At 42.2% G+C, this 252,991-nt stretch overlaps 10 protein-coding genes and 1 long non-coding RNA gene across 15 annotated transcripts in view; 6 read left to right on the top strand and 5 right to left on the bottom strand.

The window, feature by feature from the left end:
- Positions 1-20,351: 20,351 nt before the first annotated feature.
- gmpr2 (guanosine monophosphate reductase 2) lies at positions 20,352-24,777 on the bottom strand. Its single transcript, XM_084546134.1, has 10 exons — positions 24,719-24,777; positions 24,172-24,303; positions 23,914-24,033; positions 23,045-23,128; positions 22,768-22,941; positions 22,593-22,674; positions 21,770-21,876; positions 20,913-20,955; positions 20,650-20,809; positions 20,352-20,567 (listed from the first exon to the last, which is right to left on the bottom strand). Exons 2-10 carry the CDS (start codon positions 24,256-24,258, stop codon positions 20,378-20,380), a joined length of 1,047 nt encoding a protein of 348 aa, XP_084402260.1. The 5' UTR covers positions 24,259-24,303; positions 24,719-24,777; the 3' UTR covers positions 20,352-20,377.
- A 312-nt stretch (positions 24,778-25,089) lies between these two features.
- Positions 25,090-28,368, top strand: nedd8 (NEDD8 ubiquitin like modifier). The gene is made up of 4 exons (XM_084556278.1): positions 25,090-25,286; positions 25,407-25,454; positions 25,554-25,636; positions 27,038-28,368. Exons 1-4 carry the CDS (start codon positions 25,269-25,271, stop codon positions 27,162-27,164), a joined length of 276 nt encoding a protein of 91 aa, XP_084412404.1. The 5' UTR covers positions 25,090-25,268; the 3' UTR covers positions 27,165-28,368.
- Positions 28,369-29,978: 1,610 nt separating this feature from the next.
- slc7a8a (solute carrier family 7 member 8a) lies at positions 29,979-50,457 on the bottom strand. The gene is made up of 11 exons (XM_084546080.1): positions 49,665-50,457; positions 43,327-43,531; positions 40,372-40,523; positions 36,339-36,464; positions 35,460-35,613; positions 34,925-35,048; positions 34,600-34,703; positions 33,956-34,052; positions 33,714-33,863; positions 33,349-33,526; positions 29,979-32,529 (listed from the first exon to the last, which is right to left on the bottom strand). Exons 1-11 carry the CDS (start codon positions 49,795-49,797, stop codon positions 32,381-32,383), a joined length of 1,572 nt encoding a protein of 523 aa, XP_084402206.1. The 5' UTR covers positions 49,798-50,457; the 3' UTR covers positions 29,979-32,380.
- An 18,729-nt stretch (positions 50,458-69,186) lies between these two features.
- svep1 (sushi, von Willebrand factor type A, EGF and pentraxin domain containing 1) lies at positions 69,187-150,863 on the top strand. Of its 2 annotated transcripts, XM_084542631.1 has the most exons (48): positions 69,187-70,148; positions 92,007-92,262; positions 93,722-93,898; positions 108,256-108,414; positions 110,837-111,016; positions 113,236-113,415; positions 115,358-115,552; positions 119,057-119,175; positions 119,683-119,812; positions 121,080-121,187; positions 124,190-124,321; positions 124,589-124,780; positions 124,989-125,110; positions 125,204-125,309; positions 125,404-125,601; positions 125,860-126,093; positions 126,181-126,342; positions 126,480-126,641; positions 127,029-127,190; positions 127,858-127,946; positions 129,387-129,483; positions 129,599-129,712; positions 129,939-130,052; positions 130,142-130,343; positions 130,568-130,725; positions 131,341-131,539; positions 131,629-131,804; positions 131,934-132,058; positions 132,252-132,381; positions 132,521-132,691; positions 133,500-133,673; positions 133,779-133,898; positions 134,073-134,249; positions 135,192-135,276; positions 135,391-135,582; positions 135,670-135,837; positions 136,182-139,619; positions 139,880-140,114; positions 142,561-142,716; positions 143,305-143,368; positions 143,641-143,823; positions 143,916-144,092; positions 144,487-144,669; positions 146,328-146,498; positions 147,827-147,922; positions 148,297-148,392; positions 149,744-149,837; positions 150,626-150,863. In XM_084542631.1, the coding sequence occupies exons 1-48, from the start codon at positions 69,600-69,602 to the stop codon at positions 150,654-150,656; spliced, it is 10,938 nt and encodes a 3,645-aa protein (XP_084398757.1). In that variant the 5' UTR covers positions 69,187-69,599; the 3' UTR covers positions 150,657-150,863. The 2 variants fall into 2 exon arrangements, with proteins under 2 accessions (XP_084398757.1, XP_084398758.1); XM_084542632.1 differs by lacking the exon at positions 146,328-146,498.
- Positions 150,864-150,974: 111 nt separating this feature from the next.
- LOC311486695 (thioredoxin-like) lies at positions 150,975-154,414 on the bottom strand. Its single transcript, XM_084542651.1, has 5 exons — positions 154,286-154,414; positions 152,390-152,494; positions 152,099-152,164; positions 151,692-151,757; positions 150,975-151,307 (listed from the first exon to the last, which is right to left on the bottom strand). Exons 1-5 carry the CDS (start codon positions 154,307-154,309, stop codon positions 151,242-151,244), a joined length of 327 nt encoding a protein of 108 aa, XP_084398777.1. The 5' UTR covers positions 154,310-154,414; the 3' UTR covers positions 150,975-151,241.
- A 3,556-nt stretch (positions 154,415-157,970) lies between these two features.
- On the top strand, positions 157,971-160,152 carry LOC311494451. Its single transcript, XR_014699278.1, has 3 exons — positions 157,971-158,337; positions 158,712-158,854; positions 158,937-160,152. It is a non-coding gene; the product is annotated as an uncharacterized lncRNA (long non-coding RNA).
- Positions 160,153-162,251: 2,099 nt separating this feature from the next.
- LOC311485499 (thioredoxin-like) lies at positions 162,252-166,017 on the top strand. The gene is made up of 5 exons (XM_084540956.1): positions 162,252-162,411; positions 164,054-164,158; positions 164,610-164,675; positions 165,027-165,092; positions 165,683-166,017. The coding sequence occupies exons 1-5, from the start codon at positions 162,388-162,390 to the stop codon at positions 165,749-165,751; spliced, it is 330 nt and encodes a 109-aa protein (XP_084397082.1). The 5' UTR covers positions 162,252-162,387; the 3' UTR covers positions 165,752-166,017.
- A 6,342-nt stretch (positions 166,018-172,359) lies between these two features.
- Positions 172,360-176,374, bottom strand: ptgr1.1 (prostaglandin reductase 1, tandem duplicate 1). Its single transcript, XM_084545647.1, has 9 exons — positions 176,233-176,374; positions 175,534-175,658; positions 175,409-175,454; positions 175,233-175,292; positions 174,431-174,598; positions 173,660-173,933; positions 173,454-173,559; positions 173,082-173,200; positions 172,360-172,986 (listed from the first exon to the last, which is right to left on the bottom strand). Exons 2-9 carry the CDS (start codon positions 175,637-175,639, stop codon positions 172,876-172,878), a joined length of 990 nt encoding a protein of 329 aa, XP_084401773.1. The 5' UTR covers positions 175,640-175,658; positions 176,233-176,374; the 3' UTR covers positions 172,360-172,875.
- Positions 176,375-176,443: 69 nt separating this feature from the next.
- Positions 176,444-181,801, top strand: haus3 (HAUS augmin-like complex, subunit 3). Of its 4 annotated transcripts, none has more exons than XM_084545617.1 (6): positions 176,444-176,503; positions 177,769-178,805; positions 178,929-179,138; positions 179,582-179,814; positions 179,978-180,263; positions 181,163-181,801. In XM_084545617.1, exons 2-6 carry the CDS (start codon positions 177,786-177,788, stop codon positions 181,388-181,390), a joined length of 1,977 nt encoding a protein of 658 aa, XP_084401743.1. In that variant the 5' UTR covers positions 176,444-176,503; positions 177,769-177,785; the 3' UTR covers positions 181,391-181,801. The 4 variants fall into 4 exon arrangements, with proteins under 4 accessions (XP_084401743.1, XP_084401744.1, XP_084401742.1 ...); XM_084545618.1 differs by lacking the exon at positions 176,444-176,503 and adding an exon at positions 177,471-177,506; XM_084545616.1 differs by lacking the exon at positions 176,444-176,503 and having other exon boundaries at positions 177,577-178,805.
- Positions 181,802-189,695: 7,894 nt separating this feature from the next.
- Positions 189,696-235,197, top strand: poln (polymerase (DNA directed) nu; the record flags this gene model as incomplete). The annotated part of the gene is made up of 22 exons (XM_084549092.1): positions 189,696-189,950; positions 190,300-190,469; positions 190,553-190,722; positions 191,453-191,589; positions 191,970-192,038; positions 192,137-192,197; positions 192,509-192,573; positions 196,275-196,358; positions 196,522-196,617; positions 197,115-197,171; positions 197,368-197,424; positions 198,555-198,620; positions 210,512-210,569; positions 213,391-213,468; positions 220,240-220,351; positions 222,449-222,531; positions 227,585-227,716; positions 232,378-232,488; positions 233,903-233,981; positions 234,459-234,526; positions 234,726-234,787; positions 235,111-235,197. 22 exons carry the CDS (start codon positions 189,696-189,698, stop codon positions 235,195-235,197), a joined length of 2,157 nt encoding a protein of 718 aa, XP_084405218.1.
- Positions 235,198-244,525: 9,328 nt separating this feature from the next.
- nat8l (N-acetyltransferase 8-like) overlaps positions 244,526-252,991 on the bottom strand; it is a gene marked incomplete at both ends in the record, with an annotated part of 12,512 nt that continues 4,046 nt past the window's right edge. Inside the window, one exon of the mRNA XM_084555349.1 lies at positions 244,526-244,893. Coding sequence (XP_084411475.1) covers positions 244,526-244,893 — 368 coding nt within the window. The remainder of the gene's footprint in view (positions 244,894-252,991) is intronic.

Genomic DNA, 252,991 nt, shown 5'->3' with positions numbered 1-252,991 from the left:
GTCACAGAGGTGCTTTGTGAGCTTCTGTAATTGACGGCCATGTTGATGAATGCAGCCCACATCACTACATTTCTGTTTATACATTGTTAATCATGTTTGCTTTTAGGGTCCTCCCACTACTCCCTACCAGAATATTGTGTTTTAATGTGCAGTGAATTCAGTATGCTGTGCTGTCAGTGCAGAGATCTCAGTAATGATAACACACGTAAAGCAAGTTTAAAGTAGGCTTCTTAAATATAAGTGGAGCAAATCTGATCATGCACTGATCAGCCACAACACTGAAACCACCATTTATATGGATGCCACTTTGATATGCACCATCACCTGAACATTAGACCAAGCACATGGCAATGGAAAGGTGTTCCTTGCATCCTCATGCCATATGTTCCCCAAATAAGCAACGCACCTGCACTCAGCAAACCACATCATGTCAAAGAAAACTTGTTTCATCAGACTAGGCCACCTTCTTCCATTGCCACGTGGTTCAGTTCTCATGCTCACATGCCCATTGTAGGCACTGTCAGCAGTAGACAGGGTCTGCATGGGAACTCTGGTCTGCAACTACCCACCCATATAAACAAATTGTGATGCACTGTGTATTCTGACATCTTTCTGTCAGAACCAGCATTGCCTTTTTTTCAGTAATCTGAGCTACAGTAGCTCATCCCTTGAATTGGACCACATGGGCCGGCCTTTGCTCCCCACGTGCATCAGAGAGCCTTGACTGCTCATGACCACGTCTCTTTTCCTTCCTTGGACCACTTTTGATAGGTACTGACCACTGCAGAACCAGGAACACACCACAAGAAGTGTAGTTTTGGAAATGCTGTGCCCCAGTTGTTTAGCTATTAAAATTTGGCCATTGTCAAATTCGCATAGTGTCCATTTGTCTCTAACGTCAGCTTTGAGGACAAAATGTTCTCTTGCTGCCTAATATATCCCACCCATGGACAAGTGCCACAATAACAAGATAATCATTGTTATTCACTTGATGATGATTCATGTGATTTTGACCAGTTGCTCAGGAAGCAGGCCAGGGAAATCTCCACAGACCCCTTACACCCTGGTCACGACCTCTTCAGACTCCTCCCCTCAGACCGGCGTTACAGAGCACTGTACACGGAAACCACCCGCCACAAGGACAGTTTCTTCCCCCGGGCTGTTACTCTCATGAACTCTGAGCAGTCACAGAGTGTGAGACCATTCACATGATCAATAAACAATAACTCTGCACTATTGTATATACTCACTGTACAAAACCCTGGTTTGGTGTATATATCTGCTCTTATCCTATATTCTATGTGTACAGATTGAGTCAAATTCCTTGTATGTGTACATACTTGGCCATTAAAGCTGATCCTGTTTCTGATTCTGATGTTATCACTGGTGATCAGGTGTATTTACATCAACATGAGTGTCTATTTGAGCTTTGTGCTATTTTTTTTCATGGGCTGATTGCTACCTGTATGTCAGAGTTTGTCTAGTTGGAGCAGGTCAGTATCTTACTAACTGTGGATTTGCATGACCAGAAGTCAGCAACGAAAATTCCACTCTCATGAGTGTGGCTTGTTGTTTGGTTTGAAAACTCACCAGTAAACAATATTCTGACTCCTCCTTTCGACTGCACCAGTTCAATGCTTGCGAAATCAAAACTGCTGCGCAGTGCTGCTGTGACTAACTCTGATCGCAGGTTCAGCTTTCTTCTAAAACACAGTTAACTAAGGAGAAACATAAAGGATTCCTCAGATTTGTTTCACTTAATAGTTTTTTATAAAAGACGAAACAGGACTTCCTGTTTTTGAAAACATGTCGGGCAATTTTCGAATGGAGCCACAGATTATTCTCTGCGACATGTGTACAGGGGAGGACAAGAAACCAGCACGGAAGAGCTGCATGAAATGTGAGATCTCTATGTGCATCCAGCACCTCGAGGCCCACCTGACCACACCTGTGCTGCTGCAGACTCATCCTCTGACTGAACCCATGGATTTGTCTGGGACCACTAAATGCCCGCAGCACGGCAAACTCCTGGAGTACTACTGCTTGGATGATGTGACCTGCGTGTGTGTTTCCTGTGCCATTGAAGACCAGCACCGCCTACACAATATGAAGACCTTCGCCACGGCTCACAAAGAGCTCCTGGAAAAGCTGAAAGCAGAGCAGCAGGCCTTACAGGAGAAAACGGAAGATGAGAACGGGAGTCTGGAAATGTGGGAGAAGAGTGAAAGACAGAAGCTGAGTAGCTGTAGTTTGCGTCTCATTGAAGCTGTGACTGCCCTGCGTGACATTTCCCTGACTAGTATCCAGAGTTCAGTCTCTGCGCGCATGGCGTCCATAAAAACCAGCAAGAATAGCATGCAAGCAGCGCAGGGCGAGAAGGACACATTCAGATTCCTGCAGATGTATTCTCAGGTGCATCAAGATGTGGAAACAGCCAAGGCTGTGGATCTGAGGAAAGGGCTGGAGCCTGGCAGTGAACGTGACAAACTGGTCCAGGAAATAAATCAGGTTGGTGAACAGATGATACAGCAAGCAGGAGCGTTCTGGTGCTCCATGTTGACTCTGGTTGACCCTGAAAACCACCAGAAGCCCTTTGCTAGTAATCCTGATCTGTTCTTTGAACCGCAGAATTTGGGCTCTGGCATATCGCTGTCCGAAGACAAAAGGATGATTTTTTACAATAGCTGGCTAGGGGAACCCTCTGCAACTCTTTTAATCAGTAACACAGAGACTATTCCTAACTTTCAAAGGTGGATGGTCAGTCTCTCCGACGAGTCTGACTGGACAGTTGGTTTATGTGATAAAAAGTCTTCCAAAAACTTGAAGAGTGGACCTGTCTATGGACTGTGCTGGGAAGATGACCACCTCAGCTGTCTTACAACAGAGTATAACAAATGCTCCGATGCATCATCCATCGCTAAGCAGCCCAGTACAAGTAACACTTTTAACACACATAAGAGGGAGATTGAAGATAAGGCCACGCTGCAACCTGAAATGGTGGAGGTGTTTTGGAACATGGCTGCCTTTAAGCTGTCCTTCTACAACAGAACCGGACAGTACCAGAGGGAAGAAATAATCACTATTGAGCTGACCCTCAACAACTGGGACCTGGCCCCATTTGTCCAACTGAGAAAAGGAAGAGCCCAAAATAGACCCCAGCAGCAACGGCAGTGCTATGGGTATGGACAACAGACAGGTATCATCCCAAACATCACAGAGGTGGTTTGTGAGCTTTGCTAATAGGTTGGATTTTGTTGATCATTATATTTTCTGTCACTTACCAAGGATCAATGTAACTGATTGGTGCTAACTTGCTGTCAAATCAATGGACTGTGATAAATTAATAACAATAGATATCACACACACTAGGCAATATATCTTCAGCTGAACGTCTTTACATTAAAATACTATTTAGCTGTGGGATTTTCCTATATCTAGAAAAACACTGTCATGTTCTGTCAGTTCTTCTTCCGCCTGCCATTGTCAGGTGTTTGTCTCCATCTGCTGGTTTTGAATGTGTCATTGCTGAATATCTGATTGTTACTATTCTGCTTCATACACTTTAAATAATCTAATCAATAATAAAGCCAGTCAAATGTTAAGATGTGGGATGTTTTTATTGATTTGATAAAAAGTGAGGTGAACACTCTGCATCTGAACGTTTGTGTTGGCAACATAAAAACTACAGAAAATAACAAAGACATCACCTAGGAGCAGTTTGAAATGTTTAAACTATATTATCTTTATACTTCCCAGGCTAATTCAGAGAAGGGACCACTTACTTACTGCAGCCAGACTATTACCACTCACAAATCCTCTTGAAGGTGTACATCGCCAAAATAAGCCCACACAGACTTTGGTAATTATTAGGAGCAGCTAGAAGAATATGGAAAAAGTATATTTGTATGGAATACCTCTGCTAATATGAACTGTGAGCTCTGATTCGGTGAATGAATATGTGATGGTGCAGTTATAAAACATGTTCTTTAGACTAACACTAGACTCTCTAATTAATAAATCCAGAAGCCCTTTGCTAGTAGTCCAGACCTGTTCATTGAACCACAGAATTTGGGCTCTAGCATGTCACTGTCGAAAGACAAAAGGATGATTTTCTATTGTAGCTGGATGGGGCAACGCTCTATCCAGATTTTCCACATTCAGAGCAGACTGCCTACTCCTGAATTTAAGAGATGGGTGATGAGCCTAGACTATGACTGGAGCACTGATTAAGGGACTTCGGGATGGAGATGTCTATGGACTGTGCTTCCAAGGTGAGCGACTAATGTCTCTCACGACAGAGTACAGTGTGCCAGAAATGCACTTCGCCCATTAAATAGATCTTAATACCAGATAAGTGTAAAACACAATGTGATCAACCTTCCAGATGAAAACATGGCAGAAACAATGCCCCGGCCGCAAAAAATAGAAGTGGTTCGGACCCATCCTGACTCATTATCATTCTTTAGCTGGATCGGACAGCACAAGAGAGTCAAACTACTCACTGTAATGATACGCTCCGACGGCTGGAGACTAGGCCCTTAGAAGAGGATGGGTTGCAGAAGAGCAACAAGTTTTTAAGCCATTACTGTTATGGAGCTTCATCATCAGTTCAACAACAATGCCAGAAGGAATGGAAATGCCCTCGTGGGAAGGTTTACACTGACAGTAACAATGGTTACTGGTACAGAGGACACATTTATGAAAAGGCTTCCAAGGCAACCTGTACTTGTGGAGGACCTATTGGTTTCTCACCCGTTTTCTCTAACGTCAACTTTGAGGACAAAATATTCACTTGCTGCCTAATATATCCCACCCATGGACAAGTGTCACAATAACAAGATAATCAGTGTGATTCACTTGATGATTCATGTGAGTATAACGAGTTGGTCATAATGTTATCACTGGTGATCAGGTGTATTTACATCAACATGAGTGTGTATTTGAGCCTTGTGCTCTTTTTTCATGGGTTGATTGCTACCTGTATGTCAGAGTTTGTCTAGTTAAAGCAGGTTAGAACATCTTAGTAACTGTGGATTTGCATGACCAGAAGTCAGCAATGAAAATTCCACTTTCATGAGTGTGGCTTGTTCTTTGGTTTGAAATGAAACTCACTAGTAAACAACATTCTGACTTCTCCTTTCGACTGCACCAGTTCAATGCTTGTGAAACCGAAACTGCTGCTCAGTGCTACTGTGACTGACTCTGATTGCAGGTTCCTTCTTCTTCTAAAACACAGATAACTACGGAGCAACATAAAGGATTCCTCGGATTTTTTTCACTGAATATTTTTTCATAAAAGACAAATCAGGACTTTCTGTTTTTGAAAACATGTCGGGCAATTTACAAATGGATCCACAGATTATTTTCTGCGACATGTGTACAGGGGAAGACAGGAAACCAGCACAGAAGAGCTGCATGAAATGTGAGATCTCCATGTGTGTTCAGCACCTCGAGGCCCACCTGACCACACCTGTGTTGCTGCAGACTCATCCTCTGACTGAACCCATGGATTTGTCTGGGACCACTAAATGCCCGCAGCATGGCAAACTCCTGGAGTACTACTGCTTGGATGACATGATCTGCGTGTGTGTTTCCTGTGCCATTGAAGACCAGCACCGCCTACACAATATGAAGACCTTCACCACGGCTCACAAAGAGCTCCTGGAAAAGCTGAAAGCAGAGCAGCAGGCCTTACAGGAGAAAACAGAGGATGAGAATGGGAGTCTGGAAATGTGGGAGAAGAGTGAAGGACAAAAGCTGAGTAGCTGTAGTTTGCGTCTCATTGAAGCTGTGACTAACCTGCGTGACATTTCCCTGACTAGTGTCCAGAGTTCAGTCTCTGCTCGCATGGCATCCATAAAAACCAGCAAGAATAGCATGCAAGCAGCGCAGGCCGAGAAGGACACATTCAGATTCCTGCAGATGTATTCTCAGGTGCATCAGGATGTGGAAACAGCCAAGGCTGTGGATCTGAGGAAAGGACTGGAGCCTGGCAGTGAACGTGACAAACTGGTCCAGAAGATAAATCAGGATGGTGAACAGATGATGCAGCAAGCAGGAGAGTTCTGGTGCTCCCTGTTGACTCTGGTTGACCCTGAAAATCACCAGAAACCCTTTGCTAGTAGTCTTGACCTGTTCTTTGAACCACAGAATTGGGGCTCTGGCATGTCACTGTCTAAAGACAAAAGGAAGGTTTTTTACAATAGCTGGCTAGGGGGATCCTCTGCGACTCTTTTAATCAGTAGCACCGAGACTATTCCTAACTTTCAGAGGTGGATGGTCAGTCTCTCCGACGAGTCTGACTGGATAGTTGGTTTATGTGATAAAAAGTCTTCACCCTTGAGGGGTGGACCCATCTATGGACTGTGCTGGGAAGATAACGAATGCTCTGTCGCATCATCCATCGCTAAGCAGCCCAGTACAAGATACGCTTTTAACACACCTATGATTGAGGTTGAAGATAAGGCCACGCTGCGACCTGAAATGGTGGAGGTGTTTTGGAACATGGCTGCCTCTACGCTGTCCTTCTACAGCAGAACCGTACAGTACAAGAGGGAAGAAATAATCACTATTGAGCTGACCCCCAACAACTTGGACTTTGCCCCATTTGTCCATCTGGGAAACGTAAGTGCCCAAAATAGACCCCAGCAGCCAAGGCAGATCTGTGGGGTTACTGCCATCAACACCAGTGGGTACAGACAACAGCCAGGTATCATCCCACGCATCACAGAGGTGCTCTGTGAGCTTTGCTAATAGGTTGGAATTTGATGATCATTATATTTTCTGTCACTTACCAAGGATCAATGTAATTGATTGGTGTTAAGTTGCTGTCAAAATAATACACTGTACATGTTCTAGAGCAAATGACTTACTTAATCCAACATTCACAGAGACAGTACTGTCCTACATCAAGTTCTGTATTGGGAATGTCACTGTGGAAAAAAACATCTTGGTGTCCCCCCCCCCCCCCTCTCTCTTGAGGTACAGGATGTGAGACGAGTGCTCTGTGCAGTGAATCCCAGGAAGGCTGCAGGTCCAGATGGAGTACCTGGGAAGGTGCTTAAGGCATGTACCAGTCAGCTATCACAGGTCTTCACTGACATTTTCAACCTGTCTCTGGAACAAGCCGTCATCCCATCCTGCTTGAAATCCGCCACAATCATCCCGATCCCTAAAAAGTCACCCACAACCAGCCTCAACGACTTCCGCCCCATAGCACTGACCCCAGTTATCACCAAGTGCTTTGAGAAACTGGTCCTGAGACACATCAAAGCCTGTCTCCCCCCCCACCCTGGACCCACACCAGTTTGCATACCGGACTAACAGATCCACTGAAGACGCCATAGCCATCGCTCTCCACTCAGCTCTGTGTCACCTGGAGCAACAGGGGAGCTACGTCAGGATGCTCTTCATTGACTTCAGCTCAGCCTTTAACACAATAATACCGGACATTCTGATCCCCAAGTTAGCCAACCTGGGGCTCCCACCATACACCTGCTCCTGGATAAAAGACTTTTTGGTTAACCGGCCCCAGCAGGTGAAACTGGGTCCTCACCTCTCTTCCTCCCGCACTCTCAGCACTGGCTCTCCCCAAGGCTGTGTGCTGAGCCCACTACTCTACTCCCTCTACACATCCGACTGCAGTCCCGCCCACCCAGAGAACATCATTGTCAAATTTGCTGATGACACAACGGTGGTGGGGCTGATCACAGAGGGAAATGAGGCGGCCTACAGAGATGAAGTCCTGCGACTTGGGGAGTGGTGTGCATCAAACAACTTGGCACTAAACATCACCAAGACCAAGGAACTCATCCTGGACTTCAGGCGGAACAGAGCCAACCCTGCCCCCTTGTACATCAATGGCGAATGTGTGGAGCAAGTTGAGTCATTCAAATACCTCGGCGTCCACCTCTCTGCAGACCTCTCTTGGTCGGTCAACACCACAGCGCTGGTCAAGAAGGTCCAGCAGCGGCTACACTTCCTGAGGGTGCTCAGGAAGGAGCAGCTAAACACCCAGCTGCTAGTGACCTTCTACCGTTCCATCATCGAGAGCATACTGACCTATGCTATAACAGTGTGGCACTCCAGCTGCACAGAGGCCGACAGGAAGAGACTGCAGAGGGTGGCAAACACTGCACAAAAGATCATCGGCTGCCCTCTGCCTTCCCTGTCAACCATCTATAACTCCCGCTCTCTCAGCAGGGCCAGAAACATTTTAAAGGACACCACCCACCCCGGTTTTCACCTTTTTACCCCGTTGCCCTCTGGCAGGCGCTTCAGGTCCATACGGGCCAAGACAAACAGACTCAGGGATAGCTTCTTCCCCAAAGCTGTCACCATACTAAATGCAAACATGCATTAATGTAAATTGCACAGGAACTTTTTGCACTGACACTATTGCACTGAATTCTGTCTGTCTGTTTGTGTCTTTTACTGCGTATTTATATGTTTTTATTGTATGTTTTTGCTGTGTGCACTTTTAAGGAGATGCTCTTTAAATCTCATTGTACCGTGTATAATGACAATAAAGGCTTTCTATTCTATTCTATTCTATTCTATTCTAATAGGTTGGAATTTGATGATCATTATATTTTCTGTCACTTACCAAGGATCAATGTAATTGATTGGTGTTAAGTTGCTGTCAAAATAATACACTGTACATGTTCTAGAGCAAATGACTTACTTAATCCAACTCCAAAAAAGATCTAGGTGAAAAACGATGGCAGAAATGGCAAGCTTATTTGGCCAATGAGTGAGACTGTATGCACGTAGTGTGTATGATATTTTGTCTTTCGGATGTACTGATTATCCCCGGACCTTGACCATGTGTAACTGTTCAGTGTTTTATATTTATCTTTTGTTTTACCCTTCTGTACTAAAAGATAAAACATTTTACAACTAAAGAGTTTTTTTTTTAAAAAAAGTCAATACACTGTGATAAATTATAACAATAGATATCACACACTCTAGGCAATATAATATCTTCAGCTGAATGTCTTTACACTGAAATACTATTTAGCTGTGTGATTTTCCTATATCGTAGAAACACTGTCATGTTCTGTCAGTTCTTCTTCTGCCTGCCATTGTAAGGTGTTTGTCTCCATCTGCTGGTTTTGAATGTGTCACTGCTGAATATCTGATTGTTACTATTTTGCTTCATACATTGTAAATAATCTAATCAATAATAAAGCCAGTCAAATGTTAAGATGTGGGATGTTTTTATTGATTTGATAAAAAGTGAGGTGAACACTCTGCATCTGAACGTTTGTGTTGGCAACATAAAAACTACAGAAAATAACAAAGACATCACCTAGGAGCAGTTTGAGCACAGAGCATGTCGTAGATACGGTTTTCGAACAGAATTGGATTTACAAAAATGTAAGAAGAACAATTAAGGTCCTTGTGTTGGAATGATGAGACTGGAAATAGCTGAGGCATTAGTGCTCTAGCTTACATCTTACTGGCATTTGAAACACTTTGTGGCTTTTATGGGAAACAATCAGGGCCTCAAAGATACTGTTTGCTGAAAAACATTTCTAAAACTCCCATTAAAATTTCTGTTTTTTAAAAAAAACTAATAAGGATTAAAAGGACAGTATTTAAGTATTAATATTTGTGTCTGCTCACTTGTGTTTACACACGACTAGTGCACAAAGCATCAAAACGTCTGTGAGTCAGACAGGCAGTGTAGCAGGCTTCTTTCAGTCAATGGAGCTGGATGTTCAGCTGTCATTGCCAAAGAGATTCCTGCTGAATCCATAACAGAGGAGGGTCCTCTCACAGAAGAGAGGCTTTCCCTCTCCAAGGCCGCATTTAAACACCTACTACAGGATTCTTCTTTTAACCCCACCTTTGGAAACCCTAACGAACATTTTCATCTTATAAGAGTTCCAAACCTCATTGGTTGTTGCTTTGTTCATGTATTCACTGCAGTTCAGTGCAGAAATAGAGATGTCACACAAACAAAATCTTAGTAATGGTACTGGCAAATAATACTCTGAAAGTAGTCTCCTCCAATATAAAATGGAATACTCCATCTGATTAAGAGAGGTAAGATATAGTCAAAACTGAGAAGGGAGGGTGCTCAGGTAGCATTCCTTCAGGAAAGACATTTATCTGAAACTGAACATGCAAAACTGAGAAGAGGAGGCTTTAAATATGAGTCTGCCATCCTTATTTCAAATCCAGTCCAATACAAACATATTTCAGAGACTAAAGATAAAGAAGGCCGGTATGCAATGATAACAGGAGGGATTGATGGGCTGATGGTAACTTTCTTTAGCTCCTCCTGGGAGTGATTGGGCCTTTTAGGAAAAAAAATATTTGATATGATATCTGCTGAAACCCGGGGTGTGCTTATATGTGGAGGAGATTTGAATATAAGATTATCAAAAATGGAATCTTCCACCTCTAATTTAGGACAAAGTAAACCCACAATTAATAAAATAAACCCTATATTGAAAGAAATCAGCATAGTAGATGTCTGGAGGGAGTTTAATCCAACAGGCTGTGACTATACTTATTATTCTGCACCTCAGTCTGCTTATTCAAGGATTGACTATTTTTTTGCATTTAGGTGAGACCGATTTAGAATTCAGTCATGTGATATTGGAACAACTGATCCACCAATAGTAATAACAATTGATACTGGTAATAACCCAAAATCTACACTATGTAAATTGAACTCAAGTTTACTGAATAATCCCCAGGTAAAAGAAGAGTTGGAAAAGGCAATAGATACCTATTTTAAAGAAAACAACAATGGAGAAGTGTCTCCTCCTATGGTGTGGAATGCATTCAAGGTAGTCTTGAGGGGGGAAATAATTTCTGTTTCCTCATCACTAAAAAAAACGTAGACAGGAGAGGCTCAATTCTCTATACACCAAATTTAGAGAAGTACAAAAAGACCACAAGGCTAGACCTGGGACCAAGGAAGTATCAATTAAAAAATTGCAAAGCGAGATAGATGAGATACTCTCAGAAGAGGTTAAAAAGAAACTTGTATTTCTGAAACAGGCGTACTATGAGGCAGAAAGCAAGGCAATGAAACTGTTATCATATAAACTGAGGAAACAACAGGCAGATGCCACTATTAATAGGATAAGATGCCCTCAAACTAAGAAAATACAGCATAGACTAGAGCAAATTCAACAAAGTTTTGAAAATCATTATAAGGAACTATATTCACGACCAAAGTTAGATAACGAAGAAGAGATAAAGAGTTTCCTTGAATCTCTGAATCTTCCCACAATCACACAAGAACAAAATGAAGCCCTGTCTGCGAATATTACTGAAACAGAAGTCAAGGCAGCAATATCAAGACTCAAACCACGTAAGAGTCCAGGCTCAGACAGCTTCACAGCCCCTTGGTATAAGTCTTTCAAGGAACAGTTCATTCCAAAACTGTGTCAAATATATAATGGAGCACTCAAAAAGGGAGAGAGTCCCCTCTCATGGAAGCAGGCTATAATCTCAGTAATACCAAAGGAAGGCAAAGACACATTAGATTGTAAACAATTTCAACCCATCTCAGAGTTAAATTTAGATTATAAAATTTATATGTCAATATTGTCTAGGAGAACTGAAAAGTTTTTGCCATCTTTTATTCAATTGGACCCTACCATTTTTTTCCATGAGAGACAGACCCAAGACAGCTTGAGGTGGACACTACATATTATGTGGCATATCCAGCAAAACAGGACACAAGCTATGTTAATGGGATTGGAGGCAGAGAAGGCGTTTGACTCAGTAAGATGGACTTTTTTGTATAAAGTATTAGATAAATTAGGTTTTCACCATCCTCTTATCGAGGCTTTCAAAACCGTATATAATAATCCAACAGCAAGAATTAAAATAAATGGCAGCCTCTCAAATTCTTTTATTTTGGAGTGTTCTTGAAGACAGGGTTGCCTCTGTTCCCCAGTTCTCTTTGCCCTATTTATAGAACATCTCAGTCAAGCAAAACAAGCAAATCAACGGTATAAACAGAGCAGGACAGGAAGACAAAATATCTCTGTTCCAGGTTTGACATGTTCATTTTTTTTTTTATCACAACCATCCACATCTCTACCAACTTTAATGTCGTCGACAGATATGTTTGGTCAATCATCAGGATATAAGATAAATCTCCAGAAAGGCTATGACTTTTAATTTTAACCCACCAGATGATTTGGTAACTAAATACAGCCTGAGCTGTAACAAGAAATCAATGAAGTTTCTGGGAATTTATCTTACCCAAGATAATACAAAATTATTTGAAGCCAACTATATTCCTGTTCAGATTCAAGATGAATGGCGTGCTCAATTCCTTTTGAGTTTGATTTGGGTGCTCTTCGGTCCAAGGTAGAACATCTAAGAGGCAGCGTAGAGAAGGAACTCCTTAATTAAAATGTCTTTATTACAAAAATGACATGTCCTAACTGGACAACTTTAAAATGCCCACGCGTAGCGGCATGGGGCCTTCTTCAAGGAATAGTGAAACAGATAGAAGACTGATCTTATAAGGGCAAAGGCACACAGGTAGAAGCGGACACACAGGTGCTGACAATCAGTGTTGAAGGTCTGCAGGTAATTGCTAGGACACACCTCTGACACGGTTCTCAGCATTAAAGCTGTTGGTCACAATAAAAAAACAGAAACACAGGCAACAGATAGCATGCATTGATGCGTATATTGCTAGGACACGCCTCTCACATGGTTCTCAGCACTAAAGCTGTTAATCACAATAATAAACAGAGACACAGGCAACAGATAGCATGCATATATTCATGCATACACATGCATGCACATTCATGCACACACATGCATACACATATACATATACAATACATAAACATTTACATATAAAAAGTGAGTAGTCATAGGAAAAAAACAGCGTTACAAAATCACAGGAAAGGTCTATAATCTATCTCCTCATTTAGTCCTGGATAGTCCATTGCTTTAAAACTCCATATCCAAAAGGTTTCACGTTGCAATAACTGTTTTAAAATGTCACCTCCACGTATTGATTTTTTAATAATTTCAATGCCCTGAATTCTCAAAGATAATGGGTCACAACTATATTCCTCTCAACCTCAAAATTAAGTCTGACATCTCCAGATGGAATCACTTATCTTTTCTCAGTCTGACCTCAAGGATTGAATCGGTCAAAATGGTGATTTTACCTCGCCTGTTGTATCTCTTCCTATCACTGCCAATTGAAATAAGTGATCGACAGTTCACTGAATGGCAGAAATTATATCTGGATGGGTAAAAAAACAAGGATAAAATTCAAAGTAATGCAACTATCAAAAGACAAAGGGGGAATGGCACTGCCAAATTTAAAAGAATACTACTATGCGGCTCTGATAAGATCCCTGGTGTATGTGACCTGCAGTTCAGGGCCAGGTGGAAAGAAATAGAAGAGGGAGGATCTGTGGGCCCACATATACAGGCAGCAATAGCAGACAAAAAACTTGTGGACAGTCTTTCAAATGAAAATAACCACTGGATAAAAACAACACTAAAAACCTGGCACAAAGTAGTTAGAAAATATAATTTAAAGGGTGCAGGAAATATATTACACTGGTGTGCATATGACATGGACTTTATTTCAAATAGGACAGATAGTAGATTAAAAATGGAAAGGGGCCTTACGGCTTACTGCTGCTTCATACACAATGGGTCTGTGAAAGCTTTTGACGATCTCAAAAGGGAATATGGTTTAGAGAAGCAAGTTTTTTACCTTCAAGTAAGGCATCGATTAAATACAATTTTGACAGAGGACTTGATGAGTGAAATTCTGATATTCTACAAATCTGGGAGTGGAAAGAGAGAGTGTTAAGTGAGTGTAACTGTACAGAAATTATCTTGTATGTTTCTCCCTGATAAAAATAAAATTAAAAAAAAAAACTCACCAGTAAACAAAATTTTGACTCCTCCTTTCAACTGCACCAGTTCAACTGCTGCGCAGTGCTGCTGTGACTGATTCTGATCGCAGGTTCCTTCTTCTTCTAAAACAGTTAACTAACCGAGTTAACTACGGAACAACATAAAGGATTTCTCAGATTTTTTTCACTGAATAATTTTCATAAAAGACAAATCAGGACTTCCTGTTTTTGAAAACATATTGGACAATTTACAAATGGATCCACAGATTATTCTCTGCGACATGTGTACAGGGGAAGACAGGAAACCAGCACAGCAGAGCTGCATGAAATGTGAGATCTCCATGTGTGTTCAGCACCTCGAGGCCCACCTGACCACACCTGTGTTGCTGCAGACTCATCCTCTGACTGAACCCATGGATTTGTCTGGGACCACTAAATGCCCGCAGCACGGCAAACTCCTGGAGTACTACTGCTTGGATGACATGATCTGCGTGTGTGTTTCCTGTGCCATTGAAGACCAGCACCGCCTACACAATATGAAGACCTTCACCACGGCTCACGAAGAGCTTCTGGAAAAGCTGAAAGCAGAGCAGCAGGCCTTACAGGTGAAAACAGAGGATGAGAATGGGAGTCTGGAAATGTGGGAGAAGAGTGAAAGACAGAAGCTGAGTAGCTGTAGTTTGCGTCTCATTGAAGCTGTGACTAACCTGCGTGACATTTCCCTGACTAGTGTCCAGAGTTCAGTCTCTGCGCGCATAGCGTTCATAAAAACCAGCAAGAATAGCATGCAAGCAGCGCAGGCCGAGAAGGACACATTCAGATTCCTGCAGATGTATTCTCAGGTGCATCAAGATGTGGAAACAGCCAAGGCTGTGGATCTGAGGAAAGGGCTGGAGCCTGGCAGTGAACGTGACAAACTGGTCCGGGAAATAAATCAGGATGGTGAACAGATGATGCAGCAAGCAGGAGAGTTCTGGTGCTCCATGTTGACTCTGGTTGACCCTGAAAACCACCAGAAGCCCTTTGCTAGTAGTCCAGACCTGTTCTTTGAACTGCAGAATTTGGGCTCTGGCATGTCGCTGTCTAAAGACAAAAGGAAGGTTTTTTACAATAGCTGGCTAGGGGAACCCTCTGCAACTCTTTTAATCAGTAGCACTGAGACTATTCCTAACTTTCAGAGGTGGACGGTCAGTCTCTCCAAGGAGTCTGACTGGATAGTTGGTTTATGTGATAAAAAGTCTTCACCCTTGGGGGGTGGACCTGTCTGTGGACTGTGCTGGGAAGATAACGAATGCTCTGTTGCATCATCCATCGCTAAGCAGCCCAGTACAAGATACGATTTTAACACGCATAAGAGGAAGGTTGCTCAAGATAAGGCCGAGCCGCGACCTGAAATGGTGGAGGTGTTTTGGAACGTTGCTGCCTCTACATTGTCCTTCTACAGCAGAACCGGACAGTACCAGAGGGAAGAAATAATCACTATTGAACTGAACCCCAACAACTTGGACTTGGCCCCATTTGTCCAAGTGGGAAACGTAAGTGCCCAAAATAGACCCCGGAAGAAACTTCAGAGCTTTGGGAGTAGTTACACCTTCCAGAGTGGGTACACACAAAAAATGAGTAGCTACTCTCAACAGTCAAGTTTCAGCTTTGGAAGTATCCTACATGTCACAGAGGTGGTTTGTGAGCTTTGCTAATAGGTTGGATTTTGTTGATCATTATATTTTCTGTCACTTACCAAGAATCAATGTAACTGATTGGTGTTAAGTTGCTGTCAAATCAATGGACTGTGATAAATAAATAACAATAGATATCACGCACACTAGGCAATATATCTTCAGCTGAACGTCTTTACATTAAAATAATATTTAGCTGTGGGATTTTCCTATATCTAGAAAAACACTGTCATGTTCTGTCACGTCTGCCATTGTCAAGTGTTTGTCTCCATCTGCTGGTTTCGAGCGTGTCATTGCTGAATATCTGATTGTTACTATTCTGCTTCATACACTTTAAATAATCTAATCAATAATAAAGCCAGTCAAATGTTAAGATGTGGAATGTTTTTATTGATTTGATAAAAAGTGAGGTGAACACTCTGCATCTGAACGTTTGTGTTGGCAACATAAAAACTACAGAAAATAACAAAGACATCACCTAGGAGCAGTTTGAAATGTTTAAACTATATTATCTTTATACTTCCTAGGCTAATTCAGAGAAGGGACCACTTACTTACTGCAGCCAGACTATTACCACTCACAAATCCTCTTGAAGGTGTACATCGCCAAAATAAGCCCACACAGACTTTGGTATTTATTAGGAGCAGCTAGAAGAATATGGAAAAAGTATATTTGTATGGAATACCTCTGCTAATATGAACTGTGAGCTCTGATTCGGTGAATGAATATGTGATGGTGCAGTTATAAAACATGTTCTTTAGACTAACACTAGACTCTCTAATTAATAAATCCAGAAGCCCTTTGCTAGTAGCCCAGACCTGTTCATTTAACCACAGAATGTGGGCTCTGGCATGTCACTGTCTAAAGACAAAAGGACGATTTTCTATTGTAGCTGGATGGGGCAACGCTCTATCCAGATTTTCCACATTCAGAGCAGACTGCCTACTCCTGAATTTAAGAGATGGGTGATGAGCCTAGACTATGACTGGAGCACTGATTAAGGGACTTCGGGATGGAGATGTCTATGGACTGTGCTTCCAAGGTGAGCGACTAATGTCTCTCACGACAGAGTACAGTGTGCCTAGAAATGCACTTAGCCCATTAAATAGATCTTAATACCAGATAAGTGTAAAACACAATGTGATCAACCTTCCAGATGAAAACATGGCAGAAACAATGCCCCGGCCGCAAAAAATAGAAGTGGTTCGGACCCATCCTGACTCATTATCATTCTTTAGCTGGATCGGACAGCACAAGAGAGTCAAACTACTCACTGTAATGATACGCTCCGACGGCTGGAGACTAGGCCCTTAGAAGAGGATGGGTTGCAGAAGAGCAACAAGTTTTCAAGCCGTTCCGCTTATGGAGCTTCATCATCAGTTCAACAACAATGCCAGAAGGAATGGAAATGTCCTTGTGGGAAGGTTTACACTGACAGTAACAATGGATGCTGGTACAGAGGACACATTTATGAAAAGGCTTCCAAGGCAACCTGTACTTGTGGAGGACCTATTGGTTTCTCACCCGTTTTGTCTAACGTCAACTTTGAGGACAAAATATTCACTTGCTGCCTAATATATCCCACCCATGGACAAGTGTCACAATAACAAGATAATCAGTGTGATTCACTTGATGATTCATGTGAGTATAACCAGTTGGTCATAATGTTATCACTGGTGATCAGGTGTATTTACATCAACATGAGTGTGTATTTGAGTCTTGTGCTCTTTTTTCATGGGTTGATTGCTACCTGTATGTCAGAGTTTGTCTAGTTGGAGCAGGTCAGTATCTTAGTAACTGTGGATTTGCATGACCAGAAGTCAGCAATGAAAATTCCACTCTCATGAGTGTGGCTTGTTCTTTGGTTTGAAATGAAACTCACTAGTAAACAACATTCTGACTTCTCCTTTCGACTGCACCAGTTCAACGCTTGTGAAACCGAAACTGCTGCTCAGTGCTACTGTGACTGACTCTGATTGCAGGTTCCTTCTTCTTCTAAAACACAGTTAACTAAGGAGAAACATAAAGGATTCCTCAGATTTTTTTCACTGAATAGTTTTTTATAAAAGACAAATCAGGACTTTCTGTTTTTGAAAACATGTCGGGCAATTTACAAATTGATCCACAGATTATTCTCTGCGACATGTGTACAGGGGAAGACAGGAAACCAGCACGGAAGAGCTGCATGAAATGTGAGATCTCAATGTGTGTCCAACACCTCGAGGCCCACCTGACCACACCTGTGCTGCTGCAGACTCATCCTCTGACTGAACCCATGGATTTGTCTGAGACCACTAAATGCCCGCAGCATGGCAAACTCCTGGAGTACTACTGCTTGGATGACATGACCTGCGTGTGTGTTTCCTGTGCCATTGAAGACCAGCACCGCCTACACAATATGAAGACCTTCGCCACGGCTCACAAAGAGCTCCTGGAAAAGCTGAAAGCAGAGCAGCAGGCCTTACAGGTGAAAACAGAAGATGAGAACGGGAGTCTGGAAATGTGGGAGAAGAGTGAAGGACAGAAGCTGAGTAGCTGTAGTTTGCGTCTCATTGAAGGTGTGACTAACCTGCGTGACATTTCCCTGACTAGTGTCCAGAGTTCAGTCTCTGCGCGCATGGCGTCCATAAAAACCAGCAAGAATAGCATGCAAGCAGCGCAGGCCGAGAAGGACACATTCAGATTCCTGCAGATGTATTCTCAGGTGCATCAAGATGTGGAAACAGCCAAGGCTGTGGATCTGAGGAAAGGGCTGGAGCCTGGCAGTGAACGTGACAAACTGGTCCAGGAAATAAATCAGGATGGTGAACAGATGATGCAGCAAGCAGGAGAGTTCTGGTGCTCCCTGTTGACTCTGGTTGACCCTGAAAACCACCAGAAGCCCTTTGCTAGTAGTCCAGACCTGTTCTTTGAACCGCAGAATTTGGGCTCTGGCATGTCACTGTCTAAAGACCAAAGGAAGGTTTTTTACAATAGCTGGCTAGGGGAACCCTCTGCAACTCTTTTAATCAGTAACACAGAGACTATTCTCAACTTTCAGAGGTGGACGGTCAGTCTCTCCAACGAGTCTGACTGGATAGTTGGTTTATGTTATAAAAAGTCTTCACCCTTGAGGGGTGGACCCATCTATGGACTGTGCTGGGAAGATAACGAATGCTCTGTCGCATCATCCATCGCTAAGCAGCCCAGTACAAGATCCGCTTTTAACACACCTATGATTGAGGTTGAAGATAAGGCCACACTGCGACCTGAAATGGTGGAGGTGTTTTGGAACATGGCTGCCTCTACACTGTCCTTCTACAACAGAACCGGACAGTACAAGAGGGAAGAAATAATCACTATTGAGCTGACCCTCAACAACTGGGACCTGGCCCCATTTGTCCATCTGGGAAAAGGAAGAGCCCAAAATAGACCCCAGCAGCCAAGAAGCCTTGTCTGGGCTACTTACGCCGACACCTACAGTGGGTACAGACAACAGACAGGCATCATGCCACACATCACAGAGGTGGTTTGTGAGCTTTGCTAATAGGTTGGATTTTGATGATCATTACATTTTCTGTCACTTATCAAGAATCTGTGTTATTGTTTGGTGTTAAGTTGCTGTCAAATCAATACATTGTGATAAATTATAACAATAGATATCACACACAGTAGGCAATATATCTTCAGCTGAATGTCTTTACACTGAAATACTATTTAGCTGTGGGATTTTCCTATATGGTAGAAACACTGTCATGTTCTGTCAGTTCTTCTTCCACCTGCCATTGTCAGGTGTTTGTCTCCATCTGCTGGTTTTGAATGTGTCACAGCTGAATATCTGATTGGTGCTATTTGCTTCATACACTGTAAATAATCTAATCAATAATAAAGCCAGTCAAATGTTAAGATGTGGGATGTTTTTATTGATTTGATAAAAAGTGAGGTGAACACTCTGCATTTGAACGTTTGTGTTGGCAACATAAAAACTACAGAAAATAACAAAGACATCACCTAGGAGCAGTTTGAAATGTTTAAACTATATTATTTTTATACTTCCTAGGAGCGACCACTTACTTACTGCAGCCAGACTATTACCACTCACAAATGTGTACGCCGCCAAAATAAACCCAGACAGACTTTGGTATTTATTAGGAGCAGCTAGAAGAAGATGGAAAAGAATATTTGTATGGAATAACACCTCTGCTAATATGAACTGTGAGCTCTGATTCAGTGAATGAATATGTGATAGTGCAGTTACAAAGCATTTCCTTTAGACTAACACTAGACTCTCTAATTAATAAATCATTAAAGTGCAAAACCTGATAGATGGAATGGTTGACTTTCTAATTAGCTACAGCACTTGCATACATATTTAGGTTTTAAAAATAATTTAAGACATTTCTATAATTTTATAGGTCAGTGACAAAGGCTTACAGTATGAGCTCTGCACAGAGCTTAACATGTCGTAGATACTGTTTTTGAACAGAATTAGATTTACAAAAATGTAAGAAAGAACAATTAAGGTCCTTGTGTTGGAATGATGAGACTGGAAATAGCTGAGGCATTAGTGCTCTAGCTTACATCTTACTGGCATTTGAAACACTTTTATGGGAAACAATCAGGGCCTCAAAGATTCTGTTTGTGGAAAAACATTTCTAAAACTCCCATTAAAATTTCTGTATCAAAAAAAAAAAGAAAAAAAAAAACTAATAAGGATTAAAAGGGCAGTATTTAAGTATTAATATTCGTGTCTGCTTACTTGTGTTTACACACGACCGGTGCACAAAGCATCAAAACGTCTGCGAGTCAGACAGGCAGTGTAGCAGGCTTCTTTCAGTCGATGAAGCTGGATGTTCAGCTGTCGTTGCCAAAGACAGTGTTGAGCTGCTGGGTGACCCTGATGAAAGTCGTCCTACGGCTCAGCTCCTTCAGCTTCCCTGCCCCGACATAGGTGCAGGTGGAGCGGACCCCTCCCAAGATGTCCCGTATCGTCACATCCACCGGACCTTTGAATGGAACTTCCACTGTCTTCCCCTCAGATGCTCTATGGGCATAAAAACACACCGTCAGAAAATGGCAACTGTGTATGTGGTCAGTTTCTCTCCTTAAATACCGATATAACTGACCTGTATTCCGCCACGCCTCCTGCGTGCTTCTTCATCGCTGTGTCGGAGCTCATTCCATAAAACAGCTTGTATTTCCGGCCGTTTTTCTCAATGGTCTCACCCCCGCTCTCTGAATGGCCAGCCAGCATACCGCCCAGCATCACGAAGTCGGCTCCAGCACCTGAGAGTCGCAGAGAAGGTGGAAAACAAAGAGTGAGTGTTTTAGAACAAACAATTTAAGGGTTGGATTTCAAGCACACCGTGCAAACGTTAATACTACTTGCCAAAAGCTTTTGAGACGTCTCCTGGGCAAGTACACCCGCCATCCTGTGTGAAAGAGAAGAGACAAAACGAAAAATATGTTTATTATGGCTGCATGTTCACAGCCAGGAGGAAAAGATAAGGCTGCACATTCTCAGGGTGACAATAAATCCGACAAATAAGACTGACCCTGGGTACAGAAAAGTGGATGAAAATACACGGGCTATAAATCTTTTTGTGAGCTAGTTACATTAATTAAAGATAGATTAAGGAATATTTGCTATCATACTCCTCAGTTTAAGGGAAAAGTCAATGGGGAGTTATGGGTTCAACTATTTCTTGGACTAGCGCAGTTACTTCCTGAAGCATCAGCAGGTTGCCATGGTAAAAACAACACTACAGTAAGTTACTGTGGCTAAAATGTTAGACCATTCCTTTAAAGGTCCACTTGGAGGTGTCTAATGAGATTGCAGACTGCAACCTAAGTATAGACTTTGCCTGACTTCTGATTTGTTGTACTGCTTTTGCGCCAGTGTACTTCCATTAACCCTTAGATTGTTGGAATACAACCAAGAGAGAGGCTACAGAGACACACTTGCTTGCGGGCCTCCAAAAAGTAAATATTGATCCGTAGGAAGGATCCGGATTGGTCAAAAGGCTGGTGGAGTGAAAATGGGTTTTCACTCCATTACAAAGGTCTCTGTGCTCTGAGCTACTGCAGGGACAAAAGTCCACTCCATATGTATTTACATGACGTTCATTATTAAAATGATATCTCATTCCTGCCAACAGATCTCCCTAAATCCTTTACACTGGACCAGGGGCTGCATAGAAATTCTGTTCAGTGATGGCTGTATTATTACAGCAGTGAGTCACTCACAGAGATGATGTGGCCACCCAGGCCGTGGGCTGCATCTGCACACTCAATCACCGCGCTGAGCTGAGGGTAGCCAACCCCGGTCTTCTTGCGGGTGGTGCACACAGAGCCTGAAGAGGAAGACACACAGTAAAAAGATGACGTTTTTGAAGTCTGCAGTCAAACAGGAAACAGCAGTGTGCACAGTAGAGATTCATGTAAATGTGCCAGGAATGGGTTTGTGTAGCAGTGCAGACATAAGCAAAAAGTACATAAGATGGAACTGTAATAATATTTTGTGGCTGTAATGAGCACAGTATAAAGATGGATGGTGGAGCAGCTCCTCAAAAGCAAGTAGAGCTCCCCCTGGTGACTGGCTGCAGTATAGGTCATAAGCTCCACCTCCTCTATGTTAGTGGATGGGACTTGGGCCAAACTAAAACACTGAATTTCACGTCAAATACATTTTGTTTCAGGACGGTTTCTATCATTTTAGATAGTTAATATAATGTTGATGCTTGTGTTCGTGTCATTTTTTTGAATAAGTTTTATTTTAGTTAGTAATTTGACGCAATAGAAACAGGATGTGAGATAATGGGCAACCGCTCTGTAAAGCAGTCTGTGGGACAGTGTTTAATCTAACATTTCCCTGCAACTAGTGGAGGTAGAGCAGAGCGCAATATTAATTAAACGAAAACACGATATAGTGGGTCTTCCACTCTCGGAAGATGTCGCTGCTCGTATCCCCAGGAAAATGGCGTCAGTTTGGCCAATGCAAGGACGTGGGGACGCATTGTCCATATTTATACAGTCTATGGTAATGAGTCATAAATTACGCAGTGATCACCTGGTCCGATGCCTACTTTGATGATGTCAGCCCCAGCGAGGATGAGCTCTTCCACCATCTCTCCTGTCACCACGTTTCCTGCCTGAGAAAAATAAACACAATAAAACATTACCGCATTACTTACCTGGGACCCTCTCGTACAGTAGTTCTAAAGCTTCACCAGGTATCTACTGACCATAATAGTGTGTGAAGGGAACTTCTGCCTGACATCCTTGACAAAGTGGACGAAGTGCTCAGAGTAGCCGTTTGCCACGTCTACACAGATGTACTTGAGCTGTGGCACTGCCGCCAAGATGGCTGAAATTCGATCAAAGTCGCCGTCACCGGTACCTGTGCTGACGGCTACACTCTGGGCAACAAACAGAAGAAGGAAGCGAGTTGTGGTATTACAAATTCTATTGGTTACATACACCTTAAACGAAGGAATACATCATATTTAGCACTTTGAGTACCTCCAGGCATTCAGGATGCTTTGTCGCAAACTCCGACCAGTCATCCACGGAATAATGTTTGTGGACTGTAGTGAAGAGAGTGAACTAGTGAAGGAGACAATGAACATTATATTAATTAGGATGTTTATGCAGAGATACAGATCTGCCAGGACAATCAAATCCTTTCCTTTCCATGCGGTGATGGACAGAAGAGTAACAGCGATGCAGTCATACACGTGATCTGAGTGCTGTTGAGTTGATTTTGATTACGACAAAATGGCTGCCGTCTGAGAAGCGAGATTTTTAGATTCAGCTATTGTGTCTGCTGCAAAAGATTTTTGACAGCCAAAGATCAGTTACAACCGATTGAGACATTTGTCGAGGAGCATACGTCACATCACTTGTCACTTTGCTCTGATTGGTTGTGGGAATATCTAATTGTGTGCAGTTTTTTTTTTTCTCTGTGTCAGCTGAGACACGGCCCATAAGGAAATAATAATGCCGCGTAACTTGCGATAAGAATCAAGTCTGGTTACGCTAGGCTAGTGTTGGAGAGGTTAGGTAAAAATTTTGGTTCGGGTTGTGGACGGTGCAGTGACACCTAATGGCCACTAGGGGGCAGCTATTATAAAGGCAACGAAGTGCAAGTGAGGGTATGAATGAATACAGCTACGAAATATTTCTGTGTATGTGTTTTTGAGGCTTGTCCTCCTTATATGCATGCAATAAAATGTTGACAACATAGACTTAACTTAGGTTCACCGAGTTTTCTAATAGTTCAGGGACTATTTTCATTATTTTTCCTTCCTAAAATGAACATGGCAAATGAATGAAAACGATGATATCAATTTCAAAACATCCTATGTACAGTAAAGCAATGCAAAGCGTACGTTGTGCAAAGCCATGGCCATCTCAAATGTCCCCACGGTGTCCATGTTGGCAGCAATGATTGGGATCCCTCTGTAGTTGCCCTTGGAGTTCCTGAAGGTGAAGCTCCTCATCAGATCCACCTGCAGTAGACAAGGACAACAATGCTACTTTTTCTAAGGGCCTGTATACCAAAAAATTGTGTGCGGTTAATTGCCATGCACAATTTAAGTACAGAAAATGGAAGTTTAGAAAAACAATCCACAGGTAGGATTACCCACCTCACTCCTGGATTTGAGAGTGCTCCTCTTGGGCCGGAGGAGCACATCTTTGAAGTCCAGCTTGATGTCATTCTCAATGCGAGGCATTTTGGAAACAATGTTTACTGAAGCCCTTTGCTCAGGAATGTGGGTCTGTGAAAGGCAGACAGGTTAAATGTCAAAATGGTTGCTTTGTGTTTTGTGTCTCTGTTTCTGTAACTCTCTTCTTCTCCCCCAACATACACCCATATGATCACCGTTACGATGCAAAGAAGCAAAAAAAGCAAACATCCGTCTCTATTTCATAATTGAACCAAAATCCTCCAAAACTGTTATTATTACGTTGTAGAAATGTAATAAGGCTATTTTTTAGCTAGCTAGCAAATGCTTAACTCCTCTGCAAAGATCACAAGAGCGTAGCTTCTTTAGCCCCGATGTCAAACTCCAATGTTACACTCTCTAAAAGTGCATACATTAATTCCGCATTATGTATTTGTTATCTAAGCAGAAGCTAATAATTAGTCAACGAATGAAATATCTTACACGTTTAGCAAAATAAAGTACCTACCGTTAGGAAAGTATGATTGATTTTGTCTCGCAGCCTGCCACGGCTTCCTTTCCACTGTGTGCGCGGGAAGCTTTACCGTGGCGGACACCGACCGACAGCCCCTTTGTAGTTTTTCAAGGGCTTCAGCTTGTAGGCAGCAACAGGCCAAAGACTACAAATACGGATGCGGCTTTACGCCGCGTTGCGACGGTGTCGTAAAGATTGTTTTATGTACACGGACAACACATTTCGGCGTTCTTATGTTTGGATGGTGTTTGCGGGGACACACGATTATGTTAATTACATTTTGTAGGTTTTAGACGCAAATTTAAGTAATTAAGTCCGAAATTAACCAAAGCGGAACGGTTGACATGGAAACATGGAGGCGGGAGGATTCAGCGAGAAACACAGGAAATAGGCGCTGAATTTCTACAAGAGGAGGAATATCGAGTTTCTTTACCAAAAAACGAGCCCGAAACTGTATTTTTTTTCATAACGTAGCTTCGGAAATCATATATTCCACCAACTAAGAAACGTTTCCAGGGAATTTTCTAAAAACAAGTCAACAAACATGCTGATCAAAGTGAAGGTAGGCATATCAAACATTACGATTAGCCCCTTTTAACATTCAGTATCTGTATGTATTTATCTCTTATGGCTGTAAGTTATACCCATCATAAGTTAACTTATTTCTTTCTCTTGATCACAGACGCTCACTGGGAAGGAGATAGAGATTGACATAGAGCCCACAGATAAAGTATATAATGATCTTTTATTCCTCGTTTGTTATATATGGACACAGTAGCACATGCTATTTAGTATGTGCTCGCTTTAATAACAATTCATTACCATCCAGGTGGAGCGGATTAAAGAAAGGGTGGAGGAGAAAGAGGGGATCCCTCCCCAACAACAGAGGCTGATCTACAGTGGAAAACAGATGTAAGATCCCTTTTCTTAAGTAAAGGATAAGGTTGTGATTATGTTGTTAACACATTACACAAAATGTTGCCCGCTGTCTCATACAGCTTGTTCCTTTGTGCTAGTTGTTTATTTGAATCCCACACACTATACTGTTCACTATACTGGAGCGGTAAATGTTTACTAATGCACCAATTTATTTCTGCTCTCTAGAAACTATGTATGTACTATACACCGATCAGCCACAACATTAAAAATGCCACTGACAGGAAAAACGAATAACATTGACCATCTTGTGACAATTCAGTGGTCTGCTGGGAAACTTTAGGACTTTACTTAGACATGTAGCACCCACCTAGACCAGACCAGGCACCCCCACCCCATAGCAATGACACTCCTTGATGGCAGCAGCCATCCCCAGCAGGATGCAGCCTGACACAGACACACACACAAAAACGCTTTAGGAGCAACTCGCACAAGGTGTTGATCTGGCCTCCAAATAGGACCCAAAGGCCCCCCAACATTGTGTTGCCAGATGCCACAGGACACCCTCAGAAGGCCCATGTCAGTTCTCTGATGAGTCATAACTGTTTTGGAGGAACAAGGGATAATCATAATGTTATGCCTGATCAGTGTATATTATGTATTTCAATTAAAATATTTAATCACATGATTGTCCATACCTTACGTGCACTTAGTTCTAAATTAATCACCCATTTAAAATGTCTAAATGTCCCTTAAAGATATATTTTTAAAGTTTTAATATTCTTACCAACATGGGAGCCAATTAATATGCTTGCTTTTTGCAAATGTATGTTACTATTATTGCAACGATCCAAAACCATGACAACTATTGTCCAGAATATTCTCCAGAATAATTTCAGAAGTAATGCATGCTGAACAAATATGTTGCATCTACACTGCAAGTCATCCAGTGTCGTCTGCCTTTGGCGAAGGCCCAGGAGGGCAAGCAGGGGGTACTTTAGACTTGCCGAACTCTGGTCGGAACTCAGTTCACATCGACAGTAAATCGATGTGAAAGGAAAAGAAGAAGAAAAGAAGGAAACTATCTTCTTGTCGAAAGAACCATCTGGCAGGAAGCTGTAGTTGTCATTCAAAAGGCCCTTTTCTTTTTCATTCCCTTCTCAATGAGATTTGTGTCTGCTTGCCATCCACTATGTTAGCGCTGAATCAGGTTGGTCCGAGGGTCATAATCACATAATGCACATGCCTTTAGATTATTATTAAGTTAACCACGACAGCCCCGGCAGAAACAAATCTGCTTAGGGTGAGTGCTACAGACAGAATAGGGAATATGGTGAAGTAAAAAACATATACTAAAATGTGGAAACCCTGACGGTGTTCATTTTTTAACAGAGGGATTTCTGCTGTCTCACGACTTCCTCTTTCCTCTTTTCTCAGGAACGACGAGAAAACGGCAGCAGACTATAAAATCCAGGGCGGCTCTGTTCTACACCTGGTGCTTGCCCTGAGAGGAGGACACGTGCGCCACCATCCCAGAAGCCTCTTCTCTAAGCCTGCGTTGTAGCCGTCACTACAAGGCACAGCTTTCATTTTAGCCTACACGAAGCAAGTACGCCGAAGACGCACCGCCGCCGGATGCGCGAATCACCAGGTGGTTTTGTAGGCAGCCATTTCCCTACAGCCAAACGTGTATAATCGCGCCCCCCACTGTATTATATATATATATATCGCCACGGAGAGACACTCCACATATTAAAGCTGCACTGGCAGAAAAGTTGCTCAAAATTAAACTGAGCTTTTGCTTAAGATTTACAACCCAGAGTGAATTTGGCTGCTATGGAAACTACTGTACACTGTTCAAGAAGCCGTACTCTGTCTGTGAAGTTTGATTTTTGTTCCACTCATGATAAAACAGAGGGAACTGTAGTTTAAAGCTGCTTCAGGGAAATGCATCCTTGAAAATCTCTGACATTTTTTTTTTTTCCACAAATTGGCCCAAATAGTTTAATTATCAGAGCCTAGTTGGTGTGTCAGCGTATGAAAATTCGTTTTCTCTTGTAAAATACTGATGTAGCTCAGATTTATGTCTAGAGGATATTTAAAAGAATAGTTCCACATTCTGGGAAATGCACCCACTCGTCCTTTAGATGAGAAGATCAATACAACTCTTGTATCTGTCAATTATATACGGTGTAATGTTATAATCATCGGCTTAGCAAAAAGACTGGAAACAGCTAACTTGTCTGATTGCACCTCAAGGTAACAAACTTCATCCGCGAGAACCTCTAAACCTCACAGATTCATCTGGACACTTTCTGGACACTTGAACTCTTTCTAGTCTTTGTGCTACCGGGTGCAAAGCGCTAATCCAGCTGGCTCCTGGTTGTAGCTTCAATGCTGTATTTAACAGATAAATGTACGAGTTGTGTCTTCTCTAACCTTGCACCTGGAAACCTAAGTAGTGAACTATTTCTTGAAGTGAAAAGGATAATTAAATGAAGTGTTCTGTGGTTTTGGATCCTCCTTGTTCTAAATCTCAGACTGGGCATGCCCAGTCACGATGATAATGTTTTGCGTAATCAGTTCTTTTGCACTGCATTTTTCGTTGTTGCAAAAAGACACAGTTTACACGGATCCTGTTTGGTTGGTTTCTTTATTCAGAGAAGCAGTGGCTCCCCTCAGTGGGTGCTGAAATGTGTGGAACTGAGTTTGAATTACTTTTGTCAGTAGAATAAACCTAAATGCTGAAAATATATGTCTTCTCCGTGTGCTCAGTAAATATACATCGATCACTCGGAACATTATGACCACAAACCTAACCTAACCCTTTTTGCCGTCAAACCCGCCACCTGACACATCGAGGCATGGCCTCCCCTGCACCTCTGAAAGTTGGATGTGGTATCTGGCAGCAAGATGCAACTTGTGCATTGCACAAGTCCTGCAAGTGGCGGGGTGGGGCCTTCATTGATTTGACTTGATTGTCTAGCACAGTCTCTCCGGGTACTCCGGCTTCCTCCCACCATCCAAAGACATGCTCATTAGGTTGATTGGTGATTCTAAATTGGCCGTAGGTGTGAGTGTGAATGGTTGTCTGTCTCTCTGTGTTAGCCGATGGACTGGCGACCTGTCCAGGGTGTACCCCGCCTCTCGTCCGATGACAGCTGGGATAGGCTCCAGCAGACCCCCGCGACCCTTAACAGGACTAAGCGGGTACAGAAGATGAATGAATGAATGAATGTCTAGCACAGTGGTTTTCAAAGTGGGGGCGCTAGGGGGGCCTCAGACAATTGGAGGGAAGATAAGGAAAAAATTTAAGAAATAAAAAAAATATAATTATTTTTAATCATTGTTGTAAAATACAATCTAATTATTTTTTTAAATAAGTATCATAAAATATAATTATTTTACATAATTCTTAGTAATATATCACATATTATATATATCATATATGATACATTATTAATATATCAAGAGACCAAAGGAACAGACCAACAGCCCTGCTGTGCAGGACACTGCTGCAAAAAAACCTAAGAACTCCTGGCCAACTAAAATCAGAAACTATGAGGCAGCACTTATGCTAAACAAATGTAATAGTTATTGAATAGTGAATAAAAGTAAGAAAAAAACATTGTAAAAGTTGATGTTTCTTGACATATTTTGTAGCATTGTCTGTGGGTTTGCAAAGGGGGTCCTCAGCCAGAAGCTAATGCTGTTTGGGGGGCCTTGGCATGGAAAAGTTTGGGAACCCCTGGTCTAGCACGTTCAACAGATGTTTGATTGGACTGAGATCTGGGAAATATGGTGGCCAAGTGAAAAATATTAAACTCATCATTGTGTTCCTCAGCCATTTTTGCTTTGTGGCAGGATGCATGCTGAAAGAGGCCACAGCCATCAGGGAATATCGTTTTTATGAGAGGTATACATGTTTAGGTAGCTGTTAAATGTTAAAGTAACATCCACATGGATGGCAGGACCCAAGGCTTCCTAGCAGAACATTGCCCAAAGCATCACAGTCCTTCTGCTGGCTTGCCCTCTTCCCATTGTGCACCCTGTTGCCGTGTGTTCCCCAAGTGACGCACATGCACCCGGCCAGTGGCATTTTTCAGTTTCTCCGTGGTCCAGTTCTGATGCAGACATGCCCACTGTAGACTCTTCCAGCAGTGGACAGGGGTCGGCATGGACACCCTGGCTGGTGTGATTTTGATACCTTTCCACCAGAACTAGCATTAACTTTTTCAGCAGTTTGAGCTACAGTGGGTCGTCTGTTGGATCAGACCAGCCTTCACTGCCCAGGTGCATCAGGTGCAACTCATTTCCCTCCTTGGATCACTTTTGACAGGTACCATCAGCAGCAGACTGGGAACACCCCATTATAACCACACAATCAGTGTCATTCACTTCACCCATCAGAGGTCGTAATGTTATGGCTTATCAGTGTAACCTAATGTAAAATATCCAGCACATCTGAACAAATGAGACATGAAAATTCTTTTTCCATGTGTTTTTAATTTATTCTTGCCAGACACTCACCACCAATATTTACATTTTAAAACACAAAAATAAGTTTGAGACACATCTCGGTGTGGTAGGCAGCCTGCAAACGGCAAAATGCAACTTAGACACAAAAATTATTTAGAAATAACATTCTCATCACTGTAGAGGGAGAAAGTATTGCTAAGAGAAGGTTTGCTCGTAAGTACATGCTCGGTTAAAACGTGAAAGGCGTGTTTTGGTCTGAATTTAAGCAAGGAGCATCAAGGAGCAGCGAGAGACAAATACGGGTGTTTTAAGCAGTAATAAATGCAGATAAAACTGCACATCACAGCCTGCACGGTTTACATTGTCGAGTCAAGAGTTGCAGCATTTGACATCTGAGGTGGAAAAACTTTCAGGCCTCAATTTTTATCCTAAAACTGAAAACCTGCTTAAAGCATCTCGTCAGTAGAGGCAGTTTGTTAAACATAAATGAGGCCTTGAATTAAAATATTAGTCAGTGGTTTTTATTTACTAGGAAACAAGATACAGACTGTCATGACATTGGTGCATAAACTGTAAATACACAATAACCGTACAGGCACATAAACACATCATTGTACTTGTAAAGACATCCAAGACACCCTGTTCCCCTTACAGTTTCACAAGAGCAATCTACACAATACTGGCCATGGAGATTCGGATCACTTTGACATTCGTCATCCTCTTGTAAGATCGAGACTCCTGAGGAATAAATATCTAAAAAGCACCAGCACAGACAGTTAGCGCTAACAAACTGGATTTCAAAGAGGCAGTCCGTCAGATCCGTTGGGTTTTCGTGGGTCTGGCAGCGTATGTAAGGAGAAGGCAGCGGGGATGCCCTGAGACACTGAACAGATTATAGAAAAAACTGAACACACAGAGTATATTACATGTGTTTACGTGTGCAGGAGTGTTGTTACTATAATATACAGCGTAAGTATGGATATATAAGCTTTACCAAACAGCGCACAGTGACAGTTCAGGGGTGCATGTCCAGTTTTTTGGGGTTTTTTTGGGTTTTTTAACCGGTGCCTGTAGTAATATTGCACAGAAATGTCCTTTAGTTAACTGTATGAATCAAAAAATAGTTACCTCTCATTTCCAAGAATGATTTGAACACAGCTAGATGGTAAGCTATAAAAATACACTCAGCGTAAAACTGCTGTCACACAGCCACTCACATGGGTCAGCGCAGGGATTTGCACATTAACGATGGAAATGTCTTGGTGGAAGCTTTCATGACTCCTATCGATCATTTTAGTCCACGAGGGACTATGTTTTAATGGGCTGATTGCATTTCTTTCCCCCCGGTGTTTGGAGGAAAACTAACAGCTACCCTAAAGTATGAGGATCAACCGTCTCTCTACACCCGTCAAAGTGCAGCTATAATGGCATCCGAGCACAAAATATATTCTAATTAAGGCAATTAACAAAAACTGTACAGCTCTCACGTCAGCGTTCGCGAGCACAGTTTGCCGAGTAAAAAAAAAAAAAACAAAAAAAACAAAGGCCAGATGAAAACACTAGAAAGAAAAAAAAAAAAAAAGATAATGCTAAAATTACATTAAAACAAAAACAAAACAAAACAAAAAAAAAGCAATTATTACAATTACAAAAAAAGAAGATAAAAACATTTCAGAATTACAGTCACTTTTAAAAACAAAACAAAACGCACTATTAGTGTACTTCACAACATGAAATGACTTGATCCGAGCGTGATTTTCTGCTTTGACAATCAAAATGCAGCTTTGGTGTGTTGAATGTATGACAAAATTAACAATGAGGCAAAAAAAGTGTTTGTGTAGCCGTCACAGTACAGTCTTTTGACAATAAAAAAAAAAATGTTATTCTATCTGTGGGAGGATGTGTATGGAGAGGGAGAATAAAAAGCAGGATGAGGATGATGATGATGATAGAGAGTGTGTGTGTGTTTATGCATATATATATATATATATATATATATATTTTGAGGTGCTGAAAGGTGCTAACCTCTCTTTATTGCACTTGTGATGGACCTCAGACAGAAAAGGCTTGAGGTCATGTTACTGTGAACATTTCTTACTATATTTGGCACAGAAATAATTGATTTGGTACTAAAACTAAGTAAAAAAATCTTAAAAGACAAGCTGTGGGGGCACATGTATTGATCAGTAAAATCCACCATAAACTGTGGTGTGTATTTGCGTGTGTGTGTGTGTGCACGCCCACGTTTGTTTGTGTCTGTGTGTCTACTTTGGGGCCGGTGGGGAATTGAAATTGTGTGCTTTAGCAGTCCGCCGACTTCTGGTTGTCTTCGTCCTCCTTCGACAGAGGAGACCTGGACTCCTTCATTTCCTCTCCCTCCTCTGTGCTCCCACCAGTTACGCCGGGATAAACGACCATGCAGAACTTCTGGCCCAAGTATGTCATCTTATCTGCAAGAAAGGGAGCAGCAGAAAGCGTTAGGACGGATTAACATGCAGGCAAGAGGTCAAATCATTCACAACATTTACTGTATAAAGGAAAGTAAAGATATGTGGCATTTCAGTATTTTATCTAAACAACAGTCCAATAATATCTTAAAAGAACATAATTAAAATTCAGTCATATCCGTTTTACACAAGTATTTCACCATATTAATTCCTACTTGGTGTTTAAAATTAAATGCGCTTCTTGCCAAAAATTAGATGAAAACATGAGACCACGCTCAAGTCTGCTACGGATGGGGAGTGCTGCTCTTTAATAGGAGCTGGATCTTATGGCTCCTTTCCTTTACCAAAGCCGTTCAAAAGAACATGTGATGACTTTTTTTTTAAATTGTATATCTTTGATTTGCAACTATAGCACTTTTGCCGTTTGCTAAGTGCACTCAAGGACTTCTTGAGCGTAGCTGGCATAGCCAACTTTCCATTTGGCTACGCTAGCATGTACATAAAGTGTTTAGGGAACATCTGCAAACGTTAATAAGGTTCAACTTGTGGTCCAAGCACCACAAGTTACAGTTGTTTGTACACAACAATAGAAAAAATGGCTTCTGGTGTTCTATTACTCTGTTTCCTTCATTCGCACCAAACATCAAAAGAATTGGATCGTTCTGAACATCACATCATTAATGACTGCACATTCAGTGTGAGGAGAGAGCCAGCAGGATGGGAAAGCATTTTCCAACAGGAATGGTTCGAAAATGTCACTCTTTGAAAATGCACACAAGAGTTTCCCACCCTTGACAAAGAAGAATTGACGAGCCAACTTACTAACGAAGACGTCGAAGCACTGGGGCTTGTTGTCCCAGTAGACTCCCAGGAAATAGACGGGGACGCCAGTCAGCATGATGGCGAGGCCGATGCCACACACCACGGGCTCAGAGTAAAGAGAGAAGATGAGCAGGAAAGCCCAGAAGATGAGGTAAATGACCGGCCATATCAGGCTGATCTGGAAGAGAAAGAAAGATCTTGTTACACTCAAACCCACAGGATCATCATCCTTTTATGTATCAGGCGATTTTCTGTTCTCAATGTACATATGAATTAAGAATTCACAACAGATAGATGGCAGATATTGGGTATATACTATACATTTATATGCAAGCTTCAAAATATATAATCACACATGAACCCACCTTGATTGGTCTGTGGATGTTGGGCTGTTTAAAACGCAGGACGATCTGCCCGGCGACAGTCACTCCATAGAAGAGGTAGTTGATGAAGCCCACATAGTTGATGAGGGTGTACATGTCACTGGTGCACAGCATCAGCAGGGTGGACAGGCACTGAGGAACCAGACGAGGATTGTTAGAGATGTGAACTGAATGAGAGCATAACTAACGCATCTGCAGGAGATGATGCACAGAGCAGCACTCACAGTGAAGAGCAGAGCGGGGATGGGAGTGCAGCGTTTCACGTGGATCATGGCCAGCAGACTGGGGAGGTGTCCCTCTCTGGCTCCAGCAAAGAACAATCTGCAGGAGGAGGAGGACGCAGATGCAATTAGAAATCATTCAGTCAAGGTATTTAAATCTCTGCTGCAGCCGTAGATCATATAAAAAATGAATATTTATGAGTGAGGGCCGCACAGTTAAGTTGAAATAACAGAAAATCAGAAGGGGGAGGTTCCTAATTATTAATTTTTGTGTTCATGTCCTAGTTTTCATTTCTTAAAAAAAAAAAAAAAAAAAAAAAATGGCATTTTTGATGGATTACAATTCAAATAGAGCACTTAATGAAAGACACCCATGTCTAAATAAACATCTGCCCCAATTTGTCCTCAGGTTGTTTTGTAAGTACACAATATTGTTTCAGTTAGCTTTTATAACTTTTGATTACTTTTCCTTATAAGTTTTTTAGGTTTTGGTACTTAGGTTAGGTATTTGATATTATTGATTAGAGACGGAAAAATAAAGATCCCAGATTCAATTTGCGGCATATCAACCATGTACGGACCCTGTTTTTCTTTCCAAAGTAAAATAAGCCCCAGAAAGTCAATCTGTTCCTTGTGAGCCCACTAACCGTGAAGACGTGAAGAGGGAACCGTTGACTCCGCCAAAGGTGGAGAGAGCCACAGAGATGGGCATGATCCAAGACATGACTCCCAGCAGCTTCTCGCCGAACGTCTGGGATGGAGGTTAGAGGTCGGATGGAAGGGAGACAAGCGGGCGAACGATTAGATGTCCGTTTGATCATGTTTTAACTACTCCAACCAGATTCATAAAGCATCGGCTGACTTGACTTGACTCGTGCATTGACCAACAGGCGCCGCTAGAGGGCGGCAGTCATTGAAAATATCAAGGTGTGCGGGCCGAATGAAGTCACAGGACCACCGGGAGACACTCACCACGGCAACGGCGTTTGACGCAAGCAGCTCCTGAGGACTCATGGCCGTGACGTAGGCGATGTTGGCAAAGACGTACACGAAGGTCACAAGGGGGATGGAGATGAAGATGGCACGGGGAAGGTTCCTAAGGTAGACCACACAACACAATATTTGAGAGAAAATAGAGAGAAAAGCTAAGGCAACGGCATTAGAGAAGCAGGAAATTAAGAATGGAGGAGTATTAATGGATCACACAGGATTGTGTTTAGGCAGTCAAGAGCCTTGTTGTACACAGAGACATTGTTCTAGATTAGCAGCCAGACACTGGAAACGACAGGGAGAATTTGCACCCATGCCAAGTTAAATAAATTTCAGAGGGTTTTAACAGAAAGGATCAAGGATTAAACCGGGAAGCTTAGTTGGTATGCGACTGCTAATCACTGAAAAAGCTGCAGGAGGAGCAGCTTGTAAATCAGCTATATTGCTCTGGCATTGAACCATTCTGTAGTGTGGGATGTTACATGGGAGGCAGAAAAAAAATAATAAACAGTCTTACACATAAGGATCCACCAGCTCCTCTGTGACGTAGTTGAGGAAGTTCCACCCTCCGTAGGCGAACGAGCCTTGTAGGAACGCTAAGGCTATCAAACCAACGTCGTAGTCCTGGAAGGGCTCAAAGGCGTTGGCAGGCTCCAGCCAGTAGTACTCTCCTTCACGTGGAAGGGAAGACGTTATTAATATTTTGCTTTTATGGTTGATAAAACCGCCGCTTTTCTCAACTTTCAGCTGCTTTCTTTCACGTTCGTCTGCGTTCCTTCCTCAAGTTTGTACGATCCTTTCCAATTACGCCAGTCTGCTCTTGATCATTTACCCGAGCTTGTTTTGCTGAGGGGGTAAACACTCAAGTGTGGGTTTACTGTGAGGAAACCCAGCTGAAAACCATCATCTAATCCAATCAGTGTGTGCAAAACATGTCGTAAAAACAACTTCGGCTGAATCCCTGTGTTCCTGCTGAGAAATAATCAAATTTTTCCCATAATTCCTTCATAAGGCATGTTTTTAGAGAACATTAAAGTATTTCTCCCCTCCTACACACCGTCCACATATATATATATATATGACAAAATCTCCCATCAAATCAGCCGCTGAGCTCTTCTTCATCTTCAAATACTTGCACACAAATCCCCACTGCGTTGTTCCAGGGGCCTAGTCTCCGTGGCCCCTATAATAACTGGCCCCCAGCCATGTTTGAGCTGCTAAGCCCCGCAGACGTGCCGATATTAGGGTTGTGATTTTTAACCGAAAGGGCCCCAGCAACTCGTTGACCCCCGTGGCGTCCACACTACGCTGGGCCGCTGTGGATGTCCCCCGCTGACTGGCAAGTGCGCGACCTTTTGCTTTTTTTTTTTTTCGATGTGCACGGCGATGTGCTTACCCTTGCAGATCTGCACGATGCCCATGATGATGATGAGGGCGAGGGCCAGCAGCTTGCCGGCGGTGAAGATGTCCTGCACTCTGGTGGCCCACCTCACGCTGGAGCAATTCACCCACGTCAGCAGCACTAAACAGAAAGAGAAACGGTGAAACACGGTTAGTGTTTATTTCACCGCACTTTTTATCCCATTAGAGCATCGCACTACATGAAGTGTGACGCATGTCACATTTTGCAAAAATTCTGCCTCAAATTTTAATCCACGGAACCTTCATTTGCACAAAGTGACTGGTCCGACAGGTCAGGGTGATTTTTATGAGCTGAGAAAAGGAAAGGTACTTGAATAAAACATCTGTGACACCAAAGCCAACCTTCCATTTACTGTTTTATTGCTCTGTCTTATGAGTCTGACACTTCATTGTCGGTAGTAGAAGTCGTCAGCCTGAGGTCCTTATGAAATTGGTTATTGCCGCTAATAAACTGCGAAGCCTTAAAAGTTTCCTCGGGGCAAAAGTAAACTGAACTCAGGCCAGCGAGTGATTAAAAACCTGCGCGCGTAAACGTAGGCGCCGTGTCTCGAGCGCGCCGGCGAACTTTGACTCCGCTGCCGCTTCATGACATTGAACTTGTTATCTCTTGCGCCTCATGCCTCACCTGCAGCTTTCTTTAGAAACACTTGCAGTGCTGTGGGATAAATTAAATGATTATCTTATATAAGCAATCATTTCCAATTCAGGCACCGAGGCCCCCGAAAAGTATCTGGAAAGGCCTTTTTCACTTAAGAGAATAACAGAAGATAATGGGTTTGATCTGCACTGCTGAGTACAACGGGCCAGTGGGTTCAAGCCAACAGGGTGCCATTAAATAATATGGCCCCGTGGGATTAAGTTCATCACATTAAATGACTCTGAGCTGCCACTGCGGGGAAGGATGGCAGATGCACATGAACGGACATGCACCGCAGACGAGCGGTTGTGATACAGACAAAAAATAAAATGCACATTGGGCATGTTTGCAGTTGTGTGAGAGTGTATTTTCTTTTAGTGAACAGAAAGGAATGAGTTAGGACTCTGTCGTTTCCCCTCCCGAACAAAATGACATGCAGAACAAGACCTGTGGTGGGATCAGCTGCTGCTACTCCCACCACAAACAACAGGAAACGAGAGCCTATACGCGCAGATTAGCTTATGACTTGATTTACGAGTTGTTGCTGCCTCCAGATGACCTTTCGCCACCTCAAGCCTTCACTTTAGCAACATAGGCGTCCTCTCCGACTCCTCTTCATTGACTGGGTTGCGGATAAACTCCCGAGGATGCGTTCTCTACGCTGTGGAGCTGTGGGGCCGCTCAGCTGCCTGTAAGCTGAGTATACAGAACGTGTGTATTATGTATGTGAATGGAAACTTGCTGAGCCTGTTGCGAAACGTGACAGAGTTATGACCTCGCGCTGCGCCACCTGTAGGAAGAGACCGGACCCCATGGGACAATCTCTCTGCGTGTTTTTGAAACGGTACACCTTGAAAAACTGTCTGCCTTGCAGCATGAGATTACCAAACAGCCTAGCGTTCAATGGTGCCTCATTCACTGAATTTGGTTAGATCCAGATTTCTAAGTAAATAAATAAGGTTATATCCTGCAGACTATTATATTTATATAATAGATCAGCCACAACATTAAAACCACTGACAGGAGAAGTAAATAACATTGACCATCTTCTGACAATCCAGTGTTCCGCTGGGAAACTTTTGGACCTGGCATTCATGTGGATGTTACTTAGACATGTACCACCCACCTAGACCAGACCAGGCACCCCCACCCCATAGCAATGACACTCCTTGATGGCAGCAGCCATCCCCAGCAGGACGCAGCCTGACACAGGCACACACCCAAAAACAGTTTAGGAACAACTAAAAAACATGAAGAACAGCACAAGGTGTTGACCTGGCCTCCAAATTCACTAGATCCCAAACTGATCAAGTATCTGTGGGATTCACTGGAACAAACCTGATCCACAGAGGCCCCTCCCCTCAACCCATAGGACCCAAAGGCCCCCCACTAACAACATTCTGTTGCCAGACACCACAGGACACCCTCAGAAGGCCCATGTCTATTATCTGATGAGTCACAACTGTTTTGGAGGCACAAGGGAGACTTACACAATATTAGGGAGGCGGTCATAATGTTCTGCCTGATCTGTGTTTATTATTCTGCGAGTGCCAAATATGGGAAATGGCAGATATTTCCAAGCAAAGATACTGTAAACACGGCATCCTCATAAACAACAGCAGAGTGAAGGGGGAAACAGCTAACCTCTCACCCACTTTTTTTTTTCCGCTGAACAGCAACAAAACAAGGATAAAACCTTCAGAAATCTCCCTGGCAACATCTGTCCAACTGACTCAGGAGAGAGACGTAAAAAGACTCCAGACTTAGGCAATAAAACGGCTGCAAGCAGCTCTTGTCATGACTAAGCATGCTTTAAGGCATTTGTGGAAGTGGAACAAGAAAGTCTGGTAAAAGTAGGTCAATGTGTCAGAAACCAAAACACTATGAAGCTCTCAGAGGGATCCTGCACATTTTGCCATGAGCAGTCCTCTGCAGTCTTTTAGTTAGCGCGAAGTGTTTTAAAAACGCATTGAGGTCATACGAGACGTTTCTAATTGAATTGCCTGAACACGCAGATATCAAGTATTTCCATCTCCTGCAACTTTCATCATAAATATTCGATACACAACTATTGGACAAGCCCTGAGGGAGTGACAGCTGGCATCTGTCATGATGCTTAATTGCTCAGACCGTACAGGAGAATAAGCAGCTCCAGTTCCTCCAGCTCTTGTTCAGCAAATGTTTGCAGGGACGTGCGATTGTCACTCTATAACGGACGCCATTTCTGTTCAGCAAATACTAAAATGTTCAAGCGCACAGTTGTTGTCCTTCTCCCTTTGCTAGCACTGAAAACACTTGACTGACACTAGAGTTGGACCACAGCTCCAGCTGAAAGCGGGGTAAGGTGTTTATTTGACCAGGTATCAACAGATCACTGCACACTTTTACCACTGTCTGTCTACGTGTCTGAAGGCTGGCTGCGGTATTTGAGCAGAGTGTGTTAACTTTGTTGAGGGATTCAAATCGACCGCCGTCATGTCAGCTACAACACAGTTCTCCATTTGTCTTCACACGTTCACTGCTTCTGCTTTTCTCACAGGTGACCTCCGACCAGGGGTGAAATAACAAGAGAGTGTGAGCGATTCACGTTTGTTTTTTAAATTTTATTTTTTTTTACTTTTACAGTGCAGTTTGTCTCCAGAAGATGTGTGTGTCCTTTTGAGCAAGTTTTTCCTGCTTCTTTAATCTCTACATGAGCAAAAGTGACTCATCTTGGTTACAAATGACATCTATTCAATTTTGTCATTGGAAATGAGGAAACAAATGTATTCTGCATGGAAAGTTTTGAAGCTCCCTTTGAAAATCTGTTTCTTTAACACAAAAGTTTCATCCTAAGAGACTATTTTAGCAGAATAATTTGAGAAGTAATGTAATTTAATATGTTTAAAGTGCGTGGTATGGTGCATTTGAGCAGTTTGAAGTGCGTTTTGCATTAATAGGCGGTTTAGATTGTGTGAAGTTGACGCAGAGGCTACAGCAACAGTGCAGACCCTAGCGCCGTAAATGACGTGACACAGAAGAGCTGTGATTGGTCCACTTGGCAGTAGCGTGTTTCCACTTTTCGGAGATGAAAACATTTGTACGACAAGTTTTTGGCAATATTTTAGCATAAGTTTCAGTCGCCATCATTGAAGTGAAGCAGGAAGTGGAAACAAAAATTAATTCGACGAGCAAAAAAGACACATTTTTACAGAGCGAGCCAGACTGACGACAATTATAAATGGCTCGCATCGTGGATGGCTATGTGCGTAAGTTATGGCGTCTATGTCCTGCAGTATTCTAAAAGAGACATTACAAAAATATCTTCTTTTTTTTTTTTTATTTATTTTTTTTTAAATATATTCTGCATGTACGCATCAGATTTACTCACAGAGACAGACAGCAGCCAGCACACGGAGGCCACTCTCTGGTGGAAAGCAGGTGGGGAACAGAGGCTGCAGGACGTAGTTGGAGAAGGTCAGTGCGATCACGGCCTGGTTTGTAGGGTAGATGACCAGCACGGCAATCCACAGTCGCAGGAACCTGAAGCACAAAGTGAGGGATGGAGTTTAGAAACAAACGTCCATTTTACACACATACGGACACCTAACCGTTATTTTTGGTCAAATGAAACCAGCTTTACCGTCCACCCAATCCACGGCCACATGGCCATAATAAAACTACAAAGTGTGCTTTTAAATGCACTAAAATAAATCGACAGCTGCTGGTAAGCTGAATCAATTCTCAAATGAAATCCCAATATGTTGGTTCAGCCTCTAAAATAAGAGGGTTTTCTTCATTTCCAACTTTTTGTATTGTTGTAAATTGAATATCTGCGTGTTCTGAACTTTATCTGAAGCCATCGTTTGGTTTCTGGGAAATCATGAATGACTTCTTTCACTTCTTTTTTTTCTCTTCTTCTTCTAACAACCGATAGAAAAAGGTTAACGGATAAATACAAACAGTGCTTCCTTGCAGCATCCAAACCAAAACAATAGGAACCCCATGCTGTCAGTGACCAACATGTCTGTTCTGGAACTACTTTGATCTTCTGTTACAGGAATCTGGGATTTTGTATGCGTCAAACTTTGGTTTCCAGTGAAGGCTTTAACCTTAGTTCACTCTGAACTGACAAAGTAATAAAAGTCAGTTTTTTGTTTAACTGACTCATTCAGTCTCTCAAGTAGCTGTAGTCACGGAGGAACATCATGACGCAACAGCATGATACGATCTTCTCTCTATTAAGAGACTTTTTCCTCAGAGGAACGATTCTTTAGTACAGTTTGCACGCCAGAAAACAGTTGAATAAAATGGTCAAGAAACAACCGATTCAGCAATACTCAGCCGATGCTTGACGAATAAAAGGCTGAATATTGACTTTAACCTGAATTATCTGCACAAGGTAAGAGCAAACATATTGGAAAGACACACTGGGCATGTTCACCGTGTGACAGGATGCGTTACAGGATGCACAAACAGATTAGAAATTGGGTGTTGAGAGCTCAGGGTTCAGCAGAGCAGGACAGGGCAGGCGAGTGGCCTTTCTGAAAGATTATAGATGGATCATTACACCTGACTGCCTTAACGGGACTGCAACTCGCTGGAATGTGTATGGTTAGAAAAAAAATAATAATAATAAAATTAAAAAAAAACGCAAATCAGTGCTAATTGAAACCTCTACATAGACACCATGAGGTGGAACCGTACTTGTACGTCATTAAATCAACTTCTAACAACAGCTACATTGCAGATTTGGTCTCGAGTATTAAAAATAAAATCATATACCAAGATCATATGAGGTTCCGCTGCAGATAACGGTTACAACATTCAGATGAAGCTTAATGAGTTACCACTCAAAGGGCCCTCCTGCAGAGTGCGTACAGTCAGGTGCTTCAACACTAACACAGTATTTTATAGTATTACTGCTATTTATGATTATTTTGTGATCCTGCCGATTACCTTCTCAAGTAATCAACTATTTGGGGTGTAAAATGTTAGAAAGTTCCCACAAACCCCAATTATTGGGCCCTAAAATGTGGCCAATAGATGTTCTGCTTGATACTTCTTCCAAGACATCCTGTCACACAGTGGTCTCACATTTATATATTTACACGGATACGCACAAAAAAAGAAAAAAAAAAGCAAACTCCCCTTTAAATAAAGTATTTTAGAGTACATTTGTTCAGATATATACAATCACTTCCTTCAACCTGTTGCATCTACAGTGGTCTATATAGGGGACATAATGGGTGGAACGCAATCCTCATCAGTCTGATAATAACAAAAGACCCTTTGTACTTGAAACGCAAGCAAATGTTTGAGCGTACAATTTTACGAGCGCGTCCCCTCCTACGAGGCCGTAGAGAAGGAAATGCCCAGCTGCGAGGAGGTGATGTAAAAGTATTTCCGCCGCTACAGTTATTGACTTACTGTATGAGCGCATGCAAACACGACTCCACGGCCACATATGCACGCACGAATGGGGACAAAAAGTGCCGGACAGCAAAAACAAACACCCCTTGAATGTGGTTTATTTATGCTAGTAGGAGGGCACAGGGAAACGGTGCGCGCCCCCCCCCCACCGACACTTCAAACTGAGCATCTGAAGCCGTGAAGTACAAAGTCTCTGGACGTAAAAGTTCATTGATGTGTATTGATAGTTACTGTACAAACAGACAAAAAAAAACAATCATTGGCTGTTTTGTCTGGTTGAATTCCTCTCCCGAAATACCCTGATAATATGCATCCTTGTGATTTTTTTTCCGTGTGAAGACAAACAAAAAAAAACACAATGGTCTAATCTGTGTTTACAAAGACATGGTGCGTGTGAAATCTACGCTAACAAACGATATTGTTTTACTAGGAAATTAACTTAGAGCTGTTCCCAAGCCTTTACTGTAAGGGCCATAACTTAAACTTGAATGGAAGGAGGCCGGGAGCTGAAAGTCAATTCAAAGCTCAATTAAGATTGGAAACCCCCACAGCACCCTCCTGGGGTTTCATATCTTTCCTTTTCATCCAACTTCTGTGCTCTGTCATCTACAAAAAAAAAAACTGGATTGTCTCAATATGTCTGAGCTACATGATCCGGCTCATCCCCCAGGATAAAGACAGGAATCTAGACATGTTGGTATGCTTACCTAAATCCTCTTCGAGTAATAGTTTGGGAGGCCCTTTCTTCTTGAGAACTGGGTCACATACTTAATAAAAAGATAGTTCTGAAAGCTGACTGGGAGTTTTTGAACCCTCACTGATATAAGAGTTAACGAAATGTGTTTTCCTCTTCTTTCTCTTTCTTAAAGTCCTCTCCTTAATATTAGGAATTGTGACAAGTCAGTTCGCTCACCCAGCCAGTCCACCGAAGATGTCCTTGACGTAGGAGTAGTCTCCCCCCGACTTGGGGATGGTGACCCCCAGCTCGGCGTAGCACAGGGCCCCGATGGCGGTGATGACGCCCGTGATGATCCAGACGAATAGGGACACGCCCACGGAGCTGGCATTCTCCATCACTCCCTTCGGACTGACGAAGATACCCGAGCCAATAATGTTACCTGGAAGGGAGAAGGTGGCGTCAGGTTACAGGGCAGATTAAAAAAAAAAATAAAAAAAAGGTTATATGAAGTATAATGCAGCATTAGGAAACTGTTGTACTGTTCTGTGTTGCTCTGAATTATGGGTAATGCCCTAGTTTATACCAGCCTGGGACTTAACAAGTCTGGTTTTACAATATGCAGGCTTTTACAAGGCAAGGAGTCAAACTATGCTATCAGGTTACACTGTAGAATGTAGGATCTAGTATTTACAGGCCTGAACCATATTAGGAAAGTAAAGTTAAACAGTAGTCTGCTTTTTGTCTTGGGCACATTGGAACACCAGCTATTTGGCAAGTGCAGCTCATTTTCCACAGATTAGTGAGATATATATATATATATGTTTAGAAATTTCACTGTATAATATCTAGACTTTCAAGCACGTTTTGGTTTCCATGTTTTGTGAACAACATGAAAATCTAATGACAAATTCAAGAACTCATTCAGCTTTAACAAACAGTGCATTAGTTAGCAGGGAAGGTTGTTGCAACTCTCATGGTGAGAGCTAGATTGGAGGGGGATTAGCGTAGCTTAGCATAAAGGCATAGCACATCACAATAACTGGAAACCTGGGGATGCCGCATAAAGTAAAGAAATGACACAATATAAAACAGTGCGCCAGGAAATGGCAAATGAGCTACAGCAATCTGGTCACGGAGCGTCACGAGTCCGCTGATTTTTATATCCTGTTTAGATATTCGTGTGCTCCATAAAAAGGGGCATTTATCACAATAATCTAAATAAATAAAATCCCACTGGAGTTACAGTTAAACCAAGTTATATTACTTCTGCTTCAGTAGGATGTTCTTGTAGTCTGTGGTTGTGCAAGCGCCTTTGGGAGGTTTGTGTGGAACCATTAAAAATAGTTTACTAGTTTTTATTTAACCAGCTGATACCACCATTTACTTTTAGATCGCTATAATGCGAGCCATGCCAAAAGGATGTTGGCAGGTATACAAAATTAACAGGAACAGGTCAGACAAAACAGGAAAACAAAAAAAAAAAAAAAAAAGGTGGTCATGAGCAAGATTTTCAACGGTGTCGAAGCAGGCAAGCCACTGGGGAAAGTGGGAGCCTGTGATATGCTGACCTGGCACAATCATGAGAAGATGGGGCAAGATAGAGGGCAGGGTGAACGAGTGCAAAGAGGGAGGAGGGAATAGAGGTGGAAATAATGCCCTGACACAGTCACTGAGCATCAGAGTGCCAGGCGGTTTACACAGGAGCCGAAAGACGAAGAGACGGACGGCGGGGTTCAGGTCGGACATGAAAGAATTCGGATAAGGCTGAGGTCAGAGGTCAGGAGGCTCCAATCAAGTTCAGCTGACTGGGTTAGTTGTGGTTTGAACCCGGCGGCCAAGAAAGAAGAAAAAAAGAAAAAGAAAAAAATGGCGCCAGGGTCAAAGGTTTTGAATCATAACAGGCCGAGGTACAGTACAAAAGTCAAAGATATGAATGAGACTGTCACATTCTGACAATGGAGGGAATTCTGGACTCTCCAAGTGGATTGCTGGTGGTTTTTAGCTGCTTATAACTGCAAATAAAGTAAACTGCACCTTACTATACCAAAGAACCCCCTCCCCCCAAAAAAAAAATAAAAAATAATTGGACTCTCTCCTACAAACATTTACTTCCTCAAATGAGTTCAATCTGAGGCAAAAGCTTTTAAGCACAAGCCAAAACATGCGCTCAGCTGCAAAATCCTGGAAATCAAACCTTTCCGTGTGCATCATGTGTGCAGTGATAACAGTGGTCGCTTACATAACCAGCAACAGGTGAAAGGTAGAAAAGACGGTTAACAAACCCCTCCCTGGGTTATACTTTATGGCGGTAGTGCATGACCTTTAACATCTAGGAAATGTTAACTTTCTAAACTCCTGATATGCCCCTTTAACACAAAGTTTGGTGAAGTTTACAGGAGCAGTTAAAGGGCGACATGCTGGTTCTGGTGGTCTCTTACATAAGGCTGAGATTTATAGGGTATGTGTATATGCGCACGTCGTGTGTCATGTGTGTCTTTGCATGCGAGTGTGCGAGACTGCTGACTAATGGGGAATCTTCAGGTTTCCTGTTCTTGCAGTCTTTTTTCTTTAACATCCCTTTGTCTATATCTTAGCGAAGGGGGAAGCTGATTTAAAAAAAAAAAAAAAAAAAAAAGGAACAGAACAAAAGCACGATGGCTCATTCTTGACTCGGGTGGATTAAAAATCTGAACGGTCATATCTCTTGACGTAGCATACTTCAAATGTACACGCTGAAATTCCCTTTTTTCCCCCAAATCTCTGCAGGCCCCCTTCATCGCACGATATTTTGATATCCTCTGTTGTTCTTGGATCGTTGTTTCACACAGGAAGAGGCTTGGTCTCAGACATGCTCCCAGAGCACATTTCTGTTCCTCTTCGACTTTGATGTTCCCGACAGCTAGAGGCTGACCCTCGAGTTCAGACAGATTCGTTTTTTTTTTTTTTGTAGGTTTACACAAATGTTTGGTCCTTTTATTAACAATTTGAGTATCCCATTTCTGATAATCTAAAACAATGCAACGTTAACTCCATTCACACCTCGAGTTTCTGGCCATTAGAGACCCATTAGCCTTGCAAAGAGGATACAGAGAACAGAGATTAATCTGAATAGTTTTGTCTAATTCAGGTGAGTACTGGGTCATTAAAAGACCATAGTCACGTGAGTTTCAGGTGAGCACAACCCAAAGATGTTTCAAATTAAAACCTATAGTCCCCACCAGCCATTAAGAATCAAAGAAGCCACTTGGTTGAAACATCTTCAAGAAAAGTCCAGCTGCCTTTCTTTCAGCTTCATTTTCATACATACACACACACACACACACACACAATGACCTGGATGACTGAGAAGCTTCAGACATTTCTGAACAAATTAGACTTGGTGGACTTGTTTTTAGTTATCTGCTGAATGCCTCCATTTTTATTATCTTCTGATTATTTCATCGGTTCATTTTCAATTTTCATTTACTGTCACACAAGTGAAAAACAAATTAGAAATGATCGGAACTGAGAAGCTACTGTGGAAGAGATTCATTAAGTGAAGTGTTTCAGGTCACTGGCAGAACCATAGAACTTTCTTGGATGACCTCAGCTTAAGGAATGTAACGGTATACGGTGTATAGTTATGATTTTAAATAAAACTGAATAATAAAGTCAGTTTTCAGTCTACTATAGTACAGCAATCCACACACAGTTAAACTTGACTACGCAGCAGGTCTTTGTGACAGAGCTGGTCAGATGATCCCGTCTTTCACCAATGAAAATGACAGAAACAGAGATGGACAGACCGGGAACCTTATCCCATTAGATAACGCATCCATTTGATCCAATATGTTTTCCTTTGGGAACATAATTTGTAGTTGGAAAAAAAAATAATATCGCAAATATTTTGTATCGTAACTGATAATATCGTACCCCAGGGGCCCAAAGTTGCATATTACTTCATTTCTACTGAGCTGAAAGAAAGGCAGCTGGACTCTTCTTGAAGATGTAAACATACTATGCATACACGTTATTCATCTTACATCACTGAACCAGTTGTTTGGGTCTCTCCATGGCACATGCTTGAATGCCGCCACTCAACCAAAAGCAGCAGAAGACTATAAATAATAACCAACATGATTGTGTTTGTGCAGCATTATGATATAACGCTAATCTGCCTTTAAAAGGCCATGACAGATTAGTCCTTGTTTTTTCTCTCACCGTTAAATCCCTGTTCAAACAGCCGCCAAGCTGAGGCAACCTGCTGCTTTTTGCTCCGCCTCAGCTCCACAGACGGTGCAGGTCCATGTGCAAGCATGTGATCGACTACCACACTGGAGCAATTTATGAGAGCAAACTTAAATTGATATTTACAATACTGATAAGAGGACAACAGGAAGCAAACTTCTCCTGCCAATTAAGGTTTCAGGCTCTGCAGCTTAATTCAGCTTGAAAAAAGGTGACGGGATTAAACCGAGCTCGACTTTTAATCAAAGATGAGGTTCATGCAGCAGTTCTGTTACAAAACTCAGACTGCAGCGAAGCTCAGACGTGGCTAAGCCTGGCAAGCTAATAAAACAGCATTATCAGGGTGGCGCCTTCTTCCAAGTGGCCAAAAGTTCACTTCTAATCCCAATTCAAGGCTTTGTACGTTTCTGGATTTATGGCCGTGTGAGTGATAAATGCCTGTTCTGTACAATAGGCAATAAAACCGTTTGATGTCCTCGTGCGCTCGCTGCTTTTCGTGGAAACCCAGCGGGGCATGTTCGCGGCGAAAGGATCAGACGGGTCACCTGAGCCCACGTCTCTCCCGCGCATGACGAACTGAACAGGCATGAATGAGTTACTTGGTCAAGGACGAGAGAGCTGAACCGTCTGGTGACTGCAGGCGAGGTGTATGGACTCTGGACGACTATAAAAGAATCCTGTAAGGTGGCATGCTGCTAACCTGTTTTATTAATCAGTAGATGAATAGAAAGGGACATATTAAATGGTCAAGTTATCTAAAGGCTGGCGCATAGACAGGATTAAAGGTGTGGCTAAAGCTTGCATTCTGACATGATGATTGCCTGGGGAAGATATGAAGTTAAACTTGATCTGGTTTTGCAGATGGTTTCTCCTTCCAGCCGACACGAGGCCTTTCTGGTGCAACGCAAGGGTTGCTCTTCATCCCTCCCCGCTTCATCTTCCTCCGCTTCCCTCAAACCTCTTGGGAATCACCATGTGCACACACTCTCGCTCTCACCCCTTCTACCCTCCCTTTCCTCCCGTTACCGTGGAAACACATGACTGAATGAGTCATCCCACCCCTTCTCTTCATCCAGTCAAGGTCAACACAAAGACCACACGCTCTCTCCTGGACAATCTGCTCTAGATTTCATCCCGGAGTTTGTCATCGATCAACGTGTCGTCTGGGCTGAATGAAAAAAAATGAACTCCTGCCACACTGACCGACCTCCGTGCACGCGGCCGTGCAACTGCGCCCCTGTCGCCAACGCCCATTATTTTACACTTCAGATAAGGTCAATTAGGTTTTATTGTTTTAACTGATTCTACTGCAGCCATTAATCAGATTAATAAGGCCGGTGACCGCTGGTAGATTGCTAATCAATTGATTTAATGGCAATAGTTTAGCATAAACAAGAGCTGATATGGCTGATCAATTGACTGATGGTTATTTGGAAACTGTTCAGTTGTAAGATTTAAAGGAAAGAACTGAAAAATTGGCTCCTGCATTTCCCACAATGCAAATAAATCCGAGAACACTACATTTACCTTCTCAAATTTGACACCTTTATCACGGAGGTAAATAAGGAATCAAATAGCAGTTCAGACAGGCTGAACTATAGTGCATAAATTGAACTTCCTGGTCAAATTTAAGGGAACACCCGCAGCCGTGTTCAATCAGAATCAACCTAATCCAGCCAGTCCAAGTCATGTGAGACTGCATGTGGTTCTGGCTGGACTAATCTGAGCATCAGAGAGAAGTTCAAGTCAAGACAACCTCATCACAGAGAAATGATGAAAGCTTCGCTGATTAATGGCTGCAACTAGATAAACTGAAAAAGGATCCAACTTTAAATTTTAAATGTTACACACGGTGGTTCCGATTACAAACAAACTACCCTGTTGGTGAGACATTACAGGTATGCTTCAAATCTGGCACATTTAAGCCTGCGGGGTTGTTTTTAATACAATGTGTGTCCTCTGTGTGAAACTAAAAAGATTAAAAAAAATAAAATAATAAAATGCAAAGTGGCTCCAGGTAATAATATCACTGACTGTGCGTTAAAATACAACCTCACTATCTTGGGACTCACACAGACATTCATCATAAAACTTTATGCTGCTCATTTACTCCACGGTGGAATCTGATCCCAGCAGCTTTTATGCTCTGCAGGGAAACGACTGGAGTAGCACGCTGAACACAGGTGACAGTGCACTCTCCAAGAACTCCTTAAAACACACATTTCACACATCCTCGGATGGGAAAAACCCTGCACAAATGCAATAAACTGGGAGGAAAGTTTAATTTCAGTGGAGCCAGTGAGTCAACTGGTCGCACCTGATGTCAGTTGGAGACAATCACTTACCAACAATGATACCGCAAGCGCTCACAAGCCCGATTTCCTTCTTGAGCGCAACTCCACCTCCAGACTCCTTCTCCCCGGCAGCATCCTTGGCAGAGCCCGACGTGCTGCTCCGTTGTCTCGGACCGTCCGACATTCTGATGGCTGGGCCTGGCTTTTAATATTTTTAAAAAAAGAAGAAATCCCTGTCTGTTTGACTTTTCTCTTTGTCCACCTCACAGCACCCGATGCCTGCCGTGCGCTCGTTTCGCCCCTGAGCGCAAGCGTCTTCGTTGTGCGCGCAGCCGCGTTCACTGAAACGTGCCGCGCTTATCTGATGAGGAAAGTTGATTGTCAGCAACTTCTCAGAGTGAACGTCGAGCCTTAAAAACTCAACTAATAAAACGGCACAACAAAGCCGAGCTACTAAAAAAAAAAAAAGTGCACAAAGCAAAACAGTAAAAAAAATAAAAATAAAAAAGTGCGGGTTTGAGGAGACCTTGTGCAAAAAGTCTCCACGGTGCAACCTCCTGGCTGCAACTGAAGCGCTTCTTCACGGTTTGAGCACAGCTGACAGCCCCACTGTCTTCTTCTTGTAGTGAGGCCAGCCGGTGACACAGGTGGTGCTAGTGGTCACAATTTAAACGCGCGCTCAGTACGCTTAACGAGCGAAACGCGCATATTCCAGTGACAGTCCTTCAAAGTGAACACATTAAATGACTTCAACCTTGTGACCGAAGAAGGGGGGGAAGATGGCGACAAAAAAATAAAAAATAAAATAAAAAAAAATTTAAAAGCAACAAAAGGTCTGTCGCGGTTTCCTTGTTCCAGGTGCGAGATGGAGACGCAAAAGCATCCTCTCTCTGTCTGCGCGCAAAACGAACAGCCGCTCCAGCAGAGGACGAGAAACAGAAAGCTCCTTCAGGTCTGCCCGCCTCACGAACACCAGACCTCCGTATACCTTGGCCAAGAGACGCTGCATATGAGTAAATATACATGTTCCCCTTCATGTGAGTGCATTAGCGCCGCCCCCATTTCTGGCTCCCCCACCTACTCCTTCTTGTTTTTGTTCCTTCAGCCTCGCCGGGACCCTCCCATCTCTTTTGCTCAACCATCAGCTGTTCCTTCTGATTCACTCTACCGTCAGTACAAACCCTCTCCCAAACAAGGAACATTATGGTTGGAAGTAAAACAACAAGCCACTTTTAGGGTTGCCTTTGCAGTTTCTGTTCCTCACTCCCTCTCTCTCTCCCTCTCTCACACACACACAGGCACGGGCTCTCGCTCGATCACACTTATTATTCAAGATGTAGCCTGGATCTAAATTTAGCTCTTTCTGGAAAGTCAGCTTCACCCTGTAAGTCTGTCACTGCTTTCATGGGCATGTTCACATTGGATACCCTCTGTATTGTGTGTGTTTTGATCATCACATCTACTCAGTACAAAGGCAGGTTTTAAGAATATATCCAAAAGATGTGTCATTTCAGATTATCAGGCATAGAGATCAAGAGCTGAAGGGCCCCAAATGAAAACTGTGATAATCTCAACCCTTTTGCTACGTCTTGGTTTATACTGACACTTTACCAACTTTAGTTTATCTAAAAAAAATATCTTCAAGAGGTTGCTGCTTCCTTCTCAGATCATTTTTTGTCCTTTGCTTTAGAGCTTATTGTGCAGAAAAATCTCTTTAAAGCTGAACGCTGTGCAACTTTGTCAAATTTTATCTCACTTCCTTAATAACTGGTGGTAATTAAGGAAGCCCCCCCCCCCCCCCCCCCAGAGAGTTCAGAGAGAGCGCAACTGAATTAGCTAGTCCATGAAGCTGGAAGGGACTCGCTGTTTTGCTCAAGGACACGCATATGGCAGCACGGAGGCCTGAAGCCTGGGCGGTCAGCCTTAAACCAGCTCAGACTGCAACAGCACGGTTACCCCGCGGCATTTTGCTTTCGTAGCATCTCCTGTGATTTTATGGGAAACCTCAGATTCACCTGTGAAACTTCCTGAACAACTGTTGACTCGTGATAGGTGCAGAACAAAAGGCAGGCGTTATGTAACCTCTGCGACCAAATCTGCAAAATCTGAGCAAGGCAGTGTTGCGCTCTCTCTGCTGAGTGGACAAAAATGCAAGGTCCCCCCCGTGTCACCACGCATGTGTCACTTCAGTCCTGTATAGTTTAGCTGCACCTCTGCCCTCTGACCCAAATTCTAGTCTCTCTCTGTGTGTGCACCTCTTCCTGTACAGAGCAATGCACTGAAAAAAAAAAAAACGTTCGGCCCTGGAGTGTAAGAAACGACTGAACGCTCCTTTCCAGTCAAGCAGGAAGGGGCTGAAGGGATACTGTTCGCTCACACGACACATATTTGACAATTAGGAAACAGGTCAGTGGGACAGTTTGCTGACATTTTGCTGGCGTACCGCGCCGGCACAAAGCATTTTATTTTGTAGGTCAGTGAGTACAGACTTGTGTTTGGTTGTCTGTGGGTTAGCTGAAAAGCTTTTTTCCATCATAGAAACACATGAAACAAGTGGCAGTGCCATGGATGGAAAACAGAATCTTTAATAAATGTTTGCTTCTTTCTGTTCAAATACTCTTGTCTTGTGGTCTTGTGTATTTCATCACTGTCAGGAGAAACACTACCCAGTATCCACTGAATATCACACTCATAATTCAGGTTAAAGACATAAGACATCTCAAATGCTTCTTAATTTTTATTTTTATTTTTTTCACATAGAGGGGACACAATATTTGGCACCACTGTGACTTGAAGTCAGTAAATTCTTGCCATTCTCTACTTGTCAAGACGCCTGTAAGAGAGCTTTGTGATCAAACACACTGTTGGTCGTCTGATAGTGTTGATAGGTTTGGATGCAGATGTGGAAGACAGCCTTCCCTGCTCACTGATTGATACCAAACCACTTCCATTCAGTAGTGTTTGCTTGATTAGATTAGACGGCTTCTAATTTCATCATTCAAATTAAAGCGTGATAAAGACCTTTGATAAAATAACTGATTTGGAAAATATCCAAGAGTGCTTCTGTTTAAGCACAGAAAAGTGAGACTGGATGAGAAAATTATGCAATTAGGACCTGCCCCCCCAAAAAAGAGGAAAGATTTTGGAAATTTAATCAATTAAAGATCGGTAAAGTTTCCCCAAAGTTTCAAACGTCAAGGCCTGAATCAACATGACAGATTTGTTGGGGAATACTTAATGTTTGCATGTATTTATATTAAAGTAACACAACTCTGCCTATAATCTTCTGAAAACCCAAATTAAATAGCAAAGAAATAATCCACATATCCCCTCAATTTAATTTCAATATTTCTGAGACCATCTTGACCTCATGTGATGCTAACATGCTAATGGTACTCATCACAGAACTCTGTCGAAAAAAAAGATCATTGGTTATATGTAGGAATATCCAGGCTTTGGCTACTAACTGCAGTAGTACAGTAGCACTTAAAGGAGGTCTCTGTATTTGCAGAGGTCACAGGTATTCTTGTCTATACATGGGTTGTGGTACGTTGGATGTGTGTGCTCCTGTATGTGCGTGTGTGTTTGACCAGCTTACTGGACCGTTTGAGCACAAAGATAAAGCTCAGGAGGGTGCATGTGAAAACCCTGGAGACATGGTTGAAGAGGAGTGCAGAGCAAGACATTGAGGAGAAAGCATGAATCATCTTAACATATGTACAATGCAGTCAGTGACTCAGAGAGTTTTAGGGCAGGGGTTGTCTCCATGCAGAGGTATAACAGATTCAAAATGAAGTAAAAACTCAGGTTGCTTTAATATAAGGGAGTTCACATCCTCAATAGATGAACTGAGGAGGAATGTAATCATTTTTAACCTCACTACCACTACCACAAATTATCACTTCACCTTCATCTTGTCCAAATTTTGCCAATGTCTGTAAAACTAGGACGTTCTCAGCTATACTGAACGTTCAGTGCTAATTAGCAGAATCTAAGCTAAAACGCTAAACTTTGAGGGTACACATTTTGAACATTACACCAGCTGAACTTCTCTAGTGTTGTCACTGTGAACACGTTACAAACTTTGACCCATTTGCATTTAGTTCAAAGGACATACAACCCTGCAAGCACAGCCTCGCTGGACTGTTAGCATGTTAGCATGAATGTATGCTGCAGACCAATGGGGTTGTGTTTACAATGTTCAAAAGTCTATATGAACGCCCCTCCCTCCCCCCCCTTCTGCTATTCACGACCTTGCACAGTAGTTGCCACGTGTTTGCTGAAGTTTTCAAAAATAGCCGAGGTGGATGGTAAGTAAATATACAATGCTGTAATGTAATCATATAGAGTTTACATAGTGATTTTATCATATGTCTGAGCAGCCTATTGTTAGCCTCATCGCCCTCTAGACGGCAACAGTTACCCCAGCAATATGTTCAAGACTTGCTGTTGATGCTACCACTTTGAGTATATGACTTTCCAAGATATGTTTGAAAACAGCATTTGACTTGATGTCTTGTTGGTACATGACAATTCTGTATTGATGATATACCTGGTCGTTACAGCAACCATTTTCACTCACTGCTTGTTCTGAGAGCTTTTTGCTACCAGTGTGATCTTCATTAAGCTCACCACAACATAAGCTAAACTGACACCAGTAAAGAACAAGCCACCGTTGTTCCCGAGATACCTCACTGTCTGTATATTTAGGATGTTTACAGTCCAAAATTTAAGAAACTGGTTGCAAAAATGTCTGTAGTCTGACGTGAACCTTCTCAAATTAAAGCTAAGAGTTGTCACTTCGCTCTGCTATCCACTAGGAAAATCACAGCACTCTGGCCATTTGACCCATTTGAGGTGAAATCTTCGTGTCTTGAGATTAATAAGTTTGGATAAGTTTTTAGAAAATGCAAACACGGATGAAAAGGTGGGGAGTAAATGAGGAATGGCGGTGTTGTTTGAACACCATCAACATGTCCTGGCTGTTACTGGGAGTTTATCACTGTGGTAAAGCTGACTCTGGGCCTTTGTTCTGATAGTATTTCTGCATATCTGTGCATGGGGTGGGGGAGGGGGGTACGCACAGGACACAAACAATACCTGTACTCACGAGCACTCATACAGAATAATCTTGCAGTACAAGTAAATGTAAATATAACTGAGATATAATGCCTGTAACACTTCAAACGCAATGACAAGGTGATCTGCTGCCTAGATGTGGTCTCTCAGCTGTGGCTCACTTTATGTTAAGACACTTTTACAGTCCTCACCTCTCACACACATTCCACCTTTCAGTCATACAGAGTAACTGACGTAATCACCTGTTACCATATGCATGAACATACATGGCATATATCCTTTGTCCCTCTCTGGCAGGTGACAGATCAGGCAGTGAAAGGCACAGAGATTCTCCAGATAAGGCTGTTAATAAGTAACCCTGCTGTTTCAGGTTGTTTGCTGCTCAGTGGCTGGAAAATTGGGACAATAACATGCAAACACGGAGATAATGGCTGTGGTGCCAGGCAGGCAGAACACATGGAGATGCAAGTTTCCAACAAGAACCTGACCATCAATGGTGGCTGCTATACCAGAGTTGTGTTCCAAAGCTTTTGAAACATTATCTCTGTCTAATGGGACAAATACTGCTCACATTAAGGCAGATAGTAACAGTACCACATGATCATCTGGGTAAGATGAGCTGTTTTGGTTTCAGGATCCTGGAAATTACATTTAATCTTCACTGACATGACATGGCTGAACAAAAGCATGCTTTAACAGCAATGACATTATGGTTAGTCAGCATTTTGACATTCTTGAGAAGATTAAGATGAACAGATTGCTACCACTCCCATATCTGTCTTCCTTGTATGAGGCTACACCCTGAAGGCACTTACCGAAGCTAATTAGCACAAAGACCGTAAACCTCAATACAATAGGTAACCTGTAAAGCATGCTAACTAGCACATTTTATATGATACAGTCTTTTTTTATTTCAGTTTTACAGTTTAGTGCTTGTAAATAAAAAAGAGAAGATATTAATTAGGTTACTTTGAAAGAGGATTATCTTGAGGCTTTAGGACAGAGCATGGCTAGCTTTTCCCACTTGGTTCAAGTCTGTGCTAAGCTAAGCTAGCTAGATACTTACTGTCGTCACTGTAATTATGTTGGCATTTAGCTCAAAGCAGCTTTTCTTGTAGACAGCAGGCCTCACAGAGCCATTAAAAATCTCTTGTCTTGTTCGTACACACTCCATACAATTTATCGTTGTGTAAGCGTGTGTGTTTGCGTAGGGTGTCTTGTGACTTTCCAACAGATCCAGGTTAGCTGTTTCCATCTTGTACCAGTCCATATGCTAAGCTAACAAGCTGCTTAGAGTTGTCACTGTGAGCATATAAATATTTAGCTTAAATCTTAGCTTATTAGCTTTAAAGGTGGATGAGTTCAGTCTATATGTTCAGCTAACCTAACTAAGCGCAAGGATGAGTTACTATAGCCAACAATCAGGGGAGTGGAATTGATCTTCCCATCTAAACCCACCAACAATCAGCTGAATAATCAAACTAAGGCTTAAGTGTCTGCAGACTTGACACAGCTCAATTTATTTAAGAGGCGTTGCAGCTACCAGAACGTTATCATATGTAATATATGAATGCATGAATGGGTATTTCTGCTTCTCAAAATATTGAGTCCCTTTGAGATAAGGCTGATATTCTCACACAGACAATTAATTTCTGCATTGCAGTCATGTGATGAAATCTGAGATTACGTCAGGACCATTTTTCAAGGCCCTCAGTTGTCCAAGTCTGCAGCAGAAGCCAATTAAAAGAGAGATGAAAGAGGATAGACCTCTAATCGTTAAAAGCAAAAATGACACGCAGCCAGATTTTTCCAGTAGAAAAACCACGCTGATATTCATCCTGTTAGGCTGTGAGTATGAAACCTGGACACGAGCCAGAGCAGTAACAGTTCATCTAACTAATGCACTGAGCTGAGCTGGACCGATAAAAACACATGGGCCACAGGATCACGAGTACCTGCACAAGTACATGAACAGGGCCATATCCAGTCTTGTTCGGTCAGGTCTTCATCCTGCCATGGTTTTTTTATAAGGGATTGTACAAAAACGAATTGGATGGGGAGATTTATTTGGACCATGGACTATATGTAATGATAAAGCTCTGCATGGTGGCTCTGTTCATCACAAATCTTGGTAGAGCCTGACTCCGCCCAACTCCCTGAATCATCCCATGGTCAAAGAGGAGGGAGTAGTATCTGTTAAGTTATTTTAAAAAAATCCACACCCACTGTTTTCACAAATGGGAAAGACTAAAAATTCAATTTATACCTAGCTGTAAACGCGGCTTATTTCGGTTCGGAAGTTGGACATTTAAACATGGAGGTCTATGGGAATTGGCTAGTTTGTGGGGCCGGCCTCAAGGGTCCATGGAGATTCTCGCTTGTTTTGGACATGAAACTAGGCTCTAACAGACAAGGAAGTGTGAGAGCGTTCAGCTGTTTTGATGAAATTTTTATGTGTTTGTTTTTGGCACCAAATAACAGAAGACTTCTCCCCTGTTTTTGTGACCCCTGAAATAAAGAACCATGCGGTTCACCTATTCAGCTGCCGTTTAATAAGTAATGGCTTTTTCAGATTATGCTATTAATCAGAAACCAGAAACTATTAGGACAAAGACTAAATATATCACAGGATATGACAAAGTTAATTACGTGACGATGAAAGAGCCATTATCAGACTGTGGTGATCATATTACTTTTACTGTCCGGTTGGCTTGTTGTCTCTTCTTCGTGCATGTTTTTATTTTCAGCCTCTCCACATTGTTAACCCATCATGGTTTCCTCTGGTTACAGTTAACTCGATTCTCCACCTGTAATGATACCATCCAGCTTGCAGACTTGCACACACAATACTCAGTCTGTAATTTGAGCAGTCTTGAGGGGTGGCAGGCGAACAAAGGCGTTTGAGCACCTAATCCCTGCACGATGGCATCAGCTGATCAAGCCAAAACCAGCTTCACTTGGGTTGTAAAGCATTTTACCAGGCATGGAAGGAGAAAGAGGAGGAGGGGGAGTAGCCGTTATAACATAACCAAAAAAATGTCAGGAAACATAAAAGTAAGATGAGATTTAGTCTCCATTACCACTATATTATTTTAACACTAAATTTACTTTTGCTCTGCATGTTTTTAGACTCTCTACAGCCATAGGTCCTTTGGTTGACACCAAATAAGGAGCAGAGCGGTGACGTCCATCTCACCGCCCATCGTTTTCCTAGAAGCCTCCGTGTCTTCCAATCCTGTGGAAGACAGAGCACATGTTCATGAGCATGTGGTTCAGTAATGTGACATAGTGTTTATTCATACCTCTATATCCATAAACACTTATTTACAGCAACCTAAGACGAGGTTGCGCAACAGAGGGGAGAAAGGGAGGACAGAGAAGGAGGTTTTTTGGAGGAGGAGTGTGCTGAGGAAGAGGTGAGGAAAATGTCTGGACAGTTGAGGAGTTTGTGACCTCTGAGAGAAAGATGAGGAATGTGTGAATTTACAGCGAGAACCGGAGGAAAGACGGAGGGGTGAAGAGAAAGAAGGCACTGGTGGGCTAAGAGAGGAGGAGGAAGAGGAGGAGGAGGAGGAGGAGGAGGAGGAGGAGGAGTGGTGAAGGAGGCGTGTGAGCACGGGAGCGGAGATGGTAATCTGAGCCATGTGTTTACCATGTCCTCAGAAACATACGAGTCCCTGGGACAATATGTTCGAAAGACACGTGCTGAGATCGGGACGCAAAACAAGCTGATTCAATTTGGTACCTGTTTTCAAGTCGTGGAGAAGACCTTTGACCTGTGAACACAAGAACGTGAAAAGGATGTAGCACCTCTGTATTTTACTTGTGTAACGTTTAAAATTGTACAAGCAAGCATTTCAGTTCTGAATTAAGACCTTTCCTTTGTCTCCTCTAAAAAAGGTTGCCATTTAAAGTCTATGTTTAACAAGTGCCAAATTATGTGATTTGGCTTTGTCAGCTTTATCAAATTTACTTCAGCCTTTGCTCAATATAATCAAGACAGAAAGAAAGAAATTGGTTTTCCACCATTTTATGTAATATTTTCCATCCTGACATGTTTTTGAATAAACCCATGTTCTCATATCTCTTTATCTTATAAATGCTACCGAGTCAGCACTGAATCTAAAAAATAGACAAAAAACCTCTCTCTAAATCCATGTGATCACAGATGCAAGTCTGTGGAAGCAACGTTAGTTCAAATGTTTTGGCTCTGTGCTAAATTGAAGGGCTTTCGGGAGGCTATTTCCAAAGCTTATGCACAGATATGCACTTAGAAGCATATATCAGATGGGATACAGTTACTGGAGTGAAGACATGAGGCTGTTGCTTTCGTGAACTTTCTGGCACATGGCCAGATACGTTAGAGGTGGAAGGAGGCTGTTTTATGTCCGTTTGTTTTGTAGCTGTTTTATAATTTAAAATTCACAATTAAAAGAACTGTGAACAAAGCCAATGGTGTGTGTGCCTCTTTTGCCATTATTACTGAAGAAAAGAGACTGTAAATACAGCAGATGTCAGAACGTCACTTTCCTTGTTCGTGTTCTCTCTGGGTTAAACTCGTGCTAGTCTAAACTTGCCTCATCTCAACGCTCGTCTTTCGCAGAGCTACGACACCAAACTGCATCCCCAGCTGACACACTTTTTTCTCATCCGGCTCGTTGTTTACACAGATCCCTGATGTCACTGTTGACCTTTCGAATCAATATTCCCATCGTTGCATGGTCGCATCCGGGACAAAGAACATTTGATTGCTGTTTCTTTCTGAGAATGATCCAAACAATACATTTAAGGAATGTGCTTAATAAAAGAACCGAAAATAAATAGACTCACAATTTAAGGCTTTGGCTAGATTTCTTTAAATTGAATTTGTGGATCACTGCGCAAAACTACAAGCCGGCATCCTTTAGGAAAAACAAGGGGTTTTGAAAAGTACTGTAATCCTGATCAGCTGAGCCAGCAGCTGAGCTATTGCTACTCTAGAACAACTACTTCCTCTTTCAGGCTGTGGAGGAGTAAGAACAGATAAAAAGTCAGATTGAGTTGTTTTTCACATGAGGCAGCATATAGAATATCCTCTTTCTCTGACCGTGTGTGCGTTGCTTGTATTCATTTCCCTCCATTGGTCCCCCCTCGGTCCAGCCCCTCCCCAACTGTCAGCGCTGCTGTTTTTATGGAAGTCTGGCTGAATCCAGTTCACGCTGCCTCAAGACACGACCTCCTCGTCTTACTCTCCTTCTCCCACTCCTCCCGTCTCTGTCTATTTCCAAGAATCCTTCTCCTCTTTTATATTGTTTATTATTCTAGTTTCTATTTCTTGCTGTTCCTGTCTTTTCTGGCTCCCCGTCATATCTTGTTCCTCCTTGTTGATTTCTGGCTTTTTTTAAGGCTGCAAAAAGAAGCAAGCGGAGGAAGAAAGGTTAATAAAAACTGGAACAAACAAAGCATGGATTGTCTTTATCTATTTATTCAGACATGTATTACTCAATGCTTGTTGTGCAGATGTACAGTATGTCCAGATGTTGGACTAACAGTTGGATTACCAGTTGTCCCAGACACTCATGGGCCCCAAACTGTTGGCAGATGTCTGGTCATATTTTGGTAAATTCTTCATTTGTGAGGATCTTTACACAACAAAAATGTTGGTGTTGTTGATATGTAATATTTATTGGTTTGATTTTTATTTGCACACACAAGCAATAATAATTAAATGTTTATTTACACCTAACTCACCGAAAAAGTAATCTTGCAAGTAAGGCTTTTATCAGTTCTCCTTTCCCAAGCGGTGCAATCTTTCCAGATATCAATTAAATAATTATTTCCAGACCTCAGAAAGATTAGTTTGACAAAAACAAAGAAATCCTCTCAAACTCTGTGTGTTTTCGTGCGCTCTATGATCCATCCGTCTAGTGAAGGTGTAGAATCTAACACCTTTCTTCTTTGTGGATCTTTCCCACGATGATGCTTCCCTCGCTTCTCGCCCCTCTACTGTGTCGCTCTGTGTTTCTGTTTATCTTTGGGCATTTATCGGCCTTTGTCATGGGAGGATTACGGGGGTCAGGAGGGCCCCTTCTGGACAGGAGCCTCTGTTTGAAGTGACTGTTGACATTCCCAGTTAGAAAGTCAATCAACCAACAACGCAGAGATGTAAAAGGACGAAAAAACACGCAATAATTAACCACAAAGAGAGGTGAGCAACCGCAGCGAGCAGAAAGAGATGAAAAACACCAACAAAGAGATATGACTCAACCATAAAGAGACCTGTAATGAACGCGAGTAGATGCAAAAGGAGTGCAAAGAAGACAGGGGATGAATGGAAACAGATCATGTGAGACAACTGCCAAATCAAATGCAAACCGATGCAAAATATCCAGAAAGAGATTCAAAAATGGTAGAAAGGCACTGTAAGAGGACAGAACAGTTGAAAAAGAGATACTAACTGGACCACAGATTTGTTAAAAATAACCTCAAAGATACACAACACAAACTGAAAAAAGAGAAAGTGTATCAAACTGTAGAAAGAGGCCGACAAGATCCTCAAAATGAACATAAGTTTAATGGACTGTAACTCCAAAGAGGCACAAAATGACCAGAAAAAGATAAAAATACAACAAAAAAAAATGGTATATAGAACCACTGAAAAAGACATAAAATTAACATAAAAAGAAACAAGAATAACTGAAGAGACAAAAATGAATGGCAAATACATGTAAACTTTCAAATAAGAAACACAAAATTAAGAGAAATATTATTCAAATGAACTAAATGTATTCAAAAAACACAAAAAGAAGAAACAAAAGATGCAAAACTATTGAAAAGTGTGAAAAGTGGCACAAATTAACTACAAACTGGTACAAAGACATAAAAAAAAAAAAAAATGAAAGCAAAGAGACACAAAGCAACCACAAAGATACGGAACCATTGAAAAAGACAAAATGATTCAAGATTTTGAGACACATGTCTGCGAATCTCCGGAGAGACATTCAAATGAGTAGAAAGAGATTGCAAAGAGACGTCCGTTAAAAAGGAGACTTAAAATGAACACAAAGGAAATAAAAAATGGCAGACCAAGAACAGACGTTCACTCCATTCGTATTGTTTGTAGCCATTTTGTTCTCCCTCTGTGGGAGTGCTGCTGGGAACATTTTCAACACCCAGTCTCCCTACAGTTTAAGCCATAGCCACCGTTAGCACATTTCCCCTATTCGCTTGCCATCAGAAGCCAGCTGTCGCGGTCAGGCGCGTCACTGTGCAGCCGAATGACGCTAGGAGTTACAGTTCAGAAAACATGTTTCCATGCCTGAGCGACTGTTATGAATGTAATTATTTGTACATTTGCATGTTGTAATTGGTTTTGGTTGATGGCTGAAAGATTGATGTCTTGCCGGGGGAAATCTTACCAAATAGCTATCGCTGACTGGTTCTTTCAGCATGCAAAACCGTTTTTAGTGACAAGCTATGACATGATACAGAAATTTTAATGTGGCCTGGCAACAGAAATGTATTTGTGAGTAGGAGAATGTAATGAATTACAGAAAACTGTTTTGTTATTCAGGAGGATCTGCTGATATTGTGTTAGTTAAAGACTGATGTGATGTTATTCAGTAATAAACCTGTGAGTGAGAGCTTGTGCTTGATTTCCCACCTCAAGGACAACATTTTCTTGCAGGCTGGTAAAATATTTATGCTGTGTGAGGCAGGAGTGCAGTCTGGGACTATAAATACCCACAGCTAAACATAAAGCCATTAGTTTTACTGCTGTCGTCTCACACAGCTTCATATCTTACCCACCCACCCACACTCACACACACACACACACACACACGGACATAAATCCATGCACAGCTTCATTGACATGTCAGATGCAGCGCTGCGTTCAGATCAGGCAGACATATTGATATTCTGGATGAATGTGCTGGACCCGCACAAGCCACAGTCTGTTTCTGTGCCAACATGGAGGTGTGCTCAGCGCACCACAGTATTAATCAAGCTGCAGAGTCAGATTCAGATCCAGATTATGTTAGAAAGCTGTTTTCTCATTTTTTAAAGCTGTTTTATAATATTTATAATATTTTTGGCTTCTGAAAGACGTGTTCATAACCTCACGCGTATTTTGCTCCTTTTATTTCTTATCAAATCAATTTCTTGTCAGTCAGTCAACCGTTTAAAGTTTTATTTGTTCTCAGAGGTAAATTATGAACAAAGAAGAGAACAATATGACATTAATAAGGTAAAAACACGTGGATCCGCCAGAGAAGAGCAGCTAAACCATATGCATCACAGACTGCAGAACAGTCTCTAAAAATTAAATTACAAAAAAACATGAAAAATATAAATATGTAAATTAAATAAAACTCCAGATTGTGATCATCCCATGTTACAATAAAGTACTAATTATCTATGTGTTGTAGACTGTAGGCCCAAAAATATTTGTGAATTGTGCATTTTTCAATATTTGTTTGTTTTTTACAGGTCAAGCAGCTTATCTGCAGAAAAAAATATTGGCAGATTAGTCAATAATGGAAATAATTGTTGTAGCAGCAGGCAGTTTTACTCACGCTCACGGAGATTATAACATTTTTGACTTGCAAAAGTAGGAAACAAGATTAGGACATTGAGTAAGTAAATGAATTTCAAAAATGAAAACAAGGAATTCTTTACAAAAAGCATCTGAGATATTTAAACTCCATCTCAACAGAATAATGTTTTGCTCTGTCAAGCATTCTGCTCCTGTGCACTCTTAATTATGACTGCCTCTTTGTTGCAGTATTCTGACATTAATGAGCAACTCCATAAAGATATACTACCCTGCAGAAAATGGAGGCCACTTTAACCGCTGCTGAGCTGATTTATAAAACTACCAACCGTGACAAAACATGCCATTCAGCGGATGTGTTACACTCACTTCCCTCATTTACCCACTTTTACTACATGTTCCCACACACTCATACGCATACTGCATAGGCAACCACAAAACATGCACATGCATACCCACATCCCTATACATTGCTACAAGTACTCAATTCCTCTTGCTCATTGGATGCTGCAGGCATACAGGCAGAGGCAAAAAGACAGCAAAAAGACATAAATCAACAACAAGTTGACAAGAAAAATGACTGCAAAGAGACACAAAATAACCACGAATGTGTGCAAACCAACCACAAAGAGACACAAAATGACCAGAAAAGGGCTCAAACATACTACAAGGATATGAAATCAATGACAAAGACACAAAAAGAGGCAAAATACCTGCAATGAAACACAAATCCCAATTCAAATCAGCAAAAAGAGGTTGCAAATGCTGAAATGGGGCAAAGAGATGCAAATACTTTGCAGTACTTTTGTTGCCTCTTAGTCAGGCTGTCTTGCTCCTAAAGCATGTATAAGTGCCTGGGAGTGCACTCTTCGCACACACAATCTCACTCCAGTAAATATTTGACACATGAAAGAGGATCATCCCAAAAATATAACCAACCCAACCGTTTATTAAGTATTTCAATTGAATCTCCACCTTCACCAAATGCACAGTACTGTCTATATTATAAAGCATCTCAATAATCCAGCAATAAAACACCGACAAGTGACATTAAAATTAGTTTCTGACTTAATTAGGGTCTTGATGTTTAGTTCACTCCTCAGACTTACATTCTGGCTCCACCTAGCGGCCACGTTGTGTCAACGCATCCTCTGTGATGTAGTGAAAGCCCACCGCCTGTAGGGGTCTCTGTAATACAACTACTCGGCTGAGTTGAAGACTCTCAGGTGGCAGCTAAGGTTAGTAGGCCCTTAATTTTGTTTATTTACACTTAATTCACACGGATAAATTTATTAGGGGTTCAAGGCTCTTTTCTTGTCGTTGTTTCCGCTAGTCAAACAGCCTTTGTGGCGTTTACATTAGCCTAATTAGGTAATTAAGATTTTACATCTGGCTAAAATCGGTGAATTGGGTCATTAAAGAGTGAAAGCTCCGTCGTGTCTGCTCTGTGGTGACTCGTTTTGGTTGGTTTAATCGGTCTGTCACGTTTCTAAAACAAGACATTTGGCCATAATACGACAAGAAAGTGTTCCCATTTCACCCTAAATTGCTCTTCAAAGGCAGTTGTTAGTTTTTATTACCAAATAAGAAGTAAAAGCTACAAACTGCGAGAGAGGGAGACTAATAACTAAATGCTAATATCTAAGCCCAAAGGAGTGTAAACGTGATTTAATTTAACTCGAGGTGGACTAATGCTAATTTTCACTTTATTTGTTCCGTTCCTCTGTCTGCAGCGGTAGGGGTTTGCAAGGAGTTAGATTCAGTAAAGTTACAATACACAAACTGAACATTAATTAATATAGAAACATATCCATTAATAATTGAATTAGATATTAGGTCTGTGACAAACTTAGCATTTCCCAGAAAACCCAGGTGATATCATGAAAATACAAAGTGATACAAGACAAATAAAATAAATAAATCTTGACATTTGAAAGGCTGAACTGTCTTGAATTCGAACTAATCAGAAGGGAGTACCTATGTACCAGTAAATATTCACTGATCAGCCATAACATTATGGCGACCTGATCATGATCTTTGGTCAAGTGAATAACTGATTATCTACAAAACTACAAACAAAAACAAACAAACAAAAAAAATCTGAGTATCTCCAAAACTACAGCTCTTTTGGGGTGTCCCTGGTCCAAGGAAGGAAAGGCGACTAGGTTATGGATGCCCAAGGCTATGACGAGCTATGACTGTTGAAAAGTTCATGCTGGTTGTGACACATGAGGCAGTGTAGCCACAAACCAGTCAGGGCGTCCAAGCTGATCCCTGTCCACTGCTGAAATCATCTACAGAGGACATGTGGGCATCAGAACAGGACAACAGTGTGGTGGAAGAAGGAGGCCTGGTCTGATGTATCGGGATTTATTTTTACATCATGTGCATGTCATTTATCTGGGGAACATATAGCACCAGGATGCAAGGAAAAACCTTTTGCTGTTGCCATGGGGTTGAGCTTGATCTGCAGCAAAGTTCAGGAGGTGGCATGTATCAAAGTAACATCCACATAAATCCCAGGATGTGATGAGATCAGATCATCAGTGTTATTCACCGGTTGGTGGTTTTAATGTTATGGCTGATCTGCTTAATGTGGGAAGTTTTTGTTTTCTCTCCCAGATAAATGTTTTAACTTGGTTATAGATCCAACTGAGCAGAGAAGGAATGTTTTTGGAAAAGCCGATACTCCTGCTAAGATCTCTGTTTCTTCCTCGAGGCTAGAAATGCAGAGAAATATGAGGAATGTGTCGACACCTGCAGCTACTGTATCTGATGCTCCAACCTGCCGCCAGGACTGAGACACGGGAACTAACAGGTATTTGTGTGTTAAAATGAGAGTGGGCACATCAGTTCAGGTTTTTCAACACTTCTGTCTTCTGGTCTCTCTGCAAATTTAAGACTTTTATAGACTTTTTAATAACTCATACGTAGACAGTCTGCAGTCCAGAGTTGTGCGAAGAAGTGGATCAAGCTTTTGAGTCACATCTGAGTATTTTTGTTCAAGTATGTGACCAAGAGTTGGTAGCCCCAGCATCCTCAGGCCATAGCCACAACAAAAACCAATCTCAGATTCAGTGACTTGCAATCATCTTACTCACTCTCTTCTGTTTTTGTCAACTACTCATTTTCTTTGTGTGTAAATTTGCTCTGGTCCTGTGTTCACATGCTGCTCACAGAATTCAAACTAGTCTAAATAATTATCTGAGGCCTAGACGTCTTATTGTCTGGAATTTAGCGAAGGCCAACATTAAAACTGACATGCAGGCTGGATGAGCACACGTCTGCTTATTTGAGAACAGGAGGAGGAAGGAGAAGAAGATATGTTCACATATTTCTTCTAAAATATTCCCAGTGATCAAGGCACTCACTCAAGAACTCCGTCCACCATCCCCTCTGTCTCCCTTGGGCCTACCACAAATTTCTGGTGAGGGGTCCCCAGTGCCAAAAAGCAGGAAGTCACAGCTGTGCTCATCCCCCTTTCAGCATGTGTGAGACAGAGTGTTGTATGTTTTTGTGTCTGCATCTGTGTGTAGATTTAGGTCAGGGCGAGTGTGTGTGTGTGTGTTTGCGTCTCTCCCATCCAGTTTATCTGGCCAGTTATGACGCCGCTTTCTATTCCGACTTCTTTGCTGCCGAAGTTTCCAGTGCAGTTAAATTAGAGAGAAAGAGAAAAAGCCTGCCTTATACAGCCTAATAAACACTATGAGCGGTGTGTCGTTGTGGCTAATAGTGAGAGACTGACTGCTGTGGACTCCTCTGGTTGAAACACACACTGTGCTTTGACTTTCTGCAGCTTTTTTTTTATTTCTGCCTCTTCCACTAGTGCTTTAGTTCTTTATTTATTCCTCTTTTATTGCACCCAATATGTTGGTTGTTTTGTTATATAGACAGATTCGGATAATTATTCTAAAAGTACTTTGTTAATTTGATAAAACCCTAGTATATTTCTGACTTCTGGTTAGACAACAATAAGACATCTCAAGATGTGATCTTTGGTTTTTGGACATTATAATTGACATTTTTTAACCAAATCCATTGCCACTCTGTGTTAGAGTGTAAAGCTGGCCCAAAGTTACCCCGCCCGCAAAATGTTGGGGAGTAATTCCATTGGAAGTCTCTCCATTGGGAGTTGATTATGTTGGGTCTGGTGGACACTCAAATTTGTTTGGGTGGGCTTTATGTAACAGTGACATAAACATCATGTGAGATGCGTTGAGTTGATTATGATGACAACATAATGGCTGCTGTCAGAGAAGTGGCCTATTTAGATCTTGCTATTGCGTCTGTTGTAAAATATATTGATAGAGAAATTGTTTTGAAGGAGATATTTGTCGAGAAGCTTCACATAATCCATTGCTCTAATCGGACGTGGGACTATCCAATTGCAAAATCTAACTGTTGATCCACATTTATTCACTTCAACTCCAACGTGAGCCACTCAATCTAATCGCCATTGTGTGAAGTGCAGAGTGAAACTCAACACAGCTGACCTGTCGCCGCCTAGTGTTTCAGTGGTGTAATTACAGAACAATACTGACACACCAGCGTACAGGTATGAGTGCGTAACCCCCTACACGCCGTCAACATGCCGCGGCACTTTAAATTAAGCTTCACCAGACTCATATTCTGATAAGAATTGGCTAGTTCTATATCAAACCATTTCTTTGTACTGCAGCAGAGTATAATTACTTTCTAACAATAAAATGCTCTTTAAACACTTGGTGGAAACTTTGTGCAACTTGTCTGGCCTGCAGAGCTGCCCTGACTTCAACCCTCAACCCCATCCAACATCATCGGGAACTGAAATGGCAACTGTGAGCCAGGTTTTATCACCCTGTCGGCCATCAGTGACCTCACTAATTCTCTCATAACTGAAAGCCTTCCCTGAACAATGGACAGAGTTTAAATGCCTTGAAATGACATATTGGTGTAATGTTTGGGCGTCCGGAAACTTTTTGATTTCCTTCTAGACTCTGATCCTTTCTTCTTCGTACGGCCCTGCAGCTCCTTGCAAAGGCAGCTACTCGCTGTAAATCCCAGGCCTTTGCTTTAATAGGCGCAGTGTGCCTCTGTGACACCGGCTGCCTTTGTTTTGGTTACAGATAAAATCGCTGAAGGAAAACACGACAGCAGAGAGAGAAGGAGAGGGAGAGGGGGAGACCGGTGCGGCGCAGGAAGAAATAGACTAATCCAAAAGTGCGACAAGGACAGTTCTTCCCTCCTACAGAGAGATAGAGATGGGAGGAGGAGGTGATGGCTACGAAAAGAGTGATGATTTATTGAAGTGTACAGAGCAGACGTAGCAGCTTCGCGCGAGTACAGATCAAGATTTGAACTTCAACACTCAACAGTCTTTCCTTAATCGTGTCCAAAGTTTAATCTGATTTATCTGTTCATCCTCTCCCACCTTTCTCTCTCAGTTTGTTTGATCTCAGTCAGAAGTCGTGTCACGTACACGGTGTGCGGACATATGGAGTTAATCAGAGCGCCTGTTGCTGATGTTTTCTTTGGGAATGCTGACAAGTTGACAGGCGAAGCGCAGCACTGACATCGGACCTCACTCTGGATGAGAGAGACAGACCAATACAGAGAGGGAGAGAGAGAGGTAGGAAGAGGGGGGAGGGAGGAGGGTGAGAGACAGACAGAGATAGGGAGAGAGGGGGAGGTGAGAGAAAAAGAGGAGGAGAGATGAAGGGGAGAAAAAAAATGACTTCACGCCACGACTGGACTGCCCCCTTTTTCCCCCTCAACCGCTCTCTGTGTCTCTTAACTTTTTTCCTCCCTCCTCCTCTGTGTGTTTTTTTTAAATGATTTGGGGAGAAGAGGGGAGCGAGCATTCGGAGCTGGCGGTGCAGGCAGGAGCGTCACACAGAGGAGCCTGAAGGGCAGAACACTGGGGCTGAAGAGGACTGAAGAGGCTTGGGGTTTTTTTTTTTTGGGATCTGATGCACAGACTGAAAGGCTAAATAACAGAGAGGCAGAAGGAAGGATAAAGGACATACAGATTTATATTAGTCTCTTAAAAAATATTGAAACGCTGCATTTACACATTTAAGACTGTACTAAGAGCAAAGCCAGATTTATTTTTGTAGAAACGTTGGCCAGACTTGAGGGGAAGCCAAAAGCTTTTCAGGACAGACTTTTTTCTTGGAGAGAAGCAGATGGACACATGCACAGTTTGAATGAAAGAGTCTTCATCTAGCAATGCTTTTGAGGAACTCTGCACTGAGTTGTTGCTGTCTGCTATGTTCCTGGACGCTGATGCAGGCATAGGGCACTTTTATCCTCACTGAATTCCTCTTGACAAGAGGGTCCACGATTATTTTTCTACAAAGTCCTTCTTCATTAGAGGTACTGTTCTGACTGTAACTATGTTTTGTCAAAGGTACTCTTTAGCACCATTATGGACTTCTTGTCTTCTGGTCCTGTGCATCCTGGATGTATGGACCACAGCCTGGCCGTCTGCTCAGCAATCTCAGCCCCATCTGCAGTCTCGCCGGTCCAGACAGATGCCGCCTTTATCATCCTCGTCGTCAGCTGGCAACCTGTCAGAGAGTGCCGAGAGCAAAGTGGAGCGCCTCGGCCAGGCGTTCAAGCGGAACGTCCGCGAGCTGCGCGAGAAGAGCTCCTGCCTGGACCTGGTCTTCCTGGTGGACGAGTCGTCAAGCGTGGGGGCCAATAACTTCCTGAGCGAGCTGAGGTTCGTGCGCAAGATGCTGTCTGACTTCCCCGTCGCGCCGGAGGACACGCGGGTGGCACTGGTCACCTTCTCATCCAAGACCCATGTGGTGACGAGGGTGGACCACATCACAGCGCCTAAGTCCCACCAGCACAAGTGCTCCCTGTTCAACCAGGAGATCCCAGCCATCAACTACAGAGGGGGCGGCACCTACACGAAAGGAGCCTTCCAGAGGGCAGCGGTGAGTCAGATGAATGGATTCAGTGAGCGCTGTGGTTATCAAGGACCGTGTCAGTCTTTGGGCCTGCGTTGTACATTATTCTCACTTTCTTTGCATCTCCAGAAGCTAGATCTTTTTTTTTTTTTTAAAGTTTGGTGTATGTGTGATCCGTGTGTGTGTGTTAGTCTGCAGCCTGCTGTGACTGTGTGTGTGCAGGGAGTGATTGTGGCCTGTAGTTAATGAGGCCCTGCATGGCTTTGCTGTTGCTGCTTCCTCTAAATTGCACAACGGCAGATAGTGAGGGGAAGCCGCTTACTGGCTAATTGTTCAGGGATTTCCACCGATAAAAAAGCACGAGCAGTTGAAAATCTATTCCTATTTCTTCTTTTTCACCTTTCATTACGTGCTGTGTGGCTGAATTTGTCGTAGGCCCGTGATTCGAGGGTTGTGTGCGGGGTTACGAGGGGTCAAAAAGTTAGCATGTTTATGGTTTGTTGATTTGAGCTGCCTGACACTCAGCTGCACACAGGACATATGGCACAGTTCATCCGTCAAGTCCAAACAGCCCAGCTGTAAAAGCTGTGCTGGTGGTAGAGGGGCCGGTCCTGTGTAAACACACACACACCTCAGCTCATCGTGCCTCGGACCTTCCTTTCAGCTGAGACCTCGAAGCTCCGACAGTCATTTTCAATGCGGCCTGGGCAGGACAGGTGCTTTTAAGGCCTGAGGAGTTGCTAAGAAACGCTGCAGCCTGTCATTTGTGTTTTTCAAAATAGATATTAAGATTAGATGCATCGAAGCCAGAAAACAGACTCACTGACTCGATCAACAGATGCCTGAAAGCTGACACACAGGGGCAACGTCACCTGCTTAAAGTGAGGTGTTGACTGACAAGACAGTTTAAGTATCAAATGAACTAGTTCTACAGTCAAAAACATAGCTGGGTAGGCCAAGTTTTTGCAGGTTTGCCTTTCACTCCATCCCCTTTTAAAGCTTGCAGCCTTGGACCGAGTCCTCTGGCTTAGCACTGAAAGCTTGGCCCCCAGGACAGGTTTTCAGCTCGCCCTCTTCAGCTAAGTGCTGATAAGCGGACTGCTGGCTGCCTCCCAGCTGCTAAAAACCACAACAACACCAAGAAGAGGCTTTCTGGGCCAACTTCAGTGCCTTATCACTATTCAGAAACATTCAAAATGTTTAAGGTGATTTATCAAGTCATGTATGAGTCATTCAGAGATGACTTTTAAAAAGAAACAGGGCGTATTACCGCTCAGGCTATGAAGTTGGCTTTTATTGATTAAGTGTGATTACATAATAAGACTGAATTTCAGAACACTCCTGTATTTCTTTCCATTTAGTCTTTGCAAGGTTTGCAAGAGTTAGGAAATGTATGTTCTGCCTACACAGATTTAGGTATTTTCTTCTCCAAATAGATGAGCCTAGCAGGTACAGCCATAGATAGAGTACATCAAGCAGTACTCCAGAAACCGCACCACACCTGATCGATTCAGTCCGACGTACTGTGTGTCTTCGCATCATGAACAAGGAAATGAAAAAAAAGAAAATCAGGCCTTCTGTGATTTATTGCCCAAATCCTTGTTTTTTGTTTTTGGTTTTTTTTTGTAATCGTCTGTCTGAATCTAACTGGAAAAAAGAAAAAAAAGGAAGTTTGTCATATTTTTCCATTAGCTACATAGAATAAAATATGACTCTGCCGACATAAATCAACAAGACGCATATCCGCCTGCTGTCATGTACCAACTAAACTCTAATTGAACACTATATATATATATGAGTGTGTGTGTGTTGAATTGTTAAATGTGCGATAATGCATGTGAGTTTGTGCTTTTGCCCAAACACGTGCCTCCACCTCTGGGAAAAGAGGGAACGTACGTATAAATCTGTGTGATATATTTGAACATCTGTGTTGGAAAGAAAGAAAAAGTGAGAATAAATAATAATTGCAGAAAAGTAGTAATAATAATAATAATAATAGTAATAATGCCATATTTTATTCCCTTGGCAGCTCTTGGCTTTTCTGAGTGCTGTAGAAGGCTGGGATCCATTAAGAGAGACATTTTTCCACCAGCCATGCATGTAGAGACACGGCTCTCCTCCAGCCCACTTCATCTCTGTCTCTTTCAGTCTCGCTGCTGTCTGTCGTTCTCTCTTTTCACCCAATAGATCACACAGTAGGTTTTAAGCATCAGTGTACGTAGGCTGAGGTCTGAAAAATTATGTCTGATTTGGGACATTTTCTTTTTTACGGCCCAGACAGATATTTGTAAACTACGTGATTTGAGGAACTAGGCTTCAGGCTCTAGGCATCCGACCACATCTAAAAGTAAAAGTAGCTGTTCTAAATGGCGGCGCAGCATGGTTTAACGAGAAGCCTGCCGCTCGTAGAAAGTGCACATTTTTGAACGGTCTTTACTCGGAGGCATTTATCGTTCTGTTTGTTTTGCCAGTTGTCGCATGAAGTGAAAGTTACTGATAGATTGCTTGTTGTGGGCATGGATGCGGCACTGCAGCCATTCTGCCATATTAAAGGGTTGTAAGGCCAGGACTCACCAAGTTGACGGATGGCCGCTGGTCAGTGTCGGGACACCGGGGAACATCTGTGACCCTAGTTTTGGTGGTGTCGGTCAGCGGCTTTTCAGCCATTTTAGCATGGTGGAAGAACGGGTGGGTTGGAGAGATGACTCTACCGTAGCAAACCAGTGTAAGAGAGGTGAATGTGATGTTGTTGCCCACCTTAATCCGATGTGAACAATCAGATACACATATATTTTCACAACAAAGTGATCAAATTGAACGAAAAAACTTTAGACCAATGGATAAGCATAATTTAAGAGACTGTGACGGTTTGTAGCTCTTCCTAGTTCCCTAGCCTCCCACCTTATTGTCACTCTTCTTGTTTCCCCTTCTTAAAGGTGAATACAGACTATTGCCACCAGCCGGTGTGAAGAGTTGTTTCCTTTCCCCTCACGCAAAGAACGTATGTGCTACCTGGTTGTTCGCCATAGGGCCTCTTCAGACCTCGCGTTAAGATCCAATCTGGGCTATTCAGTCACAAGTGACCAGCTTTCGCTGTGTGTGTTCAGACCTGGTATTAACATGTGTCTCCAAAGACCAGATCCGATCAATGTTTTGCACTCTGTATGTAAATAAACCCCCGACATCATCTTTTTTTCTAAATGAATGAGACAAAACTCTGTTGAGTATGGGTGGTATATACTATAGGTTTAATGTGACTCAGGACACATTGTGTTCACACTACCAAAGGAATGTGGACACATGCAGACCATCTCCAAATGTAGTCAGAGATCAGATCTCTCAAATACGATCTCAATGTGACCTGGGGGTGTTTACACCTGCCTTTTACGTGATTGGACCACCCAGATCAGATCTTAACGCGAGGTCTGAACAGGCCCATAGTCTTTGAGATGAGTTTAAGTGCATCTTATTGGTCCAGACACAGGCTATGTGGGCCTTCATTTCCTCCAGTTTTTTGATGCTGGTTTGATGTCCGTACCTCTAGGTGCTGTTTGAAGATCTTTGTGTGTAGCTTGGACCTTCAGTTCGGATGTTGTTTGAATTTCTTCTCGAAATTGTTGCCATTAAAACTGCCCCTTTTCCAACCCAACCTGAGTGTGTGTGTGAATAAATGCGGATGAAGGTGGATGATGGTACCCTTAGTTTATCAAGCTTGTAACACTTTGTCATGATGATTCACAGCCCTCCGTCTGTCTTTCCTCAGCCTCGCTCCAGACATGATAAAATGGTAAATGATGACGTCGCTGTAGTTTTTCCACGAATTTTCATGGCTGCCTGTACAAAGAAGCTGATGACTCTCAGAAAATGATTTCAGGTTGAATCAGCTTCTCCAAACTGACGTACATTCCCCTCTTCTTACTGCTCGAAAGAAATCTGTTTTCCTTGTCTTTAGCCCGCCGTTGATTTATTTTCCAATCATTTGCCCTGTACATGACCAAATAACTTCAAGGCAAATGGCTCAAAGCCTGGCATTTTATTCTGTTGGTTGCTAGTAATCGTGTTGATCCAGGAATTACCGTTTTTTCCATTGTTGCTCTTATTATAGCCTGCTTTGGATATGAGACTCGGCTGTAAAAATACAGGGAAACAAATGACTGTATGCGCCCAAGCCAATGAAAAAATCTCCGCCATCACATTTATTTTATCTCCTCATTTTTCTTCACCCTGAAGATTCTCCTCAGGGTAGCTATGATTTGCCAGATAAAACCCTCGCTCAGAGCAAACGGGCCTCAGCGAAGAAGCACAGAGCATTAAATTGGACTTGGCGGTTTTACTGTATCAGTTGCATAAGACACAGACAGCTGGGCAGCGTGTGAAGAGAGATGAAGAAAGATGGAAGGTAGAAGGAAGTGGGGGGAAGGTTATTTACATTAATTTTTTTACCGGACTGGTGGCTATCTTTGCTCCAGTCTGTTTCTAAACAGATATTAGAGTAGTTCACCAAGACAGCCAGTGTGTTTCTAGGTCTGAATGTGTATAATTTGGACTAGCAGGTGGCTTGTTTTTCGCCTTCGTCCTTTGTGAAAAGTTCCAGAGGCTCCGAATCCTTCCAGCTCACCAGAAAACCCACACGTCCGTGCTCATTTTATAGGGTTTGTCGAGCAGCTGCATGTCTTTACATGGTTGTCATCGTATGTACTGTAAGTCATAAAGTTCACATGATGGACTGTAAACCAGGGCATTTATGGACATACCTCATGTATGTAGTATGTCTAGGTATTTTTTTTTTCAGCTGGAGTTTCAGCTTTGGTAGGATCCACCAAGAACATCTGAGTCCGGCATTGTGAAAGCTGACCCAATTTCGTTTCTGAATTCAAACCTCACCGGCGCCCAAACCTCGTAAACAAGTACTTTAATTCCAGTAGCCATAGATGTAAAATGAAACATGAAACGACCACAACTTATATTTCTCACCTCGTATTATTCAGAAATGCATTTTGCCGGTTAGTCTAGGAGAAATTTGACATGTATTTGCATTTATGACCGCAAAATCTTTCCAGCATTAAAAAAAAAAAAGTGTATCCAAGCCAACGCTTCTCCAGTAAGGAGGACGCTGTCAATAACACTTCACACAGCTCTTCACTCACTCTCTGTTGGGCCTCGCCAGACCGCAATAAGTGAAACAAGTATTGGCGGCTCGGTTTGCGAGGCCTACGTCTCATTTCAGTGAACCCTATTTTTCCAATTTCTCCCATTTCTCTGCGCTTCTATCATCTTCTCCCCCCTCGGCCGCAGACCTCCCCAGCAGACTGTCAGGCAGGGGAACGTCGCCGTCGTCAGCTTTGACGCATTACAGCCATAATATGCGGTATTGTTTTTCAAAACATTGTCTATTAGATTAAATGAGGCCCGTGTCAGTTGCTTATATTTGGCCCGTGGAGATGAACTGTAGGGTTCCTGTACATTCTTGGCCTGTCTGAAACACACAAACATTAGCAGGCGCTCTCACACACACTTTATGGTCATGTTTGTGTCTGGAGCTGTCCGAGTTTTCTACAATTTCTGAATAACTCGTATCAAGTGCAGCAAATTGAGATGGGAAATGAAGACCATCAATCATCTGAGTGCTGGCAAGTTTTTGTCTTAGGCAGGGTGAGTTTTCATTTCTAGAAGTATTTGCTTACTGGAGCATTTTTTTTTAGTGTCATGGCTGAGTCACTGGGCAAATTTTAAGGAACCTAGTGAGTCCTCGCTGGGGAAGAGTGGAAAAAGTAAATGGATACAATTTTGGTGGCAAAAACGAGTGCAGCAAATGAAAGCAAGGTGCATCTCTTTGATCCGGTCCCCCTGGCCGAACCCATCATGATAAGATGATAAAACAAGACTGTTTCCTGTCTGTGGAACCCCCCACTTCCCGCCATCTCACTCTTACTCACTTCCTCCCCTTCGGTTCATCTGCTTCTTCCCTCTGTTCAGCCCCTCTGCATCCTCCTCCTCCTCAGTATCAGGGAGTCGGGGAACCCACAAGCCAGAATTGCCCTGATAAGACTGAGACCAGACAGGAACGTCCACAGACACCAGACAAGATTTGAAAATGCTGAGGCTGCACTGGGATGTGGGTCTTTGCTCATTTCTTTTGCTGAATCAAATGTCGAATGATTAGTTGGGACAGTAAAATGAGGCTTTATCACAATTTATATTGTTTTTTCATTGCAAGATTTTTCACTTTCAATGCGTTGAAAATGGTGTACGATAATTGCACACACGTTCCGCATTATGACATTTGGCCCAACCCGTAGTTTGGGAAATCAGGAAGCTATGTGAATTGAGCGCCTGAGTTTTAAATACCACTTACCGGCAAAGTACACATCTGATGCATGGTACCCTCCTCCCACTTTCCAAAGGCAGATGTAGCATAATGTTGTTTGAGCACTTGGATGTTGCAATAATAATAATTTTCAGTCGCATAAAGCAAGCGCATTTGTCCACTCCCATGTTGATAATAAGATTCCTTTAAGTTACATTTAGAGCAGATGAAAAAATATGCGATTAATCGTGATAATTATGGAAATCATGTAATTAATCGCGATTAAATATTGTAACAATTTGACAGCCCTTGCAATTATACAACTCCTGACTTCAGCAGCGGCCCATAACATATCAGCACATTGTCATTAGAGTGGTATTGTTTCTCAAAATGATCGCACACACAAACTTCACCTGGCACCTATGCTCGGGGCGTAGTTGGAAAGTTCTTCAGACCCTGACCTGGTGATTGACATAATAGACTCAACATGACTGTGTTTGTATGTTTTGGGTTTCGGAGGAAGAAATGCATCAGCCTCAGGTTCTGCTCTGCTGTGCCTCTTTGTGCTAAATCAGCCTGACAGAAGTATTCCCCATTCTCTTCTTTCATAGCTTTTGTTCGTCAACCTCAAATATGCTCCGCTTAGGAATGTTTTCTTCACACAGAATGCTTTGACTGGTCTTTGTCTGCTTTGTCAACATTAATATTTTGGCTTGAAGGAAAATAAACTCTGCATTATGAGGGGATTTCTTTGGCTTTTTATGACACAAGCTGCAATCTTGGTGTTTCATTACATTGAAAACTATCTCCACTGGTTTAAATTAGTTTGATTGTTCATTGCTCCATTCAGTGCTTCCTGTCTGTACTTTTTGACTTATTTATATTGCGTATAGGGCTCCACCTAACAATTACATTCCATGCAAGTTATTTTGCCAATAAGAAATGGAGACAAAAAGGAAATTTGCACATCTGCGGGGCAATGTTTTCCATTTTTGCTTGTAAAATTACTAATTAGGGTTAATTGAGGATTGAAATTTTGACTTAATACCGATGAATCACCTAATCGGTTAGAGCGTATATGTAGTAAGTTGGGATATTCCAATAGGTATGTCCAGAGTTTTACTGCTGCCCTGATCACTTCCAAAACTATGGCTGAGCCAAGGTCATGATAACAGAACGCGCATCTGTTAATCGTGCGTCTAAAGAGCTAGTAGCATTTAAAGGAGTTTGGGTTAAGGCGTAATTTTGCATTGACTTTGACAGCCCTGTGTTTGGCACTTAACACAGATGCACGGTGCTCACATGAACCTTAAACTTAAGTTCTGTATCATCTGAATCAGTTTAAACTTTTGTCATTTTGCTTTCCACTATGTCTGTTTTAACAACATTAAGTTCAAGTAACCTTTTCTGATATCAGGTGCATGCCCTCTATATTGGTTGAACTGCACTGTCTTCCTATCTCTAAATTGAAAAGACAACATTTGCCTCTGCAAATTAACAGCAGCATTGCACCCTTCCTTTTCCTTCTCTCGTCACACTCGGCTCACCCCTGCCCTCCTCTCTGAAATGGATACCGAATATTTTCCAGAAACGGGGGCCTACTTTCCAACCTCTGAACGTCTAGGAGAACCCTGAGGCCTCCTCGTTCACCCATTATCTCATCCACGCAGACAAACAGAGACGTTGACAAGCAAACTGGCCTAATATAATATCGAGGGGGAAAAAGGAAGCGAAGGACAGAAATCCAAGTGAATTCATCTACTTTTATCCACAGTGGGGAAAATAAATGAGCAATCAGGAACGACAGCAGAAAACCTGGCAGCAAAGACAAGAACTTTCAAGTATCATGATGTAATTACAACCAATGAACAACATGCAGTGCGAATGCGCCGTGACTCAGTTTTATTGGATTATTTAAAATTGCTGTAGAGACGTCGTGCAGGATAAACTTCTCTTCAAAGACATGCAGATATGGTTGGACTAGTCCCCCTGTTCTCCAGCAGCTGTCACCATGTATTGATAACTTAGGACTCTTTGAATTCTCACATATCACATATCTGTGGTGAAGTGTTGACAGACAACCAGGTAGGGCAGAGATATGAGCAGCGAGGGGTCAGCGGAGGTCATCAGTCAGCTCGCTATAGCCTAGTGCAGAGAGGTTCATGAGAAAATGAGCCTCAGTGTGAGCAGCCTGCCACAAACATGGGATCCAGATAATCTTCTGTCTCTGCTGCTGAAGCGTCATTTTGGACGTATTGACGTGCTGTCTCTAAAATAAAACCTTGCATCTCTTTTGGATCAAATCCCTGTATTTGAAACCACAAATGTTTTTTTTTTCTTGTTGCCTCATCCAACTTTCCCAGCATCCTGACCCCATCTGTTTTCACTACAATAGCCTTATCCTTCTTCATCTCCTTTAGATCTTTCCTTTGTAGACTGGTAGTCGTCCCTCTTCAGGGACATAAAGACGGGAAAAGATTTTTAGTTGTCTCTCACTGCCAAGGAGGATGCTGGGCTTGGATTGTTTGGGAGACAGGTTCAGAAAACAACATGGTCCAATTTGGAATGACACCATGGCACATGTAGTTTGTTTTGAAATAGGGTGGCTCTGCATCCAACTTGTTCAAGGGAACGTGCTGCACGTGTGCATCCAAATGTTCTGTATGTTGTCTGTGCGGTTTCCTGGCAGGAAAAGGCCGATTTAACCGACGTCTCCGCTCTCCTTAGCACTCGATAGTCTGTAATATCTATCTCTTAGCAGCGTCTCTTCCTCTTTCTGCCTTACACCTCATTTTCCTGCCTCAAGGCTATGCTCCAGTGTTTTTCTGTCGACGTCAGTGTGTATAGCATGTGCTGGTTTGGATGCCGCGGAGCGTGTCCCACTTGGCCTCCGCGCTAAGACCTCTGCGGTCAAATAACTGGGCTTTGTTTTGGCCAAAACCAGCGATTCCATTTAGAGAAAGGATTAGAGAATGAAAATGAGGTGATGGAGGCCAGTGGAAACAACAGGGAATGAAATGTGTGCGGGGTGCCCCTGCAAGTTCCTCCATCAGTCCCATTTGTCCGTCTCAGCAACTTTATCAGAGTGACTGTTGTGCAAATATTTATTTAGTTAGGTGCCATTCATTTTCTGATCAGTATCCGAAACCAGTGGTAAGAATTTGTTTGCATGTTTAAAGTTGAAAAAGACGCCCAGTCCTTCACTTTCACCATTTTGATCTTAGCCAAGTCCTCAGTGGAAATAGCTCTGTGGTTGTGGATACTTATCAGAGCCTGTGTCTGGCATCTTTTAGTTTACTTTCATTTCGCATGCGAGTGTGATATTTACACCGTGGTTGAATGTTTGAAAATGCCACAAGAAAGGAATAGGGCAAATGAAAAAAGGTATTCTTTATCCTTGTTCTCCCCTGCTCTCCTGTTCCATACATCAGAACGTCAGTCGCTTTGCCAGACTGGAAATTACCACACGCTACTTTGGTCTTTCAACTCAGGACCAACAGAAATTATTCACTTGCTACTTGCAGCACTTAGGTCCCAATTATCCCCCGCACTTTATTTTCACTCCTTTTAGAGAAATGGTTCGCTGGAACGAGCTCAGCGCTCTTCACTGGAGAGGGCAATCTCCAGCCTTCCCGGCAGTGTAAAACACAGATGTCAGTGAATTCCCCTGACAGACGCAAATGTAATTTCAAACCTTTCTGCACTAGCCTTACAAATCCTTCCCCGTGTCTTTCCTTTACGTTTTACCTCTATGGAATCTCGTCATAAAAACCTGAACTACAAGTGGAGAGTGTTGAAGAGCTGCTGTTTGTTCCAAAGGCTGGATTTCACCACTTAAGTACACCGTTCAACAAACATAAATAACACTCAGCGTAGAACTCATTAGCTCACCAGCTCACTAGCGCCCTCTTCCATGAGGCAGAAGTACTGGCTGCCTCATCTCGTGCTTTTTCAGTGCGTTTTAATGTCAGATCTACAAGGCTAAATGTGTCACTCTCATACATGTAATACATTAACTAGGCTATGGAAAATCAGGACATATGATAAAAGTGTGTACAACCATTATATTGGTGACATACAGAGAGTTAGCCACAGGCACGCGCCAAGGACACGAGCTTTACCCAGTTTGTGAGAGACTGCGCAATGCTCAGCTCGCTGCTGCTCCAAGTCTTATCGCTCCCCATGGTCACTCCCTGTATTCACACAGGAAATGTGTAAATTCTACGATTTTGACTGTAAATGTAATTATACAAGAGCACATAGTGACCGACCAGTCAACTGGGAAACTACAGCCCTAAATGTGTGCACAGTATTGGGGCAAATCATGCTAAGGGGGTTGCCACACACCATACTGACCAAAATAAAGCATATATTAAAGTTGTTAATTAAACCTGTGCTTACTCAGCTATGACATCCAACACCTCATACATCCTGTCTTATGACTGGGTGACCAGCATTCAGCATCATGGTGACTTACTGCAGCTTTACTGACATTCTGCATAATGTTTTTCACTGTTGAGGAATAATTTTATGTGACATGACGAATAATTGCTTAAAACTTTCACGACTACAAAAATAAATCCAGCTTCACGCTCTTCGGCCAGTCAGATGAACGCACACTTTCCTACACATATCATGCCTCACTCTCTTAACCCCCCCGCTCTGTTCTTTCCACTCGGCGCACATTCACACATAAACATGCTCACACCTACACACAGATTCCCTCTTACTTAAAATACTGCTCCGCGACTGATAGGTGCTGCTGACAACAGCTTCGCGGGGCTCGGCGTGCATGTGTGAATGTGATAAATGAACGGCTGGGAGGTGGGGTCGGCGGGAGTGTTGAGGTAGAGGGGCACGCATGTAAAATGCGCGATTCAGAGAGCAGTGGCGAGGGGGATTTGAAGACTCGTGCACCGTCTGCAGGGTCAGAGGTCAGGGAGGCAAAGGCAAGCACAGGAACTGACTGTCAGCAGCTTTAGTGGTCTGTGTTCAACGGCCATAATCAACCGTGAAGATCATCAGAAAATAGTGGTTTCTTGATCTAACTGGAAAAATATGTCTCCACCCAGCTCCTGTGCTGTTGAAACCTTAGATCTTTAAAAAGTAAGTTGCCAGGCTCATACTTTTTTAGATGAACTGATACTGCATTTTTTTATTGACTCATACGGAGTTGTGAAGCCAATTTCAAATTCCCGTTTACACTGATCTAAATGCTAAGGAGCAGCAACAAAAGCTGCATGGGTCCCGACCAAAAAGTTGCACTTGAACACACCATAAAGTCCAACGCCAGCGAGAACGTACGCCTGTGTGAAAGGAAATGCCTCTCGATACCCACAGGTAGCTGTAACCATGAACTTAAAAGGCTACTATTTGCTAGGAGGCTAGGAAGTTACAGGGACCTACAAACCGTCATATAGGGTTGGCACGTAAATGGCCGAACATCGTGTCATGGCCTTGAGATTCAAAGTTCAGTCTTGATCTGGGAGCAGGTAGTAGGTGTTCTTAAACTTTAGATCTTCCCATACCAATGAAGCTTACCTGTTGAGAAATGTAGATTGTTCAGATTTAATATTCAGGCGCTTATTTTCCACGTTGGACCCTAGAATTAGTATTTGTTGCTTCAAGTTTTTCGGAATATGCCTCGGTCAAACCGTGAATGTTATATTTCGATATTTGCTCATCATTCCAGGGCTATTCCTGAGTTTATTTTATGAATCGTCCGTAAAGACTTGCATAATCCAAATAAGCATTTTCTTTGGTATTTCTGTGCTTCAGTTTCTCACAAGCTACGTACCAACTTCTTAGTCAGGCTCCAACGCTGAGTGAGTCATGTGCATTGTCACTGAAGGGATAAACTGCTTTTGATTAGTGCTGATTTGCATTAGCTTCTCATGTCGCCGCTACAAATCAAACTCATACCTCTGAAATGCGGCTCCGTGTTCACACAGCACTCCAAAGCTTTCAGATTAAAGGCACGAATCAGATCAATTCTTTAAGCACATGGATTTACTTTGGGATCTTATGATTAGAATTTACCAAAAGCGTCATCCATTGGCACCTGAAGAAACCAAAACTATTTCAAAGAGCGAGTAGTGGCAAACTAAATAACATGTTTTTATGGGCTAAGGCGTGTAGGTCTATTAGTAAACCACTTGCTATGTTGAGGTTGGAGTTTGAGAGTGCCAGATTCCATCGGGTTGTTTTCTTTGCTCAGTGAGTGCGTGTAGGTTGTTGTGTCTCTTTGTTTGTGCAAATGACTATAAGTAGGTAATTGGTACATGTATGTTAACCCACAAATATGCTTACATCCTGTTGTCTTCATCTGTGAGCTTTTTATGTGAATTTCTCTACCATTTTCTAGGTCTTATTGTGTAAGATTTCCGTTTTAAGGGCTATTAGTTGTGTTTTCAGCCTCAGCAACCTCGTTCCAAGCAGTTGTCCAAATATAGAGACAAAGTATGCATTGGCCTCCACTTTAATCAGTTCATTTTGAAATGCCGTGTGTTGGCAAGAAAACCGTCCCCCAGCACGATACAGATCTCCCAAAACCCCCACTTAGCTTTTTCAAATAAAACAAAAGCATACAAATATAATCCCTTTCAATTCTCCCAGCACTAAATGCAAGGGTTTCCCAGCAACAGCATATTTGTGTCGGTATTTTCATTCGTTTTCTTGGAGAACAAGCATGTGCAACATCATGTGATTTATGGTAAGCTTTTCCATGGTGGAAATCCATGGCAACTCAGGCTCAGTCCATACAATCTCACAGTGAAAATGTTTGTGTCCTCCTCTTCAATTGACCTCCCAGCTCGTGCTTCCTCCTGGTCTAATATACGTAATTTGTCCTACCAACAAGGGCTCGAGTCCAGAACAAGCACGAGAATTAATAAAATCAAAACCTCGCCATAAATATATGCTACCATTACTGACGTCTCAATTCTCGGCTCTGTAAGAGAAAATCTCCACCTGCAACCGGTGCCAAGACAAATAAACGCCACAGGAGACGAAAAGAAGAGGAGAGAGGAACATGAGCAAGAAATGCAACTACAGCAGCAACAGTCAGCATAACAAAGGAAAATGCTGCGTCTGTCTGTGCCGTGTGGTCTGGGCTAAGTCTGGACGACATGGGATACATTTTCATGGATGCTTTAAGCCAGCGACAGTCCCCAAGTGATTCCATGTACATAAGCACTTTAATAATGCCAGTCTGGAGTCGAGAAAAGCGTAGTGCCTCACCAAACTGTTGCTTTTGTTTATATCAAAGTCAGAACTTGGCATTTGAGATGATGCTGTGGCTTCCCTGTGCTCGGGCGGCGAGGAAATGATCTCCCTGTTGAAAATATTGCATAACTAATGGGAATTCTTGCACGCTTAAACACAGTCTCAACGCAGCTCAGTGGCAAGTACATTTCCAGGTGTTTAAAATATCAACCACTTATGGTGATTGATCCGTAATACTGCAGAGGAATCCGTCATCAGAGAGTCCATGAAGAAAACTCTCATCATCTATTTGCGGATAAATATGAAAGTAACAGCATATTTATTCTGGCCTTTCTGGTTGCTGAAAGACACCAAGAAATGAGTCATGCAGCTAAATCATAGAAGAATGTAGAAGAGTCCAAAATGTATAACCGGAATCTGAAGTGGACGTTTATTAGCTAGGTTGCACTTGTTTTTAAGCCGCACAAAGGGGATAAAAATTGGGCAGTATTGCACTGACCCTGGCTCCAAACTCATAAGATGTCGCCGGTCACAACCCCTGGATACTAGCATGAGTTTGGCCAATGGAAGGAAGTGGAGACGTGTCCTCCATTTTTTTTTTACAGTCTATGCTTGGAACTACTCTTTAAACGAATGTTGTCAATTCTTATATTTTTACAGCTCTAGGTTTCCTCTTTGGTTGTATGGCTTTGCTTAGATTTTTATATTTGATAGCCCTTACCTTACAATGGAATCAGTTGCTTTGCATGTGTTGGTCTTCTGCTATAGCTTACTGCTGTAGTGTAACTGGGACATAAAGATGTTTATTGTCATATGTACAGTAAAAGCACCAGTTACACCATTAGTTAGACCATACAATGAAATGTATATATACACTTATTTTAACAACATTATCCTTCATCTGAAGAGCATAAACTCAGATCAAAAGTAGACCATAAATAAAGTTAGATGGTAACTGTGAACTGAAATGTAAAATGCTGAATTACAAAATTCCTATACACTATACCGATAGTTTGACTTTCCATATTTCATATTTACTTAGCTGTACCATAATACAGTCAAATATTGAAAATGAACCAGTTATAATAAATAGCCCAAGAAGCATGACATGAGACAGATTGCAGAGTCAGTCTGACCCCACTACCATCCAACTGGCACTCAGACTATAACTGCTCCTGTTGTTTTTCCCCATTCAATCAAACCAGCTTTCCTCGTCTAATTACCCAGAAGGCCGTGTACGATTGGATCTCCGTCGCTGCCTCAAATGTTACGCTGAGCGCCTTGCTCAGCCAGCACAACACAGAAACCAGTGGGGGAATAATTGAGTGAGCTTCTCATTTGCCCGCCAAGATAGCCTGTCCCCTTGGCATCACATTGCGGAATTAGCTTCCCTCGTTCCTGGTTGAGTTGTTGAGTTTGATGAATGGCGCTGTGACAGAAGCCGTCAAGCTATCACTCACTGCTGTCCAACCTACCATGTCTGGCAATTAACCGACTGTCCACACTCTGTCCTCCAGCACTTGGATGGCATCACACTTTTTAGTCAGGCTGGGTTCAGTCCGGATTTGCTTACAAATCCACATTACACGGGCAGACTTTAGTGAAGACTTTTAAATTATTAGGTACTGCTAAGTAATTCAGCGGTTGCCAAATTGGGAGCAATTTCCTGTAATGGCTCTCTTGTTCTAGGAATAGTTTTTCTGTCCCTAACATTTTGCCAGCTATACCCAAGACAGGTTAACAATTACCCGTGTTGTGCTTGTAACTTCAAAAACATTTTCTGTGGTTTTTGGAGGCCTCCACTTTAAGCCCAGTGATTGATGAGTGATCTTTTCTTAAGGTCGAGCTAGAATTAAATTGCTACAGCTACAATTGTGCTCCGTAAATCACTCGTCCCGTGTTATCCTTCGAGAATAACACCAGAAACAATAGTGATACAAAACTGTTAAAAAGATAAATATACATATTAAGATAATATTGGCCACTACATGTGACTTCAGTTCTGCACTTGAAAATAAAAATTGCTGTACATCCTGAAATCAGGTTCTTGACTTACTTTAATGGCTCATAAACATACAGGAATGGATATAGAACAGTGTTTTTGACTGTGAAGGACCTTTTGTTCTAATAATATAATAACAGTTTATACCTTTCTTTGGCTGTCAAAGTGATATGATCCTCCAAAAAAAGAATTAAATCATGATCAATCCAAATCTGTGCTGCTGATGTACATGCTCACTGTGGTCTCTTTCAGTGCTAATTTATTAATTGTCACAACACAAGACCTTGGATGGTTTGTTCCTTGAGGCGCTTGGCCACCGCACCACCAAAGGGATATGGAAAGGTCTTTTTTTTTTTGCCACATTCAGCCACAGTGTTTGTCTGTTGAAGACAGTTGTCATCATGCCACTGACTATCGTCCAATCAGCCGTTTTCAATATAGTACCACAGACCTGCCGCTTTTGACACTGTGCTCTAGGACAGTACTGCACATACTCTGGCTCCATAATAACAGGATGGCGCTGCCCGTAACCCTGGGATACTAGCATCAATTTTTTTTTTTTTTTTACAGTCTATGCTTGGAACTAGTCTTTAAAAAACTGTTGTCAGTTCTTATATTTTTACAGCTCTAGGTTTCCTCTAATGTCATTTTTATCATTTTATTGTGATGACAGTCTGGTTGTACGGCACTTTGCTTATATTTTTATATTTTATATCCCTTACCTTACAACGATATCTTATATACAAGCTCAGTGGCTTTGTATGCATTGGCCTGCTCTCATTAAACTATTCATACAGTACAACACTGTAGACCAGCTTCCAACAAGAGCAGGTTTGATTATTTTTTTTTCTCTGAAGCCACTTACTAAATGATGGGTGTCGGGGCTTTCCTTGATTGTGTCAGCATTTTTAGAAACTTGATTTAACAAGTGATAACAATGAAAAAGAAAAGCAAACGATGTCATAACATTTACGAGACTGTCTGCTGTATCTGAAGCAAGTCTCTACACGCTGCTTAACAGATAGGTTGAAAATGTCAAACCAATCCATACGCTTTATGACTTTAATTTAGAATATACAAAGGCACCTGTATGACCATTAACAGCTGGGTGGCCTTTGTGGAAACCGATCTGCTTACCTTCACTGTGTCAGCCCCCTGGCTCCCTGCTGAGGAAAACCAGAACACGGAAAGAAACAAAGTCAGTGAAGGAAGGATGATATGGCATGAAGCAGCATGTGAGAGACATGGAACAAATTGAATCGAAGCTTGAGGGGGAACGTGCAACAGTACATCCAGAAAAAGGGCATGCATGTGCTTTACTTGTGCTCTTAGGTCAAAACATTTCAGGATTAATTTGGTTTAAAGATGGCCTTGCAACATGCTTGGGACAAAAACAAGATGCCTGTAAAAAAACAAACAAACAAAAAAAACAGGAAGCAAATCATCTTTGCAATCATCTTAAATATCCAAAGTATTTGTCCCTAAGATGTTGCTCAATAATACCATAGTTGAGTCTAGTGTCTGTAATCGTGTGTGTGTGCATGTTGATCCTGCAGAGTTGTTGTTGTTATTCTTACCACCCAAGCCAAGAGCAGATAGCCTGTCAAAACAAGCGCTCCAACTTCCGACGGATGGGGAGAGAGCTTTCAGAACGGATGCATTTGGGTTGCTTTTGTTTTATCCTCTGCGGAAGGACTGCAAATAAAGTTTTGAGTTTGGAAGGAGAATCTTGGGGAATTATAAAAACCACACAAGATAAACAACATAATAAACTCCTCTCACGATGTAGTGCCTTCTTTATTCTACATCAAGTATGCAATAAGACACGGCCTTAAGTTTGAACCAGATACCCTGCAAAACATTAGATTTTTGAGTTTTTACTTGTTTCAGTGGAGTGTCCACTGCTGCAAATAGCGACAGAGTCAAAGTAACTATCTCTGCTCAGAGCCAGGTGGGTTCATGCTCTGATCAAAGTCACAGGAGGGGCTGATGGGAGGACAGCAGTGTGGCAGTGATTGGAAGGGGGACTGGTGTGCGGGTCCTCATCTATCATTCAGGATAGCTGCCATGCATATATCAGTCTTTGATTAACAGCTGGTGTACCTTGGCACCACCGCTAGCCCCTCAAGGTGTGGAAAGCTTTTGTTGCAATCTCTCCTGCCAAAAGCAATGAGGTGCCTGCTTTTGAAGTTCTAATCATACGAGCATCTGTTTGGAGTTTATAAGAAAGAGTAATGATCCAGTTCTGTTTTAATTGATGCAATTTATTTAAGTCAGTGGTAAATGAGAAAGATATGGCCTGTATGGTTGGGATCTGCTAGTCACTTGTGTAGTTGTTTACTTGTGTAGTCCTCATCCACTCTCTTCTTTATTTCTCGATCTGTTCCCGTGCTAGACTGAAGTATCTACAGTTCCTTTTTAGATGGTTTGCCAAGACATTTTATACAGACATGTGCTGTCCACAGAGGACCGATGACTTCACAAGGTTGTCATTTGTGGTGGAATGAAATGCCTTGATACGTTGCCATGAAATCTTTATGATATCTCCTACAGATTATTTTTTTGATATTTGCATTTTATCTAATGAAGTTGAGGTTTGGTTTCCACGACATATCGCGACTGTTGTCATGAGGTTTGATACATACCTTTATAATTATCTGTTATAATTTCGACCGTCAAACTATACTATTTGGTCAAATTTTATTTGGTTAAATGCTTTTATGATTTAACAAAACTGATGACATCCTTTTCAGCCAACTCTGTGGGACCTAGACGCTGTAACCTACGCACATAGCCTACGCCGATGCTAGCCATTTATACTTGGCTATACGCTCGTCAGTGTGGCTTGCCCTGTAACAACGCCACCCAAACACTAGTCGGCGCTGTCTTTTTTGCCAGTCGGGTTCATTTTTGTTTATACTTCCTGCTTCACTTTCCACTTCGCGTAGTTACATTTCTGGGGAGGTGCACGTCAGTTACGGCGCTAGGCTCTGCGAAGGCTCTGCGTAGGTGTCGCCGTAGCCTCTGCGTCAACTTAACGCAGAAGTATAAACCGCCTATTATTTTAGCACCAATGTCTGATGTATTTAAACCTCAGCTTGACTTCTCTGAATGCCTAAATGGAAGTTTTTCTTGCTTCATTCGTTGTTATTTCACTGATTAAAGTTTATTAAAAAATATATAAAATGTAGACTGAATAAGAAATTTGGAATTGGGACTGTATTTGGTGGATTCTGATAAAAGTGACCCCAATGACAATGGCCCTTATTGCACTGTAACAAAATTATTATGTGTGTAACGCTTTGTGTTACTGTATTGCCATTTTTCCAATAAACCCACAAAGGCTGAGCAAAAGAGGCAGCTAGAAGCCATTAAAAAAAAAAAGTGAGGTTGTGTAGTTGATGTTAAACAGACAAATTACAAGACACTGAATTCAAATACATCAACTCTGGCCCAAACACTGATAGTGGCTTCAGCAGTACATTCACACTCGGGGAGATCCAAATAGATAATGTTCAGATAAAAAGTCTCCAGCTGTCTTTTTAGCATCAGTTGCTATTAGACCCTGTTGGACTATATTCTTGTGTGTACTCCATGTTGCATGAATGTGTCTGTGTGAGTATATGGTTTTCCTGAATATATATATATAAAAAAATCTCCGGCTCCACATATGGTCTCCACTCATATCTCTTTGTTTCTTGCCAACACTTGAGGCGTTTTGGAACGGAGATAGATGCATTGCTCTCACCACTAATCCCTCTAGGCCTGTTGGTCTCTGCGCTATCGCTGCTGCTTTGACGGATATCATTGGCCCTAAACCAGATACACTTAAACTGTCCCGATGGTCCCTGCTTATTATCTCTCCTTTGGAGCTACGCTGCAGTTGAATGGGATGTACGGCGTAGAAGCCTCAAGCTGTTGTGTAGCTGTTCAGGATGTCCCAAAAGCTTGTAAAGCATGAGATAAGTAGTTTGAATACTATTAATTCCTGCCCATCGCTTTGACCTATCCATTTTTATGACGTCTAGCAGGGTCTAGTTTATACATGTTTACCATGCTAATCAGCGTATTTCAAGTTCAAGAGTTCTCCTGTATACCATGGCAGCAGTTGTAAAAGCCTTTATTTTTGGAAACAGCACAGTTAAGACTGAAAGCAAGATGATCTCACTCCATTGTTTGATGTAGGTTTTTATATGGCTTTAGTAAGATTAACGTTTTAAAAACACAGGCTTGAAAATAAATGACTTTTATTTGCCATGACTTTTACAACATGTTGGCTTTGTCTCAAGCACATCTATTAATCTGTGAAGCTTACGTCTCAGTATTCTTTCCTCATCCCCCCATTCTTACAGGATGACGACTCCAGTCGCTTTAGCCTGTTTTATGCTATGCTACGCTGTGCGCACCCTTAGCGGCACATCACGCAATAGATTAGCATCAGTATTCGCTGCCCTCTCCACTGTACGCCGTGAATGATAAAGTGCATGGTGAGAGTTACAGTAAAGGGCAGTGCATTCCCACACACTGGCTCCTGTGGTCGCCTTTATGTTAATACTCTGACCTAAAATATGTGGAGGCTATTCGGGAGGGTGTTATTAGTGGGTATGCATGCGTATGCTCCGTTTGGTGGCATCTCCACAGTCGCTAACACCAGCCACTGACTCAAGGCTAACACAGAAACCGCTGTGGCCCCACACCACTTTGAGCTGATGTCTAATAAAACAACTGCTGAGCGTATCAACTGATGCACACGTTGATTTTTTTCTTCTTCTTTTTTTTTTTTTTTTTTTAATTGTGTTCTGGCGTGAATAGACCTCAAATGTTAACACTTAGACATCACCATGATGACAGCTGGAAGGAGCTAGGGAGGACCAGAGAGTGTGGCAGCCTGACATGGTGCACTGACAGCTGGGAGTGGGTGTATCCATCCTCTCCGCACTGAGAACCAGAGCAGCAAGCAGCCTGGAGCTCAGGGAGGACTGGTCTCTCCCTCTCGTCTATTCTCTCTCTCCATCCTCCTTCTCTTCCCTCGCTCCCTCGGGCTCTGTAATTACACCGCTCCTGCAAGAGTTGCTTGAAGTTCAGCCAATTAGACAATAAAGACCAGAGCTTTCTCTCCTGCTGTTTCCCTCCTTTCGGCGGTCACACCCTTGCATGTCTCCTTTGTTTTCACCTCTCGTGTTTTATGGCCTGTCACGTATGGCTATTACGTCCAGTTTGGATTCGGAATAGAGAAGAAAGGGCTCCTCCTAGCACACTTCCTTTGTTTCCCTCCCAGATTTTTTAATTCTTTGCGATATACGCGAGACCTTTCTGGCATTTAGTAAGTCAGTTAGTGGATCTCTGTCTTGCTTCTTACGCTTCTTCACTTTTCTTTTGTTCTCTCTCTACCTTATTGCTCCACGTTCTTTTTTCTTCCTATCTATTGTTCCCTGGGTTTTCTCCACACAACCTCATTTACAACAAACTGAGAACCTTTCAGTTTGGCCTCCAGAGCAAAGCCAGCAGATGGTCCTGTTGGATTTTTTTTTTTCTCTCTTTAGAGAAAATAAAGATATGTTTCTCTGACTTTAATGTCCTTTCTAATTGTATGTGGTGGATTGTAAACGGTGGCTAAAGTTAGTTTGGGAACTGTAGCTGGTGTCTGGGGCGGACACAGCGGCTCGGTCTGCTTTGCCCAGTGTTCTCTGGTGGTTTCAGACCACTGGCAGCTGCGTGGACTGTAGGAGAAATAATTACAATTGTAGAGCTTTCTCCCTGTTTTTGTCCCTCCTCCCCATCCTGCCCTTGTTGCCTGTCTTGCTGATGGAGGGTTTTGGGAACCCTAGAATTGAGGGCTGTTTTTAGTGGTCTTGTGTGACGTTCTTCGTTATTCAGTTTAGTCATTTCACTAAAGCCGGAGCTATGTTGGTAGCGTGCTGGCATTCTCGGCAATGCTTGGGATGTGTGTATTGGAATGGCGAGCCACGCAAAATTAACAGTAGCGGCGGGACAGCAGTAACCTAGGCGCAATTTGGTCTCACTTATCAACTTGTTTGTTCTTTGGAAGTGCAGTGTCTATTTTGAGCATGAGACACTGGGTTGCTGTTGGGAGTCATTTCTGCATACTCTTAGCTTAGCATTAAAACAACTAGAATCATGGCAGAACTGCTAGCATGACTGCTAGCATGACAAGCAACAGTTTGTGGTTTCATGGGTGTTACATGTCAGACTGTCAACCTTGTACTTTGGTTTAATTGTACAACTACAACTTAGCGTGCAGCAACGCAAAGCAAAAGTGGAATAAATTGGTATTGAATTCTTAAAATATTTATGTCTTTTTCCAATGTTTACATGTGTTTTTCTTTGACAGCAAATCCTTCGTCACTCCCGTGGCAATGCCACCAAGGTGATTTTCCTCATCACCGACGGCTACTCAAACGGCGGAGACCCTCGGCCGGTGGCGGCAGCTCTGAGGGAACGTGGCGTTGAGATCTTCACTTTGGGCATCTGGCAGGGCAACATCAGGGAGCTCCACGACATGGCCTCTCACCCCAAGGACCAGCACTGCTACCTGGTGCACAACTTTGCCGAGTTTGAGGCCTTGGCTCGGCGCGCTCTGCACGAAGGTGAGAAGACGACTTTAGCTGGCGTGCCGTTTCTGCTGAATGCAGTAGCAGCTTTCAGCAGAATCTCAGCCTTCAAGAGACGATGTTAACCCAGAAACATCTGCGATCTCACTTTACAGCTTTAAAGCATATATGATCTCACCCCATTTCCCACTCACTCATAATATTTGCCCAAGGGAGAGTAACATCAGATCCTATGTTTTGGTAAACAGAAGTTGAAGCGTCCATGGCTTCTCCGAGTCTCTTTGAAGCTCAAGTTCTCCCATCATCACCATTTGACCTGAAGGAACATTTCTTAAATGAAGGTTTTGACCCTGTAAAGAGTCAACGCTCACTTAAAAGGGAGCAGATAATATTTTACATAGAATCTGACAGCATACATTTCACATGTCACTTCTGTTTTGTACTGCCAGCAGCCATTAAACCTCACTTCCATACAGATTAGACGGAGCAAAGCGCTTTTTTCCCACACTTGAAGGGGACTTCCCACAGTTTGGTGAAAACAGGGATTCAGTTGTGGATTTAAAACTTTAAATGTCACCATAAAATATCACAGTTGAGTGGAGCACTGAGGGTGTAGCGAGCTGTAAATCATGCGCATTCACTCACAGGCTCGATATGTGCATGTTCGTATGCACAGGGTGTCTGAAATTCCAGACGTAGGTTCAGTAGTAGTTTAGTGAGACAGGACGGGGATAAGGCTGCGAGAAGGAGAGCCAACGCACACCGTACTATCAGCTCAGCCTCCGGTCTGTCTCTCACCCTCTGTCTTGAAGTCTGCCCAGCACCTCTGCCAACAACAGCCCTCAAAGCAGACAAAGAACCACATGCTAAGCCCCTGCTTGCCAGACATCAGTTACGCCAGAGACATTGCGGCCCTCTTAGCCAACCTGCAGTCACAATTAAAAATATTGAGAGGGACAGGCTGATTTCTAGAAGTGGAATTAAATTTACGTTTCAACTTTGGCAAAAGCATCAAAAACAGTCTCCAGACTCGGCTCCAAGTTGCAGCTACAGACGTCTCCCAGTAGTGTCACAGTAAAGTCACCACGCCCCATTGCTTTGGTGATTGTTTGTTGTTGTTAAAAATTGGCTGTACCTTTGTGTCTTGTGACTACCGTCTGATTTATGCATTGCTTTCTGCATTTCAGAGATGCTTAAGGGTGTAAACTCTTAACTATCAGACAGATTTGTGTTATGTTGCTGGAAGAAAAGGTATTGGAAGTGTTGCGGGACTTTTTGCAATTTAGGCTTTCTTTTTCTTTACTGTGCAAGTTTGAAGTAAAGCTTGTTAGGGGGATATTATTCCATGAACTCCCACTTTTGTCATATTTTAGTTATCTTCTAAAATGATGGTTACATGCACTCTAATTAACTTGAAGGTATAGACTGTCTTCCAGGCAGTAAAATCTGACCCTGGTGCAACCTCTGCTCCTCTGTGTTTGTGTCCGACCCTCAGACCTCCCTTCAGGAAGCTACATCCAGGAGGATCTGTCACGCTGCTCCTCTCTGTGTGAAGCCGGCGCGGATTGCTGCGACCTGATGGCCAGCTGCAAGTGCGGCACGCACACCGGACAGTACGACTGCATCTGCGAGAAGGGATACTACGGCAAGGGTCTGCAGCACGAGTGCACAGGTAGGACAGTTCACCATTCTCAGCTTGTTTCTCAGAATTAGAATTATTTGATACTTCCAGGAAGCAGAGCCATTGCATAAATCATCCGGAAGGCCCTCTGAGAGTCTTTTGCAATACTTGTTAATCTGTGCCAAATGCAGATGCCACCTGATCCCTCTTACAACTGTCAAGTGTAGCAAAACAGAGATAAATCAACACTGCTTGTAACTTCTGTATGTGAACTTCTGCATGTCCAAAGGTTTTATTAGACATTATGTAAACACACAAGATCCTACTAAAACGTAATTAGATTTTTATATATGTAGCCAAATGCATCGCCACCACTGTCCACAGAAAATGTCCTGCTGCTCAAACTCACTGTCTACACTAAAGTAGCTCCTAGCTGCAGTGTCCAGTACATTGACATTTACGGTGCTTTCTTCGTTCCTCCACATTAAGCCCATGGCCTCAGGTTGCTGCTGAGCTCACTATCTGTGAATGTTAAATAAGCAGCCTGTCCACTTAATGCATCGCGAGCCGTTCACAGGACAGATCACTATCAACAAATACCATATCTAACCCTGTAGGGGCGGAGAGCTGAGACAGTGATGTGTTTGTGTGCGTTAAAGACCTCAACGGACTACCCTCACCTTTGACTCCCAGACTCCCAGTAGGACACTTCCCATGCCGCTCCCCGCATTCAATTTCCCGCTTTAAATCACATCTTACACTTACACGTCTTTGGTCTTCTGTCATTTTAAAACGAACTGCCTTTTTTATTTTTTTTCTCCTTCACCTCCCACTTCTGTTTCATACATAACCATTTGAGGGCCGAAAAAACAAAGCAAACAAAAAAACTGTTTCATCTGGGTCCAGAGCGCTCTGGCTTTTTCCTCTTGTGTTTCTTACTACTGGTTATTTATAATGTTGGGGCTGTGGGACTTTTTATTTCATGGCTGCAAACACGTCAATTTAGATAAGAGTAAAAGTTGCACTCCTGTATAATTGTGAACACAGAAATATCCACCCATGTACATATTAATAGACACAGAAATTGAGTTATTCCATGGATCTGTGGAACTGCAGATTAATGTAATTTAATATATTTTGATATATCACTGGTAAACTCTTATTTTAGTCTCCTCCTAATATATTTTTAGATAATATGATTTAATCAAATCCATGTTCTCCAAAAACATGAAGTGAAAACATTTGAGTCTTTATAGTTTTGATTAAAATTCAGGGACATGTCTAACTATTTAGTTGGTTGACTCTAAAAATCCCTAAACAGAAATGAGTAGAAGTTGTGAGGGGAACATTCACATCTTTAGTTGTTGGTCCCACCACAGAATTGATGTGGCAATGAATTGTTTTTCTCTTGCTTAAAATTAATCCAACAATCAAGTAATGACCATTTAATGACCCGTTTATTTGTCCATTCTTTGATCTTAGTTTCACAGCCTAATGTTTCAATTTCACTCCGGTCGTCTCCATCATTTAAGCCATAGGTTAAGGTTTGATAGTTCATTTGCACCAAGCTCACAGAGAACCGTAGCTGTGTGCGATTGTCGGAGAGCAGATCTGCTAACAGATGCACTGGCTTGGTGAGTCTGCAGAATGCAAGTGCTGTGTTAATCCTCAATCTTGTAGATAACTCACCCTTCTTGCAGGGAAGACTGGTGGGAGGGACTAATTAAACAAAAAAAAAAAACAACATCAAGCGTGCACTGCCTAGAGGAAACAACCACAGAAATCTGGATAACAATCGCCTCTAATAATGGGAAACAATAGGCAATAATCCTGACTGTGTTTGGCCTCTGGTTCTTCCTCTGTGTACCCGCATGGTTTTCATCCAGAGTTAGATAACAGACAACGAAAAGAGAGACATTTCGCTTTAAATAACCCCATCTGGTGCCAGTAAGCGCAACAAGACAGGAGGATTTCCAGAGTGAGAGTAAAAGTAAAGGGCATCGGGGTCACGGTGCCAAAGCGCACGCCTCCCTAATTCTCATCAGATGTTGTCGAGACTAGAGCCCCGCTCTGCTTATTAATCCGCTTTAATGGTTTAATTAATAGCAGAGAGCAGACTTGAGGGTTTGGCCCAGCCTGTGCGAGGAAGGAAGGGCCCAGCGAGGCGCTGCAACCGCAACTGACGACTTCTTCCTCCGTCTGTCTCTTGCTCGCCCATATAACAGGGTCTCATGGGAGGGGAGCCGGTTAGCTCGTTGCGGACTCCTGATTGTCTGTGCTGCGAGGCGTCAGTTTTCATACTAAGGAGCTGACATGTACCCGCAGTGCGCCGGCCCAGCTAAGAAATATGTGTCACTGCAGTTGCTGTTGCGGAGACGTTGGCAAGCTGAGCCTCTATTAGCTGTGAGTTTGGGTTTTGTTAACACCCTCATATATGTTTTTGAACTCTACATTTATAGAAGGTTTTATTCTCTTGTAACTTACAATTTTTTTTCTTTAAGTAATAGTGGCTCCTAAACAAATTGGAGGAGTACGTAACTAAGAAACTTCCTAGTAAACTTGACAAGCTGCCGTTGAGGGGGGAAAAAAAAACAAAACAGCATCTCTTTAATATTCTGTGGCTTTAACCTTTATGGGCTTGGCTGAACTGTAGGTGCTGTTGAATTCAGGGTACACCGTGTGCTTCAGCCATGCCAAGAAGTCTCTTGAGTGGCAGACAGACGCAACTGTACCCCGCAGCGCTGCTTCCAGAGCGAGACGTGGCCTCAGGTGGCTTTGTTGTCTAGACTGTGAGTTTGTACAGGTTTTTGTGCTTTTTCGGACTTTGTTCTCTCACATTTAACCGCCTTTGACACATCTGAAAAGAACAGAGCTGAACTCCAGGCCCGTCAGTGGAATTATTATTATCATTGGCTGAAAGGCTCAGTTGGAAACGCTAACCAAATCCTTGCAGCGCACAGCAGTGTTGTTTATGAATCTGTCGACAGCCAAGAGATACAACCTCTTCCACAAAACATGACTGGAATCCCAGCAGATAGAAACGGGATGATGAACCCGGTTCCTGCATAGTTTGGTTTATTGCAGTGGGCCAAAGAGGACATTGTTGTCTCCCTTCAAATACCAATCCCGAGCCCCTCTGTGCCCGTATCGCAGAGGATCGCCGAAAGGAATGGGGAAGTGGATAAAAGGAGTGAGAGGCTGAGAGACGAGGTGGTGCAGAGGGGTTACATGTTTTCTTCCTGTCACACATTCTGGCTTATCAGCCTCTCCTGTAGCCCCGCAGAGGGAATGACAGGAGCTCTGGACTGTGTTAAAGTGGTGTCAGCACAGGCTTTGTTCTGCTCGGGGCATGAATGGAGGAGAGGGAGAATGACAGAGAGCAGAAGATGTGAAGAATAGAAAGCCGACCTGTCCAGGGAGCACCCCGCCTCTCGCCCAGTGACAGCTGGGATAGGCTCCAGCAACCCCACGACCCTCCAGAGGACAAGCGGTTACAGAAAATGAATGAATGAATAAAGCTGTCCTTTCTTATAATTACATTGCTCCATTTATGACAGTCTGTTTTAGATTCACAATGACCGGCATAGGCTAAGATGGCCCATCGTTCGTGAAGAAAAATCTAAGAATTTCCAAAATAAGTTGAGAGGAGACACTTTGAATGCGAATGAAATATGATTCATTCAATGGAGTTATATTCCAAAGCTGTGGGATAAGTGGACCTTGTGTCTGTCAAACTGGTTTGAGGGTCAAAAATGAGGGGTTAGTCTTTTAAGTACTCCGTTTCCTTTTCTTATTATAACAACAGCAACATGACATCGATTAAAGGCCTCTTACATTTTTCCCCTGAGAAGATTCTGTTCCACTTGAACACTCAGGATATATATTTTGTTTTGACCGATGGGTGTCTGTGATTTGGAAATGTATCTTCGATGGCTCACAGTTTTTAACACGCTTACCGGAATAAGAACTGTGAGAGTGCAGCAAAACATTTCTCCGCGGCCGATTGCGCAATGTTTACACCGCCGAGCTCACGAAAGCCCCTTGATCCCAAGAGGAGACGCGTGGCAGCGGCGCGCTTCGCCTCGACCCCCCGGACGTAACCCATCCATCTCTCCGCGGATGGACGGGACTGTCTCGCTGTCTGAGGCGAGAGGCGTTCGCCGCGTCCGCTCTGTAAATATTTGCGGCCTGGATGTGAACGACCGAGAGATTCCGGGAGGGGAAGCCTCGAGGCGGACATAAATTGAACGGAGGGAATTAAAATGACAGGAGAGGTCGAATTTGTTGAACGTTAAGGAGGGCTTTAAAGATGTTGAAATGGAAGAGATGTTGCAATCGCCATTTCATTTCTTCTCTCCTTTCACTTTTTTTTTTTTTTTTTTTTTTAACCGTTTGCAGAAGTGCTTTGCGCTGTAGGGTTAGTCAAAAAACAAACAAAAAACCTACAAAGGATGAATGAGGAATGTGAGCAAACTCTGCACCTCATCTCACTTTGTGCTAACACATCAGTGTATACTACACAGGGAACTACACTTACGCACAGCTACGTGTTTTTGGCGTTCTTACGCGGATTCAAATACGCCAAATTCAAGCATTTGACACATACCAGGCAATAGTGCAGAGTCTGTTTACATCAGCCAAGGCAGCACACACTACCTTGTCATAATACATTACACCAGGGAGCCTCTAAATCTCTGAAATGTTTAAATGTACACTCTGAATACAAGACCGCTTACGCCTGAAAAACTCTCAGTGTGAATAAACAGCAGCGATCTGATGATCTCTCTTCCGAGCGCTACATCAATGTTTTCTTCTCTCCTCACAGACATGTGTTCAAAAGTAAAGTTCTCTCAGAGGAGCGACTTTGGTCAACACCTCCAACATGTTACGTAAACTTCCTTATAAAGACTCTCTGTTTCCTTTCGCTGTAGAAATCCTTATCCCCTCAGCATCAATAACCACGGCAGACTGGCGGCTTCTGTTCAGTTTGTCTGCGTTTGTCCCAGTCCATGTTTCTCAATGTTTGAGAATGTTTGTTGTGGAGAAAATAAAAGTTGCTCAACAGGAGTTTTGGCTCAGCTTTGGTCTCGCAGGGGGCAAATGCCTGGTATTTCCTGAGGACAAGCTCAGCGGACACACACACACACAACTCCCACACTCCTCATTAATTGCTTTAACTGATTGCATGGAAATGTAGGATTGTGTTTTACAGAGAGTGGAAAGAGAGAAAGAGGCTGGAACAAGTTCTTTAATTCAGAGCGATGCATCTTTTGTGGTGGATGGATGGAGGGAGGGCTTTCAATGACCGGGCAAAGATCAGACTGACTCTGTGCCACACTGAGTGGGTTTGGGAGGGGTGGATGGACTGTAATGCAACATGTAGTTTTCATCAACCTTAGCTTCATGGTTGACTGATTCTAGCATTTGATATCTAACTTCTAGTCAAGTTTCAGCAGGTCAGGTATCATTTGTCCTGAGACATATCTCACAATGTCCAGCATGGATTGGCGTCAACTTTGGTACAGACGTGTGTGTTACCTAGACTGTGCTATATAACTATATACCCTGATCAGGCATAACATTATGACCACCTTCCTAACAGTTGTGACTCATCAGAGAATGGACATGGGCCTTCTGAGGGTGTCATGTGGTGTCTGGTAACACAGTGTTGTTAGTGTTTGCCTTTGGGTCCTATGGGTTTAGGGGAGAGGCCTCTGTGGATCATCCCACAGATACTCATTCATTTTGGGATCTAGTGAATTTGGAGGCCAGGTCAACACCTTGTGCTGTTCTTCATGTTTTTTGAGTTGTTCCTAAACCGGTTTCTCTGTGTGTGCCTGTGTCAGGCTGCATCCTGCTGAGGATGGCTGCTGCCATCAAGGAGTGTCATTGCTATGGGGTGGGGACCGGTCTGGTCTAGGTGGGTGCTACATGTTTAAGTAACATCCACATGAATGCCAGGTCCAAAAGTTTCTCAGCAGAACACTGAACTGTCACAAGATGGTCAATGTTATTTACTTCTCCTGTCAGAGGTTTTAATGTTGTGGCCGATCGTTGTATTTTGCAATTTTGGCTCATACCCTAGTAAAAACAACATACTCCCACACTGCCATACGTCTCCTCTTGGGATCAAGGGGCTTTTGTGAACTCTGTGTTGTAAACGTTGTGCAATCAGCTCCGTAGAAATATTTTGCTGCATTCACAGAATTCGAGATAACGGTTCATATCCTGATAAGGGTGTTAACAACTGTGAGCCGTCTAAACATATTTCACAAATCATGAACATCAGCCTCAGATGCACTTTGTAGTAATTCTTAATCAGGAGATTTCATGGTGTAGAAACTCTAAACTAAGGTGATGAAGCAGTTATTGCACCTGTTCAGTGTCAGAACATTCACATTGTGAACATGTTGACGTTTAGCTAAGCACAGCTAGCACAGCTTTATACTATGTTAATACTAGCGACGACAGAGCAACAAGCTACGTTTTCAGTGGAAAGGATCGGTTTAGGTGGCTTTAGCTTTATAACTAAAGAAGTCATGCGTTTGTTTCACCAGTTAACATTTAAACGGAGCGCTGCAATGGCGACTCCCACCATTCCGCAGCTTTTGTCACTTATAATCTGAACACACCATTAGACTCTTGTTCTTAGTGTTTCCTGCTCTTTGTCACAGGTGATCCATCACTGTTTACTGTCTGGATGCACATTTACTGGTGAGGGATTCTCTCTTTAGGATACAGCTAAGCCACTTACTTGCTTCCAACCTTTTTTCTTGTCATTCTGGACCAGTTCTACTAAACCAGATCAGTCTTTAAAGAAGTGAAATACAAAATAAGATACGGGTAAAGAGCGGCTCTCTGAAAATGGAGTCTTTCTTAATGGCTACTGCTAGTTAATGACTGCTGCCGCTGCTGCTGCTGCTGCTGCGTTTGAAGGTGAGGGATGCTGTAAAGCAGACATGACTTGTGTTATTAACTGTGGCCACTCTGTTTGTGTTTCTAAAAAAAAAAAAGTGACTAACATGAAGGAGCAAGGAGGCAGAGAAGCTATAAACTGGCCCTAATAGGACCCTCCTCTGCAGGAGAGCATCAAAAACATGGAGCCGTGAAACAGCCAGTGGTGTGAAACACAACCTCGCTGTGTCGTTAACACTCTTCTCTCCATCCCTCCATCTTTCTATCACTGGCTCCATCGGTTTCTGCTCCTGCCATCCGCCGCCTACCCCGCCCTCACAGCTTCCCCCTCTTTTCTCCGTCTTTCCGAGCCTCCGTCCAGCTACTGGAGCGTGTCACCAGGTACAGCAGATGGAAACTGGTCATTTACTGGGAGGTTTTTTAAAAAGATCACAAACAGGTCTTGTGAAATTATTGGAGACACAAACATTCATAAGCTTTCAATGACCGAATATAACAAATATTGATGTGTTCCTGACTGTTTATGTAGGCTGTAGTTAAATGACTCCACTAATCAGTAGATCATAATTACTACTGTCAGACACTGACAAATATTTTTTGTAAAATAATGATCTGTTAGGTCAAAAAGGATGTGTAAATCATAGGTCATCGTATTTTCTGACATGGTTCTTTGCTCTTCAAATATTTTAAGTTCTTTGTGCCTCCATTTCTCCCTCACACCTAATTTAAACTGAAAAATGTGCCCATGGGAATTTAAGGTGGATGGAACGTCTCTTTTAGTATCTTAAGTGCTTTTCACTAGTGTGTTTTTCAAGGCCTTTGCCCTTCTTCAAATCCAACATGTTTGTCCCTTTCTCTGACCCTTGTCTGTCTGTGGATTTATTTTTATTTTTTTACCGACCCTCCTCAGTGTTCTTTCAGCCCCCTGCTTCTTCCTTACACTTACCAACACCCTCGCCGTGTTTACGTGTGATCTGTTGACTGAAATCTCTCCAGTCGGAAGGAGGTGGTGAAGAGGGACACACGCTACATCAAAATTCACAGGCTAAGGACGGAGGAAGTCCTCTTTTTGGTTTCTCATTATACTATGAGCCACCAAACAGTGCCTTTTCAGATTGTCTTCTTTTCCAGAAATGGCCACCTTTTAATAGACACAACGCAACTTCAGTAATGTCTTTCAAATCCATCTTGCATGTGTGAAACCATTGAGGAATTTAGTGAAATAGTGATGTAACGGTTGAACAGGATATGAAAACAGGCCGTCCTTTTTAAACATGTCAGTGTTAGCATTGCAAGTGTTATACTATGTTGTCCCAAGTGTACTGAGATCATACCGCAGCCTTCTATCACAACATTTCTCAACGTACTGACATCTGTAATCAGGCACACCAGACCGGAGACCAACCTGTGTTTTTACAGTTGTTTAGCGGTTTGCCTCGCTCTCCCAGTGATTCCCAGTGACCCCGGAGTCTGTAATAAGCGAGGAGGACAGTCGCTCTGTCCTTAGAAATCTGTAAGAGGTATCTAGCAATTGCGGTGAAGTTATTCTCCTTTAGGAATAGGATTGAATAATAAGCAGGCAAACAGTGATGGAGCAGCCACTGAACTTCCTCAGTTTTCTCTCCAAAGACGGCCTTGCATCACATTGTAGAAGCTTCACATTCCTGGGATCTGGGGGTCTGTGGAGGTTTCTTTTCCCCCCAGATGGAAGCTGTGTAGGTGGACAGCTGTGCGGCAGCCACATCTCTCCCCCCCCGCCCCCAAACTCCCTTTTTCACTCTGCAGTCCAGCTGGAAAGCAGGCCAGACTTCAGTGAGACTCTGGCGTTAGGATTTAGAGCCTCTTGACATTCCTCGAGGATGGGATTCCCAAACTTTTCCTGTTTCAGGTGACCCATGTGTTGAGGTTGGAAAATTCCGGTGACCCCTTTGCCTTACCATTTCAAACACAGACACACTGCGCATCTTGGTTTACGTCTTCATTTATAAGACGGCACAATTAACCTCCTTGCAGACCATAAACTAGGGTTTGTCCACCAGCGTTAAATTGCTGCAAATTGTACTTTTGTTAGAGCTGGAAGGATCCAGAGTCTTTCTTAGGGATACCACATCAGGAAATTATTTTTCAGTAACTTATTTGTAATTGTCTCTTTTTTGTGTTATGACTTGGCATTGTTGCTTATTAATGCCTCGCTCACATATGGTAGCTTCTTTGTACAAGAGGACCTCACAGATTCATTTTTTCACTCAGTCATGCCTCCTAGAGCTTGGGAAACTGCCATATGGAGAAATGTGAATGAAGCTGTGGTCGCCAGATGTTGGTCTCATGGTGGCTTGTCACTGAAGCAACCCGTAAGTTCAGTGATAATGGCGTGTAAAGCTGAATGTGGAGGTGCGGTGTATGTGCTGTCTTAACTAATTAGAGTGTATATTAGAGTGTATATCTTGTGTGCTGTATGTTCCTCGTACACCAGCATTTTAAGCTCCCTTGGTGGTCCAGACTCCCTTAGAGTAACTGTAGACTGTGTTTACCTGAAATGAAGTATTCAAACCTAGTTCCTCTATGTGTCAGTCAGGGTCTTGTGCAAATGCATGTCTGTTCATATAGCCCAGACTATACATTTTAATTGTCCATTTCCATTGTCTATTTATGCACCTCCAGAGTGCCTGGAAAGCCTCAGTTAAGAGTGGAAAGTTTCCTCGCATGTGAGCCTTGTTTTTGCAGTGCAAACCCTGGAATTTAAGGTCCAACTTAACAACATCTCTTGTGTGAGAGTGCGTTTGACCACAAATGGCCCGGCCTTTGTCCAGATTTGCAAGCCCATTTGCAATATTGCAGGACTCCCTCTGTCTGCATTGTTTGGCTTTGAAGATGTCAGGCAGACAGAAGTGGGTCATGGCATCGCAGATATTATAGTGTTGAAGGACAATTTGTTACTTTTATTGTCTTTTTGCACACACTGTAGTTCCCATAATGGTAGTAACTCATTGTTTGAGTGACATTTAATTTTTCTAAATTAAAATGTTTTTCAGCATGTCACGATGAAGTTGCAGACAACTAATTTGCCCGTCTCCATTGTAAATGTTTTAAAAAAGGACATGTAAAGTATCAGTAAGAGTAAAAGAGTATGTGTGTGAAAATATAAAGATGTTTCGCTGCAAACCTTTTTGTTTTTTAAAGCTAAAGTGTGAGGCAAGTCTATGCAATGCTGATGAAGCTAGTTAGTACCAGCTAATTTACTGTTACTACTATTCACTGTCTAGTGTACAAGATTAGGGGTTACATTCCTGCAGTAGTAATGTGTGTTAAGTCATCTAGCATCTAGTGTTTGCCAAAGCTAGCCTAAAGCAATTAGGAGTGTGGCAGAGAAACCAGAGTCACAATTGTAACCAAGATTCTATGAATGCAATCAGGAATAATGAAATAGAACCTAGGCAGCGTCTAAGAAAGGTTTGTGATGCTTCAGATGAAAAAGAAAGCAATCCACGGCAAGGACAAACCAAAAATCAATTTGAATTTTCGTAATTGGAGAGCGCTTAAAGACGACTACCAGAAGGGGGCGACATAAAGTTCTGCGCTGTATCTTTAACAAAAGAAACCGGACTGTTGCAGCTCTTGAACATACACTACTACACTTGTTTTCAAACGAAAGTTGTGATTTAAATCCATTTCTGTATAATCCAGAGCTGACACTTTTCAGTCTGTAAAATAAAAAAAAAAAATCTATTTCAAGATTCCCCTATTTTGAGGTTTTCTAATAGTTTCTAAGTGGACTTGGTTGGAAAACTACATAGAATATTCAGCTCATTCTCCCAGTTTTAAAGGCTAATTTATGATTTATGTTCAAAATAACATGTGGGAAGTAGTGAGTGTATGAGTACTGTATGGATTAGCATGTGTCTTTTCAAGCATGTGTTTGTGGATTCTCTTGGACTGAGGAGAATATGTCCCTCTTAGCAAAAACCACCCTCTCGCGTTCTCTGCCTTGTGGCTGAGGAGGCAGATGTTCTCGCTCTCCCTCTGGATCTCCTTTCATCGTTTCCGTCCCGGTCTGTTTTTAGGTCTGGCTAATCGAACCCAGTCTTCCTCCTGAGACACAAGAGATTCTCGTGTGATAGTAACTTTGGCTCCCGGACCGGATGCTGCTGCCAGCTTAGAGGACTTACTTCATATTAAGAGAAAGGACTTTAGCAGATGAACTGGCCTGTACTGGGTTTTGCCATTTTCTTAACTTTCTGACTTTCTATTTAACCACGAGAGAATATATTTATATTTTTAACTACTATAAATGTAAACGATTGCTAATACTCTTGACTCTCATTGGAGCTGTAACTCTCTTCAGGATTGAGATTTCTATCTGCGTTTAGTTGTAGTAGAGCAGCAAACAACAACTTTGTTGACAGCAAGGAATATACAGACTATCACCAGCCTTGTTCTTAAGAGGAAGCTGAGCAGACAGGTCCTCTCAGTGGTTCAAAGAGTCACTGAGTCTCTGCTTTGCATGAATGATAAAGGACGTCTGCCTTCTTGGAAAACCATACATCAGTTTTCATAACTTTCTTTATCTCTCCATTTCTCACAAAGATAATTTTTTGGCATTCAGACAACTATTTTTATTAAAGTAATATTTCTGTCTGATGTTGCAAATTCAAATATTAATTTTGAAGTACAGATTCAGAAAGCTGGAAATGAACTCGGCGGCTAATTTTCCATGCATGAGTCATTTAACTTCAATATAAGTCATTAGCATTATTCAAATATTGCTCTAGCTTTAGATAAATAGCTCATGATTAAAAGACTCTCTCTTCCCCTTCCTGAGATCATTACTGGTGTACAGTAGTTCTCTTTGACCAGCTGCTGTCCGTCCATATGGCTACAGCCACTACAGACACAACAGGATCTTTCTGTTTTATGGTCATCTGGCTGCTGACGGTCCACTTCCTCTCTAAATGAAGGTTACAGTACAGTGGAGTTAACTTCATGGCCATAGGCAATACGTACACAGACTCAGAATGAGATTACTGGCCGCGTGCGGGATCCAGACACAATTAGTTTCAGCATGGGGTCTTGGTTTTGGCTGACGTCTTGGCGCAGCGGTACATTGAAAGGAAATTCACACAGTTTTCTCCATGCTCACTTTCCAACTGTTTGATTTTCATTTTAGATTCATGGCTGCTTGTTCTTTCATCATTTATCACTTCCTGTTCATCCAAGTTCATGTCTGCAGAAGCCAGGTCTGGACTTTCTACACACTCTGTACGTGTGATCATGCGTCTGTCTGTGTACGTTTCTACCTGCCAACACATGCACCCTGCCAGGAATTGAAATTATATATTTTTAAGATACAGTATTTCCACTGTTTTTCTCTGGGTGAATTATTATTCGCATTAAAAATAACTAGGCTTCCTGTAAACCTTAAATGAAGCTGTAAAATAGATTCCCGAGGACTTGCGCAGAGGGGACACTTTGAGCTGTCGTTCAGCCTTATGTAAGATCCCTCCTCTGAGTTTAAAAGACCCATCAGCTGCTTTTGTTATCAAATGGAAGCAGCAGGCAGACTGACTGAGACGCTCACTGTCTGCACCAGAACAGGTATACCACATGGTTTTTCTATGTGCGTCTAATGTGGGTTACTGGGTGCGTTTCGGTGCCAGAAGCCGGTGCCTGCTTTACAGTCGGTTAACATCTCCTGGCTGACCTGCAGTAGCTGAGGCGGAGGCAGAGAGAGAGAGAGAGCGAGCGCGGGGAGAGGCCAAGCTGGCATTGGCTCAGCAGTGGAAATTCACACCTGGCCTCAGGCTTAGCGGCGGCTAAACGAGTTGTGAAGAATATTAGTACTGTGGATTCTCTGTTGCGCTTACAGTAACGCTCATAATTAAACCCGCTCGTTGAATGTTTCTGTTTGCTAAGCTGGAGACCTCTCAACTCCTGCCAACAAGAGTTCATTTTGCACCAGTTGCCAGTTTCTTTTTTATCCTGAACCAGTCATAAAACTTCTAATTGCTGGTTTTGAATCCCATCAGATATCCCATGTGGATACATTTTTAAAAATCGTATTAAGAGCGTTTAAACGATGTGTGTGGGTGTGGATCAGGAGAGCCTATGTGGCACCAAATGAAACTTCCTTTTCCTCAGAAGTCTGTTTTGATTTGGAAACTGCTGTCGTCAGTGTTGTGGATTTGTTTTTCCAATTAACGCAAACAACTTTTGGATTTGCTTGAACAGGCGGTGACGTGAATAGCGGCGCTGATGTGATCCTGATTGATTCTGCGGCGCTTTAGTCTGTGAACGACTTAAACAACCTTGACAACATTAGGGGAACGCTGCGATTCTCAAATGTGTTGAGCCTCCGTGCTGAGTGATTATGGAGAGTTTACAGATGTTAGTAAACCGAGCAGCCCTGCTGTAATTCTTAGATGGGGTTAAGGATGCAATGTTTAAACAGTTGGTGAGAATCAAGTGTAATTTTAAATAACATCCATTAAAGATATCGCGGCTGTGTTTGAAAAGCTTCTGTCCCGATGGTTTAGACTTATAGAAGCGAAAGCACAACATAGGAAAAAAAGAGTTTACGGAGCAGCTGATAAAGGGTTTTCCCCTTCACATAATCGCAGTGAATTATGGCAGTTGCCGGCACAATAAATTGCTTGTGTTAAACTACCCGTGTGACGGCTGATAAGAGTGGCCGTCCCTGGTAATAACATAATTCATATAAACCATGATCGGATTTTTGGCGAAAGTAAAAACATCAGAGACTTCAGAGAACAGGATGCAGACTACGTTGCTGAAAATATTACAGATTTACGTCATTGAGCAGGTAATCTGTAATTTATGGACAATCCCATGTGAAACAGAGCTTTAAGCCTCGATAAGACCCACGTGATAGATTCACTCATTCGTTACTCTCTCAGAGGACCTTCATTTGACCCCGATTCTTCTTCTTTACAGCATGTCCTCTGCTCGGACTCAGGTGATACTAATAGGAAACATCTTATCTGTGTGTTCACACACATGTGATCAAACGGAATTTTTTATTTTAATACAGCCCATGTGTATGCACATGCAAACCTGGTTTTAGATGCTCATAAACCTTTCTTTGATTGTTGCATTTCTTTCCAATGAAACTGCTCCACGGTGTTCGGTTTAGTCGGCTTGGAATAATTAAGATGCCGAACTGAGCTTCTTTTTTTTTTTTTTTACCTAGCCAGTGAGATCATTTTGTCATTTTTTTTGCCACATTTTCCGCCACTGCGCATCCAGACATGAATATGATCAAAGGCTCCTCATAAATCCTTGAAGCTGTTTTTCAGTTTCACTCACGAAGCTTTTAGCTGTCTCGCAGCGGTGAGGCGGTTTTTCATTTCAGCTAAATTTTCACTTTATGCATGTCCATCGTCCTTTTTTTTTTTCCAACCAGCTGTCCGTCTGTGTCTTTTCTTTGTTGAGAACATTGCATACTGTATTTATATTGTGAAATTTCCACCTCTGAACAGCATGTCCACCCGGCACCTATAAACCAGAGGGAACACCTGGAGGCCTGAGCACCTGCCTGTTGTGCCCCGACACACATCACACCTCTCAGCCCGGCAGCACCTCCGTCGATGACTGCGCCTGCAAGCCGGGCTACCAACCAGTCGGCATGACCTGCCAGGGTAGGAGGAACTGATGTCTTAATAGCAGCGTCACATGTATTTTAATTAATAGTTTGGGTTTTCCTCTTCTGTGTTCACTTTATAAAAGATATTTAGATCTGCGTATATCCATATAGTGGGAGTGACTGGGGCACCGAAATGCAGCCTCTAAATAACACATTATCTGCCGCGAAACTCGTTCATTTCACCAATATTTAGTTATCGTACGCTAGTGCTATTCCCCGTTGAGTCCGGATTTACCTGTTATCATCATCCGTCTGTAGGTCAATCTACAGACCCCAGATGATGTCTTCTGACCTGGATGATGTCATCTCTAAGTGCCGCGCGCACCCGCAACGGTCGGCTTGTTTACCTGTAATTTGCTACTGTTAGTTTATTGCATTATTTTCCGATTCTGAGGTTGTGGACGAACCACAGCCGTAGCGTACGATAACAAAATATTGGTGAGATGAACGAGTTTCGCGGCAGATAATGCGTTTTAGTGCCCCAGTCACTCCCACTATATGAATATGCGCAGATCTAAATATCTCCCGAATGACTACAAATGACACAAAAGTTATATTGGTGAGTAAACGATCGTATTTTATGCCAGAAATAAGGTCCAGGTTGTAAAAAACAGTAGTTCCCCATTAAGAATTGTGTGTGTGAACTCAGCACTAGAAATAAACACAATCTCAATATAAAGTACACAAGAGAAAAGCCTTGGTTGAAAAAACTCAGTGGTAATGTCCACACTGTAACACTTGGTCTTGGGCAAAAAGGTAAATAATGAGAGAAAAGTATCCACATCTTGCTATTTTAAATGTATTGTTGTTGCAGTTACACTTGATCTGAATGTTGTTGAGCATATTAGAACAGTTCGATGGCCCTTTGATGCATTTTAACACTTTCTCAGTACCACAGCCCTGTTCACACGTGGCATTAAAATGTGTCCCCTCAAGCCTCTCCAGTCGGATCACTGTTTGTCACTCGGTATGCAGACATCATTTGGGACACAGTACAATATTATAGGAGCTGCTGTCTCTAATTGGATCGCTATTTATATATCTCTGACTCTACATGGATGCTTTGCATACATCAGCACAGTGGCGGGCCGTGCATTTACAACCTAGGCCTTCAGTGAGCTCCAACCTTAATTCAAAACTTAATATGATCGTTATGATGCCACTGCTATAGAAACCATCAACACCATATGGGTGCACAATAAAACGTTGTATCGTAGACAGGTAACTCATATAGAAAAGCAAGAAACTCACTTCCAGCATGAACCATGAACATGGACCGCTAGCTTGGCTTAAATGGAGCGGCTCTCTGACGCTCCAGTCAGAGGACGCGAAATCGCTGGCGTTACCGTAGGCCACAGAGAAGGCCTAAGAATACGAACTTGAAATGTGATTGGTTAAAGGAACAGCATCATTACAATGAATTTCAAGCTTCAGTCGCCTGCTGTTTTTAATTGTGAAAGCCCAGGCAGATTTCTTTGACTCCAGCAACATATGAAATATGATTGGATAAAAGCTTTAATTCAAAGTTAGGGTTATGCTTGTGTGACATGTGCCAGACTACCTCCAAATAGGGTCTGAGTGATCCGATCGACCTTCACACCTGAGCTTATAGCTGGTCACTTGTGATCGGACCATGTTAATACCAGGTCTGAGTAATGCCCATGATGCCGTATGAATACAGCCATCATGAATGAGAAGAAGACAGGTTTACTTTGACGGAAATCAATACTTTAGATTTTCTTAATAGCGCACGATTTAATATGGATGCCTCAAGGGAACAGAGCAAGACAGAGCTAGCTTTGAACCCCGCTGTAATCAAACAAGGTTTAACTTGAGAATATTTTTTTTCAGTGACTGTTTAAGTTTGGCTCGTCTTACGTATCTACAAGCACGGACATGGTATTCATTCATTTATAACCCTGGAAACAGTGTAATGTTCAGGCCTTAAGTATTTGTAATCACTGCGAGACAATGTTTCATAAAGGAAGAATTTGTGAACACTGGGCAGGAGCAGTGAATATCGTGAGTGGCTGCAAAAGTGATAAATCAGCTGGAACATGAACAGACCATTCCACAGATGTATGAGATAGGAGCGTGTCGAGAAACGGCTTTCAGTAATTTATTTGGCGCTCCCATTCCTTGAAGAATGAGCCAGTGATTTCAACACGACGATGTCCATTAATCACCAGTTTGATACCCCGCGTTGTGCTTTCACTTATTTGCTTGACTGACTTTGTGTTGACTGGGGAGTGAAGTTTGACAGCATGTAATTTTCTGCTTTCTCGCTTCCTCAGTTTTTTGTCAGGAACATTAGCTTTCCATTGTGTCCCAGTGTCAGACTTTCCTCTCAGTGTCACAGTTTGTTTGTTCGCTATAATGTGAAATTCACAGTATTTTCCTCTCCTCTTCTCTTACAGTGGTATACTGTCCAGCATTGTCTCCCCCGGAAAATGGCTTTTTCATCCAAAATGTATGTAACAACCACTTCGATGCGGCCTGTGGTGTGCGATGCCAACCAGGTTTTGACCTCCAGGGAACCAACATCAGACTGTGCCAGGCTGACGGCACCTGGTCAGGGACACCTGCCAGCTGCAGGGGTGAGTAGGAAGCCTTGTGCCTGATAATAAACTGCCTGAGGCACATTTATTTTTCTCTTACTGAAAAATGATTTGGCAGCTTTCTCTGGAGCCCAACAGAAATTACGATGTGTTTTTTTTGAATGCCCAAGACAAATTTCTCCTCAGGGAGGTTTCAATCTAAGTCATAACCAACTGCCATTAAAAACGGAGGAGCAAAGTTTATACATTCATCAACAGCTGGCTCTGATGTGTTGCTAACAGTGACCAGCATTCAGAAAATAGTGTAGATTTCACTTTTTCAGATTGCAAGCTGACGTCTTCAAAAGTTATAAAACTGAGAGTTTGAAAGTTTTTTTCTTGAACGTTGTGGCTGTATAAAAAGACATTATCGTAGTATCTTCCAGCTCATCCGTGGCGGTTCTGGCTGTTGCCAGCAGTGCTTAACCATGCATGTCTAATGCATTTTTGTCAAAGTGGTAGAGTTTGAATGGATCCGAAGCAGATGTCAAAGCAGACACCAAGCAACCTGTGAGGGCATCCACCTATCGGCCCTGCCCTTATTTATGCATAATGTTAAGCCTTGACACAGTTTAAACAGGTTGGTTGTGTAAGAAAAAATACAGAAAAAATAACATTATCTGTACCAATCTATAAATATATTTATTTCTGCTATAGAGTTGGACTCACTTTTGAAGCCGCCCTCAAGTGGCCATTTGCAGAACTGCACTTTTTGTGCCACAGTCTTAATTCAAACATAATGTTATTCTGTTCCAACCTAGTTATTGCCAAAGACACTGTTGACCATAAAGTTGGAATAAAATATGTTTTGCCTCTTCTCATGAAATGATAGTGACAGTGTGATTTATTCTTGATAGATAAAGTGAATATCTTCAATAAAAAGTAAAAAAAAGTACCGCATCTAATGGGGAACAGTTTCTATCCAAACTATGAAATGTTTGTTTTTTAATGCCAGGATATGCAGTTATCACACTCAAAACATACAAGTTTATCCGATTGATCGCAGCGGGTTCCTCCTCACCACGTCTCATATAATTCCTCATTAAACTACGGGACCTTCATCAAAGCTTTTCCTATCCCTGCCGCCTCCTCCCTATGATGTCTGCGAACCCTCAAAAACATTTACGTAGCACTAAATCAGACCATCGCGGGGACGGTTACGAGTTGATCTGTTGTACTGATTTCCTCTCCTACAAGTCGAGCAAGTGGGAGGCAGCATGTAAAGATTACTTGCCGTGGATTGATATCACATGTGTTTCGGGAGACTGGGAGACTACTGATTTTTTTTTTTTCTAGGCCAGATGTTGAGAGGAAGAAAGGTGGGGAGGATTCAATTAGCGGGTGAGAGGGAGAGAGTTCATGGATGTGAAACAGTCAGGAAGAGAGGATATAAGGAGAGGAAGGGCAGAAGATTGGACGGAAGGAAGCGTGAGGGAGGTCAGGAAAGTCCAACGGAAAGGAAGGAAGGAAGAGTGAGCTGGAGAAGTAGAGAGATTAATAAGGAAGATGCCAGTTTTAGCATAAAGGCCGCAACTGCGTGACTCATAGAAATACCAAGACACTGAATATTTAAGGGTGTGTGTTGAAGATTTATAGTATGTGGCTTTGGGTATATATTTTCTGAGTGTGTGTGCATATGTCTCGGTCGTATGTGTTACTCTGAGTCTAGTCTTTACTGTAGGACCTCCCAGCTAGTTAAGCCCTGAGGGAGGGGGTCTCCTCCTAACTGCCTGTATGTGTGTGTATGGGTGGCGATGAGAAATAACACACTACACACCCTTTTCTAGACCTCAGCATAACTCAGAACAGACACACACCAGGATTTGTTTTTTTCTTTTATTTCAGAGGGACTTTCACATTCATGGTGAAATGATGATAGACCCCAAGTTATAGCTACAGATGATATAGTTCCTATAGGTGGTTACTGCTTTGTCCTACTTTTGAGATTCAAGTATTTGCAAGTCATACATTGTAGTATTCAGATATTGAGCATTTGTTTTAGTCATATTGGAGAAGGAAACTGGTGTATTTAGATGTTTCAGAAATGTTTTTGTGAACTTTTTCAGAGATATTCAAAAGTGCTTTTAGTAAATGAAATCCTACCAAATAAATGGAAATGAAGAAATAAACCAGAAGAACCAGTTAAATATAAAAATAATGCTTGTTTTTCTTGTTTTTGACGGTTTGGATTCTTTTTTTTTTTTCTTCCGTTTTCGCAGTACGCTCCTGCCCGCCGCTCTCTCGGCCCCAGCATGGCTTCGTGAGGTGCAGCGAGGGCAACGCCTCCTACAGGGCGGAGTGTCAGGTGGGATGCGATCGAGGCTACAGGTTAGAAGGAGACTCCAGACTCACCTGCCAGGCCAACTCCCAGTGGAGTGGACCCCAACCTCGGTGTGTGGGTAAGCCTTCGCTCCGCTGTCGACCGCTGTCTCACGCCGTGTGAGGTTTCCGGGAAAAAACAAAACAAAACATAAAGATGGAGATGTTGCGTGATCACTTATTTTACAACCTTAGGTGATTTATACCAATCAGCCATAACATTATGACCTTTGCGAATATATTGCCCTGTGACGCCGTCAAGACTAGGCCTCCACTGGACCTCTGAAGGTATACTGTGGTATCTGGCACCAAGTCATTAGCTACAGATCCTTTAAAACAAGTTGCAAGGTGAAGCCTGCATGGATTTGACTTGTTTGTCCAGCACATTGGACAGATTATTTACTAGACTGAGATGTGGGAATTTGGATGCTTCGTCAACACCTGGAAGTCGTTGTTGTGTCCTGCAAATCACACCACGTTACCCGTGAGTGGTCATAATGGTATGGCTGATCGGTGTATATATGTTTTCTGGCAATTTAAACAAGGGTTTTTAGAAATGCAGTGATTATACTTGGCAGTTTTGGCTCATATCCTAATGAAAACAATATATTCCCAGATTATTTACTCCACTTATGTTGTATCAAAGAGAATTCTTCAACCAAAGTATTATAGTTTCCTGACCTGTAATATTGAGGGTCCGTTACTTGTTAATTAAATTTTCATTATTTAAATAAGATAAATCTTTGCCTCTCTGTGTTCTCCGAGATACACGACACACAGGTCTATATTTGACTGTAAGCTCATATCATTTGTTTTACTTCTGCTTACTGAAACGTGTCTGTTTAAAAAACAACAAAACAGGAAGATAATTCATCAAATGAATGACCCCGAAATAACATGCAATCTGGGTGTTTTTCTTTTTTTTTTCTGTGTTAAATCATGTGGTTTTACACGCATATGTAAACACACACGAGAACATGCACTCACACATGCACAGTGGTTAGCCGTGTGGTGTGTATTTGCACAGAGAGCGGCGAAGGATACATCTGCTTTCTCATAGAGGCGAGCATACAGTCAGCCACCGCACATGCACAATAACACACGCACACAAAATTACCCACACACTTCAGAACTGATAGTTAAGTTAAAATAGTTGCGCACACTCGTGTCCGCCGCAGAGAGCACCCGGGTCAGGCGCACAAACACACAAAAAAGGGACAGTGTGAGAGTGTTTAGCCACAAATCTCCGGCCTGACTCACTTCCAGCCAACCAGCTAGTTACGCTATTTAAAATCCAGAGCCGTCTGCTTCCGGAAAACTCTCTCCGCTTATCAATAACTGGCATCTCTGCTGGTCTGCGCTGACTGAGCTGCAGCCTGTTTGTTTGACCATCTTCTTTAACACAGCTTAGAGGCATCTGTGGGCTCCCGTTGCTGCTGAGTGGTTTGTTTTTAGCGTTTGTTTGCACTGTGGTGAAAGAGGATCTCCTCAGCCGCCCTGAGTGGATGCTGAGGTATTTTTTCATCTGATTGAATTCTCCCATGCCGACTGTCCCTCTGACTGAGTTTTCCCTTTATAGCTCTGACAGCTAGAGCCAATGAAACGCGAGTTAGAATGAGAGAATGAAAATGAGTACGATCTATCCATCATCAAGTAAAAGCCACGCGAGGTGGCTACCCCCAAACATGCATAAAAAGCCTCCAGTGAATGAGCCTTGTGGTCAGTGCTTTCTTAGGTTGATTTCCGACCAGATGTTTGTCGTCTTTGTGCCAGTTTTTGTTACACAGCGACTCAGAATAGCTTTATTGTTGGAATTTGTAGTGGATCAAGCTCAAAGTAAGATTTTATCGCAGAGGAAACACGCTCATGATCTTCTAAGCCTGATTTTTTTACCCTCTGTTTATACCTACTTTATCTTTTCTGAACTGGAAGGGCACAATTTAAGATGCAACAACAACTTTCAAGAAACTAAATAAGTTACACATTTTGATTAATAATCTCTGTCTCTCACTTCGTCCCCAGAGGTGCGTTGCCCCCCAGTCGTGACCCCGAAGAACATTATGCTGTCGCCCCCTGCCTGCGGGAAAAGGCCTGTGTCGCAGGGCTTCATTTGCCTTCTAACCTGTCGTCAAGGTTACAGTCTCCAGGGAAACAGGAAGGCGGTGTGCTTAAGCTCTGGGAACTGGACGGCAAACATCTACAAAGGCGTCTGTACAGGTAATGAGAAAACACATCTCTTCAGCAGCTCTGAGGTCAGAGGTCATTTGGGCTGTAAATTGTCTGCCGGTTTGTAACAAGGATGTGAAATATCCCGCGGTCAAGACACCCGGCTCAGGTAGGCGGCAGATGGATGATGGAGTTTAGGTCAGATAATTTTTTTTTCCACTGTAGGTAGTTTGCGAGTTCATTATATTTAACGGGGTCTACAGTTAATTTTACAGGGTTTATAAAAAAAAATGAGTGAGACTTGTAGTATGTAGGTTTATTTGCAAGGCAGAAAGAAAAGAAGGAAAAAGAAAGAATACACGGAGAAAGAGGAAGATATAAAAAAGAAAGCAGCAGGAAACTTGGAGGGAGATTTCTTTCCATTCTCTATTCCCCTTCGCTGCATTTCTATCCTCTTTGTGAATGGTGAGAATGGCGCTCACCCCCGATTTTTGAAGCAGACCTCGGGCCGCTAACTCAAACCATACCATGTCCGAGCTCTCACGTCTCTCTTTCTTCGACTCCGGCTGGGCTCTGGAGATCATTATAACAGACTGCAGCGATCCAGATCCCTCGCAGGTGAAACAGGTGGTGCAGAGCAGCTCTGAATGTCCTCAATCCCCTCATTTCCTCACGGAGAAAGTTTGCTAATAAAGGAACTGCTGTCGTTAAGGAGAGGGAGAGGTGCCATAAAGATGAAAATGAATGGAGAGGTGAGAACGGAGGATGAGTCATCTGTAGGTGTTTTATGCTGGCGGAGAGAAGATGAGTTATTCTGATCCTGTCAGGCACAAATGGGCGTTTGGAAGGAAGAGATATTAAAAAGTAGATGAAGGAATAAAGAGGGAGGGCTGCACATTATGAGGAGAAAGTAGTTACTAAGTTGAGAGTGCTCTTTGAAAGCGTCTGGACTTTTTCGCCTCTCACTTTTTGTTGATGACTCCCAAAGTGAAATATGCCTACCTTGTTATAAAGATGAATGAAGCCGATAGGAGTTAAGTGTGTTAGTGTTTAGCGGAGATAGATGCCTAAGTGGATGGGTCATCAGGTCCAGATGGAAGCAGCTCTCTTACACAATGCAACAGGCATGACCACTGCCGATCAATGGCTCGTGGAGGCTTAGCTCATTCACTGCAGTCTTGGAATGTGCTAAACTGAACTGTGCCGATTTCTCATTATTCCAACTTGTGAGTAAGAAAGTCGGACAAAGGAATAAAATGTTTCATTCAAAAGCCACCGTGGCTGGTGAAGATATGTTTTTTCCAAATACCACGGTTCATAGTCAGAGGGCTCTGACTTTTTCGTCTGGATCAAATAGAGGGTCTGTGCATTGCTCAAGGGCAAGTCAGTTATAAGCATAGAGAGAACATTCAGTATTCACACTACTGCAGTCAGACTTTTCCTGGTGTAAAAGCTTGCAGGCATTGTTCTGTTTTTAAAAGTATTAGTAGTAGTAGTCTTTGAGATCTGTGGCTCTGTTGTTATAGGCACTCACTTGCCAATTCATTAGGTACACTAGGGAAAACAAATATATTCTAATATAGCAGTCCTGAATTGAATCTTCAGCTTCTTAAAGGGTATGGTATTCAACATAATTTGTTTTTGGAGGTTGTGGTTTGTAATAGTATTGAATTACTGTGTTGTACCGACACGTTTTTGTTATTTTGACAACCGCATTTTAGTCAGTGGACTAATCTAAATAACAGAAGTGTTTAATTTGATCCAGTGTAACAACACCACAAATGTCATCCTCCAAAATCATCTTACAGTTGAATTACTGCCACTCTGATTCTGTTTCAACATCAACTGAACATTATAACAGCCATGACGGGGGAATTAGTGGGGGAGCCAGTATGTTATAATCCATTTGTTTTCACTAGTGTACCTAATGTTTTTGCAACTTTTTACACTCTCAAGTCCAACACAACTCAGGGTTTCTGAGAGATCTGTAGTTTTCCCAGAATCGTTTTTCACCAACCATCTAACCACAAACAGAGAAGTCAAAACATCTCAAGACAAGAGAACTGGCCTGGAGTCTTAAACGTTCTTCATTGATTAAGTTAGCTGGTTCAGTTTTAATGCCTCTTGAACTGTGATATACCGCTCAAAAGATGTGGGGAAAATGAATGGTGGCTATGTACAAAGTGCAACAGCACATTGTACTGAGGTTGTTTTTCTCAGGTTTTCTCTCTTGTCAATTCATGTTTGTCACCGTGACTTCACCAAGAATGAAAAACAGTAATTAAAGAAAACTTTTTTATTCCATTATCATAGATTTGTAAGCATGACATTTTGCTAGTTAGGACCACGGATAAATAGATCCATTTGTGTTAGCAAACTAGGTGACATTTTCTGGTGGGCGGGGCTTAGTTGGAGGCAAAACGATCCACAGTAATAAGTTAGTTAACCCTCTGACTAGCAGTTTGTGTCGGCTTGTTTTTGACAATGGCGGAAGAAAACGTGACGTTTTTTTATCTGAATATGTACAGAGTATTTACTGAATTTGTGTTGTGTGAGCCTGGAAAACAAACCTGCACCGGACTTGGGTTATTGTGAATGGAACCAATGGCTACGTCCTGACAGCTAACTGCTCTAGCATGACTGGTTAAGTAGTCTACATCTCGTATTTGTCAACCACAGAGGCTGATGAAATAGCAAAATGTTGTTAGCTGTGTTATGTTTAGCAAAATAATAACTAAATTAAGCTTGCTATCGAGGTATTAGCATAGCGCATCATTTCTAACTTCCTAGTGGGAGCTAATGCTATTTCGTGAACGCACACACTACTATTTTTGATGATCACCCCAGGCAAATCTTTTCATTATATCGCGTTTAACTACAGGCTTTTTGACTCGGAGTGGCAACTGGTATGTAGTAAAATAAAATTCCGGCACAGCAAGATGAAATTTTGATAAAGATAGCTTCATATTCTGCTCTGTGGTTTTTGCCTCCAGGTAACCGCAGCGACGTAGACATGATGTAGGCCGCTAAAGGGTCTATAGGTCGATCTACTGAAACTGATGCAATGAAGGGGCGAAATAGACACTTTGCCCCACATTTAACCCTCATACAGTTTAATACTGGAACTTGTGATTCACAATTATGATTCAGGTTCAAAGTTAGGGCGTTCTGTTTTGATTTCCGAGCCCTGACCATGCTCTATACTGTTATCCATGTTGAGCTAATGCATGGCCAGAGATAAGGGACCACCTATAAACGTAACATGAGTGAGGTCTGGGCTTGTTGAAACACCAGCAGCGTGGGTCTTTGACTGAGTAATGATTCATAATGAGCGTGTGACATGTTGTGATTAAATAGTTCAGGGGTCAGATGACATCACACCTACTCCCAGAGTGATAACAAGGAGCAGGCTGAGGTCAGTGTGTGTGTGCAGGAAGTAATGGGGTGAACATCTGCAATATCTGGATCTAATTCTGATTTAATTAGCTGGATTTAAATGAATCGTTTGTATACCTCATCTGACTCTAATATTTTCTGGTCTCTGTGTCTCTGTAGATAATGAGCCACCAAGGCTTCAGTGCCCTGCGGACATTGTTGCAGAAACAGATGAGCGGCGCGGCACCGCCAACGTCAGCTGGAACATCCCAAGTGCAATAGATAACTCTAAAGAAGAGGTTGGAGGATCGTCTAAAATGTTTTAGACTTTTTTTTCCCTTTGTTGGCCTTCTGATTGGTCTGCTCACCACCCACCAGAGAGCTCCTACCCTTTGTCAAGTCTAGACTTCCTATGTTGCTAGGTTAAACAAACAATAGCCATGCATTGGCCGATTCCTACCAAAAAATGTTAAAAAACCTGTACCATCAGTTAGGATTAAAACTTGTAATCGAACCTATCAGGAGGCCAACGATTAAGGTTCAATTAAAATCTTGTCTTTTTAGCCACTTAGTACCAGAGTTACTCAAGGGTCCAGTGATTCCCAACCTGTGGGTTTATGCAACTCATGCCTAGGTTCTCTGGTTTGATATACAGAACATTAAAGAAAGCTCACTCTTGTTTCCAGACTAAAGCTTTAACAAAAGACCAGGAGCCACCTAAGAACATGCAACAATTTCATTTGTCATGTCTATTATATGCATTAATTTCAGGTTTGAGTCTCCTCTTCTGCCTCTCCCTCCTCCAGGTGGCGGTGCAGGTGAAGCCAGTCTACAGTCCTCCCCAGCTGTTACCCATCGGAAAGGAGACCATCACCTACATTGCGACCGACCGCTCCGGCAACCAGGCCAACTGCTCCTTTACAGTCACTGTCATTGGTGAGCTCACCCTTCTGGGGACTGCATCAGAGCAGACAATGGATGCTGCACGTGGCCTGTGGCACGTCTCCAAAGCACATATGAGTTTAGGTCACACTCCAGGCCATTCCTTTAATTCCTGTCCTTTCTAGCATAAAATAAATTCATTCATTCATTCATCTTCTGTAACCGCTTGTCCTGTGAAGGGCTGTGGCCGGGCTGGAACTTATCCCAGCTGTCATCGGGCGAGAAGCGGGACAGGTTGCCGTTCTATCACAGGGCTAATAGAGAGACAGACAACCATTTCATAAAATAAATGACAAAGAAAAAAAACTTTTAGAGCCTTGAAATAATTGAAGTAATCTCAACATCTTTTCTGACCAATTGCCAATTTGAGATGACAAGACCAAAGCAAACATGCAAAAGGTGTTTTGGAGCTTTATTTTTTCATAGAAGTGTTAGCCTATTCACATGAAAATGCACACACTGTTTGTTCAGCATTGTCATATCGGTGTTTCCTGAGTCAGGCATAAAGCATGTGTCTTCTCAAACAGATGGGTGTCCCGACATGAGCTGCTCAAGCTGCTCTGTCCTTAGTGCTTTCTCAGCACAAGCATCATTAAGTGAACTAACACTACTATATTCTACTCTGAACAATAGTAAGACCACTATTGAAGACATCTTCAATATGAGTGATCAGAAACTGTAAATTACAGTTCAACAGTGCACACAAGAAATTTATATCCACACTTGAAATGATCAAAGCGTGGTAAATACTACAACTTTGTAGTGTCGCAGAACATCATAATTTGTTACCCCTTACTTGCCTGCCTCTGTTCTGCAGCTAATTGCAGTCGTTGGGCATAAAACTGGGATTTAATTGACAAGCTAATAAGTTATGTAGTCTGTCCGCCCCTGCAGGTGCCAAACACTGTTGCCGTTGAGAGCGAAAAACAGGAGTGTCCCATGTCAGCCGCTCAATAATCACTGCAGTCAGGGGGAAAAACCTCAAGCATGGTAGCCGTGAACATTTCCATATGTTATTATGGCGGTGGAACGTTGTGGTATTTTATTAGAGACATGTGTTTAACCAGTGCCCTCTGACACTGTGTACTGCTGCACTGAAAAAGTCAGATCGCAGCATAGCACTCCGCTCCCAGTTGAATTTTTTCTAATATTGTTGTAATATGTCCCAGTCAACTGTGTGTTTGCTAAAATGTTTTTAGCTAAACATGTTTGCAGTTTGATTCCTTGGCTTCTGGTGATTTAATCTGAAATCTCTTTCCAGATACGGAGCCCCCAGTCATTGACAGGTGCAGATCGCCGCCGGCAATCCAGGCCACAAACACAGAGACGGCAGTCGTTTGGGAAGTCCCGCAGTTTTCCGACAACTCAGGTATGTCTGGTCGTCGTCTCTGCAGACGGTTTATTCTTCTGCAGTCCCGTTCCACTCTTGCTCCACCCTCTGTCTCCACTGATGATGGTTAAACAGAATCTTTTCCAGTGGGTGACTGGAAAAATGGGATCAGGAGAGGGCTATGTGTGTGAATAACAGTGAGAAACACGTTGCACATAGAAGATGGATTTTAACTGTGTGCGAGGACGCCTCATTTTTGTCCGTCTTCAAGAGAGCGAAAGGACTAGCGGGCCAATGAAGTTGTTACAGAGTCTGCTAACGTCGTTAATGTTAAAACAGACGGAGGCAGCGCGGAGAAGCAGGTGTTATTTCTATGAAAAATTTGCTTTTGTGGGAACATGTGCTCATTCCAGTCATTTTTCACACAGTCTCTTGTATAATTATGTGAGCACACACAGCACTTGTGTCTCGGTATTTGAGTTGAATTTGTTTGACTTGGTTGTCAAATCATCATTTTTCTTGATCAGACCAACTGTATGGCACAATATGATTGCGCATTAATCATTGTCTGAGTGAAGCTAACGCTCCAGCAGGACACTCACTGGAAAAATATTAATTTAGTCCGAAGTATTTTGACTCCGCTTAAATCAATAAAGAACTGTGAAGCAAGCAGCTAAATGTACTAAAAAAGTTAAAGTTATACATAAAGTTCGTTGAATATTGCACATTTAAATCAACGCTGCCATAGTACTATGACTAATGTGGGAGTACGGTGGGAAGAATCTTTTTTTGGTTTTGAAAGTACAGCTCAAAATGAGACATACAGCAACCACTTTGGAGGCTTTGTGGTAACCTGGAGGTCAGCAATACTGACTAAAAAGTCAAGGAAGGATTTTGACAGGAAGTGAAACTGATTTGGATTCAGTAAGTTAATTGTTTAAATTGAGGGGAAAAGAGAACCTGTATAAATGTGTGAGTAGGCCTCAACAACTATTACTTCATTATATTGTGATCTGAAAGAGTATATTGTTTTATATAGATTTATATTCAACGTATAAGAAGAATTGTCTTGCCCTACTTATTTGTGCAGTGCATATTACTTTATTGATTATTTTTTATGAATACATTCTTTATACCCTAAGTAACAGCTAAAAAGTAAAAGGTGGTTTGTACTTGTCACGGCCTTTTGCAAAATTTTGAGGCCTAACCTTTTATTTTTGCACAAAGGCACAATTTGCTGCTCTTTTATGCACATAACAATATCTTTACTAAATAATAAAGGAACATTTAAACTAAAACTTAATCGGATAAGTATACAGGATCCTATGTACCTTGAACTAAGTGGAAACATTTCCTTCTTCAAGGATAGTTTGACAGATCATAAGGTTGTGATGTGCACCCACAGGTTGTTCTGAAGACATAATACACACCCTGTTCAGATCAATTTTGCTTTAGAGAAGTGTATGAAGGCCATTGTACCAAACAGACTAAATATCGTAGAATTCAGTGGCTTTCTCCTGGCGCTGCAGCCCTACCCAAACAGCCGGGGTGGTGACAGACAACAAACCAGACTTCTCCAGGGCTCCAGCCAACAGTCAGGCACATGTAATCCACCGACTCTGGCTCCATATACGCACATAAATAACACTAACCGTGATCACATATGTGCTTGTGTGGTGGCACAAACACAGGCCCCAAACTTTACGTCTCACTCACTGAAAGCCCCAAGCGATTCCCATTCCCCACCTGTCTGCAGAGGTGCACCCCCATCAAACACACACACACACACCCCCATCAAACACACACACACACACACTGTAATAACAGGCTGCTGCGGCTGCTTCGGGTCCGCACAACGTCAGCCGAGCGCTACTTCGACGTCAGTGTTTTGTTTTTCCAGGCCCACACCCTGATGCCAGCTCTATATATAGCCATGACTTGGTAGACGCACACACACAAAGCTAAATATAAGGGGAGACACTCCACCAGACATGTGTCAGCCCTGTTGGAACAACTACTGTTAAAGGATCGGAGTTAAACGAAAGGCCAATCACTCACTTTTTTCTTTTAATCCAGACTGTGCCTCTCACACTTTGTGCAAATGTTTTCATTGTTCTTTGTCCACTGACTGTGTGTCAGCCCACGGACAAGACCCACACCCATACACTCCGCTCATCACAGCTGCCTCTCCTAATGCTCTATCCATCACTTTATGCATACTCGGACTGGATTTTCCTCCTCAGTCCCCAGAGTAAGATTTTTCTGCTGCCATGTGATGCCCAGACTCATCACTCTTATGTCAACATATCTTTGTTTCAAATAACTTCTATAAATTACTAAGAGTGACTCATTCACTCCTGGAAAATGAGGGAAGGCCAAGACCGCCCTCTGGAGGATCCTCATAGGAACACTTTAGATAAAGATCCTGAACTTGTTAAAATACACTCACTAGACAGTTCATTAGGTTCAAAATGATGTTCAAACAGCGTCAGAGAGGTGGTAATGCAACTGTGTGATCATTTGTCGGATATAGGTTTTGGTGCTGTTAAACTGGATTGAATTAAACAAAGTGTTTCTGTTGTTTAGCCTAGTCCACTGACTAAAATGGGGTCGCCAAAATAATAGAAACACATTGAATCAACAGCTCTCCCAGTTATCTTAAACCAAAACTGAATTCCATAACCTTCGTGAAGATAAGATTTAGTGCAGGACTGTTATATCAGAAAGAATTCGTTGTCACTTGTGTACCTAATGAACTGGCAAGTGAGTGTAAGTTCTTATAAATTATGCATGAGTGGAAAAATGTATGTTGTGCATGTTTATTGTATGTTTTTCTACTGACTGTTACCTTGCAACATCTGCACGAAATAAATATATTGTAGAGTTCTTTCACTCTACTCTGTGTTAGGCAAAGCAGCAGTAGGTCTGACCATTATAACTGCACCGGCTTATGGTCACGTTGAATATTAAACATCATTAAAAGTTAAATTTAATACTTCAAACTTCTGTTCCTCCGTCATAATAATGTGTCTCTCTTTCAGGTGGTCGCCTCGCAGTAACTAGCAGCCATAGTCCAGGCTCTCAGTTCCCAGTGGGAGAGACTCTGGTGCAGTACACTGCTACTGACGCAGCAGGAAATAGCCGCACCTGTAACCTCACAGTGACTGTGCAAGGTATCATACCGACACATGATTACTTTTTAAAAAGCTTTCATAAAATCCTCTGTAATTATTTAACTTCTTTTTGATTAATTTAATGTGTTTCTAGTTTAGTTTTTTAGTTTTGTTAAGATGTAATTTAGTAAATGTAACCATGAGGTTGGATGAGGCTTCTGACTTAACTATAATCAATGAAAAGCTATTTGGAGCTGGAGTTGGAATTTCACTGTGGACTCATTTCTTGTTCAGTAAAGATGATGTTATTTGCTTCTGTTTGCCCAGGCACAACTTGTGACCAACCATACGTCCCAGTGAATGGAGAGTTCATCTGTTACGAGGAAGAGGAGGGAGTTAACTGCACTCTTCACTGTAAAGACGGCTATAGCTTCACTCAGGACGCAGTGCACAACTACTTCTGCGCCTACAATGGTGTTTGGGAGCCGCCCTACTCTCCAGACAGACCCGACTGCTCGGGTGAGTGCAGCACTGTTTTAAAAATGTATACTTTAATGCTGCTTTTCTGCTAACTGTGAAGATGAAGAATATGAGAAGATTTCTTCAGCTGTATGTACACAGAAATATGTGGAGGTGGTGCACACTTGAAGTTGGGGACGCTCATTTCATTAAGACTATTTAAAGTAAAGCGCCGTCCTATATATAATGTCCTCTTTGTCTTCCCCAGTGAACCGGGTTGCAAACAACGGGTTCAAGCCCTTTGAGATGCTGTTTAAGGCGTCTCGCTGCGATGACGTGGACCTGGTGAAGTCATTCGCTGGCGAGTTCAACGCCAAACTGGGAGGCATGGTGAGGACCTGCACGCACACACACACCCAAACACTCTGATTAGCTGTGAATCATCTTTCACATACATGTAACTGTTTGCCCTCCTCTGTGCAGCTGCCGAACATCTGCAGCAGCGATGATGTCACCTGCAAGCTGGAGGTCATGTCTCAGGGTCACTGTCTGGAGTACAATTACGACTATGAGAACGGATTTTCTATCGGTAAGGCTGACACGCACAAAACACTTAACATCCTGCCTGTATTTCAACCGTGTAGGAGGATACTTACAGCATTAATATTCTTAATATTTGTCAGCACCTGGCGGCTGGGGGAACAGTCCGCAGGGCACCCAGGATTATGCCTACTTTGAGTCAGGCTTTGCCACAGGCGCCCGGCAGCTCCCCAGCCGACAGCAAGCCAGCGGCTTGCAACCTCACCAGCGCACCAAGAGGCACCGGAGGATTAGAGGCCCCACCAGAGACCAGAAGATCCAGATCTTTTTCAACATCACAGGTAAAATAAATGCTTCTCTGTACTTTGAGCCGTGAGTTGTCACCCTGCTAGCTAGCCTTGATGGTGACAAAGATTTTAAACAGGAGAATATAGAGTATATGGCACTCAGGTAATGAACTCAGATAATTAAAAAACACAACGAGGAACATATTTTATGGAATGTACTAGGACATTTAAACTTTTAAATGTTTTTTTCTGTTGTGGTGACACCTGTTGTTACTCTTAGTTCAGTCCTTTAAACTTTGACCATTCTCCCAGCAAGCATCCCTCTGCCCCTGTCGAGGAATGACTCAATAGAAGTGGCCAATCAGAAAAGGCTCCTGCGCACCCTGGAGCAACTAACCAATCGGCTCAAACGAACGCTGGCCAAGCAGCCGCTCTCCAGTTTCCACGTGTCCTCAGAGATGATCGTAGCAGATCCTAAATCTCTCGAGAGCAAGAAGGCCTCTCTGTTCTGCAGGCCAGGCTCGGTGCTCAAAGGCAGGATGTGTGGTGAGTGGGACACCGAGTACACAGTCTAATAATGCCGTAAAATATTTATGTTTCCCAGTAAATCACTGATTATAAGTGCTCTTGCAGTCCAGTGTCCGGTGGGAACTTACTTTTCTCTGGAATATAACGAGTGTGAGAGCTGCTGGCTGGGCTCGTACCAGGACCAGGAGGGTCAGCTGGAGTGTAAGTCCTGCCCTGAAGGAACTTCAACGGCCTACCTGCACTCCCGCAGCGTCACTGAGTGCAAAGGTACAACACTTGCACTTGTGCGCAGACCTCAGTTTTTGCTGCTAAAAAAATATTCACAATTTCTTTTCTTGGTAACGAATCATTTTGTGGTTTTCATACGTGTCTCCAAATATAACTCAATGTTTTGTGAATCGCAGGTCAGTGTAAACCTGGTAGTCACTCTCTGAACGGCCTGGAGATCTGTGAGTCATGCCCACTGGGTCACTTCCAGCCTGGTTTCGGCGCCAGGGAGTGTCTGGTCTGTCCAGATGAGACTTCCACCGTAACCCGAGGAGCGGTGGATGACACAGAGTGTGGAGGTAATACAGTTTGACACGACAAAGTGCACAACCTTAACGACCAAGCAACGTGAGTTACCCCAGCTCTGACAAACCCTAAACATCCTTGGGTGAAAATAAACCATATCATCTCAACTTCTAAACAGTCAAAGTGTATTTATAGTATTTTGCATTGATGTCAAATTTTATAATAGAAGAAACTTTAAACGGTTGCACTTTGGAGTTGGATGGATAAATTTGGACATTTTTCCTCCCTGGGTTTTCCACTTAAAACACATAAATAACCTATAACTATTGTGGACTTGGAACTGCCAGATGTTTTCCAACCAGAAAATACCACTTTTTTTTTTTTAAACATTTCTGGACGATCCTGACTTTTTTCCTCTTTCACTCCTATCTCTCCTACAGTCCCCTGTTCGGCAGGTCATTTCTCGCGCACCGGCCTGGTTCCCTGCTACCCCTGTCCCAGAGATTACTACCAGCCTGAACATGGCCGCTCTTACTGCCTCTCCTGTCCCTTTTATGGAACCACCACAGTTACCGGAGCAAACACCATACAGCACTGCTCCAGTAAGTGTGCCTACATAAAAAATGTTGAAACATTAGATTAAATGCTTTGTGGTATAACGCCTTGATGATGTGGGATCTACAAACAATAGTAAATTGGAAATCATTCTTTAATGACTAAAAGACTTCATTGGAAAGTCTTCATCACAAGAATAAGTGTCAGAATGAAGTCAGAGTCCACCAGTTGTCTTAACTGGTGAACTGCCAAATTGTGTGATGATATCCAGTGCCTGTTTTTAGGGTATTCACTGTCTTTTTACTGATTAATGTCACCAGAAAAATCCAACGGCAATCCTCTCTGCTGTAAATTCTATTTCTATTTCCAGTATATTTAGGCACTGCTTTGTCCCAGTCTCTCCATTACTATGCGTGAACCTGCTGCCACTTCTCCACTTGTGTGGTGTCTGGTCTGTGTTGGGACTCCGTTGATATTAGAAACAGGATTACAGCGCAGGATCAGGGGAAATGGAAATAATATGGCTTTTATTGCTCTGCAGCGGCGTGCCTGATGTGTGGGAATGAATAGAGGTTAGCGCACGCTGCCAGTTTTGAATAAGAATGCAGGTTTTTGTTCGGCTGGATCTCAACCGTTGGCAAGTCTGGTAGCGGAGGGAAAGATCTCTGCTGTGTTTCCAACTTGTCTTTGCTTACATTGTCTGTACTTTCTCAGGTTTTGGCTCCAGCTTTCTTCCAAAGGAGGAGAGTGTAACTACTGCTCCAGAGGTGGAGGTCATTGAGGACTACCAAGCCAGCAGTCAGGTTAGTCTTAAGGCGTTTCTGACACGGCTTTTAAATGTAGAAGAGCCTACATAGAGCTCCTTGGTTACACATCATACGTACAAGGTAGAGATGTTCATTCATTCATCTTCTGTAACTGCTTGTCCTGTGAAGGGTCGCGGGGGGGCTGGAGCCTATCCCAGCTGTCCAGGTAGCGATGTGACGTTGACGTTGGTGCGATGTCAAAGTTTGAATGATTCTGATCCAAATAGATGAAATGAGTTACCCTTGGACTGCTGTTTTAAAGGAAACGACTGTTTTTTACAACCTGGACCTTATTTCTAGCATAAAATATGATCCATATAGCAGAAGTGACTGGGACATCGAGACGCAGCCTCTAAATAACGCATTATCTGCTGCGAAACTCGTTCATTTTGCCAAAATTTTGTTATGATACGCTAGTGCTATTCCCCGTTGAGTCTGGAGTTACTTTTTATCATCATCCGGGCTCTGCAGATTGACCTACAAAGTAGCAAATTACAGGTAAACAAGCCGACCATCGCAGGTGCACGCGGCGCTCAGAGATGACATCATCCAGGTCAGAAGACATCATCCGGTATCTGTAGGTCAATCTACAAACCCCAGATGATGATAACAGGTAACTCCAGACTCAACGGGGAATAGCACTAGTGTATCATAACAAACTATTGGCGAAATTAACAAGTTTCCCGGCAGATAATGCATTATTTAGAGGCTGCGTCTCGATGCCCCCAGTCACTCCCACTATGTGGATATACACTGATCTAATTATCTCCTGAAGGAGTGCAAATAACACAAACGTTATATGGGTGAGTAAATGATCGTAATTTATGCTAGAAATAAGGTCCAGGTTGTAAAAAAACAGTACTTCCCCTTTAAAAACATCAACATGAGCCAGTCTTTTGAACGGCTCATTGAAAGGAACGGATCCACAAGATCCGGCTCCTTTCAAATAGCCGTAAATCTCACTTCTAATACAAGGTGAAACAGCTTCAAGTGCCTCAGTAACATTAGGAAGAATGCTTTTCTTTTGGATTCATTAGATTCTGTAGATTTTTTGTTTCATTAAAACTAAAAAAGTAAAGAGAAAAAAATTAAGCCTCTACCTACACCTAGTAAATGAAACCAGTAACTGTGACATAATTGAAGGTAAAGCATTAATCATCATATCTAAAACAAAGCTAAAACAAGGGCAGTTGGACTCCGTTCTCTTTAAGATGTTTCACCACTTATCCAGGAATCTTCTTCAGTTCTAAATGGATGGTGAGATGTTCAGGCCTGAAGCTCTCGGGTTGATGTTTTGATATAAAAACCGAAACTTTCCACCTCTTGGATGGGAGGCGAGATGTCAGTTTTTGATATTAATAGAAATTTATACGTATTCAACTTTACTGTAGCTAGTAGTTTTTATTTACTTGACAGACGTGTCTGCTGTTCCTACAGGTTTTCCATGAATGCTTTCTGAATCCGTGTCAGAATAAGGGAACATGCGAGGAGGTGGGAGCAGGATACGTCTGCACCTGCATGCCTGGGTTCACAGGTAAATCCCCAGTAAGATCATCTTTAGTGGTTTGTGTTGCTTTTCTGATCGTTGCTGCGAGGTTTTCATCTCAGCCACAGATGTGCCGTAGCCGACTTTGCGATTTCTCCCTCAGGTGCGAAGTGTGAGGTCGACATAAACGAGTGTGACTCGTCTCCATGCCAGAATGGAGGCTTGTGTAAGGACGGTATGGGAGACTTCCAGTGTCAGTGCAAGCCTGGGTTTTTAGGTAAGGAACCTTTGAGCAACTCAAGTTGTCGTTAAGAGTAATGATAATTATAAGGTCTTTAAAGGTTTAGACACTTTACGTAACTGTGATACACTCGACATGTTTCCTTGCCTCTGTCGGCTTAATCAACTCTTGACCTTTTTATCAATCCTATCCACATACTGTATCTTTAATTTGTCCTTCTTCTCTTTCTCTTTTTTTACCTACTTTTGCCCCTGTGTCTCAGGCTCCTTGTGTGAGGCGGAAGTAAATGAGTGCATCTCCTCCCCCTGTCTAAATGAAGGTGTGTGCGTGGACAAGGTCAACAGGTTTGCCTGCAGCTGCGCCTCCGGCTTCACAGGTCAGATATCAGGACCGACTGTTGACCATCAGACAGTCAAGCTCAACATAGGTGGATCATTGAACCTATTCATTATCACGTTTCTACAGGTTCTCGCTGTGAGCTGGAGATCAACGAGTGCCTATCTAACCCCTGCTTGAATGGAGGTGTGTGTGAGGACCTGGCGGGCGGTTACACCTGTAACTGTGCTGCTGGATTCTCCGGAGATAGCTGTGAGATCAACATTGATGAGTGTTATAGCACTCCCTGTCTGAACGGAGGCTCGTGTCTGGATGCTGTTAACAGTTTCAGGTAATAAAGATCATGAAGGAAAATGGGAAAATGACGGCTTTCCATGCACTTGAGATTGATTTATAATACGTTTTTAATACACTTTTGCACCTACAAGGAGATTAATGCTTGTACAGTACTGTAGATGGATATTTCAGACATCTCTTTTTGCACTGTGGTCAAATCAATAAGGTCTCTGATGACTTTAATGAAAAACGTGGTGGTGTTGTACATCCCTGTATCAGGTGTCAGTGCGTGGAGGGCTACCGTGGCCGGCTGTGTGAGGTGGACGTGGACGAGTGCGACCCCAACCCCTGCAGGAACGGGGCGAGCTGTCTGGACGGTCTTGGCTCCTTCACCTGCCGCTGCCTCCCTGGGTTCAACGGAACCAGGTGTGAGACAGGTACTATAGGACAGAAGACACATTCACCATAGCAACTCTGGAGGAGGAAGACGGGAAAAGAGACAATTAAAGCACGTTTTGTCCAACTGTCAAGTTGCACCTGGCTGTGGGTTTCCGTGACAGCACAGATTGGTCTTGGATTGATTATTAGTTCCTCTTCATGTGAAGAAGTTGAACATGCTCAAAATGTAAAACACATTTATGATGACTTTTAAAGCATCACTCTGCTGCATTTGATCTGTAACCATGGTTAAACTGTTCTCTCAGGTTTTTAGGCATTTGATTATTTTTCTATGACTTGCATATTTTTAAGACAATATTACATTTTCACAGCATTTTCCCAGTGTGATAAATTAGAAATTTTATGAGTTAAAAGAACAAGGAATTATTATATTTTATATTTTTTAGCTCTTTATTAGAAAAGTTTTGTGTGGCAAGAAATGTATTAGTTTCTTCTCCTTTCCGATCCTCATGACCTCTAAATTTGTATTGAAACATTGTGCAGAATTAAACCACATAATGCTTGCCTTAGCGCGCATGTTAAGAAAGTATCTACAGCCAGTTTTTTCTTTTTTTCAATCCTTGTGTGAATTATTTTCTGCTTTGTCCCATCAGAAATGTCCTCTGCCTTCAACCTGGACTTTGAGGTGTCTGGTATCCATGGTTACGTCATGATGGATGGAGTGATGCCAGCCCTGACAGAAATCACCTGCACCTTCTGGATGAGGTCGTCGGACACAACCAATTACGGCACGCCTGTCTCCTACGCTGTGGAGGGCAGTGACAATGCTTTCCTTCTGATAGACTACAATGGGTCAGTTTATTTCAGCGAAATCTTTAGGAGGACCCCAATCCCTGTACGGTTTCCACTGTATGGATCGTTTCTGTCTTCCTTTCCTACAGGTGGGTGTTGTATGTGAATGGTAAGGAGCGTATCACTGACTGCCCTGCAGTAAACACAGGTCAATGGTACCACATCGGTGTGTCGTGGAGGAGCTGGGATGGTGACTGGAGAATCTACATCAATGGGAAGCCCTCAGACGGAGGCAAAGGCCTGTCAGTCGGCACCACTATCCCAGGTGTAGTGCTATCCTCAGCCTGGTGACTTTTCTGCCAGGACAGAGGTTTTTATTTGGAAGTAGCCTTGTTGAAAAGGGGTGCCTTTCGTTTCCTCAGTGGGTAGTGTGTAACCGCTCTGTGTCCTGTAGGTGGAGGGGCTCTAGTATTAGGTCAGGACCAGGATCAGAGAGGAGAGGGCTTCAACCCAGTTGAATCTTTCGTTGGTTCCATCAGCCAGTTGAACATATGGGATCGTGTTCTCACACCACAGCAGGTAAACGTGAAAAATACTTTATTTGTACGATTCAGTGTTGGTTTGAGCTTATCAAATGTTATGTGAATTTGTCCAGAAAAAATACTTTTGGTAAAAGATTTTACACCATGTCTCTGACACCCCATATTTAGATGCATTTGAACACACACCAGATTTTCTTATTTAACCTCTGACCTCTTGTGCCATGCTATAGATTAAGGTCCTGTCCAGTAGCTGTCCTGACTCCCATGTTACCCACAGAGGGAACGTTCTTGCCTGGCCTGACTTTCTCAGTGGGGTGGTGGGACGAGTCAAAGTAAACCTCAGCAGCATCTTCTGCGCTAGTAAGAGAGCTTTACAAAGTTTTAAAATATGTTAGCTGGAACGATGAGCCTATATCGTAAATGGATTTAAACATAGTTTGTTAAACAGTTTGTATAGTTTATGAAAGTAGCTCTGACTCCGCCATTTCTATTTTTCCAGACTGCCCTAAGCTGGAGAACGCTGTGCCTCATCTGCACGCATCATCTGTGGAGATTAGCCCAGGCGCACAGGTTCAGCTGTCCTGTGACCCTGGTTTCTACCTGGTGGGGGAGCCAGTGCTGCAGTGCCAAAATAAAGGAGAGTGGAGCCACCCCCTGCCCAGCTGTGAACGTAAGCTTTGTCGTATATTTCTATGTATGTTATTCACCTATTTTAGCTTTACTTTAACTTCCTCTTCAAAAAGAATCATATAGTTGAATCACCACATTTCCTACCCTGTTTCAGAATAAACAAACATAACAGTAATGAAGGGGATATAGTGCAGGAATGTTATGTTATAATACACTAATTTTCACTAGTGTACCTAATGAATTGTCTTGCAAGTATATTTTTCCAAGCTCTGTATCTGAAGTGTTCCTGTGAGGATCCTCCAGAGGGCAGTCTTGGCCTTCCTTCGTTTTCCAGGAGTGAATGAGTCACTCTTAGTAAATTATAGAAGTTATTTGAAACAAAGATATGTTGACACAGGACTGATGTGTCTGGGCATCACATGGCAGCAGAAAAATCTTGCTCTGGAGACTGCAGAGGAAAATTAAGTCCGAGTATGCATAAAGTGATGGATAGAGCCTTAGGAGAGGCAGCTGTGATGAGCGGAGTGTATGGGTGTGGGTCTTGTCCGTGGGCTGACACACAGTCAGTGGACAAAGAACAATGAAAACATTTGCACAATGTGTGAGAGGCACAGTCTGGATTAAAAGAAAAAAAAATGAGTGATTGGCCTTTCGTTTAACTCTGATATTAAAGTGCATAAATGTAGCAGCAGCTCCATCTTTGCACTAAGCCACATTCTTGCTGATAGAGGAGCAAAAACTGACTTCCATGTTTTGTGGGACACATTTTAGAAATAAACCGATACGATCCGCTATATATGAGTCTGTTGCAGTGAGATCCTCTAACCCTCCTTTTTTTTTTTTTACAGGAGTCTCCTGTGCAGATCCTTATCCCCTGGAGAATGGCTTGTTTCAGGGGACAGACTACCAAGCTGGCAGCTCTGTGGTTTATCAGTGTAATCCTGGGTTTTACCTGCTGGGAGATGCCAAGGTGCGCTGCACCAACAGCGGCCAGTGGACAGGAAATCCACCAGCCTGTCTAGGTACGTAATTAAACACTTTCAAATGTTACAAGTGAACTAAACATCTTGTTTGGGAAACTGACTAAATGAGCTTGTCTGTGTGTGAATTTGACTTGTTGTGGTCAGATGTGGATGAGTGCGCATTGGGCTCTGACTGTGATAGTCACGCCAGCTGTCAGAACACAGACGGCTCCTATACCTGCACCTGTATTCACCCGTACAGTGGAGACGGCAAAAACTGCACAGGTAATAGAAGCCATGGGCATTTGTGATGTAGTTACGGATATTTTTGGTGTCCTTTTTAATCGTCTACTCCTGTAAATAATCATAAAAATGTTAAAACAAACTGGTGCAACAAACATTTCCAATCAAAGTGGTTTTGCCCGTATATAAACCCAGCTGTTATGTGTGTGTGCTCAGAACCAGTAAAGTGCAGCAACCCTGGGTCTCCAGAGTTTGGTCACAGGGAAGGCAGCAAGTTCCTGATGGGAAGCGAGGTCGTGTTTGTCTGCGATGACGGATACGAGCTGATTGGGTCATCACGACTCCGCTGCCTGGAGACAGGAACGTGGGATGATCCTGTCCCATACTGCAGAGGTTAGTGAGTTAAGAACATGAAATCACGTACTCAGAGTGTGTGGTACTACTTACAGGCTCCTATTGCTGTCTGGTTGTTCAGGAATAAAGTTATTGAGCTGCTTCTTTTGGCCTGTTGTAGCATGAGTTGATGTACAGTTGTGTGTATGTACTCAGTCACTGTAAGATATTTCTATAAGTCAGCCAAAAGAAAAAAATGTGACTTTAAAAAAAATAATAATAATAATACATCCAACCACAAGAGGGCAACATTTTCCTTCTTTGAGAAAATCAAAGGAAACTACTTCAATATTATAACAAGGATAAAGCTTAATACTGTATATTTCCAGTTGTCAAAAAATCTAAAGATAAGGCAAAAACAAACGTGAACTGATCCTAAGTGTTGATTTAAGATATTCATCTGTGCTATGTGTGTCTATATGAAAAAAAAGATGAATCCGGTCAAACAGGTTTAATTTTTCGGATTGATTAGATTAGATGGGTTGAATATCACATAGATGACTCATTATATGTCAAGCATTCCTTGGTGTGCTCAAAACTGCACGCTTGCTTCAGAAAACATACGGACGTGTCGTGCATGCGTACACACACACACACACACACACACAACAGCTAAAGTACACACACAACCGCACGTTATGTGACACACGTGATGGCCTGTGTTGTGAAGGGGTGATTACATATGCAGCTGTCTTCAAATACCTGACCACTGCAGCAGCTCCGTCTTGGTTCTAAGCCAGATTCTTGCTCATACAAGAACAGAAACTGAGTTACTGCAGACTGTGTCATTCTGTCATTTGATCCTGACTGGTTGACGCCTGTCTCATTGAATGTAAATTGATAAGTCAAAGGAAAAGATAAAGGCAGCTACAGCTATGAGAACTTTTAGGTGAAAACCAAAAGCAGCAGTTGTCTAATTGTCTCGTTACTGTTGCTCTTTAGCTCTCTCCTGCCCGACACCAAGTGTTCCAGAGAACTCCATCATGAAGGGAACCAATTTCACCTATGGAAGCAAGGTGACTTTCAGGTATCATGTGCATCCCCTACAATAAAGGTGTTACAGATGTGTCAAGAAAAGCATAACAAGATTAGCATGCTAATCTTAATCATGTAAATCTTATTCTGTCTTTTTTCACCTTAGCTGTAAGAATGGATTCCTGCCTCGAGTCCCCTATGACTTCCAGTGTCTGGTTAGTCTGAGGTGGAGTGGGACGCCACCTGTCTGTCATCCAGTGACCTGCGGGGTGCCACCGACGGTGGAAAACGCTGACTACAACCTTGACACAAACACATACCTGTCCACTGTCACGTACACCTGTGCTGAGGGATACAGGTATGAATACATTTTCTGATCAGATGGTGTGCATTTTATTGGATAAGTGTCAGTAGCGTGTAAACTAAGCAGTGTGTCGGTGTGAAGACCACAGGGCTCCACGGAAGTGGTCTGTGAAGCGACAGGAGAATGGAGTAGACCTTTCCCACGCTGTGTGAGCATCCTGTGCGACGAACCTCCAGCCCTAAAAGATGCTGTGACCATAGGGGAGAACTATGAACTGGGAAACAAGGTGCACTATGTCTGCAAAGAAGGGTAAATGTGGTTGAAGTCTACTCAGTTACCATGCTGCCTTGTCAACTAAATCTAAAATCTAAAGAGTAGACATTAGATTAGATTAGATTACTAGCTCATTTGTTGCTTCAGTTGTTTTCAAGTTACTTGGCGGACAAAGCGTCACACATGATTTTGGCAGTTTAAAGATTACTAAGTTTAATGGCTGGTCATCAGTACCTTCATCTCCAATATCATTAAACAATCAAGAGTTATTGATTTTACAGCTACAACTTGAATAGCTGCACAGTTCTTTTGTGTGAGTGTGGTGCTGTGACTTTTTGGTTTCATCGTTTTTTTTTTTTTTTTGTCTTCTTTACGTGCAGCTACACGTTGATTGGCCCAGAGACCAGAGAATGTCTACCAACGGGCGAGTGGAGTGAAAGCTCTGCACAGTGCGTCCCTCGCTCCTGTGGCCCCCCACCTGCCATTGACCACGCTGAGCCCTATGAGAGCCACCAGCTGTTCGGAGACACCGCCAACTACTACTGCACCGATGGATACACCGCTGGCAACAACTCTAAGATGGTGTGCAATGCTCAGGGCGTGTGGTCGCCCCCCGATGGCATGGAGGCTCCCCGCTGCACTGCAAACTTCTGCCTGCGACCACCCGACCTGCCCCATGCAATTTTAGAGTCAGTCAACAAACCCAAGTATGCTAGCAACACTGAAGTTAGCTATAAATGTGAAGAGGGCTTCATGCTCAACACCACAGCCACACTCAGATGCCTGATGGGGGGAGAGTGGGAGCCTTCACCGTATGATATTGGCTGTGTGCCTGTGAGGTGCTCCAAGCCTCAGAGCATTGATCGGGGCTATGTGAGCGGAACAAACTATAGTTTTGGAGCCATGGTGGCGTACAGTTGCCACAAAGGCTTCTTCATTCGAGGGGAGAAGAGGAGGACCTGCAAGGCCAATGGAGAGTGGGGAGGAGTCCTGCCTACCTGTGTGCCTGTCCCCTGCGTGCAGCCTCCACCACTCAAGAATGGACACTTCCAGGTTATCCATAGCAACCAGAATGTGCACATTAATCCTCCTTATAATTCACGAATCCCCTTTAACAGCACCGTGCTATACGCCTGTGATGCAGGCTACAGACTCATTGGTCACGCAGAACGAGTATGCCAAGCCAATCGACAGTGGTCCAACAACGATCCTCCCTCCTGTGTCCTTCTGACCTGTGACCCTCCTCCTGACATTTCCCATGGACACTACAGGGGCTCTGATTTTCAGGTGGGTCGCAAAGTGGAATATGTCTGTGATGAAGGTTATGAGCTGGCTGGAGATGCAATCTGGACCTGTCTGAAGTACGGGAGTTGGGATAAGGCAAGACCTCCACGTTGCTCACCGGTCCAGTGTCCAGAGCCACCATTGGAGGAGAACCATCTTGTCCTGAAGGGCCTGGACTCTGAATCTGGGACAGTGGAATTATCCTGCGAGGATGGCTATGCCCTGGAAGGGGCTCGGATCCTCCGCTGCACCCCATCTCAGGAGTGGAATGACACCTTTCCAGTGTGTAAGCAAGTGTTTTGTGGTTCACCACCTCAGGTGTCATTTGGTGGCCCTTCCTCATCCTCGTCCCCATTCCCTTTCAGTACTGTGGTGGCCTACACTTGCATTGATGGCTTTACTTTAAGAAAAGAAGGCTCTGTATCCTGTCTAGCCAGCGGGCGGTGGAGCAGTCCTTACCCAGAATGCATCCCAGTTGAATGTCCTCAGCCTGTAGAGATTTCTAATGGAATTGTTGATGTTCAGGGTCTGATGTACCTCAGCAAAGCACTTTATAGTTGTAGGACTGGATATAATTTAGTAGGCAACTCTACTGTCCTCTGTGGAGAGAAGGGACTCTGGATCGGTGGAGTGCCTTCTTGCCGTCCAATTGAATGTTCAATCCCTAAACAGATAGCAAGTGGAAAAGTGGTCTATACAAAACTCCAGTTTGGACACAGTGTCACCTACTCCTGTCGACGTGGTTACCGCCTCCAAGGCCCAGAGACTCTAAAATGCCTGGCCAGTGGGGAGTGGGACGTGGAACCACCTTCCTGTGTGCAGATATCCTGCACTCCACCCCAACCAATTGAAAATGGTTTTGTAGAGGGCCAGGATCACAGTTTCGGTGTCACAATTTTCTACAGCTGTTTTCCTGGCTTCCAACTGGTAGGCCAGGACCATCTAACGTGCGAGGAGTTCGGCTGGTCTAGCTCTATTCCTATCTGTGTGCCCTCGGACTGTGGCCTGCCTCCTCACATTGACTTTGGGGAGTACGTCAGGGTGACGGAGCAGAGAGGATCTGGTTCTGCTTCAAAAGACACTGGAACATTAGCTGCAACAATGGACTTGAACTTCCTTCATGGGACATTGATTGAGTACCGTTGCCACAAAGGTTACGACCTTACAAGCCACACCAGGTTGGTGTGTCAGGAGGACGGTGGATGGAACGGGACGGCCCCATCATGTGTCCCAGCGGAGTGTGAAACACCACCCAATCCTGAGCACGGCTGGGTGAATGTAACTGATGCCTCCCTTGGAAGTATGGTCAGATATACTTGCGAGGAAGGATACGAGCTGGAGGGGGAGCCTGTGAGGCATTGTGTATCAGGTACACTGTGGACTAATGATGCCCCAGTTTGTCGACCTGTTTCCTGTGGAGATCCAGGGGCTATCGCTAATGGCACTGCTCACGGAGGTGATTTTGTTTATCCTGAGGTGTTGCACTTTGAGTGTAGTCCTGGCTTTGTCCTGAAGGGCAGTGACTCTATCGCCTGCCAGTCAGATGGGAAGTGGAATGGACAGAAGCCCCAGTGTGAGCCAGTCTACTGTGGTCCTCCAAAAATCCCCAGTGATATTATTTTTAAAGGCAAAGATTACAGCTACAGCAATGAAATAGAACTAAGCTGTCAGTCTGGTTTCCTCTTAAAAGGAAAGTCTGTAAGTGTTTGCCAGGCTGATGGCACCTGGAGTCACAAGTCTCTTGCCTGTGTACCAGCCCGCTGTGGAAAACCCTCCCCAATACCTAATGGGCATATGTTGGGATCAGAATATGGCTACAACAGCAAGGTAAAATATGAATGTGATGAAGGATACACACTCATTGGAGATCCTACACTTGTTTGTCAGTTAGATGGACTTTGGGACAAGCTGCCACCCCGCTGTGACATTATTAGCTGTGATCCACCCGAGGACATCAGTCACGGCTTTCTGAATGGCTCCAGCTTTAACTATGACGACGTGGTGGAATACGTTTGCTTCGATGGTTATGAAGTAGTTGGGGATCCCATCCTGCGGTGTTCAGCTCAAGGTCTTTGGGTCGGCACTGTGCCTCAGTGCCAGCCATGTATGTGTGCCTCCCCTGTAGTTAGGTTTGGGGTGGTTCTTGGCCAAGACCGTGCCTGTGGGGACCGAGTTCACTTCCAGTGTAACGACGGCTACAAGTTACTGGGTCCTTCTCAAGCAGTGTGTGAGAAGGGAGGGGTTTGGAGTCCAGGGGTGCCAGTGTGTAGCCGGGGGAGGTGCAACGTCGCTCTGCCGACAGTTCCTAACGCTGTTGTGCAGGGTGGCAGGGCCACTGGCCCAGACGCAGCTCTATACAAGTGCCGGCCTGGCTATCAGCAAAGAGGTTTCGCATATATCTTATGTGGAAGAGATGGCAGGTGGGGGGAACCAAGGATCACCTGTGAGCCTGTGAGTTGCGGAAGACCACCAATGGTAGCCAACGCTCAGGTGGTGGGAGGCGTCTTCACCTTCCCAAACCAGATCATATACAGGTAAATAGCGTTTATAACTGGATCGTTTGTTAAAATCAGAGTTTGGTTATCTCTCCAACAAAAATGAAAGACTTTCAAAGGAAAGACATGCTGTAGTCAAGTTGCTGAAATGCTTTTTAGAATCCTGCATCTAACTAGACATAACTCCTGTGTAAATTGACTTCTACCAATGTGTTTTTTTAACTTATGTACCAGTCCTATCTGTGAAGAGTTACCATTTCGCTGACAATTTTTTCTCATGTCCACCTCCTGCTCTCCAGGTGTGATGAAGGATACAAACTGGCCACACAGACCTCCTCTCTGTCCTGCCAGAGTGATGGCACCTGGTCCAAACACAGCATCCGGTGCCGCCCCACCCCCTGCCCGCTACCCCACAATTCCTCCATTCCCCATTTGGTAATCACAGGGAAGGAGCTCACTCCTGTCGGGGGCACCATCGCCCTCTCATGCCCTCCTGGCTTCTACCTGCAGGGGTCAGCAGTAGCAGAGTGTCAGGTAGGAAACACGTTGGTTAATTACTATATATATTTATCTCTTAGCTTATTAATCTTAACGTGACTATCTAATGACTACCGTAAATTCTGGACTATAAGCCGCTACTTTTGTCACTTGCTTTGGACCCTGCGGCTCATACAACGGCGGATGGATTTTTACAGCTAACGGTCACCAGGGGCGCACTATCATGTCATAGACGATGACACGAGGATTAAGAACTGACTTTTCTGGTATAGTAGGCTGGTTATTTTGATACAGTAAACGGCCGTGTTACTGCACCTTTACTGCTGTGTTGGCTGTTTTCGAAAAAGATGGTGGTTATTTTGTTGAGCAGCCGGGTTACTGCACTTTTGCTGCCGTGTTACAGGCAAACACTTTTACAAACAAATTAAATTTAGCCATTTAACGTTATTGCCTTGTCGAGCGTTGTAAGCTTTGTTTTTTGTTATACTGCACTACTACGGTACTATGACTGCCCACTGCGCAAAGACACGTTCAAATAACGTCTTTTCAACGTCGTTTTTGCACATCGAAGTTTGGTCCTCTGAAGGTGCAGACTGTTACAACAGACGACGTCTTTTCCCGACGTCGAGTGAACGTCCGTTACTGACGTCCACAGGACCTCTGTATAGGAGCCAGTTGTAGTCCAAATGTGGTCTTCTAGACGTCGTTTCTACGTTAAACTTAAACTCATTTTAGACTACAGTCAGGTCTACAATAAATCACAATCCAATCCCGACAGTTTTTTCCCCAATCTTTATTGCAAACGTCAGTCTTAGGCAGCATAAAATGCAGTACAATTTGTGAAAAAGTGGTAAAATACAATAAATAAAATTACCTTCGGTCTGTGAATAAAAATGTAACAATACAAATATAATAGAAATAGTACAATATATATAATAAAAATAAAAGTAAAAAAAAACTGCCCTTATGAAGTCTTCAGTTGCCCGATTATCAAACAGGATGACTCCATCTGCACAAGTAGAAAAAGACAAATGATTAGCGATCGAAACGCCAGTTAACACCGCCAGCTTTTTTAGAATGCGTCTGTATTGCCAGAAAAAAACAACAAGAACAGTTATCCCAACAATGGTGGCCAGCCAAAGTCTCACACAGGAATAACTACTATCGCTCTGATAATGATAGCGACCGAACAACTGTTGTTTGCAGTGTTCCCTGCAAACATTTCGACGTCTAATAAACGCTTTAATGTGTACAATTGTTCACGTTAAAGCGTCTGTAAACGTTAGCACGGTGGTTGTGTTCAAAAGCTAACGAGCTGATGGGAAAAGATGCAATGCTAACTGTAGCAACAACTGTTTAGATTAATACGACAAAGCTAAAACAGCAAACACTATAAATGAACATAAAGTTAACTAGGCAGTATGGGTTGACCGAACTTACCTGCAATTTAGTGAACGATGATTTAGAACAGCTGTAGTAGAGGTCGTAGCCTACGGTGCAGACTCGGCCATTGCTTCCACAGAAGAGGAACATCTGGGCCAATCGGAGTGGCTCTTACGGTGTATGTGATGACACAATGCTTCAGCCAGTTAGAGTCGCGAATTCGCACACATTTCGCCCGATATGACTGAGGCGCAGAACTCAGTTAAATTTATCCAGACCGGATTGGTTGCACAAACTACGGTCCAGAGACCCTTAAATAAACCAGTAGGAAAAATACGAACATGTAATATCATGTACAATAAATAAATAATAAATATTTTTTAATCTCAAATCAACAATCAACAATGAATATGAGTATAAATTATTAATCATTCATATTGATTAATCATGTTGATAACAACAAGTTTGATATTTATCTTAAATAAAAAAAAATACATTTGTCAATTTCCTGCACCTGTCTTAGACGTCCATATGACCTCCAGAAAAGTTATCTAGTCTGACGATCAAATGTTGAACGGCATATTGACGTCCAAGTGCATGCAGGAAGTGCGCTAGGAGCGCACTGTTGTATTATTTGTGCACTGCACGAATGCTGTTTGTAATGTCAAATATGTGAAAGTTTGATCGATTGATTTTTTGTTTGATTGATCGACAGATTTATGTTTGTCAAATGTAAATAAATGGGACGCTTTGCGTTTCCAAACAGTCATTTCTGTCCCGACAATCCCCTCCGTGGTAGAAGAAACCCTTACGGTAATTAAACATTAAAACACTAGCGGTTTATAGTCGGGTGCGGCTTATAGTCGGGTGCGGCTTATAGTCGGGTGCGGTTTATATATGGCACAATCTGTAGTTTCCCCAAAATTTAGCTGGTGCGGCTTATATTCAGGTGCGCCTTATAGTCCGGAAAATACAGTAACCATGATGTAAAAATCAAACATCATCATGACTTGTGAAAAGTTTACGCATCTCATTGCCACTATCAATCTTGGCAAGAATACAATACTTCCCTGTTCTGTGTTTTGTGCTGTGTCATAAGGTGGGTGGAAGCTGGGCTCCAAGCGTCACATCAGTTTCCTGTGAGATGGTGGTGTGTGAGAAACCCCCTCCTCTTCTTCACGGTATCATTGAAGGGGACAGCTACAACTATGGAGACTCTGTCATCTACTCCTGCCTGCCTGGCTTTGACATGGAGGTACTGCTCACTGGGACAAATGCTCTTTTGTGGAAGACATGGCTTAATGGATGACCTGAAATTACGAAGAAAAACACAGTGACAGAAAAGCACAGCTGTTTCAGGAAACAAAAAACAAAAAACTTCTTGGCTTTAAAAGATAATGTCAGCCACTCATCTCTGATAATCTCTGGTTTCCTGCTCTGTGCTTTTAAACAACAGACTGTACTAATGGCTCGCAGTCAGCTACAGAAAGTCACATGACTTCTCTTCAGCAATCAGTAGGAGGTGCTTTGTCCCAGAGCCAACAGAAAGAGCTGATTCACTCTGTTCCTGATACATTGATATGCTAGCTCGCTCACTTTGCATGCCCGCAACAATGAGGCCTTTATAATGTGCTGAGGACTCACAAGCTACAGACTCTAACAGCACTTCCTAAATAAACAACAACACTGCTGCAGTCTGCAGTGAAATCTGTGAAGTGGTTTTTACATGGATCATGTTTCCTGCTGTGGTACACATCAATAAGTGGTGTGTACACGCTGATGTGTTTAGATCATCGAATGCTCTCGTAGCTTTATATTCTCCTGTTGTTGTTTTTTATCACAGGGAAACTCTATCCAGACCTGCCAGAGAGACAGAACATGGAGCGGCACTCAGCCAGTGTGTGTTGGTAGGTTTGTGTACAGATGGAGCAGACTAAGATACCACTGTCAAATATTTAATCTTAAACTCTTTGTAAATAAAACTAGGAATGCCCCTCAGCAGTTTCTTTCTCTGATGACAGTCTCAAAGGAGCATGTATTGAATGACTAAATACACAGGACAACATTAACACTGTCTCTTATCCAAGGACTTATGGGGATGCACTCTTTGTGTTACGCAACCTGGAACGTACTGCACACTACCACCACACCTTTAACGTCTATTCACGTTTGTCTATAGACTCCTCAGGACACTCCTGTGGCCCTCCTCCCTTAGTAAAAGATGCAGAGATCCAGACAACAGGAGATACTTACCTACACAATATCAGCTATGTGTGTAATGCTGGGCTGCAGCTTGTCGGCCCCACGACTCTCATCTGTCAGGCTGATGGCACGTGGAGCCTGCCAGCACCTACATGTGAAGGTATGGATGGGAAGCACTGAAAAAACATTCACCATCGTTTTTTTTTCTTTTTGCATCGTGAATTTCATGCTTATCACTTTCTTTCTCATCAGTGTCCAGAGGCTGCGACAGCCCAAAACAGATGCTGCACGGTAAAGTACAGGAGCATAACCTGAACTCTGGGCGTGCTGTCGAGTTCCAGTGTGATAAAGGCTACAACCTTGTGGGAGATCCTCTGGTTGTGTGTTTGGGGGGCAACACCTGGAGCTCCACCTTCCCCACCTGCCAACGTGAGAAACTGTTGCCTCAATCGCACACACACACCGAGATACAGAGGCTATTCCTGTGTCGAATGGGCCCCTGGCAAACATTTCCTGTAGCTTAGTCATGATCGTTTAGCCTCCTAGCTAAGCTAACAAGTTACCTGACAATTGCAGTTTCACCGTTAATATATTAAAATACCAATTATAAAGTCATCTGCAATGAGTCTACAAGTACACCTACATATTGTAATGGAAACTGTTGACTACAGACACATAAACATGTTTTTTGGTATATTACTCTCACAGATTTTTAAACTGTCTATGTCTCAAATCAGTTGTCTTGGTGACAGAAATGTTGTATCTTGAGACACAATGCATCTGCTGGAGTCAAAAATGTGTTCCTCATTTCTGTCCCACACAGCGAAGTCTTGCCCACCTCCTCCGGGCTGGAGGGAGGACGGTAGAGGGAACGGACACCAACAGGAGTTTCATGTTGGACAGTCAGTCCATGTTTCCTGCCCTAAAGGTCAGCAGGTGAAAGGAAGTGGCAGCATCACCTGCAGGCCCGACCAGACCTGGAGCCCCATCAGTTCTGTGTGTGAAAGTAGGTGTAATCTTTATATACTCGAAATGACAAAGAATTATTTTTGGAAAAACGGTTTCATTGAACGGATCATTTCAGACTCTACAATTGTTATACCGACAATTTTTTTTCTGTAAAGATTATTGTTAAGTATCACTGTCGCTATTTATGTGATCAAGTCATTAGGTTTTTATCATCTGGTGCAACTACTTCTTCCATTTAAAATGACAGGACCAGAATCTTTGTCATTGTATACATGTATACAACAACATTATTATCAGCAGCTCAAGTGGTTTAATCATCACCAAAAAACCTGACTTTAAAAGAATTTATTCAAAAGCACAGCAAATCCATTCACTCTCAACTTAGAACTGAAGAAGCTACTTGGATGGTGGTGACTCACCTTCAGAAAAACAAATCCAGTTGCCTTCGTTTCAGTTTTGTTTTGAGCATACCCATGAGTCACCCATAACTGGGTGACTGAGAATCTGCACAGAGATCCTGGACAAACTATTAAAACATTATATTTAGAATTATGTTCATTTATCCAATTACTTTTGAGCTCCTGAAAAATGGAGACTATTTATGAACATAGCTGTTAAACCTAAACCTTCTCTCCAATTTGGATGTGCTCAAATTGAAGCAGAGAATCTGCAAAGAATTTATATACTACCGTATATACTTTTTTAGGTTTTTGGTTATATTTATAGTTACTATTCTGCATCAAATGTATATTAAGTTTTAAGTGCTCCTGTCACAGGTAGTAGTAAAGTTTGTTTATTTGTAATGTACGACCTCTGTACAGTACGTATGACCTGTGTCACAATCAAATGTGTCTAGTCATTGCATAATTGTTTGTTTCATTCCAGCATAGCTTGCATTTGCTCTGAAAGAATCAATGAGAACCTCCTTAATCAGTCTGAGAGCCAGGTCACGTGACTGTACATGTTAGAGGAAATCATTTAACTGTGATTAGGATGTCAGTCCACTCTGTCTCTGTCTGCATCAATGTGAAAATGTAAAACACTGAGTATTTACTGTTGCATGCTCCCCTTGTCCCCAAACACTCCTTACCCTTGCATGGTTGTTGGTCTAAACCTCCCTGTTGGTGGAAGAGCTGTTCCTCTCTGTTGTATCTCACTGAGCTTTTATCAGAACGAGTGCGTCTGCATCAAAGACTAATTACGGACGTCTCTGCAGCTTCTATGACAACCTTTGTCAGACTGTCCTTTGATTTTTCTTAGGCACGGTTGTCCTGAATGTGCAGCACTATGGCTCCTTCTTTGTCTTTGCATGGGTTTTATTCTCCTGTATGCATGCTAGTCGTTGTCCTTTTAAGGGGAATTATCACTGAGCGCGCATCTGAGCCACCTTTGTTGCATGAAAATCACAGAAAACTTACAGAGAAGAAGAAGATTTTAAAAACACAGTTGTCTCTCTGCAGCGCACACTTTCATAGCTGTTCTTTGTACGTACATATAATGGGGTAGAGTAATGTGACAAGGAAGAAATACCTGATACTGACACACCTAACACAAGACTCAGTCGGAGGGAAACACCTTTGACAGCATCAGTAAATTATCACTGCAATTGTATTACACTGTGTCCCTTTCATGGACGGACACTGAATTAGAAAGAGTGAGTAACTCGTGGGTCATTCCATCTGGGCTGTTGTACAGGGGTGTCCTGTGGCCCCCCCCTCCATGTGGCCAATGGGGTGGTGCGGGGGGCGGTGTTCCAGTTCGGGGACGTGGCGGTGTACTCATGTTTTGGCGGCTACGCCATGGAGGGCGTTGGAAGGAGCAGGTGTCTGGAGAACGGCACCTGGACGCCGCCTCCCACATGCAGAGGTAGAGAGAGCACGGAACGGACTCTCCCCCTTCCTCGGGACACTTCCTGCTTCAGCTGACTTTCTCCTCTGCACATAACGCCATGCAGCTTTCCAGCTTCTTAATTCTTTGTGAAACGTCTGCCGCTTATCTCCAGCCTCTTTTCTCTGAAGGTTATTAACTACCTGTGCCTGCTCTCTTTCCATTGGGTTTACACCAGTTTAGATCTTCTTGGTATTCTCTTATTACCTTGTAAGGTTGTTCAAGGACATGTTTCAAGTGGTTAACCTAAAAGTCAGCTGGCCAGTTCATATCAAAATCTCTCTATAGCCTGGATCCAAGTTAAAACCCACCGTTAATCATTTTAAAGTCACAGTTGTATGTCTTTGGCAATTTGTCAAGTGGCAGTTTATGATGATTCATTAAATAAACATAGTGAAGACTTTAAGTAACATTGTTATGTCACAGTGAATGAGCGCATAAATGCTAGCGCTATGAAAACATAATGTGGGAGATGAGCCCCAAATTCCAGTCACTTCTTAACTTCACTTCTTTGTTGAGGCCAACTTTGAAGAAACTCCGTCGAGGATGCTATTGAAATACCCAATTTGATAAAGATATACAATAAAATATCATGTCAAGATTTTTAGCGTGCAAAAACAGAGAATTTTGCCATACAAAACGTGTTTAGTTGAGGTTTTGGTTTAGCTTTTGATATATTTAGAGAGAATAGTTTACTTTTTCTCTTTTTACACCCCCTATTTTGGAGTGCGTAAACATTTACAACACCTAGAGTAGAAAATATATCAGTTCCAGTGCAGGTATAAGACATGCTGTGTTAAAGCTTAGACTGCTTTGTATTTAGTGGAAGTGGAATTTCTCCATCAGCACAAGCCAGTACCCATTTAAAACCTTAAACTACACGCAGCACATACAGTTTGTCATTTCACTGCCTGTATGTCGACGCTGAGCTGTATGTGGTTGGAAAATGACGCTGACACTCTTGTTGATAAGAGTTCTTCAGTATAAGTGTTTGTGAGTTTGTGTTCTTCCCTGTCTGTAAACCCAGAAACACCCGTTCACTTTCAGGGCGTTTTCTCTTCATGTTTTGATCGGTTTATACCAAGGGATTCTGCCTTTATTTGTGGCATGTTATTGCATGGCCAAAAGCTGCACTGGATGTTACAGAGAAATAATAAAACATTTTCCCGTGTGTTTGAACCCTTCAAGAGAAATGAGACACACATTTGCGTGTCTTTACATGTGTGGAGCTTCTCCAGTCTTTACTTGACATTTCCTTGTGTGTGTGTGTGTGTGTGTGTGTGTGTGTGTGTGTCCTCTTCCTTTAGCAATGTGTTGGCTGCAGTGTCAGAACGGAGGTGTCTGTCAGCGGCCCAACACCTGCTCCTGCCCCGAGGGATGGATGGGTCGACTTTGTGAGGATCGTAAGTATTTCATTGTAAAACCCTTCCATAGAAAACTAGCAGCTTGTGTGGGCACCCACCTGTCAATCAAAGCCACAGCACCCTTATTTATGCACAACGTTGAGATTTACTTTAATTTAAACCATTGACTTAGATAGTTATATCGAGAGTTTTGACTGTTTAACATAAAAAAAACAGCCAATTAAAAACATAGAAGGTAATTTTAAACATTACCGTACATATACTGTTCTTGACATTTGTGTCTTGAGATGGGTGTCTCCATTAGTGCTTGCAGCCTCCTGGATCTTAAATTATAATATTTGGCTTCTCAACAAAGAGAGAGGAGAGCGGTGACCTGAAATGACTTCTTCTTCATCCCCCTTCTTTGATAAAAGCCATCTGCATCCTGCCGTGCCTGAATGGAGGCCACTGCGTTGCGCCCTACCAGTGCGAGTGTCCCACCGGGTGGACGGGCACGCGCTGTCACAGTGGTGAGTTCAAGTCTGAGTCGGGGAAGCTTTCTCATGTTTGGGCGGCTGCATACGGTAGCACAGCTAAGTGTCATGCACGGTATAGATGTGATCATTTATCTGACACCAAATAAAGTAGTAAAAATAAGTAGCATCTGGAGTAACAAGGTCAAATCTACAAGTAAAACATAGTGTTTAGAGAAATGCTGGTACATTTCTTGTTTATGACTGTGCTGTCTCTGGTAACCACTACACAGACGCAACAATCTAGTCTTTGCTCTTCTGTACGCTGGTGAGAGCCTCCATTATTCCCTATGTCACCTCCATTTATTGTCAAATTTACAGACTTTACAGTTTTGAAATCTCATTTCAATTTAAAAGTTGACCTCCAAATGAAAAGCTTTTGGTCGCCGATGCTTCCGCGTGGTGTGACGGCATCTATTTATAATGGAGTGGTTCACAGACCAGAGACTCAGCGGCCTCTGTGCCAGAATATTTAGCTGAGAAACTGACTAACAGTTTCCAAAGAAGCACTCCCAGTCAACCCCTCCCTGCCTCCTGACTCATATCCAACAGAACCACTTCCTCCTCCATGTCTCCCTCCCCTCTTGCCTCATTGCACGTCTAACACTGTAGTCCAGTGTCTCATGTATGTTGCTTTTTATGAACTTTATGTCATAGTGGATGCAATGCATTATAAGTCATTTTGATCCTTGAGTGTCGGGAGGGGGTTCGGCCCAGAGTTAGAGACAGAGATAGAAAAATATGAATTAACTTTCAGTACTGGTCCAAGGAAAACTAATTTGATCATTATTGGTGGTCTTGAGGTCTGATATTAAATGGGCTTTAGACTGTTTGGAAAGCCTATCCTTTATAGTTATTTAATCCCATCAATTGTATTGATTTATTTATTTTTTTGTTAAAATACATTTTTTTCTGTTGACAAAATTCAAATCAAATCTTAGACATTAGTGTATAAGCACAAATTTATTTCTTCATTGTCTCAATACAGCAACATCTCCAGTGTCGTTAGCAGTTTGTTTACAGTGAGCGATCAACCACCATGATAGTTTTGTGGTCTCTGAGCTCAAATTAAACACACTAAGCTGGAGATTCAACATTCCTGTTTTTAGTGTTGTTATTGTCTTAGATAAGAATCTTTGTATCGACTTCTTAACTTGGAAGGTGCAGTCATACCTGGCTATAGAAGAGGTGTTGACTGCCTGATCAGAAAAGATGAAAGACAGCATATTTTCTCCTATGCACAACAGCAAACTTATCTGGGGTATTTCATCATGAGAAAACAAACACAGCAGTCACTATATGAATGTTGTTTTTTTAAAAAAACGTTTGTGTCTTGACTTTTCTACAGCCGTGTGTTCGTCACCTTGTCTGAATGGAGGCAGATGCATCAGGCCGAACAGATGTAGCTGTACTTCAGGTTGGAGTGGACACGACTGCTCAAGGTGATCAGACACACGACAAAAACACAACACGAAAAGCTAGACTGACTTCTTCAAATATTTTTACGACCCACTGGTGTGCTTAATATGGACTTCAAGCTCTTACAATCCTTCCCCAGGGTGAGGAAGATGAAGCTTTTTTCTTTACCAATTTCAGTATGCACTGGATCCACTAAGGCAGAAGCCATAGCAGGCGTTCTCTTAGACTCACAGTTTAATCTGCACCACCACCATGAACGACCACAGTCCTCTAGTGAATCAGTGGCTCCTAATGAATAGAACTCAAGGATAATGTAAATAATTCAAACCACACAGCTAGATGACTACGCTGAGCGCTGTGTGTTCTGCGTAATTAAACGAATATTGCTATGGTACTTATTGAACAATGAACAAAGTTATAGTAAAGACGCACTTGTCCAGACACACTTCTACCAGAGGACAACAAAGCAGGATGTCCTGAGAGGGTTAGAGTGACCCGACCTGGACAAGGAGATCAAGGAGACTGCTGATCAAAGTAAATTCTGATTGGTCCAGAGGTTGCGGGGGTGAGGCAGAGTGTAGGTAGGGAACGTGAGTTGAAGAGAGAAGTAATCACCAAAAGAGGGATGAAGGAGGTTTCAGCCAGACACAGTAGCATCCTGTATCACAGTCAGGTTTCTTCATATAGGCCAGAAGAATTACTATCCACTAACCTACACTAACACTAACCTTAGAGCCATTTATGCACAAATTAGACTACTCTTCGCCTCCAGAGAACTCCTGTAACCGTTTCTTCTGTCTTCTCTTTGCAGGAAGAGGAAATCAGTCTACTATCACTTCTAAAGGATCCACTCAGCTCCATGTGAATCATCTTATGAAGGGAATTGTTGTATAGTGATCTGACACACTTCACTCTCCTCTCTCTGCAAAGGCAAAGAACCATATTGTAAATTAAAGCTGTATTTTTTCATATAGAGACTCCACAGTATTAAGACATATGCTGCTATATACTTGTACGATGTGTAAAAACTATTGATGTGATGGTCCGATGTATATGTGTAAACTATTCTCATATTTTTATTCAAATCCCATTAAATTCTCTCTTTCCATCAGTGAGGGATCTGTCGTGTTTAATCTGAATATGAATGAACAGACACAACATGGAAGGAATTCCTCTTTTATTATTATGTCCACCTGGATGAACACACAGCATAGAAGAAAAGAAGTTGCGGAGTTCTCCATTCTTATAAAACAGAATTTAAAACACTGAGATCAGGACTACGTCAGCGTTACGTGATGAGTGGATTGAAGTGCTGCAGAACACCTGATGGTTATTGGACATTGACTGGAACGGGTGTGAACAGATGTTAACAGCTTGTGTGGTGGTTTTTATACAATAGGAGGTTGAGGATTGGTCAGTGGAACTCATTAGCGTCTCAGTCTCGCCACCACTTCATTCAGTTGTTTCTCATCAGCACCAGAGAACTCCTTCACCTGAAAGACGACATTCATGTAAGAAAACAGCTGTGGAGTATTTCTGATGACTGGTTTAAATGAGATTAGATCAACATTTGCAGAGAAGACAGCGTTGCTAGTGTACGGTGACCTAGACGGTTCCAAAACCTATTACTGTTGAATTCTTCTAATGTAGCGTTAAATGGCAGTGTTCAGGGTCAACTAGAAAAGGAAGGGGATCATTTAGGTCTCACAACTGTGTCTTGCATGTTTCAGTAGAAAAGCTCAGAGACTTTTAGCCTCTAGAGAGAAGCATTGAGCTGCTGAAGACTCAAGACACTCCCTTCAAAAAAAGGGTCGAGGACAAAATCAGAGCTATGCTACGTGTGAGAATGCAGCAAAGTGTGGTGTATTTCTTCTTACCTTCTGTCCATTCTTGTAAAACTGGAATGTGGGCATGGACTGGATGTTACAATGAGCGCTGATTTCCTGGACAAGCAAAGACAACAGTAGTCAAACAGATGAACTGATTCATCAACACATTCTGTTAGGACAAAGTATTCACTTGTGATTAAGACCATAATGTCATAATGTTATGGCTGACCAGTGTATTTCATTGCCAAGTGTCAGATTTAGACAGCGGGACAATTATAAAGTTGCACCGACACAGAAAAACTTGTCACATGAGCAAATTGTGGTTCACCAAGGTCTGAAGAAATGGATTCCACGAATAGTTCACATTCCTTTGAGTATTACCAGCATGACAGTCATCATCATCATCATCATCATCATGTCAAATCTACAACACATATGCATTAAGAGTCTCTTACCCGGGCCTCATCTACGTCCACCTTCAGGAAAATCACGTTCTTGTTCTCTGGCAACTCTGACATTTGCTGCAAGACAGTTAATCATCGAGCATAAATACAAAAGACGATGACATTTTTGAGCACCTCAGGAAAGGGCTTCCTCAAAACAAACAGACTGGAAAGTGACCGTCTCTGTTCCACTTTAGAAATGATCTGTTTTTATGCCCATCAGTGAGTCCAAGTATTCCCCCCCAATTACAGTAAATACAAGCATTCTCCATCACTTTATCAGATTATTTATCACCCACTTACTGCAAATACAGGGCCAATCCGTCGGCAGGGGCCGCACCAAGTGGCAGTGAAGTCCACCACCACCAGCTTGTCCCCAGCTTCCTTCAGGATTTGCTGGAATTCAGCCTAGAAGAAACAAAAAATAACAACAAACATGTTTTTGATTAACTATGACACAATCAGCTAACCTGAACTAAGCTGACGATCTGTTGGTCTTCTGACTGCTCTGCTGACCACCAACCAGAGAGCTCCCTTTGTCAAGTCAGATCCAGACTTCCTGTGTTACTGATGCAAGATATATGGGGGTCTGTCCCAACAGAAAAACCCTATGCTGTGTCCACTAACATTATTAGACGTCGATGATCTCTCCTTTTATTTTATTTTTTTGTCAGTTTATTACCAGGAATGCGACAATACAGGACACTATTTTTGTAATTATTTCTTAAAAAAGTAGCATACTACTAAATTATTTCCCTTTTATTCAAGACTACTGTTCTCTTTGTGGATACAATTGGGCTTCTTGTTCATCACACTGGTTCACAGGGCAGGCCCTCAGATAAACTTCTCTCTGTTTGTGAGGCACACATTTGAATTTCCGTCAGAGATGCCATCTCAGCAACGGCAAACTGGCACCTGTTCCCAGAGGACGTTTTAACCTGAAAACCTGTTCTCTGGCGAAACCTGTTGACTGGGCTGTCTACATATTCAAATGTGTGTGTCACTTTAAAGGTTGTGAGCAAGCTGACTGAAAAAAAAAATAAATAAAAAGCTTTGTCCACCTTCGTTGTAAGTGGGAACAGTTTCTTCTCTGTGGCATTTGCCAGTGCTCTTGTATTTTATTTTGGACTAAGCCGTAGTTTGATTCGACAAAACGAAAGTATATCGTTGTTTGCGTTGGGCTGGCGAATTGTTTCCTTCTTTTTGATTTGTTAGATTTTAATATCTTAAAAAATACTTTAAAAAAAAAAAAATGAAATGGCTTATAGAACTCTTAAAGAACCCAACAGTATTTGGTAAGCTTTCCCTTTATATTTATTTAATCCTGTTTATGGAATTGATTTATTTATTTTTTTCTTATAAACACAACTTCAGTCCTCACACTTTATACAGAGAAGCCATAGGTAAAAAATAACCCTGTGTAACAGCTGGTGTGTGTAACTTTAAAAATGACAAGCAAGCTTTAGTTTAGTTTAGTCTGACGTTTTAGTCAGATTATTATCAGGAAAAGCTACAAGGCTGCACTATTTTGGAATTATTTCATTATTATAACATACACTGATCTCAGCCTACACCCAGCATACACTTTCATTTTTGAAGTAAGCATTTATTTCTGACTTACAAATGTCAATGAAAGTGAAGTGGAGCTTGGGAAATGAAATTGTGCTTTATTGTTGTGTGATGGACAACTTTCAAGTCCATCCTGTTTTTTTTGTTTGTTTTTTTAATAATGTTGCCGTTCTTGTTTTGTTGGCATGTGAGATCAACTTGTGGTAACACTTGTTTAATGTTTCATTATTAAAGCACAACTCCTACATTGATAGACACTGACAATAGATAACTTTGGACTTGTTCCAAGAGGAAGAAGATCTTGTTCTGTCTGAGCTGGACACCTGCTCTCGGTCTAAACCTGTTTAACAGCTTGTGAGTGTAACTTTAAAGGTTACCAACTGTAGTTTAGTCTGATTTTTTTAGTTAAATTGTTATCGGGAAAAGCTGTAAGACTGCACTATTTTGGAATTATAATAATAATTATTATTTTGTTCAATAGAGCATACTGCTTAATTATTTCATATTTCAGATATTTGTTTTAGCGCAGACACTGTCCAACACAGAGACAGCTGAGATAAAAGCATCCATTAATGTGTGAGCAGTGGCGGAATCTAACAACGATTGCCCCATAAATAAAGTCCTACGTACCATTCTTTTCACCTGGCGAACCATTTTTCCTCACTCTGATGTGGATGCGCTCCGTTTGAAAGTTTGAGAAATAAACCAACTTGAAGGAGCAGGGTGAAGTTACCCACTCGTAGTCCAACCCACAACGGAAGTTATTGTTCGTTGATTCTACAAAATAAAAGTGTATCGTTGTTTTGAGGAAAGCTCTGTGCCAACGCTATGTTCTCCGATAGGAAATTCAGGATTCAACTGTATTTTGATTCTGTACATTGTGAATTTTAGTTAGTTTTTTTTACTCTGTGTTAAGCCTTTAAACACTTTCGCCATTAAATACTTTTATTTTGAAAGCGAGTGTTTCTTCTCCCGCCTCTACTTTTTTTAATTCAACCAATTTTAATGTCATCTGGGTGTTGAAGTTTCCCCATACTTTCATGACAGTTTTTTTTTTTTTTTTTTTTTTTTTTTTTTTGACAGTTTTGAATTAATAAATTTTAGGCTATGTATAAAGCTTAAGCAACTGCATATCTGTTTCATGTATGCTTATGTATAAAACATCATCAAAGTATTGCTGGTAAACCTCATATCAGTCTTTAAATAGCCAAGTAATAACCCACTAACCCATCTCACGACTTTTTTTTCTACCTGCATCCTGCTGGGGATGGCTGCTGTTATTAAGGAGTGTCATATGGGGTGGGGGTGCCTGGTCTGGTCTAGGTGGGTGCTACATGTCTAAGTAACATCCACATGAATGTCAAGTTTTTGGCTGATGGAGTAGTTTATCTTAGCTTTCACGCGACAACAACGCAGGGGCTCAAACTCATACACGCAAAATAAATACCCCATATAAGAGCCGCGAACGCATCTTTTGACCTTACTAAGCACTTAAACTTTCAAGTTAAGCTTACATTGAACACAGGTACGTTGAACTGGTCTAATATCAAAAAGAAAAGAAGAAAATGGAGGACCGTGAGGAACGACTGTCGGCCCCATGCCACCAAAGAGCAGGTGGGACATTTTCTTATTCATAAAATGAACTCCCTAAATAAATTGAAAGCGTTTGTCAAGTGAAAGAATGCTGATGTCTTTTTTGAATAAAAGCAAAAAACATAAAAACATATTTGGTGACACTAGACGTCTTCTTAGTATGAAATAATTATTTCATTGTTTTTCCGCCAAGAAATTCCCGGGAAATGTGAGGAAATAGCTAGCGCGACAATTGGCAAACATGTTTTGGTTAAAGGGCATCCGTTTTGGGCGTTTTAGAGACAAAATAGATACTTTTTTATTTTTTTTCATAAAATGATCCAAACATATTTTTTTGGTAACCATGGAGATGATGGAACTATTAGGAGAAGCGCTCGAGGCAGACGTGCAGGTGTAAACAAACCAGTTTTGGTTTACCTCGTATAGAGCGCATGCGCAGCTATTGTCAACGCACTAAATCAGTCTAAGGTCAAAGCTGACCTCGCCTGTGGATCAAGTCAAGTCTAAAAAACACCTGCCTAGATTTGTGTTATTTTGGACATAGACCTAAAGTTTCTGGCCGCGCAATGAAATGAACTGCATTATTGTTCTGCCTGGAAGTGTGTTTTATTTTATTCCGAGTGATGAAGGAGTTAATTTTAGTGGTTGATCAAGTAAAAGTTTACACCAAACAGCCTGAATGCCAGAGTCAGCGTTACACATGAGATTTTGGGCACTACGCCTGGTTGTCTGTATCAGAATTTTGCAGCACTTATAGCAACACACCTGCCACAGTACATTCTTAAATATTCTTCAGTACAACCACAATTAAATGTATTATTTTAAAACTAATTTATTATACTGTATATTAATAAGGTTTTTAACCTTTTTTTTCTGGGCAGGTTTTTCCTACATCATAGAGCCTCCTGCAGTTGAAATGGTCCCTGAGATTATCCGGATCACCGATGATGACGACGAAGGCAAAACTTTGCCCATATACATATACATCACACTGTAATAAATTACCAGCATTTCACAATAATTAACAGTATTATTTTACAGTAACATGTTGTAATTAAGTTCCCCTGTAATATCCCAATTAATACCTGTAAAAACTACAGTATCCTTGGATTTTACAGAATTTAACTGTTATTTTACAGTAAAATCCTGCAATCAAAAAACCCCTGTTATGTCACAACAAGGTCTGTGATATCACATCATAGAGAGTTGTCATATGGCCACACTTGATAAGCTAAATTATTAGATATTAATAAAGTTGTAGCCTTGTGATAGACTGGCGACCTGTTCAGGGTGTACCCTGCCTCTCGCCCAGTGACAGCTTGGATAGGCTCCTGTCAATGTCAGTGTATTGCTTTTGAAAAAAACGTCGCCATATTCACAAAATACCCAGCATACACCTTGACTTTTGAAGGAAGTTTTTATTTCTGACTTAAAAATGTCGATGAAAGTGAAGCAGAGCTTGGAAATAAAATTGTGCTCCAGTTACAAAAATTTTATTTTCTTGTCCATCCTGTTTTGTTTTTTTGTTTACTGTTTCCACTCTTTGATCTCATACTGATTGTCTTGACTTGTTTTGTTGGCATGCGAGAGCGACTTGTGGTAACACATGTTTTATGCTTAATTAATCATTTATAAAGCATAACTCCGAAATGAATAGACATTACTAAGCAGTTTATTAAAGCAGTTATATAGGCTTTATTCACATACCTGATACAGTACATTAAATATTCTCAACCTCTGACCTCTGACCTCAGCTCTTCCAAAAAGAAGAAACTCAAAGAGGGGCAGCCACTGATGTGACAAGTGTGTATTTTAAGGAAAACATCTAAGATTAGAAAAGCTGTGAAGAACCTATTTCTTCCACTTCTGTCCCCAGCTCCTCCAAAAAGAGGAGTGGGGAGAGATATTTTGACTTCTTTGCCAAGAGGCCAAGGTGGGATGATGACTCTCTCAGATTAGTGTTGACAGCCATGAATGTTGCAGAATGGGCAGTCCATCTGCCATTTTATTAAATAGTTTGGTTTACAGAGCCCGAGGTCTTGCACCAGGGCCTAGTTTTATTCAGTATTTTAGTTTTTAAATATTTAAGGCTGGCCTTTGTGTCTGGCAGGCCTGGGAGAGCCCTAGGTAGCGTCTTGCACCAGGGCCTATCTTTATCTAGTATTCAGAGTTTGGTTTAGAGCACAACATAGAGAAAATCAGAAAGTGGTAACAAAATCCATGACACATGGAAACAGGAGAAACAGAACAAAACAGGAACACTGGCAGCAGAGGAACACTGGGAGCAGAAACACTGGAGTGAGTAACAGGCAAGTAAACATGGAGCAGAATATCTGGGACTTCAGGCAGAGAAAGCCAAATGCTGGAGACTGGCAGAAAAGATGATGACACCACGAGTGGGCAAAATCTGGAGATGGGGAAGCATCTGCACACCCTGGAGCTGGGAGGATGTCTGCAGACACCACCCCATCTCTAGGGTCTGCAGACACCCCCCCAGCTCCAGGGATGGATCTGGGGTAGCATCTGTGGGGTATGCTATGCTCTAGCTGACATCTTGCACTAGGGTCTATCTTTATCTAGTATTTAGTTTTTGGTTTCTAGGCTTTTAGAGCACACCCTTTTGCCTGACTGAGTAGACATCAGTACAACGAAACACAGACAACATTGAGACAACTGAAAAGTGGCAACAAAACTAACAAAACAGGAACACTGGCAGACGAAACACTGGAGTGAGTAACATGCAAGTAAACATGGAGTAGAACATCTGGGTCTTCAGGCGGAGAAGCCAAATGCTGGAAACAGATCAGAGACACCCAAACAAGAAAAACAGGGGATAGGGTGGAGTTTGCATACCTCTGGGAAAGGGAGGAATCTGCAGACTCTGGAGCAGGGGTGACGTTTACACAAACCGGGAAAGGGGAGGTGTCTGCAGGCCCTGGGGATGGGGTGGCGTTCACAGACCCTGGGACACTGGAGGAGTCTGCAGACTGGGTATGGGGTGGTGTTTGGAAGGTGTCTGTAAACCCTGGAAGAAGCAGGCTGGTGGCTAACAGACCAAGAGACAGCAGGCTGGTGGCAAGCACATGCAGGTACTGAAAACTAGACATATCAAAATATCGCTCTACTTATGTTATTACAATAATAGAACCTCCCTCACAGACTTCATTATAGAGGGATCCCTTTTGTTGATCCAAGTCTGATTTCAGCACTATTTCTCCTCTTTTTATGTTAATATTTGTCATATTCGCCAGGGCTCTACCACCTGAACTTTTGCCAGGTACATTGAAATAGGGTAGGCACAAGATACTGACTTGGTCACAAAGTGAACTAAAAAATATTTTATCTAACGATAAGTAAGTAAGTAAATTGTCTTACCTTACATACATTGTATCTGTTCGACCTGTCAGTCTAAAATTATTAACACCGTTTTTTTGTTTTATTGTGTTCTCCCTTTTCACTGAAGTGAAAATGACTAAGTTGTGACACCGATAAATACAGAGGCCCACTGGAGAAAGGAAGATGCAGTGGTGGACTATGGAGGCTCAGAGTTTCCGCTGTACATCTGGGACTTCTCCAGCGTATTCTGTCAGTAAAGTAAATTCTTAGGTAATGCTACAAAGGTTGCTCTATTTAAGGTACAACAATGTTTTTCATCAACATACTTGGAGTTGTTCTTTCTGTTTTTCAGTTGAACACTGGGCAAGCTGGTCATCTCAAGAAACATCTCATGTAGCTCCTCTGACAATCAAGCTTGTGTAGACTGACTATTCCATCCAGATGGAGAGATGGGTCCTTGTGATGTTTACATCATTAGTGTTGTATCTTCAGACTTAAGTGCTCTGATAGAGGAGGCTCTATGCTCCAAGTGTGTGTCCCGAAGTCTATATGAGGAAGAGCTATGTCATGTGATCTCGCTCTCTGTCTGTGCTGCCTACCATGTGCCAGTAAAATTCCACAAAGCTATTTCGGATGTTTGTGAGTCTTTCTTGAATATGTGTGGGTCACAATGTTATACTGGCGACGAGAAAGACATTTTTTGAATTTCTTTCTTTCAAGCAAATTATATTGATGATAAAGAGGTCCGTATTACTGAGTGTCGTGGGTGCACAAACTTTGATGCACAAACACTTGATGAGAAACCTCCGAAGTCCCGCAAAACCTGGAGACAAGACTTTTGCACAGTTGCTTTTTTTTATTTTTTTATCAAAGATCCACTTTAATCCCAAACCAAGTGAAGTTGTCCAGAGATTTAAATTTGACTGACGCATGAGAAGACCACTGAATCCGTGGCTGTATGTTACTGAATTAAGGAGACTAGCACAAGATTGTAATTATGGAGAGACACTTTCACAGATATTAGGAACAGATTGGTATGTGGGATAAATGATGACCGAATACAGAGAAGATCGTTGTCAGAGACAGTGCCCTGTGTTTAGCCCAGGCTATGGAGTCTGCTAACAAAAATGTGCAGGATTTGCAAGTCAAAGCAGGAGCCATGTCTTGTAACGCAGTGTGGGCTGGTGGGGCAGAATGCAAGGGGCAGAGAAGAGGGAGCCGTTGGAAAGCAGAAAATGATACAGTGTTATCGCTGCAAAGGTAAATATGCACTGGAGGACTGTTGATTCAAGAAGGTGGTGTATGGTTGGCCAAGACAAAGAAAAGAACTGATGGAGCGGTAGGAAAAACATATGTAAAAATGAAGTGCAAACGGCAGGAGAGAGACTGCCCATTATTGTAGTTAAAGGCACAGGTCCAAACTTGTTGGGAAGATGGTGGTTAAAGCATTTAAAACTTGATTGTGCCGAAATAAAGTACATGGCAAACAACCCCCCACAGTCCCTGAGCCTGGAGAAGGTGCTACAAAAGCATGAGGGAGTATTTAAAGATGGGAACGCTAAAAGGTTTTAAAGCTACTATTCATGTTCCATCTAATGCTGCTCCCCGTTTCAGTAGATCCAGATCCGTTCCTTATGCTACAGAGCCCAAAGTTGATGCTGAAATTGACAGATTGTTAAGAGAGAACATCATTGCTCCTGTCAAGTACTCTGACTGGGCTGCTCCTGTGGTTCCTTTGCTAAAGCCAGATGGTGACTGCAGGTTATGTGGAGATTATAAATTAACTGTAAATTGGGGTGTCCATCCTGGAACAGTACCCCATACCCAAAGTGTCAAGCTCAGAAGTTTCTCACCTGGAAAGCTAGTTTTCCCAAGGAACTATGGATAAGGTCCCTGGAAAAATTGAGACCTGCACAGGTCCCCTGTCATATACAGTTGATGTGGGGAATGGGTAGATTGTGAGGAGGCATGTTGACCAAATCAAGAGGCGAGAGGAGTTCCTGATTTAGATCCCATTACACCTCAGATTGTGAGAACAGCATTTCCTGTGGTGCCAGAACAAGTGGAACCCCCTGAGGTCCGGGTGACTGATTCTCCAATCCCTGTGGAAGCCTCTCAGAGTGACCCGCCTCAGGGGAATGAGTCTCCACCTGTATTGCAGAAGTCGACAGCACCTTGTCTTTCTGTTCAGAAGTGTTTCCAATCAATGTAATGAGACTCTTTATTTGTTTAAAATAAATAAATAAAATCAGGGATTTGTCACAGTATGATCTTTACAATCCATGTTCATTGAAATATGCTGTATACTTCAATACATAATTTTCTATTACAATAATCTGTGCTAATTTCATCACTTCAACTTGATGTCTGCCTGTATAAACACACTGGAACGCTTTAACTTCTCATTTCAATAATGTCTTTTGTCACTAGAGGGCGGCAGTGTGTCTCTTCCATGAGAGCAGTTTGAGCAGACAGGTATTTTGTCATCATTAGTTTTCCTTGGACATCTACTGAAAGTTACTTCATATTTTCTGCCTCTGGGCTTAACCCCCTGCATTACAATACAAAAAGGCTTTACACCCATCCACTTTGAAATAAAGTTCAGAAAATAAAACAACCAGAGGTAGACAGGTGGCTACAGTGTTAGCGTTGCAATAAAGCGGGAGGAGAGAGACACATGGAAGAAGAGGTAGTTCTTCCGGAAGTGGTAATGGTAATCATAATATTTACTTTTATAGATCACTCAGCCTCACTTTGGATGAATGCTGTCTAGCATCTCAGAATTTGCTCAGAGGGAAATAAAATGAATTCAGGGAAACATGGGGACGCCTTTAATGGAATAATTGGATAGTGAAAACTAAAACCAAATATATGTCTTATCATCATAATTCAATTATAATTAACTTCGACATCTTCCTCATAAACAGCTGCTCATAAAAGTTCAAACTGATTTATTTTATGATATCTGTGATTTGTTTTAAAAAAAATGTTCAGTAGTAAACCTTCATAAACACTAATGGCTAGATTCAAGAGACTAAAGTTAATGTGTATAATGCACAACAATATAAAAATGTAGTAATTTTGTCAACTTAACGTTGAGTGTGCTTGGGACAACTGCTTCAGTGTTTGGAATTATTGGCGTGCCACATGACCATTGAGTCTATGTAACCAAGTGAAGAATACAGTTTATGGTTAGACCAATATAGAACACTGGTTACCACCGGAAGTCGAAATTGGAGTAAAATGAGGCTGCGCTGATTTAGTTATTTACGGTAAACCGAGAATTTGTCAAGTCATTGTGACTTGAAAGCCCGATTAACGCCTCTCATTGCAGTTACTGTTAGACAACTTAAATTATACAAGATAATGATGAATAATTATGTAGAAGTAAAGGTACACTTTCATATTCACTCGACACCACGAATGGTTGATTGTTTAAAAAAAGTTTCCATCATTAAAATTATACATCCGCTTTTTCTTTCACAATAAAAGTGTGCACAGGAGAAAGCGTTTATATGCGTGGTACAGAATGAAAAAAATCTATATATGAAAATATAGAGATAATGTATCTTTTTGTAAGAGCAGGACTTTGGCGTTGTGCGTCTGATTTCCTTGTCTCACCTGAGAACAAAACTTTAATTTTCTTAAACTGAAAGTACAGTAACTTCCGCTGCGTTTTGCGACTACGGTGGTGCCGCTTGACGCAGCAGTGATAAAACCGCTGCTCTGCCTCTTGACGTAGGCTATTTCCCAAACTTTGAGACGCAGCGCATCACCACACACAGGTTCACCTGACGGCAAAAATGGTTCGCCATGTAGAGAAGCTGGTAAGGAGTACTTTTGTTCATGGAGCGGCCCGTATCGTTAGCTTTTGTCAGACTGATGCTTTTAGCTTAAACGTGTCCAACGTGTCTCGCGTCCGCCGGGACAACCGCGCGCCTGTTTCCCCCCCCCCTCGCCCGTTCTCCATGTTGTCTGAGAGCGTTTTCTAGTGTTTTTCTAGTTTTCTGTTTAAGCTGTTCAGTAAATTGTTGCGCATGGCCTGCACACGGAGGAAGCGTCTGCCCGGCGCGACGTTGTTTGATCCAGATATGACTAAGGGATAGGCTAACGACCGGTGGCGTGTTTAAGGCTGTTGGACTTTGTCATCTTGTAGTCGGGCGGGCACGTTACTTAACGACAGCGGAAATGATAGCTGCTCCCACTTAAGATGGATTTAAACAATGTTACACGGCTGTGGCCCCGTTAGCTTAGCGTTGCTCGTGATAGAAAGCGTGTGGGTTAGCATCTGTATGAACTTGTAGCGAACAGGCTGCTGCGTGGTGTAAGCTAGTCCGGAGCAGGCCATGCTTTCCCACTGGATGTTTCGGGAAACGTGGGTGGGGATAGTAATGTTAGATTACTACGGCGAGCAATACAGTAATCACTAACCACTTTAATGTAGCACTGTGATAGCTGGAAGTACTTTCACTTTCCATATCATTAGGTACACTAGTAATGATTGCATTCTGATATAACAGTCCTGCACTGTATCTGTATATTGGCTCCATGAAGCTTACAGTGTTCAGTTTATGGCGAAAGGCTGAACTGTATGGTTACTTTGAAGGAGTTTAGTTCGTGATGCTTGACACAAACACAGTTGAATCAACAACTCTGTGCTGTTCTGAACAAATGCTGAAGATCATAACCTTCATGATGCAAAGATTTTGTGCAGGACTGTTATGTTAGAATGTGTTCTCTCTCTCATTAGCACATCTGTTAAACTGTCTGGGGGCTGTTAGTGCTGTGTGCTTCATCAACTTTGGTTCTTCGACTGCCTTTAAGTCCTTGAGTGGTCTGATGCCATACTGTTGTGTCATTTTAACAAACTGAAAGTGTAAGGGTTCAGGTTTAATGAAGGAAATGTTAGCCTTAAGTCTGCGGCGTCAGCTGACCAACGAATGACTGCGGGCAACGATCAGGAGGCAAAAAGACACAAGTAACGAAACGCGCTGTATGTCAGCAGTGTTTTTTTTATATGCATTTTAAATGTCTGCCTCATTCATTGATGCTTCGTTGGCCTTCTGATCTGATTGGTCTGCTGATCACCAGCCTCCTGCCCTTTGTCAAGCCCTGATTTCCTAGGTTGCGGTTGATGGTTATGGCAAACAGTCATGGGAGGATTCCCATAGAAAGAGACTGAAGACCTGTAATAATGGAGTCTAGAGATAACGTGGAGGTTATTCAAGCTTTTGAATAACCACAGTTCTGAGTTTCAGTTCTTGCACGGCGTGTGGGTTTTCAGGGTTTTTCTGAAACCGACCCCCATATATCTTGCATCAGCAACACAGGAAGTCTGGATCTGACTTGACCAAGGGAGCTCTCTGGTTGGTGGTCAGAAGACCAACAGATCGTCAGCTTAGTTCTGGTTAGTTGTTTGTGTCGCAGTTAATCAGAAACATGTTTGTTGTTGTTTTTTGTTTCTCTTAGGATGAATTCCACCAAATCCTGAAGGAAGCTGGGGGCAAGCTGGTGGTGGTGGACTTCACTGCCACTTGGTGCGGCCCCTGCCAACAGATTGGCCCTAAATTTGTAGTAAGTGGGTGATAAATAATCTGATAAAGTGATGGAGAATGCTTGTATTTACTGTAATTGGGGGGGAATACTTGGACTCACTGATGGGCATAAAAAACAGATCATTTCTCAAGTGGAACAGTTTAGAAGACGCTCACTTTCCAGTCTTTCCAGTCTGTTTTTAAGCAAACGTTAGAAGCAGAAACAAATATTTCTTTCTATTGTTTTGAGGAAGCCCTTTCCTAAGGTGCTCAAATGCGTCGTCGTCTGTTTGGAGAGGGAGCTTTGTTGCCAAGACAACCTTTTGTCTTGCTGTTCTAATCTTGATTGGTGAATCCCTGCTTCACTGGAAAATGAGAGTAGAACCAATGATTTAGATTAGATTAGTAGACTTTTCCTCTTGTATTGATGCAGTAGATGTCATGTCCTCTACGTCTTTTGTGTTTATGCTCGATGATCAACTGTCTTGCAGAAACTGTCAGAGTTGCCAGAGAACAAGAACGTGATTTTCCTGAAGGTGGACGTAGATGAGGCCCCGGTAAGAGACTCTTAATGCATATGTGTTGTAGATTTTGTAGTTTTACTCTGACATGATGATGATGACTGTCATGCTGGTAATACTCAGAGGAATGTGAACTATTCGTGGAATCCATTTCTTCAGACCTTGGTGAACCACAATTTGCTCATGTGACAAGTTTTTCTGTGTCGGTGCAACTTTATAATTGTCCCACTGTCTAAATCTGACACTTGGCAATGAAATACACTGGTCAGCCATAACATTGTGACCATATGGTCTTAATCACAAGTGAATACTTTGTCCTAACAGAATGTGTGGCAGTGTTGATGAATCAGTTCATCTGTTTGACTACTGTTGTCTTTGCTTGTCCAGGAAATCAGCTCTGAATGTAACATCCAGTGCATGCCCACATTCCAGTTTTACAAGAATGGACAGAAGGTAAGAAGAAATACACCACACTTTGCTGCATTCTTACACGTAGCATAGCTCTGCTTTTGGCCTCGACCCTTTTTTTGAAGGGAGTGTCTTGAGTCTTCAGCAGCTCAATGCTTCTCTCTGGAGGTTAAAAGTCTCTGAGCTTTTCTACTGAAACATGCAAGACACAGTTGTGAGACCTAAATGATCCCCTTCCTTTTCTAGTTGACCCTGAACACTGCCATTTAACGCTACATTAGAAGAATTTAACAGTTTGTGGGGGTGATGTTTAATGATCAAGTCTCTTGAACATACACCTCCTCTCACAGAGAGAATTATTGACATTAAGTTTATACAGTGGACACGTCAACAGACAGCAATATCATCACCCTGTGAGAAGCCAATATCCACTTCTGTTATGTTGTTGTAGTCATCATAATTAACTGATAATGATTTGATTGACGTTCAGAGAGGATGAGGTTTTGGAACCATCTGGGTCACCGTACACTAGCAACGCTGTCTTCTCTTCAAATGTTGACCTAATCTCATTTAAAATGAAACCAGTCATCAGAAATACTCCACAGCTGTTTTCTTACATGAATGTCGTCTTTCAGGTGAAGGAGTTCTCTGGCGCTAATGAGAAACAACTGAATGAACTGGTGGCGAGCCTGAGAGACTCCTGAGTTCCACTGACCAATCCTCAACCTCCTATTGTATAAAAAAACCACCACACAAGCTGTTAACATCTGTTCACACCCATTTCAGTTCATGTTCAGTAACCATCAGGTGTTCTGCAGCACTTCAATCCACTCATCACGTAACGTTGACGTAGTCCTGATCTCAGTGTTTTAAATTCTGTTTTATAAGAATGGAGAACTCCGCAACTTCTTTTCTTCTATGCTGTGTGTTCATCCAGGTGGACATAATAATAAAAGAGGAATTCCTTCCATGTTGTGTCTGTTCATTCATATTCAGATTAAACACGACAGAACCCTCACTGATGGAAAGAGAGAATTTAATGGGATTTGAATAAAAATATGAGAATAGTTTATACATGTACATCGGACCATCACACACAGCATATGTCTTAATGGTGTTCAGTCTCTATGGAAAAAAAAATATACAGCTTTAATTGATAATATGGTTCTTTGCCTTTGCAGAGAGAGGAGAGTGAATGGTTGATAATGCAGGCAGTCAGTGGGTTAATACTTGGCTAGATTAGAGGAGGAGGTTCTTCCAAACACTCAGCTGGCGCTTACTGGATGCTCTTGGCATCTGACTCATATGAAGCATTAAGTCTTCTCGTAAACCGTGCGTGTTCAGATTGGGTTTCAGTCTGGAGTAGGCTTTCTTCATCCACAAGGGAAAGTGTTTGTGTACAGAGATTGGAGAGAAGTGTGCAGCCTGGAAACTTAGCTGTGCTCCCTTACACAGCAGCCTGACCATGAGAGACCTTCAGTGACTCAGACTTGAAGTCACCGCTGTGACGGCGCATGCCCATCCGCCCAGTGGGACACCCACACTGGTAGGGTGCCGTGCAACGAGGGAGACGAGTGGAAGCGAAGTCATTTAAGGTCATCTCTCCTCTGTCTTTGTTGAGAAGGCTTATATTTTAAGTTAAGATCCGTGTAGTTTTCTCTACAAATGTAAAGAACAATACTGACCTTTTTTTTCTCCTCACCTTAAAATGTGTCTTGACATTAGTTGTTTTTTTCTGTTAAATAGTCAAAACTCTATTTAAGCCTCTAACTCAATGGTTTTAACTAAAGTAAGTCTTAAAGTTGTGCGTAAATAAGGACGTTGTGGCTTTAAATGACAGGTGGGTGCCCTCACAAGCTGCTAGTTGTCTGCTCGACGTCAACCGCCCACCCCAGCTCCACTCACGTTCCACCTCGCTGACCATTGTTGAACCAGATGGGAGTTAGGAGGGGCGACGTGGAAACACCCAGATGGCAACGGCCGGTGCCACCCACCGCTTCTGATAACCAGTGGGTGACGTCGTGGAGGGTTCGTCCAACTTCACGTACAGTCCAGATCATCAGAGTCTTAGATCATTGTACCTTTAACTTGTGCTTTAAGTTAACAGGAGGCAGAAAGTGCAGAAACAGTGTTCCGTTGAAGCAGCTGAAAACGACCTTTCCCCGATTATCCGCCACCCTCTTTGTGTACCATTGTCTGTCAAAACCTGCAAGCTGATGCCTTTGTTTCAGAAAGTGACAAAGGCAGAATTTGGTACAAACTAACAAAGAGCAAAGAGAAAACAGGTGACCGGTGAAAGTGTACGAGCGTTATTGCGTTTACCGACAGACTCAGCAGCTAATGAAGGAAGACTAGCATGGACCTAGCTACGTAAAACAACATGCTGCACTGGACTGAAAGCTTCGGAGTCCCTTTAAACTTGTAGCAATGACCTGTGAGCTACTCGCTACACCTCTTTAAAGCCCTCTTTCTAAACTGGTGTCCATCTATGAGAGGGACACAGTGTAATACAACCACAGTGATAATTTATTGATGCTGTCAAAGGCGTTTCCCTTCGACTGAGCCTTGTGTTAGGTGTGTCAGTATCAGGTATTTCTTTGTTGTCACATTACTCTGCCCCATTTTATGTATGTACAAAGTACAGCTATATAACTGCGCTGCAGAGCGACATCTGTATGATTTCCACGCAAAGGTGGTTCAGGTATAATTAGCATGCATACAGGAGAATAAAACCCATGCAAACACAAACAAGGAGCCATAGTGACGTGGGCGCCATTGTGCGGCGCATTCAGGACAAACGCGCCTAAGAAGAATCAAAGGATAGCCTGACAAAGGTTGTCATAGAAGCTGCAGAGGGGCCTGTAATTAGTCCAGCACACGGGACGCTGACACGGTCTTTGATGCAGCCGCACGCATACAACAGAGAGGGAGGTTTAGACCAACGACCATGCAAGTGTAGGGAGTGATTTGGTACAAGGGGAGCATGCAGAGGAGTGTGTTTCATTTTCACATTGATGCAGACAGGGACAGAGTGGACTGACATCCTAATCACAGTTAAATGATTTCCTCTACAACCATGTGACCTGGATCTCAGACTGATTAAGGAGGTTCTCATTGATTCTTTCAGAGCTATGTTGGAATGAAACAAACGTTTATGCAATGACCACACACATTTGATTGTGACACAGGTCATACGTACTGTACAGAGGTCGTACATTAACAAATAAACAAACTTTACCATTAACCGTGACAGGAGGAGACGGTCAATGTTATTTACTTCTCCTCCCAGTGGTCATAATGCAAAACTTTTCATTTAAGAAACTGAAGTCAGAACTGGTTTTCTGTTTCATTTTGGAAATTGAAAGAATAATTATATAATTCATTCATGCCGTCACACAGTAAATCTGTTAACTGGCCAATGACAACACTACAGCTCTAGTTTGCATCTTTACATGTTTCATGCAAATAATTTCTGGAACATATCCCACCCGTAATAGTTTTTAAGCTAAGAAAGCTTTCCTGGTGTATGTCTCAAACACTCTGACTATTGCAGTTATCTCAGACCGCAGCTATCTGGTAATATATGACTGATACATTACCGTCAGACTAACTGACCTCTTGTCACCATTTGTGTTGTGAAACAGATTAAGAAAATCAGCAATGTTGAAAGGACGTTTTGGAAGGGTGTTTGTCGATGTGTCGCGAACGTTTGCCACAGAGTTGGTAAGGTATGAAGAAAGAGCAACACAACAGGAAGACAGATGAGTAAATATGTGTCTCCAGTGGTTCAGGTTGTCAACAGGCAAGGCAGACAACTGTTTGGTATTGCGGAACAGCTCCTCAAAAATGGAGCCACAGCAAGTAGAGCTCCCCCTGGTGTCTGGCTGCAGTATAGGTCATAAGCTCCGCCTCCTCCATGTTAGTGGATGGGACTTGTACCTATATATATATATATATAAATATATATATTTTTTTCCAACTATGTTTTTTGTCGTTTTAGGTAGTTAATATAATATTGATGTATCTTCAAGTGTCCATTTTTGTTTTAGCTTTATTTGATGCTATAAATACAGGATGTGATATAATATTCACTACAAGTTCCCATGCCAACTGGCCATGAAGTGGTCCTGTAGGGCCCTGAGAGTTGGTAAAAATAAACAAAAAAAATAAGTACAGTGTATAATCCAACATTTTGTTGTAACTGGTTGAAGTAGAAGAGAGCGCAGTATTAATTAAATGAAAATGCAAGTGAGTCTAGCAGAAGTGAGGTCGGGTCATCGATATCGTGGCTATCGCTATCGACTGAACTGCATAGACTCAGGCGGCAAAGTAGCGAGATGGCCAATGCAAGGAAGTGGGGGCGCTTTGTCCATATTTATATACAGTCTATGGGTTGGGGTCCTGGATCAGCAGGCGGCGCCCTGGTGGCTGACAAACAGTAGCATGTCACTGAAATGTGCTACACTTTCAGTGACCGCATGAGACCTCCAAAGGGGCCCACGCACAACCCTGCACATTATTAAGTAGGTAAATACTGTATGACAGCAGTGCCCAATTCAAAATGAGAAGAAGATACCGGTAGTTAACATTAGTTAGCTTAGCTAGCAGAGCAATGTGTCCAGCTCTGTGGTCCATGACCAGTTCTAGTGTGCGTGACTTGTTAGCTTTGCTTGGAGGTTGAAAGATTATGACTAAGCTGCAGGAAATGTTTGCCAAGGGCCTGAACAGACCCTAGAGCCGCCTCCATGTTTCGGTGTGTGTATCTGTGTGTGTGTGCGATTGAGGCAACAGTTTCTCACGTTGGCAGGTGGGGAACGTGGAGCTCCAGGTGCTGCCCCCCAAAACACACATAAGCATGAAATTCACGATGCAAAAAGAAAAAAAAACGATGGTGAATGTTTTTTCAGTGCTTCCCATCCATACCTTCACATGTAGGTGCTGGCAGGCTCCACGTGCCATCAGCCTGACAGACGAGAGTCGTGGGGCCGACAAGCTGCAGCCCAGCATTACACACATAGCTGATATTGTGCAGGTAAGTATCTCCTGTTGTCTGGATCTCTGCATCTTTTACTAAGGGAGGAGGCCCACAGGAGTGTCCTGAGGAGTCTATAGACAAACGTGAATAGACGTTAAAGGTGTGGTGGTATTATGCAGCACGTTCCAGGTTGCGTAACACAAGTTAGTACATCCCCATAAGTCCTTGGATAAGAGAGTGTTAATGTTGTCCTGTGTATTTAGTCATTCAATACATGCTCCTTTGTGACTGTCATCAGAGAAAGAAACTGCTGATTGGCATTCCTAGTTTTATTTACAAAGAGTTTAAGATTAAATATTTGACAGTGGTATCTTAGTCTGCTCCATCTGTACACAAACCTACCAACACACACTGGCTGAGTGCCGCTCCATGTTCTGTCTCTCTGACAGGTCTGGATAGAGTTTCCCTGTGATAAAAAACAACAACAGGAGAATATAAAGCTACGAGAGCATTTGATGATCTAAACACATCAGCGTGTACACACCACTTATTGATGAGTACCACAGCAGGAAACATGATCCATGTAAAAACCACTTCACAGATTTCACTGCAGACTGCAGCAGTGTTGTTGTTTATTTAGGAAGTGCTGTTAGAGTCTGTAGCTTGTGAGTCCTCAGCACATTATAAAGGCCTCATTGTTGCGGGCATGCAAAGCGAGCGAGCTAGCATATCAATGTATCAGGAACAGAGTGAATCAGCTCTTTCTGTTGGCTCTGGGACAAAGCACCTCCTACTGATTGCTGAGGAGAAGTCATGTGACTTTCTGTAGCTGACTGCGAGCCATTAGTACAGTCTGTTGTTTAAAAGCACAGAGCAGGAAACCAGAGATTATCAGAGATGAGTGGCTGACATTATTTTTTAAAGGCAAGGAGTTTGGTTTTGTTTCCTGAAACAGCTGTGCTTTTCTGTCACTTTGTTTTTCTTCGTAATTTCAGCTCATCCATTAAGCCATGTCTTCCACAAAAGAGCATTTGTCCCAGTGAGCAGTACCTCCATGTCAAAGCCAGGCAGGCAGGAGTAGGAGCCCAGCTTCCACCCACCTTATGACACAGCACAAAACACAGAACAGGGAAGTGTTGCATTCTTGCCAAGATTGATAGTGGCAAAAAGGAAAGAGATGTGCAAACGTTTCACAAGTCATGGTGATTTTTACATCATGGTTAATCATTAGATAGTCAAGTTAAGATTAAGAAGCTAAGAGATAAATCATTAACCAACGTTTCCTACCTGACACTCTGCTACTGCTGACCCCTGCAGGTAGAAGCCAGGAGGGCATGAGAGGGCGATGGTGCCCCCGACAGGAGTGAGCTCCTTCCCTGTGATTACCAAATGGGGAATGGAGGAATTGTGGGGTAGCGGGCAGGGGGTGGGGCGGCACCGGATGCTGTGTTTGGACCAGGTGCCATCACTCTGGCAGGACAGAGAGGAGGTCTGTGTGGCCAGTTTGTATCCTTCATCACACCTGGAGAGGTGGAGGAGGTGGACATGAGAAAAATTTGTCAGTGAAATGGAATAAATAAGTTTAAACAACACACAGATGGAGTCGATTCACGCAGGAAGCATGTGGCAGATTTACAGCTGACACACCTTGGCTACAGTTTCGGCTGATCCAACAAAAACACTGCATCTTCTGGTTTCTTTACACTTGCTGACTTCATAATTGATTTCAAGTTCATTCATGTTCAGTGAGTCTTTGTATTTGCTCCTGGACTTTGGAAGGACCTTTATTTATATTTTATGACGTTTTAGCTGGCTTTAGTCTTCCTTGGAGTTTTATAATGTTCTTTTATGGCTTAAACATTTTTAATGTTGTTTGCCTAATTATGTTCTTTGTGTTTAATTTGTTGTTTTACTGTAAACCACTTTTTAAACGGCCTTATGTGCCTTTCAGTTATTTAGTGGACATGCAATAATTGTTAAAGCTCCACAATTACATTGTCCCCAGAGTGTCATTACAGGTAAGAACCGCATCCTTGCTACAGAAACCATAGCATGCCTGGTGCGTCTGCATCCTGGCCGGACTGACAGCCGCCTGTGTAACCATGGAGCTGGCTCTCGTGACCAACACAACAAAATTCAAATGGCTGTATAAAATTAGTCTATTTCTGGATCAAACAAAAGGCTGCAGTTGACAACAGATGGTCATCAGTGCTTGCCCCATTATCTCGACAGCCCTCTTTTCAGGACTGAAAGGAGCCCGCGGACTCAGTCTTTTGCAGTCCTCGTCTCCTTGTTTCTTAAAAGCAGTGGTAGTGAAAGACATCATTGCAGCAGAAATATTAACCAAAATCAACTTTATTAATCATACAAAGCTTCTAGTTGATACAAAGCACATGGATAATTGTTACAGGTTAACAGCATTAACAAAATGCTGTTAACCAGCATTAACAAAATAACAAAATAGCATTAACAAAATAAACATCTTGTGTCGTGAAGAGAAATCTTTTACTTCCTCCTTTATTAATAACATTTCCCACAGAAGTGTTTAAATGTGATTTTGTCATTACTTCAATGAGCTTTACAATGAATTACAATCCACTAAACAAAATTAATTCTACAAACTCTTACAATGTCAAAATTTGTGGACAGATTTTTCCCTTTAACAGACAGTTATGAGTGAATGCCAGAAGTCATGAATCACATTTCTTGAATATGACTTGTCTGATTAGCGTAAACATTAAAAAAAGGTAAACATTGATGTGTTGATGCGAAGCCATTTGATTAGTTTCATGCCTGTTGATCAGCACTTCATGCATGATCTCATTACTGACTGTGTGAACCCCCCGTTTCACGTCAGATCGCGACGATCGCCTTGCCGATGTTATCGCCCTTCAGGAGCCCCATAAAAGCAGCTGGCATGTTTTCAAAGCCTTTTGTGACGTGCTCCCGATACTTCAGTTTACCCTGAATGAATAAAATAAAATAAAAAATAAATTATAAATTGCACTGATGCGGAAACATGGGATATCCTACTAATTGGAAAAAAAAAGGTCTCTAACCTCTTTTACCCACGTCATCAGCCTCTTTAGACTTTCAGGGTGCTTGTGCGCCCACCTGCGCACAAGGAAGCCCTCCAGCTTAAGCTGCTTTATGATAATAGTCAGCTCACTGCATGGCCCTGAGAGAGAGAGAGAGAGAGAAACAAAGTGAAATAAATGTTATAATACTTATTCACAGCTCTTTTAAAAACTTGAGCGGCACAGTGCTGCCCTCTAGTGATGTAAAACATTAATGACACGAGAAGTTGTAAACATGTGAACCAAACCATTCCGACTGCATTTGATTGTGTGTTTATACAGACAGACATCAAATAAAAATGATAGAATTAGCAGCACCGCTGATATGGAAAGAGAAATCAGGGACATTCTCACCTTGTTGGGGTGTAGTGTCATTATAAATGGAGATACTTCCACACAAAGCTACTCTTCCAAACTCCTTCATCTGTTCCAAGACCACATGTGAAGTAGGTCCCCCCACCTAAAATTGAGCCAGAACGGTCACTTAAACATAAGGAAAAAGAAGTAGATAAGAGTTTCGGAAAAGAGAACACGTTCAGAAATACAACAGCACTGCTTACATTCTCAAAGAAGCAGTCATATCCCTCTGGAGAAGCCTTCTTCAGAGCCTCCCCCAGGGAACTAACAGTTTTGTAGTTGAAGTACTCATCAAATCCCAGCTCTTTGAGGTAAGCTACTTTGACATCAGTGCCTGCCGATCCCACCACCTTGCAGCCCTTGATCTTGGCAATCTGTCCGACCAAGGAGCCCACTGCTCCGGCAGCAGCGTTCACCACCAGGGTCTCACCCTTCTGCAGCCCCAAGATTTCCTCTACCCCATATATAGCAGTGAGTCTGCAGAGAGGGAGAAAATGTTAAATCCACGGTTTTACCTCCAGTGCCACCAGAGCATTTGACCTCGATGTAAGCTCTTTGTAACAGTATCCATAACTAGCTTATCAGTGCTTGGAAATCTACCCAAATTTACCAGCAGGGTAAAACATCTCAAGCCTTACATGTTTATTTTCTCAAAAGAGGACAGATTCTGCCAAGTTTCTTTTTTAAAAAAAACACTCCTTACTGTGTTTAACCTGCCTTAAATGTTAAGTGTTTGATTAACAATCAAATCTAACATTTACTCAGGGGAGGTTCTTTTGTGCTCAATAGTTCACACATGAAGCAGTGCTTCACGCTGTTTTTTAGCGCTTGTAGCTGACTTCCTGTTCCTCCTAAAGCAGTCGAAAACCAATCATTTGACATGAAGAAACTGTGTAACCCGTCATAGCACAGTATCGGAAGTGAACTGTCCACTCCCACTATTGTCTTCCACTCGGGCGAGACACCTGCCTTACCCCGGCATGCCAACAGTACCCAGCGCCAGAGACAGTGGAATGTCTTTAGGCCAGTCAGCCATGACAGGCTCGAGGCCCTTCCCATTGCTGACCACGTGGGTCCTCCAGCCACAATCACTCACGACGTGGCTCCCCACGGGAAACGCTGGGTTTTTACTCTGGATCACTCTATGGAAAAAGTAAAAAAAAATAATAAAATCATCCGTCAATCAAGTGTTTAAACTGAAGGATGCTAAAGTAGCTGAAAGATTATCACTCTTGAGGCACATCTACTTGTCTTATATAACTTGTGTATGGAATATCGGATGTAAAAGACTGTTTTCAGATTTGGATAAAGTAAATTGTTTTATGTATTAACAGCTTCAGGATCCCTCGATGAGGAAATTCTGACCATGAAATTGCAAAATCTATGGGATACTAAACATCCTGGAAGATCTTTGGTATCCCATACAACAGCATGTCAAACCATGAGCTGGATGGATTTTACATGCTGCTGTTTTGTACAAAGCCAAGAAAACAAATACGCAATTATTTGGAATTAGCTTGAGGGACTTTGGGAAGCGTCTTTTCTGACTAATTTTTTTTTCCCCCATGTTTATCAGCCAATCCGTCTGACACAGATTTATGTTTGGGCAATCCACGCCAAGTAACCTCCTGTTGTAAAATGTTGACGCTGAGTCACTGTGAATCAAAGGCTTTGGCAGTTAAGAGCAGCTATAAACTCTTGTTTTGGTAAAGATTAGACATGCCCATTTCTCAATATCAGATAAGAGACCTCACTTTCTAGGTTTATGGTCCTTACTTGGCCACTTGAGTTCCAATCATCACATCGCCTGGTTTCATGTGACTCTTGCTGAATGACCTGATGACACAAACAGCGCAGCACATGTGATATGTTTTCGGCACAATAAATAAATCTATGACATGTTGTAAAACAATAATAATCACTCTGCATGAGCGATCCTGCTTCCTACGCACCTCATGTACGGGTCCACGCTGAGAAACACCGCTTCCAAAAGCACCTCTGTGAAAAAAACGACAAAATTTAAGTGCATTTGAAGTGCTCAAGGCAAACTGTGTGCACTGAGCGAAAGTCACCCTACCTCCATCTTTGGGGTCAGGGAGCTCCTCCACCTTGAGCTTGAAGTCGCTGTCCTTTGGGAAGCCTTCAAAGTGCTTGGCCAGGATCCAGGATTTGGCTTGGACCATGATTATTTCTCTGGGTCAGCTGTGAATACAGAAACGTCAAGCGCAGTTCTGTGGCAACATCCGAAACACTAGATTCTGCTTTGATAATGAAACTGAGAAGAAAAGACTGACAGAAACTTTAAGGAAACCTGAAGACAACTCCGCTTGAACTATATATCTTACTGGCGGATTCAGTTAAATCAAACTTTTACTTTTGCGCGATCATGCAAATACTTATAGTTAATTATTTGCCTTCAGGCTACAGTATCCTCTACGGTGTCTCTAAAAACAGGAATGCAAGTTTCTCACACAAACATGCCTATACACATTATTAAAAAAAACTTCAAAACCAGGAAGGGGCAAGTACAGTAAGTTTTAAATGTACAATCATGTGAATTAAATTTCTTTCTCTATACTTTCTTCTAAAAATAATGAAACGCAACGCTCTGTAACTGAGTTTGTATACAAATATAAACAATATGGTTCGTCATAACAAGAAGAAGGAAAAAATGACAACTGAACTCTGCTGCTGATCTTCTTATGCTGCTTAATACAGTTGAGATCGTGATATTATGTCAAAGAACGGGTCTATCCATTTTGTCGCCAAGACTTACCGGTTGAATGTCTTCAACGAAGAAACGGTAAAAGTTTTGAACTCCTCGATGCGAAAAAAGGGAACGCAGCATCGATTAAGTAAAAAGCATGGGAGGAGAGAAGGCGGGGAATAAGCGTCTACGGCTGATCTGATTGGACGAGGGTGAAGCGCCACCTCTCACGTACGGCGTAGAGCCCTGCGTGCCGACGTGCTTTCAGTTTGGATGTTTGGCGCGAGCAGATAACCGCTAGTGAGATAATGCTAACATATCGGACTTCTTGAATAAAATTGTAAGTATTGGGGTCACAGTTTGTTCACGTATTCCACTGTTTTGGTCTGGCAACGCACGAAACAGAGTAGTGGTGTTACTGACAACAGCCGCAGTACTTACTAGGCTAGTTATACTTTCTAGCCTTTAACTAGCAGCAACTGCTACCTTTAGCTAGTAAGCAACAAGCGTTTACTTTAGCTTGCCAGCTAATTTAGTTTGAATGCTAAACTCCACAACGTTATAACGGCTTCTAGTACTTTTAAAGCCAGTGCTGAATATATAGATGAATGTGACATGATTCAAGTACCAGATAAGAGTAAATATAATATAATGTAATATGTAGCGTTACTCTGACTCTTAGCGTTAGTGGTCGTTTGATACAGTGTTATGAAGTTATCTGACTAAACTGAATTCACTATTTAACGCCAGATAAACTATTGTCTTAACGCATCACTCTATCCGAAATATCGGTATATTACATACAAAATGTTGTGAGATTTTCCTTATTCAGTTTTGCCGCACTGACACTTGTTTGCCAGTTCATTAGGTACAGTATTGAAAATAAATGCATTTTAATATAACAGTCCTGCGTTAAATCTTGGCTTCATGAAGGTGGTGGCATTCAGCATTTGTTTAAAAATAAGCTAAATTCAGCTATGTTTTCATTTTGGAGGCTGTGGTTTTTCAGAACTGTATTGTGATTCACCTAAATATGTTTTTCTTATTTTGACATACAGTTGAATTAACACCTGTCAACATCAAATTAGCATTCATGAACAGTCATGAAGGGGGATTTTGTGCAGGCCTGTTATATTAGTATGCATTAGAGTTCACAGCTGTACCTAATAAACTGGAAAGTGTATGTGTGTTACTTTTGGGAGTCTTTTACAGTCATTTGTATGAATATAGTGGCTTGCAGCTTTTATTAAATGTCTTAAATATTTTATATTATGTTTGTATACTGTCTTATATAGGCAGGGGTGTGCCGCTGTGTCAGTGTTGTACGAAGAAGGTTTACATATGTATCTAAATGTAATATGGTGACATTCATTTAAACCTATCAATTTAGTGAACTGTGTGTCAGGAAGTGGATCCAGACTTTTAGTAGTGTGTATTCGAGCATTTTTTAACAGCTGATTGAGAAAGGGACTGACATGGACAGAGATTTATATACCTCCAAATAAGTCATAATTATGTGTTGCCATAATTTTTCTTACTCGATTTGACTTCCGTCTAATTATCCTTAACTTACGTTGTGCTACTGCATGTTTGACACTGTGCCAGGGGGACACAGGTTAGACATGTTAGACGGTGGGCAGTTTGTGGAGGCCCTGGGCCGTCTAGGTTATCCTGGTGCATCATCACTGAAGGCTTCAGAGTTCGACTGGCTCTTTGACTGTGCCCCGGAGAACCTCCACTTCTTGCACTTTGTCTGTCGGACCCTCAACCAGAGCAATGTTCTCACCGTGGAGGAGGCGCGTGCTTTTCAGGCGCTGCAGAAGTCTGGTAAACCAATTCTGGATGAAGCGGCCTTGTGTGAGGTCCTAAAAACTGTTGGACCTTCTGATGGGAGTAGTGCGAACATCTTAGGGCCTTCCCGTTCCTCCATCTCGTCCATTTTTGCAGCAGAGGAAGATGCGCCCATAGAAGACTTGGAGGCAGAACTCCAGGCATTGCTTAGAGAGAAAAAGCTGAAGCAGTGGCGCTATAACAAATTGCAAATTATGGCCACCTCCCGTGCAGATGTGGACCTGCGATTTACTGCAGAGTTGGAGAACACTGCATGTAAGCTAAAGGAGACAGGTGCTTCTATTGGCGCTGAGAATGCTAACACAAACTCAGTGTTACAAAACCTAACAGATGAGGTGAGCAAACTTTCTTCATATCTCCCAAATCTGCCGGAAGCCCAGCAAAAAGGGAAGGGAGAACCTGTGGGTCAGTCAAACCTCTCCCAAAAGCCACCTGTCCTCCTTTCTCAAATGTCCTTGGATCCCTACATGCATCAGGAGGAGTGCAACACTAAAACACTTGCGGCCTTCACAAAACATTTTTTCCAGGGCATTTCAGACATTGTTGAGACTTCATGCTCTGAGCGCTTCCAGGTCCTCGACCTCAGTTCTTGTGATGATGGAGATGAGGGTGAGAGTGAGCGTGATGGGACAGAGAGGGAGAAACAGGTAGTGGAGAATAGGAGGATAGAGATGGCCAGACTTCAGTGGTGTCATATTGTGGCTCAGCATCAACTGATGCAGGCCATGGCAGAGGAGAAGAGTGTCAGGTCTGGACTGGACTGGCTCTCAGAAAAGTCTTCTCATATCAAGGTAAAGTGGACATGCAGTATCTGGTGCATTTCTTTCTCTTGTGAACGACATCATAATTCTGGGTTATTATTTTTCTGTCTTACACTCTGAAGCACTCATATATCTTTCTCTTCACTCTACCAGAGCATTTCCACTTCCTCCTCACTGAATGTGCGTGAAGTTGTGTCCAGAAAAGAGCTTCAGGCTGTGGAAGCGGAGCTAGAAGCTCTGCTTCATGGACCAGTACCTGCCGCCCTTAGGGAGTCAGCCAGGTTGCTTAATGTGCCGGTAGTGAGAGGGGACCTGGATCTACAACTGGCCAGGCAGGACTACTACACCTCCAGGCAGGACCAGGTTAGTTGCCAACACTGCCCCTTTCACCATGAGATTTTTTCTTTGACAAATATATATTTACTACATTAAAAGATTGTAATAGGAAATATTTGTGTACAAGCAAGGTCGGGATCAAATGTTAAACAGCACTAAAGGACAATGTGTAACAAGATTCATTATGGTTGCTTCTCTTCAAATGGCAGGAATTTATCACAAACTGAAATCCCGGTTTTGGTACTGATTTTCAAAATCAGTATGCACAACATTGTAGGAATTTAGCCATCAATGCCTTGTGATTGCATGCCACTGGAAACTGTTCAGCTAAAACAGTCTAGATAGATAGATAGATAGATAGATAGATAGATAGATAGAGTCTTTATTGTCCTATAAAGGATATTCTTCTTCACACATCAATTCATTCCAGAATTGTCTAACAGAAATTAAATGTTAATTTATCCATATAGGTACGGGATTACTTGCTCCGCCAGAAGGCGTCCTTTGACTTGATCCTTATGGCTCAGGAAATGGAGTTGAGGAGATGGAGGATATGTCAGAAGCAGCTGGGAGAAGTTAACAGCAGACTGGTGAAGGAAGGTGAAGCATCATCCCTAAGGATTGAGTCCCTGGCACACCCTGACCTGGCCATCAATCCAAGGCCCAACCCAATCATTAGCTGCAGGGATTCAGCGTTCAGTAGGTAGGGAGCTTTCAACCCTAACTATTACAAACTATGTGTTTCAGAACTTAAAGTTTTAAGAAGCTTTATAATAATATTTTTTTCCTAAATATAAAAAAAATCGAGAAAATTGTTTATGTTTTTAATCTTTGTGCATATGCAATGTAATCCTTTCTTTCCTCAGACTCCTGCAGATCCTTCGCCACGATTCAGACCACAGTCGATCAGAGCCTTTTCAGACATATGAAGCTTTGGACACGGCTGCTCGTGATCTGGCAAGCAGCCTCCAGTTAACCCGAGACGCTCTAGCTGGTGCCTGCCGTGAGCAGTACTACACAGCAGCTCGTCTTTATGGTGACTGTGAGGCGCTGCACAGAGCCATGTACACAGAGCTTCAGCAGCTGGTCTTGGGCCCACAGGTACGTCCAGCGGCCATTAATGACCAGGAGCTGCTTTGTCCCAATGCACAGGTGGGTTTGTTTCTTTTCATTTTGCATACAGTCGTCTTGGTCAACCAAACAGCACGTTTAGCCCTTAATGTGAGTCAGTTGATTTTAAAATTACTTGTCACTGTTGGTGAGGGAAGCTGGTAGCACAGTATGCCTTTCTTTTCCACCCTGGTCACATATTACAATTTCAACTACTTGATAGAGGCACCTGTTGGGTACAAAAGTGCTGTGTAATGCATGGAGATGCAGCTTTCACTACTGATGATAAGAATGTTTGTCTGCTGATAACGTCTGCTTGATTAATGTTCATATGTGCTCATTCAACGGCTCAATAATTTTGAGATTAAATTTTACTGTGCTCATATCAGCCAGTATGTCTCGCCATAAAATATTTAGGCCTTTGAGGGGGAGGGGTTGGGGACAGGGTCAATAAGGCACTTAAAGCAATCATGGTGTTCATGTGTTTCTTTTAATGACAGCAGTCAATTTAACAACTAAACAGTTATCTGAACTTTTCTCAGTTTGCTCGACTGCTTTTTTGTAGCTGCAGCTAATTGAAATTTACATTTGATTTTGTACGTCATCCCACCACCATAGCACGTAGATTATAACTATACACCTGCTTTGTAGTTACCCAGGAACGGCACATAATAAAAATTAGACCAGTTTGGCTATGTGGATTTTGATTAAAGTAGATTTTAATGCAAGAAAATTAACAGAAGTAATTAACATTCACTTGTAGAGTTCGTTTTGCTTTGATACTTCGTGTCTAGAATGTGATTTAAAGTATACTATTGGAAATGTTTGATATATTTAGTGATTAAAGCAGTTGTTTGAGAACCACACTTACCACACATTTAAATGTAAATATCTATTTATTTTTTGTCTGTTCCTCATCCATTCTTGTTCTGTCTGTGCAGGAGTTGACAGTAAAACTTGTGGAAGCAGAGTCTCAGTTGCAGAGTTTGCAGCAAGTCATGCAAGAAATCCTGGGTGAAGTTAAAGCCAAGCGTTCTCAGCTGGAGCGCAATGCCCTCCTCAGGCATGAGCGGGAATTGTACATTTACTTCCATTTGGATGCCCGGCTACTGCAGAAAGTAGTGGAGGATCTGGAGGGCAAGAAAGCTGCAAAGAAAGGGCAGCAGTAAAAGCTGCCAGAATACATGAGGAGTCTACAGCCAGCTCAGCCTCAACTTTCATTTTCATTTTTTTTTAATAAGAACTCTTTTTGATGAGCACATACACTGTGCTGAAGGTCTACTACCTTCACCTGATCTGTGTGGGAGATTACAAACAATCTGTTGAAAAAGGAGCTGTGATGTTCGTATGATGATTGGGATTTATTAGTTTATTTCATGAAAATATTAATATGAACATATTGTTGCCTACAGTGTCTTGTTCTATCTCATGATGTTCTAAAATTTCTTTAAGTCATAAATAAAGTAAAATGCTGTAACTATGTGTTTTTTTTTTTATTAAGTTTTATTTTAATGTGTATTTCTGGAAAGTTTGCAGGATTTATGGGAAAATTGCTGTGCACCCATACATTATTGTCTATAGGTATGTTTATTTTGTGTGTCACTAAACCCACTTTCCCTTTGTCATGTTGTCAGGCCTCAGGTCACTGAAGAATCACCACAGTCAGACAGAGAGGGTTAACGGGTGCTCAGGTGTTAGGGATGAGATGGAGCACTCAAGCAACAGCTTATACACAGGACCCCTGTCCAAGGCGGGACAGAGGATTCTGGCTGTTCTTCGTGCTCAGAGTCTCCATGGAGCCAGACGCAACATTAACCACTCCATTACTCACAGGCAAAGTCAGTCAGGGTAGAAGCATAGATAAAAGTACACACGCCTTTTCAAATTGTTCATGTGATGAAGAAATTTTTCTGCTCCGTTAGACATGCATTGAAGTTATTCAGTGCTTTGTTTGTTTAGTCCTCTTTTCTTTTGATGTGTAGTGGAAAGGTATAATAGCAGCCAGAAGGAGTCATGGCATCAGAGCAGCTGGAGTCACGAAGAAAGGGGAGAGGCAGATCGGTAAGTCAGATTAACAACACACTGTGCACAGGTATGAAAACAACAAGTTACAGTGTGCTGCTCTCAGCAGGGTATCATTTACCTGATCAGACTGGTGCAGAAGCGTTTTGACCTAAGCAGTCACAGTTATCCATAACACGATTTAGGTTATACGTATTTCTCAAGTGACTAACACGGATCACCTTGTCATGGCATCTGTCAGTGAGATAGTAGACAGTAACTGAACATTTTGTTTTGAAAGCTGATGTAAAAAGCAGGAAAATGGACGAAAAACTGGGAAAATTTGAGTGACTTTGACGAGAGCCAGATTTTAATGGCTAGGTTACTGGGTCCAAAACTGCAGCTCTTGTGAGTTGTACCTGGTCTGCAGGGGTTGATACCTATCAAAAGTGGTCCAAGGAAGGAAAAACGGTAAACAGGCAAGTCACGCGAACAGGACCGCAGATTACGAGATGAAGGTAGCATGGTGTGATTTATCTGTTTTTCTTAAACTTCACGTGGATGACAAAGTGTGTTGCTTTTCTTGGAATTTGTACCAGGCTGAAAGTCTTTGTACCAGGCTGAAAGTCTTTGTACCAGGCTGAAAGTCACACCCCCTTGCCATTTCTATGGGGGTGTTCTTGGTTCTTGGTTCAGATTGTCGGTGTGTATCAAAGTATCATCCACATAAATACAAGGTTCCAGGTTTGCCAGAAGAATATTACATCATAATGAGATCATCAATGTTATTCTCTACACTGGTTGATGGTTTTAATGTTGTGACTGATTGGTGCATACAGTAATCACAAGCAGAAAAAACTGATTTAACAGTGTATTTTTATTGTTAGTTCCAGTGTACAAAAAAAATTAAAAACATCTTTCAATATTGTGCTTCAGGTTGTGGCCCTGCCCCCAGGTGTCCTCCTTTTCCAACTCTCACCACAACTACTTCAACGAGCGGCAGCGCTCTGAGACCTCAGCCTCCTCTCTGTACGCACAGACAGCAGGCAGCTCTCTGTCATCCCAGGCCCCCTCTGGTTCCTCCTCCTGCTGGGATTCCTCCTTCCAAAGACAGACGTCTCACACTGAAGCCTATTATCACTGCTCACAGACTTATTCCCACAGAAAGTACTCTGAACCCCCTGCTTTCCAGTCCAGCCAGTCTCTGCCATTCTCTCAGCATGAGGTTCCTGAGACAGCAGCATCGTTCTTCCACAGTGACAGATACACCCTCTCCCTCCAAACACCAGAGAGAGTTTCTGAACCTCGAGCTTCAACCTGGAGAAAGTAAGAGGCAAAGGAATCTATATAAACTATATATTAGAGTCTATGTAATCACTTCTGAAATCTTCCCAGCTATTAAACAGTACCATCTGGGAGTCAGAAGTTAGACATACAGTGTGTACAGAAAGTATTTAGACTCCCTTAAAATCTTCACTCTTTGTTATATTGCGGCTATTTGCTAAAATCATTTAAGTTGATTTTTTTCCCCATCAGTGTACCACAGTACCCTTTATTGACAGAAAAAGCAAAGGGTCTGAAAACTTGTGACCATGTGATATTTCAATTTTTGTTCTTTAATAAATGCATTTACGATTCTGTGTGTACATTGATGAGGACCAAAATCAACTTAAATGATTTTAGCAAATAGCTGCTTGTGATTGCATGCCACTGGAAAAATTGGTGAAAAACTTAAGGGGGTCTGAATACTTTCTGTACCCACTGTATATCCAAGGTCTGCTTGATGAAAACCAGGAATTTTAAAAAGTTGTTGCTCATATTCTTTTCTCTCTCATAGCACCACTGAAGAAATTCGGCCATCTTTCCTCCTTTATGTATCTCCAGACCAGGAATGTCCTGATGAAATGTTGCTTACTACAACAGAACAGCCTAAATCTCATAAAGAGGAGCCTGCTGTGACATGTCACCCTGTCACATCCTGCTTTAAAGTATGTGAAGAGACCGATAACGAAAAGTGCAGGAATCTCCCTAGAAATACCCATGAAGACTCTGCAGCTGCAGGCAGTCAGTTATTTCAACTGAAGCAGCCTGTGTCTGGCCCCACTGATGAGGCCATAGTTGGATTAAAAGATGGAGGTACACTATATCATCAGTCAGAGTCCACAACAGTTAAAACTAGAAGGAATAATCCATTCCTCAGTGCTGTTGTAACAAAACAAAAAGGAGGTGCACATTCGCCCAGGCTGATGAGAAATCTAGTCGAGCCGGAAAGAGCGGAGCTGGTTGTAGATTCAGAACATATGACTGGGGCAGGTACAAGACAGGCTTCAAACTTAAAGTTTGAAATGCAAAATGGAGGAAATGAAACGATCAGGAAAGAGAAAATATATGGCGATGCAACTCTGCATAATGAGAAAGAGTCAGGCAATGAAATGAAGCAAATGAGCTTTTTGGAAACCTCTGAGGACACTGTGTTGGAGAGTAATTTGAATTTATCTGCTAACCCAAATAAAACGATTTACTGTGGCAGTAAAGGAGAAAAGCATGAGGAGGAAGAAGAGAATAATGTAAGATCTGAAGTTAAAGAAGTTGAACTTCCACCTGGTGCTGAGAATAAAGTGATAGCAGTGGGACATCCTACCAGTAGTCCAGAAGACATCCCAGTATCTTTAGAACTGAGCCACTGCCATGATGAAAACCCTGAGGATGTGGGTCAGGGTGTGACAGTTGAAATGGACCACTCAGAAGGGCCGTCGTCTCAGTGTGAAGCCTTTAATTTAGACCTGGGTGACAACAGTGCTGATAATGAGGAAAGAAGAGACATGATGGAGGTCAGATTGGATGTTGAAACTGAGAGCCAAACAAAGGAAGGCACTGATACGAGCACTGATCTTCAGATGGAGCGAGGACAATCCCATTGTTCTAACATCCAACCAAGAAAGACACAATGTGAGACAAATTATAAAGTCCCCGAGTTATCTGGGACACATACAGACGCAGGCGAGAGGGAAGCAGAGAGAAAGGTGCTGGAAGTGCCTCCTGTAGACACTGAAGAAAAGACTACTAAGCCTGCAGGTAAGTGCTCACAAATTCATCATCATCAAATCATCTTAGCCTCGATAATGTGATTTGACTTGAAAAGACGTGTATTTAGAGTCCACATATTCAGATTATTTTTGTTATTTTATTAAGCTTTTTCCCTTTGAAGTGGTGTATTACCAACAGCGAGTATCGGGAGATTTTCTTTGTGCATATGACTGATATTAACAATTACACAGAGAGTATGCAGTTGTAGCCATTGTTGTGGTCAATTAGTCAAAACCACCTGTAGGGGTTGCTAAAGTATTTCAAGTTGTGTTAAACACCAGCACCATTTGCTCTCAGCCATCATGTTTTTTCAGCCGTGTCATCGTGTGGCTGAGACGATGCTGAGTCAACTCACATACACAAACGCATCTATGAATGCTCACACGCACAGACAAGTTGCCAGCTGTGTTGTAACAGACACAAAACGTCTGTTTGATCGTGTTAGACTTAGGATTTATAGTGCTGGCTGACCTTATCCTGTCACACTGTGCTGAGGTTTCAGACAGCACACATACATGCTTCCTCACACATGTTTACAACAGTGGGTGCATTGATAGTTTGTAAGTGATGGTCTGATAAAAAAAAATGTTCTTGCCTCTCCTTTTATAGAGGATTTAGAGGGTGAACAGTGTCCCACGCCAACATTGTCCCAGTCCTGTGGAGCAAGAGGATTGGGGTTCAGAGATCCTTGTCTCTATGACAACCAGCAGCACTACGACAATGAACAAGTAAGTCTCTGTGGACCAATTGTGCAAAATATTAAATACTTTATTGCATAACAAAACTCAGTAATAGTACAAAGTAAGTAAGTCATGCTGAACTTTTAGGGCTTATCTGATGCTTGATGAGACGAGGACAAAAAGTTGTGTCCTTTCACAAATCCCCTTTGAAAACTTAACTGGGTAAAAAGTGCACTTGCTGAGCTTGCCTGTCAGCTCCTGAGAGTTGTTTACTTGTCTTTGATACTGATGCTGATACGTCTTTATATACCCCCCTTCTTTTAACCCTTATGCCCTCCTCAGGTATTTTTGTACATTTTTTTGATTTGGTGATCATTTTGGCTTTGTTACAGCTTGTGGCATGAATTTTTGCAGGAACTTTTTAGTCAGATTTTTGAAATCCAGTGTATTTTACTCTCGCATGTCATGTGATTTCATAAATCACTTAAACAACTTCAAATCTGCTCATAACTACCAAAATTTCAATCATTTTCAGTATTTTTACTCTTTAAATGCTTGCCCCATAGACTTCCATTCAAACCACATTTTTTAATCTCAGTGTCATTACAGTGTAAAACCATGCATTCTGTAATGTTAGCATTTCATTTAGAAGAAAAGTAGTGATATTTTTACCGTATTTGATAAGATTCAACCATTTTCCCATTGTAGGCCGATGCATGAAATTCTTGTAAATTTCCCATTTATATTATGGAGCTGTGTGACTACTAGGGGGCCCCAAGTGTGCGTGTGTGCGTGTGTGCGTGTGTGCGTGAGCAAGAGAGACGGAGTGTGTGTGAATCTGTAAGCACGAACTGATCATTTCAGGGTTGATAAAAGGGCATCTTCATTTGAGATTTTTTTTTATGAGTTTCTGAAGAGCCACCAAAGTCTCATCCTCCTACGGTATATTTTATGGAAAACAATTCAATTTTATAAATAAAGAAATATTTTGAATCATGAGAAGGGTTAAAATCCTGACAATCATTGAAATTTGGGTAGTTTTGAAGAAGTCTGAAATTGTTTGAGAGATTTATGAAAAAAGCAGAAAAAAATATTGATGTATGAGGATTTTATGCAGTTTGTTTGTGCGTGTACATTTTTGCCACGAAGGTACCCAGAGGGTAGTAAATTTGAGGAGGATATAAGGATTAATCTGCTTTGCTCTGTAATCCTTTGCCGCAGAAGCAGTTTGAACAGTGGCAGCACCCTAGAAAGTCCTAAAATTCAAATAACATGTGTTCAAATTAGGATTAGGCCTCTGTGTCCCTGATCTACATAGAAATCAATCTGGCTCGTGTCAAATAGTGTTCCATCAGCGGTATTGCACCACACAGAGTTATAACTCTCCACTGAACCGTAAAGACGAAGTAGCTCGGGAAAGAGAAAGAACTATAAATTGAGAATGAGAGATGGTGGGATGGATGAATGGATGGAAAGTGCTGGAGAGCTGAAGAGAAAGCCCAAGAAATAAAGATGAGGAGAGTGGGTGGAGAAAAGAAGGAGTGAGAAGAAGAGAGAAGGAGCTGCAGGACTTAACGGTATAGCTACAATCAGCAGGAAGCACACCAGTCCTTTCTCTCTCTCCCTCATGCACTCCTTCACACCTCCATGCGCCCAGTACTGGGCTACGGGCCATGGCCTGCCTTGGTTTTCTATCTATATCCTGTAGCACAGCACCCTGGGGGGGTTCATGACTTTGTCAGCAGGAAAACGGGTTGTGTTTACAGGGAAATGAGGAAGACTCTCCTCAGGGAGCTGAATCTCAGAAATTCGTACCTACTGAGCTCACTGCTGACTACTACACCAATCAGGCATAACATTATGACCACCTTCCTAATATTGCGTAGGTCTCCCTTGTGCCTCCAGAACTGTCGTGACTCATCAGAGAATGGACATGGGCCTTCTGAGGGTGTCCTGTGGTGTCTGGCAGCACAGTGTTGTTAGTGGGGGGCCTTTGGGTCCTATGAGTTGAGGGGAGGGGCCTCTGTGGATCAGGCATGTTCACAGATACTTGATCAGTTTGGGATCTAGTGAATTTGGAGGCCAGGTCAACACCTTGTGCTGTTCTTCATGTTTTTTTAGTTGTTCCTAAAGTGTTTTTGTGTGTGTGTCTGTGTCAGGCTGCATCCTGCTGGGGATGGCTGCTGCCATCAAGGAGTGTCATTGCTATGGGGTGGGGGTGCCTGGTCTGGTCTAAGTGGGTGGTACATGTCTAAGTAACATCCACATGAATCCCAGGTCCAAAAGTTTCCTAGCAGAACATTGTATTGTCACAAGATGGTCAATGTTGTATACGTCTCCTGAGTGTTTTAATGTTGTGGCTGATCGGTGGCTGATCGAATTGTGAACATAATGCCCATCTTCACCTCTCTTATCATAGAACATATGCTCATGCGCACACTTGGTGCTTTTGCATAAATAGAGATGGGAGATGGGTATGAATAATAGATATGTTTTTAAGATGCTGGGAAGGTTAGAGGAAGGTGAGATTGTACTTTTGATAGATGATGCTCACTTGATTTCTCATGCTTTACTGGCTGCTATTGGCTACAATTAGATTTATACAATATACTTACGTATTTTGTATCACATTACATACATATCAAGTACCAATCATATAATGTCTTTGCTCATCAACTATAGTGGATGGAAATCATCAGACAAGTTCTCTAAATTCTTTTAAGTTGGATTGTGTGAAATAATATTTGTCATTCAGCTGAAGAAGATTTTGTTTTCATGAAATTTATATAAATGCATATGAGTTACTGTCGAATGTGATTGTGTGATTGTGGGTCTGGGACACGGAGCTGAGGGATGACCGTCACATCCTCTTTTTCTTCTTATTTCCTTTTTTTGCTTCTGTTATACTGTATTACTTACCCACCTGCTTACCTGTTTATGTTCTCAGCTTTTCTCTGTCGCAAATCAAAGTGTGAATGGGACTGTCTAATTATGTAAACTAATTATGTACAGCTACGCACTTTTATTTCATTCACATCACTGTTCAAAACTGATTAGCTGTTTTGTATTGATATTTTTTGTAACAAAACCAGCGAGGACAGCGGGAGTCTATTTTAAGTGCCTTCTGAGTTTACAGAGTGAGTCTTTCTATGTCTATTTTTGCTTTTTCTTTGTCCCTGTCTGCTCACTTCTCATCTTTTATACTGTCTAGACCACTAATGGAACCACCAGAGCGGCCCTAGCAAGCACTGTTGCTCCTGGACAAAACTCCTTTTCCTCAGTACGGGACTTGATGTCAGCTGGTGTAGTACCAAGCAAAGTACTAGAAAGCAGAAATCTACCTACTTTCAAAAGTCAGATGCATCATCGTTCCCTGCCCCCCTCCTTTCCCATAAAGAGGAAACATGAAGCACTTTACCAAAATGCAAAACCTCCTCCCAGAATCTGCCTAACCAGGCGTCCTCAAAAATGGAAGCCACCTTGTCCGTCACAGGAGAAGACCAGGGAAGAAGGAGCGTTTTCTATCTCTTTCCTTGAACAACCAATATTAGCCCAAGTTCAACACACTAAACCTTGTCTCTCACAAACGGGAATAGTGCAAGGGATGAGCACAGACCTAAGTGCCCGAAAGCAAACTCAACAAATTAGACAAAATAAGGTGAAAGAACAATGCAATGAATCATCTAGGGGTGCTTCCAAGTGCAATATGGTCAAATGTGGGACCGACCCAGCCACAAAACGGCACGAAAGTTCCCATGAGGGGGTTAAGACTAGTGATCCCCAAACCCAATCCAAAGCTGTATGCCTTCCTGCAGCCCTGACATCTGACCCTAGAGTAAAGGATTGTGGAAAGCTGAAGCCAGATGAGAAGATGCAGATGATTGAGATGGCTGGGCAGGCCGAGGTGCTGGTTCTAACTATGGTGTACCGAGATGGAACAACTCAGTTAGACCCAGAGCAGGTAAGCAGAGCTCGCCAATACAACATTATTAATAGTGTGATGTAGACATTCCAGTAAAGAACATGGTGACATGATGAGAAGCTAATGGAAGTAAACAGAAACAATTTTTTTGCTGGTGAAACTGATAAATATGATGTTATTTAGTTTATTGTTCATCAAATCTTTAGAGTTATGTTCCTAGCTCATAAGAGCACCAGCGGCGGTTATGTATTAGAGTTCACATTATTATATGAACACTAAGGTTTTTTTAGTATATGAGATCTTATATTTAAATCTGCAAGGGAAGGGGACCAAAATTAAATGGTGCTCCCTGCGCTCTTGATAATCTGATCTCTGATGTTTGATATAGAAGCTCAGTCTACCGGTATGCGGCCTCCTCGTACTGATGAAGAACGATCTTTGCTCCAGCTCACTGGAAGACTCTCTGGGGCCAAACGACAGTCTGGTCTACTTAAAACTAGAGCACACACCTGTATGGGCCCAGCAACAAACACACCAGGGCCAGGAGCTCTTTACTAGGTCTGTGTCTGTATGTGTTAGAATGAGAGAAATGTGAACATGCTGATCAGTTCAATTTGTGTCTTAGCATCCATGAAAAAAAGCTCTATATCATTATTCTACACTGACCCTATAGCACTGTCTGTGTCTGTGTCCCACAGAGATATGTTGCTACAGGTGTTCTCAAGGTCTCTGCCAGTGGTGTGCTATAAAGCCAAGGATATGCTTCGTACAGCTCTGGAGTTTTACAGACGAGACCTCAACTGGAAACAAGGCAAGTCATTCACTGGTCCGCCATAACATTATGACGACTAGCTTTATTCACTGGTCAAGGGAGTAACACTGATTTTCCGATTATCATGGCACAAGTCATCTGATGGGATCAGTTAGGCAGCAAGTGAACATTTTGTCCTCAAAGTTGATTTTATAAGTAGGAAAACTGAACAAGAGGAAGGATTTGAGAGACTTAGACGTGGGAAAAATCTTAATAGCTAGATGACTGGGTTATTCACTTTACAGGTTAAGGGTTTAATGTTGTGGCTGATTAGTGTGTAGACTTAAATAAATACATAAATAAATAAATATAAATAAATACGTTGAAACCTGTAGAAAAACATACTTGCAGTTATTCACGTGAGCTGTTTACCATAGTCTTGCACTGTTTGTATGTGGTACCCCATCCAATGGGTGGTTGGGTGTGTAAAAATTTTTTTTTCCACTGTTAGCATAATCAGCCAAAACCTCCACGTCGACAACTAGCACGAAAATAAAACACTTAAAACGTAAATGCAAAAATGTGTTATTTATCAGTATAATAACACAAGAAGTTTTATCAATCACAATTAACAGCAGACAGTTTAAAGTAATTACTGCAGTATTGACAAGTTTCACAGAAGACACTTACCAAACCACTCATGCAGCAGACATTTTTAATCAGCTTTAATCTCCAGAATATTTATTTCTTATAACCAAGCACAGCATATTAAATTTTCTTTTCTATTCAGTGGCAGGGTGTCATATTCAGGACCCACAGGTGTCAGGGTGGCTACTTGATCCTGCAGATCCCTCCTCCTGCTGCCAAGACCTTCTTAATAAGCACTGCAAAAGACCCCGTGCTGCACCTTCCTTGGGTACCCAGAAGGTCAGTAAAATGTGAATGTATTGATCCCAGTATGAAAATAAATTCTTGGAGCTGGCAGAGTTTTCTTGTAAGCAGTGTTATGTTTAGATTCAGTGTTCAATGAAAGAGCAGAAACTCAGAAGTATAGCAGTCTAATGATCTTCGATGGGGTCCCAAAATTATTGTCATTTTCATATATTTTATAATTTAAACAATATGTCATATTGGAACTCAAAAGCAGTGTCTGTTCTGTTGGATGTATGGAGCAGAGGATAGTGGATCTGAATTATGCTTAGAAACCTGCTGTGGTGCTGCTAATTTTGACCTCATCTGTATGAGACGCATGGATTCATGAGGTAAATTGTCTTTTTTTGTGTGTATATGTTTGTCTCGTCTCACAGGTTTCTCAGGTCATCTCAGGTCTCTTCTGGCTCTACAGACTTAACAAGACACTATGCTCTAAAATACAGGTCGGCAGATGCGTGCACACACACACACACACATTCACGTCTACCTACCTGTGCATTCAAGACACACAAATTGCTTGACTGACTATTTTTGTGTCCAGAGCCATGGGCTATGGAAGCTGTACTCAGACATGGAGCTGAACATGATCCCTGTTCTGGCAGGTGTGCTCCATTTATTTTTCACCGAGCATTGTTCTAAAATAAGACAAGCTTTTTTAGATGTTGTCTCACCCTGATCCAGTGAAATATTTGTGAAAAAATACCCATTAATAACAGACTGACTTGGATTAAATAGAATATCATGTCTTAAAACCATTTTCAGCTCTCTAATTCAGTCAATTTAAAACTACATTCGGGTTTACACACCCCGTATTTACTATAAAAACTGGTTTCTGCATCCACAATAACCATCTATTAGTGTACAGATTCACTATATCAGGTCTGGTGGATCAGTAAACATTTCTTTTTTTCAGCCATGGAGAGCCACCGCATCAGTGTGGACAAAGAGGCGCTTAAGAGAACTTCAGACTTGCTCGGGGTAAGACAGCATCAGACTATTTTTTATAGTTCTGCTGGCACAGTTAACAAACGTATCTCCTGCTGCCATTTGCGTTACGGTTAATGTTCATTTTTAACAAGAATACAACTAATATAAATCCTGCAGTGTGTGTTTAAAGATAATGTTAAGCAATTCAGTTTAACCTTCATTTCAGTGCCTTTTTAAAATGAAATACTGAAGCAACAATAAGCTGGACTTGTCTATGCTTATGACAATTTTTAGATAAAATTGAGCCCAATTAATATGGAAATAATTTAAATGCTTATGAAATAAGAATCGTTGTCTACTTAGATGCCTAGGAAACACAGCTTTCATATCTTTAAATTAAACAACCTTACACTTGGGCGTCTGTAAAGGTATGCTGTTCAGGGTCAGTTCAGATTTGTACTGCATCACTCTCAGATGATTGAATTCCAGTCTGGCTGCTGAATCACAGCGCGGTCGACAGCTGCGGTATTAATACAAATGTGAGCAAAACACTGGGAGGATATGAGAAACAGGCCTCTGGATACGAGGAAAGAACAAACAAAACAAGAGCCCAAGGCGGAAGGAAAAGTAGAATTTTCTTTTCTTCTCTTCAGGGTAGGATTAGTGATATGGTGGGTGGATGTCCTCTTGGGAGCTGTCCTGTTTACATGCAGATCAAATCCAGTTCTGGAGACTGCATTTGAATGATTGCGGATGCACAAACTTATACAGATGTTGTGGACATACATTCTTGAGAATACAGACGCATATTATACTTACATTTGCTGGCATGGATGCAAACACTCGCCAACTCTTGCTGGCACCAGCATCAGTGTTGTTGTGGAGACGGTAGATATCTTGCCGTGTTACTATAAATAGGATGGATAGTCTGTCTTTTTCCTCCAAGAGGCTGTGCTGCAGGAAGGAACATCGCTGTCTGCCTCTGCCAACACACACACACACTGAGCCGCTGAAGTTTTTGCAGACTGCTCCAGAGTAACGTGTGTGTGTGTGCTTTCGTAACACGCCTGTGAGTGCAGTCGCCCATGTCCCCGCTTTGTCATGTTGGATTTCTTTTTATCTGAGCTGTCAAGTTCACCTGTCTGAACAACAAGCAGAGAATCCCTCCTGTCAGGCTGCGTCTTACGAACTCACTCCCTCAGTGTCATTAGCATTCAATGGGACAAATCTCACTTTCTGAAATCCTATTAGACGTTATGTGTACTGTATGTTTTCAGTACATTTCTATTAAAATCAGATTAGATAGACATCACATTTCGACTGATATGGTGTGAAATGGGATGATTAATCTCGCTGCAGTGAATTAAAATATTGCTCTACAGATCCCTGCTGTGCCCTTGCTGTGTGTATGTGTGCGTTTGTGTGTCAGAGGCTAGCATCCAATATTGATGAGGCAGTCTGGAGCCTGCTCCGGGCGGTGAGTGAGACAGCAAGAAAAAGTACATATTTTGGAATGTGGGTACATGTCTGCCAGCTAACCCCAATTTTCCTCTTTCCTTTCTTCTTTTCTGTCTGTTTCTGTTCTTATATTTCTCACTCCTCTTGCCACCCTCCTCTCCTTCATTCCTCTCTCGGCTATTGCTGTTTCTTCTAAGTCTCTGCTGCTCACCAATTACTTTTCATTTTCTCACTTTTTTTCTGTCAGCCCTTTTCCCATCTGCTCGCATTCCAACTTTTTTTAAGACTTTTTTTTTTTCCACTTTCACATTTTCTTTGTCCTGTATTCCCAAATCTGTCTTTCTGTCTGTTGTGTCTCATTTCATCACCCCATCTCCCCTCTCTCGTCTGCCTTCTGTTTTTCTATTCTTGTCGCTGTGTCTCTTCCTTCGTTCTCTTGTTGCCCGTCAAGTTGTTAAGCACTTCGGTCAGAATTGTAATGAGCTTCTGTGTGTTAGTGTCGAAAAGTAACAAAATATTTGCTTTTAGGCTGAATCTTAAATAACTGTCACCGTTCACTCCTTTACTAGTTTTTTAGTTGTTATCATTTATGTTTCATCTTTGCCTCTGTTTCTTCTTCTTCTCTTCTTTGTGTTTCTTACTGTCCTTGCTTCCTGCCTCCTTTTTCTATTGTGCATGCCTCTTTTCTTTCTGTGGACCATTTGTTTACCCCTTTCTATCTCCTGTCATGTTTATCATGCTGTTTGTGTTGGCTGGCTGTCCTGGGAAACAAAGTTTATTCAGTATTAATGACTGGATTATTACAGCAGCCATTAATTCCTCGCTGGCTGTCTCTCTGTGTTAAGGATTCGGTCTATTTAAGTGAGAATGCATGTTATTTGTGCTTGTACTATGTTGTGCTGTAGGGCTGTCCATTGATTAAAATATTTAATCACGATTAATCACATAATTGTCCAGAGTTAATGCATGATTAACTTTATTATCTGTTCTAAATGCGCTGTTAAGGGATATGTTTCAGGTTTTAATACTCTCACCAACAGAGGGGTGGATTAATATACTTTCTTAATGCAAATGTATGTTACTGTTTTTGTAACAATCCAAAACTGTGACAAACACTGTCCAGAATATTCTCCAGAACAACTTGTCATTCAAATGACCCTTTTCTTTACCCATTTCTGCTCAAGGAAGTTTGATTCCCCTTGCGTACTTTACCGCTGCATCGCTTCCTGATTCTCCAAACTACAGAATGGGCCAAGGCTGAAACACAGAACACGAGAGCAGATGCTGACGCTAGTTTTACTGCTAAACTTAATTTCATTTTCAAATCAAATTGACCCAAAAACTGCCACAATCTTTCAGCTCGTAGATTGGTCTGTACAGTTTACTGCAGAGCTTCTCGTTTTGTTAGTCTGATCAGGAACATAAGTTAACTAATCCTACATCACTGTATTCTCCAGGAAGCTCTGCAACCACTTCTCTGAGAGCATTTGCCAATCACAGTGGCCACTTCCCCTTTTTACAGCAACAAATAACTACTTAAGTAACAGCACTGTAATGTTTCAGTTTGTCCTGTTTGCTGAAACAACTGCCCAGGCTTTATGACCTACACTGCAGCAGCCACCAGGGGGAGCTGGACAGTCTTTGGTTTCCCATTTGAGAAGCTGTTGTCCATCTTTTTATACAGTCCATGGTTCTGTCATACACATACAAAGAGTTAGTGGCGCTAACTAAGAAATGAGTTATCCTTGTATGTTGTCATAAACACACTGCTGTCTCACAACATTTTAATTGACTCTAAATCTTTCAGTCATTGTCCGGCTAATCTGGAAAATGTCAACCAAAGATATTAAATACTGTAAAGAGATGATAAGCAGTACGTGACATGCTTTTATTTGTTATGAAGAAAAGATGAGTCTTAGAAAACATCTTAAATTTTCATCTTTATTTTTAAATTGAAGTGGTTTATATTATGTAAAATATCAAACAGTAAACATTAATCAATGGTACCTATAAACTTATAGCAGCTCTAATCAGACTTCTGCTGCTGGGTCATCAGCCACTAATGGTGCATAACAACTTGGATTGGCTCCCTTTATTGCCAGAGACATGGATGAATTAACAACTCGGTGTCAATCAGTGCTAATACTATAATTAGTATTTAATGTAACATGCCCTGGACTTTGGTTTGGGACTAAAGGATGTTATTTGTCGCAAATAGGGTAGAGTAATTAGGCTTTCTTGGAAAATATTACATGAAACAAGAGTAATTTTCTTTCTGTCTGTATCTCTGCCAGACTAAAATGAAACATTTGGAGCAGGAGGCTCACAGAGCAGCTGGACAAATATTCCTGGTGACCAGCAACACTCAGCTACGAACGGTGTGTACAGTGTGGTGTACAGTCTTGAAAAGAAAATGTGTGGAATGTTTACAATCTGTATGGCTTCTCTATGCATATTGCATGCACTGTATATACATATCATGACATTTCTGTGTCTGTTTCCGTGTTGTTGATATTGTTGATTGATGTACAATGTTTCAAGGTTCTGTTTGAGAAGCTGCGCCTCCATGAGCGCTGTGAGAACAAGAAGCTTCCCAAGACCATCAGCAAACAACAGCAGTCAACATCAGAAGCTGCAGTACGGCGCATAAAACAAACACACACAGACATTTCAGTGTAATCCTCAAATCTCTTGTACGCTAAAACACAACTTCTTAGTCTCATTTAGTTTTCCAGTATCTGCCCTGACACGTTCATAGAATGACAAGACTTGATATGCACCGATCAGCCACCCAGACCAGACCAGGCAACCCCCACCCCATAGCAGTGACACTCCTTGATGGCAGCAGCCGTCCCCAGCAGGATGCAGCCTGACACAGACACGCACGCAGTTCAGGAACAACTCAAAAAACATGAAAAACAAATTCACTAGATCCTAAACTGATCAAGTATCTGTGGATCCAAAGGCCGCCGACAACATTCTTTTGCCAGACACCACAGGACACCCTGAGAAGGCCCATGTCCTTTCTCTGCTGAGTCACAACTGTTTTGGTCTCAGAACAACAGACTAGGTGTGAAAGAAATGCCCTTCAAACTGTTTAATAGATGTTTATTTTCATTCTTGTTTTGTTGCAGCTGTTACAGCTTCAGCACCTGCATCCTCTGCCAAAGATCATTCTGGAGTACAGACAGGTCAGTCATGTTCCCATCTACTTATTGTTAATTTAAGTCCAAAGCGATAGGTCATTCATTCGAATCTAATGTCATATGTAGAAAACAATCTGTTTTTGAGGAGTTCAAATAATGTATACAGGTAAAGTATAGAATAGTAGAACATGAAGTATTTGCGTTGATTTTCATGTAACAAATGTTCTGTTCTTGCCCCCAGGTTCATAAAATCAAGTCTACTTTTGTTGATGGGATTCTCTCATGCATGATGAGCAAGGTGAGCCTACTGCTGGTTTCTGTAAAATGTGAACTCATTCTCATTACATACATTCATCAAAATGATATCTTACAAACAGCATATTTCACAGCTGTGTAGCTGTCTTTAGCTCACTCAAGATATGGGTTCTTCTAGACTTTTGTCCTTGTGTCTGGAACAACAAAAATCAGGGAGTGAAACCAAACGTTGAGTTCATTTCTGCAGGCAGGAAACAATAGATCTCACAGCTTATGTTTTCCTTTACTCGCAGTTCAGACCTGCATTAGTGTACCAGAACAGTGTTTGTGTGCTCCTAGCCATCTTTTTCCTCTTAACCTTTAAAGGTGCTGCTGGTGTGAATGTTGCCATCATTATAATGCTGTGTGCAACAACTGAAAACTGCAGGGTAATGCTGTAGTCTTCTCACATTTCTGTATGAGGTCTGCTGCAGTAACATGAAAGCTAAACATCTCATCTGAGCTGCTGAACATTATTAATGCCACCGTTATACTAATTTGGCAGATGAGAGATGCGTCTAGAGATGTTTGACTTTGGATGATTTATTTGGTGGTCTTTTAGACCAGGCAACAATTGTATTTCACTTTACATACTGCATATATATGTATATGGTTTTATGCAATATCTCAACTTATAGTGGATAATGTGCTACTCAAAAAAGTAATGTTTAAAATGAATGTGATGGCCAATAAAGTTCAGATTTTGCATAATGAACTACGATTAACTTGAGACCTAATGGTTAAAATCAGATTATCATCCACTATCAGTTTGAAAAGTCTGTCTGTAACCAGATGCTCTCATTATGTCACTTAACAGCAACCCAGAGAGCCGTCGTGTTGTCGTATGTTCTGCTTATTGCACCAACATAACTGGCATCACAGCCTTCGAACAGCTTGTTCAAATTGGGCGTAACACTGTTGACTGTCTCGCTGTCCAAAAGCAGAATCAGAGCGATGATGACAATGAGGAACGCAGCTGTTGTTTTCAGGCTGAATTGGACAAGAACCAGCTATATGGAAACATTACTGACACATGGCTGACTCAGATGTGTGTATTCTGTTTTATATTCTGTTTTGTTTCAGTTGACTAAATTGTTCATTTATTGTCTCTAAATGTCTTTCTTAACACGTCAGCACTACATTTCCTCAACATGGTACCAGACAAGTGCAGTGACTGGGAGAATCTCTGCAAAACACCCAGTAAGTATCACCTGTACACAGCTCTCACTGTCTTCATTTCTGTCTGATTATTTTTGAAAACTTTGGAACTTTGAAAAACATTGTTTTGTTTGTAAAAGACTGATACAGGCTTGAGTGGCCTTAGTTAGTGGAGCTATCCTTGGTGCTGAACAGGGTTAAGAAGTCGATTCTGTTTTCTGTCCTGCAGACCAAGTTCATGCTCCTGCACAAAAGCCCCTTTGGCTGGTACATTGTACTGGGCTTTGTACTCATACATACTGTATGCACACAAAGATCCCTTGAAGCAGTTTTATAATAATAATAATAATAATAATAATAATAATAATAATAATAATAAATTTTATTTATAAAGCACTTTACATCAAATATCTCAAATTTTTTTGGTCTAAAGCTTATGTGTAAGAAGCAACAAGATGCTTTATACATATAATCTTCTTTCTTTTTGCTTCGTGTCTTTGGTGCTTGCTTTTTTCTGTCTTTTTCTAGCCGAGACTTTAACTGCCCACAAAATCTTTGTGGGGGAAAGTTAGTCTGGAATTCTTCGTTTGGGAACTGATTATGCCCCTCGGCAAAGATCAAATCAAATCACGTAGGCGCGATATATGTGGTTATCTACAGAAAAGTAAGAGCAGCGTTGTCATAAACATAATCTGTAAGTTGTGGAGTTGAAATTGTTTACAACAAGAAAATTTTGATTGACTGGAGGACTATCCAGTTGCAATCAGAGGCATTTTTTTCTGTATCGGTTTAAACACATCCAGTAGTTACATTGTAATGTCGTGTTACCAGACTCATAGTCTGATAAGAACTGAGTCTGGCTACACTACGACAGTCTTTCACCATAGCATTCTCATCAAAGAGACCCTTTAGGGAAACTTACTGTTTATTGATAACAAACATATTCACATGTGAGTGTTTAAGCTTTAAAATCCCTCCCAGACCAAGGGCACAGGAAGTTCAGGATCTGCATCGTTATTTGGCTCAGATTCTGCATCTGGTATTATAGAGCAAGGGGTGCAGGAACAGGAACTCTACCCAACTACTAGTACAAACGCTGTGCTGTTTATGTCCTCTGCCATACAAAGGCTACTCAAATTAAATACACAACACGTATGCGATTTAGAAAGTGTGCCCTGCCGTTAACAGAGAGAAACCGCTGCCATTCTCAAAGTTACAATAAAACAATTCATGTTAAATTAACTTGAAAACTCCATCTCAAACCCTTCAAGCGAAATAAATAGCAGTTAATAAATTCATTTAGAAAATTAGAATAAAATCAAAGTAAACGCAGTCGTTCCCATAAAACAGCTGCAGTGCAGACTAACACAAGATAAAGAAAACTAATTATCACAAGACTGCAGCTATAACAGAGAAAGTGTTCAACAACTGCGTCAAAACAATATGCATACACCTTTATTTCCAAATTAAAATACACAATGAGTGACCAGTCGATAAAATAAAATAAAAATACTGAGTAATGTACTTGACATAGATAATATACTTGTTGACATACATAATATAGACGCAGTTACACTAGGTTGTCATGCTCATACAAACGACTAAATTCAATTCATGAAATATTGCCAGGGCAGCTGTTTCCCTTTTTATTTCTCAGTTTGCTATATATATATATATATATATATATATGTACAGGTGCGCTGTAAAATACATGTAAAACAGACCGCTACTAAGACATGCTCTGTCTCTTTGATACTTCTCTCTTACCCTCTCTTTGGTACCATCTCTCTCTCTCTCAGTGTTGGCTGGTCGATAGCTCATTTCACCATCACCCAGCTGTCAAGGTCCATTGGTTTTGTCACTGAGCACTGCTCTATCTCACACATACACACATACAGTATTTCTATGCAGCCTAGGAGACACTGAACTTTTCTAATCTCACGTAGTGATTTGCCATGGATGCATGCTACACATTGAATTGATCGTGTTGCTACTTAATGACATATGTGACTGTTGGGTAGCTGTAATTTAACGCGGCTCCGGTCAGTCGGCTCAAACACAGATCTGGGAGTTGGTTGAGCATCTCATTGAGTGTATAATTGTGGTCGTGTGTGTATTCCAGTTTGGTCTTTGATGCGGTTACTGTGCTGTAATTATATCTAGATTATAAAATAATGATATAAAGAAAAAACTCCTGTTAGAGAGGACAGCAGTGTAATCAGACAGATATTTACAGTAGTATTATTTATCAGCTACATAAGATCATATAAGAGACTCAGGATACTATCTCTAGGAAAAAAACAAACAAACCATAAATCCTGAATCTCACATTCAATTGAAAGCACATCAAAGGCAGAGAATCATCACTGCAGTGAAAGTGTGAACTGTCTTGGGCATTTATTCCTTGAGTTTTAGTTCTTGGCTCTGACCAGGTCACCGGGCCTAATCAGTCAGTTAGACTCTGAGCTCACAGTTTACACTCATTATTTTTGAGGTCTGTGCAGTTTATAAGATAAGTTCATTTTAAACTGCTCTTATACTCCCAGGCGGGAAACGTATTGTACTGATAACATTATCTGAAACCCAGTATGTTGCTACCACTTTGAGATGTGAAATAATTAGTTCGGTTCTGCATTAGTGTCACTTAGTTTTCTAGTATTAACTAGAAAACTATATCATCATACTTCATTATTGTAGTTCTGTTTTTTATTTTCCTCCTAAAAACAAACATATGAATCATGAATATGTAATATAAAATAATAAAAGTCATAATTTGTCTCCTCTCAATGAGCAGTCTGAATCCAACAGTTTTATTTAAATAATGCTTATAAATATAAACATTATGAAAAAATGACCCACACAAAATAGGTGCAGACATGATATAATATATCAGTTAGGGCTGTCAAAGTTAGTGCTTGAATAATACGTTAATGCACATGTGATTAACATGCACCAGTGCTGTAATTTGACTTGTAGTTTGTGAAATCAGGCAGCACTGATGCAGTGGACGGCAAACCTTAAGCAGAAATGGACAAAGAAAAGGGCCGTTTGAATGACCTGTTGTCAAGTTCCATGTTGTTAAGAGGATTAAACAGTTAATGAATAAATACAGATTAAGAAATGTGTGGCAGAGCTCTGCTGCTTAATTGTTTGAAACAAGAACATTATTCCACCATTAGAGAGGAAGAAGGAAGAAGAGTCAACTCCCTAGTGTTTTTCTTTTCTCCTCAAATTAAACTCATTATTCTAGCATAGATAAAGTTCACTCATAATTATTCTTATCATAGTGTCAAGTGTGAAGACTTACTCAGTGATCATAAGCATGTCACATCCCTCTGCTGCAGCTTATAGTGTGGAGGTTGAGGTAGGAAAGGAAGGTGTTCTCACCACTCTGCACTCACATACAGTTCATATGCTCACATATTCAACTGAGGAGTGTTGCAGAGGGGTTTAGCTTTCATCTGCTGTGGCTTCAATCCAGTTGAAGCCAGAGTGCGGTAACAAAGGGGTTCCTGAATTAAAGCAGGACAGCCATAAAACTGGTGCTGAGTTTAAAGCGCTGAGGGAAGCGAGTATTGCTGGGGAGGGAAGTGGTGCTTTTCTCTTCTGCCTCATCTGTTTTTATCTGCTACAAGAAAAATGCGGTGCCGTCTATGAGCCTCGGTGCTTCTATCCTTGGGTGGTTTCTTCTCGTTTGTTATCATTTGTCTGTTTTTCTCTTTCCTTCCTTCTTAAATCTATTTTATGTCTTAATTTTCTTATTTTAATCTCCATCTCTTTCTCTTCTTGTATCCATGTCTGTCTTGTTCTATCATTCTCTATTCAGTGAGTTTCTAGTTTCCGTTTTGTCTTTCAATAAGACTGAACTCCCTCCGGCCACCTACATCCTGACTCTGAGGAGCACCAATAGAGCAAACAATGTTCAGATTGCCAAGTTCCTGATGCAGTGTTCCACGCTATATAATCTCTGTTCTCTCCCCCTCTCTCTCTCTATCCCTCTCTGCACCTTTATGGCTTTGGAAGATTTATACACTCATTACGCCCACAAGTGCGTCAAACTTGCTAATGCAAATACAGAGAAAACAGATGTTAACATGCTGTTCTGCTTTCATTTTTGGTTTTATATCAAACCTTTGTTTTCTTTATGGGTTTAAAGGCTGAAGTACATTTTTATCTCCATTTCTATCTTTACTACGTTTTTATTTGTGTAGTATCTATAATAAACTGTGCACATTTAGTCCTCTCACCATTATCTAGATAGGCTGATGATTCTTTAGGAAAATGCTTTAATGTATTATTGATATTGTGTACTTTGTCTTTTGATTGTGCCGTTGTGTCTGTTCCCAAGCTGCCAGACGAGGTTCCTTTAGGGCTTCTCGAGCAGTTTAATGCTTGATCAAGACTGTTCTGCATTTAGTTGTTAAAGTGTTTCACACCGAAGGTCCTCCCAAGGCTGATCTAAGCACTTCTCCTCTTCTCTGCTGACTCACTGATCGTGTTTAAGACACACACACACACACACACACACACACACCCACACACACACACACACACACACACACACACACAAAAGGGGTGTAGAAAGTACAGAGGAGAACGGATGAATATTACATCCTTTAGCTTTGTCGTGTGATGCAGCAACATACACTAGAAGCTCATAACCCTGTGACACTGTGATGGACAAGGAGAGGAACTCAGCTCAGCCCTGCTCCTCTTTTTAGGCTTCCCATGTAGTCACATGGAAGGGCAGGGACGTCTCAGATGAGATAATTTACTGCAAATGCAAATAAGGTTTTGTTGACTAAAGTGGTCCTGACTGAATTTTAATGAGTTTATCCTCGAGTCCAAATTGAATGTTTGTACCAGATGGAATGAAATTCCCCGAAGGCATTTTCTAACATACCTTGTTCATTAGAATGGGACACATGGACAGACAGCCCAAAAACATAAAATGGCTGTGAAAGTACCCAGAAAAGAGGCATAGTATTAAGAATGAGAAATAATACAAAAGTCAGTTATTATTAAATCTAGGTGTCTTGTCCCGAGGTTTAAGTAAATATCCACATATCCACACTGTTTCAGGTGTATATAACGTAAGGAGAATTGTGATGTGGCAAGGTTCATGTATTATCCTCTGCCGCCCAGTAGATCTGAGCTAAGGGAAAGTGTTGGCTTGCTGGTAGAAAACTGATCATTTTGTGTTGTCAATGATTTTGTTGATCTACTTTGACAGCATGTGTAGCCACAAGTGCAGAAACCAAAAAACTCACTGTTAAGATTTTCTTGACAGCAAAAAATACTTTTGCTCTGACATCTGCAAAGATTAGATGGAGTTCATTACTCATCCTGTGGACAGCAGCGGGTTTTTACCGTAAAACGTGGAATTTGTGAAAAATAGCTTTCAAAAGTCAGCATAGAAAAATACAAAACATTATTTGGCCTACAGTCCGTCCCCATAATAACTACTGAAAGGGCTGGATTTTAGGCTTTGCCAATTTTTCTTTCTTAACACAAATGGACTTTGACGGGCGTGTTTGTGGTTGGTTGCAGTGTGAACAGAGGCAATTTAGCGCGTGTGCTCATACTTGTGCACACGCATCCTTCTGCGTGAGCATACGAGCGCGCACGCGCATTTGTATGTGTGCATGTGTTCTGCGATGAGTCATTAAATCGTTGTGGTGTGATTAAATTACCCCACACCAGCACAGCAATTCATTCGTCCCCATCTGTTTAACAAGGCATTACTCCTCTGAGACTCTGGCTCTGTCTCACTGTGGGACAGATTTATGTTCAGCACAGGGCAAATTTGTACTGCACTTTTCACTCAATTTGCACTCACACTGTACTAATGGAGTCGTCTGAATCACTTTTATAGAACTAGTCACTGCAGTGTTGTCAATAAATACAGTATTCACAGTAGACAGAGATGTACCATGTGTTAAAGGTGAATACAGAGAACAAGAAGGTGAATGCACTAGATGTCACGTATGTTCAGCAGACATGAAAAAGAAAAAGGTTGATTGGAACACTCTAATACAGAAAACAGATTTTTCTAGGTGAAAAGTTCTGGGGCCAGTTACACCAGCTGGATATACAGCCAATCATATAATTAGACTGGGTATAAAATGTGCTTTAAGCCTTATGTAGAAGTAATACTTGTTACACTATCTAGATGTTACATCTGAGACTAAATCTTGTGCCTAGTCAAAGACAAGTGAAATGAGAAAAATCTAGATGGAGAAAATGATTATCGGCAGGTAGTAAGGCATAAAAGAATAATGAGAGACTGAACCAGTCCTGTGGCTATACACCAATCAGGCATAACATTATGACCACCTTTCCTAATATAGTGTAGGTCTCTCTTGTGCCTTCAAAACAGTTGTGACTCATCAGAGAGTAGACATGGACCTGTGGTGTCTGGCAACAGAATGTTGTTAGTGGGGGCCTTTGGGTCCTATGGGTTGAGGGGAGGGGCCTCTTTGGATCAGGCATGTTCACAGATACTGAATTTGGAGGTCAGGTCAACACCTTGTGCTATTCTTCATGTTTTCTGAGTTGTTCCTAAACTGTTTTTGTCTGAATGAATGCCAGGTCCAAAAGTTTCCCAGCAGAACATTGAATCGTCACAAGATGGTCAATGTTGTTTACTTCTCCTGTTGGTGGTCATGTTATGCTTGATTGGTGTATTTCAGCCAACGTTGATTTGAAAGCATATTTTTCTTTGTCAACTGTGTAATTCATGCTTTGGTAGCATAAGCGTCATTATTTGTGCCCTGTAGGGTCCACACAGACCTGCTGAAGCACCAATACGAGCCAATTTCATCTTCATTATAAGGCCATTGTGATCCCATATTACACCACGAGGAGGAATTAAAGTAAACAAACACCAGGTTGTTGTGGAGAAAGAACGATGCTGCTCACAAAGTCAGCAATGGAAAGACAACACAAAAAACCCATCTGCATGATAAAGTAGACCATTAAAAGTCAATGAGCCCAGGAGAGGAAAACACAAGAATTTGTGTTAGGAAGTCAATGGCTCAATAGTGTGTGTGTGTGTGTCTGTCTGACAGTTCAAGAATATCTAATGTCATGTGTGATGTCTGTGTGCAACACAAGGTAATACACAAATATTTGTGTCCGCTCTGTATAATTCACACATGTTGATGTAATTAGGGAGTAACCTGCTATCTGTGTGCGTGTCTGTGTCTGTGCATTTTAATGTGCATACACGCTGTGTGGTTGCTTGCTAGCTCCTGTTGTTTTACACCGGTTGTGTTTACGCTCCTGTTTGTTTATGTTTGTTGACTTTTAGTGGACACAATGCGCTAAGTGGAAGAATATTAGAGCGTTCTCGTTTGGACTCTTTCCAGACCCTCTCAGTGTGACCCCTATGGTGTCTGCTAATGAACTGGTTCTCTGTCCCTCATGACACAATATGGGTGATAATAACTTAGGCCACACACAGCGCAGGGTTGTGTGTGTCTTATATGACTTTCAAGCAAATAAAATCATGAAAAAACATGATAGTTTCATTGTTAGTTTTTATCTGTTCTAAGTGTGTCTATGCTTGAATGCATGCAGATGTATGCAATCATCATTACAATCATTGAAAACAGTGACAAATACTGTCCTCAAAGGTACTTATTCTCAAAAAAACAACTGCATCTACGTCCAACTATCCAGAGTGTTCTACCTTTGACTAAGAGAATGAGGGTTCTCTGCATCAGCTGTGTACTTGACCAGCTACTTGTTGTCGAGACTTGACATACACCGGTGGTAACTCAGTTTGGATTCTGCTTGCCATCTAGTACATTATTATTATGTACTATTATCCCATTAAGTTTGACAGCTCTTGTGTTTTTACATTTTAGGTGGCGTTTTTGTGTTAGACATGTAGATCCTGTGTTTTGCCTTCTTGTAAGTTTTATCCTGACAAATTGCTTTTTGAATGCCAGAGAGGATGCAACTAATTATTTTGTCCATTAGGTGGCGCCATCTCTGGAATTGCTGTCTCTACATAGATTACTCAGCAGTATTTCATCAGTCTGAAGTCAAATATCTAGTCGCTAACTGATTGCTTTGCGGCATGCAGAGGCTGTGGTAGTGCTTAGGTGATTGCAAGTTGTGTGTAATAGTAGATTATTGATTAAATGTCACATGCATGTTGTGTAAATGTGTTTATTGGAGGTTTCTGAGAATACCGACCGATGCGCTGGGGGGAGTTACTGTGTCGCCTAAATATCGTTTGATTTAAACTGTACAATCAGCAGTGAATTGCGCAAGCTCATCCACTCTCTTAAGCTGCAATGATGCATACAATACGTCTCTGCTGCTTAATTCTTTGATTTAATGTTGAGCTTTTTGTCTTTCATCTCTTCTTCTTTTTTTTATAGCTTTCTATCTCTTTGATTGACTCTAATCTCTCATTTCACAGTCTGACTTGCACATTGCACATCAAAACACTGAACACTTTTGCATAACAATGATCAACAAAAGCTGCTATCCCTATTTAAACGTTTGGCACCTAAATAGCACTGCATGCATTTGCATCAACCTGTCAAATCTGTGACTTTGTTTGTGTACGGAGCGTGGTGTGAGCATGTTTGTGCGCGTGGGGACTGTGTGTGTAAACTGAAGATAATGATGCGAGTGTAGCTGGAAAAATGAGTAGCTCGCATTTTGACGGTCTGTCAGGCGATTTTCCCTGCTCTGCATCCTGTACGTGATGTGTGTGTGTGTGTGTGTTTGTCTTGATTTATGCTGCCGTCACCGCGTAACACTGCATGAAGGGGGAAGCTGAGCGTTCCCGCCTGACACGCCGAATCACCTGTCACATCGCAGGGCAGCGCACCCACACGGCGGACGCACACATTTCTAATTACTCGCCCCTTCTCCCGTTCACTCTCCCCCAAATACACACTTGCGTATCTCGTGTAAAGTTGCAGAAGAACTCATTGTGTGTGTGTGTGTGTGGTATAGCGGTGGTGGCGGATCCCTGATGTATTCTTTCCACTGTCCACACCCTGCCACTGCAGTCCTGTCTTTTTACCCTACCTCTCTCTCTTCTTCTCTAATAAATAATTTATTAGTGGTAGAAGCAGTGGAGAGCTGTTTTCCCCTCCGGATCACACACAACCGTGCAACTCCCTCACTATACGGTCAAACCATGCATGTTGGGCTTCTAACCTTAACGGGAAACACAGTTTTCCTTTTATTCATGTATACCCTTTTCCTTCCCCCTTCCTCCATCTCTAGCTTAACTCACCCGTTTGTGTTTCTGTGTACACACTTTAATGTGTCCTGGATGTCCTTGATCAACAACCTTTAACATCCTGACGTCCTTCTTTTGCATCCCCACACACTGTGCTGCTTGAAAGGGTGGATACCGTGGGATTAACAGGGATTAAAATGGAACTGCTGACTCTGAACCGGCGTTTTTCTTCTCTCCATCAAACTCTGTGCGAGTGTGTGTGTTGTGTGTGCGTGCGTGCGTGTGTGTGGTGAGCCTTATCACTTTCCCTTTTTTTTTTTTTTCCTCTTCCAGGCAAAAAAAACTGCATACGTGTAACTTTGTGTGCGTCTATATCAGCAAGGTCTTAGATTACTCAGTGGGTCGATGCAGGGTGGGATAAGAGCCGGGGAGGCATCGGGCTGTTTCTATTTTAAGATGTGTGTCGGAAAACTATAAAGATCTGTAGCGCTGGCTGGAGTCTCAGGATGGCTTTTTTTAAAAAAAATATATACATATATTTCCTAGCCAGTCAAAACAGACAGTGGCAAATAAATGCTTTACAAAGGACTAATACTTATAGAATTTAAAGAACAGGGGACAGGGGATTTCAAGAAGTGCAAGTAAAGACAAAGACAGACAAGGACAATGAATTAATTGCCTGACAGCTCACTAACCCTTTCCAACCTTCTACCTGTTTTACAACCAAAATTCACACATTTATTTGTTTGTTCATTAAAGGAACAGTATGTAAGAAATGTATTTCAATTAATCATAAAATGGCCCTGATATGTCACTAGACATGAAGAAATCATGTTCATTTCAAATACTTATATCACTGACAACAGTGGTCCGGCCAGGATATTGTCATTTAAAAGTGAAAGTTGCAGCCCTCAACTGATGTTGATGTTGTCATGTTGTGTTTTGGCCTGAGGCTCCACCCTCCACCTATCAACTAATCACAAAGTCAGCAGAGTTTCGTCTTCCGGGTTGCCAGCTCTGCTCTAGTTACCACAGCTGCAGCTACGAACGTGTCGGATAAAACATGTATAACGTTATGAAACCTAAAAGACCTCGTTATGAATCCGAACTACGTCGTGACAAAGTCCGAAATAAAACAAGGATTTGTATAGGAGATGCCTTTGAAAGATGGAGACGGCTGAAAACGGAGAAGAATTTGAAGACAGACGCCAACGTTGCTAATTTTCTCCTGGCTAACTTATTTGTAATGTAAATGGACATTTAAAATATTCACGACAGTCGAACAAAGTTATGCATGTTCGTGCAAAGTAACGTTACGTTAGCGCATACAGAGGAGGTGGGTCATCGAATTGAAAAGGTAAGGAATTGTTTGGGAAATAAAAACGGCGAGTCGTCATTGCTAACATTAGCAATGCATTATGAGCCCGTTTCTCTGTCATTATGCTGAAACGCCGAGGAAAACAACATTAGCACGTCGATTATGGCAATGTGAAACGTAATTGAGACGTATTGAGTAGCCTAACGTTACCTCGGTAACCTGGCAACCTCGAGTCAGGGGGGAGGTTGGAGGGGATACACCGTTCTACAGTATTTTGAAAGTGATTGCAGTACCAGTTTTGGCCAGTTTTGGCCACAATCTTACATACTGTTCCTTTAACAAATACTTGGTTGTGGGTTTGTTGTTTTTCTCTGCAGGTTTGAGCCAAAAAACAACACTAACTGAGCAACAAGAGCTACAGTACACTGTTTACGTCAAGAAGATGCTTTACAATTGTTATATAGGGTGTCATGGGAAACAGAGTCCTGACCTGAATGTTTATCCTCTAAATAGGTACCTACAGAAAGCAACTGGGTGCTCCATTGAGTTTACAGTCAAATCAAAATGAAGTCAAAGAACTACCGGCAACAAACTCTGACGTTGACTAACGTTGCCTCTGTCTGGACCAAAAAGATGCACTTGAAACAGCCACTCAGAGAAATCCCTCTGACCGACTTGTTCTGCTGCCAGTTCAACGCGCTGAATCAGCTGAAAAGCCAGCAGCATGGGTCAGACCAGTGGCAGGAGACACTTTCAAAACCAGGGCCACAGACTCTCAAAATGGCAACAATGGCTAATATCTCATGGGTTTGTTGTGTCAAGCCCCTTAGAAAATTGAGACCTGGACTTGGAGACAATAGACCTTTTTCACTAAGGTTCTCGGCTATGAAAAAGTATGTCTGAAGTTCAAAAATGTCAACATAAATAGCATGTTTAAGATGCTATCAGTTTGCATTGTGGGAAACGTACAGTCCAGTGCTATCAGAGCTCAATCCATATATTCGACCGAAACCCTTGAAATAGTAGCTTCTGCTGCTTACATTTCTTTTAGTCTGCATATTGCAATTCCTCAAACTTTATGAAAAGATGATGGCTGAGGTACACATTTAAAACACGCAGTGCTAGTACCATTTGAAATGCAGTACTGATAAAGACCTCCCAACGGTCTGTTACAACCCCTTCATCAAAGCTTTGAAGGAGCACGCTGGGAGTGTCTGCAGGTACAGCTGACCTTTCCTCCATATGTAGAGCATGATTGCTTTATTTAGGTTTCCACTGTAGGGCATAATTTATCTGTACAGCACTCTGCTGAAAGGGGGAAGACCCACTTCTATGGAGTAATGAGACACTGCTACAGAGCTGGCGGTAACTCCATTTGACTAACTGTATGTTCTCCCTAACTAGAACTTCCAGGCCCTTCCAAGGCAGCCACTTCAAATCACCAAGAAGCAGCACATCCAAGGTAGGGTGGACACACTTATTAACACACACACACACCAGGTAACAATCCTCCCACATATTTTAGAGAATGAGACAGTGATAAATGTTGAGGTGTGTGTGGAGGGGGCATACAAAAACTTATGAGCAGGGAGCCAGTAAATGGGGTTTATGAGGAAGATAAAAGTGTAGGAGCAAAGGGCTGATCACTAGAAAGAGTCAAAGGTGTCTCCTCCATGTTTGTGTGTTTCCCCTGCTGTGGCCTCTTGAAGTTTAGTGCATGACCCTTGCTTTTGCAGCGTCCCTTTGATTTTAGCATGGCAATAATTAAAACGGCACAGTTTTATTGACATAATGAAATTTTTTTAGACTGAAATGTTCTGGATACAGCTCTGACATTAATTTTGAAAGACATACAATGGTAAAAGTTGGGGTTTTACTGGAAATAAATTACCGATAATGTGTTTTGTTTGCTTGGATGAAGACAGAAAAAGATCCAGATCATTTTGTGCCAACTTGGGACACACATGTATAAAGTGCATCCAGTTCATAGTTGATAAACTGACCAGCTGTGATTAATGGCTCTGCAAGTGGCATCCCTGTTTACGTTCTTGTGAATTCTTTTTTCCTTAAGGCAGCTTGGGTAGAGCATATGTATTTTCCTCAAGCATCAATTTGGCAAGTTCAGATGATTATTTTTGTACCATTCAGTCTGTTCCCTTCCTCTGAGTCCTCTGCTCACGCCTCCTTTGGAAAAAGTTTTAATTACGCCATCTTGCTGTTGTAGCACAGTCATCATTTTATAAAAATAAGTCACACTGCCTGATACTGCAACAACTGTGACTCTTCACTTTGATTCTTGAATCTGGCTACAATGGCTTCTCTCTGCCTTGACTACACACTGTGTTCTGTTAAGAGATGTCCCGGTCCTATCTTTCAGATCTCAGAGAAGCATCATCGACAGCTGACCAACTGCTGTTATTTATTTTGCTCAGCTAAAAAGGCTATACTGTTGTGTTGTAAAAGAGGAAGCAAGCATTTTGTTTCTTGATGCTTTTCAACTGTCCAGCATTGGGTTGAATTTTAAGTTTTCCCAACTCTCCCGAGTGCTTTTCATTTCATATAAGAGCAATTTTAGTAATATAAAACTGATGTCCAAATAATTTCTCAATGCTTGTTTCAATATTTGTGCAGAGTATCTCATAAATTTAGAAGCTAACTTGGACAGACAGGAGGCATGTATAACAGAGCCAAATTAATCCATTTGAGCCAAGATATATTAAATCCCTGAATGTACTTATATCTGCCACCCATCTACACAACATTTGATGGTTTGTGGCTGTATCTGGTCCTCACAGCTCCTAAGTAAGGCTGATTTTCTGTGGTTTTTCCAGGAGAGCCTTAGGTTAATACTTGACCGCTCCAGGTTTACCAGATGAACTGGCTGACAGTGTGTCCCCGACGCCGAACGAAAACTAAATTTCTCCATTTGTCGATGAATAAAACATCAAAACAAGTCCATCCGTCTGTTGGCATGACCAGGCCACATTGACTCTGCTGTCAGTCACAGCCAGTGGTGCTGCACTCAGCTCTACAGCTCTATTTCCGTCCTGTTTTTCTTTCTCTCTCTCCCTGTTCTCTGAGTTATTCATGGGTGCTAACATCAGCACCTCTGCTCCTCACTCAGATTCCCAGAGCTCCTTGTCATCAAATACTCTCCGGCCCCTGCTACGCCCCTCGTATCATGCCTGCTTTCTTTACATCAGTATCCTTTCTCCTCTTCCTCTGTCGTCCCCCTATCAGTTATCACTTTGTGTTTTGAGGTGAGTGGTGGACACAGTAATCACAACTGATTGCAGTGTCCTGGTTTGCTTGTGAACGTGAGTGGAAACGAGGCCTCGTTTTCACTGTCAGCATCTATGTGTTTGTGTGTGTGCTGCTATAGTGGCATTTCTATCATGCTGATGTGGGATGTGATGGTTCACACAATGTGATGGTTGTTAAGGACCCAATCATTTCTCCTCTACTAAGGTCAGCACTTCAGTCCAACACCTCAGTATAGAGTGCAGTGATACATCCTGATTGAATTTTGATTTCCATCTACAGGGGATCTGGCAGCTTCATACCTCAGCTTTTTATTTAGTCAGATGCAAGTTTGAACTGTATTGCTATTCTACCTCTGAATCCCTAGGAGCTTGCTGTCTGTGTTTTCTCTGGGTTGATGTCAAGCACCCAAACTAAATCAATGTGGTCAATAAATTAAGGTCTAAATGAGCTGTGCAAGGCATCCATATGTTACACACTGGGATGCTACACTGATTTATGGACGGCCCGTTTAATTTAAATCCTATTTACCATGGCCCATAACTTTCAGGTGATTCAGAGGTGATAGAGCTTGATACACTTTGAAGGATATCTGCAATAATCTAAGCATCTGTGTGGTTTACGGTGTATTTTCACAAGTGAGACCCTGTTTGATATTTACTGAATGTATTACATTTTGATTTTAGGAATGCATAACTGTCATTTGATCCTAGAGAATAAATTATCTCAATATAATGAATTTTTCCAACATTTTTATTTAACTTTGGTTAAATCAGTGATAAGTGATGTAATATATGTGTTATCGCTTCATTATGTTGAGGAAACTCATTCAAATTATGAATACCTGGGCTTTTATTTGTGAAGAACATGCTTCAGTTTTTTTTTACCAGATAAACAAATGTGAATTTAACCATTTATCCAACCAGGTTACTACAGGCTATTGTATTTAAGGTTGCCTTTTCTTTAGAGTGAGTGATGCCGTGCTGAGGTGTTCCTCAGGGGTCTGTGTTTGGTCCTTGCAGGAAAGGAGGAGGAGGTGGTAACTGTTCATCCTCGGGCCATGTTCATTCCTCAGGAGGGCTGGACTTTTCTCGCCGCAGGTCAGACAATATGTAATGTCGAAATATGTTTTTATGTTATTTAATTCTTTCTCTTTCTTGTCACCTCGTTTCATATAAAGTAGTATGGTAGGTACTGCAAAATTGCAATTTAAAGGCATTAGCTGTATTTAACTCAGTAGGCGTTAACATTAATTTATAAGGTCTATTATTTGTTTTAGAGCATCACCTACTATCCCAAATTAGTGGACCTTTATTTTTTAAAAATATCAAGAAATTATTTGGAAACAAAGAGCTGTCTGTTGTACTTATAGTGGTTGTGCAGTTACTTGAAACACTGCACATGTTCTAAAATTTATTAAATTCTTCATTCAGCTGCAGTTAACTACTCAGGCATGTCACTGAATTTACCCAGGCACTAACTAAATCTAAGGGAGCTTTTATGGGTCACGTTTGTGGTAGAAGTGTGAACATCTGTTCCGCAAGCAGTCCAGATTAGATTTAAACATCTCAGATGAACACGACCAATTAAAAAAGTCTCTTTGATTTCTCCACTTTAGATCTTTTTGTATTTTTAGAAATATTGTAGATGCAGTGTTTTGTGTTGGCCACATTCTTCCGTTCTAGTCACTAACTGTTAACTTTAAAAGAAAAGCCCTGTTACATTGACATGACCTTAGACAGCATCCAACGGTCACTTCAGGCTGTAATGCTGGTTTATGCTGTGCAGGCAAACAGAGCAGAGCTGGGACACTGTCAGTCTGGGAGAGCTTTGTGGGGAACGGAGGGTGTCTGCCGGCTCTGACAGAGTGTCGCACACTTACATAACCAGACAGATAAACCAGGGTTAGCAGGAGGACAGCAGCAGGATAAAAGAGACACACTATAAGCAGGGAGTCACTAACACGCTCACAACCAGCTGTCCCACACATGCCTACACAAACACATCCACGAACACTTAGTATGTCCTCTGATGTCCTTCCAAAACTGGAACAACTATTGTGTGTGCCTGTTTCAACTGCTATTGCTTTCCGCTGTCCCTAGAAAAAGTTCAACTAAAAGACCTGTCAAATGGCATTATGTGTCCCAATGTTACTTTCCTGCCTGTGAAAGTATTGTGTATATTTGAAGTGTGTGCATGGATTTGATTTTGTCTTTAGTGTGTTTATTTATTGATCCCACAGCGCTATCAAATCTGTTTTACCTTCATGTTCTTTACACTACGTTTTGTAGATCCTCCCTGTACCTTGTGTGAGTCTGAGTTGGTTTTTGTAATTGTCAACTCAGTTATTTTCTGTTGGACGATGTCTGCTGATGTGTGGGAGCTGCAGAGAGAGGAAAAGGAGAGACTAGCCAAAATGAGAACAAAGTCTGATTCCCCTCAACAATCCCTTTATTCAAGTCTTTTTAGTGTTTTATTTATTAATTTATTTTTCACTTTTAAAGGTCCATAGTACTCTTTTTGAGTACTCTTTTTGAGTAGTATTTTTGAGCAACCTACGTGAAGAAGACCATTGGTTCCTAAATATAATTTAGAAGCAGAAAATTATTTTAAATAACTTTTTTTATAGAAAATAATAACACGAAATTCACCAAGATAATAGAGATCTTAGAGCATCGGGTGAACCCAATCTGACCCTTTAAAAATAAATAAATAAATCCTGTTTTGTCAAGAGAAATTGAAATAGAAATGAAAAACAAGGTAGAGGTCAGGTTTGATCATTCATAATTTCCAACAAATTTGACTGAAACATTATCTCTGCATATTTTCATATTTTCCAATGTTTGTTAAAGAGAAGATTGAAATTAACTTTAGTTTTTGGGGATGAATCCAGAATTAATTTGTGATTTTGGACGTACACCTTTACCTAGCCCTCCGGGGCTTTAGATATAAACTACAGGATACATGTAGGTTACACTTCCCCCGGAAGACTTAAGTAACTTTCACAATCCAGCTCAGCCTATATCCATACATTTACCTTGGCCTGTATGTTGGTCGATTCATTCTTCCTGGAAGCCTCTCTGCACCAACCGCAACCCACAAGGGACATTTCATATTGTGCATATTGTCACTGAGCACTGGAGCTTGTATGCATAACCATACTTCTTGCTGCAGTGCACTGCAAGGTATTATCAAGGGATGTTCAGGCTGCTGTGGGTGGCGGCATTTAAACGATATGAGGCATGTCTAAGAGTCCTCAGTATCTTGGTATAGTGTACAAGGAACTACTTATGTATTGTTTTAATATCTGCAGAGTGAAGTAGTATACACCTCTATACAGTACAGTGATGCTGTCTTGAAAATTTAAAGCAACATTAAATTCAGTGTATAATTTACTACTCTGTAATATTAACATAGTTTTAAAAAGTAACTAAGGTATATTTATAAAGTCATTTATTACCACTACAGCGAAGCAGTGGTTTAATTTTAGATTAAGCTAATTAATTAATCAAATAATAATTCAATGTGTACATAACTTGTCACCCAAATGTTAACATTGCAGTTGTATATTTTCAGTTTAAAGACATAAATGGCGCGTCCAGTTTAAATGATCAGCCTATAGCTTCCCGTGGGTTAGAGTTATTTCTGTATGGATCAGTACAAAGATTCCTGATGGTGCTGTTTTCATCACAGGCTGTTTCAGGCTTTGGAGGGCACACACAGTACACACGTATACTCATTCAAGAAATTGGATTCACACGTGTAGTGTCCATTATTTCTCTCTGTTTTATATCGTACATGCATATTTTGATATAATATTGTCCCTCTCTCTCTCTCGCACGTACACACGGCTCCTGGTCAGCAATATGTTTCTGAGCCTGCCAGCCATGCTTGGAGGAAGTGTGATCAAGCTCATAAAACATTAATAGGGTGATATCTTTAGAAACTCCCTTGCTCATCTCAGCACAACCAAAACCGGTTGTCTCTTTTTCTCCCTCTTTCACCTCCATCCGCCTCCCTGCTCTTACAGCCCCTTTAAGATTTTCCTTTGCAGTCTATAAGTGACCGGGGTTACATGGAAAATAGGTAAGTTAAATAGGCTTACTTACTCTGTATCACAGTTAATTATCAGATTTACCTCTATAATGAAAACAATAATTATTTTCAATGCTTCAGTGCTTGAACTCGCCACCCACGCAATCCCATCCACCCATTCACCATCATTCTTCCTCTTTCCACATAAGCTGAAACCTATTACAGCTGGTTGCTTCCTCCTAAGTGAAAATCTCTCAACTTTCCTCCATCCACTTTGAGTCATTTCCCCACATTTGGTGGAGTTTAATTCGATTTTGAAGCAGCCGAGCAGTGAAAAAGATGTGTCTGGGTGGCATGGCAGTAATGGAACGTATTGCAGTAGCCTTGTCAGTCCGTGTTTAAATGTGCGTCCTTGTCTGCTTGTGTGTGTTTGTGACTACTTCTTAAGAGATGTTTCAATTCAGATTTGCCAAACTGACAAGAGAGCTGTAGGCTTCTCAGTGAAGGGCATGTTGCCCTAACTGCCCCCTGTCACAGAGAGCAGTGTCCATGTCTGCTCTTTGTGTCTACATTTTTGTTTACAATGTCTGTGTGCATCTGTAGATGCATGTGTATGATGCTGTGTGACAGGTGAGTTTCAGTCTTCCTCATTTGAATGTTTTTCTGTCTGTCACTCTGTATCATTTAAAGCCCCTCTGCGTATTTTAAGGCCATGAGCAACTTTGTCAAGCAGTTCAGTTGCAGGTGCTTTGAGGTGTTTTATGTCAGTTGCTCAGCTTTATTGTCCTGACAATGTTCCTGTCCTGCGATAACCCGTTCCCTCCTTATCTTTAACCAGGACGTGCTAAACCTGCCTTTAACCAAACATGTTTCCATTGTGGCTAGGAAATGAGGATTGATTATATTAACGTGAAAAAACAAGGTCCCATTTTACATCGTATTAATGCCCAGACACATCTAACTGACATCTAAGAAGATCGGGCAATAAAGGCCGACTGTGTCATCACCTCATGTCACCTGTGTCTGGACCAAAACATGTCACTTGAACACAACACAAAGACTACAGCTAATGGCCGACGTACGTTCTGCCGCTGCGCCTTAAAGGAAATGTCTCCTCATACCAGCAGGTGGCAGTAGTCTGTATTTGTTATTCAAAAGGGGAACCAGAAGAACTGCAGTTAGCTGGGAGGTTAGAAAGCTAGCTCTTTGAACTTAACCAAACTTCCATTTCTTCTGTTTCTAACTGGTGGCAACTATGCAGGACACACCGCAAAAGCTAGGCTCACAGACAACTCAACCTTGACCAACAGCTGACCATCAGCTTGGTGTGTCACAGCCTTTGAATATATTAAATCTGCAACTTTGTGACACATCAGATTGGCTTTCAAGCCATCTGCACCCACATAATGTCTGATTGAAAGAAGCTTGCCCTTTCCCACATTACCATTATTTCTCAGTGGGATGTATAAAAGCATTAAGATATGGTATCATTACTCTGAAGTAGGCTGGTAGTCAAGATTTATTGAAGGTGTTTTGTTTTAATGGCAATAGTTCTTTCCACAGTAATAAGACTGATCTTTCTCTCATTAAAACTTTTCAGCATATGGTAATTTGTTCCTGATCAAAATTTGCATTTTAGAGAATGTAAACATATTCCTCATTACTGATCTCGACTACAGCAATCCACAACCCAGCTGCTATTAATCAGTTGTTAACTTTTATGACCTGGCCCACTCATCCACAAATATAACTGCAAATGTACGTATTAATCACATATGTCTCCCAGTGTAAAACGTGAGTTATTTACATGCAGCTTCTAACTATGCATTGATGGTTGTGATACATCAACATAACCATCAATGTTTACTTCAGGCCATTGGTAGTGTATATGTAAGGGCAGTGTTAAGAGCTGATGTGTGCCGTCATCATTTTGGTGAAGCTTTCTTATTACGGAACTAACATGTTTTGTCAGTGATCGAGATTTAATAACAGCATTTATGTAATTCCTAGTAACGTGTCGCTTCCTTAATAACCCAGCTTTATATGGCTCACTGCGCAGCAGATTAGATCCAAATCATCGCAATTACACCATCAGATGGAGAAAAAAAAGACAAACATTTTGCCAAATTACACTGATGTATTCAGAGAAGACCTCGTCGCGAGATGAATTATAGAGAGTTGGACGGACAACACACAATAGTGTAATTGCGGCATGCGTCACTACAATATCAAGTTAAAGAAAAACAGGGTCAGCTTCTACTTTAGATCTTTGATACCTCTGACATTTTAAAACCCATTTGACTTCAGTTTAGCCGTGAGTTTACCAAACCAAAAGATATTTTGGACCAGTGACGCAGAATCACACCGAGGCTGAACGAATGGCAAAGATAAAGAAGTAAGGTGGCGTAGAGCTGGGACAGATATACTGTGGAGCATTGTCTGTAAATTAGAAAATGATTTGTCCTTTCTGTACCCTACCCTCTCAGATTACTAAACTAATTCTGGCTTGGTGTGAAATTTTTATTTTCTATTCTTTACTGCGACTTTAGTTAGAGAAATTGCCTGAATCCAGTTCCCATGGCTAGAGAATATATCTGTGGATGAAGTGTCCTGATTTACACGCAGTTGTGTGTGACAGTGATTTCAGTGCCGGAACAACAACACGTACAACAGTCAGTTGGGACGTAATGTCTGTGATGATGATGGAGATATTTGATACTGAGCGGGATAATAACGTCAGTACAAAGGGAACGATGATGTAGCTGATGTGCATGGAGACGCTTACAAACACGAAACAAATGGACAGGAGAGTAGCTGCTACACCCATGTCTATGGGCAAAATTGTCACATTTTCCTTTAAACGTAGGTACAATCAAGTTTGATGGCACAATTTCTCCAGCTATCTGAAACATCAATACTGGACATAGCGCTGTTCTTTGGCGACAACGCGACAATTTCTTTCCAGACTTACCACTTATCTCTTCCACCAACAGCAGCGAGAAACATGAAGACACTGATTTCTCTCCAGGCAGGCGCTTTCTTGTTCTCTTGACCTCACTGTTGCTATTAGTTGCTCCACTCCTCACTTTCAGCATAGCAAAATACAACCATCACAGCGACTCTCTGTGGGTTATTTAAAGCTACTCTGAGTCACTTAATGAAGTGAGGATGGCAGGTTGGGGAACATCGAGTGCGGACTAAGTGTTGCACTTCAGTACAAATGACGCCTTCCACGAACAGAATGTCTCACATTAAATATAGTGTTAATCTAAAAATACATCAGAATAAACGTAAACACGTATGAGTAGTTTTATTTCTACTCTATTTCACTGTTATCTTTGACTATTTTACATCGTCCTGAATATAATATATTAAATATTAAAGCCTTGTTTAAACACGCTCTGTATCAAAGTTGAGCTCAAGTTTTTTTTAAATGAATGTTATGTACAAAGGGAAAGAGAGGCTAGGTCTGTAAAGATTTTCGGTCATCCAGGTCATAATATATTCACCCTGAGTCTGGATAGTCTGGCCATTAATGGTTCATTAGAGTACCACTCACTGGAGGAAAATTTAACAGGATCAAAACTAATTCCCCCAATTACAAGTGAGTATCTGGTTGTCAACAGACCTTAGTCGTCTCAATTTCATTTGGGCACCATCCACAGATGTTCTTAAAAAACCTAAACCCCTGATCAGTCATTTGCAGTCAAGAAGTCAAGAAGCATCTTGGATCCTCTTGCCTTTATTTTAGCTATGGATGTACAGTTAAGGGTTGACCTTAGAGGGGAATAATAAGTTAATGTGAGGTAATGTCAGTGTGTGTTTGTATTTGTCAGACTTCTGCCAGGTGGAGCTGCGTCTGTTGGCTCACCTTTCCTCTGACCCTGAGCTGCTCCACATCTTTACCAACCCACAGGCGGACGTCTTCACCATGCTGGCCTCTCGGTGGTGAGCCTCCCTCACTCGTACACACTTATACACATCCTCATACACCCTCACTCGTACGCATTCACACTGGTTCTCCCCTGATCTCCTTGCCAAGGTGAGTGTTGATGCTCCACAGGGTTTCTCTCTCTCTCTCTCTCTCTCTCTCCCTCTCCCTCTCTCTCCCTCTCCCTCTCTCTCTCCAGACTGCCGACTCCTTCACTTCAAACGCTAATAATCCTGTTGCCATGACTACCATGCCAACTGCCTCGTCCTGCCTCTTTTCCATGAGCAGGACACCCTTGGGCTGGTTGCCCTGGTGACTACATTGTTGCTCTTTTAAAGTATTTTTGTGCGGACGTTTTTCTCCTTCTCTCTTGCTGCCAGTGCTTGTCGGTGTTTACACACATGTCTGTGTCGTTTTTGATGCCGCGTGTACGGCGTGCGTCATACCTGTTCTGCTGTCATCCATCTCAGTCAGGTGTGTGGCAGAGGGCAGCCGGTTAAACAGATTACCATATTAAAAACCCTTCTGAGGATTTACAGTGTGTCTCTTTCATTATTTCTCTTTCACCTTTAAACAAATTAGCTGGTATCACTGCAGCTCTGCTGGGATTACTCTGCCTTAGCCTCGCCTTTGCTCTCTCTTCTACAGTATTCTACTTGCCAATTATCCCTCCACCTTCATTTTCACATGGTTTTATTCTCACTCACCATGTCGTTTGTCATTATATTGTTTAACGATAAATTAAACCCAAGTTAAGAGCAGCTCAAGACAGAAATAAAATGTGCAAGAAAAGTAACATACCGAGATGTAATCCTCCGGTTTTTGTCTCCTCTTGATGAATACCTATCCAGCAGGGGGCAATGAAATCCAGTATGGTTAGCTGAGGAAAGTGTTGAGCTGTGAAGCTCGTGGGTTAACCATCGTTTAACACAGTGGGTTATTTTAGATCTTTACATAGTGACGTTATAGTTATACATGCACTTGCCAGTTCATTAGATACACTAGTGAAAACAAATGCATTGTAATATTTTACAGTTTATGTTGAAACAGTCTAAATAAGGTGGTAACTCAACAGTATGCTAATTTTCGTATTTTTTCGGATGTAGTTTTCAAAACTGTTTTGAATTAAACACTTAAGTGTTTCTGTTATTCAGCGTAGCCAACTGACTAAAATATTTTTCCAAACCACAGCCTCCACAATGAAAACACAGTTTAAACAACAGTTCTCTCAGTTATTTTAAACAAATGCTGCATATTATAAACTTCATGAATATAAGATTTAGTGCAGGACCGTTGTATTCGGATGCCTTTGTTTTCACTAGTGTACTTCATTAACTGGCCAGTGAGTTTATAATGAACATGGGCTCATAGTGCAGACTATCAGCGTTAATTTGAGGGTATTCATGTCTGAATTGGAGGGAATGTTATACGCAGCCCCCTATTTTCAAGGGGCTCAACAGCGGTCGAACAAATGAACACAATCATAAATAAAACTTTTATTGAGAATCCTCTAGAGGCAGTGACCTAATGTCTGCACATATATGTCTCTAACTCAATCTGTGTGTCACATTTTGAAAGACATGTGACACCATGTAACACTGGAGTGATGACACTCACCAGACACTTTTGTGACTTTTGTGTGAATGTGTGTGTGAATGTGTGTGTGTGACTCTCCTTCAACACTGATCAGCAGTGGCAGCTCCACATCAGTCCCTCCAGAAATGCCGAATCGTCCCACCCTGTCTGATCCCAGTACTATGACTGTCTACAAGTCATGTTACATAACTGTCTGTCTGTCTTGGCTTCTTTCGCTCTCGCTTTCTGCGTCGTTTCTGTAATCTTTCAGTCTCTCTTTATTTCAGCTTTAACCTCTGCATCTCACATTGCTGTTAGCGTGGGGTCGTTAGTAGTAATTTTGGCAGATACAACTGTCTGCAAATGCATACTTTTCTTGCATTATTGAATTGTTCCATCAGTTCCTCTTAAGAGAGGGGGTAACTCATCATTTTAAACAGATTCAGACTTTTCACTTCAACATCACTGTGCTTGGCTTTAAAGGTGGTTAATTTACTGTCTATCTCTATAATGAGTCTTTCTCATTTTCTGTCACTCAGGAAGGGGATGAGTGAGGCAGAGGTGACCTCTGAGGACAGGGAACATGCCAAACGCATTGTGTACTCTGTTGTGTATGGAGCAGGTGGGTACATAATGATATGTTTTAATAGAAAGGACAACTAGATGACCATGTCTATTAAGATTCTTAGTCAGCCAGGTCATATCCAAAAACAACAAGCAATGGGAGTTAAGTTTTCTTAAAGATGTCACCACAAGTGGCTTCTTTAATCCTAAATGACTGGTGAGGAGGTATGGTTTTTATTTGATGAACACTGGCAGTGCACCTGCAGTTCCTCTAAATGCAGATGAGTATCTGGTTATTGACCCTACTGACCCTAGTTTTGAGAGTTTCAAGAAACACCCCCAGATGTTGAAAATAAAAACTGAAGAATCTACTTGAATGAAATGTCTTCAAGTAAACTCAACAACAGCCTTTGTTTTGGTTTTGGATTCGTATTTACCAGTTTCAAATGTGAGCCAATATTCAAGACAACAAGACATCTGTTGATTCAGAACTACAAGTGGTTCATTGTGTAAAGAGGGTACATGGATTAGGACCACAGATAATTCAGTGAGAAAACACTGCATTGAAGGCAAGGAAAAACAGGGGGAAGAACAGATCACAGTGTCACAAAAGAGTTTTTCTTTCCCAGGATTTAGGTTATTTTCCCACAAAAAAACGCCCAGGGATTTCCACTGCAACGTACAGTCGCTGTCCTCCTGTGTTTCTTTTAAGTTGTGGATCACATTCCTGATCCCACAGGGGGAGGAGGGGATTGGGGTGGAGGGGCAGAAGAAGAAGATAAAAAATAGAGAGAAGAGGGGTGAGAGGAAGATGAATGTGTAATACACCCATGTGGCCCATAAAAATGAAAAAAAAAGAAAAAAAAATGTCTGTGCGGTTTGTGACCTATTTGTGGTTCACACACACTCACATATGGACACACACCACCAGAGTGGCAGAAATCAGCCTCTTGGGAGATCGCTGGTGTGATGGTGTAGGTGAGCGTTTTTGTGTGTGTAGATGAACATATGTTCATGTGCCTGTTACAGCATACGACATGTTTACGCGTGCATTTGTGCTTTCACCTGTGTGATGGAGGGAGGTTTTATGAGCACTGTGCATCCTTCATCAGGTTTTATTGGCTGTAACCAATTTAAACATTTATGTAGAGTTCCAGTTTTTTTCCATGGGTGTTCGATAGGAGGTTCAAAATTTGGTGTTCACCATCATCATGAGCATCGGTCAGAATGCAGAGCCGAGGTTCAAAGGGTTATAATGCTCAAAACGTTTATTTGTCCAAAAAAAAAAAAAGGGGTTTCAATAATGAATTCAACACGTTACTTAATGAGACCAAGGAGAACAAACACACATGGGTGAGTGAATCTGAAAGAAAGCAAAATTAAGGTTAAAACTCAGAATGTTATATCATGAATGGAATGAAGTTTAAATGTCCATATTAAAGAAATAAGGTTCAAAATGAAACATGGACAGGAAACAAACTAAAGAGTAAATTAACACAGCTCTTACCAGCACAGCACTGCCGCCCCATGCAAAGGTGAGGAAAGGAGGAGTGAGAGGGAGTGCAGGCCTTAAATAAGGAGTGATCAGGTGAACTCAATCAGGTAAACGAACGAGGGAGTGATGGAAGGTGAGAAGAGCCAATCAGTGATAGAGAAAGAGATAAGGAAGTGAGGTAAAGGAAGTGATAAAGGTGAGGTCAGAAATGTCAAAATAAAAGGGAAATTAGGATCTTTGCTACAATGGGCAATATAGTGTTTAGATTAACTGGTTTTCTGACTGTACAATTCCTTTTTACTGAAAATAAATACAGCTTTACAATATTGTTGCTATAAGTTGCTATAATACACAACATTAAAACCACCTGTCTAATATTGTGTAGGTACCTTGAGCCCCCAAAACAATTCTGACTTATCAGGAACAGATATGTGTGTAGTAGGAGGCTAAATCCTGTGGGTTGAGGTGACGAGGGGCTCCCTGGATCAGGCATGTTCCAGCGCATCCCACAGCTCGGCATCAGTTTAGAATCTGGGAAGTCAACACCCTAGGCTATTCCTGTTCCTAAGTGGTTCTGTGGGTTTTCCTGGAGATGACTGCTGCTGTCATGGGGTCATCAGGTGGTACATGTCTAAGAAACATCTACATGAATGCCAGGACCGAGCGTTTCCCAGCAGAACACTGAATTGTAATGAGATCATCAATGTTGTTCACTTCACCTGTCAGAGGTTTTAATGTTGTAGCTGGTTGGTTTACAAGATTACAGCTCCAATTCAGAACACAGTTTATCATATACAATTGATTACACAGAACGTCTTCGTGACTTCTGCTGTCGTAGATTCAGGGCTCACTATATTCCGTTGTTGTTTGAGAAACAAAGCAATTATATTTTTAAAATGGATTACCATGAACTCTGATGTAGACAGATCTGAGTACATTGGGGGATGAATTACCCTTTTAAACTGATCTGCTGAGGTAAATTGACAGAAACCATGAACAATGAGACTCCTTATGGTCTTGTATCGTACTATTCGAAGCTCTTGTGACTTAAATGTTTCATAAATGAAGCACTGGTGCTCTATATTTGACATGTCTTGAGACACAGATAGCAAGGGAGACATGTACAGACGAGCATATTATAGTTACGCACAGTGGGATCAGAACTCGTGAGCACAGTTTAGATATTCTAATTTTCTTGTGGTTTATTTCTATCCTGCTGCAGACAGAATTTGAGTCTGATTACACGCCACTTGGATTTCATTATGGAGCGCTGTTAATTGTTTACAACAGACACAATGGTGAAAGTTTGTTTCTGTTTTAACACATGAATGAAGTCAGGAGTCTTCAGTTTTACAACTTGCACAGTTGCTGATCTTTTAGCTTTATAGGTCAGTGTCAGAGAGGTTCCTGCTTGCAGCCACAAGTAAATGTAAGATAAATTAGTTTTAAAATACTGTAGTTTGATCAGATAAAGTGTATTTTAATAGAGGACAGATGACTGTGTAAACTCCTGTCCCTGTAGATTTATTAGCTTCATGTGCTCCTGCTGAGTAAATTCAGTGCTTAACAAAATTTGAGGCTCTCCAACTGATGGAGGGTTCTGCGGCATTTCTACTTTAACTAGAGTCACAGCTCAGTGGGAGAACACAAACATGAGCACTCAAACACGGTCACTTTCAAACACACACAGAGCTGAATGAGTCAATTCTTGGAAACTCAATAAAACCGCAACAATGCAAGCCAAAGAGGCTCATGTGTAAAAGCTATTCATCTGAGATGTGTAGGGGGCATGAGTCGCATACAAGGACTAGTCATACAAAAAAAAAGGTCAGAGCTAAAAATGCAAAGAAAGTACGAAGTGTGTAAAAGACAGTGACGGGGTGAGGTGCTACGTGTGGAAAGGCACATGTGGAAAACGCTGAAGACGAAAACGAAAGGGGGAGGTGGTGGAGAAGAGAGTTAATGTAGGGGAAAGGGGAAGAGTAAAGAGTGGGTGGGGCTGAGAAAGAGAGAGGAGAGAGGAATGTAAGGAGCTCCTGATCAGCATAGACAGACAGCTCTTCAAGGAAGGATGCGTTGCTATGGTTACCGAATACTAAAGGAAGCTTTCTCTGCAAGACAATCAGGGCAGGGAGGAGGGGCAGAGCAGTGCTATGGACTCATACACATTATACATACAATTAGGTCAACACGTAAGAAGGCCAAGCCGTGAAGCTGGAAGGAAAAAAAAAATGAAATGAAGGAGGAGGTTAGACACAGGTGTGAAGTATGAAACGAGAAAAGATAAATGTTGATCGCAAGTCTTCATTCATTGAACAGACATGTATCTTGTCAAGTCAGAACAGATCTTAACTGGAATACCAACAGGCTTCTTGCATTTGTAATATACAGTCAATTTTTATTAATGGGAATGGAAATTGTAGAGCCAGCGTACAAGGGGATCAGGTCAGGGAGCATTCACTCCCTAATATGACCTCATTCAGCAGGAATGTGGAGTGTCTCTCACATACAGAAACACACATCACACATCTTACACTCAGACGATTTTAGTTCAACACAATCATGTGTTCATTTCTGAAAGAGAATAGATCAAGGATTATGTACTGTCAAGGATGTTTGATCTCATAAATTCAGATGTCTTCTCCATGTTCTAGCCATTGAGCATCGGACTTTTAAATCTGAGGGTTCAGGGTTCAAGTCCCTGTTCAGACGAGGTTCCTCTTTATGTGTTACAAACTGTAGAAGAGAGTCTAATCCATAGAAACGCCAATTAATTTGGCCACTGTCTAAAGTCCACTTTCCTTATACTGTGTCCAAAAACAGGGTCTTTCACCATAAAGCAGCTGAATTCTAAAAGTGTCTTTGAGTTTCAAACTCTACACGTACACTGTTCTGCACAGTGAAGGTCAAAACACGCACTCAGTAACTATGACACCCATTAGTCTACCCTCTACACTCCTCTATTGATCTGTTCCTAACCTCATGGTCCACTCCTAGACTCCTGCTACAGGCTGCACACATTTAACACTCCCTTGGAAAGAACATACACACACACACGTTAGGTCTTTGAGGTCTTGGCTTCTGTCTTCACCCTGTCGTCTTCAATCTCTCACTCCTCATTTTTTCCTCATCATTTCTCACCCTTTGGCCCAGCCCTCTGTACACTCGCCCATTTTCACTTTATTCTTCTCATCCTCCGGGCCTTTTCTACCTGTCTTTACACTCTTCAGCCAGTAACGATAAAGGCAGTTTGCTCCATTTATAGTCGCCTTAGAGGTTTTTATCAGTTAGTTCATTCAAAGTGCAGATCAGCACAAAACATTTGATATTCAAGAAATATAGTCCAAGAGTTCAAGAATAGGGGAGATGTGCTTTTTTGCTTTCTTGCCAAGTGCAGTTTGTCCAAATCAGCACTTCTATCTCTTTTAATACCCCATACAAGAGTGTAAGAAAAAGAAACAAGAAACCAGTGTTAACATATTTAGGATCCATAACAGAGGTATAAACTAGCACGAGACTAATCATCTCTGGTTGAAATCTAACTGACCAAACCTTATACATAGTCCTGTATATGTTGAATCTGCGTGGCGTATTTATGATTGCTTGTACCCTGTAGGTCGTGAGCGTCTGTCCGGGATCTTGGGGGTGAGCGCTGAGCAGGCTAGCCGATTCCAGGACAGCTTCCTCCAGACCTACAGAGATGTCCAGGCCTTCATCCAGAGAACCATCCAGCAGAGCCACAAACAAGGTCTGTGTATGTCTGTGAAGATTCTCCAGTCATCCAGGTCAAAGAGCAAAGCTAATACAAAGGAAACCCTGCCTTTTTTTTTAGGAATATCTACAGGTGGTGAACACCTGAAATTAACATGACTAGGGTCTTCAAACATCTTGGAGGAAACTCAGCAGTTCCAGCTGCCTTTGCTTCAGCTTTCTTTGTTTTTTTGAATAAGGTCTGCATACATTATGAGGCATTACCTTAAGGTAGATGATTATCTAATACTAAATTAGTGGATTTTGAAAAAAGTATAGGGCAGGATAGGAGCTACTACCCAAAAAAAAAAAAAATTAAAAAGGTATTCAAAAGTAGGTGTATATCTGGGTAAAGGCCAACACTTTTGACACACACTGCACATTTAGAATTTTTTAGACGTACACCCGCACTCTCTGTGGATTTGTGTGTGTCTGGCTGAAGCAGAAGAAGATGTGCTGGCATTGGCAGGAATGAGACAAACTGCCGTGGGTCAATACTGAAAGGGACAGGGTGGATGTGTTGGGGGGGGAGTAGGGTGGAGAAAGGTCTGATGGTTCAGATGGGACACTACGCTATTTATATTCTGACTGAACTGCTAACACAGCACACCTGAGACTTGAACACGCTCACACAAAATAGTGTAAAGTCTGCACTTTAACCTTCGTTGTGCAAAGTGCATGGCGTGTCGACGAGCAGAGTTGTGTTGGAGTCCAAACCTCCACCTCTAGCCATGGATCTGATCGCCTCTTAACTTTATCTAATTTGTGTTGTATTGACATTTCCTTGCTAAACCAGTTACATCCTGATGAATTAAGAAGAAATCAGCGAGAAAGATACATTTGTGTTGGTGTCAGCTTTTCAGGCTGTCGACTAGAAACTTGTCATTTTATCTTGAATAACAACCTTGTTTTGGAGCAAACACAGAGAATTGGGTCAAAGAAGTGGATGTTTTTCATTTCACCTTTGTCACAAACACTGACTTATGCCCAGACAGGTGATCTATCACCCGGAGCAACCTATCACCAGTGACATGCCCCACTAACTCGTTGCTTCGCCTTTCTTTAGTGTCATCTTCCTAATCGAAGTTTCGTAATGGACTTGTTTTTTTTTTTCCTAAATGTCGCGCTCGGATCACAGTGGAAGCCTCCGTGTTCTCAGGGGCAGAGTGATGATGCGTCAGGCGGTCGGCTCTAATTCAGCTCATCGCCATGGTGATGCTCCCATCAGAGACTGTGCAGGGTTTTATATGCCCACTATGTCCCACACTGTGTCGATCTGTCCCTCTCTCTTCTTGTCCATCAGTCTCTTTGTTTCCTCTTTGTTTCTTTTCTCCTTCCTTACATGTTCCGGCTCACCTGTCTCTCTTTTAACTCTCTTTTTCATTTCTTCACCAATCTATGAAACTGTTTTTATATCGCGGCAGAAATTTATCTGATCAATTAAAATAGTCTTCTTTAATGAATGCTTGCTGGGAGGAGCCGTACAGTACCACGCTGGACTCATATCATGTTAGCTGCTCTGCTGTGACTCAGTGTGCAGGGATTAATAAACTCTGTGGCTTCTTGTCGTCCCAGCATCGCGTCTATAGCTGATTGGTATCTGATACGGCGATATGTTGTTCAGAAGGATGGACGTTGGCAGGCTGAGCAGAGAGGAGGTGAACAGTGCAGGCTCAGCTGCTGTCCTGTTTGTTGAAAATGTATTGTAAAGGGCACCGTGAAGGTGAGGTCAGTATCACAGTGTGGGTGTGATGGCTGAGAGAGAAGAAAGGAAGGAAAAAGAATCTGTGGAGATGATAGAGGAAGAAGTTAAGGAGTGAATCAACCCACAAGGAAATGAGCAAAGACGAGGACAAGAACGGGGATGTTCTTTATAGTTTACACAAAGTAAACTACCAAAAAATAACCCCGTAGCCACTGCTGTATTTCTCCGAATGGTTCACACTCTGTTTATCGCTAACTGTCTTTGATATTAAAATGAGATGAGAATGCCGCCGCTCTGGGTAAGCCTGTGCTGCTGGTCTTCATATCATTAATGCTCTTGGGATGAATGCCAAATCTCCACTTGTAAAGACTGCCTGAGAAAAAAGAAAAGAAAAGAAAAGAAGAAGGATAAAGACAGAAGGAGGATTTTTTTTTTTTTTTTTAATAACGGGGAATAACAGACATAAAAAGCCTTCTGAAGTCTGCAGCTGACAGAGGGAAGCCTAGATCTGCTGCAGTGACAAATAAACATATCCTTGTGCATTTACTCCAGCTCTAGCTGTACTTATCTTTAATAATAAAAATATATTTGTAGTGTATCTCTTGCTTTAGGTTCTTATGTTCAAAAATGTATATATGGATTTAATTCTAGTTTATTCTATGTCAGAACAAAGTTAAATTAATAATTAATTAAATTTTGACAAAAGAATGAATCCAGTAACTGACGGTGTGAAAGGAGTAACACATAGCGATGAATAGGGTATTATCCTAGTGAATCTGTGGCTTCCCTCGGCTTTACAGAGCTTTGCAGACATTCAGCTCATTGTTTAGCTGGCTGGCTTTTCACTGTAGTGTTTGGTTAACTCTTACTCTTCTCTTAGTTGTCTCAAGCAGCTATTTTCAGAGAAAAAAAAAAAAAGCTCTAAAACCCCACTGTCCACTTTGTTACCAGCACCACATAGCAGGCAGACACACGTGTTGGTAATGACCCAAAACTAGCACAACTAAAAGAGTATAATTATTGGAGTTACACTGAGCAGATGTTTAGAAACATGATTAAAAATAAATCATACTGCTCCACAACTGCAGGATGTGTCAATTAGATGTTTTCCAACTGATAATTTACCATGGCAAAAGACAGGCCAAATCAGTTACTGCTGTTTTTTTTGTTTATTACTAAAGAGGCAACAATCAGTGATAGATATTTGAAAATAGACTGAGCTTAATGGCTAATCTACTCGACTGTATATGTGTAAAGGTGTGGTTTACTTAGGTTTGATTGGAAGAACAAACCTAAGTTGTCGTAAAATTTTGATTGGTGTTTTTTGACAGAAATGATGTGATTGTGTTAAGACTGTAGTTGGTAATAATTGTTACCCAGCCGTTAGCACTGATGCTTCACAGCGAGAAGGTCCCGGGTTCGAATCTGTGGGCCGACTGGGCCTTTCTGTGTGGAGTTTGCATGTTCTCCCTGTGTCTGCGTGGGTTCTCTCCTGGTACTCCGGCTTCCTCCCACCATCCAAAGACATGCTCATTAGGTTAATTGGTGATTCTAAATTGGCCGTAGGTGTGAGTGTGAATGGTTGTCTGTCTCTCTGTGTTAGCCCTGCGATGGACTGGCGACCTGTCCAGGATGTACCCCCTGCCTCTCGCCTGATGACAGCTGGGATAGGCTCCAGCAGACCCCGTGACCCTTAACAGGACTAAGCGGGTACAGAAGATGAATGAATGAATGAATGTTACCCAGCGCTAGATTTTGCTGTTGCCCATCAGATTTTCTAACACTGTCCACAAAAACAGGCTGAGCTGGAAAACTACAGGCCATCACAGCACTGTGTCACAGATTGTGGCAACAGCAGCCTAACAAAGGTGAAAAATACACACATTCCAGTATGATTCACCTGCCCATAGTCTGAAACAGCATTTTTGTGATGTGTTATCATTGACACAAAGTACACTGCGCATCACTGTCACTGGGGCCCAGAGCAAAGGTCACATTCCTGGTAAAAAGGTCGCATGCATGTGTCACGGGTCAGTTCACAAAGAGTAGATGGTTTGTGTTTGTCACTATCCGTAGTGTACTCATTTCCTATGCATTTAGGCTTGTGTGCAGGATTGTGTGTGTGTGTTCTGGGAAGAGGGTCATTCAGGTTTCATGCCCTGGCAGGCTTAGTTCATAGTGGGGGATACTAGAGGGATTTAGCTTTAAAGCCAGCTCCATTGTCCAGTCGGTGGAATGTACTCGTCAACTGTGCGAGTGTGTGTGTGTGTGTGTTGCATACCTGTATATGATAATGTGTGTGTTTGTGTATTATGCCCGTGTCACGTCACTGCACATTCTTGTGTTGCCTTCTTTTGTGTGATCGTGTGACTCTACTGGAAATGTGAGTGTGTTTCTCTTTGTTTAGATACCAGGGTGTGTGTACACTGCATATGTTTCACACCTGTGCAGGTTGGTCTGTTATTCTAAACATGTTAAGTGAGAACAGATGACTTTTCGTGGAACTGTTTAACTCTTTAAATCGTCCTCTCCAGCTTTAGTTCTGTTCAGCATGTGGATGGTTCAGAGTGGAGGGTTTCTGTCTAGTGACTGAAGCTGCAGAGACTTAAAAACCAAACCTTTTCCACAGATCCATTTATGTTCAGATCTTTGGATGTACTACCACATATATGTAAAAAATAATTGGAACTCAAGACTGAAAGTTTAATAATTAAAAATAAATAAATATATTGTGGAAAACACTGTATTCATGAATGTCTAATTCAGCTGGTAGCAGCCTTTGTGGATTTGCAGGGTTTATTATAACTGTGTTATTTTTTCATGTTTAACTTACACTTTGACTGCTACTTCAGCTACACCACTGCTGATTTGTGGTTGCTGTGACCCGTGTGTTGATAAAATACCAGTTCAGTTTTACAGAAGAAGACTGTTTATTTTAAATATCTTGCGTCTAGGTTATGTGCTTTCTATCATGGGTCGTCGGCGGACTCTCCCCAACATCAACTCCCCAGACTGGGGCCTCCGCATGCAGGCTGAGAGGCAAGCTGTCAACTTTGTCGTCCAAGGTGGGATGATTGACATTTATGTGTAAAAATATTAACTTCTCTTATGCGTATGAGCATAATTTAAATTTTTACCTCTGATGAAGGTTTAAACGTCAACCACTGTAACTTAATTCGTAATATGTGTGTATTGTACAGTGATCAGGCATAACATTATGACCACTGACAGGTAAAGTGAATAACACTGATTATCTCCTCATCATGGCACCTGTAAAATAAGCAGTAAGTGAACATTTTGTGTACAAAGTTGATGTGTTAGAAGCAGGAAAAATGGGCAAATTGTGATGGCTAGGGGGCTGGGTCAGAGCATCTCCAAAACTGCAGCTCTTGTGGGGTGTTCCCAGTCTGCAGTGGTCAGTATCTGTCAAAAGCAGTCCAAGAAAGGAACCGTGGTGCACGTGGGAAGCGAAGGTTGGCCCGTGTGGTCTCATCCAACAGATGAGCTACTGTAGCTCAACTTGCTGAAGAAGTTAATGCTGGTTCTGATAGAAAGGCGTAACCACCGACCAGTCAGGGTGTCCATGGTGAAACCTGTCCACCGCAGAAAGCACCAACAATGGCATGTGAGCATCAGAACTGGACCACGGAGCAATGGTCGAAGGTGGCCTGGTCTGATGAATCAGGTTTTCTTGTACATCACGTGGATGGCCAGGTGTGTGTGCGTCGCTTACCTGGGGTAAGGCAAGCTGGCGGAGGCAGTGTGATACTTTGCACAATGTTCTGCTGGGAAACCTTGGGTCCTGCCATCCATGTGGATGATACTTTGTTGCAGACCATGTCCACCCTATCATGGAAACAGTGTTCCCTGATGGCTGTGGCCTCTTTCTGCCACGAAGCAAAAATGGTTGAGCAATGGTTTAAGGAACAAAACAACGAGTTTGAGGCGTTGACTTAGCCTCACAATTCCCAAGATCTCAGTCCAATCGAGCATCTGTGGGATGTGCTAGACAAATAAGTCTGATCCATGGAGGCCCCACTTCACAACTTACAGGACTTAAAGGATCTGCTGTTAACATGTTGGTGCCAAATACCACAGCACACCTTCAGGGGTCTAGCGTAGTCTACGCCCCGATGGGTCAGGGCTGTCAGGGCTTAAGGGGGACCAATAAAAGGAAGATGGTCATAAAGTTACGCTTGATCTGTGGATGTTTGTGCGTACATAACATTTCACTTAGTCACAAGTCGGGATCCCAGTTTTGCTCGCAACCGATGAGGAAACAGAGCAATGGATGTAGGAAACAAAAGAATATAATAAAAATAACAAAGAAACTACAAAATCAAAGAGCAGCCAGGATAAAATCAACTGCAATTTAAAGTATGACTAAGTATTAATAAATCTGTGCATAAATAACAAAATAAAATGGGATTGTACATTCACACATAGTCAAACAGATCTGTGTGTTTTATTTGTGTCCAGGTTCTGCTGCTGATCTCTGCAAGATGGCTATGATCCGCATCTTCAACCTGGCCTCCTCGTCCAACTCACTCTCTGCCAGGTACCGCCTCTAAACCTGGTTCTATCTGCCGAAGATGCACATACTACAAGTCTTAAGAAGGCTCAGTTTACCAAGTCTCTCATGTTTTGCTTGCCCTCTCCTTCCATGGAGCCACAGGGACAAAATGTCTCTTCACACTGCATGTCTTTCTAAATCTATACAGGCAAACCATGGTCATGTGCTATATTTATAAAGGAGAACTGACTGAGTCTGTCACGCCAGAACACATAAGCGACATTCACTGGTTTACCAGCCAGCTTAATTTGTTGAGATGAGGCGGGGTGCTCCCAAATGACTACTGCTGTTTGACGCCAAACATTGAGCCAGAGTAAACACAGTTGACGCAAGAGCCAAAATATACCAGAATTAGATCGGTATGTTGGGAGAGCAGGACGCAAAGTAAACACAGGATGAAAAGGAAGAAGATGAAACAGTGTTTATGGGTTTCTGAATGAATATACTGTACTGTAACTCTAGGCTGATAGCCCAGCTCCATGATGAGCTTCTGTACGAAGTGGAGGACTCACAGGTGGAACAGTTCGCAGGTATATCAAACGCATCCAACGTCAAATGTTTCACTTGTATGAAGGTCACACCTTTGTATTTTACACTTTTTTTTCTTAGAATTCTCCCCAATTCCTTTTATGTTGAAATTTCTCTGAGATTAACGTAAAGAATCGTTGGCTGATTTATATGTGAGCTGCAAAGGACATGCAGTATGTGATTGTTTGTATTTGTGTGTAGCTCTTGTGAAAAGCACCATGGAATCTCTTCAGCACATAGATCATCTAGGAGTCCATCTTAAAGTAAGTAAATCATTCAGTAGTATAATAGACTCTAGTGTCATGTACACAGACTGTATAGAGTGGAGAGTTTCCTATCTTTGTTTAATCATAAACACAAAGTTGGATATTTTTGTTGACACAGGGCTAAGACTAATGTCAAAAAGAGAGGAAAGAGGAGCAACATAGTTTATTTGTAGTCTTAACTTTTACTTTTAAATGCAAATGTTGTGTCACATTATCCAGTCATCATTAGTTTTTCTGTGCTCATCAACAGTTTCCTGTGAGCAACTTATACACATGTGCGATCACTGGCGCCGTACTCTTTTCATCTGTGTGTTTCCCAGGTTCCCCTGAAGGTGGCAGTCTCCAGTGGCAAGTCTTGGGGATCCATGTCTGAGCTTAACATCCCCCTAAGGTCCCCCTCTGCTTGACTGTATCCGCCTCGTTCCCTTCAGTAGCCCTACTACTGCCACGCCTGTGTGTCGCACCTTCTTTTCTTTCACCTTTAAACATTTTCTCTCTCTCCCTCCCTCTTGGTTTGTTCACATCCTTCATCCCGGTTTGGGTTTCTTGTTCCATCCTCCCTCCCATAGTCTCTCTGTTTCAGTTGTCCTGCATCCACATCGCTATGGAAACCAGGCAGCTGCAGCTCCCAGTTCTTGCTTTCTCTCCATCCGTATCCGGGGGCAACGGCAGGAGCCACAGACCGGATTGCACCAGTTCCTCTCTCTCTCTCGCTCTCTCCATCCTGCAAAAAAAAGATTCCTTGTCCTCCTCCTCCTCCTCCTCCTCCTCCTCCTCCTCTCCTCCTCCATCATTTTCACACTATCTTGTTAGGACCAGAGATGTTTTCTCTGCTTTGTTGCCAAGGTGAAGCTCCATGTTCAAGAGGGGGTTCGATATTTATCGGTTCCTAAAATTGGTTTTTAGCACGGTTCTTAAAAACGAGTAGTTACGCATACCTGAAATAACATTTTACCGTGTTTTACTTAAAATGTCTTTCTTGCATTTATTGTTTTATGTTTTGTTATTGCAGAATAAACCCTATGTGTTGCTGATCTCACCCAAGTATTAGTCCTAAAATCATTTCTCGTGCTAAATTTGAGCGTTCTTAGAGCAGATATTTTCCGAGCCGCCTCCCTCTAACAAACCTCACCTTGGGTTGATTGCATTCACATGACTCAAAGCAATCTCAAAGCATCCTATTTTTATCTAATATCTAATCTCAACCATGAGCACCCATTACTTTGCTCTCTCCAGCTCATCTTTTATGTGCACACTTGGCCCTAGCACACTCGCCCCTTTTGTTTTGTTTGTGTCGCACACACACATTCCACGAATACTCGTATGCGCGCACACACACACACACACACACCAGAGGCAGTCACACATTCTATCCACGCATCCACCATAAATACACTCACACACGTTTGCTGGCTTCCAGGCACACTGACCGAGTTTCTGTGTCAATGCCAGCCACAGCAAGACTCCTAATGCCCCTTATTGTCCTGCAATTAAGACCATTTAAGCCTACAAAATGGGTCTTTGACATTTTAAACCCCTATTTGAAAGCTTTCTAATTATAGGAAATGACAAAGGTGGCATGTGAAATATCTAGTATACCCACCATCCGTTTTGTCTTGTCGCGCACATTCCCGCTTTCTTTCTTTTCCAGCCCATTGGGCAGTTCATTTTTCCACTGACGGGAATATGCTCTCCGTTTGCCGACGTGAAAGACGCTTTTCTCACCAGGTCAGTTGTGAGCAGTTCAGAGCCAGAGCCATGGACAGTGTTATGGAAATCTGCCCCTCTATTCTTTCATTGTTCTGTGGTTTAAGAGTGCAAGGCCTTCCCCCTTTTGCAAGGGAAGCGTGAGACCGGTACGTGCAAATTCTAGAGGGCACTCTGCACTTTTGGAGCAGGGGTGTGGAGGTAAAGCAAATACTAATAAAGGTGTTTATCAGTGTGTTGTAAACTGCTTTGTGTTCTGTTTATTTGTATCAAACTACTAGCGTTGCACTTCAGCGGTAAGAAATGGCCCATCACCAAATTATATGAGAGAAAGAATATTATTCTATGGATGTTATCTTAGGCCAAATTAAAATACAGTTACAAATGCAGAAAAAAAGACCCCACCTTTATTTGCTAATGTCTTTTTGAAGATGTGACTGACGTTACCAGTATGTTCGTTTGACTGAGTGATAGCTTCACATTAATGACCTCGTCCATTACCAGGAGCCGAGGCCAGAGAGTCCCCTCTGAAGACTCCAGTTGTCAAGGGCAACAGCGTGATGTTCCCTGAGCTGCCTTGTGATGTGTAAGTAGACCCCGCGGCACAGATCCTTGCGGCTGCCGACACTTATATGACTTCAAATCTGATATCTTGTATCATTCTCAGCGCGCCTCGCTTCCCCTCTTCCTCGCTGCCGTCTCGGCTAGTTTGAAACAAGAACAACAGCTTGCCGTTGCGACATGTAAAAGCTTAATGCATCGTCGTTTTAATTGATACAGTATATGTACATCCATGGTTCAGTCATCGTCATAATGCAAGAAATCCCATCTTTACATCTATACAGTGTTCCAGTTGTTGTCAGTATAAAAGAAAGGGTTAATAATCACAATAATAATAGTAATCCCGGGTGGTAATACAGCAGTTTCTCAACGGAATGGCAGAAAGGGAACTGAAAGCTAATAGACCCTAATAAAAACCAGGCTGCAGTCTCACTGAGGGTCAGGGCTGACCGGTTGAACCAGCACTGCCTACACAGTTTTACAGTGTCTCTTTCTCTCCTTCACCTTCCTGGGATTCACTAAATTTGCTAAGTCACCTCCATGCTTGGCTTGGTACTGTTCATGAGAATCATGTCCCACAGCATGACTGTCTATAATCTTGACCCTGCGTTCTTTAGAGTCATTTGCATGCCTTTATGTAACCTCTCTAACCTAGTGGGCCCCAACCACTATTTGCTCTCTGCCCTACTATAAGAGCCTCTTTTCTCAGATTCCTCACCCTTCCCCTACAGGTCCCGCAACCCTCAGGCAGAAAGTACCCTCAGTTGCATTTTAAAGCCCCCTCCCATCCGTCTATCCATCAATTCCTTCTGCTCCTGGAACAAGGCCGGCTGGTTGACCTGCCTGCCTCCCCACAGTGCGGCTGCATATCAATCCCCTGCTGTGCTTTGTGCGGGTCGGTTTCCTGGCAACAGACAACAGCCATGACAGGGCTCTAGGGCAGAGAGAGCCACTTGCACCGCGGCAGCTTGCTGCAGCTAGATAGCTCATTCCAGAGCCACAGATATTCATGGCCACGACTGGTGTGTGCTATAAGCTAACAGAGCTGCCGCTGTTATGGCTCTCTCTGACAACTTGAGAGTTCAAGCAGACGGGCAGGACAAGAAAGGCAGCGTCTGAACCCGCCAGCGTTCAGGCGCAAGGGCTAAGATGGTGTGCGCAGTTGCCTCTGAAAGTGTCTGCCGTTACTTAGTGTGGGATTCCTGTGAGGTGGCACAGATTAAGACGCCTGCACTACTGTAGAATATCTATAATAATGCTGTAAATATTTTTAAAATATAGTTTTTTTTATATTTTAAATCCCCAGTTGCCGTTACAAAAGGAGTAGAAATGACCCCCAGATGCTATTTACAGTAAAATATACTTTACAACTTTACAGTTACTAACTTGTTGATTCAAAAAAAGACTTTGAATCCCACTTGTAAGAAACATGGTTGTGATTTAGACAGCTGTTTTTAATTGATTAGATTGAGTGCCACGGACAGAAGTGAAGCTGCAGTGTGTGTCTCAGTGGTGTGAGTTAACCAGCAGTGTTTGTGGTTAAATACAGTTAAGAGCATTTTCAGAGCGCAGCTGCACCATCTTTTTTTTCCCCGTCTGCTTGAACTGCTCATTCTTTAGCATCCATCATCCCCTCTCTTGTCATTTCCTATTGACATCTGTACAAATATGCAGAGGTACACCTGTGTACTTCAACTTTGAGTTTTTTAAAAAAACACATCTTTGACACCTTTTTGTAAAGAAAAATACAAAAAAAAACAAAAACATTTTACAATCATACACCCCCCTCAGGCTTCGCTATAATGAGTGGTAATGTCACAATGCCAATACTGTGGTGGCATCGCTGCCACAAATTGGTACAGTAAAAGGGATATATAATATCAATGCAGCATTTTCATATTATTAATAAAATCCTTGTAGATAATATGTCATTATTTTGCGGTTTTGTCTGTTTGTGTTTATTGCTTGACTAGATGGCACGTGGGCGGAAATTTTCCAAATAATAACAAGTGAGTGTAGGATTGTGTTGAACAAAATATCGGCATGTGAGGAACAAAAATGCAGCAGTTACTGTCACCTTTGGCAAGTTTCCACCACCTCCAAAAATAGCCATGGGTCGTAGGATGAATTACACATGATGGTATCACGGCCTGTATATATGCTTCTAATACATACAGTCAATAATACAGGAGAAAGAGAAACTTTATCCATATTCTTCATAGGAAATGTAAAAATCAAAAAAATCAAAACGACCTGTACTGTCATAGCAAAACAAGACACAGTTGTGCTACAAGTGCTTTTGTGTTCTTGGCACCTGTGGCCTCAGTCCAGAGTGAGTCCTTCTGAATTTGCTACAGTGGAGCAAAAAATCCTCACCAGAGGTAGAGAGAGAGAGGGAGTCCATGCTGTGGAGCTCTGTTGCTGCAGACCTCCTCCGCCCCATACCCCCTCTTTTAACTGCCAATGTGGCACATTCCTCCCTCGCCCCTCGCCCTCCTCGTTAGGTGGAACATTCCAGGCGACAACCATTTTCTGAGACAAAAAATGAACTCCGTCAGGATTGGTTAAAACCAGCAAAGATGACAGGTTGCAGTAAATAATACATTAGCAGTAGGTAGAGTTACAGCTATTTACAGTCACACAAAATGTCTAACATCTAATGTAGTGGTTTAGTCACTTAATGAAAGAACCAACAGCTGATTTTAACCTTTTTTTTCCTCATTCCCAAAGTAAAAAAAGCAACCAGGAAAGATTTAAAACATAAAATGTTGGCAGTTTACATTCATGCCTGTGAGTGTTTGCCCTGCTGAGCGAAGACACACTCCACCCGAGTAACACAACACACCCACGGGATCTGTACATTTGTGCAGGTTTGAATTCTATGCTCCTTTACCAGTAGATAAACCGAACAAAATATTGATCGTGACTGATACGTCTACCGTTTGTAACGGCGTGAACTTAAGGTGGCCACTTAATTTGAAAAACTGCCGAAGTTGAAGCTTCGGCAGCCTCAGCTTGTGCCTCTGTCGCGGCCGTCAGAGATTGAACGTCAGATTTTTGGGTTCTAAAGCGCTCTAAAGTAAAAGAGCCTCCTCCAGCAGGAGAGGCGTTAACGCAGCATACCTTCTCAAACCTCAACCAATAGGAAAGCTCACTCGCACTCAAACAAATCACAGAAAAAAAAAAAAAAGCAAATAGAAAAAGAGGGTGAGATTGTTTTTGGATTGTACATCAGCAGAACATTTCAGAGGAATGGTGTGTAACTAAATGTACACTCTGGTAGATGTTGCATACAGTTTAATTACTACATTCTAACATTATGTATGCCATACCAGTTTTTAACAGAGGCAAGACTTCACAGGGCATAGCATTCACATGGAGTAGAAAACAGACATTGCTCAGACTAGAAGTAAATGCATTTTAGTCAGTGCACTTCATCTTTAAATTCAGCCATGCAGTCCACAAGATATTTGAACTCCAGTGCATAAGGCCTTGGCAAAGGCATTTTGAATGATATTACCTTTGTTCAGAATATGTACCAATGTGGATAATAATTTCTCCCAAAATACACGAAGGAGCTTTTTAAAAAATTTCATCAGGCAAAAACTGAGATTGGCAGCAGCAGAAATGGCTCAGAATTGACAGTCTTCACATTCTTCCACAAAATCAAGCCCACAGTTTTCCTATGTTTACTATCCACCTCAGGACAACACATCTCTCACTCTCAACCGCGTCTGTTAAAGAATGGTTGAGTCATGCAGTACTGGCAGGGATAACTAATGTAAGATGTCTGACTCAAAGTTTGTCTCTGCCGTGGTGATTCTGTGAAGAAATCTGAATCCCCAGCGCCACTGACATTTCACAGCTCCGGTATCAGATTTTGCTCGAGGTGAAATAGATGCTATGGTCTGGATGTTTCTGAGAGCTGTGTGAACGTCAGTGGCCGCTGTTGCTCCAGAAACATCACAGAACACGGTCTTCTTTTGACTCTCCAGCAACAACCAAGTACAAAGCAGATTCATCAAGGTGGCGTGAGGCATCCTCCACATGTCGGGCCAGTGAAAACATCTGAAAACAGTGTCGTTTAATGCTTTCAGTGCTTTTGTGCCTTGTGTTTACTTTGTAGAATTTCCCAGGGAAGTCTTGGATTGGCCCTATTTAACCTAAAACATATCAGTGGCTAAATCTCCTCTAGAAGTGTCTCGTTTCACATGGCTTGAACTAAGGGAGCTAACGGTAAAACCTCTGAGAACCATGGGACTTGATAGGTATGGAGATTATATACGTGTGGCAAATTTAATCCAAATTAGATGCAAAAGAAAACAGGTATTTGATGTTTTAGGACACTTGACAGGAAGCACAGGAACAAAGTCTAAAGAACTGACTTGTGTTTCTTTTATCGTCGTATGACAAATTTGCTCAAGGACTTAGTGGATGAAAGCTATTTTCGCTTGATATTTGTAATGAGCTACATGATTTTACAATAGGTGTTTTGCTTTATGTCACTCGTCGAATGCCCAGAGTAAATCTTAGTCCTGCAGAGTATCTAGGAACCTTACCACAAGCTGGTCTAATAGAGGAAGCGTTATAATGCTTCCAGTCGTATACCTTTGTTCCCACTGTGATTAAGGAGGGGAACTGACTTTCTTGCCCTCCAGCCAGGCCAGGGATGGATAAATCTGGATAGCCTGCTATCTAATTCAGCGAGGCTTTTAGAACTTCCTGTTCTAAACAATGGTTGGCTTAGAGATTTCTGAGCGCTGGCTTTTGGCTGGTATTAATTTCACACCCTTGTCTTGTATTACAGTGAATTTAAAACAACGTAAAAAAAAAAAAAGTCTATGGTTCCACTGTATGCCATGTGCTAGGAGTTTCTCCCCTAAAAGTTATATTTGCATTCAAAGACACGTTTCATGCAAACAATTATTTTTTTTCCAAAGAAACACACATTTCTTTTATATGTTTATCTTAAAAAGAAGCTTATTTTCTTTTTATATTTGTATATATATATAGTATATATATATCTCTTCATTAATTTTTTCTACACTTTTCCAGGGCAGGCACCGTACACACACTGGGTACAGAGGCATGCCACACTTGCATTGCTTTTTGCATTCTACAGTTGGTTGGCTGGCAGGCATAATGTCATCCAGGCAGTGCTGCAGTTGGTGAGTGTACCAACTCTGAACACACACACACACACATCTTCACGCCGCCTCGGTCCTCCTGCATCACACCCACACAGCCGTGCATCATGTGCAACCTGACACCTGTAGTTGCAGACGCGGCGTGCGTCACACTGCCTCGATGACACCAGAGTAGGAGTGGGGTCGAGGGTGGGTTCAACAAGCTTCAGATGGAATAATAAAAGCGGAGCGGCAAGGCTCTGTGGCACATGCAGACGTGGGCAGGGAATGGATGAGACCTCGGACCGGGGTGGGTCGGCGGTCTGTGGAGGAGGGTATGCAGGGTTCAAATGGAGGGTGGATGGTCTAGCCCAGGGTTGCAGACAGATTCATGAATGGCAGGGAAGGGAGAGTTTGATGGGGGAAGGAAAGCAAGGCCAGGAGGGTCGGTGCTAACTTTGTGACAATTACGTTTGTATAATTATTTTTTTTTTTCCTTTTTTAATCTTATGTGCTTTTTTTTGTAAGGTTTTGGTTTATATTTTACTTTTTACAAATGGTTTGATGACACAACTTAGGCTCAGAGTAGTGGATGGCTTAATCTACTGCTGGTTATATGGTTGGAGGATGGAGATGGAGAGAGGTGCTATGGGAGAAATTTGACATTCGCTACATGAATTTTCATCTGTATACACAGTAAAAATACACGGGGGAGAGAGGATACTAATGCCAGTGTACTGGCTGAAATAGTTATTTGCTGTTTGTGCTCAGTCATGTACTGTAGGTTTACTGTAGTATTGCTAGTAGTCATGTCATACCCAAGTTGTTCCCCAATAACCTGGATGAAGTATGTGGAGCGTTGACTGCAGCTACTTTGTAATTGTCGTAGTTTTGACAGTAAAATTTTGCATATTTAAACGTGGTAAATTTTCTTTAAAGTTACAAAATTACTAATTAATCAGTTAAACATCTTTAAAATGTTAGAATCGATCTCGAGTCAATCAGTAAACAGTTTTAAAGCGCACATAGAAAGTAGTAATGTTTAGTTAGATAGCGAGAAAGGTTCGTCGTAGTCTGTTGAGGCTAGGTCTAATGTCTGACCACATCCTCAAGAGACGCACACGCATGTGCACACACACACACACAACCACACACACCCACACACACTCACATACTCTCAACAACCACACACACACGCGCACACACACACACACACACACACACACACAAGCTCTGAAATGCAGCTGTATCGTTTCTCGGGATCCCTCGGGGAGAAAGCTCCACCCTCCCATCACCTCAACCAATCAGAGACCCTTTTCACATCTCTGGCGAAAAAGGGAGTGATTAATTGATCCAGAAAAAAATAACAGAAAGGAAGGAGAGATCCAATTAAAACAATCAGTGAGGAGAGTTACGAGGACGGTGTGTGAGGAAGATGCACTGTGCTGATTCATGTCCGTCCAGGACGCAGGACACACAGTGTATATTCCGGTAACCATCCTGTCATCCTTCTCTCTCACTGTGGGGGTCAGTAACACACTCTCGCTGTGCTTCAATATGGTGTCTTGAGAGACTGGCCAAGAGCCAAAATGGTTCGGTTTTGTGTGCGCGCGCGGGACCACACTCTGTCCACGACGCACACACAAACACTGACGCTGCAAGACTTCTACAAAAGAGAGCGCGTCAGACTGTTTTGTGTGTTTTCTCCTGGAGGAAGCCATATCTGCCCCTCCCCACCCGTCCATTGATCTGTTCGACCCCGGTGAAATGTCTCGCTGCACTCTCCAGCGTCCAAACCCATTAGCTGAGTTTCGCTAAAGGAATGTGGAAGGGAAGGGAAGGCTTGAGGTTTTGGGGGAAGGAGTAAAGAGGGAGTAAAAGGGGGGGAGTTGTGGACTAGTAATGAGTCACGTGATCTTGAAGCTAGAGGGGCTGGTGAGGGTGGGTGCCTAGTTGGGGTACCAGTTAGATGTCTTCTAAAAATGCCGTTTTTTTTTTTTTTCCTCCCACAGTGGAAAGGGAGGGGTAAAGATACAAAAAAAAATAGATTAATTAAAGAAACAAACTCTTTTTTTTTTTTAGATGTAAAATACAAAAACAACAGCAACAAAAGCGAAATAGTAATAAAAACGTTAGTGACTTTAAGATGAAGTAGTGTTAAGTAGTACTCAAAGTTATCTCTAATGACACAAAATAAATAAAAGCTGTCAGAGGAGAGGATGCGGTCGGGGCTCTCAGGTGAAGGAGGGTTGTTGCTCTCTCTCTCTCTCTCTCTCTCTCTGTCCCTCTCTTTCTCCATCTCCCCCTCTCCATCTCTCTCTCTCCCTCTCCCTGTCACCTCTCACTCCTCACGAAGCTGCAGGCGGTAGCGGCTATAGCGGATCTGGAAGAAGAGCCTCTCCAGCGGCGAGCGGCTCATCCCGGGTAGCGTGTGGTCCTCGCTCTGGCCCGTTCTGCGGAAGCCCAGCGACTCGTACAGCTTGTGGGCGGCCAGCTTGACGGCCGTGGTGCCGAGGAACACGGCGGCGTAGTTGTTGCGCACGGCGAACTCCAGGACGCGGCGGCCGAGCGCCTTCGCGATGCCTTTGCCGCGGTAGTGGGAGTCCACCGACATGCGCCGCAGCTCGACCGTGTTGTCGTCCTCACGGCCCTGCGCCGCCACGATGCCCACCACCCGTCCATCAAGCACTGCCACCCAGAAACAGGAGCCTGACACAAACAAATGGGAACAAGTTTGATAAAATCAGATACTGCAAACACTGAAGCTACAGATAAACTCTTAAAACTCTTAAGGGAATGCTTCTATAATTTGGGGGTAATGTTGCCAACAAACGTGCTGTAAATATGAAAATGGATCTATAATCCAATTAGCTGAGCTTAGCATAATGACTGAAAATGCCAGTCTGGCTCTGTCCTTTGTTAACTCAATTGAACCTAACTAAATATCACGTTTTATTCTTGTTTAATAAGTACAGATTGTAATTTTTTATCAGTCTTTGTGCTAAGCTAGCTAACCGGCAGCTGGCTATAGAAAAGATTCAACCCTCTCGTCCAGCTCAAAGAAAATCAATAAGCACATTCCTCAAAAGTGAAGAACTTTCAGTGTGTTCTTTTGCGGCTCCAATATACTGTAAACCCCTAGAGTGTGTTTAAAATCTCTGTCTGTGAAATATTTGCATGCCCTCACATATTGGACCATAAAACACTCACTGGGATTATTTAACAAAATTAACATCACAATTGGCGTCAAGAAACAACATGAACCAGACTGATGAAAACAATAATCTGATGGACGTCAGTGATTGGATGGGAGCGTTTAGCTGTAGAAACTCAAGTCGTGGTGAATGTCCTGTGCTTCCATTAGCAGCACGTTGCATCATGCTGTAATGACTTGGTAAAGTAAAGAACAGATGCAGTGAGTAGATGAGTGTGCAGAGACCTGACTGACTGATGCTAAATGCATTACCCACTCAGTGAGACTCTGCTGATTAAAAGCACAGGCATGACAGAGCCTTCACTTAGGGCTCACAGTGTATTGGAGCAGAGACACTGACACGTGAATGGCAGGCTGCAGTTAGGGGCAACGTTTTTGGGGGGGGGGGGATTCAATAAAGAAAGGCGGCGTTTCCCGGGATTATATTTCAAGAGGTTCGTTTTGTTTTCTTCACACACAGAATTAAAACATTTTCACAGCAGCTTGTACTGTACTGTGGCCCGGAGTTAATCAGACAGACGCTGCTGACAGACAAAAAGACTAACGCACATACAGACAAACAAGGTTAGACCAATATAGATAAAAATGTCAGCAGACAATGCTCCTCCACCAGAGTACAGCTTAGTGCTTGAATGCCGGCCTGTTTCTATTGATCTAGATCTCTAGTCATGCTGCACTTTGTGAGCTTGTGAGTTATTTTCCTTTTTGCCATTTTTCAGTGTTAACAGTTCAGTGTAGAAGGGACAAAATAAGAGCTGCAGAGCATCTCTAGATCAATTTAAGGTTTTTCTGTCACTAGCTTGTTTGAAAGCCTGCTTGATTGAAATGTTATCGTTTCTGAGCTAGACATCTGAAGACATGTACACACATCTAATCTAAATAATCCAATCACTACTTCCCGGGATGTTTAATACCACTCTAGCTTCGCACAGGAAAATGTCACATGTAACTAATGGCTTGTTGCGCGTCTTCTTTTCAAACCATGTGATTTTTAAAACCAGATTATCATGTTGGTGCATGACGTTGCTTCTTTTACCGATGCTAATCTTCCAAAGAAAAGCACCCTCAGAAACCTGCTGTTTTTGTTACGTAACTATGTTCAAATAGCCGTTTCAGTTACGTCAGCAGCATTCACGGCATGCATTAGCTGTGGTTACATGGTTTTGAACCAGAAAGCCATCTGCTTGTTGTAGAGAAACTGAACCAATGCGTGTCCCGTGGACCTCTCCTTTATTTTCTGCTGAATCTCTAACTCTCACGTATACGCACACATTCACCAACCGGCAGTGAGATTGACATCATGCTTCTGCTGGTGTCCCGCTTGTTAGCGGGGATTTGATGGCCCTGCAGGCCCTGTGTTAAGCTGATCCAGAGGCTTCTGTTACTGAATCAAACAACTGTGATGTGTGGGTTGCAGCAACAGCAGGAAACCCCCAAGTACTCCCCGCCCTCCGAGTGTGCAACCAGTGTTTCACTAATCTCTTAGGGGTGTTTAATTTTGGAAATATAAGCCGGACAATTGCTAGTTCCCTAAAACCCACAGATTATTTTTGTTAAAAAAGCACATAAGAGCGTCTTTGTCTGACCAAATCTAATTTTGGTGTAAAATATGGGAACACTGGTGGGAAAACTTAACAGTCAAGGGGTGGCTAATCGAACACTGCCTGCCCCTGAATAAATGCAGGTCAGATGACTGTATAGTTTTACTGATTACCCAGTATTATTTCCGGTAAGTCTTTCAACCTTAAAGAATGCAATCAAACGTGTTTCTCACGGGTATTTTGGGGGCGCCAAAGTGTGAACCTAATTTTACAGTACTACCTTTCCCGTTTTTCCCTCATCTAAAACTTGCGAAGTTGTAAGAGGTTAAGTGTCTCTAAGCGTTCACTATGACCGTGGAGCGTTGTTTTATCATAGACAGATGTCAAATTTGCGGTGTCGACTCCTGTCGCTCTTTGCCGGCATTCTGCTTGTGTGTGTGTGTGTGTGTGTGTGTGTGTGTGTGTGTGTGTTGAAGGTGCAGGAGGGGGGAGACGCTTCCATAAAGCCCTCCTGACCATCTGTCTGATCTGAGCCTCTGCCAGGAATAAGGACAGCACAGGGGAGCATGCACGCTGTACCACCGCTCTGCCTTTTTGTTCGTCACACTGTGTGTTACTTTACTGGTTCACGCGGGGCGATGACAAAATTTAGATCTCCTTTTCTTATGAAAGCTCAAAAATGATGTGTTGACCGCTAAGCTTCCTGACATCACCGTTCTGGGAACTTTACATCTGTTGCGTCTGACTGTGCAACTATTAAACGGCATGGAATCAGTGACCTGCCATCGTTTGTGCTGGGAGCCTGCAGATAGGACGTTAGAGAGTGAGAGAAACGGAAAGATGAAAGAGTGACGTGGTGCAGGAGTATTTTAGATCAAGAGAAAGAGGAGGCGAAAATATCACAATAAATGAGATGCCGAAATGTCACAAGTGACGCGAGCTTGAAAGAGCTTTGTGGGATGCTCTGGCTGAATGCTGTGCGTAACTGGCTTGTTAGATTTTCTTACATGTTGCAGAAACGGCTGAGATGTACAAACTGCTGAATCACTGTTAAATAAAAGAAATGTCACTGCAAACTTTGACGTTAGAGAAGATTCAGACTGTCCAGATTTGCAGATTACTTGACCATGTAGTGTCTCATATGTTTCAGGTAGGCTTGTTGGAAACAGGTTTTGCAGATGGATAGAAGAGCCACGAACACTGGACGACCTTGTCCTCATTGCAGTTTTGGTGTAATGTGCAAGCAGAGAAAGGAACGGTGACTCTCTCCTGTGTCATGTAGCATTTTCTCAATAACTTTGTACAGCCCTATTTCCTAAATTACGTTAGCCACGCGTTCTCACGTGGAGATGTTGCCTCTTGGAGACCTAGCATTTTGTGTGAACGGCTTCTCAATGCTGACAGCACAACACAAAGATTACACATTACAATCTGCACCAACCAAAGGAAATTATACTCCTGTCTCTGCTGTGTTTATACTCAGAAGTGTTGTGATGGTTGTGTCTAAGTCTGAAAGGTTTTCTTTTGCTAAGATTAGATACTGTTCTTAGCCATCAGTCATATTTAGTCACGTTTGTTTTGTTTTTTTAATGCCATATTTGACACTGTAAGATTTCTCCCATTGGAGTGACTTTACTTTGGTCTCGTTGCTAGCCAAAGACAAAGGCATAGCAGGTGGTTTAGTAGGTGCAATGCAATCAGACAATACTAAAATAGCAATCAAACCAAACGGTTAAAGGAAGAACGCTTTCCCAGATTCTTTCCTAAAGCTGTAAATGTACTTGTTAAAGTTTTGGGTTGGCTCAAGCCAGTTACTACTATTTTTATTCTATCTACCTGTCCTCTGAATACTATAAATCAAATCAGATCAAACCAGCTTTAATTGCCACGCACTGCCACAAGGAATTTGTTCCCTGCATTTAAACCATCCACTTGAGCACACTGGAACAATGGGACTCCATGCAGGGCGCCTGGGGATCTGTTTGGGGGCTTCAAGGCATCTAAGCCAGGGGCACAGGGGAATCAAACCAGTGACTCCAGGGCCCCATAGTTGCTTATCTAACCACTAGTCCGCAGCAAGGGAGAAGCTGCTTAGTCCTTCGAGTAACCACAAAACTGACTGGAAAGCAAGAATACGTGAAGGGACAACTTTAAAAAAACAAACAAAAAAAAAAAGGCATCAAGCTGCAGCTGCTTGAGAGTAAAACTTGACACAGCAGTGATACAGTGCACCGCTTATTAAAACATAAGCGTCTGTGTCACTGGAAAGTCGAATGAATGAGCTTACTCACTCAGAAAAAGCAGCTAGAGAAAGAGAGGAAAGGGACTAAAAAGGAGAAGTCATTCATCTGTCGTCTCTGAAAGAGGGAGCGAGCAGAGGAGGATGGAGGCGAGGCATCTGTGTTAACAGTAAAAGTGATGAGCCTGAAAGGATCCATTATTGCTGCCAGGGCATACAAACGCAAAAAGGGGGGGGGGGCGGAGGACAGGGGACGGAGAATCTGCCATTATTGCAGAGGGGGGGAGGGGACCTGAAGGATACAGATGATCTCAAGACAAGAAATAAATCAAGCGCAGAGTGAAGGCGAGAACGAGAGGAAGAGCCGCGAGCTCGGTAAATCGGTAATGATTCTCACACGAGCCAAAATCTGATTACTGTATTCTTAATGCGGCAGATCTAATTTCTTTCACTACAGTGGTATTAATATGCCTCCATGCATGTGTGCGGGCGTGTTAAATACTGGATGAAGCTGTGATATGATACCTGCATAAAAGAAAAAAAAAAGAAAAAATAGACAGGAGCTCATACGCGGAAAGTGATTTCATGGGGTCTAACAAGATTAGTCTCTTTTCCTTCAGGTGAAACCTACAGGGCTAATTCAGCTGATATGCGTTCAGTCTAGACACCACCTTACTGGGCTGTAGTTCTCTCTTCTAACAGTAAAGCAGTCAGTCAAGTGTCATTGTTGGGAGGAATATTAAGTCAATTCAAGTTTTATGCTTCAGGGGTGGCTCTGAATTGAAAGCGTTGCATCACTGCATGATTAATCTGACCCCGCTAGGCATTTCTGCTGTCGTTGAGATCTCCACCTAAGCATTCTTGTGTTGCTCTATCAGACCGTGTTAAATCATTAGTTCCATATTTCTGTCACTTGCTTTGCTAAAAACATACGCACACGTCTTGCTTTGTTCTGTTCTGAATTCCAATCGTTTCATATTTCTTTAACGGCGAGATCTGTTTCTTAACTTGCTCTTCATCTGTATCCTTAACGCAGCGCTCACACACACACAGACACGCCCTGCTCCTCGGGTCAGAGTGCATGCCGGGAGTATAGATTAGCCTGTCACATATAACCCCCACATCAGCAGTTTCCTCCTCCGCCACGGGCAATTGAGGGTGACTGGACACACCTTCCAGATGTGCTCACAAATAAGGCATCAGCTAGACAAAATACATCATGTAATCGCCGTGAAGCCAAGACTTGACCTTAACACAACAGGCGGAAGAAAGTGTGAGCTGTGTGTTGCCAGCTATACGCACACACACAGTCCCCATTTGCTCTCTCCTTACACGTCCATTTGCTCGGAGGACCTCATTATGTGCTCTTAACTGAAGGGTTTGCTTCCTTCCTGCCCATCAACGCGCCTGTGTGTGTCGTTTGCACGCGAGCAGGCCGGTGCGTGCCCACATTTTACACACGTGCTACATTTAGCTGCGTCCATGCCTTTGTTTGCAAGGCTGCTCTTACTACAGCCTGAAACCCGCCCTCTCCTTCATTCCCGAGGTCAAAGGGCACTGGGAGGGGCTTTGCACCCAGATGCAAAATGTGACTAACCTATTAGAGCTAGACGTGCACAAATTGCTCCTGCGTAAACCGCAGACTGCAGAAATCATTTTTAGAGCACAAAAGTAATCACAGACTTAGTGATAACAGGCAGTAAAACTGCTTTTTTATAATGTTAAATCCTCTTGATTGCTCACCAGAGTCAAGATAGAGGGAAAAAGCACAACGCTGTAATTAATGAGGCCGCTGTTGACACGCCATCTACTTTCTCTGATGAGTGCCTTTGTTCAGCATTGATTTAAGCAGAACGCGAAACAAAGGCCGAGGCCAGCGAGACCACAATGCATTATTAATGATGGCCTCCACTTCCTCAAAACACTGACTAGACAAGATGCAACCCGGGCGCGCGCATGCGGCGTGCAGGCCTAGGTAATGGACAAGTGAGCTCTCCGGTTTCGCTGTACGTATAATATGAGAAACAGCAAAGTCAGGCAGCGACGTACAGGAAACAACGCTGCAAATGTTCCACGCGGATATTAAAGCTATGGTGTCTGATTAAGCGACACTCGTGCCCAGACACACCCATAACATTTTGTTTTATCTTAGCTAGCAATGATCGTTAGCCAGAGAAGAACAACATTTCCAGCTTTAAGATTAGAAAGAGGCGTGCTTCCTAATAGAGTTATATTTGCAACCAGTCTGCACAGGTTCTTAAAGATATTTGCATTGTAGCCTCGTCGTTCCTGTCATTCAAAGACTGAGAGGCTGAAGAAGAGTTTCTGTCCACATGCCATCTGCCTGCTCAACTGGATTTAAATACCACTGCACCACTGCATTTTAGTTACATAGTTGTTTTCAATACTGTAAATGTGTGTATATATAGATAGATAGATAGATAGATAGATAGATAGATACTTCATTGATCCCGAGGGAAATTATACGAGCTACCCCCCTCTAAGTCTACATTTCGAGTTTACAGTCTATATTTTATTTTATTTTTCTCAGTTTTACATTTACACTTATATTGTTTACCCTGTGTGTTATGTGCAATTATTACTGTTTTACTGTAGTACTTTTTTACTACTGGCTGCAGGTACAAAAATACATTTCACTGTGAATTGTACTATGTATAACTGTGCATGTGACAAATAAAAACCTATCTTATCTTATCTTATTAGTTGCGTTGTTGTTACTTTGTACTCTATTGATTGATTGATTAACAATATAATGGATTCATTATCCAAATTGTTCATGATTAATAATTATCTGAATGTTACCATCCAGTTCTCCATATATCAGTGTTCACCTTTGTATCTGCAGGGTAATCATTAGTTCTCTGAAACTTTTTACTCCTCCAGATAACTGAATAAATGACTAGTAAATTGAATTTTCGTACTTTTTCAGGCCGAGACTGAAGGCCGTTTCCTTTGCTGGGAGGAAACATCGCTTCCTCTGTGCCAGGATGATGGATAACCCTGGTTTGCCACTGCAGCGCCTCCTCTGCACCTTCAGCACAGATGAAATGTAGAGCGGAAGACGAGGAGGAGGAGCGATACAGGTGGCAGGGAGAAAGAAATCGCTGCGGCTCAAATAGCAACAAGAGGGGGGGGGGGGGATAGAAGAGGAGAGGATAGAGAGGAGCGGGCCTTATTAATCTGAGGTACTTCAGCTGACGAGTCAGAAATATCCCCAGGAGATCCCTTTGTCTATCTGCTTACCAGCAAGCTCTTGATCTTCTTCTTCTTTTCTCACATGCGTTTATTATACATTTCAGGACACCCCTCCTTCACATGCCCCCATTTTCTACCTAACACTCACCTCCTTTCTTCCCTTCACACATTGTCCCTTTCTCTCCGTCTGTCTCCCTCATTCTGTCGTTCAAAGCTAAAATAAGCTCAGCAGGTACGAACAGAGGAACCCTGGTCTCTCTAGTAGAACAAAGCAGAGAGACCAGACGCACACACACACTCAGTATATACAGTGAGACTTACTGAGACCCTCGTTAATCAGCCGTTATTACCGAGTGAGCATCATTTATGTCCAGAGAGGGTTTGGCACAGTGTCTAGTCACACCCTCATTATATTATATTCACTTTTGCAGACAGCAAGCAGCTTTAGACTTATCAGCCTTAGCACACCAACATATCCAAACGCTTTCCCTTTTAGTGCCCCAAACTAAAATCTAAAGACAAAGATTCTCCATAAATGTGATTAGTTTTCTAGCATCTTGTTTCTCTTCTCTGATTCCTGCGATCTTGATCTGATTG

This window comes from Chelon labrosus, assembly GCF_963514085.1.
Source record: "Chelon labrosus genome assembly, chromosome: 1".
Classification (NCBI taxonomy): Eukaryota; Metazoa; Chordata; class Actinopteri; order Mugiliformes; family Mugilidae; genus Chelon; species Chelon labrosus.
This window is presented reverse-complemented; position numbering and strand designations above follow the sequence as displayed.

Bases quoted from the DNA above. Each gene is read 5' to 3' on its own strand.
- gmpr2 (XM_084546134.1), bottom strand. From the start codon at position 24,258: ATGCCTCGCATTGAGAATGACATCAAGCTGGACTTCAAAGATGTGCTC. The intron at 22,675-22,767 runs GTCAGTAGATAC...TATTTTTCTCAG, and splicing joins TCCCTTCACACACTATTATG to GCAGGAAACGTGGTGACAGG. The intron at 20,956-21,769 runs GTGAGTGACTCA...TCTTTCACACAG, and splicing joins TGGGTGGCCACATCATCTCT to GATGGCGGGTGTACTTGCCC.
- nedd8 (XM_084556278.1), top strand. The intron at 25,455-25,553 runs GTATATAATGAT...ATTACCATCCAG, and splicing joins ACATAGAGCCCACAGATAAA to GTGGAGCGGATTAAAGAAAG. The intron at 25,637-27,037 runs GTAAGATCCCTT...CTCTTTTCTCAG, and splicing joins ATCTACAGTGGAAAACAGAT to GAACGACGAGAAAACGGCAG.
- slc7a8a (XM_084546080.1), bottom strand. From the start codon at position 49,797: ATGTCGGACGGTCCGAGACAACGGAGCAGCACGTCGGGCTCTGCCAAG. The intron at 34,704-34,924 runs GTGAGTGTCTCC...CCTCCATCCCAG, and splicing joins CGTCAAACGCCGTTGCCGTG to ACGTTCGGCGAGAAGCTGCT. The intron at 34,053-34,599 runs GTTAGTGGGCTC...CTCCTCCTGCAG, and splicing joins TCCCTCTTCACGTCTTCACG to ATTGTTCTTTGCTGGAGCCA.
- svep1 (XM_084542631.1), top strand. From the start codon at position 69,600: ATGTTTTGTCAAAGGTACTCTTTAGCACCATTATGGACTTCTTGTCTT. The intron at 126,642-127,028 runs GTAATACAGTTT...TCTCTCCTACAG, and splicing joins GGATGACACAGAGTGTGGAG to TCCCCTGTTCGGCAGGTCAT. The intron at 130,726-131,340 runs GTACTATAGGAC...TTGTCCCATCAG, and splicing joins CGGAACCAGGTGTGAGACAG to AAATGTCCTCTGCCTTCAAC.
- LOC311486695 (XM_084542651.1), bottom strand. From the start codon at position 154,309: ATGGTTCGCCAGGTGAAAAGAATG. The intron at 152,495-154,285 runs GTACGTAGGACT...TGTTTCTTCTAG, and splicing joins TTCGCCAGGTGAAAAGAATG to GCTGAATTCCAGCAAATCCT. The intron at 151,758-152,098 runs GTAAGAGACTCT...TTGCTTGTCCAG, and splicing joins TGGACGTAGATGAGGCCCGG to GAAATCAGCGCTCATTGTAA.
- LOC311485499 (XM_084540956.1), top strand. From the start codon at position 162,388: ATGGTTCGCCATGTAGAGAAGCTG. The intron at 162,412-164,053 runs GTAAGGAGTACT...TGTTTCTCTTAG, and splicing joins TTCGCCATGTAGAGAAGCTG to GATGAATTCCACCAAATCCT. The intron at 164,159-164,609 runs GTAAGTGGGTGA...ACTGTCTTGCAG, and splicing joins AGATTGGCCCTAAATTTGTA to AAACTGTCAGAGTTGCCAGA.
- ptgr1.1 (XM_084545647.1), bottom strand. From the start codon at position 175,639: ATGGTCCAAGCCAAATCCTGGATCCTGGCCAAGCACTTTGAAGGCTTC. The intron at 175,455-175,533 runs GTAGGGTGACTT...TTTTTTTCACAG, and splicing joins CCCTGACCCCAAAGATGGAG to AGGTGCTTTTGGAAGCGGTG. The intron at 173,201-173,453 runs GTGAGAATGTCC...TCTCTCTCTCAG, and splicing joins TGACACTACACCCCAACAAG to GGCCATGCAGTGAGCTGACT.
- haus3 (XM_084545616.1), top strand. From the start codon at position 177,750: ATGTTTGACACTGTGCCAGGGGGACACAGGTTAGACATGTTAGACGGT. The intron at 179,815-179,977 runs GTAGGGAGCTTT...TTCTTTCCTCAG, and splicing joins AGGGATTCAGCGTTCAGTAG to ACTCCTGCAGATCCTTCGCC. The intron at 180,264-181,162 runs GTGGGTTTGTTT...CTGTCTGTGCAG, and splicing joins TGCTTTGTCCCAATGCACAG to GAGTTGACAGTAAAACTTGT.